This window comes from Ovis canadensis, chromosome 12, assembly GCF_042477335.2.
Source record: "Ovis canadensis isolate MfBH-ARS-UI-01 breed Bighorn chromosome 12, ARS-UI_OviCan_v2, whole genome shotgun sequence".
NCBI lineage: Eukaryota > Metazoa > Chordata > Mammalia > Artiodactyla > Bovidae > Ovis > Ovis canadensis.
Window position 1 is genome coordinate 87,881,819 of NC_091256.1, and position 288,358 is coordinate 88,170,176.

The window sequence follows — 288,358 nt, forward strand, 5'->3', positions numbered from 1 at the left end:
GGATTTTCCAGGCAAGAGTGCTGGAGTCGGGTGCCATTGACTCTTTAGCAATCGAAACGAGTGAGTCTCCAGCCTGAATGCCTTGTGTCTTCTCCTCAGCTCCATGGTGGACGCAGTTCAAAACCCTCCCCGCGTCTCTTAAATCCCTCCCCTCGGGGCCAGAGTCCTGTCTCCTGACGGGTCTCTGCAGCCACCCTGGCTGCTCCGAGTGGCAGCCCAGGAAATGGGCTGTGCCTTCTCTCCCGTCAAGGCCCTCACGTGGGTTTGAACAACACCAGTTTCTCGACTGTAATCAGATGAGAAGCAGCGTTCCGTGGTGGTTAAGGAGGCAGACTTCTGTTACCCCCAGACTCCTAATTTATCCCTTCCCCCTTTCCCCTTTGTGTGTTTGCTTAGATGACACTGCTTTACCTAAAATAGGGAAACGACAGGGGCCTACTGTATGGCACAGGGAACTTCTTTCAGTATCTTATGATAACCCACGATGGAAACGAATCTGAACAGGAATACATATGTGTATATGCATCCCTGAAGCACACTGCTGCACGCCTGAGTCATCGTAAACCAGCTGAACTTCAGAGAGCAAAGGAAGGCGGCTTGAGAGTCAGCCTGCCAGATCTGGGTTCTAGCTTGTCTTTGTGCATATGTGTGATCTTCGAAAGTACCTTTTCTCAAGTTTCCTCAATTCATTTTGTCCCTTCAGGAAAACGGGGACAATAAGACAGTGAGAATGAGGGCTAAGTTGGGAGGCTGGGATTGACACATACACACTACTTTGTATAAAGCAGGTAACTAATAACATGCTACCGCACAGCATAAGAACCCGAAGCAATGCTCTGTGGTGACCTAAATGGGAAAAGAATCTAAAACAAAGAGTGGATATAGGTGTACGTATGACTGATTCACTTTGCTGTAGAGCAGAAATGAACACAACATTGTAAATCAACTATACTCCAACAAAAATCTGAAAAATTGACTTCTTTTCTACCTCTTTGCCTACCCCACTCCTGGCCCCAGACAACTGTTCATCTGCTTTCTGATCCTCTCCTTTGTTCTGCCTCTCCTAGAATTTCATGCAAATGGAATCACACAGTACTTTTCTGGGTCTGACTACATTTATTTCTCATGTTGCTTTTGCGATTCATCCATGTTGTTTAAGGTGTATGCAGTTTGGTCCTTGTTATTGAAGGTTAGTATTCCATTACTGATAAACCATAATTTATCTATTCACTGGTTGAGGGAGATTTGGGGTTGTTTCTAATTTCTAACTTTTACAAGTAAAGCTGCTGTGAGCATTTATGTTAAAAAAAAAAAAAGCAAATATCATGAGAAAGATCAAAGTATCACAGAATCACAAATGATGTGGGGGTGTCCAACCGGATTCTGAGGGTTAAGGAGCTGTGCAGTGCTCACAGACGTGCATCTTGCTAGCAAGTAACTGTGATTATTTAAGAATAAACTAAAAATATTACTTGTACTTTCAAAGTACACATATAATTTTTTTCAAGTGGCTACTAAGCTGAATTTGGACATAAATATTAAACGGTTAATATTTAATTACTTAGTGAAGTGAATCAGCAGGTGGTGTTTGTTTGATTTTTGTTGGTTTTTCAAGGTTTTGGAGGAAGTTTGGGGTTTTGGTTTGTTTCTCATTTGCCAAGGTGCTTGTAAAAAAAAAAAATTGCTGATACCCTTAAGGGCACCACAAAACGAGAAAATTTGAATATCCCTATTTATGGCATGTCTAGCTGAACACATCCTGAGGCTGGGAAAGACAGGGCAGGAGAAGAAGGGGGTGACAGAGGGTAAGATGGTTGGATGGCATCATCAACTCAATGGACATGAGTCCAAGTAAACTCCAGAAAACGATGAAGGACAAGGAAGCCTGGAGTCCTGCAGTCTATGGGGTTGCAGAGTCAGACACGAGTTAGCAACTCGTGTCGCTAACAACAACAGTCTGATACCAGCATGAGAACTGAGGATCAGTGCTCTTGACAAATCTGGATTTTGACAAGCCTGAATCTGCTTCATCTCCAGGTAAATTCATCTATTTGTTCAGCTGATATTGAAAACTCGCTATAAAGTGTAAAGTACCCAGAGGTACACACTGATGAATGATTCAAGACTTCCTTCCGAGTAGCCTTTATATCTTCCTGCGCAAACATATTTCTTACAAATGAACTCTTAACTTAAAAGATCTTCCTTCTGTGCAACACGGAAAAAATGTCTATCCCTGAAGAGAGCATGAGAACTACTATTAATTCTACCACATTACCATTTTCTCCTTCCCCAAATTATACAGATTTATCAATAATTCAAGAAAGTGTCCTGTGGGATGTACTAGACAATCAGAAGCTGTCAGAGCAACAGCGTTAGACGGCAGCTGGCTGACTTCTGGGCTAAGAAGGCAGGCTGGCCCTTCACTAGTAGGATCACTCTCCTTCACCTTTAAGAAAGACCCCACTGGACACGATGGGAAACCAGGAAGGAGAATTTTAACTTCAGAAACAATCTTATCCCACAGGATAAACACTCTTGGGAAAGTTCTACTGGCCTATTTCTCCTTTTCCTTTTCTTTAAACTGAATCATACGCTAGCATTTTAAACAGGGAGACTCCAAGGACCAGAGCAAAGTGATGAAAATTTAATACCAGAAAATTCTAAAGTGATGATCTAAAGAATTATTATGAGTTTACATCATCGCCAGAAATATGACACCACTGCCAAAGCATGCCAAGGAGGCACTGGAACAATTCAGACCCTCAAAGGGTTCAAAGTTCCTTGCTGGAAGTTCTGTATAATTCCCAAGTTTACTCTGATTTCTTTTTTTTTTAAACTGGAGGATAATTGCTTTACAGTGTTGTGAGGTTTCTGCCATTACGTATACATACATCTCCTCCCACTTGACCCTCCATCCCCTGACCCATTTCCCCGCTCTGGGCTGTCACAGAGCGCCAGTCTAAGCTGCTTGCGTCAGCTGAACCGAGATGGATGAACCTAGGGTCTGTCATACAAAGTGAAGTCAGAAGGAGAAAAACAAATATCGTATAATAATGCATATACATGGAGTCTAGAAAAATGGTCCAGGTGACCCTGTTCGCAGGGCAGGAATGGAGCAGCGGGCGTAGGGAATGGATAAACAACACGGGGAGCGGACGGTGGGGAGCGGACGGTGGGGAGCGCTGAGAGCAGCGCTGCAGCCTATGATTTCTTTTGGTGAAACGGATTTGAACTGAGAGAAAAATGCAGGAAAAACCACAATGTAGACATTCTCTCCTCTCTCCATTCCTCCCCAAGTAGGCTTTGAATTATTGGATTGTCGGGAAGACGGCAAAAGGAGGAGAGGGGAGAGGAAAAGGAAAGAGAGGGAGGAGGCGGTGGGGAGGGAGAGAAGGGTTTAAGTGTGTTTAGAGATGGGGCCTTGAAGGAGGCAATTCATGTAGAGGAAAACTGACATAGAAAACAAACTTGTACTTACCAAAGGGAAAGGAGGGGAGGGATAAATTAGGAGTTTGCAATTAACATATGGACACTACTATATAAAATAAATAGTCAACAAGAACCTATTGTATAGCACAGGGAACTAAGAATTTTGTGATAACATATAAGGAAAAAGAAACTGTGGGTATATAGATATACACACACACATACATATACACACACATATATATACATGTATGTATATATGTATGTATATATTTAGAGCTTCTCAGGTGGCACTAGTCGTAAAGAACCCTCCTGCCAATGCAGGAGACATAAGAGACATGGGTTTGATCCCTGGGTCGGGAAGATCCCCTGGAGGAGGAAATGGCAATCCACTCCAGTATTCTTCCCTGGAAAATCCCATGGACAGAGGAGCCTGGTGGGCTATGGTTCATAGGGTCACAAAGAGACCCGACAGAAGCAACTTAGCAGAGCACAGCACACACACGTATGTGTACGTACATCTGACTCACTTTGCTGTACACCTGAAACTAACACATTAGAAATCAACTATACTTCAGTCGAAAAAGAAAAGGCTGTGAGGATGCGCCTTCATCCAACCTGACTTCAGTTCAGTTCAGTCTCTCAGTCGCGTCCAGCTCTTTGTGACCCCACGGGCTGCGGCATGCCAGGCTCCTCTGTCTTCCTCTGTCTGCCGGAGTTTGCTCAGATTCATGTCCACTGAGCCGGTGACGCTATCCGACCATCTCATTCTCTGTCGTCCCCTTCTCCTTCCGCCTTCAGTCTTGCCTAGCATTAGGGTCTTTTCCAATGAGTCAGGTGGCCAAAGCACTGATGGCCAATCTGACCTGTGTTCCTATAAAAAGAAGGAAATACCCACAAGAGGAGCCACCTGGAGCATCTGTGCACAGAGAGAAAAGACCATGAGAAGATGGCCCTCCACAAGCCAGGGAGAGGCCTCCATGGGAACCGGCCCCAGCACCCTGCTGGCGTCTTGACCTTGGACTTCCCGCCCTCAGAGCTCTGAGAAAATACACTGCTGTTGTTTAACCCATCCAGTCTCTGGTATTTTATATGGCAGCCCTTGCCAATGAATCTGACATCTTAGAATGTAACGGTGGGTGGGGTACATTTGAAGTCTTACAATACTATTGAACCGTTTTTCAGTCTGTTATAGAAGACTTAAACAAACAGAGATTCAGTTTCCTTCTTAAGGAATCAAAATGAACCTTGGTTTTTTTAAGAGTTATTATAAAAAAGTTGCAGTCTTGTTCACTGATGAGAATGCTGAATAGAATTTTGGAAGAGAAATGATAATTTTACTACTTGCTTTTGTTTTAAATCTCTATGAAAAAACAGTGCTTTGAAAATTCCAGTGGTATATGATTTTTCTCAAATCATTTAACAAGTGCAGTGTTTTTGAGATATGCCCAATTTGCAGTGAAGGTTAGTCATTAAATTTGAGTTTGGTCTTTTAGCTATGTTGAATTAAATTTTATAGGAATCTCTGATAGTTCTTTTCAATTTCATGACTTTCTCTGGTTTTGTATTTGTACAACATGTCCTAGTTCTTATAAATCTTATTGGTTTTGGTGATAGTCTCCCAAGAAATGATAACCTTAGAAAAGAAAAACACATATTTAGAGCCCTTTGTCTGTGGAGTCCTTATGTCTATCTCAATAATGAAAATAATTAAAATAAATTTGTATTTTGTAATTGACAAAAACATAAATGAAGTCCTTAAAAATGTTAAGGTCACATGAAGATATTACGAAGTATTAAGTGTTCCAAAAGAAGAAAATAAAAGCTTTCTCTTATCTCTAGCCAAATATTTGGTTCATAATGTAAGCTTTATAAAATCTTGAATCAAATATTGTAATTCCTATGGATTAATGTTTTTCTACTGCGAATTCACTGGAGACCACTATGCTTAATAATACCTTTCTCTGTTCATGTAAATTCTATATTTGACAAGTGGCCTGAAACCTGGGCTGTCCTCCTGAATCGTTCGTCAGGGAGGACTGTAAACAAGAAGAGTTAACTCAGTGAGGCTTTCCTATAAATATTTTCGAGAATTACAGTGGGTCCAAGTGGTTAAGACTGCTAATACCAATTTTTTTCTCTTATTAAAATCAGCTCTCTTTCTCCAAAACCTCTCTCCCAGTCATTCATCATCATGACAGCATGATCAGAAGTAGGAGAACTGATCACACGTGCTCCCCTGAGGCAGGTGGTAACACAGCTCATTAATTGGGCAAGCGGGACAGATTGGAGAGTAATGCGGCTTCCTCGTCCCCCAAGTCAGTCAGCTGACGCTCACTGAGCGCCAGATGATAGCCAGGTAAGAGACGCGCTTTGCCAAGAGCGACGTGAAGCCATACTGTATAGCAGGGATGGCATTCTTATACAGTTCTTACCAAAATGTCATCCTACCTAACAGATAATAGATAGAGCTCCCAAGTTAATGCAAACAACCGAGATTAACTGCTGCTATTGTTTAAAGCATGAACTTGAAGCCCAATAATTACCCTCCTAGGATCAAGGTTGAATTTCAGTTATGCACAAGGGTATATACCATCTTCACAGCATACTTTTCAAATCCTGCACTCCCATTTACAGACACATCTTATAAATTCCATGTATATGTTTGAGTTGTCAGGAAATAAAAAAACTGTCTTTAGGATTTGGTCAGTATGTCCTATTGCAAAAAAAAACTTAGAAATGCAATTCCTAGCCCCCGTTTTGCCTTGTCAAATTCAGCAGCATTACTCTGCCTGTAGTTTACAAAATTCCCTTTAGAGTGCTGCACGCACTACTATTACCTTTTCAGAATTGGTAAGAGCCATCTGTCATCATTTCAAAGGCAACCTCCACCCCGCCCCCGCTCATGAGCCATCATTACATATTTGGGACTCACACAAGGCAAATCAAAGAGCAGGAATGTAAAAATACGTGCAATGTTAAAATTTGACGAAGCTAGGAGAATTGGCTTATATTCATAAGAGGTGGGTATATTCATTGTCTGCTTGAAATTTGTCATAATAAAAATAAAAAATTAGGAAGATATTTTGACCAAAAGAATATAGAAGTTACTTTACTATTTTTAGTTTCTATGGTTTTTTTACTTCTGTTTCAGTCAGATGGGCATCACTGACCCAATGGGCATGAGTCTGAGTGAACTCCGGGAGTTGGTGATGGACAGGGAGGCCTGGCGTGCTGCAACTCATGGGGTCGCAAAGAGTCGGACACGACTGAGCGACTGAACTGAACTGAACAAAGTACCACGGCTATGTATGTGTGTGCCCAGTCGTTCAGTTGTATCTGACTCTGGACTTTTTGTGACCCTATGGACTGTAGCCCATCAGATTCCTTGTCCCTGGGATTCTCCAGGCAAGAGTACTGCAGTGGGTTGCCATTTCCTGCTCCAGGGGGTCTTCCTGACCCAGGGATCGAACCTGTGATTCTGGCATCTCCTGCATTGGCAGGCGGGTTCTTTACTGCTGAACCGCCTGGGAAGCTACTGTGGGCTGAGTGGCTTATCAACCACAGAAACTTAATGCTTGAAGTTCTAGAGGATGGAGTACTGAGCTCAGGGTGCCAGCCATCGTCAGGTTCTGGTGAAAACCCTCTTCCAGGCGATAGATAGACAGCTTCGTGTTACATCCTCACACTGATTAGAAAGAGAGACTCCAGGTTCTCCATCCCCTTAGACGGCAGCAGTCCCATCATGGCTCCTCCCCCAGGACCTCATCCAAACCTAGTTACCTTCCAAAGACCCCGCCTCCAAACACCATCACACTGGGGATCTGGCTTCAACATATGAGCGCTGGAGGAACACACAAACATTCAGCCCATGTTAACTTCTTGTTGTCTATTCTATCTCCTACTAATAACAGAAATATAATGAATTTTTCATTATTTAAATTTTTATGCACCGTTATACTTTCCTTTTAACTGGTTGCACTAAAAACATAGGTTTTTGTCAGTGTTACATGCACATGACTGTTTAGAAACCAAAGAATTCAGAAAGGTTTAAAAGCCACAGAGCTCTGCCCTACTTTTTCTCCTCCCAGTCCTGTCCTGCAGACATGACCACTTTGAAATGTTTCTACTTTATCTCTTGGGCTTCAAAGATGGCTCAGTGGGTGAAGAATCCACCTGCATTTCAGGAGCTGCAGGAGGCTTGGGTTCGATCCCTGGGTCGGGAAGATCCCTGGGGGGAGGTTATGGCAACCCACTCCAGTATTCTTGCCTGGGAAATCCCATGGACAGAGGAGCCTGGCGGGCTACAGTCCAAATGGTCAAAGAGTGTTGCTCAAAGCTGAGCATGCACACACTCATTCAGGATCTCTTCTTATAGTTATAGCTGTAATTCTAAACAATATTTGCTGATATTTCTTGATCGATCCATTTTAGGGTCTATCTATCAGCTTTCTGCTCTGATAAACAAGAATTTAGGTAAACTAACATCCTCCAAACATTCCCTGCAATTTTAGAGGGATTATTCTTTCATCCATCTATTGATGTACTCAGAATGGCTTATTATTTCCCTATTCCAGGAAGCTTTTTTAGGGGCCTGGAAACATCAGCTAATAAAAGAGAGACAATAACTGCCTTTCTTGAGACAGAAAATAAACAGCATCATTAAGTAAATTATACATAGTATGTTAAAAGGTGATCAGAGCTACAAAGAAAAGGTAATTGGGTAAAACAGGTTGAGACTAGGAGGTCTGAGGGGAGGGTGGTCTTGAAGGTAAGAGAGACACCAGGGGCTGCAGACACCTGAGGGATGAGCATTCAGGGCCAACGCCACCATTCACGTTGGATGAAGGACAAGAGACGATGATGTCATGTCCTGGTGGGGAGAGCAGCAGATATGAAGGGCCTTAGACTTCCTCTCTGGGTCACCTGCAAACTCTCTGCGTGTCTTTGAGCAGAGACATAACAGCATCTTTCTTCCACCTTGAAAGGATTCTCTGGCTGTGGGTCTGAATATTCTCTAAAGGGACAAAGAATGAAGCAGAGGGACCAGCTGGGAAGCTCTTTTAGTCATTTAGGGCAGGGGCTGGCTAGTGGTGGAGGGCGTGAGCAGGGAAGGTGTTTAGGAGTCATTTTCTGCACAGAATTTGAGGGACGACTAACAGAATTCCCTAACGAATTGGGTTCAGGTTGTAAGAACAAGGGAGAAATAAATAATGCAATGAGTTTAGTCTCTGTTTAAGTTATTCTTGCAACTCGAAAGAATAGACTTTTATGTCATGTTTCATCAGCGTAGTAGACATCAGTCCTCACCTCCAGTGACCTTTGAAATATCGTATTTGGGGGGAGAGCAACATGGCGATTCCCTCTTCATGCTAAGCGATGCTCCCTGGTGGCTGTGACAGCACGTGACCTAGTTTCAGCCAATCGGATGCACCTGCTCAGTCTCGGTTACAGGTGAACAAAGTAAGGGAGAAGAAACAGCCTCTTCCTAGCCTGCATGTGTGCAGTGTGCGGAAGGCACTGGATGCCTGCTGACAGCAGTGGTAGTGGTGGTTCCCAGCTCTGTGTGATCGAGTTCCTGGCATAGACCGGTAGTTGGTTGAGAGGCAGAGGCAGGTCCTTCCAGTGGTGAGTGGAGGCACTGAAGCTTTTATCATCCATTAGACCTGCTCTGCAACATGTAATTTGGATGTTACTTTTAGAAACAGCTCTGAGCCTTTTTTTTTTTCAGCTTTTCCAGAGCTAAACTCTTATTTTTAGCTTTCCAATATGATCTTAGTGATCTCCTTTCTTCTTAGTAAAGTCAGAGTCACCTTCCTTGGCTTGCATCTGACACCCTTGATGAATGCCGGCAACTAGACATGTTATATTTTCACTCCAGATTTTCTAAGATGAGGATGAAGTGAAGTGAAGTGATATGAAGTCGCTCAGTTGTGTCCAACTCTTTGCAACCCTGTGGACTATAGCCTACCAGGCTCCTCCATCCATGGGATTCTCCAGGCAAGAGTACTGGAGTGGGTTGCCATTTCCTTCTCCAGGGGATCTTCCCAACCCAGGGATCGAACCTGGGTCTCCCGCATTGGAGGCAGATGCTTTAACCTCTGAGCCACCAGGGAAGCCCCCATGTCCTTCCTACCAGATGAACTCTCCACCTTCCCACTGCAGTCATCTGAACTTGAACTTGTAGAGAATCAAGATGGATAACATTTACGATTTGGCACTTGAACCATAACTAAATCTTTTGTCCGTAAGTTGATTCTGGAAGTTATGTCAATGTAACTTAAACTTTATGGTTTCACCATATAAATCTTACTTATTTCAAATCCAATTAGTGCAGCATAACTACCCTCTGTCCATCCTAAAGGAGATCAGTCCTGGGTGTTCATTGGAAGGACCGATGTTGAAGCTGAAGCTCCAATACTTTGGCCACCTGATGCAAAGAGCTGACTCATTTGAAAAGACCCTGATGCTGGGAAAGATTGAAGGCAGGAGGAGAAGGGGATGACAGAGGACGAGATGGCTGGATGTCATCACCGACTCAATGGACATGAGTTTGGGTAAACTCTGGGAGTTGGTGATGGACAGGGAGGCCTGGTGTGCTGCGGTTCATGGGGTTGCAGAGAGTTGGACACGACTGAGCAACTGAACTGAACTACCCTCTGTATCCTTTTTATTTATCCTTGAGTGTCTTGTTGTCACTGTTTGTTTCTTATACTGTCAGCATTTCTTTCTTCAGATCATCCAGCACATTAAATCTAGGAGTATGATCAAATCTCTGGATGCTGTATTTTCTCCTTTATTGTTCAGTTGCTAAGACATGTCTGACTCTTTGCAGCCCCATGGACTGTAGCACGCCAGGCTTCTCTGTCCTTTACTATCTCCCAGAGTTTGCTCAAATTCACATCCACTGAGTCAGTGATGCTATTTCACAATCTCATCCTCTGCTGCCACTTTATCTTTTGCCTTCTCCTTCCCAGCATCAGGGTCTTCTCCAATGAATCGGCTCTTCCCATCAGGTGACCAAAGTATTGGAGCTTCAGCTTCAGCATCAGTCCTCTCAATGAATATTTAGGGTTGATTTTCTTTAGGACTGACTGTTTTGATCTCCTTGCTGACCACAGGACTCTCAAGAGTCTTCTCCAGCACCACAGTTCAAAAGCATCAGTTCTTTGGCACCCAGCCTTCTTTATGGTCCAGCTCTCATCTCTAAGCTTTGGTTCCCATCAGGATTAATTGCCACCTGAGCCTGCTGTAAAGCTGTTTCCCAGACTTTCTTTCACCACTTTCCTTTGTTATATCCACTAATTCTTCCATTCTGTGTCCTTGCCTCAACTTTTTGTGTTAATTCCCTTATTTTTAGGAGTATACTCTCAAATAATTCCCTAAGAAAGGCCATGTGGGAGATAATTTTCTAAATCCCTACATGTCTAAATAGATATTTTTATTTTGCCCTTCTAATTGGTTGACTTTTTTCTGGATGTAAGAGTATGGATTATAAGTAATTTTTCTTTGCGATTTTGAAAGCATGATTTGATTAACTTTTTAGCATCTACAGTCTGAGGCCCTAGAATTCTCATTCTTTTGAGTGTGACTTTTTGAGTGTGTGTGTGTGCACCTGTGTGTTTCTGTGGGATTTTCCTGAGACAATACAATGACAAGTAAATAAAGGAGCATCATTTTCTTGGATGTTTAAGGCAAACCTTCCCTAATATAGCTATTCATAATAAAACGTTTGGTCTTGAAACCATGACTTAGTTTACAGCCTCAGAGGGTCCTTCCTGAGACAATTTACATTGAGTCTATTATTTAAATAAAGTAGTTACCATTGAATTTAGAACTTGAAAAGCTAAGATTAGAAGTGATTATTTTGATAACTCTGATATAATAATTGGATGGGATGAGTTTAATGATAAAACATGACGCCTTGAGGAATAAAAAGAAATGTTAAGTTAGAAATACAGGGAAATAGCTACATACCAGTTAAAGGGCCCCAAATAAAAAAGACTAGAATACGAAATGTTGGTTTGGTTGTGGAGCATCTGGAACTCTTATTCATTGCTATTGGGAAGCACCAAAGTGTACAAACTGAAATCCCATTTAATGAGAAAATCCAGAACAGGTAATGCTAATATAGGATGATGCGAATCAACCCAAACGAGAGGAAGGGGGCAGGAAGGAACTTTCTGAGGTGATGAAGGGTATACTTTGGTTACACAGTTTGGTTATATTTGTCAAAAATTAGCAGTGTGTACGATGGGCATGAGTTTGAGTAAGCTCTGGGAGTTGGTGATGGACAGGAGGCCTGGCATGCTGCAGTCCATGGGGTCGCAAAGAGTTGGACATGACTGAGCAACTGAACTGAACAATTAATATTTGTATCTTTTACTCTATATAATCATACCTCAATATTGACTGTTAAAAATGAAATATTACATAAATTAGTTCATAACTATTTCATAAAGCAGAAAGTGATAATGTCCATTATTTTATTCATTTAATTGACATGTAGTTAATTTACAGTATGTTAGTTTCACTATCACGGCATAGTGATTTAGTTATATATATATATATATATATATATATATATATATAGTCTTTTAAAGATTCTTTCCCTGCACTTTACTGGTAGTCCAAGTGGCTAAGACTGTGGTACCAGTGCAAGGGGGTGGGGTTCACTTCCTGGTCAGGGAACTAGGTCCCACATGCTGCCACTAAGAGCTCGCATGACACAGTGAAGTCCAAAGATCCTGTATGCCACAACAAGACCTGGTGCAGCTAAATAAATAAATTTGAAAAACAAAAATTCTTTCCTTTACAGGAAATTACAAAACATTGGCATAGTTCTCTGTTCCATTCATGTAGGTCCTGGGAATCTCCATGATTTTAAAATAGGAGAAAACCAGGCACGTATATTTTCCCTATTAGTGTAACAGTAATATAAACCGGGCTTTATCTCACTCAGTGCACCTAACAGCTAGGTGCTTCCCTGGGAGCTCAGTCGTTAAAGAATTTGTCTGCAGTGCAGGAGACCCAGGTTCAATCCCTGGGGTCAGGAAGGTTCCCTGGAGAAGGGCATGGGAACCCACTCCAGTATTCTTGCCTGGAGAGTCCCACGGACAGGAGAGTAGCAGGCTATGGGCCATAGGGTCGCAAAGAGTCAGGCATAACTGAAGCGACTGAACACACACACACACACCACCCCGTAAACAGTGATCAGGGGGCTAAGACTTGGAGTGGGTTGCATGTGGCCGTGAACTGTCTACAGAGTGTGAGACACAGAACCCCTGATTCCCTGGTCCTGGTGTTCAGCAGTGGAGGAAGGCAGTCAACGCAACCCCTGAGGAAGAATCTGCATGTGTGCAAACATCCAGGCTAACTTTCTGCTTGGGTCTGCTGCCCAGGCCAGGTGTGAGGTCTCTCTGTAGGGCTGTAGGTTTCTCTATGGCTTCTGGATTTCAGGAGGGCTTCACCATGGTCTTGGACTCCCCAGGTCTTAAGTCTTAAGACTCCCCAAGGGCTTAAGTCTTAGAGCTGATTCTAGCTCGTCCGGAGTGCCTGGAGAAGGAGCAGCAGCTCCATTCCTCCTGAACCCACCCGTTCCCATCAGCGTGGACCCCCATGCTCTGAAGGCAGAGGTGGACACGAGGGGCTGCAAACGGGCGCACGTGGCACCGGCTGCTGCCTGCAGCTCCTCTGTCTCTTTCCTCTCTTTCAAGAAAGGGGGATTTCATGACCTAGGCGTCAGTTGTCCAGGGATGGATTGATGACATGATACATCAATATAGCCATTGATGGTTCACTGGTGTTTCAGTGGTAAAGAGTTTGCCTGCCAATACAGGAGACCCGGGTTTGATCCCTGGGTTGGGAAGATCCCCTGGAGAAGGGAATGGCAACTCCCCTCCAATAGCCCGGTGGGCTACAGTCCATGGGGTTGCAAAGAGTTGGACATGACTGAGCATGCATGGAATGCAATGCAATGCAATACAACCCTGATTAGGGCTCCTTAGATTACAGGGAACTTTATTCAAACCGGCAAAGCTGAAAACCAGTGTACTGACCTGTGAATTGGAGAGACACACTGGAGCTGATGTAGGACATGGCTGAGTCAAGGTCAGGGACCTGACTTCCTCTGCTTCCCAGCTCCACTTCCCCACCTATCACCCTTTGTTCAGGCAGTTTCCCCTGGACCCAGGGCTGAAAGGCACCTGAGAGTTCTGGGAGTCGTTTTTATTCTTAAGGGTTTGAGCCAAAGTTCGGGGGTCCACATTCGTTGAACTTGCTGGAGTCACAAGTATTTTGTACTCTCATCTGTTCTGGGCATTTATTTTTCTTTCTCAGCTCCTCTTTTGGAAATGTGGAGTTATAACGAGTATTGGTATGTAAGTCTATTTTTCCTGTGGACATGTATGGATGTGAAAGTTGGACTGTGAAGAAGGCTGAGCGCCAAAGAATTGATGCTTTGAACTGTGGTATTGGAGAAGACTCTTGAGAGTCCCTTGGACTGCAAAGAGATCCAACCAGTCCATTCTGAAGGAGATCAACCCTGGGATTTCTTTGGAAGGAATGATGCTAACGCTGAAGCTCCAGTACTTTGGCCACCTCATGCGAAGAATTGACTCATTGGAAAAGACTCTGACGCTGGGACGGATTGGGGGCAGGAGGAGAAGGGAACGACCGAGGATGAGATGGCTGGATGGCATCATGGACTCGATGGATGTGAGTCTGGGTGAACTCCGGGAGATTGTGATGGACAGGGAGGCCTGGCGTGCTGCGATTCATGGGGTCACAAAGAGTCGGACACGACTGAGCAACTGAACTGAACTGAACTGAAGTCTATTTGCTATCATCTAGAAGAATCTCTTTCTTTTTAAACTCCTTCCTGCAATTAAGTTACAAAGCCACTTGGTGGTGATAGATAGTTTATTCGTAACAGCCAATCACCAAATGAGATTTTTGAGGTCTAGTCAAAAGGGCTTTCCCATGATTTTCAGATTTCTACAATTAAAAAGTGAAAATAGCAAACATTAAGTTTTTAGTAAAGTAAATAATTCTAAATAGAACTTGCAAAGGAAAAAGTAGAAAAATTTCTCCCCTAATTCTTGTATATAATTTACTTTTAATTTGCACTCTGTGCTCAGATTTTGATGAAACGATTTTGTGTTTTTAAAAACAGGGATTTATCGTTCGGCACCTTTGTGTCACAGCTCATTGATTCTTTGTTGGCTGTCGTTCAGCCGCCATGCTTGAATCTTTGTGACTGCATGGACTGCAGCATCCCAGGCTTCCTTCTTCTTGACTATCTGCATTCAGAGAGGTGTATCTTTCCCTTTCTCCTTTGCCTTTCACTTCTCTTCTTTTCTCAGCTATTTGTAAGGCCTCCTCAGACAATCACTTTGCTTCTTGCATTTCCTTTTCTTCGGGATGGTTTTGGTCACCACTTTCTATACAATGTTATGAACCTCCATCCACAGTTCTTCAGGGACTCTGTCTACCAGATCTAATCCCTTGAATCTATTCATCACCTCCACTGGATAATCATAAGGGATTTGATTTAGGTCACGCCTAAATGGTCTAGTGGTTAGACATCACGAAATATGAGAAACATTCTAATTTCACAGACGTTAAATGTTAAAAAAGAAAAATGTCTTAGGAGCAATGAAATGCTGTATTTGCTGATTCCAAAAGAGTCTTAGTTTATGGGAGGCACTCAGTAAATATGTCTGTGGAAGAAAAGAAGGAAGGAATAAGAAAGAAAGAAGGGAAGGAGGAAAGAAGATTGTGGAGGGGAAGGGAGGAAAGGAGAGGAAGAAAAGCAAGAAAAAGGGCAGAAAAAAAAACGACATAGTTTTCCCAAAGGATGGACATAATTCTGAGGCTTTCTTGATGAGAAATATTTCCAATTTTCCTTTTCATGGATGGAAATTTGATGCATTACATCCACAGTAATGTGACATTTCTGAATTAATAAAAATGAACCACTGAGTTATATTCCCAGGCCCACGAGCTTCTGCATTCCTTCATTCCATATGGAAGGAAGAAAACCAGATGCGCTGCCTCTGGACCTTGGTGCAGGGGCTGCGCTTTGCTGCCTCCTTCTGTCTGGATCTCACTTTACGTCACTTCCTCCGAGAAGCACTCCTGGACTGACTGCCCACAGTAACGTGATTCCCTCTCAGAGTTTCTTATCTTTGGTTCCCTCCAGACTGTCTTCTCGTCCCCACAGGGGGCTCATTAACTAAGCTTCATGTGTAACTCATTTCCAGAAGCATGGATACTTTGACAGTGATATCAAAGATCAAAAACCATCTAGAAATCAAAGGCATGCAAGCCTACATATTAATTACAAGTTTCAGATTGAAAAAAAAACCCACAGTGGCATGCACTAACATAGAATAATCTTAAACCTATGAAACTTAACAATTCATAGTTAATCCATGAAGATAAGGGCTTCCCAGGTGGCTCAGTGGGTAAAGAATCCACCTGCAATGCAGGCGACTCAGGAGATGGAGACGCAGGTTCAACCCCTGGTTTGGGAAGATCCCTGGAGAAGGAAATGGCAATCCACTCCAGTACTCTTGCCTGGAGAATCCCGTGGACAGAGGAGCCTGGTGGGCTACAGTCCACGGGGCTGCAAAGAATCAGACACGCCTGAAGCGAATGAAGCACACACACACGATGATAAATAGGACCAAGCTCTGTCCCAAGGCCAGTGAGAATGAAGGAAGGATAAACTTGACGTACTCCCACATTTTCCTGGAGCTGGCCTGCTAATGGGCTTGTGTGCAAGCTTTCTGTGGCTTATATGAGCTAATAGGTAACTTTTGTGATCCTAGCCCATCTTTCTGCTTTTGGACAAGCCAGAAAGGAGAGCTAAGTTCCATTTTTAAATTTCACTAGAGAAGGATATTTGTGAGCTGACTTTGCAAGTTTATGAACTCTTTTCCTGCAGTGGGTTTTAGGTCATATCTTTCATAAGTTTCTCATGCTTTACTTTAAGACACCGGTACGACTCAGCTTTACTGGTGAAGGAGAACAGTGAGCCTGTTAGTGCATGACGGTCAGCCTCCTTTTGCAACCCTGGGATATGATGACTGGGAAACCTCCATGTGCTTTGTTACAGGTGACATCTCTGTTCCCCACCCCAGCCCTATCATCTCCTTCACCTCACATCACACCCATCAACCCAGGTAGAAACATCTCAGGGACAAAACATGGATGAAATTCTATCCCAAAGCTACACTGGTCTCAGGACTGGTCCGTGAGCTGATCCTCCATCACAGGTGTGATGATCTCTTAGTACAGCAGCCGATTATTCTCAGTATAGTCGAGAAACAGGAGGGCATTGGTTTTGATTTTTGTATAGTTTTGTACACATAGCTTCAAAGGATCATGAAACAGGAAAATATATAGGTTATCCATAAAAGGAATTAAAAGATGAGATTCTGAAAGTAATAAAAGTAGATTCTAGCTTTCAAGGGCTAGAAAATCAGGAGGAAAGATTTGGATAATATGATTATACTGACTTAATATAATCACTCTGCCTATTTAGATTTCAAGAGATTATAATTGTCCATAATCTCACTAGCTAGGTATTAGTAATAAAAGTTTGGTAATGTAGTAACCACAGAAATGTCTATTTAAAATTTCATATAGGGAATTAATACCAGTCACTGACATGACATGATTAATTTTCATGTTTTGTTCCAGTCATGTCTGGTTTACATTCTGACAGCTCTACGAACTTCCTATTGTAAAACAGTAAAACATACCTAACTATTTAGATTGGAGTTACATGACACAGGCTTGATGGAAGTATTAATTCACATATTTTAGAACATGAATAAGTAACGATTTTATTATTTCTTTATCTTGAGAAAAAAGTGATTGCTTTTACCTTTCAACCTGATTGAGGGAAAGACAAATAAAAACAAAACAGAATTTTAAAAATTTGCATATTTTGGTTGTCCAAACTATAAATTGTGTGTATATTTATATATTCTTAAATAACTTTTAAGTCACTAATATGTAAATAACTTGAAAAGTAAATTATATTAAAAAAAATAATATAAAATAAGTAGACATTTACACAAACAATTCAAAAGTTCTGCCAATTAAATAAACCTGTCAGTTATATACGATAAATAATACTCATGGGCAAATGTAACAAAATTATCCAATTAGGACTGTTTGAGGTTTCCATGGGTGATAGTCTACTGTTTGTCTTCTCCTCTTTTAAAGATGGAATTATCCTATAAGCCTATGGATAAATAATGGCTTGCCTCCCCCAGTCCCTGAAGGCTTAGGCATTTAAAGTTTCTAGCCTTGAATTTTAAGGACCAGAACTTCAGCAAGTTTTTAAACATTACTTTTGATTTTTGCACCCAATACTCAAGCTTTGGAAGTGATGTTTTATTCTGGGAAGTGGTGTCCCAGGCGCCTCTTACCCAACAAAAACAGTAACTTTTACACAGAAAACCTGATTTGACAGTGTGATTAAAGAAATAAATTGCATAATTTGAATTTTTCATGACATGTGGTTTTAATGGCAGAATTATGGAGGGTGTTGAGGGTGTTTATGATTAACTGATCTCATTGTCATAAAGACAAGGAGAGCCTGCTTTCAGTGTATCTTTGAGTTTGATGTGGCATGATTCCAAATCTGGCTTTACTCACATCCTGTATTTCCAAATAGATGGAACATTAACCGTGCAGTAGAACTGCTGAAGAAGTCATCACCGAGGTATTTTTAAAGGCACTTCCGCCCTTAAGCAGAACAGCTGAAAAGAGATGTATATTTTAAGCAATAAAGTCTTGAGTGTAAGCAGAGATTAGAAAGAGAACAACAGTGGATGTGGCTTTTCACCTTTTCTATTGACTTCGTTAGGAATGCACTTGAAGATTCCTAGTCCAAGGGCAGCCACTCCATTTACCTATGTGAAATACTAAAAGTAAGAAGAAAGACGTTATTTCCTGTTTCTTGCCTGCGTAGGGAATAGACAACCGCTTCGATTGCTCAGGCCTGAAAGAATCCGGTGCATCGCAAGGCAGAAGCGAGAGCCCAGGCAGGTTGAAAGTGACAGAAATTAGAGAGGACTCTTCGAGATCTTCCCGTCCAGCTTTCTGAGATTACAGGGTACTTGTAGCATCCCCCTTGCAGGATAGATACACACACAAAAAATATTCCAGAGAAACTGGCATTCTTCAAATTCATCTTTGAGATTTGATTACTGTATCACCAGGGCTCCCAGTTAGCAGAGGTCTGCGGAACTGCCACCAGTGTGGAGGAAAGTGTCTCCTGGGTAGTGGCCTCAGCTTGGCCCCACACCAAGAGTGGAATGTACAAGTGTGAAAAGGGAAATCATCCCTGAGTGTATTTCCTTCATTGCTTTGACTCGCCGCCCACTGCATATTGGCCGTCGGGCTTCTGTGCGGTGCTGGGCTTAGCTGCTCAGTCGTTTCAGACTTCACAACCCCATGGACTGTAGCCCAAGAGTCTCCTCTGTCTATGGGGTGTTTTTTGGCAAGAATACTGGAGTGGTTTGCCAATTTCTTCTCCAGGGGATGGATCTTCCTGACACAGGGATTGAACCCACGTCTCCTGTGTCTCCTGCGTTGTAGGCAGATTCTTTACCAGCCAACCGGGAAAGAGTAAAAAAAGCAGAGATTCAGTTAAATTATGTTGACCAGAGAAAATCACAATATAAACTGCTAGTTGTGCTGTTCCTTTCCTGTTTTGCAACCAATATAAAATATTACATTTCCCTACGTTCAGTTCAGTTCACTTCAGTTCAGTTGCTCAGTCGTGTCTGACTCTTTGCGACCCCATGAACCGCAGCACACCTGCCAGCCCTCCCTATCCATCACCAACTCCTGGAGCCCACCCAAACTCATGTCCATTGAGTCGGTGATGCCATCCAGCCATCTCATCCTCTGTCATCCCCTTTTCCTCCTGCCCTCAATGTTTCCCAGCATCAGGGTCTTTTCCAATGAGTCAACTCTTCGCATCAGGTGGCCAAAGGATTGGAGTTTCAGCTTCAGCATCAGTCCTTCCAATGAACACCCAGGACTGATTTCCTTCAGAATGGACTGGTTGGATCTCCTTGCAGTCCAAGGGATCTTCAAGAGTCTTCTCTAACACCACAGTTCAAAAGCATCAATTCTTCGGCGCTCAGCCTTCTTCACAGTCCAACTATCAAATCCACACATGACCACTGGAAAAACCATAGCCTTTACTAGACGGACTAGATGTCTCTGCTTTTGAATATGCTATCTAGGTTGGTCATAACTTTCCTTCCAAGGAGTAAGCGCCTTTTAATCTCATGGCTGCAGTCACCATCTGCAGTGATTTTGGAGTCCCCCAAAATAAAAGTCTGACACTGTTTCCACTGTTTCCCCATCTATTTCCCATGAAGTGATGGGACCAGATGCCATGATCTTAGTTTTCTGAATGTTGTGCTTTAAGCCAAATTTTTCACTCTCCTCTTTTACTTTCATCAAGAGGCTCTTTAGTTCTTCTTCACTTTCTGCCATAAGGGTGGTGTCATCTGCATATCTGAGGTTATTGATATTTCTCCTGGCAATCTTGATTCCAGCTTGTGCTTCATCTCCACATTAAACATATGTATATATTTAAATGGGGTTTCCCCTGTGGCTCAGATGGTAAAGAATGTGCCTGCAATGAGGGAGACCCAGGTTCAATTCCTGGGTCAGGAAGCTCCCCTGGAGAAGGGAATGGCAACCCACTCCAGTATTCCTGTGTGGGGAATTCCATGGGACAGAGAAGCCTGGCGGGTTTCAGTCCTTGGAAATGCAAAGAGTAAGATACAAATGAGCCACTTTCACTTCACTTCACATATATGTATATATGTGTACACACACACACACACACACACACACACACACACAATGTTGAAATGCTTCCTCAGTCTTAAAACTACTACAAAAATAGCTAGGAAAAAGCCACCATCAGTATGCTGCTATTTTTAACCGGGAACTGTATTCTCCAAATACAGAACTAGACAATTGGGACCGAGCAGAGTTGTCTTTCCGTGACTTTGCATTCCAGGGGTTTGATGAGAGAATGAAATGAAGGCAGAGTTTATAGTTTGAAAGGGCGGTTCATCTGCATGATCTGCTAATAAGTCAATGCAGGAGGTCCCGAGAGTGAAAAAGCAGTTTTCAGATGTTTTTCCTGAGCGTTCTCACAGCTTGGGGGAGAGAGGATTTCTGCTCCTGTACAGTGACCACTCCAGGCTCCGGAAAGGGATCTCCCCGGGGTTGTCTGCAGGCTGCACTTTGACCTCCTCCTCTTGGCCCAGGTTAGTCCAGACATTTCAACAGCTTGACTAAGCCTTGTCACTATTCAGGTGCCAGATTCGGTGGCTGCCAGGATCACTGGCAGCTTTGTACGTACACCTGTTGCCAGCGCTATGTATGAGTCAGGAAGGCTAGACCTTTCTGGTTTATCCCAATGGCTAGGATCTCTTTCAAAGGAGAATTCTTTTTAATATGATTTCATCATCCTTCATCAGGAAAACATTTTTTTTCTAGCAAGCTTCTTTCCTTACAGAGATGTTACATGGACTCTGAACCCGATATGGGACTACAGGTCTGGGTTAACCTACAGGTTAAAAAGAAAATGGTCCTGACAATCAATACTGTCTCTACTTTTGATTTTTAATTGTGTTGGGCCAGCAGAGCTATGGGTTTCCCAGCTGGCTCAGTGGTGAAGAATCCACCTGCAATGCAGGAGACACAGGAGACACTCGTGGTTCTATTCCTGGGTCAGGAAGATGCCCTGGAGGAGGAAATGGCAACCCACTGCAGTATTCCTTGTTTAGAAAATCCCACGGACAGAGCAGCCTGGTGGTCCACAGTCCATGGGGTCACAAAGAGTCAGACATGATTGAGCATGCGTGCTCGGCAGAGCTCTATTAACAACAGTACATACAGACTGGGTGTTAACTAAAAGGTTTTAAGTGTCATAATCAAATATCCTTTACAGAAAAGTGAATCTGCTAGTTAATGGTATGTATTGCCTGGTAATTAGGAATAAACAGTAAGTAGCACATATATAAAGGACTGTAATTACCGCATTTCATGGAGTCAGGCAAGCATTTTTGAAGCAAGCTTGGTGGGAAACTTGGTGGGAGCTTGGGGAGAAGGGGCAAGCAGTTAAAGCTGGACTCTGCTCTGATGATTCCTGGGACCAGAGGAGCCTCTTTGGCCAGACCTCTGCCCGCAATGCAGGAGACCCCAGTTCAATTCCTGGGTCGGGAAGATCCCCTGGAGAAGGAAAAGGCTACCCACTCCAGTATCCTGGCCTGAAGAATTCCATAGATCGTACAGTCCATGGGGTTGCAAAGAGTTGGATACAACTGAGCGACTTGTACTTTCACTTTTTTTCTCTGCTTTTCCATGAGCATCTGCTCCAGGCCAGGGGCCTAGGGCAGGGGCACAGACCTCTCTATCAGCAAAGAGGTGATGAAAAGTCATAAAGAGAAAGTGCGTTGTATCTAGACAGTTTTCACAACTTCTGAAGCACTGTACACTATTTAGCTGTAGCTTTGTATCACTGCAGATGGTGACTGCAGCCATGAGATTAAAACACGCTTACTCCTTGGAAGAAAAGTTATGACCAACCTAGACAGTATATTCAAAACCAGAGACATTACTTTGCCAACAAAGGTCTGTCTAGTCAAGGCTATGGTTTTTCTGGTGGTCATGTATGGATGTGAGAGTTGGACTGTCAAGAAAGCTGAGCGCCAAAGAACTGATGCTTTTGAACTGTGGTGTTGGAGAAGACTCTTGAGAGTCCCTTGGACTGCAAGGAGATCCAACCAGACCATCCTAAAGGAGATCAGTCCTGGGTGTTCATTGGAAGGACTGATGCTGAAGCTGAAACTCCAATACCTTGGTCACCTCATGCGAAGAGCTGACTCATTGGAAAAGACCCTGATGCTGGGAGGGATTGTGGGCAGGAGGAGAAGGGGACGACAGAAGATTAGATGGCTGGATGGCATCACTGACTTGATGGACATGAGTTTGGGTGAACTCCGGGAGTTGGTGATGGACAGGGAGGCCTGGCGTGCTGCGATTCATGGGGTCGCAAAGAGTTGGACACGACTGAGAGACTGAACTGAACTGAAGGTGAAGATGATGATGTCAGCATTCTGGGCACCGTAGAGCCATGATAGGAATCTTCCAGGGCTTCATGGGCTCATTTTGATCCATTTCCCTATTAGTCAGTGTTCATAAGAAATATGTTTTCCTTATACCAATGAAGTTTCTTTGTATACCAGAATGTGTACTTTAATTAGGGCTGTTTTATTATCTATCTATGGACCTTTCTAAAAGGTGTTACAAAAGACAGTTTTTGAAAACCTTAACCTTTTCCTGCCAGGTGTGCCTGTGTATAACTCAAATGACCCTGTTCTTATTTGACTGAGTTTGGTTTGGTGTGACTTGACAGAGCAATCTGGTTCAAATGCTGACTTTATTGGCTTCATTCTTGCATATTTACTTTTTTTAAGAAATATATTTATTTATTTGGCTACACCAGGTCTATCTCTGTTGTGGCACGTGGATTCTTTTAGTTGAAGCAAGTGGGATCTAGTTCCCTGTCCAGGGATAGAAGCAGGGCCGTTTGCACGGGAAGCATGGAGTCTTAGCCACTGGACAACCAGGGAAGTCCCTTGCCTACCTTCTTATCCCACGTTCAATTCATCTATAAATCTTGTTGGCTGTACCTTAACAACATATCTGGACCTGACCATTCTTAACACCTCCACTGTTAGCACAATGGTCTAAGTCATCAACGTCTTCTACCTGATCCTTATAACAGTCTTTTAACCATTTTAGTAGTTCCAGCCCTGCAATCTGTTCTCCACAGCAGAGCTATTTTATGCAAACCCAAATGGATTTGGTCACCCCTCCAATGACTCTTCACACCCTGCTTTATTTTTGAATGAATCACCATTTGACATAGTATGCATTTATTGGCTTATTGTATTATTATTGCCTTTTTTTACAATGTAAAGGCCATGAGATCAGGGACTTTGTGTCTTGGTAACTGCTTTACTTCTTAGAACAGTGCTTAGCAGATTTACCCATACTTTATTAGCCATTGAAATAAAAGTCTTCTACTGAGATCTTGAATTATTTTCTCTCTAAAAATAAACTTTCTAAATGTTAATTCCATAGGTTTAACATTTCAAGCATTTGAGCTATAATCTACTCATTCTTGGCTTGAATCCGTTGGTTGGGGAGCCAAACTAGTGAACAGGCCTAGGAGTAATAGCAGCTACTCAATGAACACTTCTTCTCTGCCAGGCTCTGGTGCTTGAGCATTCTGCTGTATCTCACTGAATTCTAGTGTAGTACTAGTGCTGTGTTTAGTGGCTCAGTCTTATCTGACTCTTTGCGACCACAAGGACTGTGCCTCACCAGGCTCCTCTGTCCTGGATTCTCCAGGGAAGAATACTGGAGTGGGTTGCCATGCCCTCTTCCAGGAGATCTTCCCCATCAAGGCATCAAACCGGAGTCTCCTGCATTGCAGGTGGATTCTTTTCCAGCTGAGTTACCAGGGAAGCCCTAGAGACAGGTATTATTACTACTGTCCTCTTACAGAGTGTGACTACAGGAAAGGTGAAATAACTTGTCCTGCCAGGTCAGGGTTAACCTCCCAGGTGGCGCTAGTGGTAAAGAACTCGCCTTTCAATGCAGGTGATGTCAAGAGATGCAGGTTCGATCCCTGGGTGGGAAGATCTGGTGGAAGGCATGGTTGGCAACCCATTCCAGTATTTTTGCCTGGAGAATCCCATGGACAGAGGGGCCTGGCGGGATCTAACCCTGGAGAGGGTTGCAAAGAGTCAGACACGACTGAAGAGACTAAGCAAGCTCACGCACCACCTGAGATTCAAATCAAGGTGAGGCTGACCCTTCCTAGCCCTGTCCCCCGGTTACCGAAGTAGCGAAGCGGCTGGATTCACAGTATTCCTTTTGTAGTTCCGTGTTCTAGGGTTCTGGGATGTAATGCATACCCCTCCACCCACCACCAAATCCTCCTAGGACCAAACCAGGTAGTTCACTTCTTAGAAATGTCCTAAAGGCCACTGTCCTCTAGGCTGGGATAAAAAACTCGATGATCCAGAAGAAAGCGACGTACCAATTCGGCTGACCTCTTGAACACTGGGCATTTAAAGTTGTCAAAAGGCAGCCGACCCCCGATTTGGAGGGAAGGGGGCCGGAAAGAGGGGACTAGGGCTGGGCCTGACCACAGGAAGGCTCCCCAAGACCCGCCTGGGCGCCAGCGGGGGACGTTGGGGCTCTGACGCTGAGGCCTGAGGGTAGTGGCCCAGTAGGCCGATCCCAGCCCGGCTTGGGGCGGGGCCGGCGGCGCGGGGCGGGGCCGACGCCCTGGTGGGCGTGGCCGGCGCCCGCCCCGCCCCCTCCTCGGGGATGCCGGGATGTTTACACTTCTGACAGCCGCGGCCCGGGGAGGAGGCGCGGGAGTTGTGGGAGGATGGGCCGCCGCTAGGGTCTCGCTCCTGACGCGCCTCGCCGTGCGCAGGGTGGGTGCCCGCTCCTGCAGCGTCCGCCGGAGCGGCGCGGCGGGAGGTGGCCAGCGCTCCGGGCCTCGCAGCCACAGCCCCGGGCCCAGCGGGCCTGTCCGCGGCGCCGCCTGGCCGAGCCGCCCGCCCGCTCCGGGTCCTGCGCGGGCCAGAGGACGTAAAGCTCTCCGCTTCCTGGTGAGTCGCTGCCGCTGGGGTCTTGGGCACGCGGGCCGGGGCTCCGCCGGGTGGGGCTGCCGCGGAGCCAGGCGGGGAGGAGAGGTCGGGCCCGCGCGCGGCGGCCTGGGGACCATGCTTGGGGAGGGTCGAGGGAGGCCGGTGCGGGGCGCGCGCGGCCGGGGGGCTTCGGGCCACTCGTGGGCCGTGGGGAGAGCCTCGTGCCCCGCGCGGCTCGGGCGCCCGAGCCCGCCGCCGTAACTAAGAAACTCAGGCGGCCACGGCGGCGGCGCAACAGGTCTGGGTTTGGGGACCCGAGGAACTTGGCGAAGTCCCGCCTCCCGGCGCACGCTCATTGGCTGCGCGTCTTATTTATTCCTCGCGGATTGGCTAGGTCCAGCTGTCAGCAATCGGCCACCGCGGGACTGGGCAGAGCGAACTTCCAGGGAGAAGTGGGTGGTGGGAGCTTTGCAGCCTGGCTTGGAGGAGTACGGGGAAGACGACCGACCTTTTGGAGAAGGTGCTTTACTGGGGCTCTGTCAGGAATAGGAGACGTCAGAGAGAAGGACTGCAAGGCAAATAGCAAATGGTGGTGGTGCTAGTGGCAACAGAAGATAAATAAAGTCATTGAACATTGAGGCCAAAAATCAGAGACGAAAGGGAGCTCAAAGGAAAAAAGGAGAAAAAATGATAAGACTACATTGTCCCCAGTGTCAGGAAGGGAACACAACCTAGAGAAGGATGCTGCAGTGGGATTTAAGAACCCCTGTTACCTCTTTGCGGTAAACTAGGCCCTGGGAGATGATGTTTAAAACAGATGAGTCTTGTTCTCGCCCAGCTGTAGTTAGGGATGGATACTAAAAATAGTTATTTACAGTAAGATATGTTTCCATCCTTGAGCGTTGTTGGTGACGAAATTGAAAGAAACATTGCAGAAACGAAACGATTTTTCCTCTGCTTTGAGGCTACTGATCGTAAGGACGCAGTTGAAACAGATACCCATAGTTTGTAGAGCACTGTGTGCCCGCCATAATTAGAACCGCTGTTGATAATTCCTCCTCCAAGGAATTTGCAGTTTATAGAAATATGCATATTCCCTTCAGGCTACAGCTGCGCGTCTCACCAGGTTGCGTTACAGAGTAAAGGGCAGAATGTGTGCGTGATCATTCTGTAAGGGAGCTTGAGCTCTTGAGGGTGTGGTCGGAGAATGGCTTAGCACTTTGCCTCAAAAAATTTATAGTACCTTTGGGACAGTCTGACTGTGAAAAGGGTGAATAGTTAAACGAGATACAGTTAACTCTGTAATGCTTGCGGTGACTCCTGGTGAATGGACGCCGAGTATTTTTGGCCAGAACCCTTGATGAAGGCCCGTGCACCCAAAACAAGTTAACAGAAGACCTAAGGAATTTCATTTCCAGAGATCCAGTCCACAGCTTGCTTCACTCCTAAAACCGCAGCATCCTCAACTTGGTCCTGGACTGGGTGGGAGCTTTGAAAAAGTTTAAAACTGCATGGGGCCGACGGGAGGAGGGCGGCGAAATTAAAAGGCGAAGGTACCCCTAGTGGAAGCTGGTCGCTCGCTCTGCGGGGGTCTGGGGCTGCCCGGGACCTTTCCCGGAGGCGCGGGCCTGGGATTCCGCCCTCGCGCGGGAGGCCCCGCCCTCTGCAGACGGACGGCCTCCGCAGCCAATGGGCGGCGAGGACGGCGTGGCTCCGGCTTGGGGGGCGGGCACTTCCTACGGCGCTCGGGGGCCAGCGGGAGGGGCGGGGCTTGCGGAGTAAGGGAGAGGTGGGGAGAGTTGTGAGATAAATCCGAAAATAAGGAGGGGGGAACTGGTCAGTTAAACACATACAGTGGGAGGGCGGTGGCAGGTCCCTGGGATTCCCGCCCGCCCTCCCCCAGGTGCTCGTCTCCTTTCAAGGTTCTGCTGCACCTTGGGCTCCCCAGTTGGTGTGACTGATGTTTGTGGAGGTGCGGGGGGGTTGTTCTTTGAAATCGTGTGAAAATGCAAACCGAGAACTATTAAGACTCCAATTCCTTAAGCCTTTTTACAGTTAATTTGGGGCGCTTTCCATATACAAAAAGTGGTTTGGAGTCGCCAAAGTGAAGACGACCCCCCGGGTGCAGACCCATTTGCTAATGCGCACTGCTGTTCTGCTGGGGTCCACTGATCCCGATCGCCCCTGCCGCCCTCCACGCCTCTCCACCACGCACGGCTTCTCCTGGCTGGACCATCTCGGGAGCCCTTTCCAGCCCAGTAAAGCAGCACTTACTGCAAGAATGAGGAAGGCACGCCTGGTATGATGGGTGCGTTCTAGTGGAGGAGGGGAGACTGGGGGCCTCGGTGTTAACGTCCCCGAATAATAGGGCTCAGTTTTGCAGTTTCACACGACCAGAATGTGGGCTTGAGTATCTCACCTCATACTCCCCTCCCTCTATGTTTCTGGTGGTTGCAGTTGGCAGTTTGAGGCACTGATTTATTTGGAATATTCACGTATTTTCTTCTTGACCATTGTGTATTTACTGAAACGTAGATTTATTTTTTTCACTTAAATAAGTGGTCTGAGATGTCAGTCACTACAGTGAGACTTCTACAGGCTTTTACATTTACAGTGAGATTGTTCCTAGAACCGAAGGTGTTTTTTCTAGAAACTGTCGAATGTTTTAAAATGTATCTTTCTAGTGTTACTGACGGAGCCACCCTTTAAGGCATCTGGAGGGGACAGAAGTGCTTACTTCATGCAGTTTTGGAAAAAAAGTTGCTTAATTAGATAGTAAGTCCCCAGAAATTCCTTTTAGGTTTTGTTTCATTTGATTTTTTTTTTTTCCTTTTTAAATGGGCTTTGGTATTTAAAATATGTGAAGTGTAGGTGCACAAAGTGATACTCTGTCTGCATTCCTAGTTTCTCTCAAATTAAAATTTTTGTCCCTTCAAATATTTGCTCAAGAGTTATGTGGGTAGGTATTCTAGTACATCATATATAAAATGTGGCAACAAAGTTAGTAATATACTAAGTGTTTTGGAAATGGCATGTATAGTCCTGTTTGCTCTGGATTGCTTTATCAGCAGTAATTTTTCAGCATTTTTATAAATATGTAGTAAGATGTTTTAAGTGTTTTTTCATACTTTTGAAAGTTTCAACTTAATTCCTTCTCCCTTCAGATTTAAAGGGAATTTATATAATAGTAATCAAATTTATTGGCAGGATACAACAGTAGAGAATTTTTAAACTTATGCATAGAACTAATATAGGACCATTCATTCTTAGAGTTATAAAACCTCTAGACTGCTGATTTTCTTTTGGTGATTAAATAGTTTGACTATCCCTGTGTATTATACATCTTTCGTTCTAAGGGAAACAGAGAATATATTTCATTGTTTTCAGTGAGCAGTGGGAATGAGGAGAACAGATAAGTGGCCTTGAAGCATTTATTCATATTTTCAAGCAGGATAGCTTCTTTTTTTAACCTTTGTTAAAATACTAGCTCTGGCACACTGTTTATATAGTGAACTGATACAACGAGCTGTTTGGCAGTAGCCGTCCAGAGTGTGTTCACCAGAATAGTGTGCAAATGGATGGAACACAAAATTGGTATTTAATTGGTCTGTTGAGTTTTAGAAATGTACGTGTTTTCGGTTATTTAGTGGAAACAGCCCTTTCTGTGAATCTTGCCAGTGGTCTTCTATTGATAATCACTGTAAGTCATTGAAGGAGCTTTTTCATTCCAGGTTGCTTTCATATAGAACAGGAGCTTGGTTGTCTCAGAAGGGCGAGAGAGTAAATATTTTTGGCTTTGTGAGCCTTGTGGTCTCTGCAGCTACTGCCACTGCACCCACGGGCATACCTGAACAGGTGGGTGTGGCTCTTCCAGTAAAACTTCATAGTCAGGCTGGAGGCCCCCTCCTGCCCTGGAAGGTAACACACAGATCTAAACCTGAATCTAGGATTGGTGTTTGGGCTGGTAGGGATTTTCCAGGGTGGCATTTTAGTGTTTCCTGGTCCTTTGATCCCTGTGACAATCTCTTGATCTTCCCCAGTCCTCTCAGAATAATGCTCAGTTATTCATTGCCAGATCTTGTGTGTAATCTCAGAGACCTGGTAACATTTCAACCTCTGTTAGGGATTTCTGCCGTCCTTGCCTCGGGGGACCCCGTCACCCATCCTGCAATGTGCCAACTCTTGGCTTCCTTCTTGATGTTAAGCCAAGATGGACCCTGATGTCAGACATTTATCTTTCCTTAACCGACAGATAACACTGGGAGGAATGTCTCTTGGTGTGTGTCTTTAGCAGCTTTTGTTCTAAGTCTGCTGGAATGGCTGCCTTTGCTGCCTTTAGAGAGAATTTCTGGCATGAGTAAGAGTATGCACAGATTTTTGTCTTTTTAGAAAAACTGACTTAATATTTTTTTATAAAAGACTTTTTTCCAGTTTTTTTTTTTTTTAAACTTCTAAAAAGGGCCTGCATTGTAAGGAGAGGCCACCATCTGGGTGTTTGTGTCCTGGGGTGTGCTTGGGGATTGCCTAACTCTTTCCTTGGCGTTCAGTAGAGTTAGCTGCCGCTGACCTGGGTGTAGATACTGGAAAGAGCTTGAATGCAATGGAAAAGGCAAGAGCTGTGAGCTTACACACGGTTTCCTAGCCCAGCCCGAGTAAGTTCTGGGTGGGCAGAGATAGTGACCCCTCAGGGTGGGGCCTGGGGCTTCGGGACTAACTGTCACCAGTTGCCACAAGCCTCTTCTCTTTGTGTGACCTCGCTGCACAAATACCATTTTCTGTGTTTACCCTGATGTGAAAAAGACTGAGGCCCAGGTTTCTCTTCTCTGCTGTGACCTTGGCTGAGCTACTCGATCTGTTCAGACCATAGTTTTCCCAGCTCGGGTCCCATCATTGCTTGGAGGAGTAAGTGACAACATTTTTTAGAAGTAGGGTAGGAGGCTTCGTCGGAGAAGGCAATGGCGCTCCACTCCAATACTCTTGCCTGGAAAATCCCATGGATGGAGGAGCCTGGAAGGCTGCAGTCTATGGGGTCGCTGAGGGTCGGATACGACTGAGCGTCTTCACTTTCCCTTTTCACCCTCATGCATTGGAGAAGGAAAAGGCAACCCACTGCAGTGTTCTTGCCTGGAGAATCCCAGGGACGGGGGAGCCTGGTGGGCAGCCGTATATAGGGTCGCACAGAATTGGACACGACTGAAGCGACTTAGCAGCTGCAGGAGGAGGCTCCGTAGTGTTAATTTTTCTCTAAGGATGTTTGGTGGTGGAAACCCACTTCTTCTGTTTCTTCTGCCGGGAGACCTTGCTGCCTACCCTCTCCTGGCCCAGCTGTATCCGAAGAGGTTCCTTCCGGCTCTGCTGCCATCTCTATCTTCTCTGCCTTAATTCTTCTTCCCTTTTGCCCTGTGATGTTCATATTTATAATTTAATTGTTCCCAGTAGGAGTTAATTTTTTACTATATTTTCGAGGGATGGGGCAGTAAACCTTAGTTCCTCAGGAAAAAACCACAAGAGGCTTGGGGGTTATATTTTGGACAAAAAAAAAAAAAAGATGAGAGCTGCAAAAAGATACTTAAATACTGATTGAAAAATGGAAAAAGTTAGAATATTCTTTCTAGTATATTTCTACTGTGCTTCCAATTATTTTTTTTTAATTGTTATTTTCCTAATATTCCCGTGTTTACCTGGAAAATTAATTTCTTTCTGATCAGAACCATAACAAAGCCATATATCATCTATTATATTATTATTGGGAAAGTGAAACATGTAGACATGTGTATTAAAAATTGTCACACCTCTGAAATGTAAGGAGTTGCAACTCTTCCATTGCCTTGTTTGTCTAACTGCTGGGCCCTATAATAAAATAATGTGATACATTTGCATGCTGTCATAAAGATACCCAGAACCAGACAGTAGGTAATTTATTTTAGGCAAATAGCACGTCCTTATTTTAAGTAGTCGTGTTTAGGCATGTTTCGCTACTTAACAAATACGAGTAAATTGAAAGACATTGTACAAAGAGAATGCTTGCTGGTGGATTGTTTTATAGCAATAAATTGATGTTTCATTCTCAATTTCACATGGTAACCTATAGATTCATTTCTTTCTTTCTTTTTTTTTTAACAGTCTTTGATATGAAGAGCGTGGTAACAGGGGAAGTATTCAGTGAAAACAGCATTTTTAAAAAACATTTTTTGTCTACATCTGAAAGTTTTAGTAAAGTTTCTCCAGTTGATAAGTATTTTGATGGTTGAATGGCATACTCTTTTCAGCTTCACTTTGTCATCTTGAGCCCTGGAGTGTTCAGGGCATCAGCCGTAGACGACGAGTTGCATTTTATCAGTTGGTTCTCCACTAGTCATCGTTCTGATTCATTCTCTCTCTGTCTCTCTCTCCCTCTCTCTTGTCAGAAGGCTCAGGGGTATTGGGTGGCTGGGTGGGAGGGAGTCTGAGCTTCTGGCAGAGTTTCCCAGCACCCAGCCCCCAGGGAGTGGCTGCTGCCTCTTCCGTGAGCAGCAAGCCCAGGGCTGGGACTGCCCAGCCGCTGGTCATGCCTGTGCTGCCCTCCCGGGGACCCAGGACCAGACCTGGCTTCTGGGGTCCAGGCCAGGGCCCTCCAGGCTCCTGCACACAGCACTTCCTTTTGTTAGTTTCCTAGGGTGGCCCCAGTGAGTTAACCACAAACTGGATGGCTGCAGACAGCAGAGGTTTACACGTGCCATTCTGAAGGTCAGAAGTCTGGTTGTCCACCGGGCCGTGCCCCCGTAAGGGCTCCTGGGCGCGCGTGCCCTGGGCCTCTCAGCCCGCGTGTTGGTGGTCCTTCTGGGCCCTGCATGATGGGTGGCCATCCCCGTCTCTGCCCTGCCACCCGGCTGCCTTCCTGTGTCTCCTCCTGTCCTCAAAAGGATGCCAGTCTTAGTGGATTAGGGTCGTCCGAAGACCTCATCTTTGTTTCTGATCGCTTATGCTTAAAATTTAACAAGCATGATCTAAATACTTTTTGTTTTTTTCTTCCAGTTTCTTTACCATACCAAAGATTTTTAGATTCCTGGTCTTTCTGTTCTGAACAGTCTTTTAAGGCTGTACAGGAATTGTGTTGTATCAGTACCGGAGGGACGCTGGCGCCCAGGTCATCCTGTACGGATGTCATCTGCAGCTTGTATCTTACTGCTACCCCAGAGCAGCTGTTCCAGAATCAAGTTTCCACTCACCCTTATTTTGTGGTTTCCCTTAGGAGACCTTAAGTGCGTAATTCACTGAATCAGATACTTTCAGAGCTGGAAGGAAACCTAAAAAATCGTCTAAACTGACCTTTTCGTTTAATGTGGGAATAAACTGAAGCCCGAGGATGTGGATTTGCTAATGCACATTCCTCCACATCCCCCCTCATTCCCTAATAGCCCACACTGCCTCGTGTACCTCTGTCTGTCAGGCTCTTGGTGGTAGGCATGGTGCTCGGTTTTTTACTTCTGTTGGGTTAACAGTCTTGTGTTCCTCAAACAAGAAGAAATGCCACATGGTCTTTTTAGAAAAGAGTTGCTGATTTAAAGTGGTATTCATTCATGATGGGGGTCCGGCCCTGCTGCTCCCATCTTTCCGCTCTGGGGGTGGGCAGCTCTTGGGGCAGTTAATGCGTAAGAATCAGCCCCTCCTAGCAAGCACAGCCAGCCTCTCAGCTCAGCTGCTGGCCAGGTACTATCGACGTCACTGTTAATCATCAGTGAAAATAAATGAGGTAAGTACATATAAGTCTAGAGATTTCCCTGTAGCTCAAACGGTAAAGAATCTGCCTGCAAGGCAGGAAGCCAGGGTTCCAGGAAGCCAGTCCCTGGATTGGGAAGTTCCTCTGGAGGAGGGAATGGCAACCCACTCCAGTATTCTTGCCTGGAGAATCCCACGGACAGAGGAGCCTGGCGGGCTACAGTCCATGGGGTCGCAAAGAGTCAGATGTGACTGAGCAACTCACACACACACAACTCTGCATAAGAGTTGAGTAAGAACTGGAGAGGGAGTTTGGCTTCAGCCCAGCGGAAGAGAATAGCACCCTAAGTGTCAGTTTTGGTTCCGTCCTGACCCAGCGATCCCTGGTGAGTGTGCTGCTTTGCTGGTCTCACCATTTGGGGCTTGTTCAGGGTGTTTTCCTTAGTGTGAAAGCTCACCGCTGCCCCCGCCCCGCCATGGTTTGCTCTGCTTCAGGCCACAGCCCTGGGCCCCCGCAGAGACTTCACTCTGCCCGCCCCCACTGCAGCCCGCGCTCACCCCAGGGCTTGCCACACCAGGCTTTCCTGTCTCGAGGATCTGGCCGAGCTGGCCCACGTTCAGGAAAAGCGCAATGACTCACCTGTTCCTCTTTCCAGGACCGTCCTATTTCCATTGATAAGGTGGGCTGACTCTCTCCTTGTCCCTCAGCGCAGCCTTTGCATGGGAGTATGCTCTTAACCTGAGAGAGTGTGCGTGGTCATTTTGAAACTACTGTTATCAGTGATTTTTTTTAAAAAAAGGCACCTATCTATCTGGGTCTTTATTTATTTATTTATTTACACCGCATGGTGTGTGGGATCCTGGTTCCCTGACTAGGGATTGAACCCATGCCCCCTGCCCTGGAGGCACCGAGTCCCAGCCACTGGACCCCCAGGGAAGTCCCTCTCTCAGTGGTTTTTTTGTTTCTCTTTTTCTTTAATTTGGAGTTTATCAATAAATCCAGGTCCTTTTTCCCACCATTTCTACTCCCCCCCACCTTAAAAAAATACATATACATATATATGTGTGTGTGTATCGTAAATAGTACCAGCAGAGGCAGCTTGACAAAGTGGGTTTTGAAGTCCTGGACTGAGTCTGGGTTCATTTCTGTGTGCTTTGAGATGGCAAGCACAGGGTCTCAGGGTGAGCTGGGTTGAAATGCATAGGACGTGGCCTAGGAGTCGAGTGTCTGGCTATGCAGGGAGAGCTGGGCATGTGGTTAATGGTTCGGTTAATGGGAAGGCACCTGGGCCGCAGAGATGCGCTCAGGGAGCAGGGTGCCCTGACTCCCTGGGCGTGGTGCCGGGTGCACGCTGCTGCCGGAGGCCTTTTCTGTTCACAAGGTGGGCTGTCAACCTCAGAATGTCAGTGCTTCCAGACTCGGCCTGGACACCAGTTTTTCTTCATTGTGAAGTCTGGGGGGGTATTTGCATATGCATTTCGAGACAGTTGGAAAGAGGATCCAATTGGCTGCCCAGCCCTTGACGTTAAGCTTTCTCTGGACTGGGAAGGCACAGCCGCCTGCAGGCCTCGCCTCGGCCTTTGGCTCTCCGGAGATCTGCAGCAGCTGAAGGGTGATCCGGGGCTTCTGTCCACGCTGGGACCCTCCTTTCTCCAGTGTTCCCCTTCACCGTTCGCCCCACTTTCCCCCTGGGTCCCACCACTTCACAAGTTGAAGACAGAGACTTGAGGGTATCGGTAAGTAGCTCAAAGTGAGTAGACGGATCATCTAAGCACAGGTTTATCTTTGTGCCCGAAAACTCGGTTTTGGTGAATTGCAGAAGATGGGAGACAGGCGTGAGTAGTAGTTTGTATCATCTCGCCTGGCTCACCTGTGCCTCCAGTCAGGACCCTGACTCGCCTTTCCAGATTCGCTTCTTTACTCTCCCCTAAATGTTAGTCCCACCTGACAGCTCAACTCTTCATTTTTTGGTAAATTCTGTATCCTTTCCCTGTATCCTTTGCTCTCTGATTTGTGATTTTCTCACTGTTTTTAATGCCTGTTTTTTTTTTTTTTTCATACTTCAGTTGTTAAATCTCAGTGGTTAAAAATCATCTTTATCCTTTAAGGCTCTGCCCACATGTTATTAAAAAAACACAAAGACCTCTCCTTCTTTAGGCCTTCAGTGCTTATCCACTGGCCCCGTGGTTGTGCTTGTCTCAGCGTCCTTCCTGGCATCTGTGCTTCTGGAAGGTGTGAATCATGGCCTGTGCACATCTGTGTTTCCTGCAGGGCCTGGGACCTTTCTTGTTGGGACCAGCCATTCAGGGAAGGCAGGTGACTGCGCCCCAGTGCCTGTGTGAGGCCGAAGGCCCCGGGCAGATCCCTGCAGCGACGGAGGTCCTGGATGGCTGAGCTCAGGACAGGCCCTGAGGGGGCAGGGCAGACCCAGGGCCTCGGGTGAGGGGGGTTTACTCTGTGAAAAGGCAAAGGTCTGACCTTCAGGTGCTCACTGTCAGCCGGGGGTCTGGGCCTGGTGTCTGAACTCTGCATTGTAAAATTTGAAAGATCTCAGAGTGGGGTGAGGTGAGAGCCAGGACTGGGAGAAACCGGAGCACGCCAGGCAGGAAGTTGGTGGGAACTGGAGGGGTGTGGAGTCGGGACAGAGACCATTGGGATGGTTAGGTATGAATTAGAGGCTCGGCAGCCAGAACGAAGAAACAACTGAATGCCTCTAATTAGGAAGGACAGTAAACCAGGAAGGGGAGTCAGATGAAATTGATTTGAATCTGATTTGCCGAGATGTTCACTCAGTGTCCTTATGTTTGCCTTCCTTAGAGGCTGGCCCATTCCTAGTTCAAGGGAAGGAATTTGGCTTTTCTGTAAAGGGAAAGGAACCTCTTTCTATCCATGGAAAGTGCTTTTATGTATATATTTGCTAAATTAATTCCATTTTGTTGTTCTAATAATCCCCTCCTGAGGAAAACGTTGAACTAAGTTAATAAAGAAATCACTAGCTTAATACTTAAAATTATTCACTTCTTAGGAATAATTCATGTTGTGCTTAGTCTGGCTCTTTGCAACCTTTTGCAGCTCTTTGAACTGTAACTCATCAGGCTTCTCTGTTTATGGGGTTCTCCAGGGGATCTTCCTGACCCAGGGATCAAACCTCAATCTCCTGTGTCTCCTCCACTGCAGGCAGATTCTTTACCTGCTGCTGAGCCATCAGGGAATCCCCTTCGAATGGATGGAAAATTATCATTTGATTAGTGGTCATCAAATACTGACATAGTAAAACCTTGTTTCACTTCCACACAGATACATTTTATTTGGTATCTTCATATTTTTCATTGCTGGAAGTTTGCGAGGACACTCAAAATGTCAGTAAGTATTTAAAAAAAAAACCATGTAAGGTCTTTATAAAACACCAGGCCGCATGGACCCATGTACCTTTGTATATTCGTGAATATATTCAGGAAGAAGCACATAGGACACTAACCTGGGAAAACACCCAGAGATCGTGTGTCAAAGGCCCCGAGCGTTGCTCGAAGGTTGGCCCTTCTCTTCGCTGTGATGCGATGGTAGACTGTCACTTGTACCTAAATATGTTCATGGTCTGTTTTTAATAGCAGTGAGAGCTGTAGTGCTCTAGTACCTCTTTATTTGGTTCTTAGTTAATGGCAGGTCAGGAACTAGCATCAGAATAGAATCAAGATTGTTGTAGAGGGAACCTCAGATACGTTTGTTAAAAAAATGTCTGAAGCTTAGTTTGGCTTATGAGAGGTGTGAAGAAGTTTAGTTTATATTTGAAAATCCAGACTTCAGTAATACTATAGTATACTTTAAAGTTACCGAGAAAAAGTAAAATTACCAAGAAAAGGGGCTGTTTTTTCTTTAAAAAAAAAAAAATTCCCCATTAGTATCCTCTGACGTTCTCCCCTTTTATAATTTAGGTTTGCATTAGATTTATTTGTTTATCTGTCTACCCGTTGATTCATTCAAGACCTTCTCCCCATTTGTAGGTAGGTTTTCCCCCTCGTTTCAAGTCCTCCAGCTACTGTCTGTAGAATACCTGCTGATCCCTTAGTCTCCTGAGTGTGTGCGTGTTAGTTGCTCAGTCGTGTACGACTCTCTGCAACCGCATAGACTGCAGCCCACCAGGCCCCTCCGTCCATGGGATTCTCCAGACAAGAACACTGGAGTGGGTTGCCATTTCCTTCTCCGAAAGGAACTATAGAAAGAAAGTGAAGTCGCCCAGTCATGTCCGACTCTTGGCGACCCTGTGGACTGCAGCCCGCCAGGCCCCTCCGTCCGGGGGCTCTCTGGGCGAGCACGGGAGCGGCTGCCATCGCCTTCTCCGCTTACTCTCCTACCTGCACGGTTCCTGCGTTGGTGCGTGCTCCGCCGCAGCCCGTCTCGCGCCCTCCTGCCCCGCGGCGGTGGCCTCGCTGTCCCCATACCCCTCCTCTGCTCGGTCGGCTCCCACACGTTCCTCTAGACTCCCCTTCGAGTCTCGGTGAGGCCGGCCCGCCACCTGCGTGGACCCCCTGTCGGCTCTGGTACTGGCAGTCCCTGCCCCGGTGTCTGGAGGAATCCTGGTTTCCTGATGTGAAGTCCGTGTCTCCCCTGCGAATAGCCTGAGGGGTCACGATTGCCTCCCTTCTTGTGCATTTCTTGTTCTCAGCAGCAGTCTAGACAGAGTGGCTGTGCTCACAGCTGCCCAACGAGTTGGGGAGGACTGGAAAGGAGGAGAACGGGGGTCCAGGGAGGCCCTCCGTCTGCACAGGGCTCTGGGGGCAGCGTTGACCTGCAGCCCAGCACTTTGTTCTCGGCCTCCCTGTCCCCCATCTCTGAGTAGCTGTGGCTCTTCCTTGAAATGGGGTGAAATAAAGCAGTGAGAGACCTTACTTTCTTGCAGACTCTTAGGACGGCTTATCGGTGTCATGGTGTATGCTTCCTTGCTGAAGGCAGGGGAGTGCATGTCTTTGGTCATAAAGGGGTTTATTCACCTCTGCGTTTATTGGAGCATCTAGTTTTTTGCGGCTGTGGCTCTGTCCGCCTTCATCAACGGGGGTGATCACGGGGTTACAGGAGGAGCCGACCTCGCCCCGCGTGGTGCCGGAGGCGTCTCACAGCTCTGCGCAGTCCCCTTGCAGCTGGTCTCTCCATGCCATCGTGGCGCTGAGGTGTTCACCCACGCCCTAGCACCGTCAGGTCAGAATGAGCGTCAGAGTGGTGTGAATTCCTCCAGTTGGTGGGAAAGGAGAGTTGAAATGCTCTCCTTTCAAGGCAGAGGAGACAGAGGTCTTGCTTTGGTTTGGGGTAAAGTTCTCATAGTGCCTGTCGGTGGAGAACCAGGGAGAAGAAATACTAGCCAGATCAGCATCGGGTTGCGAGCCTGCTGTCTGCACAGAGCGCAGGGCGGAGTCCTGTGTTCTCATGCAGTCCCCTTTCATCACAGCAACCCGAGTGTAGGACAGACCCGCCTCCATGTGAGGCGGGGAAGGATGCCCCACTCAGGTCCAAGTTTGGTTGCCTGGGGGACTCCTGGTGACATTCTCCAGGGACAGCTGGTCACCTGCGGCTCGAACACCGCAACGGGGTCTGGTGAGGGGGCAGCTCTGGGGTCACTGGTGTGAAAAGGGGAACTGGGAGCCTCTCTGGGAGGGTGTGTCCGCGGCTCACACCTTTGCTTGTGTACAAGGGCTGCTGCTGCTGCTGCTGCTAAGTCACTTCAGTCGTGTCCAACTCTGTGCGACCCCGCAGAGGGCAGCCCACCAGGCTCCCCCGTCCCTGGGATTCTCCAGGCAAGAACACTGGAGTGGGGTGCCATTTCCTTCTCCAAGTATGAAAGTGAAAAGTGAAAGTCAGCCGTGTCCACCTGTTACCAACCCCATGGACTGTAAGTGACCTCATGGACTGTAACCTACCAGGCTCCTCCATCCATGGGATTTTCCAGGCAAGAACACTGGAGTGGGTTGCCATTGCCTTCTCCAGTGTACAAGGGCAGTTTTACTAAAAGGTAGGTCAGTACTCCATGAGTCCTGGGAGAAACTAAAAGTTAACTTGCGTGTTGCCATCTGACTTTAGCTGTAAGTATAACATGTAAGGTATTTTCTTGTGAAGACCCGAATAATGCTATTTCCATCCTTTATATACCTGTTTAATTGGAGGGTAATTACTTTACAATGTTGTGGTGGTTTTTGCCATGCATTGACATGAATCAGTCATGGGTGCACGTGGCCCCCAGCCTGAGCAACCCCCGCCCACCTCCCTCCCCACCCCCGTCCCTCTGGGTTGTCCCGGAGTACCGGCTTTGGGTGTCCTGCTTCATGCATCGAACTTGCACTGGTCATGCATTTTACATATAGCAATAACCTGTGCTTTTAAAGTCTCTTGCTGTCTGCCAGCTTGCTAAAATTTTTATCGTTTCTTTAGGCAGAGGAGCGGGTTTCTGCAGGGGCAGAAGGTTTCTGAAAACAAACGTAAGTCCTGTCAATTGTATAATAGCTCCGTTCTGAGCGTGTGTCTGGCGTCACTGCTAATCCGATTTTCAAGCTTTTGTGAGTCCTTTACGTTTAAAGTCTTGGTGGCTTCCTCAGCATCACGTGTCTGTTATTCCTGCTGTTAATTTAAAATAGTCATCTTTACTCTTTGGATAGTATCTTCCTAAAGTCATGGTGTCACATGACACGGTGCCAGAGAAAGTAGATTTGTTTCTACTGAATGCAGAAGTTTGTGTGATTGTGGTCTGGGTGCGGAAGAGCTGGAGGGGCCTTCTGGGTGCAGGGCAGGGCGTCAGGGCAGGGGGCTGCAGCATGGGAGGGGATGGGGGGCACAGGGCAGGGCCGCAGGGCGGCACAGCAGGAGCCACAGGATTTGGCAGAGTTTGCTGAGGATGTCTGCCCAGCAGCTGCCTCACGGAATCCCCTCAAAGCCTGCTTGGGTTCTGTGACATCAAGAAGAAAGTGACTGTGTAGTATCGCACTGTGTATACGGCCACGCCTTCTTTACCACCCATCTGCCCGCGGGCGTCTGGGTGGTTTCTGTGCCCTGGCTCTTGTGAATACTGCTGCAGTGAACACTGGGGTGCACTTGTCTTTTTGAATTGTAATTCTGTCTGGATATAACCAGAATATGCCCTCTGCCCATTCCACTCTTTAGGTTGTCCTTTTCTTATAAATGTGTAGGAGTTTTATTTTTATGTATTCTGGGTGGTAATTGTTTGCCTACTCTGTAGTAACTGTTTTCTCCTTTGCTCATGGTGCCCTTTCCAGTGATTAGATTTAGTTTCTCAGTAGGTAAACTTTAAAATATACAATATAACCATGACTTGCTTGATAAGCAAGCTCATCGAGAAGCCTTAGAAGAAACTAGGGCAGTTCTGTGCAACTGTGGAGCCTGGGGCCTTTCCTGCCTGCTTTGCTCCCTCTTTTCTCAATTTTCCGTTAATTTTAATTTGCTGTCAGAGTCCGCGCATGGTGAAAAGGAAGTCAGGTGGCCCAGAGGTCTGATTATTCTGCCTCTTTTTCGGAGGGGCGAGGGTGGGCAGGAAGGGGGCAAGGCAGCTGTTCTCATGGACATCGAAGGACACGTTCGGTCTGTTTTGCTGGACACTGACTGTGTCCGTCTCACCTGATTTTCCGTTAGGTACATTCTGTTATGACTGACGCAGGTCTCGGGAGAGTGGCGGGGCCTGGGTGTGGGTCAGTGGAGAAGCGTCCTGGCAGGGACGCGGGGAGACCTGGCGGGCGACCTGGCTCCCCGCTGGGCTCCAGGGCTCCTTTCCTCGCCTGGTGTTGAGGAGCGTCAGAGGGAGGCGTGAGAAGAGGGCTTTGAAAACCACTTCGTAGTTCACCGCAAACTAGTCTGGGCAGAAAGGAGGACCTTGGAAGTTCAGGAATAGTCTGTAGAACTGTGTCTGTTGTAGCGGACTTGTGCCCAACAGATGAATGAGCAGCAGTTAATGAGCTTTTTTTTTTTTAATAAGGATAAAATGTAAAATCATGAGTTAATTCAGAAAGATCTATTGACTTTTTCCTTTATTTAAATGAGAAGCGTTTTTCATTTTCTCGTGATGATTTTTGGCTTAGGGAGTGCTTGATACAGACGAAAGACTGTTAGAAGAGATGGCCTTACAATACATAATTCGTGCCCATTAAAGTATTTCCGAGTCCCCGCTTGTATTCCGTGGGGCCATATCAGCTTTGTTATGATAGAATTCACTACTATGAATTATTTAGTATTCTATTATAGTATACTATTCAAAAGCAGGTGATCGTGTGAATTTGAACTTGTTAGGTCCCAATTGTTTGACCTGTGTTCCATGCAACTTCTTGTTTTCTAAATTTGGTTATTTAACAAGTGTGTTTATAGGACTTTCCTATGTACTGGAGGTGAAAAAAAAAATGAAGCGATCGAGTGTGCTCTTAAATAGGAGTTGCTAATATTGTTATTGGACCTGGAGGTATTGGACCCCAGATGCTTAGATGACTGCTTCATTAAAATGCCCAGGGACAGGTTACTTAGAGGGGTGTTTTATAAAGGGTCACCTGACTGTGAAGCAGGGTCGCCAGGCAGGTTACCTGGGAAGCGAGTTTCAGCCAGGGTGGCCCTGTGTCGGAGGCACACAGGCATGGAGGATCCTGGCATTTGGAAGAAGTGACGATGGTTCATTAAGGCCAGAGGGGAGGACGTATATGCGAGCCAGTAAGGAGCACGGCTGAGAAGAGAGCTTCTTTCCTCAAAGGGTTTTGGGCGGGACTGTGACATACCTATGTTTTTGTTTTAGATTGATCATGACGGTGGGTGTGTACAGTAGGAATTACGTTATCCAAGAACGTTTCATAGATTATAGTCGTTGCGAGGGCTTGGGAGAAGCCGAGGGAGGTCTGGGAGGTAGACTGCACGGGCGGTGGGGACTTGTGGAGGTGAGGGGGTCGAAGGTCTGCTGTGGCCTGGAACCTGTATGCCCGGGCGGCAGGCAGTGCCGTTCCCTGAGAAGGGGACTCAGAGTAGGCTGGATTTGAGGGGGCTGGGATTGTAGGTGTTTCTGCTTTGGCTCATCAGGCAGAGAGATGGACCGGTAGGGTGGGAAATGAGATTCCAGGGCTACCAGCTCATAAATCATCAGTATGTAGGAGGCAGGTTCTGTGCCAGCTGAAAATGCATCCTTATTGATTTAAATAATCAAGGGACTTGCCATTAAAGGAAACCTGAGCAAGCAGATAGCAGAGTTGCTCATTGATCATAGAGCAAAAGATGTATTTTGCGTGGAAATGAAGTAATTTCCTTATCACACCCTGTATGGTGGTGACTCAGGTTGCTGTTGCTGCTAAGTCGCTTCAGTCGTGTCCGACTCTGCTGCCCCGTCCCTGGGGTTCTCCAGGCAAGAACACTGGAGTGGGTTGCCATTTCCTGACTCAGGTTGCTAGCTTGATTTATTTCAGGCAGATACTAGATTAAGTAGTAGTAAATACAGTAGCTAATAATTGATAAAAGTAAGTCCCTAGAACTTGGATCTTCATCCAAGAAATTGGAAGGAATCCATGTTCTCTTTAGTATCACAAAATGCTGGAAGTAATGGACCACCTACTGCAGAGAACAAAGCAGTGTTGTGGCTGAAACAGTGTATACACAGCAAATTACTATTCACTTGCGAAAAGGGAGTGATGGCTTCAGGTTTCAATGATTAGAGGAAATGGGTTGCATGTGTGCCCTTTAGAAAAAAAATACTTAGAGATGTGCCGTAGAAGTGAAATAAAAAAAGCTAAGTTTGGGAAGGGGCCATCTTTGTACAAAAGCGCTGGGAATGAGCATGGGAGCAAGTTACATGTAAAAGCAAGACTTAAAAAAAAAAAAATGAAATCGCTCAGTCGTGTCCGACTCTTTGCGACCCCATGGACTGTAGCCCGCCAGGTTCCTCTGCCCATGGGATTTTCCAGGCAAGAGTACTGGAGTAAGCTGCCATTTCCTTCTCCAGAGGATCTTCCTGAACCAGGGATTGAATCCGGGTCTCTCGCATTGCAGGCAGACGCTTTACTGTCTGAGCCACCAGGGAAGCAAGACTAAACAGGAGTTATTCAGGATTTGAAATAGTAAGAATGCCAGGAATAACTTGGAGGGGCTATGGCTGGAGAACCTGTAATCTAAGCGTTTGGGGATGGAATGAGTATTAGAGGGGAAAGTAATGGCATTGTCAGTCCTTGGCTGCCCTGGATTGGACTGTGTGTCACAAGATGGATTTCACTTCTCCTTTGATGCTCAGCCAGAAACTGGTTAATGGAGAACTTAGAAAACCTTGAAAGTCACCGTTAGCAGAATTTAAAATAGAGTGGGACATATGTTTGTTTTCTTGGGGTTCCCTGGTGGCTTAGACTTAGAAGAATCTGCCTGCAGTGTAGGAGACCTGGGTTGGATCCTTGGTTGGGAAGATCCTCTGGAGGAGGGCGTGGCAACTCACTGCAGTATTCTTGATTGGAGAATCCCATGGACAGAGAAGCCTGGCGGGCTCCAGTCTGTGGGGTTGCAAATAGTCGTGCATGACTGAGCAACACACACACACACGTTTGTTTTCTGAGTAGTTGGATAGGATTAAGGCAATCAGGCATGGTCCCGCATGGCGAGAGATGAAAAAAATAAACATAAAGGAAACAGTAAGACTATAAAAGACCAATATCAGTAAACCAGTGTACATTAAATGTATTTAACATATGAAGCATGTTAAATTTCTGTTTTAAAAGATGGACTCAACCTAAAAAATAATCCTTAACTGCGTCCTGTTTTCAGAAGATACCTTAGAGCAAAGAAACCCAGAAAGGTTAAAAAGGGGGGTCAAGATTTATAGGGAAAACACAACAGGAAAGACAGCAGGTTAACAGTAAGAATTCCAAAGTAGAATTGAGTGAAGAGAAGCACCAAGTACAGCGAAGGGCAGGTTTCCGCAGTTCACTCGCTATGATTAGCAGCAGCGCGGTAACTGAAGAACAGAGGTTGCGCGAGTTGCCTTCACAGCAGACTTTTAGGCCCAGTTTTTATATATGTTTCATAAAATTAAATGAATGGGAGTCTTTCTATTCATGCCCTTGAGTTAATATATTTTTAATACCAAAATTGGACCAGAGGCGAACATTTAAATACAATATCAACCAAACTGTGTGCTACAGATTACCAGAGTTCTCCAAGATATTAATAGAAGTTCTGTGGAAGTAATTAGTGCCTAGACAATTCTAGAAAAATCTTTAGGGTACCATCTTGGAGAGTCACAGTGCGCTCTTTAGCATATTAGAGTCTCTAGGAAGCTGAGCCCAGGATTAGTTTAGCCCAGTATTTTGTAGACACCTTTATGATCCATCTCCTCTCTCTCTCAACTTAAGGGGATCTGGTGTTTTAAAGAACAGTTAGGAAAACACTGATGAATACTGGTGTACACTCTGTAATACAATGAAGACTTAAGGAACACTTGAAGAGTCTTTGACTAATCACAGAAAGTTTATCTGACCAAGAAAGGTTTATCTGTGCATATGAAGATGGCCTGATAGGAGAGATCTAGTTATATGAATCATTACCTCGTTTGGTTCAGTGAGAAAACTTGATAAGCTTGCTAGAGCAGAAAAGCATTTAATGTCATTTGGTACCAACCCCCCCCCCCTTTTTTTTCACATTAAAGAAAAGCCTCTTAGAAAGTTGGGAATATTGTTTGATATGGAATATGGTCATTATCATAATTCGCTGCAGTTTCGTAGAAGTTCGTCCTTATTGTTTCCTAGCTGCTATATTTTAAGCTCTTTGAGAGAAGGAAAGTTAATTTTTACATTTTTTTGTCACCCATTCTAACATAGGACCTTATATTTTATGTATTGTATAGCAATTTGTCAAATAAGAACATTATTTGAAAGTGTATCCGTATGTAAATTTTAGATTAAAATGGATTATAATAAAAATGATTTTTCTTTATGTAAAAATCTTTTTAAAGTGTGAAATATATGATTTCTCAAAACTGATATAGACACTCTTCAGGATGGGCCCCCATGTTTACTTTATTCATTTGTCCAGCAAACCTTGAAATTCTCTAGTGGATTTAAATCTTGCCTAACAGTCAAGTGACAGACAGGGGCATTTATAAACGTTCTTGAGCAGTAAAGGGGTATTTACAAGTACTGTTTTTAAAAAGGATTATCCTGGCCAGAAGGATTCTTCTTGATAAAGCAGGATGCCTGAGAGGAAGACTCCTGTAACGGTGCAGGTGTTCATTTAGGGAATCAGGGGGTTTGGGACCCAAGGCTGGCTCAGAACTTCCCAGGATGCGGTTGGGTTTCGAGCTCATTTCTCTATGGTCTTGAGTACTGCATTGCAGCCCATGAAACCCCAGCTCCGAACTGCGGCTTCGCAGAGCAGAGAAAATGTTCATATTCAGATTTCTGCAGTCTTGAGGAAGAAGCTGCAGTTACTCAGGCTGTGTGTGCGGGTGTGTGTGTGTGTGTGAACAGGCACAGACAGGATGAGCTTTGTACTGATTTATAGGAGTCAGGAAACCTGGAGTTCCATTCTTTTCTCCTGCGGCAGTCTTGGATAAGTCATGTAACTTCTCTCTTTGGAGTTTTCTCACCTGTAGCCTGAAAGTTATTCCTCCCTGCACTGTGATGTTTTGAGAAGTTGCCTGCGATAACATTTTAAAATTCCAAAACTCTAGGTCTCAGAGGTCACTGAAGCATATTGGTACTTATTTTACTGGAAGAGGACATATGAACATAGAATTTGGAAACCCTAAAAATCAAGGGATTAAGGAAACATGAAGATCTTTTTTCCTTTTTCTTTTGGGTTTTCAAGTAAAAAGTAAGCATGTAGTTTTAACTACAGTATTTACTAGTATTTAAAAGACTTTGTGTTACAGGAAAAATTAATAGTAAAGTTGTGTCATGATTCAGAATCAGTATTTACAGTGCTAACATTTTGTTAGTTATTCTATTCACTATTTACACAAAAATCTGCTGTTTTAACTGTGTGGTAAAAAGTAAAGTGTCCATGAGATCCTGCAGGCAGGAATACTGGAGTGGGTTGCCATGCTCTTCTCTAGGGGGTTTCCCCAATCCAGGGCTCGAGCCCAGGTCTCCTGCATTGCAGGCAGACTGTACCCATCCGGGGCACCAGGGACTGTATAGCTCGGTGCACACATGACGGAAGAGGTTTGGACCAGGTTTCTTCTCTGTAACAATTTTCTGGAAGAATGGGGAGACTTTTCTTCACCTGACAGATGGTAGAGGGAAGACACTGAGAAGGCAAGTGGGCTTCTAGGCGTGTTTTTGCTGGATGGTGACAGAGTCATTGCTGGAATTCATGATTTTTGTTGTTACCACATTTCCCATTTAAGCACAGCATCTTTTGCTGATGATTATGACTTTGTAATAATATTTCATAGTTATAATAGTTTTTTAGGAAGATAGTCAAAGGGTGTCTGGTTTTTTTTTAATTGATTTGAAGAATCACAATACAAAGCCACAAGGATTATTTTCTGTAAGAGGACATACTTTTTTTCCTTTGAGAAAACAAATTCTCAGGCTTATTAAATAAATTATGTTCATATAGTCATTTACTAAAAAAAGTGTGAATAAGTAATGGGCTTATAGCTCACACATTTTTCCATGTTGATTTATAATAGGAAAAACTGTATACAACGTGTTTCATGAAATGATGCTCTAAATATGCATTCATAAAGTGGTTGACCTCTCCACATAGGAGAAATATCTATGTGGAAAAGGTTAAAAGGGAATAAGTTATGAAACTGAGGATGTCACCCATTTTATATCGTTTACCCCATTAACTTTATACATGTAATAGTTCCCATGCTACCTTGATGAGATAAATAATTATAAATCAGAATTTTAGAGCATCACATCATCTTTAAATAGTTCAGTAGACAATAGCAAACCCGGTAGTATTAACTTGATTTTTTTTTTTGGGTGAGGTCAAGCCTGTAGTTGAAATGTCTTAAGAGCAAAGCAAAACTATTCCTTCTTGGTATTTCAGATTTCAGACTAATCGGTCAAGGTTTGCTTTTCAGGAGGGTCTTCCTCCATGAAGACTCTGATGGAATGGCTTCCTTGGGCTCCCTCTCGAGGCCAGGACTGAATGACAGCAGCCCAGGCTCCTGGCCTGGAGCTGCTCTGTCTGAGGAAGCTGCTCTGTCAGGAAGCTCTGCATTTGTGCACCGTGACTTATTTCAGAGGAAATTAGAATCCGGCAGACGTTTGAGACTGGAAGGGACTTGGGAATTCAGGCCATCCAATACCTTCATTTGATACTTGAGGTGACGGAGGCCCAGAGCCTTCAGTCAGACGTTACACAGAAGGTTCCTGGTAAAAGTGGGTTGAGTTGTATTCTCTGTGTCGTATTCAAATGCTGTTCTCCTGTGGCTGTTCCTTGTGTTTGTGAGCATCTCCTTAATAACATCACCCAAGAAGTAAAGAGGAACGGTAAAGTTCTAAAGAGGTAGGTTGTAGGACTCTTAGATTTCATTCAGGGCTGTAACAGAGGAAATGATTATTTGAGAAATTTCTCCTCAGTTCAGTTCAGTTGCTCAGTCGTGTCCGACTCTTTGCAACCCCATGAATCGCAGCACGCCAGGCCTCCCTGTCCATCACCATCTCCCAGAGTTCACTCAGACTCATGTCCATCGAGTCCGTGATGCCATCCAGCCATCCCATTCTTGGTCGTCCCCTTCTCCTACTGCCCCCAATCCCTCACAGCATCAGAGTCTTTTCCAATGAGTCAACTCTTTGCATGAGGTGGCCAAAGTACTGGAGTTTCAGCTTCAGCATCAGTCCTTCCAGTGAACATTCAGGACTGATTTCCTTTAGGATGGACTGGTTGGATCTCCTTGCAGTCCAAGGGACTCTCAAGAGTCTTCTCCAACATCACAGTTCAAAAGCATCAATTCTTTGGTGCTCAGCCTTCTTCACAGTCCGACTCTCACATCCATACATGACCACTGGAAAAACCATAGCCTTGACTAGACAGACCTTAGATAGGCTAATCCACAAATTGTATTTAAAATATGATTTGTTAATGTTTAACAAAATGCTGTAAAGCAAATCAATTTCTGCATGAAAGGGGCTGTGCTTGAAGACCTCATTAAACTTTGACAATTAATGAAATAACTACATTTGTTAGTACACCGGGTTTTATGTTAATACACTTACCTTTGACATATTAAACAGAAGTGTCAAGTTCCACATAGTCGACTGTAATGGACACTTTTGATATCAAAACTAAAAGTCAGGGGCGTCCCTGGTGGTCCAGTGGCTAAGACTCCCTGCTCCCAGTGCAGGGGCCTGCGCTCGAGCTCTGGTCAGGGCGCTAGATCCCATGGGCCAGAGCTCGTCATTCACAGGCCACACCCAGAGATCCCGCATGCTGCGGCGGCGCCCACGTGCTGCAGATAGGACCTGGCCCAGCCAAGTGAGGAAAATAGTCTTTAAGAAAGACTATAAATCCCTAAGACGTAGAGATGTGCGTAATCTGACAGCCAGCTTTCAGTTCCGAGGGTGTTCTTGGACATGATAGTGGTTTTGCCACTCTTGAGTTTTCTCTTTTATTTAAGTCATGTATTAAATAATAAGTAGGTCTTGTTTGGCCTTTGTTTCCAAGCGGGCAAGGCTGCTTTAATCTCTCCGGCTTTGAGCTGGAGAGAGGACAGTGGTGATTAAGGGGGGGTGTGGGAGAGAGAAAGGCTGCCTGGTGTCACCCCACCTCCTCCTCACAGCCCATGGTTCTGGTCCTGGGCTATGACTTGCTCGGTTTTCTGGTTGGTGTGGCCTGTGATTTTGGTTTCTGTAGGTGTTACATGTAGTTAAGTCGTATGAAAAAGTCCTGCAGGGAATTTAGGTTTAGTGTTTTGGAAACATTACTTCTGGTTTTAGATTTTAGAACCTGTTACTTTTCAACTCTCTGTCCTTTGTTCCATGATATCTACTCAGGGGCTTAACCAGACTTGACTGTTACAGGGAAGTGTAGTCTAGCTAATCGGCAGCCGTCAGGCCCTGCAGCTCGTGAAGGCACCTCCTGCAGATGGACTGAGAGCCATCTGTGATCACGGATTCGGTAGCCCTGAGCAGTGGTGTCACTGACAGCAAGGTGATGCCCTCGACACCCTGGAGGGACCGTAGAGGGGGTGCGTCTTCCTGGCTCCAGGGGATACGGTGGGGCGCGGGGCCCTGGCTGCCGGGCTTTGCCTGGAAGCCCTGGAGGTAAGTGAAGTTAAGACTTCTGCAGCTCAAAAACGGGCCAGTTTGGCAAAAAGAGTGGGGCAGGAGGCTCTGATTCATTCTCTCTGTGGCTGCCAAAGTGGAATTTGTGAAATGGAAAACTAGCTGTGACGCCCCGTCTGAGAACCAGCCAGTCTTCCAAGGCTGCATGCAGTAGCAGGAAACCCGAGCCTGCCCTTGACTTTCCATGGGCTGCGTCTCCTCCAAAGCCTCTTTTGGGCTCGGAGCTCTTCCAGGGAAGGCTCCCTTTGTTGTTCGTCTCGTTTTCCTTGGTACCCGCCAGCTCCACAGAAGGGAGTCAGTACCTTTCTGTAGGATAAATGGGACTGTAATTCCAGCCTAAGGAATTTGTACTTAATTTTAATGGTGGAGAACAATTAGGCAGTTTTAAGCACAAGAATGATATGGTGAAGGTATTCTAGGATCTTTATCAACAATAGATTATTATGATGCAAGCCTTCTAAGCATTATGCTCTGAAACGCCTCAGACTTAGAGTAAGTACACATTTGTAGTCCCAGACATTTGGGTAAGTTACTGATGGAACTGCTCCTTGCTGCTGTTCAGTCACTAAGGCTCATCCTCTGTCGTCCCCTTCTCCTGCCCTCAGTCTTTCCCAGCATCAGGGTCTTCCAATGACTTGGCTCTTTGCAAAAGGTAGCCCAAGTATTGGAGTTCAGCATCACCATCAGTCCTTCCAGCGAATATTCAGGACTGATTTCCTTTAGGATGGACTGGTTGGATCTCCTTGCTGTCCAAGGGACTCTCAAGAGTCTTCTCCAGCTGCTCTTCTTAATTTTACCCTGAAGTAGCCTGTAGAGTCAGTTGTAACCACGGCTTTTTAAGTTTACTGAGATGGAGCAGGACTAGGTGGACTTTATTTTTTCATTCCTTTGGCAAATATTTGAATGTCTCCTCTGTGCTTGCTATGGACACAAGCTTTGGCGGACACAGCTGTAATGGGGCACAGCATGTGACTGCAGGAAGCATTTTTAATGCTTGAATGACTGAGAACCCTAGAGGGGCTCAAAAATCATGTGAAGAGAACGTGTCAGTAAAGAGACATTTTCCTTTGCTCTCTTCACATGTCTCTGAAGGACATCGCTAGTGTCCTGGGAGAGTAGGGGCCTCCTCTGACGATCCTCAGACACTGTGAGTGTTGGCGGTACCCGGACCGTTTAACAGTTTGGTGTTTAATTAGCGATACCTTTCAGGTGATTTAGTAACAAGATATGCCCTCGCCGGATTTCAGTTCTAGGAACGCGTGTCAGTGTTATGCTGTTGGTGCTCCCTGGCTGTCCACAGTAGGACAGAGCGCAGGGCTGTGACTTTGTTCACTGGGCAGTTTTCACAGGTGGTGAATACGTTATAAATAAGTGTGCATGGTACTCCACTTCCCTAGACACTGGAGTTCGTCATAGTAATAAGTCTATGACTTTGCCTCAGCACCATTTTCTGAAGGAGCCTATTAATAAGCACCGTGCAGCTCAGAACTTTGTTTCCTCAGTTGACAGGCTTGACTGACTTCTTGTCAACCTATTTGAGAGTTTTTAAATGGCTTTATTGGAAAATTTGGAATATATTTTCAATTTAAAATAGTCAAACTGCTTATATATTCAGAGAACTTTCATTTTCTCTCTAGATCATCCAAAAATCTGGAATATTTTGTGACTAATGGTTGACCCGAGGATTCTTAGACGAATTTGATTTGTGTTTGAAGTGGCTTTGCCAATTCCGGAACACACCCACACCCAGCAGACATGATGGTGGCTGTGCCAACAAGACTGTCCTTAGGTCCAGTGGCGTCACGACACAGCGTTCTAAGCCAGAGGAGAGCGTTACTGGTGGTTCTGGGAAAGCCCAGTGACAGTGCCCTTTGGAAAGCCACTAGGAAAGTCTGTATTAAAACCAGTGTCTTCACTCTGCTCGTTTCAAAACACAAGCAAGGTCGCCTGTGAAGAGTGAGGGCACGAGTGTGCCTCTCCTCTCTGGGGAGTGTCTTCTGCTCAGCACGTACTGTACCATTCTGTATTTTTGCTTTTCTCAGAAGAGAAGCTTTTTTGCCTAGTGATTCTGTTTTTGACCTAATCCTGTATCCCTGGTGGGTCAATGGTAAAGAATTCTCCTTCCAATGCAGGAGACCTGGGCTTGATCCCTGGGTCGGAAAGACCCCCTGGAAGAGGGCATGGCAACCCACTCCAGTATTCCTGCCTGGAGAATCCCATGGACAGAGGAGCCTGTGGGCTGCAGTCCATGGGGTCGCAAGGAGTGGGACACGACTGAGCACTGCGCTGGACTCATCTGTATTTGAACTTGGTTCTGTCATGAACGGGAATTGTGTCCTCAGCTGAGATCAGTGAGGTTTTCTGGTGGGTGTTTTGCTTTAAAGAAGTGTTTTCAGTGGCTGCCCCCTGTTAGGTGTGGGTCAGCCTCGTGAAACTACCTGAGATGTGAAACTTTCACTTTGCACTCCTCTGGGAGGGAGGAAATGAGTTCTCCCAATTTAGAACGTCCCCCGGCAAAGCTTTCTTGATGGCTCTTTTAAAGTTTGTTCTGACTTGCAGAACTTAGAATCTCATTTCTTAAACTATAGTGCTCTGATATAAGAACAGCTGACGTTTCAGAAATATGGTGTCTCGGCACAGAAGGATGCAGCCTTCCCTGGCCATCCGTGAAGTGGATCCTCTCTGTGTGTGAGAACAGACCAAACACCCCATCTGGGGGTGGGGGTTGCTGCTGGGAGGAGTCCCGCCTGCCCTGTTGCTTCCTCTTCTCTGCCTCCCTCCCCAAGTGAACCCCCCTCCCCTGACCCTTGAGGCTTCAGTGGAAGGATTCCTGGACACCCCCACCCCCTTCCCCCAGACTGTTCCATGCCCCTTATCACTTGGCCTTTTTCACGGGTCAAGCGGACCGTGCTTATTACTGGCCCTCACGGTGAGCTTTGCCGACCAGATTGCAGACGCCCCGAGGGCGGCGGCCCTGTCACTTTTGTGCAGGCCAGATGCCCTGTGCCTAGAACGTGTCTGCTTATCACAGGCCCTGATAAATAGTGTCCGTGAGCTGACCAAGGAGACAGGAAAGCCATCAGAAACACTTAATCTGTGTCCATGAGCATCCGTGTTCATGAAATTGGGTGAAACACAAGTCAATCTGAGAATGAAGAAGAGAAAATTGGTATGATAATGGTAATTGCCAAAAATCCTAAAAGTCACATTATGCCAGAAGATTAGATTTATAATCATGCTGACCAGCTTCCCATTGTGGATTTGAACGAACCTGAAAATAAATTCCCCAGGGCCTTCCTCCCAATCAGCTGCTTAGTTTTTATTTCTGTCCTGACTGTGCAGCTGTCCACGCATCAGCTGTGCTCACTGACAGCGCCGCCGTCTCCCCTGCAGCCCGCCGAGCGTCTGTAGCCCGTGTGATTCTGCCTGGCCTTACTGATCAGGTTCTCCTCAAAAGTTCACCGTGGTATCTGATTTCAGTGTTTCCTTTCTTGGAAAACATGGCTCTCCTCCTCCCTCCCAGGGTCTCATGGGTTTGGAAACTGTTTTTGTGATTGCTTACTGCCTGGCGTGGTGACCTTCTGATGGCTGCTGAGTTGTGGAAATAGGTTTGATGGTGGAGAGACAAGAGGACAGGCTCTCAAGGAGGGTTTTCCCTCTGTTTTTAAAGTGTTCTTGTTCTTAATCATGGCCAACCTGATTTAAACATTACAAACAGTTAATCTGAACTTTTCTCACACTAGTGAGGGTTCTGGACGGAGCACAGAATATACATGCGGCCACCACACACTGAAAGTGGAAGTCGCTCAGTCGTGTCCGACTGTGGCCTCACGGACTACACAGTCCATGGAACTCTCCAGGCCAGAATACTGGACTGGGTAGCTGTTCCCTTCTCCACGGGATCTACCCAACCCAGGCCTCCCGCATTGCAGGCTGATTCTTTACCAGCTGAGCCACCAGGGAAGCCCAAGAAGACTGGAGCGGGGAGCCTATCCCTTCTCCAGCGGATCTTCCCAGCCCAGGAATCGAACCAGAGTCTCCTGCATTGCAGGTGATTTTTATCAACTGAGCTATCAGTAGAAGTTAATTTACATGTACATTTGCTTGTGTAATCTTAAGCTTTCTTGTTAGCTGCGAGGTGTCACCCAGGGAACTGGTTTCAGAAAGCTGCAAATTATTGAATTTGCTAAAGAAACAGATCGCAGTGGTCCTGTGCATCGTATTAATATGATGGTTGCTTAAGGCTTACCTACAAATTGGTGTGGGAACAACAGCTGATGAAAGGGACCAGAGTGGGGAGAGAGGGAGTCTTGTTACTTGTTTCACTGGAAACAATGTTGGTATAAAAAGTTATGTATAAATATATAGAGCTGGGTTTTATTAAAAGAAAGGATTTGTTCAGTTTGATTGGTGATTGGTTGCTGGTCGTCTTCCAGGTAACCTGTCATTTCTATTTCAATTTCCTGAGGCCATACCGTTGGGTGCATGCAGAAATACTGAATGTGAAAATGAAAATCTGTAAATCATTTTCTCTGTTAAAACATGAACCCAGAATCTTGGCTCTTGAAGATACCTTATCTCAAAGGAGTTACATGTTGCAGAGAAGAGAGAACTTATGCTGCACTTCTTCAATGAGCCAGAAGATTTATGTCACCAGATCACCTTTCTAATGGTCGTTTTATTTAAACTTACGGTCAGTAAGTTTAGAACAGTAAACTGACTCATGGAAATTATTTTAACCTGTGAAAGGATATATTTGAAATTATTTCCGTAGCTATTGAAATACTATCTTACTTAGTTTTTGGTTTAGTAATGAACTCAGCTATAAAGGAGTCTTGGTTGTGTGTTTGATGAAATAGAACACTAAATTCATCGAGGTAAGAATTCTGATTTGTTGAACGTCCTCTTGCCTTTACAGTTTCCTTTAAAGGTTTGAAATGCCAGGGTACTGTGTGAAGAACAGGTGGTTGTCGTTTTATCTTGTTTTTCAGTTCAGTTCAGTCACTCAGTCGTGTCAGACTCTGCAGCCCCATGGACTGCAGCATGCCAGGACTCCCTGTCCATCACCAACTCCCAGAGTTTATTCAGACTCATGCCCATTGAGTCGGTGATGCCATCCAACATCTCATCCTCTGTTGTCCCCTTCTCCTCCCACCTTCAGTCTTTCCCAGCATCAAGGGCTTTTTGCAGTGACTCAGTTCTTTGCATCAGATGGCCAAAGGATTGGAGTTTCAGCTTCAGCATCAGTCCTTCCAGTGAACATTCAGGACTGATTTCCTTTAGGATGGACTGATTGGATCTCCTTGCAGTCCAAGGGACTCGCAAGAGTCTTCTCCAACACCACAGTTCAAAAGCATCAATTCTTTGGCACTCAGCTTTCTTTAGAGTCCAACTCTCACATCCATACATGACCACTGGAAAAACCATAGCCTTGACTAGATGGACCTTTGTTGGCAAAGTAATATCTTTGCTTTTTAATATGCTATCTAGGTTGGTCATAACTTTTCTTCCAAGGAGTAAGCGTCTTTTAATTTCATGCTGCAGTCTCCATCTGCAGTGATTTTGGAGCCCCCCAAAATAAAGTCTGACACTGTTTCCACTGTTTGTCCATCTATTTCCCATTAAGTGATGGGACAGGATGCCATGATCTTTGTTTTCTGAATGTTGAGCTTTAAGCCAACTTTTTCACTCTCCTCTTTCACTTTCAAGAGGCTCTTTAGTTCTTCTTCACTTTGTGCCATAAGGGTGATGTCATCTGCATATCTGAGGTTACTGATATTTCTCCTGGCAGTCTTGATTCCAGCTTGTGCTTTATCCAGCCCAGCATTTCTCATGATGTACTCTGCGTATAAGTTAAATAAGTGGGGTGACAATATACAGCCTTGTTGTACTCCTTTTCCTATTTGGAACCAGTCTGTTGTTCCATGTCCAGTTCTAACTGTTGCTTCCTGACCTGCATAGAGGTTTCTCAAGAGGCAGGTCAGGTGGTCTGGTATTCCTATCTCTTTTAGAATTTTCCACAGTTTATTGTGATCCACACAGTCAAAGGCTTTGGCATAGTCAATAAAGCAGAAATAGATGTTTTTCTGGAACTCTCTTGCTTTTTTGATGATCCAGTGGATGTTGGCAATTTGATCTCTGGTTCCTCTGCCTTTTCTAAAACCAGCTTGAACATCTGGAAGTTCATGGTTCACATATTGCTGAAGCCTGGCTTGGAGAATTTTGAGCATTACTTTACTAGTGTATGGAATGAGTGCAATTGTGCGGTAGTTTGAGCATTCTTTGGCATTGCTTTTCTTTGATATTGGAATGAAAACTGACCTTTTCCAGTCCTATGGCCACTGCTGAGTTTTCCAGATTTGCTCACATATTGAGTACAGCAGTTTCATAGTATCATCTTTCAGGATTTGAAATAGCTCCACTGGAATTCCGTCACCTCGACTAGCTTTGTTTGTAGTGATGCTTCCTAAGGCCCACTTAACTTCACATTCCAGGATGTCTGGCTCTAGGTGAGTGATCACACCATCATGGTTATGTGGGTCATTAAGATCTTTTTTGTACAGTTCTTCTGTGTATTCTTGCCACCTCTTCTTAATATCTTCTGCTTCTGTTAGGTCCATACCATTTCTGTCCTTTATTGAGCTCATCTTTGCATGAAATGTTCCCTTGGTATCTCTAATTTTCTTGAAGAGATCTCTAGTCTTTCCCATTCTGTTGTTTTCCTCTATTTCTTTGCATTGATCACTGAAGAAGGCTCTCTTATCTTTCCTTGCTATTCTTTGGAACTCTGCATTCACATGGGTATATCTTTACTATTCTCCTCTGCTTTTCTCTTCTTTTCACAGCTATTTGTAAGGCCTCCTGAGACAGCCGTTTTGCTTTTTGCCCTTCTTTTTCTTGGGGACGGTCTTGATCCCTGTCTCCTGTACAGTGTCACGTGCCTCCATCCATAGTCATCAGGCACTCTGTCTATCAGAGCTAGTCCCTTAAACCTGTTTCTCACTTCCACTGTGTAATTGTAATGGATTTGATTTAGGTCATACCTGAATGGTGGTGTGGTTTTCCCTACTTTCTTCAATTTAAGTCTGACTTTGGCAATAAGGAGCTCATGATCTGAGCCACAGTCAGCTCCCAGTCTTGTTTTTGCTGACTTTATAGAGCTTCTCCATCTTTGGCTGCAAAGAATGTAATCAGTCTGATTGATTGATATATCGATCTGATATCTGATATAATCAATCGCCACTGCAGCACTGCACAGCTGCCGCTCTGTCTTACTTTTATTGTTGTTATTTAGTGGCTGTCTTGCAGGCTGGAAAGGAGTCAGTACTAAGACTCGAAAGTTAAGCGGCAGAGCGACCACCTGGACTCTGCAGTCCATGGAAAGTGATCAGGTTGGCCTGAGCTGCGCCAAGGGTGCTGAAGGTGGGCGAGGAGACTCAGAGATGGAGGCAGCGCTGAGGAGGCACCAGCCCAGCAGCCTCCGTCCTCCTGCTGGGGTCTTGACCTGGAGCAGAGTAGGGGCCTGGATGGCCCCTGTTCTCACTTTGAGTTGGGTCAGAGCTCCTGAACCCAGGGCTGTCATTGGAAACAGACATTTGAGAATCTTGCTGCCTTTGGTTAATGATAACGTAATTGATTGTTGATTGTATAAACCAGTGTCTTATTCTTTGATTAGTTATGTTGAGTGCACAATTGAGGGAAAAAGACACTTGCATATTTGCAGTGAGGTGGACTGAGCGTCCCTCTGAACCCGGAATGAGCAGGCCCAGGACACCGCCGGCTAGAGCGTCGCAGGGTCAGCTGACGTTCGGTTGGACTTTCCATTGTTAATCCTGCTTTTGGTTTTTATAACCTCTGGTTAAACATTCTTTCCAGGGAACAATTTGTATACAGATCTTCGTGTGGGAACACATATCCTATGACCCACTTACAGTCCTCTTTAAACAGTCAGATGAACGTTAAGGGCTTTTAAGATGAAGTCAGATTTTATGTTTTAAGATATTTCAAAATATTTATTCTCTGGGGACCAGCCACTGAAAATTATTTTATTCATTCCTGGAGGGGCTCCGCTCAGAATAGCTACTAAGCGCTGATGATACACTTTAAAAAAATAGAAAATGTAAGGACTCAGTTAAACGGCTTTGAATGTGTCTTAAGAAGTTGTTAGAATGAATAAAGAATTTGTATCATTTAAAATTTAAACTTTAGATTCCACTGATTTAAGAAAAAGAAGGGGTGAGTGTCATCCTTTTGTGTTTACTTAAATTACTTGACCCATATGGCCGTTACAGTACAAACAGACGTGTTAATTTGTTAAGAGCACAGTGCTGTATTAGTCCGGGTTCTCCAGAGAAACCAAACCAAGAGGATATGTATATAAACACGCACTCAAGTTATACCTTTCTCTGTACATGTGGTTACCTTAATATGTAGCCTGCCACGTATCTAGCTCTGTACCCACTCACACACATACAGATGAACATGTGTAGAGAGAGCCGTTGTGAGGAATCGGCTGGTGTGGTCACGGAGGCTTGGGTGCCCCAGGTCTGCCATCTGCAAGCTGGAGACCCAGAGGAGCTGGCGGTGGTGGTGTCGTATCCGAGGCCGGAGGCTCCTGAACCAGCAGCATGGGTGCGGGCGAGTCTGCAGGCCTGAGGATCCCGCGTGCGGCGGGGCGGTCCCTGCCGGGCCGGGGCGGTCCCTGCTGGGCCGGGGCGCAGGCTCTGCAGCTCTGGGACGCCCTCCTCTCCCTGCCTGTCTGTCCTCCACGGGCCTGGAAGGGTGGGCGATGCTCCCCCGCACTGGGGGCCGGTGTGCGTGTGGGCGGACAGGTGGCTTAACTGCGCGCTCCCCTCCGCCAGAAACTCTCTCCCGGATGCTCAGAAATCATGTCCAACCGAAGACCCAGGCAGCTGTGACCCAGTCAACCCGACACATAAAATGCACCATTCCCAGCACCACCAATAATTCTTTCCTACGCGCTGTTTCCGAAAGTGCTTGTCCCCTGCTTGACTCAGATGAATCCAGAAGACAGTGTTCTGATGAGAGTATTACTATAGCACCAAGTTTTCTTCTGGAGATGCATACAAGATACCCAGCGCGCCCTCGCGCACCCCCAGTGCTGAGGACTGCCGTCCAAATCCACCGTGCGACCCCGGAGTGGAGGCGGGTTCTAGGCGGTCTCTGGAGGTTTCTGTCCGCTGCGGCAGACGTGGCAGACTCACAAGACCCGTCCGAATTTCAGCATGCCTCAGTCTTCCTACGTCCACTCACTGAAACTTTCTCAAAAGGCGAGCAAGCCCACTCGAACTGTCAGAGATGAGGAGTTTTTATGCCATTAGTTTTCTTTAAGGCTTTTTGAATGACCTAGGCTTTAATAAAACCTGTGTTTATTGAGTATGCTGTTTTCTGGAATGCTAGAATTAAACTAACAATTTTTCTAAATGAATAATTATCACTATAATTATACTTTTAGAGATTCAGCATTTTTTTTTCTGAAAGTGTTTTGTTTTCTTTCTTCCTACCATTTATTAGAAGATTGGCCCAAGAAGAGAAGAATGGTTTCTTTTTTTAAATTTTGTTTTCTTTCCAGCAAGTGGGAGTTGTCAGAATATTGACTTTTCTAAATCAGTAGAAAGTTTTTGCTGTGTTTTCTATTAGGTAAACAGTAAAGGGATAGTCATGAATTTTTTTTTTTTAAACAATATTTACTTGGTTGCACTGGCTCAATTTGGGCAGATAGGATCTTCTCTCTTCAATGTGGCGTGTGGAATCTTTAGTTGTGGCCTGTGAAGTCTTAGTTGTGGCATATGGGATCTTGTTCCCCAGCCAGGGGTTGAACCTGGGCCCCTCAGTTGGGAGTGGGAAGTCTTGGCCACTGGATCACCGGGGAGGTCCCAGTCATAAATTTTACGTAGTATTTTGTTTTGGGCTTCCCTGGTGGCTCAGATGGGAAAGAATCTGCCTGCAATGCAGGAGACTCGGGTTCAATCCCTGGGTCGGGAAGATCCCCTGGAGGAGGGCATGGCTACCCACTCCAGTATTCTTGCCTGGAGAATCCCATGGACAGAGGAGCCTGGCGGGCTGCAGTCCGTGGGGTCACAGAGAGTCAGATATGACTGAGCGACTAACATGCATGCATATAGTGCCTTTCAGGCTTAGAGGGGTATGGGGCCTTTGATCTTATTTTATTTGGTGTATCCCTTAGTATCTTTTATATTTTTAACGTGTTTAGAAACAAGTCGTAACAGACATCAAGTTTAACAGAGATTACTTCTGTTTTAACTCAGTGGATTCAGTTCAGTTGCTCAGTAGTGTCCGACTCTTTGCGACCCCATGAATCGCAGCACGCCAGGCCTCCCTGTCCATCACCATCTCCCGGAGTTCACTCACACTCACAGCCATCGAGTCGGTGATGCCATCCAGCCATCTCATCCTCGGTCGTCCCCTTCTCCTCCTGCCCCCAATCCCTCCCAGCATCACAGTCTTTTCCAATGAGTCAACTCTTCGCATGAGGTGGCCAAAGTATTGGAGCTTCAGCTTTAGCATCATTCCTTCCAAAGAAATCCCAGGGTTGATCTCCTTCAGAATGGACTGGTTGGATCTCCTTGCAGTCCAAGGGACTCGCAAGAGTTTTCTCCAACACCACAGTTCAAAAGCATCAATTCTTTGGTGCTCAGCCTTCTTCACAGTCCAACTCTCACATCCATACATGACCACTGGAAAAACCATAGCCTTGACTAGACGGACGTTAATCAGCAAAGTAATGTCTCTGCTTTTGAATATGCTATCTAGGTAGGTCATAACTTTTCTTCCAAGGAGTAAGCGTCTTTTTATTTCATGGCTGCAGTCACCATCTGCAGTGATTTTGGAGCCCCCCAAAATAAAGTCTGACACTATTTCCACTGTTTCCCCATCTATTTCCCATGAAGTGATGGGACCAGATGCCATGATCTTAGTTTTCTGAATGTTAAACTCATTAAATGTTGAGTTGTTGCGATTCCTAGTTTTTAGGTTGTAACTCTTGTGGTCTGTGATGTACAGACTATGGTTTATTGTATGTTATTTTATTAATCTGTGGGGTTTTAGTTGAAGAGGGTTGTATCTCCATTGTGGTAGGGGGGGAGTAGCAGAAGTGAGTCCTACCAGAATTACTCTTGTGGGGCAGCCACACAGTAGTTCAGTCTGCGGTGGTGGTGCTTACTTGTACCTGACTCTTAGTGACCCCGTGGACCCTGCCCGGCTCCTCTGTCCATGGGTTTCTCCAGGCAAGAACACTGGAGGGGATTGCCATTTCCTTCTCCAGGGGATCTTCCCAACCCAGAGATCGAACCCGTGTCTCCTGCATTGGCAGGTGGTTCTTTATCACTGAGCCACCAGGGAAGTTCGGTTTTAACTTTAGTATAAATGTAATAGGTCTGTATCCTGTTTTATCTCATTGGTTGACTTTATTCCTTTGATAAACCCGGAGTATGTAGTGGAGTACTTAGTGGAGTGGGCAGGCTCCAAGGTTACCGGAGAGGGTTTCAGATTAAAAGGGCCAATGTAGTATTTCCCAGGTACTGGATGTTCACTGAGCCAAAGTGTGACAGATAAGTGCTTTAGCTCAGGGGTGGGCAGACTATGGCCTGTGGCCAAATGTGGCCCCAGCTGGTTGTCCTGAATGAGGTTACACGAGAACACAGCCCCCTATTGCTTGGTGGATGGTCCATGGCGGCTTTGCTATCAGGGTTCAGTGACTGATACCAGCTTGTGAACCTGGACATGTTTGCTTTCTGGCCCTTCGCTGAACAAGGGTGCCAGTCCCTGCTTTAGATCATCAGACTTAAGTGACTGAATTCCTTCACAGAATCCTTCATTAATATGCTATGAAATTGGCTGCCACTGAAAAAAAAAAAAAAGCCTCTGTCTTTCTTGTTCAGTTCAGTTCAGTTCAGTCGCTCAGTCATGCCCGACTCTTTGCGACCCCACGCACTGCAGCACGCTAGGCCTCCCTGTCCATCACCAACTCCAGGAGTTAACTCAGACTCATGTCCATCGAGTCAGTGATGCCATCCAGCCATCTCGTCCTCTGTTGTCCCCTTCTCCTGCCTTCGGTTTTTGGGCATGGCTTTTTTATGCTTCCGTCTCTCCTGTGTCTGAATCTCACCCTGTTGATACTCTGCTGGGAGAGGGCAAGTGGCCCTGGCAGGCACGGTGTCTGCTCGGGGCTGTGTGAGACTTGAGGAAGTAGCAGGACTGGGCGGTGCACCTACCCTCCTGGGCCACAGACAGGGAACGTGGGAAGGTCACCCTGAAGCTTCGTTTCAGAGTGCAGCAGAGACTAGACTGGTGTGAGGCCCTGCCGGTTGAGAGTCATCAGCCTGGGAGAGCCCTTTGTTCAGCAGGGCTTTTAATAACCCTCGTGGCAGTGCAGAGAACAGTGTGGTTTAGCTTCAGCCCCGAGCTGAAATGTCACGTCTGAGGACACCTGGTTACAATCATCCGTCTCAGGCCTCCGGGCTGCTGACTGTCCCTGGCTGAATGTGGAAAGTCAGAGGTGCTTGCGCCAGGCCTCCTTCCAGACCAGAAATAGCTCAGGCGTGGCCTCAGCAGTGCTGCAGTCCGCGTTGGCTGCCCCAGCACACGCAGGAGCTGGGTGTTCACACGCATCAGTCATCCTGCTCAGGTTCTGGTGTCCTCGGGAGCACGAACCAACGCGGCCTCCACCTCTGTTCACTCGGAGGGCTGCCTGGGCGCCCCGGGAGCCTGGCGTTCCCCTGCCAGTCTCAGGGAAGGTGCCGAAATCTGTGTGGAGGCTCCATGCTCAGGAAGGCGTGATCTTGGGCTGGACGCCGATGATGGTCGCACCTCTGGAGCGCGGTGTGCACTCCTCGCCCCCACCTTCCCTGGCACCTGCTCACCAGGGGTCTCACTGGAGTAGCCTCCCAGGCAGTCTCCGCTGGGAATGTCTCGCTGGGATGGTTCCACCAGGCTGGTCTGGCCGGGAGTCTTGGGGGCCTGGGTGGTGGAGGGGAGCAGTATTCTCCCCAGTCTCCCTCCTAGCTAATGTCACTCTCTCGTCAGGAGGGAAGAGGGTGAAGGAAAAAAAACAGAAACAAAAATTTGTTGCAAAAAAATCTTGTGGCTGCTTCTGGTTTTGAGCTAGACTCGGCACATTTGAACCACAAGTGCTTTTAGAATAAAATAATATGAAGTTTACATGCATTCACACATTGCATTTATAATCATTTCTCTCTCCGCCATTGATTTCCAAAGTCCATTTAGGCTCTCAGAGATGGTAATCCTTGTGTGAAATTGAAGAGGAGAGTGGAAAAGTTGGTTTAAAGCTCAACATTCAGAAAACTAAGATCATGGCATCTGGTCCCGTCACTTCATGGGAAATAGATGGGGAAACAGTGGAAACAGTGTTAGACTTATTTTGGGAGGCTTCAAAATCACTGCAGATGGTGACTGCAGCCATGAAATAAAAAGACGCTTACTCCTTGGAAGAAAAGTTATGACCTACCTAGATAGCATATTCAAAAGCAGAGACATTACTTTGCCAACAAAGGTCCATCTAGTCAAGGCTATGGTTTTTCCAGTGGTCATGTATGGATGTGAGAGTTGGACTCTAAAGAAAGCTGAGTGCCAATGAATTGATGCTTTTGAACTGTGGTGTTGGAGAAGACTCTTGCGAGTCCCTTGGACTGCAAGGAGATCCAACCAGTCCATTCTGAAGGAGATCAACCCTGGGATTTCTTTGGAAGGAATGATGCTAAAGCTGAAGCTCCAGTACTTTGGCCACCTCATGCGAAGAGTTGACTCATTGGAAAAGACTGTGATGCTGGGAGGGATTGGGGGCAGGAGGAGAAGGGGACGACCGAGGATGAGATGGCTGGATGGCATCAGCGACTCGATGGCTTTGAGTTTGAGTGAACTCCGGGAGTTGGTGATGGACAGGGGGGCCTGGTGTGCTGCGATTCATGGGGTCGCAAAGAGTCGGACACGACTGAGCGACTGAACTGAACTGAACTGAATTGAAATAGATGGCGTGGTGCGCGCCCACATCCACGCTGGAGCACCTGCGGGTCAGCTTATTGCGGTTCATGTTCGTCCGGGGCCGCGCCTCATGAGCCTGGTTTCTGGAGCCATGATCCTGGGGCGTCAGTTGCTCTCATGGTTATTTTGGGGGGCACATGTGTTGCGTGATACAAAGAGAGTAAAAACTTGGCATCTTCTAACAGAAACAGTTGACTGGGAGTGAAGGTCTCCACAACGTGACCCAAGTCCAGCTCCTCCTGCGCTGGAGGAGGTTGGAGAAGCCGCACAGGACACCCCAGCACTTAGGGACCTCGCTGCCCGGGGGCAGCAGGAGTGTGTGCCGTGCTTCCGTCTCCACCGAGAATGGGGTTCCTGTTCACTTGGCCACTCTTGCTGCTCCTCTGAGCCCGAGAGCCCTGCCTGTCTGGGGAGTGGGGACCACAGTGAGGGCCGCTGAGGACTGCGGCCCCCATTCCCGGAACACTTCCCCATCAGGACAGGCCTGCAGCTGAAAGGATGGGAGGGCCGCCCGTGCCCCGCCCCTGGGTCCGGGAAAAGCAGCATTGGTGCAGCCTAGACCAGGCCTCGCTGCCTCGCTGGCCTCCCTTCTTCCCGCGCCTCCCTCCTCCTTGCTCTTCCCTCTCTCCTGATTTCCTTCCCCGAGCCTTTCTTTCTCAGAGGTCCTCTCCAGGAATGCAGCGGTGGGTGCACCCTGGCAACCCATCCAGGGCTCAAGAGAGGAGCGCACGTCTTAGCCCTGACCGGTCGCTGCGCTGAACCCACAGAAAGGAAGATGCATGATGGCTCTTAGGCTCAACAGCTTAGACATACTTACTTGTTATTTTAAAAATCAAACTCAGATTTTCATTTGTAAGTATGGTCTGACATGACTCTTCTAAACATTGTAATTTAGGGAATTAGATCCTAATACATGGTTTTGAAACCAATGGATGATCTGTTTAGATCTGTTTTAAATAGTGAGGGGGAAGACATTCAGAAGAGACTTCTGTGTGTGCTGAGAGGTGTTTATGTTCCTTCTAATTTTACTTAAAAAAGGCAAACATACAATAATAACATGTTAACAACAGAAATCCACCTGAGAGCGTCTGGAGCTCCTACTGGGGTCACTCCCCCCTGCCCCGTCCGCCACCCCCACCTCCCTCCCCTCCCCAGATCACTGGTCAGTGTCCTGGAATAACCACACCACCCCCCACCCACCTTTTCTTTCTGTTTGGGTCCAGTTTAGACTCACACAGAGGAGCGTGAGCCTCCTGTCTGCTGTGTCTGACGCAGCCCGGTTGGTGGGCCCGGCCTGCGGGGCAGGTTTGGTGGCCAGAGAGCTGGTCACCCCAGCTGCAGTGATGCCCCGGACACCAGGGCAAAGTGGGACATAGCCTGTTAAGTTCTAACACCGTGTAGTTCACAAACCAAGTCGTGCACCATCCTCCTCTGTGTACCTTTTGTGTATATTATTCAGCGGAGAGATGCAGGTCCCACTCCAGACTGATCGGCTGGAATCAGGGGCCGGGAATCAGGGCGGTGGGCCAGACAGCTGAACAGCAGCAGCAGCACAGACCTGGTAGCCAGGCACGGCTGAGAACTGCTTCACAGGCTGCATTCAGGACTGGTTCTGTTCAGAACGGGCTGTTAGAAAGTAAATCTCATTTAGGTTTAAGCAACTCTTTGCTGCATCAGTGCATAATTAAGAAGTGAAGGTGATGTGTTTACTCACAACCTACACCGCACATTTTCTGACTTCGTCTTATGTATCCTTGAGCACCGTCTTGGGTTTGAATTAATCCAGCCTCTACTGAATGGTGGTGTGTGGAGCCTGTTGCTTACTAGATTTGCTGAACTAGGGAAAAAGTAGCAAGTAAAAAGATGACTTACTGGAGTATTTCTTTTTCTTTAGAGACATTACATTTATTTATTTTTTTTAATGTTAGCAGTATGAAACAGCAAAGATCCTAGGAAGAAGAAACTTAATTTTTTTCAGGTTTGATATATTTATTCAGAGGGTGAGTCAACTGGAATGAAGCGTTTTTAGCATTATGAAATCCAGTGTCAGGAAACCTTTTTCTTCGCAGTTCTGTTACAGGTTTATAACCCTGAAGAGTGTCTTTCATCTGGAGTTTCCCATGCACTCAGGTGTTTCGCGTGACCTCCGATGTGATCGGCAGTAAAGACTGCGGTGCAGCGGTAGCTGTGAGCATAAACCTCTGACATCATATTTTATAATGGATTTAGGAGAGAGGAGGAGGAAGGGAAGGGGTAAAAATTTGAGGACTGACTTAGTTAGGGATGTGTGTTATCTTATTTTACAAAGACACAATTTTGGACTTGCTGAAAACAAACCAGAAAATTATCCTAGATAATATATTTGAAGACATTTACTTTTTGGCATTTTTGAATTCTAATAGCATGCTCTACTGTCTTTTGCAGTTGAAGGTTAAAAATGTAACTTTAGTATCAGAATTAAATAATAAGGTAGAATCAAAGTATTCGGTCACAGACAGCTTGTTTTCATCAAATTCATTGGGAAGTGACTTCTAGTAAACCCAGCAACACTGATTTCAGTCACTCAGTGGCTGTGAGGAGTGCGTAGTTGGCTGGCGTGTGCTCATTACGCTTTTGGCTCTTTGGTCCCTTGATTAATCTCAGGATTCTGTTTCATGTGCTACAGAGTTTGTATATAAAATGCTTCTGTCTCACACAGGATGTATATTAGGGATGAAGATAAGATCAAACCAGCAGGTGTCACAAGAACCATAATGAAAACGTTGGCCCTGATTATCTCAACCTTTGTTTTGTTACTTTTCAGTGATTCTTTACCAAAAAACAACATTAAAATGATTTTTCAGTGGACACTTCTCTGCCTTCTCGTGTCGAACTCTTCTTTTCAGATGTTCTAGGGAGCATGTTTGAAGTGTAGCAGTGGCTCTAAAAAGATTTAGTTCAGAGAAGGACATATTTACCGAGTGTACTGAACTTTTCTTCTTTTCACTTTCTTGAAAAATAGTTCACCGTAAATTACTCCATATCCAGAAAGTTTATATTTTACTACTTAAACATGTCTCTGGCTGGCTGTGTTCCACTTTTTTCCATATTTCACTCCCATTGACTAGTCAGCAAGCGTATGCATTTTATAGGAGTAGGAATAGGAGTTCATAAACAAACTGTCCTCATACTGGGCTCAACGTTCAGTGTGAAAATGCAGCACTCACATTCTTTCACACCCTATTATCCGGTTTATTTGAGGCCAGCTCTGAGTCAGTGAATAATCACGGGGCAGTAACGTCTGCCTTTCCAGAAAAGCGAAAGGTTCAACACAGTTCTCAGTCTGCCATAATTTTTATTAGAAATTCTCTCTCTTATTTCCTTGTTTCCCACATGATGGCTTGACAGATACAAATCCTGTAGGCAAATAGGATGCCTGTCTGTTACGATGGCCTCCCTAGAGTAAACAAGCGATGAATGAGGAAGGAGCCACTCACTGAGACCGCAGGGGGCTGCGCGGAACGCAGGCTGGCAGCAGGCACTGTCGTTTCCTTACTTCTCAGCATACCAGATAAAGACCTTCTGTTTTGCAAGCAGCGTTATTAAAATCTTATCGTTACCCAGGTAATCTCTTTGCTAGATATTTACCTGTGTGAAGTGAAAACCTAGTGTGAACCGGTACGCAGATGTTTACAATGGCTTTATTTGTAACTTCCCAGAACTGGAAAACAAGACACATGTCCTTTACTTAGAGAATGGATGAGCAAACAGAAAGCCTGAGCAGACTGCGTGCAGCAGCACAGATGCGTCTCAGGGACACTGGGCTGAGCAGAGGAGGCCCAGCTCAGAGGGCTGTGTTCCGGGTGGCTCCATCCGCACTCTCTCCTGGTAAAGGGGAAAGGAAGGGACGGAATACAGATGAGCGGTTGCCGGGAATGGGGGGGGGGGGGGGGGGCGCGTTTGACTGTGAAGGGACACAGAGAATTGTATGGGCCGACAGACCTTCTCATTTTGTTTCTGGTGGCAGTTAACAAGGCTAAATTTGCCCAAATGTATGAAAATCTTACAGGAAAATGGAAATTTTCCTGTATATAAATTATACTACAATAAAAAAAGTGGTAACATAAGTTTTAGACAAGATATATAGACTAGCAAGGTAAAGATAGTGTTAATTTGTACCTTTCTCTTTCCCAGACATTCTAAGAGGAACCTCACAGCGCTTTATCTCCACGTAGCCTTCTGTTCATGCGGCGGTTTTCACGTGTTCAGCCCTACTGTCACTTTTATCTGTTGGCTCATGCCGATAACACTTACTTAAATGTCTGCCAAATGTCTGCCGTCGCATTTATGATTGCTTCCTGCGTCTTCTGCCTTCTCTCCGAGAGGGCTTTCATTCTGTCTGTTCCGTGCTGGTTTTTGTCTGTGTGGTCTTGTTTGCTAGAGTGCCTGATTATTTTTTGTTACCTGTCTGAAATTATATGTTTAAGATTGATAGTAGAAGTGATTTGAAGCCTGAGATAATCTCTTTCTCCAGGGTATGTTTCCAGGTGTTTCTGCCAGGTGCCTGGGGGTTTAGCTCTGTGTGTGTGCCTGCGTGCTTACTCGCTCAGTCATGTCCGGTTCTGCGACCCCATGGACTGTCGCCCACCAGGCTCCTCTGTCCATGGGATTCTCCAGGCAAGAGTACTGGAGTGGGTGGCCATTCCCTCCTCCAGGGGATCTTCCCGACCCTGGGATCGAACCCCTGTCTCCCGAATTACAGGCGGATTCTTTACCCCTGAGCCACCTGGGAAGCCCATTCTCTCAGAGATGGCCTCAGTCCAGTTTTGGGGGATGTAATGCCCTGAAGGTCGTCCCAGCCCACTGGCGGGGGTGTCGCCAAGGCCTGGTGGGGAGCTGTGGACTGCACTGTTGCTCTCGTCCGCAGGGGTGGGGAGTGCTCTGCAGCCCCAGTGCTCAGTGGGGAGTGCCCAGATAGTAGACCCCCATCTCTGGGTTTTCCTCCACCCTTCAGGTACTGGTCCTTTAACTCTTCCCTGTTTCCAAACTGTGATGCTTTATAGTAGATTAAAAAGCATTTGTATAACTAACTGTCCTCCTGGGGGTAGGGGGTTGTCTGAATTGTCCTTTGGCCATTATGGAAGTGGAGTTTGCCTGTATTATTTTTTATACCCATACATGTAATTCAAATGTGCTTTAAAAAAGAGAACAACAACTGTTAGGATACTTCTGCAACTTGCTATTTTCGATCTACTATGCTGTGAATTACTGTTAGAATTATAGATGACTGTCTAGTCACTGTTTAATTCCGTGCCGGGTATCGAGGGGGTGCAGTGACGTATAGAGTAGACGATTTCCTACCCGCATCTGGCTGATCCTCTGGTAAGATAGTTAGCTTAAACAAGTGCATGATCATCTAATTGTCAGTGATAAAAACAGTATACTCTGAGTACATCTAACACGGAAATTCGGAGAAGGCAATGGCACCCGACTCCAGCACTCTTGCCTGGAAAATCCCGTGGACGGAGGAGCCTGGTGGGCTGCAGTCCATGGGGTTGCTAAGAGTTGGACACGACTGAGCGACTTCACTTTCCCTTTTCACTTTCATGCCTTGGAGAAGGAAATGGCAACCCACTCCAGTGTTCTTGCCTGGAGAATCCCAGGGATGGGGGAGCCTGGTGGGCTGCCATCTATGGGGTCGCAGAGTCGGACACGACTGAAGCGACTTAGCAGCAGCAGCAGCAGCAGCAACATGGAAGTTGTCTCTGAATCTTGCTTTTTCGTTTCACATTGTATTGGGTACATCTTTAACTATCATTGCAATTTTTATAAACGTTTGGTCAGTCTAGGGTTCCATTTTCTGTATTTACTATAATTTATTGAGACATTTTCTTATTGTTGGACCATTATGTTGTTCATAGTTTTCCTTTTTGATAAATGTCTTTTAATATACATTCTTGTATGTAATCCAGAATTCAGTCACTGATTTATTTCTTTAGGACTGAGTTGTGGGATTAAGAGTACTGAGTAAAAGGGTATGAATGATTATTAATGTTTATTTCTGTTTTGATTTCTAGAAAGGTTACTACATATATGTAAGCATTACATGTAATTTAAAAATATGTGTCATTTTGAAAGGCTAGCAATTGCATACTTTGTCATTGTTTAAATTTGTATTTCTTTATCAGTAATATTCAACATGTTTTATATTTATTTCTAATGTCATTTCTTTGTGCCTATAAACTATACACAATGTTAAGATAGGACCTTCTGCTTTATGAATGAAACTGTAGTGTTCGATTTAAAACTAGAATTAGATCTTCTACTTTTTTTTCCCCAGTGCTATTATTTTATTATTTATACTTGGATTGCAGTTTTTAACTTGCCTTTGTTGAGAATACTTTTTTAAAAGTCCTGTAATGAGTAGCAGGAAATAACTTCTGAAGTCTTTAGTAAAATGAAAAGTATATGTTAGTTAGAGAAGGAACCATATAATTGATCATTGTTTATCTTAAATCTGTCTTCAGATTGCTGCTAATAGTTTAATATTTAGGATTTTGTACTAGGTCTACATTGGTTGCAGAGAACCTGGGTAGTGATGAAACTGTCAAAATATGTGTGTGGAAACAGAAGGAGAAAGATTTTTAATGAACAGAACCAATACATATCCATTATTATGATTTGGATTTGCTAAAGCTTTAAGTTAGAAATTGAAAGATTGCAAGATTGACTGGCCTTTATGTCTTCATTGTTAGGTAATTTTTGTTGCAGAATGAAGGAAATATTTTTCTTTAGCTCAGCATTCTTTAACTATAATTACCTTTTTAAAATTTAATGGCTAGTTAGGTTTTTGACCAACATCATGATCACAAGTAAAATTCACTAAATAATTTTCTTACAAATAAATATTTAAGTCTCATCTTTTTATATTCTATTACATATGTTTAAGTACTATATTTTACAGTTGACAAAAAGTCAGGTTTGTGTTTTGAAATGTATGATTTTTAAGTCAGTATCTGTAAAAATTAAAAATTTTTAAAGGTGAAATTCATTGAGGATGTCTGCAGATAATAAAGATTCTCATTTTGTTGAAGATTTTGTCTAAGGTGAATATATTAACTGAAGGTATTTATTTCAAGTATTATGCAGAAAAAAGTATATAGTTAGCATGATTTAATTTCCTTTTAACTGTCTCAGGGCTTTGTATTTTACACATTTATTAAAATATGGGAACTAGGAAAGGTATTGTTTTCACTTAGGGAATGGTGCTGTAAGTGTTTCAGTGTTTAAATTAAGATGGCCATATCATACTGTGTCCCTGAGGGCTGTATTATTTATTATTTATTATATATATAGTATTTTGATTTTTAACAATTTTCTTACCAGGGTCATGTGAATTACGAAATTTCAGTTCACTGGCAGACACAACTGCATAAAAATAGTTTGTCACTCAGCTTTTATATCTTGAGATTCAGATTCCTAATTTTATAGTTTTCTTTTCTGCAAAATATGTGACTACACACAAGAATATGGGAAGATTGTTTTACTTTAATGTGTACTGAGGTTGTGGATCTACATGAAAATATTTGTAATATTTAAACATCTATTTATGATAGAAACTCTCAACAAAGTTGATATAGAGGAAATACACCTCAACATAATAAAAGCCGTAATGACAGCCCGAAGCTTCCTTCATACTCAGTGATGAGAAGCTGAAAGCTTTTCCTCTGAGATCAGGGATAAGATAATGCCCACTCTACCCACTCTACCCACTTCTATTTAGCACAATATTGGAAATGCTAGGCACTTTCCAGACCCAGGAAAAGAAATACAAGCACCCAGACTTGAAGGGAAGAAGCAATAGGTTACATGATATTGTATATAAAAAACCCTATAATTCTCCACCCCAAAATTGTTAGAACTAATAAATGAATTCAGTAAGGTTGCGGGATACAAGATTAATATCCAGAAGTCTATTGCATTTCTGTACACTAATAATGAAACTATCTTTAGAAAGAGAAATCATGAAAATCCATGTACAACACCATCAAAAAGAACAAAATACTTAGGAATAAATTTAAGCAGGTGAGAGACCTATACTTTGAAAAGTATAAAATATTGATGAAAAAAATGGAAGATGATACAAATAGATGGGAAGATATACCATATTCATGAGTTGGAAGAATTAATATTGTTAAAATGTCCATACTACCCAAAGCAATATACAGATCTAATTCAATTCCTATTCAAAATACCCATGACACTTTTCACAGAATTAGAACAAATAATTTTAAAATTAGTGTGGAACCACAACAAAAAATGGGATAAATAAAACAGACATTAATGCTGTTAAAACAAGATTTGGTATTACTACACTACCTAAAGTTGGCATCCCTGGTTGATCAGACTGCAGAGAATCTGCCTGCCAATGCAGGAGACCCAGGTTTGATCCTTGGGTCTGGAAGATCCCCCTGGAGAAGGGAATGGCAACCTACTCCAGTATACTTGCCTGGCGAATCCCATGGACAGAGAAGCCTGGCAAGCTACAGTGCATGAGGTTACACAGAGTTGGACATGACTGAGTGACTAACACAGAAGACCCCCAAATAACCAAAGCATTCCTGAGAAAAAAGCACAAAGCTGGAAGTATCATGCTGTCTGATTTCAGACTATGCTATAAAGTTACAGTAATCAAAACAGTATGGAACTGGGACAGAAATATACACAAAAGTCAGTGGACTAGAGTCCACTGTGGTCAGCTAATCTATACAAAGGGGACGAGAATGTACAGTAAGGGAGGGACAGTCTCTTTTAACATATGGTGTTGCAAACACTGGCCAGCTATATGTAAATGAATGATATTAGAAAATTTTCTTATACAATATACAAAAATAAAATAGATTAAAGACCTCAATGTAAGGGCTGAAACTGTAAAAGTCTTAGAAGGAAGCAGAGGCAGTGTGTTCTTTGACACTGATCTTAGCAATATAGTTTTTGATCTATCTCCTCCAGTGAGAGAAACAAAAGCAAAAAGAAATAAATGGACCCTAAACAAATTTAAAAGCTTTGACACAGAGAATGAAATCAAAATGAAAAGAGCCTACTGAATGGGAGAAAATATTTGCAAATGACATGTCTGATAAGGGGTTAATCTCCAAAAATACATAAAGAACTCATACAACTCAGTATAAATTTTAAAAATGAGCAAAAGACCTGAACAGAGTGATGATGTGAAAGGTAAGTGGGCTGGGGGAGGTCTGGTCCTACTTTGGAGAGGATTTTTAGCATAGAGACAGCGAGCACAGAGGCCCTGAAGCCAGGGAGGACGCCAGCAGTTTCAGGGACAGAAGAGGGGTTTGTGTTGATGGAAGGGAGTTAGTGAGAGAGACTGGGATGACCTGCTGTGGGAGAGGTGGCTGGAGATGATTTACAGGGAGGGCCCTGCAGTATTTGGCAGGTAGTTTGGACTTTAACCCAAGAGCAATGGGAGCATCATGAGTTGATTTGTGTTTTTCAAATATCACTGCGAAGAGAATAGTGGAGAAAGAGAGGCCGCTTCATAGGATATGAAGGTAATCCCTGGCAGAGATACAGAGATACCTTGCAGGGTTGCATTAGTGGCGCTAGAGGAGCATGAAAAATTTTCAGATTTCTCTTAGAAATAGAGCAAATGGTACTTCCTGATGTGTTGGAGTGGGGAGCAAAGAGATGATGGAAAGGGAACAGTCAGGATGAATTCTAGGTTTTTGACTAGACCAGAGCTTCGGAAAGTGTGGTCTGTCCACTTTGGCGGACCGTGGGGGTTTGGAATTGGGTGGGGTCCTTGAGGTTCATTCTTGTGGTCTGCACGAAGGATTTTTGTAATACTAAGACATTATTTGATACAGAGAGCTGACTCATTGGAAAAGACTGGGAAAGGTTGAGGGCAGGTGGAGAAGGGGCTGACAGAGGATGGGATGTTGGATGGCATCAGTGAATCAATGGACATGAGTTGAGGAAACTCTGGGAGATAGTGAAGGACAGGGAAGCCTGGCATGCTGCAGTCCATGGGGTCGAAAAGAGTTGGACACGACTTAGCGACTAAACAACAAACAAGTTTGTAAAAGCACAGATGCCTTAGCTTAAACTGGTGCAGCAGTACCAAACTACTAGTCCTTGTCTTATCTACCTGTATAAAATTGTAATGAAAAAGACGAGTTTCCTTTTAACCTGTATTTGATGAAGCAGTTAGAGAGTATTATTTTGATCACATTTCGACCTTCGAGCACAAGTCCTTTAATCTGCGTGGTGCAGCGGGAGGGCGACATGAAGCCCCGTGGCAGCAGATGGAGTTGCGTCGAGGACGTGCATCTCTGCAGTTGTTGGACTGGCCAGCTCAGGTTTTCACCAGACACTGTTTTCACTTGAAACAAAAACAGACACTCAAACTTGGGACTTCTGTAGACGTTTTCCTGTCATTTAAGGGAAAACAAGTGATACTATTTGTTCCTCATGGTGAAATTTGAACTTCTAAAGTGAAGGTTGGAATTTTGGAAAAATTATATCCATCACTCTGACCTTGACATCTTCCTGGTACTTGAAGATTTCTGATGAGATGAGTGGTGACACTGTTGAGTGTGTTTATGAATGCTGTATAATGAGATGGTCAGCATTCAGTGGATCTGTGTAACTCAAGGAGCTAAAGTTTTCCAGGTGACATGCACGGACGTTGTAAGATCATGCATGAATAGAGGATCTATTTAGACGGCAAGAGAGCCCGTTAGACTTGCACATCAGAGTACAAAAGTTCATTGATAAGTTTTGAGAGTCCATGTTGCAGTTAACCTTTACAAATCTGCCACTTGTCAAGTTTGATGTAGTGTTAAAGAAGAATATCCACAGTGGGTATGAAAAAACAGCTCTGTTTTCCGGCTATATATCTGTGTAAGACCAGATTTTTAAAAATACACCGCAGCCAAAACAACACATCTCAACAACTTGAATGTAGAAGCTGCTTCTTTTCTGAAGATAGACATTAAAGAAATTAACAAAATGTAAAACAGTGCTTCTCTTCTAGCTAATATTTGCAAAGATAGCTATTTTTCATAAAAATATGTTATAGTCATGTAATAGTTTGTTACTGTTATTTGTAAATGAATTAGTATGTATTTTAAACTTTTCTCCATTTTGATTTCTAATATGAGAAATAGGGATATTTATGACCCGTGTGAGCAAAAAGTGGGGTCTTTGGGGTTCTCAGATAAAGAGGTCCTGAGATGCAGAAATTTGAGAGGTTTGGGCTGGATCAGCTGAGTAGGTGGTGATAATGTAAGGAGAGAAAGATGATTAAAGAGCTTAGCAACTTTTTTTTTTTTTTAGAAATGGCAGATGGAATCTTCTGTTCAAAAACTGTGAAGATACTAGGTGGTCATTTGGATATTGGTGTTTGTGGTTCAGAACTCAGAACAGATGAGATAAATTTCAGAGTAATCATAGATGGATAGCAATCAAGTCATGGGACTGGAAAGGATGACCTGAAAGAATGTAGGTTTAAAAAAAAAAAAACAGGAAGATTCACATCATATAGCACTTGGACATACATGTTAGACTGGAAAAAGAACTCAGAAAAAGGAGTGATTATATGAGAGTCCATGGGGCACAGAACATTTCCAGAAAATGAGATAGTTGTGTTGAATGCTGGTTGAGGTCAAGTCAGAGGACCTTGGTGAGGGCCCTTATCATCTCCTGTCTGGATTGTTACTATCGCTTCTTGACACGTCTGTCTTGTGGTTGTGAGCCCCTCTCTGTCATACGGCAGGAAAGATTGTATTTCAGAAAGGGCACTTCCCTCTCTTAGCTGCTTGAAACAGGGCATTAGCTCTCTGATAGCAGTTGAATAAAGGGGGTATCATAAAAGTTAGCCTGAGTTCCCCCAGCTATCTCTCACCACTTGCCAATTTTCATTTTACTTACATGATGTTGTGCTCTGCTTTTGGATATTTTGATGTGTGTTTTCCTTTCCCCAGACTTCCTGTCTTCCTTGCCTCATCTAACCTGTGTGAGTGTTTCCTCCTTATTTAAAACCCAGTTCAGGAAGCATCTTCTTTGGGCAGCCTTTTTTGATGGAAGACTGGTTGCCAGATTTGTTGAATTGGATCGTAATTTTACTCACCATTGATTTTAGACTTATTAAAGTGTAGCAGTTATTACCTGATGTTTGGATAGCGATTCATTCATTCATTTATTCAGTAAATATTTGCTCAGCGCTCATTGTGTGTCAAGCATTGGCCTAAGCACTGTGAACAGACCTGTGGACAGCAAACACAGGTCCCTGCAGCATGGAACTCACAACTAGAAGACCGGATGTGTGTTTCACATTTATACATTGAGTGTCTTTATTTATGAGGGGGTTACCTGGAAGATAATATATAAGCATATATGGCCTTTGAAAATATGATAATATTAGATCAGCATGTAAACACTGATATTTTCTTTTTCAACAGAAGCAGTTAGAATCGAGTGACACCTGGATCCATGTTAGATATTATGCAAAGAAAATTTTTTTGCTCCTTCCTTGTTCATTGTATTACCAGGTTTATGTGCAGTAGAGAATTTCACTCAGGCTTTCCTTTACTAAGCAGGGGCTGTTTGTCTGGGATGGTGTGGGAGTTGATTTCCCAGTGATGCAGACTGCTAGTCACTTCTAAGATTTCTTCGAATTTTATGTTTCTTTTTTTGTGTTTATTTTTTTCATTTTGCCTTCTTTTCTTCATAATTTTATTTGCTTAGGCATTGCACACATCAGGAGGTATGATGAAACCCACTTTGTTATAATCTAGCTCATTTCTCATAGCATCTTCTTACAGTTAGGCAAGCTGTGGACTATTAAAATATGCTGCACAAGGAAAGTGTTTTGTGACTAAATAAGTTAAATGTAAATGAAGTTTTTTGTTTGTTTCCTTTTTTAGCTGCTGGCCTGCTTGGATCCTTTAGTGTGCTAGTATTCACTATGATCCTCTAAGAGAGCTTCATATAGCAAGTAGTATTTCACAGAGGTTTTGGACCAGGAGGCCTTTTTTTTTTCCATGGATTGTCTCATGTAAATTGTATGGGGCACTAGATGTGAAATACTGGTTTTAATGATAATGATTTATTTTTTAAATTTCAAAAGTCTTTATTCTGATGTCACCTTGCTTTAAAAAATGAAAATATCTTGATGTTCTCACATGTGCAATTTTGAGCAATAATCTGTCCTGCATTAGAATAATAGCAATAAGTTGTAAGACACCATCTTGGATGTGTAGTTGGCCTGTAATAGTTTTTCTTTTCCTAAGCTGGAGATACTGTTTAATTTATATTACCTTTTGCAAAAGTGTCCTTGTTGCTTATACACATTTTAAATAATCAGTGTAGCCTTAATGTGTAGCCTTAAATAATTGTTTCTTGATTGTTTAGTGATTCAGATTTCACACTAAAAGGTATTCTAATTCATTACCAGGATTCTAATTCTCCTTCCCTCTTCTTCCTCCTTGAATCAAACACTATATAAACTTGAATCCAACAATACATAAATAGGATTATATATCATGGCTAAATAGGGGTTCATCCCAGAAATATTGGCTGAACAGTTGCCAAAATAAATGTTCAAAATTCAAAATAAATGAGCCACCAAAATTCAGCATTTAAAAAAAGTGTTTAATCAGTTCAGACACAGAAGAATTTGACAGAAACCTAACATCTATTCTTTATAAAATCTTCCAGCAAAGTGAAAACAGAAGGGCACTATCTCATCCTGATAAATTAGGGCATTTATAAAATGCCCATCTTACATTATACTTAATGGTAGATGACTGAATGCCTTCGTCCTCAGATAGGAACAAGAAAAGGATGTCTTTGATTCTGTTCATTGTACTGGCAGTTCTAGCCATTGCAATGAGACAAGAATCTACAAAAAAAAAAAATCTACTTGGAACCATTAAGTGAGCTTAGCAGGTTTGTAAGATAAAGGGTCAATATACGGAAATCAGTTGTATTTCTGTACACTATCAGAAAGTTGAAATAAAAACACTTATAGTATCAAGGTATACTTAGGAAATAGCCTGAAAAAAAATATGGGAAAGACCAGTTTGTTAAGTGAAAACCATTCTTGAAAGAAATTAAACCTATTAATAAGATATCCTATGTTTATGGGTTTGAAGACCCAGTGTTATTAAAATGAAAGATCTCTCCAGATTGATCTATAGAGTTCTTGTAATCCTAATCAAAATCCCAGTAGGTTTTTTTTTTTTTAAGTAGAAACAAATAGGCTGGTTCTAAACTTTATATTAAAATCAGAAATATGATTAGGCATATATCTAGACTTTATAATAAAACTACACCAGACATGAGTCTAGTATATATATGTGCAGTCATTTGATATATGTTGAGGCTGGTATAGTGTAGTGAGACATGGGAAGATAAAGGATAATCTTTGCAGTAAATTGAAGTCAGTTGGATAGCCATGTGGAAAAATAAGCTGAATATTGACTTCACCTTACATTGTACAAAACTTTAATTCCAGGCCAATTGCAGATAGGAATATGAAAGAGCAATAAAGCTTATGTTGGAAGATAATGTGTGTGAATATACAATAGGAAAATTATTCTTAAATATTTAAGCATTTTGTATACAAAAGCATTAACGGTAGTAAAGAAAAAGATTGGTTAATTAGAACTGTTAAATTTCAAAAGTTAACAAGTTAATTAAAAGATGCCATTGGGAAGGTTTTTAAAAGACAAATCACGGGATGGGAAAAATATTTGCAATACAAATGCCCCATGTCTAGAGCCTTTCCACAGGTTTTTAAAGGGTATAATGAAGTGAAAATGTGTTTTCGTTTCTCTATCTGTTGACCCTAATGGACCCTAGTTTTTTAACCCACAGATTTTAGCTATAAAATTACAGTTATGAAGAGCCTAAAGATTCTTGGTGTTGTGTAGAGTCAGAAGTGGACCCAGGTGTTTGCTGTGTTGCATTTCTAGCTCAGTTCCTCAGCCTTGTGCAGGACTTGGCGTATGGTCTTCAGCTTGTGTTTACTGAATTAATGGATGGACGCCTTATAATCGCAAGGAAGGTCTGCATAAGTCCTCATAGGAGGACTGGGTTTCTAAACGTAGGCCTGGAAATCACAGGAAGCAGTTCAGTTGGACCTGAAGAGCACAAGTGCTAACGTCTGTGGAGTGGGAGATGAGGTGCGATTTGGGAATCTGAAGCATTGCTCATGACTGCAGGAATCTTTCCATGGTGATTGTCTTCTCCTGTTGGGGAGGGAGTGGGGGAACCTCTGTGATCTGTAAAACATAATGGAGAAGAGAGGACTTCATCGCATAAAACATGATTTTCTAAGCAGGAAATGCTGCTTTTGAGAAAATGAGTTGAGACAATGACTGTTTGTGTTAGCCAAACAGTGCTTGGATTTAGCAAATGGCAGGTGAGAGTAGGGAATGTCTTAATGGCCATTTTTGAAGCATTGGGCTCATCTCAAGTGTGGATTGTGTTATGGTAATGATGGCATTATTTAAAGTTTGACTCAACATTTTTTGCAGAGTTCAGAAGTTCCTGTCGCTTCAGACAATGGATGAGCAATCACAAGGAATGCAAGGGCCACCTGTTCCTCAGTTCCAGCCACAGGTAACTTGTTCTGATAAAGGCTGCCTTGAGACTGTGTGTGTGTGTCTATGTGTGCATGAGCACGCGCGCTCACAAGTGGATACAGGTACAGTGAGAAAGGAAGCAGAACCTGTACAGTTCCTTTAGGGATAAGGTGCTGAACATGCTGATTATGAGTTTCCAAGCTTAAATCAGAATTGTTTCCAATATAAAATACTGTTTTAGAATATTTAGTTCTCATGGACATATATTTGAAAACAAAAAATGGAGGCAGCTGTAGCTTTGACTTGAATGAGCTGCAGGTTTGGGAGCTCCTGTTGGGCTCGGGGAGGAGCGGAGGCGAGGCGGTGCCTGTGTTCAGCCTGTCTCCGCCTCAGCCTGGGGTCCCGCATTGCCCACAGCGCCGTCTTCACTGTGGCTGTTCTCATCCTCTCTGACCAGCAGTGTGTTTCTCCTGTTACGTATTAGCTCGTTCTTTTGTACCATAGGGTGAAGCTAAAGGAAGGTTTCGGCAGAAGGTGTACACACACTATTGAAATGAATTACTTACTGTGCTGATTGCCTGTGGACGCTCGCGCTGAAGCCCCAGCATGTGATGACGTGTCTGAAATCACGTTCACGCCTGCACAGCTGTCGTTCATAAATTCCGTGTTTCTCAGTTCGGTGTTGGAGGCTTGTACAGTGCCCCAGGTTTACTCTGCTAGCCTTGTTCCAGCTCTGCTTGACAGTCATTCTAGAAACGAAGACTCCATAGGTGTTCTTTCGTGGTGTTTTTGGTGTTGGTATGAGGGTGAAGGTGGCCTCACAGAGTGAGTTTGGAAGTGTTCCTTCCTCTGCAGATTTTTGGAATAGTTTCAGGTGTTAACTCATCTCCAAATATTTGGTAGAGTTTGCTTGTGAGGTCACCTGGTCCTGGACTTCTGATCGTAGGAAGTTTTAAAATCGCAGATTCAGTTTCAGTACTTTGCGATTGGTCTTTTACAGATGTGCTTTGCAGTGAGTGAGATGAGTTTGGGAAGCTTGGGTTTGCACAGCTGCTTCCTCAGAGAGGTGTGCACTGTGAATTTCCAGGCAGGGTTAGTGTTTTCCAAACTTATTTGACTGTGGACTGTTTTGTAAGCACATCTATTGGCTTCTCAGAATCCGTGTCTGAGGCACAGCCCAGGAAATACTGCCGTCTTTTCTGTGAAGAATTGATGCTTTTGAACTGTGGTGTTGGAGAAGACTCTTGAGAGTCCTTTGGACTGCAAGGAGATCCAACCAGTACATCCTAAAGGAGATCAGCCCTGGGTGTTCATGGGAAGGACTGATGCTGAAGCTGAAACTCCAATACTGTGGCTACCTGATACGAAGAGCTGACTCATTTGAAAAGACCCTGATTCTGGGAAAGATTGAGGGCAGGAGGAGAAGGGGACAACAAAGGATGAGATGGCTGGATGGCATCACCGACTCAATGGACATGAGTTTGGGTGAACTCTGGGAGTTGGTGATGGACAGGGAGGCCTGGCGTGCTGTGGTCCATGGGGTCACAGAGAGTCAGACACGCCTGAGTGCCTGAGCTGAACTCTCTGCCTGTGTGACTACTCATCTTGCCTGACCCCTCTTCTCCCTCTCCAGAGTTTGACATCTGCCCACCCTTCAAGGACTGTCTAAAATGCTGTCTCCACTGTGAAGCTTTTTCTGATTTTGTGAATGTCATACTTTTTCTTGGAGCCCTGATGATGCACCCTTGGTAACATCTCTTCTGGTGTTTCTGAGCCCTGTCACTTCACATGGACATGAAACCTCATCTTTCCCATCGGGTTAGGATAGGAAACCTCTCTCCACACCTTGAGGGTTTGTGCTTTGTCTTGCTCTCTCTGGGTGCACTGTGATGCTACAGGTCCCTCATCGCTGGCAGGCAGGCGAGCGTGTGTCTGCTGGCCCTTTACCTAGTTGAATTTTATGGTGTTCCCTCTGTTACACTTGTTTGAATTCTCTGTACTGTATTCACAAAAGAGACCCTTAAGAGCTTTAGGAAGGCCAGCATTTTAAATTCAAGAGGATTGTTTTTTCAAATCTACCATCTGTAGTTTATATTACGGTCATAAAATGTCCAAGATCATGGTATGCAGTTTCTACTAGATGCAGCCGTATCGTCGTGCCAGTTTTACACGCGCGCACACAGATACACACGGATATTACTGTTTTGTATATTGTTTCCGTGCAGACGGTAAAAGCAGCGCTTCTGAAATTAGGCAGTTGTGTCATGATTTTGAAATTCTGTTTTGAACAGCTCCAAATTCCAAAGGAAAGGAAAAGGAGCACTTTGATTTTTGTTGCTGCTGACTCACCAGCCAGGAGGCGCGGTTTCCTGGGACCCACGGCTGCCACGCAGCACGAGTCTAAAGCTGTGTCCATGGCTCTGTGTCTCTTTGACACGGTTCCCTTCATCCTGCCTCTGCCCCCCGGTGGGCAGAGGTACCCCCACTCTCCTGGGAAATAGGCCGGTGCCGCCCATGCAGGCGGGGGGTGGCAGGGGGACCCTTGTCTCTGCACCCAGACCGATGGTGGGAGATTACCTGACAAGAGTTCACGAGCATTACTGCTGATTAAGTCTTTGAAAAATGTGAACGCTCTCAGGAGCAGGGTTTTAAAAAGCTGGCAAAGGACAGCTTCTGCTCCGGGTTGACAGCCTCCTTTTGTTTTGTTCCACACCATTGGCCCGAACAACAGGGTGATGAGGCAGCATGCGGTTAGCTGAGCGGCTCCTTCTCTGTTGTGATCCTGACTTGCGTCTGCACAGAAACAGGGAACCGAGGTAGTCAGGTTTCTCAGTGTCAGGCACCCACTCCCTGTGTGACGACATGCGATGTACATTCTCCGTGTGTCTTTTTCTTGTTCTGAGATGAATACTCTAACCCTGCAGTGCGTACTGTGTGGCCTCATTTTTAGTGCCATATGAGTTCCTTTTTTTCCCATGCTCTAGGATGTGAGATTTATGTAGCTCTATTAATTTTTTTTGTTGTCATTATTGTCATTCACTGAACTCAGGGAATTTTTTTTTTTCTGTCACCTTCCGTTTCCTTCCTGTTTTCCTTCTTTGACTCCTTCCACTAAAGTCTCAAAAGTACTGACAGGGCATTTTGACTAGAGTTGCACACTGTTACGCTCACGTTGCTTTTGGACTCTTGTTTTTGGAACAACAAATTTATTACAGCTTAATTAAAAAAAACCTGCAGACTGTATCATTGATGGTGACACAGAAATGGTAAGATATTTACATTTTAGTATGACGCTGATTTTAAACGATGGAAGTCTGCAGCTAACATTTTGTGACTATTTTGATTTCTCGTCATTGAAGAGCACTCTGCTGCCTTCACTTTTTTATCATAAAGTTAAATATGAAACAGTTATAATCAGAGCACAATTTTAAGAATTCCTGGGTGTGTCTAGAGGGTGGATTTATTTTAATTATGATCATCACCAGGACTTAGGTCATACTTACTCTTTGTAAACTTGAAGATGTTACTGTTCGTAACCCTTTGGCTCCCTGTGAAGGCGGGAAAGCATCCCAGGGGTACAGGTAGGAAGAGGGGCCTTCCTCATTCTGGTTGCTGGGAAGGTACAAGCGTCTTGTCTGGGACTAGCCAGAAAGCAGTGAGGTTGGCCAGCCCTCACTTTAAGCTTCCTGGCTGGAACAGACCTCTTTGCCCCAAGGCCGCTGTTTCCCGGCATCCTTTCCCCTGGAGGCTGCTGGTTCTCTGATGATATTAATAATAAACTGTGCACCATGAGAGTCCGGGGTCAGGGGCCACTTCTCCATCCACAGAGCCTCTTCCAGCCCGTGACTTCTCCTTGTTTTTGGGGTGATGGGGGTAAGACCCGCTTCCTTGAGGCTCCACCTCCCAAAGGAAGGGCGCTCACCTTCCTTGTTGCTGTTGTCTCCCAACCTCCTTTTGAGCCCTCACACTAGCTGGACGCTTGACCCCCAGCCCCCACCTTCCTTCTCAGCATCATCTGGCTTTTGTCCAGGACAGAAGCCCTGCTGCTGAGAGAGTTCTTCCAAGAGCACCCACCCTGCGCTGAACCCCGTGAACATGTGTTTCAGCTACAGTAAGTCCCCGACACACGAACGAGTTCTGTTCCAAGGATGTGTTCATAAGTCCAACAACGTTAGCTTGGGTACCCGGCTAACAGTCACCCATATAGTACTGCACTTCACTGGATTCATAATACTTTCCAGGCCAATAATGTATAAACACCAAACACAGAAAGCAGAGGAAACGGTTTTAACCGGACAGTACAGTAGTGCAGCACAGCAGCTGGCATAGGGGCTGGCATCCAGTGGACAGGCGGGCGGAGTCACTGATGGAGGAGGGAGAGGGTGGGAGGCGGGAGAGCCGCAGGGCCGTCAGCGACGGGTGATGGCGGGCAGGCTGCGATGCTGCTCACGCCTGACGTCCACGGCACAGGTTCTGCTGCCTCGAACTAGAGGCAGGGTCTCATCTTGGAAAGTTTACAACTTGAAGTTCGTGCGTAGGGGCCTTGCTGCATTCCTGACACCAGCCGCAGGAGGCATTATCAGTGGCGCTTCACAAGCGAAGAGACCGAGGCTCAGACTGGTGATCTGACCCGCCCTTGGTCATTTAGCCAGTAAGCAGGGCGGCTGGGATTGAAGCCGGGTCTGCCTCCCGCTTTGGTTTCACAGAAGCAGCGTCTCACCTGTCTCTTGGCCAGTCTGATCTCAGTCGCTGTGACTCGATGCTTTCATAGTTCCCGCAAGCTCCTCCTTTCAGGGTGGCTTGCGTTGCCTTCTGCCCAAGGCTGTCCTTTCGCCTGTGACTGTTAGCACCGTCCCTCTCGCTCTGCAGGCAGCTTAATCACATATTTTATACGCGGGCCGTTTCACATTGTCTCGACTTTGCTCCTTAAGTACCTCTGGAATCTGCTAGTTCTCAGCATCCCGACTGTGCCTACTGCCGCCTTTTGCCTGGATTATTGTGGAACCTTCTGAACCAGTCTCTTTTCCTCTCATTTTGCCATTTCTAGTTCAGTCTTCACACTGTAGCAAGAGTCATCTTTCCAAAGTGTGTGTTTCATCGTTATTACTTCTTGTTGTTGCTTAGTCACTGAGTCGTGTCTGACTCTTTGCAGCCCCATGGACTGCAGCCCGCCAGGCTCCTCTGTCCATGGGGTTTCCCAGGCAAGAATACTGGAGTGGGTTGCCATGCCTCCTCCAGGAGATCTTCCCGACCCAGGATTGAACCCGCTGCTCCTGTGTTACAGGTGGATCCTTCACCGCTGAGCCACACGTCCGAGAAACGGTGATTTCTGGGCTTGAGGAAGGGCTCTGCGTTTTCTTGTGTGATGCAGAGGGTCTCACGTCATGGGGCTCCTTTTTCTTCTCCAGCTGCATGTTGTGTCTGTCCCTATTTTGGACACAGATTCAGTCATATCTCGCTTATACTGAGCTCTCTTTCAACTCCATATTTCAGGTACTTTGATCACAGTCTCAGGAGCTGTTCAAGGAGATTTAGTCCCTAATGGGCTGTAATCAGGACTTTCCTGGTGGCTCAGAGGTTAAAGTGTCTGCCTGCAATGCAGGAGACCAGGGTTCGATCCCTGGGTCGGGAATATCCCCTGGAGAAGGAAATGGCAACCCACTCCAGTACTCTTGCCTGGAGAATCCCATGGAGGGAGGAGCCTGGTCGGCTACAGTGGACTGTAATCAGCATAAAGGCTCATTATAATGTATGTGAGCTACATGGCAGAGGTCATAAGAAGAGTGTTATCCTAGAGGAAGCATGTAATTTGGAAGAGAGCAGAAAGATTACTCTCAGGGAAATAATGACTACTGGGTAGTTTCCTACACTGATATGCTTCTAATAAATAAGAATGTACTATGCCAGCTGTGCACTGTCCACTTCTGCAGACCATACTTTATATGAATGAGTAGCTCATGGGTATCCAGATATTTGTTGGATGAATGAATTAATCTCTAAATGAAAGCTTAATTTTGATCAGCCTAATTATCTTAATATTATATGGATTTTAGTTATTGAAAGCTCCTTTAGGAAAAGACTTGGTAATGTAGACTAAAAAGAACTCTGTCAAATGAGAAGTGACATCAGAATATTTAAAGCTTGATTGAGTTTTGAATTTAGATTGGTTGTTCATACTTAATGTATTTAGGGCTAGATGTTTCTCAGCTTTTAAAGGAAATCCTTGAGAAATTTAGATGATTTTTAAAAGAATGGGAATACAGTAAAGGGTTCTCCCATCTGCTGTCTTGGACATGTCTGTTTGAATAGTCTGATGTGTTCAAAGATGATGTTGTTTGGTCGCTGAGTCGTGTCTGACTCTTTGTGACTTCATGGACTGCAGCACACCAGGCTCCTCTGTCCTCCACCATCTCCCAGAGTTTACTTAAATTCATAGCCACTGAATTGGTGGTGCTGTCTAGCCATCTCATCCTCTGCTGCCCTCTTCTCCTCCTGCCCTCAATCTTTCCCAGCATCAGAGTCTTTTCCAATGAGTCAACTCTTCGCATGAGGTGGCCAAAGTATTGGAGTTTCAGCTTTAGGATCATTCCTTCCAAAGAAATCCCAGGGTTGATCTCCTTCAGAATGGACTGGTTGGATCTCCTTGCAGTCCAAGGGACTCTCAAGAGTCTTCTCCAACACCACAGTTCAAAAGCATCAATTCTTTGGCGCTCAGCCTTCTTCATAGTCCTCCGGCGAGGAGGAGGCGGGATGCGGGGCTGCGTGGCCCGGTGATGAGCGCAGCTAGTGGAGAGGGCTGAGCTCGGCGCCGCGCGGACCCCAGCATTTACGGGGGTCCCGTCTGAGGGACCAGGAGGACACAGGAGGGCTGACGTTTAGCAGGGTGGCTTAGGGCCTGAGCCCTGACGTTGCACTGCCCCGAGTAAGGGCTTGGATACCCCCACTTCCTGGCTGCGTGCTGGAGGGCAGGTTACTGAACACCTACGCCTCGCTCTTCCGCCCTGTGGGTTAGGGAGCACTCGTTTTTACGGAGTCCCGGCCGTGGAGCCCGCGTGCTGTGCCCGGCACGTGGACAGCGCTCGGAGGCGGGGACGAGATGCTGGGTCTCGGTGGGCGAGGACGCGTGCGGCAGAGACACGCAGCGCTCTCAGCGCCCAGGTCTCTCTGCCGTGCCTGCTTCTGTGTCGTGTTCCGTCCTTTGTCACACCTGTTACCAACACACCCCAGTCAGCGACTTCCCTCCCCCGTCGACGTGCTCAAGCCCCGAGCCCATGAGCCGTCCTTGGCGTCCGGCGTCCCTCGCCCTTGTGTTCAGCTCCCGCAGTCTTAGTCCTCAGGGTCCACCTGGGGGTCGCAGCGCGCGCCTCGCTGTCACCGTCCGGTCCGGCCAGGCCTTGCGTGCTCTCCCCGCTCTCCCCCTCTCTGGCTCTCCTCCTCTCCCTGCCTCTCTCCGCGCAGGGTCAGGGTCCTGAGTTCCGAGCCTCTCTGCTGCAGACCCACAGCCCACACCCATGCTCTCAGTGTGCTCACCGCTGACCCCGGTCCTTACCCGCGACCCCAGTGTTCACCACCCTCCAGCCAGTGTTTTTCCGACACACCTAGCTCCTTGCTCCCTGAAGGTTTCTCCCAGGGCTGCTTTCCAGCACTTTCTTTTCCTTCTGGTCTTTTAATCTCAACCAAAATGTCACCACCTCCGTGGGGTCATCCTAGTATCACCCAATCCAAAATAACCATCGTTTATTTCCTATTATATCACTCTTTTATTTCTCTGCATAGTACCTAAATATTAGATACTAATCTTGCTGCTGCTGCTGCTGCTGCTGCTAAGTCGCTTCAGTCGTGTCCGACCCTGTGCCACCCCTAGACGGCAGCCCACCAGGCTCCTCTGTCCCTGGGATTCTCCGGGCAAGAACGCTGGAGTGGGTTGCCATTTCCTTCTCCCAGATACTAATATTGCTTATTGCCTTTTTACTGTTTTTGGATTACATGTTTGTTTAAGCCCATCCTCTGTTAATAACTGTGAAATAAATGAATAAATTGAAGAAAACGTCTTCCATCTGTCTCTGCTGCAGTGGAAGGCTTCTGGTCGCAGTGCTGAATCTCACCAGCTGCAGCTGCTGGTGCTCACTGGGCTGGTGCCGGTATCTCTTTCCTGGTCCTGAAATGCCAGGAGAGGTGACCGGTATTTTTGGTTACATAATTTGGATATAGTAATTATCATGCTAGGTAGTATAACTAATGATGGTTAAATGATACAAATACCAAGATCTTATAAATGTTTAAATAATTGATTGTATTTGATCACTCATTTTTCTTATGCTGTAGTGAATTCTCTCCTTTGTTTGATAAAAAGCCAGTTACAATGATTAATGGTATATCATTCCAGCTGACTTAAATCTCAGACTTTTAGTGTCTTTAGGAATAGGTTACTTTTGAAATAGCTTAACAAATTTCAGGGAGATGATTTTTCAAATGGGAAGAAGAATGACTTAATTAGATTGCTGGCACCTGTGATGTTTTTGTTTTAACATGTTTTTTAAATTTCTGTTGAGGTTTATATAGAAAGTAGTGTGTAAGAGCTCTGTGTGAGATATTGTCAAAAGGGCGTTCCAGTTTGTGTAGTTGGGAGCTGAGTAATGTCTCTTTAAAGATCATCCATAGAATGAGCTTCATTGCCAAATAAAATTGAAGGGCATTTTTAAGTTTCGTTACTTTCAAATTTTGGAGACATTTAATAATATTAACATAAAGTATAATATTTGTTAGATTACACAGTTGGTAAGATGAAAATCACCAGTAAGAGATGAGTTTGCAGTAATAGTGAAAACCTTGTTAATGGTGTTAAGTATTGTTAATCCTGGCTTGTACGTTAGATCGTTGATAACAGTACCTCCAGGAATTGTCAGGACAGGATTTTCTCCCTGGAGAGTCTGTCGAGTCCATGGCGGGGCTCCTCTGATTTCCCCAGAGAGAACTATTATCATCATGTTACCCTGAATTATCTTACTGCTCATTAAATGTTCTTGCCTTCAAATTTAAAAGAAATTAGAGAAATTAATTTAGTCCTGGGAAATCGTTGTTTAACGAGTTTGCACCTGTGAGAGTATGAGCCAATGGCACAGCAGACTGTGTTTTATTTTGAAATGAAAAGTATTTACGTGCAGGAGGGGACTGACACGGAGCAGTTAATCCCAATTAGTCAGCATGATCTGGTGGTAGGTAATTAAAGCACATTCAGATCAACGAGAGTTCCCTTAGTGAGAATGCCGGACATTTAAGGTGTTACATGAAGCTTCCTTCACTCTCAGGTTTGATTTTTTTAGTCGTCATATGTGATTTTGAGTAATTATTTTACTTTTCTGAGTAAAATAATTTACCTTTAACTTGCGGATTCACACATCTCAGGAGATTAAACATAATTTACCACAAAAATGTAATGCACATGCTTCCAGCGTCTGTCATAACCATGCCCTCTATTTAAGGAGTCACGGGTGTCTTACCGTTAGTAATTAAGAAATGAAATGACACCAGTAAAAACAATCAAACAGTAAGAAAAGCTGTATAAGCTTGCAGTTATATTGTCCATGTTGAATAGTTACATTTTAAGACTTAATCCAAAAAAGAATCCGTTTGAAAAATGTTTTATGGAGTGTGTGGTCTTTATTTCATGATTTTGGAAACTACTCTGTGCTGAACTAGTCATGTCCCTCAGTTTCTTTTGTCACCAAGAGCTTGCAGTTTCAAACTTGGAAGGTTTACAGGCTTTCAAGCAGTTGCTCTCTTCAGTTTGCCTGCGACTTTAAACTTGAGTGTGACCATGTTCCAGCCAGAAGCCGACTTAAAACCACACGTGGTTTTAGGTATTACCTGCTCCCTCACAGTAATTAGAAGCCCTTTGGGCAGGAAAATTTTACTTAGATATAGTGTATGTCTCCAAGGAGCCTTATATGCAGGGAGTCCAGCTGTGTTCATCCATGGATCAGGGCAAGAGTCCACATGCTAACTGGAGTGTCTGGCTGGAGGGCGAGCTCAGGGCTGGGCAGTGCTTGGAGACCCTAGTAGAGAGGCTGCTGGCATGAGGAAGTCTGGCTGTAGATTCAAGCTTTTTGGGGCCCAGAGGAGGGCCAAAGAAAAAAATCAAGGTCAGAACTAGGGAATTTCAGTCTTGATGCCTAGAGTTGGAGGAGGCTGTGAGTAGAGAGGGTCGGTGCCAGGCTGTGCCCGCAGGTGCCCTGGGGAAGGGGCATAGGTGACAGTGAGCACGTGCGTGTGCGAGGCTCTGTCCCTGGTAACACTTGCACGCCGCCTTCAGGTGGGCTCCCGCCTGCCCTGGAGGAGTGGGTACAAGGTTTGGGCAGCTGCCCAGCTGAGAAAGACACTGAGAATCAGATGTGAGGCTCCAGCCCAGCCCTGTGGAGTGACCGGCAGACCCTGTGCTTCTCTGGGGCTTTGTGAGAACCTGGCTTCCCTGGTGGCTCAGTGGCAAAGAACTCGCCTGCCGATACAGGAGACTCAGATTCAGTGCCTGGACAGGAAGATCCCCTGGAGAAGGGAATGGCAACTCATTCCAGTATTTTTACCTGGAAAGTCCCATGGACAGAGGAACCTGGTGGGCTACAGTGTGTGGGGTCGCAAAAGGGTCTTACTTGACTTGGTGACTAAAGCACCATCCCTGTCAGGTCAGGCCTCAGATGGCAGTGTTCAGGGCTTCGCATATCACCCCAGCAGGGACAGGGGATTAGCACTCAAGGCTCTTGACCTGGCAGGGGTGCAAGGCAAGTCTCGCAAGGCAAGTCTCGTCTCACCCGTTGGAAGCTGTTAAGGGCAGAGGGAGTTCTTTCAGCTACATTTACCTATTTAGTAAATACTTACTGTCTGTTTCATGTCACGCCACCTTCGTGGCATGTGGCTTCGTGGACACAAGCTTGGTTTCTGCCTTTGAGAAGCTGTGCTTGGAGGGAGAAATAGACCTATGTAAACAAATAATTAAAAGCCAATGAGATCTGGAACCCAGACCAGTGCCTGAGCTTGCACGGCTGTCTGCAGAGTTGACTGCTGCTGAAGACTGTGGGCCCAGGGCAGGGGCCCCTGAGAAGGGCCGTCAGATGGGTCTCCACAGTGAGCAGAAGTGGGCCACGTGTGCAGAGCACAGGTCCCCAGAAGGCCAGGTCACTTGGACGCTGTGTGTGGAGGAGTGAGCTGCTGCTGTAGGTGCAGGTGGGCTCAGTGTGTGATGGAAGAGGCAGAGTGGTGAACTTTCATAAAAGCTGAAAATCCTTTAAATGACTCACGTTATTCCAGAAGTCATTTCGAGCTGCTCAGACACACAGCCTGGTGGTGAAGGGGCTGCAGGGCCTGGGACCCCGTTTATGCACCGCATGGAGAGTAGAGTAAGGCAGTTGCAGTGCTTCTACTTGCTTTATTTTGTATCCAGTTTGCATCTCAGTATTTGCTGAGTTATTTTATTCCCCAGCATAACTCAGGTGCTAAGTTAAAAAACATGGGGAATTGGACCACATCCAAAAGAAAAAAGAAAATACAGCTCTTCCCTAAAAATAGTTCTTTACTTGCATGGGCACTGGCCTGATGATGCCATCTCTTTTATTTTAAGCACCTCACACAGTGCTGTTTACCGGGCACATAACTCATCCGCATGCAGCAGGGCGCCGGCCACAGCGTCCGAGAATCACTGCCCAGGTGTGTGTCGCCTGCCCGGCCACATAAAGGAGACCACCCCGCGCCCAGGCTGATCCTTCCGCAGGTCGCCGCAGCGTGCCCGAGCCTCGGGGCGTGGGTGTCGAGATGTGCAGCCCAGCTCCGTCTCGTGTCTGCTCCGCGCGTCTATGCCGGGCGACAGGACATGGGAGCAGATGAGACAGGCTGTCAGTCAGCCGCGCTGCCCTTTGAAGAAAGGCCACGGGGGGAAAGGGTGCCGCAAATGGGCTGTGAAGTTTACATACACTGCCCACTGTTAAACAGATTACGTCTAATGAAGTGTCTAATGCTCAGGCCGAATCAGCCTAATCCTGGGTGGCAGCTCATCCCTCCGCTGCCAAAAAAACGCCGCCCTCTGGCCCTCACTCGCCACTCCGGCGGCCACGCGCAGGGAGGCGCCCAGCCTTAATAAACCCAGACAGTGTGTGATCTGACATGCAAATATAGGTCATTGCATATGTAAATGTGTGATTACGCGCCTGCATGCCAAAACACATTAGCCGGCCTCCGCGCTCAGCATGCGGTCATCACAGCGCCTCAGCAGCCCCTGCGCACGTTTGTCAGTTACCGCACGGACAGGGGACGGGGTCCCTGGCAGGCCTGAAGTGCATGCAGGGCTTGCGTGGTAGCGTTCCCGATGAGGAAGCCGAGTGTCCCTGGAGACCGGCACGTTTTCATCTGGAGGAGGAGCGGTCTAGATGTTTGGAAGAGAGGAAGGAAACCCACCTCTTCGATGTTGCAGTCTGTCCTAGTGTGTAAATTAAAACAAACAAACAAACATTTGTTAGAGAAGCTTGGACAATTGAAAGTCTCTCCTCGTTGAGTGAAATGAAGTTATGAAAGCTAGAAGTTGCTAATATCCACTGACTGTATCTGAGAAGTGAGACTTCGTTAGGTTTCCTTTGTTAAGTAGGGGACAGTTCCTTGATGGGTCAGCTGGTAAAGAATCCACCTGCAATGCAGGAAACGCTGGTTCAATTCCTGGGTCAGGAAGGTCCCCTGGAGAAGGGATAGGCTACCCACTCCAGTATTCTTGGGGTTCCCTGGTGGCTCAGCTGGTAAAGAATCCACCTCAATGAGGGAGACCTGGGTTTGATCACTGGGTTGGGAAGGTCCCCTGGAGAAGGGATAGGCTACCCACTCCAGTATTCTTGGGGTTCCCTGGTGGCTCAGCTGGTAAAGAATCCACCTCAATGCGGGAGACCTGGGTTTGATCACTGGGTTGGGAAGGTCCCCTGGAGAAGGGAAAGGCCACTCACTCCAGTGTTTTGGCCTGGAGAACTCCATGGAGTGTATATGGTCCATTGAGTCACAAAGAGTCGGAGAGGACTGAGCAACTCCCACTTCACTTCACAGTGACAGTTGTGAACTCATCTCAGTGGCCACAAAAAGAAGTCTTACACTTGAACAGCGTGGCAAGTAGCCTCTCTTTATTTTATGATTTCATTCCTATTTTTCATTTTCATTTTCGGTATGTGTGTTTCTAGTCCCATTTCTGTTTTACTCATCGAAAAGGCTGAAACTGAACATACTGTGGATTATCGCATAGGGTACTGTAATATTTATCATATTGTAGGTGGCTGTATGACTAACCCTGTGCTTGGGAACTGGGGCTTGGGCATCAGCTAGCCATAGATCTGGTGTGATAACATCTGTCTCATAGGATCATCATGAGATGGCTGGATGGCATCACGGACTCGATGGGCGTGACTCTGAGTGAACTCTGGGAGATGGTGATGGACAAGGAGGCCTGGCGTGCTGCGATTCATGGGGCCGCAAAGAGTTGGACACGACTGAGCGACTGAACTGATAGGATCATCATGAGAATTGAATTAAATAGCATAAAAAGTACTAATTTATAGGACCTGTTACATTATAGGTGCCAAAATGGGACCTTTTTATTGTAGTAGTGTTATTATTCTATTCTGGCAGTTATTTATGGTTTATATTCACATAATGAATTTGTGAAACTTGTATTCTGATCATTTTGCATCTCTTAAAGGAAGAGTGGTATTTCTCTTATTTTGTACTTTTCAGAAGAAAGAAAAGCAATGCACAGTAACAAGTTATTGTTACTTTTCCCCTCTTTTTTGATAAACGTTGCATTTGAATGGCAGTGAAAGTCCAGCAGAATTTTACAGGTTTTTTTTGCTAGCATGATAGGTGTAGTGACATGGACAAGGTTGCATGTATTAGGGGTTAATGTAATGCCCATATGTCAAAACAGCCTTTTGCCTACATCATGGGATCATCAGCCCTAACTAAGGTTTATTTGACGACTAAGAGTTCAAGCTGCCTTAGTGGGTTTAGGAACCCATGCGCCCTTTGTTTGAACCAGTAGGTCTTTAATGTTCGGCCTTAATCAGGCCCTGCAAGAATGTTATGTTTACTTCGAGTTGGTCCAGAGTAGAGATGGTCCATTCAGATGTGAGCAGAGTGGTACCAGGCCAAGAAGGGTCTACTTATCAGGAATCCCGGGATCTGGGAGAGGCCCATGAGTGGCCAAAAAAAGAGAAGATGGAAAAGCACATGTGATCGCTGAGCTGTTATATTTCAGTAGACTGAGATGCTGCAGGTAGAGCAGGAGTGACATGAGGCCCTGCAGAGGCAGCCTTCCCAGGGCATGTGCAGTGGCCTCCGCGCTGGGCAGCGTTCAGCCCCGTGGGCGCGCAGCTCAGGTCTGTCCTGTGGCCGGGTGATGGTGACTGAGTCTGTAAGCAAGGGACAGAAGAACTAGGACAGTGGGCAGAGCACATCCACCCCCAGAGGGGCCTGCGGTGATGCCGCCTCCTGGCCCCGTGATCCCAGTCGGCACAGTTGAGGCCCCTTCGTGTCTCCGCGTGGGCTCTTTCAGAGCAGAAACACTTCTTAGGATACATCTGTTTCCCTAGGGGCTAGTCCAGTGCCTGCTGTCTGCTGCTGCTGCTGCTCCTAAGTCGCTTCAGTCATGTCGGACTCTGTGCGACCCCATAGACGGCAGCCCAACAGGCTCCGCCACCCCTGGGATTCTCCAGGCAAGAACACTGGAGTGGGTTGCCATTCCTTCTTCAAGTGACAGAGGCCAATCTGAAAGGCTACATACTGTATGATTCTAACTATGTGATATTCTGGAAAAAGCAGAACTATGGGTCCAGTGAAAAGATTGGTGGCTGCTAGGTGTTGGTGGGGAGCGAGGGTTGAACAGGCAGAGAACAGAGGGGTTTTGGGGCAGGGAAAATACACTATGATGCTAAAATTCTGGGGCGCTTCCCAGGTGGCTCAGGGGTAGAAGAATCCACCTGCCAGTGCAGGAGATGCAGGTTCAGTCCCAGGATCAAGAAACCCCCCGGGAGAAGGGAATGACACCCCACTCCAAGCCCATGGACAGAAGAGCCTGGTAGATTCCAGTCCATGGGGCCTCGAAGAGTTGGACACAACTAAGCGACTGAGCATGCACACAAGCACTCTGATTATGGATACAGGTTGTTGTCCATTTGTCCACGCCCATAGAATGTGCTGGGAAAGACTGAAGGGGGAGGAAAAGGGGAGGACAGAGGATGAGATGGCTGGATGGCATCACCGACTCAGTGGACATGGGTTTGAGTAAGCTCCGGGAGTTGGTGATGGACAGGGAAGCCTGGCCTGCTGCAGCCCATGGGGTCACAAAGAGTCGGATGCGACTGAGCAACTGAGCGATTGAACTGAGAGTATCCAGCAGTAAGGGTGAACCCCAGTGTTAACTGTAGACTTTGGGTGACAGTGGCTTGTCAGTGTAGGTTCAGTGGTGGCCAGGGTCCGGCTCTGATGGGGTGTTGATAACGAGAAAAGCAGTGCCCGGGTGAGGGTGGGGGTGTACCGGGAACCTCTCTACTTTCCTCTTAATATTCTGCTTTTAAAAACTTAGGTCTTTAAAAAAAAAAAGTAATGATAAGGTGGTAGACTTGCTGCCCCTGGAATTGTTCTTTGCAGAAGTTAAGTATCATCAGAAAGTTTAAAAGGTTTTCATGTGCTAGTTGGCAGGTTGACTGAGTGAATGTGTGTGTTGGTTTTTATATAATATGAATAGTTTGATAAATGCCTGTCAAACAAATGACTGTCTGCAGGTTTACCATAGAAATCACCTACATAAGTGAAGACAATTGACAATTGTGTGCATATTGTGTGATTGAAAACTTTCCTGACTTTTTTAATTACAGAAGGCCTTACGACCGGATATGGGCTATAATACGTTAGCCAACTTTCGAATAGAGAAGAAAATCGGTCGCGGGCAATTTAGCGAAGTTTATAGGGCAGCCTGTCTCTTGGATGGAGTACCAGTAGCTTTAAAAAAAGTGCAGGTAAGATGACTTTAATTCTATAAATCCATGTAAAATTATATGCTGTGAATAATAAATAGAGAAAAGTATGTCCTGAACGATTGGGTCACGACAGTCTCGAGTTGAGAATGATGGGAGAGAGTAAAGATTGTCCTGTAAAGGCTTGCATTAAGTGCTATGTATGGTGGAAATCACTTTTTAGTTGTAAGGCTACTTTTAAAATTGAGCTGGCTCTGTTCACGAAGATCAGTCATGGCTGGGACGGTCTTAGAAAAGCTTTCACAGCTCTTGGTTTTCAGAGGCAGATTGGAGTTGTCCCCACGGCTCCTAGCTGGGTGTGTGGCTGCACGTTGTAGCCTCAGCTGCAGGCCTCGAGCACGGAAACCTGACTCACGGAATGCACCGCCTGAAGCGAGGACTCGGCGGACACACCCCGGGGCGGGTCTCGGAGACTAGGCTGGAAAACCAGCCTGGCAGTAAAAGACAGAAAACCAAGGTGAACTTTATCTACTGGAGGAGACGAGAAATGAGATAGGTGAACGTAGGCGATTGCTGTCCCGCTTACCATGCCCACTCTGTGTTGGCATCGGCCCTGTCCTCCTACCCTGGCTGTGTGCGGGCTCCTCAGGTGCCCAGGTCTGCCCAGCTCCCCTGGCCCGGCCCTGCCCCGACGGGCCCACTGCCTCCCCTCTGGAGCACTCTCACCTTTCTGCCTCGGTGTGTGTTTGCCGTCCTGCAGTATAACTTCTCTTTTCAGGGAGAAGGTCGTTCTTGTTGACACTCGCCTGTAGACTTCTGTTTTATTCTGCTACCTGGTGTTGTTTTCTCTGTCGAGTCCTGTGAAACCTCAGTGTCCTCTTCCTCTGTTTAATTTCATGAAGGATCAGTGTCCTTGCAGCAGCCATCACCAGCAAAGGTGAACAGTTTTCCCTTGTGCAGTAAATGTTTAGGAAAGTGTTTATAGGACACACATGTCAGAGGTCAAGACTGAAACAGATGCCCTCATACCCACCACATGGCTCAGACACATCCATCACTCCCTTCCCTCGCAGGTCACCACGTCCTGAATTTTCTGCGTATCATTCCTTTGCTTTTCTCTAGAGTTTTATCCACATCGGTGTAAATTCTGAGTGAATCCGTTGTTTCCTCTGCATTTGTGAATTAAATATTGCCACGTGTTGGTGTGTGGCTACACGCTCGTCTTCACACGCACAGTAGTCAGGGTGTGGACCCGCATGTCCGTGTGTAGCGTTGCCTGTCGTGTGTGGAGTGTCCTCTTCTTGCGTGCTACTAGTTTCGGGTGTGTACGGTTGTGTGCCTTCGCAGTATTTGTCACGTTCATGTCAGGTCCTGTGTGTCTCCTGGCGCACACATGCAGGAATCTCCCTTTTGTATGTGCCTGAGATGGAAGCAATGAGCCTTCTTCTCTGCTGTGTTGAGTTGCAGTTGGGACCTCTTCTAGCTTAAGCATAACTCCCTATATACGCAACAGAGGAATGATGCTGCGAAGATATTCTTAGCTTATGTAATTAGGGAACAGTTATCTTGAACCTTTACAAGAAGAAATGTATTTGCATTTCAGACGTGTTGTTGATTTTTGTGCTATATTGCACTTGTGCTGAACAAGAGAGACCAGGGTTCTTCCTTTTTAATAAGCCACCTCTGCAGCTTAGTGTGAAAATGTTTTAAAATACCATTGACCAGACTCCTTTCCTGTCTGAAGAATCCTAGCCTCTCTTCAGAAACTTCACCAGGAACCAGACATTGGATTTCCTCCTGCAGTTTGTTATTTTAAGGCTTCTTACTGGTCTGAAGGGCTGCGTCACTGTTTCCAGCTAATTCAGGACCCTTCCTGGAGGAGTCCCTGTGTTGAAATGTCGCATCTATAATTCATTGCTCTGCTCACAGATATTTCATGAGACTCTGCAGGAGCAGCGTCCAGCCTCCTCCGAGCCGCTCTCCGGGCGCTTCTGTGCTTCGTCCGCGTGTCAGGTTCCCGTTGGCCGTGACCGGCCTGCTGGAAGCCCCGGTGACTTTCCTGGATGTCTGCCTGGTACCTGCGTGTGCAAGGGAGGGAGTATGTGCTGAGTGCACCTTCCTTCTCGAAATCATGCAGGGATTGGGAGCCTGCGGTGGTGACAAGACTAGCGGGTCTTTTGGACAATTCGCCCCATCCCGTCACGGTTTGTTCACCACCATTAAGGTGCTCCTTAACTGGGGGGCACGGGCTGGCCTTGCTGCCCTGCCTCCCGGCCTCCCTTCCTGCTGCTCCTCCAGTGGGAGTGGGCGTCTGGTGTTCAGTGGTTAGTGCCAAAGGCTTTGAGAACCAAGATGAACGAAATAACAGGACTCAGGGATCCCAGTGCAAGTGCAGCCAAGACAGTGAGAGAGGAACCACGCGGGAGCAGCCTTGAGGAGCCCAGAGTGAGAGGGAGGTTGAGAAAGTCTTCCCGGGGCACTTGGCCTGGGTCTTAGAACCGCAGTTGTATCAGAAGATCAGCAGCCAGTTGTTTTGATCTGGTCCATGCAATGTCTAGTTATACTTAGCTCATCCATCGTTTGGTCATTAATTCTTGTCTGACTCTTTGAGAACCTGTGGACTGTAGGCCACCAGGTTCCTCTTGTTCATGGGATTCTCTAGGCAAGAATACTGGAGTGACTTGCCATGCCCTTCTCCAGGGGATCTTCCCAGCTCAGGCATCAACCTGGGTCTCCTGCATTGCAGGCAGATTCTTTACCATCTGAACCACCAGGGATGCCCCATATTTGCTTATATTTAATAGCTATTTTAAAGCATTCATCAAGAAAATCAGTTGCAAGTCAAATTTTCCATAATTCAAGCTTTTAAAAAACTATCCCTTTTTAAAGCATATTAATGCTTTTCTACCTGTGTTAATTTTCGATTCTACATCCTGCATATTTTGCATGCAGTCCTAATTGCAATTAGGGTTTTCGTGCATTTAAAAATTTATGGATAGTTTCTTTTGTAACGCATGCAGTGATTCTAATATATTTCTAACCCTTTATGGCCATATATGCAGTCTCTTTCAGAGTTCACTGTGATTATGGAATTTATCCCAGTTAAATATTTGGCTCCATCTTTGTCCCTAGTCTTCCAGTCTGCAGGACCTCTTTTTATTTTCTCCTTTTTACAGTGTGTTCTCAGCCCCTGCTCTTATGTTCCTGTGCAGCTCCCAGCACCTCCTTGTTTCTGCCGAGACCAGGAATCCTGGTTTCTCCCCAGGCCAGCCACCGGCACCTGGTTGGTCTGCTTAGTCCAGGCCCTCACTGCGCTCCGGGGGTTCTGTCTCAGGCGTCCACATCCCCTCTCCTTCTCCCCTGCTTGTCTCTGACTTCACCCTGACCACGGCACACTGGCCCACATCCCCTAGACCTCTTACTTCAGGTCTGACCTCAGTTGTCTGGTTATGTTACTTGGACCTTTGTCAGCTATGAGAGCAACGTGGATGTTTCCGTTTCAGAATCGCCCCGTCTTGCTCAGCCCCGGGCAGGGTTTCTCTTTGCCGCGTGTTTCTTCATTTCCGCTTTCACCCGGAGTCCCTGTTCCACGCCCACAGCCCCGAGGGGCACTGCTCGCCTCTCTCTGGAGATGTACTCTCTTGCACGTCCTACTTGGATGTATTTTAGCCACAGGATAAGCAGAACCAAACCAGCAGGCGTGCATGACTACAGTGCTGGCGGTGGCCGTGCCTTAGCCGGCTTGTGCTCTCAAGCTCAGCGGAAAGTGCCCACCTTGCTACGCGTCCGCGCTTTCCCGTCGTGGCCGCTCTTGCTCCCCTTCCCCCTGCCTGTGCTCCAGGGGGGCCCCCTCCTCCCTGCAGTCTCACCCCTTGCTGTCCTCACGGGGTCCCGTGGCCGCTGCCGCTCCAGCACCCACCCCGACTCCCTGCCCGGGCTCGGTCCCGCTCTGCCTGGGGTCCCCATCTTCCTCCCATGGCGCCTCCTCCCCCTACGCCTTTCGGGGCAGGTCTCATCCTCAGGGTTTGGCTCAGTTGCCGCCTTCCCTGACTTCCGAACGGTGGCTTCTGAATCCCTCGAAGCCCTGACTAAACTTGGCTGAGCGTCAAGCTCTCGGAAAGTCAGAACAAAGCATGGATTTCCGGTGGTACCTCTCCCAGGCTTTCTGCTTTTAAGGACGTGGGGCGTCCCCTTGGAAACAGGGGTTTCGTGTTTTTTAATAAAGGACACAGGTATCCAGTTCCTTGCCGTCCTTTGCCGGGACCTTAGGAGCCCACGAGGAAGCATTGAGGCCTGTCTCTGATGTGCCTTGGGACGTGCAGGCGCCTGCAGAGAGGGGCCGAGGGCCCTGGGGAGCCCCTGCGCCCGCTGGCCCGCGGCCCCTGCAGCCCCGGGGCCTGTGTTGGAGCGCACATTTCTCCTTTCTTTCTGAGCAGCCGCAGCCCTTCCCCCGGGGGTTACCTCCTCCCGCGCCGACTTCCGCCCTTCAGACAAGGGGACGGTCTGGTCTCCCTGCCCTCGGCGAGCGCGGGCCCGCAGTTGGCGGCCGACGGCCGAGGTTCTCCCCGCGGCAGAGGAGAGGCCGCCCCCTCGGTCAGCCAGGCCCCGCGGGCGGAGGAGAGGGGCCCGGACCCTACTGCGGGCCGGGGCTGCGAGGACGGAACCCGGGCAGAAGGGGGACCGTGCGGGCGAGGGCAGCCGGCGGGTGGGGGACCGCAGGACAGGACTCGCCACGGGTCATTCGTCCAGGTTCCCCTGGGCTCCGACTCCTGGCTGCCGCCGCTGCTGCTGCTAAGTGGCTTCAGTCGTGTCCGACTCTCTGCGATCCCATAGACGGCAGCCCACCAGGCTCCTCTGTCCCTGGGATTCTCCAGGCAAGAACACTGGAGTGGGTTGCCATTTCCTTCTCCAATGCATGAAAGTGAAAAGAGAAAGTGAAGTCGCTCAGTCGTGTCCGACTGTTAGCAACCCCATGGACTGCAGCCCACCAGGCTCCTCCGTCCCTGGGATTTTCTAGGCAAGAGTACTGGAGTGGGGTGCCATCGCCTTCTCCTTGGACTCCTGGCTAGGATTCCATTTATGCAAGATTAACTTAGAGTAAGATACAACACTCTCAGACTCTTAGTGCTATTTTTAAGTACTTTCTTTACTACATTCTAAGTGTTTTTCTTCTGATAGATGCCCTTTCAAGGACATTTGTGTTAAGTCACTTGAAGGCCTTTTTCTTCCTAAAGGTATAGGCGTTACCATTTTCAGTTTCATCAGTTGTGAATAATTCTGGCAAAATTTAAAGATGACAAAAGAAAACTTTTAAAATGATCCAGAGAATACCAAGAGCTTATCAGCCAATCACTTACCCTAAACACTGCTTTGCTCTTCTCAAATATAAATTTAAAAACCCACAGAAACTTGGGTAGAGCCGTGAAGATGCTTTCTAGAGACAACCCTGTAAACAGTTTATGAAAATCCAGATTTTGTTTTTCCCCATATCTGTTGTCTTTTCCTGCTCATGGAATCAGGTTTGAATCTGTGTCTGGAAATGATTTAAGCTAAAGATACAGTTTTTATTTTTGTCTTGAAATGTTGCCTAAGAGAAAAGGAAGATAAAATTCTTTTGAATTTCCCGTGAAATGTATGTATGGCTCAAAGTTTATAGTTTTGCCTTAAATGAGCCAGCAGTATTTCATTCCTCACTGTTTGGAAGTCACTTTTGGTACTGAGAATTCAGTTAAAGATAGTTTAATCTGTAGTTCTAAATTAGTTTAATTATAAGTGTTTTTAAAAATATGTAACCATGTAAAGCTCTTTTATTGGCGTGTAGCTGTTTGATAATGTTGTGTTGATCTCTGCTGCACAGCACAGTGACTCGGCCATATGTACACGTATATCCCTTCTCTTGGATTTCCTTCCCATCTAGGTCTAAGCACTAAGCACTAAGCAGAGTTCCCTGTGTACATAGCAGGTCCTCGTTAGTTGTCTGTTTCACACACGGTGGTGTATATATGTCAATCTCAATCTCCCAGTTCATCCCAGCCCTCCCCTCTTTGCCCCTTGGTATCCGTGCATTTTCTTCTCTACCTCTCTCTCTCTCTTTCTGCCTCCATTTCTGGGATGAGGTCGTCTATACCAGTTTTTTCAGATTCCACATATATGTGTTAACATATGATGCTTGCTTTTGCTGTTAATTTTCCACATGCTTGGAACATTGAGAGATTTTTTTTTGATTGTATATTTTAAAGCATTTTGTATTATTTATGAAATATGTAGCTGTTCTCTTTTCCCATTTTTAATACTGACTGCCTCTGGAGGGAAAAACGTATACCCTCTAGTAGTAACGTGAGATAAATTACCTGTTGATCTCCATAGCTCCTAAATGCTAATTGGAAAGTGCACTACTAAATGTGTGTGTAATTATGTGTGGACTATTACAGTGGACTTATATGGTAGTTTGAACCATGGATTACTGTTTTATTGAGTAATACTGAATTTTATTTTTAGATATTTGATTTAATGGATGCGAAAGCACGTGCTGATTGTATCAAAGAAATAGATCTCCTTAAGGTAAATAACAAATGAAATGTTCACTGTTTTGAACATAACTGAGTGGGTTGATAAAAGTGATTTATTAAGATTTCATACTTATAAGGAAAACTGTTTTTGAGATGTAGCTTATGCCACATTGAATTCAAATAATGTATAAATTTGAAATCAGTATATTGCCTTTTGGATTCATTGTACACTAATTTAATTGGAATGTTTGGTAGGATTAACTCCCTCCCCCATTTCAAACTAGAAATAGACATAAACATAAAATGTGGAAGAAATTTTTTTCTTGACCATCCCAATTAGACATATTCTAAATGTTAGATAATGCAAATGCATATTTGGTGTGATAGATTGAGAATGTGAGCTGATCCAAGGGGTTCACATTATAAAAATAGTACTTCCATATCTTTTTTCCACATTTAGAAAGGGTGGTGTAAAGTCAGTTTCTCGCCCACTCAGAGAATAGGTCTGAGGTTTGAGTTACCTCCACATGCGTTTGTTATAGTGAAATTTCTTTTGAGGAATGCTGTGGCTTATGTTGTACTTTTAACTTTCAAATAAAGCTTGGATGATGTTTATGCTGTCCATTTTTGTTTGTGCCTGAAATAAATCAGATTTATTAAAAAAGATAAAAAGCAAGCTCAAAATAAGCCATGCATCCCACTGTTCTACTTATTGTAGTTATTTCCTGGGACAAGAAGTGACTGCTTTAACAAACCTTTGTTAGAGAAATAGTGTATCATCACAGAGAATGTGGGAGGGAAACCTATCTTCTATAAGTAGGAAGAAGAGAAGAAAAGCCTGTGTATACTCTGGGATAATTCATGAATAATTTTCTTTGAGAAATGATTTGTCTTATGTTATCTTGGTTAAAGATTGAATGAAAAGATTGTTAGAAAAGATTGTAAATATGTGTAGACTAATGTATATGTTTCTACAAGGTGAATTTTTTAAAGATAATTTAATAATCAGCCTCACAGATAGGTTCAGAGTGTTTGTAGTATTTGATATAAAGGCAATATTTAGATATAGTAGATGTCAGATTTTTATCACTGGCTGAAGTTATACTAGGATCAACCTTCAAAATAAAAAGGGAAAGTGCACTTACCATTGAGTGCCTTTAAATAATAGTTATCATTTAGAAGGATATAATTTTTAACAATTGGCTATTTAATTTGGTCATTCATTTATATGCATAGTTTATATACTCATTGGGCATAGCAGTACTTTTAAAAATTTTAATGTACTCTATGATTTCTAAGAATATTACTAAAAAATAATTGTTGTGTAGTTTTACTTTCAATAATTATAATACTTATTTCAAAATTCACTAGATAAAGAAAAATACAGTCATGTTAAGATTTCTGTAACTTAAAAATGAAATGCAGTCACCAATTTTATTCTTGAGTTTTAAAGTCACTGTAAGTGACTCTAGGGAATTTACAGTAAGAAAACTTTTTGATGCCTTTTTTCTTCTCAGCAACTTAACCATCCAAATGTAATTAAATATTATGCATCATTCATTGAAGATAATGAACTGAACATAGTTTTGGAATTAGCCGATGCTGGTGATCTATCCAGAATGATAAAGGTAAGGTTTTTTGTTTTTTTTTTTTTTTTTTTTTAAAAAAACCTAACGATTTACTTCTTTTTTTGGGAGTTGTATGTTGCATGTATAGGCACATCGGATACTTTCCACGATGCTTGACATTTGGTAGCCATGTAATGAATGGTAGGCCATGGTGATGGTTGTGATTAGGAAGCTAGGTACCTGGTGAAGTGGTTCCCTTGGATGTATGAACACTCCAGAACCAACTTGGAAAAAGACTGAGGGTGTGTTGTGTATCAGCTGAAGGTGCAGCTCTGCAGCTTGGCTTCTCCACGAAGGTCACCCTCCATCCCACGTGTCCGGGCGTCAGGCCGAGGGGCTGGCAGGGACTGTGGAGCAGCCTGGCCGGGCCGCCCCTGCTCGTGGGAGGGACGCGCCGAGAGGAGAGCGGGCCCCGCGCTCAATCTTGCATGTCACACCCTGATTTGACCCCTTAGAAGTCATCTAACTTTCTTTTCTGGAAGTGAAAGTGTTGCTCACTCAGTCGTGTCTGACTCTCTTGTGACCCTGTGGACTGCAGCCCGCCAGGCTCCTCTGTCCATGGTATTCGCCTGGCAAAGATACTGGAATGGGTTGCCATTTCTTTCTCCAGGGGGTCTTCCTGACCCAGGGATCGAACCTGGGTTTCCTGCATTGCAGGCAGATTCTTTACCATTTGAGCCACTGGGTTGAAGTTCACCTACAAGTTACAGAAACGGCCTAATGCCAGCAGCCTGAGAACTGGTTATCCCTGGCCTTGGCCTAACTTACCTTCTTCTGTGCGCCACATCTCCCCCAAGACAGACTAATGGCAGAACCTACTTCATGGGGCATTTTAAATGATCAGTTAATTTATACACACACGCATATATTTACATATATGTATGTACGTACGTGTACACTCACAGCAGAACTCTGAAGAGTGCCCCCCCGTAGGAACACTATGTTAGAGGAGGCCATTGCTGTATTATGTGTTGTTACGTGTATTTCTCTGTCCCGGGACTGATGTGGCAGTCGTGACCTCAGGTTCTCAGGCCTGAGACGTGAGGGGAGACAGGGACTCAGTGGCTATGTTTGTGGGCACGTCGTTGGATGCTCACTGCCACCCCGTGTCTTCCGCTTCACACCGTTGACCAGAATGGTGTCTTAGGAACACGTGCAGGTGTGGGGAGGCTGGCCTGCATGCTCTTCATTTGGCTGTCCATGTGCGAGCTAACCTCCTCTTAACTCTGCAAGTGGACCCAAACAGTGCAGAAATCAGCCAAGGCCAACGGAGTGAGAAAAGTCAGGGCTGTGAGCTCTGAGCCTGCTCCAGCAGAGGAGCCACCCCATCACCAGCGTGTGGGCAAGGTTCCCAGTCAAGGGGAGGAGGATGGCGTCTCTACGGTGGATAAGCAGGGGGGCTCGGGTGTGTCCCGGTGCGTGGCCGTGGCATGCTGAAGCCACCACAGAGCCCACTGCAGTTGGGCATCTTAGGTGACTGGCTCGGGTGTCTATCTGGCTTCCTCTGGTTGTCCTAAGTTGGAAGCAGGGACAGAAATTGGGGAAGCTGTCAGTTACTGAGTCCTGGCCATCTGGGACTAATTGTTAACAGAAGTTATTGTTTAGCTTCCTGGATTGTCACCAGAGAGAGCAGTGTGACCTTCTGCAAGTCAAATGGAGCAGGCTGGCTTCTTGGGCTGCTTGCTAGAGTGGAAAGGTTGGCTTCCTGACCAGGTTGCTGCGGACTGTGGTTCGAAGGTCTGTTTTTACATGTGCTCTGCCCGTTGTCTGTCAGTATATCCAGTCTCTCAGCAGATACTTGAGCACAGCCGGGAGTCTGCCTTGTGGAGTTCTCGCAAGGGGGTTTTAGAAACAGTGTTAGGTGCTTTGTGTGCATTATCTTGTTTACTCTTTACAGTGATTTGGGGAGGTAATTTTGACACCTAGAAAAGAGAAGTATCATTACCAGTAAATAGAAGAACTCTGTTTGAAATTAGGTTTGTCTGATGTAAAAATCCATGTGTTTTCCGTGAGAGGCCCTGAAGAATTTTTATATCACAAAACTCCTTTGGAAAGATCAGATGAAAACCTCTGACCGTCTCTACCTGGAAAATGCTGATGCACACAGTTTGCATTCCATTCCAGGCCTTCGCAGATGTCCTGATCAAGGTGTCTGGATTTGCTAGCAGCGATCCTGCTTTCCAGGGTGAATTTGGCATCAGCCTCTTAAACACTGTCGTATCAGTAAACTTCTTTTAGGCCCAGTTTCCTCATCTGTGAGATGTACAGAGGTTTACAATTTTTAAGTATAAAAAGTCTACATAAAAGGAAGGTAATGTTCTCATTATCACAGAACACTATCAAGCTGACTCTCCCGTGCTAGGATGACTCACTGCTCATCAGCTTTCTGTTTTAGGGACTTCCCACCACCGCCGCAGAGAGCTAACCACCAACCAAGTGTGTCTTTGCAATTTAATTAACAAAGAAAGAAATGCAAATGCACAAAAGAAAATCTTAGAAAAACAGCTGTCTATGGAGATGATACATATAAAAGCAGCTGTAAATGATCCCTGCCAGAGGACAGGGACCACAGGGCCCCGTGTGGACTTGGAGTGTCTCGGGCCCCCAGGACTCAGACAGAGACCCACACTGAAGATAAGAAACTGGACCAACAGGAGTCCCGAGATAACTGATCCACAGGCATGAACCAGATCAACCGGGAACGGAGGGCAAAATTCTTTGCTTGAACCTTTAGGTAGAAGAGTTCTTTAATTACTTACAGGGGGAAGGAAAGTGGGCAAGTCCCTATTGGGCAAATGCCTGCTGAAGCAGATAAAAGAGACCATTTCAGTTGTCGAGCCTCACCCTAGACTGAGTGCTTTGCTTTAGCGTTTGCTTTCTTGTTTGGTGTGCTTTTCTTCCTTCACACATAAAGGCTGCCGTTCCTGGCCTGTGGCCAAGGCGTGCCTGCGCCTACAGGATTTACCTTGGGAGAATCCTTCTGTCCTCCGACCGCTGGAGAAAAGCTACTCTAGACCAGAGCACCTTACAGAAGCCCTGTTAACCTCTGTCGGCAGCAGACTCGGGTCTCTCTGGCCAAGTGAAGGAGGAAACATCTGTCAGTGTGAACTTACATGTATTGTGGTGATGAACTCAGCTCCGTGTTTAAACGCACGTGTCATAAGCTGACATTGTCAAGAAAATGTTTAAGCAACTGACTCAGTGGATCTTATAAGATAGATTGAGAACAGAATTCTGTTTGGTGATGAGTAGTAACTTAACCATTTATAGAACTGACAGCTAGACCCTTAAAGCATCCATCATGTAGAAGATGATTTGGGAAACTTTTTTAAAAGAAAAAAAAAACAACTTAAAAAGCTTTTTAGAAGTATCAACTGATTCCTAGTAAGACGCTTACAGAGCCGCTTAGCATGCTTTGGTAGAAGACGGAAGCGACTCTTCTTCAGAGGGTTAGCACCGTCATCCCTGCGTCCTCCCCCATGGGCTCCTCTGTCAGCCTGTCCTGGTCTTGTCCTTCATCAGAGCTGCCATCAGTTTGCCTGTCAAGATAGAAGACACTCTGGTTCTGGTTTTCCAGGTCCTTGGAGCGCTTCTAAAGGCTGAAAGTTGTATTATCAAATCTGTAGATCTGATGGTTCTCTCAGCATAGTGACTATAACAGAAAGCTTGCCCAGTGTGCAGAACGGAAAGTTTGACTGTGCAGTTTCACATGAGTGGAATGTCTTCACATCCTGATTAGTCCTGGGAGTCTTTTGCGGGATGATATTTCAGATCTGATCAAATGCCTAGTTGTATTGGGAAGGAGTAATTTATTAACTTGGGAGAATCTGACCTGTGGGATCTCCCCAGGTCCTTCAGCAAATAAAATCACTCTGATTATGGATTGTTGCATTTCAGTTGAACACCGAGTTGTGACTTTTCTTTTCATTTGACTTAGTAAGCCTGCTGCTGATGCTGCTAAGGCGCTTCAGTCGTGTCCGACTCTGTGCGACCCCAGAGACGGCAGCCCACCAGGCTCTCCCATCCCTGGGATTCTCCAGGCAAGAACACTGGAGTGGGTTGCCATTTCCTTCTCCAGTGCATAAAAGTGAAAGTGATGTAGCTCAGTCATGTCCGACTCTTAGTGACCCCATGGACTGTGGCCCACCAGGCTCCTCCGTCCATAGGATTTTCCAGGCAAGAGTACTGGAGTGGGGTGCCATCGCCTTCTCTGAGTAAGCCTAGGGTTTATTTATTATTTTTTTAAATACATAATGTCTCTCATTAGTTTTCTCAAACGGTGAATATCCTTAACTTTCCTCCTTATGTTCTCATCTCCCAGATTAACCACTGACTTTTAATGTGCATAAAACCTTTCCAACTTTATATTCTATGTTCACAGTTCAGTTCAGTCACTCAGTCGTGTCTGACTCTCTGTGACCCCATGGACTGCAGCATGCCATGCTTCCCTGTCCATCATCAACTCCTAAAGCTTGCTCAAACTTATGTCCATGGAGTCGGTGATGCCATCCAGCCATCTCATCCTCTGTCTTCCCCTTCTCCTGCTCCCTTCAATCTTTCCCAGCATCAGGGTCTTTTCCAATGAGTCGTTCTTCGCATCAGGTGGCCAAAGTATTGGAGTTTCAGCTTCAACATCAGTCCTTCCAATGAATGTTTAGGACTGATTTCTTTTAGGATGGACTGGTTGGATCTCCTTGCAGTCCAAGGGACTCTCAAGAGTCTTCTCCAACACCACAGTTCAAAAGCATCAATTCTTCAGCACTCAGTTTTCTTTATAGTTCAACTCTCACATCCATACATGACTACTGGAAAAATCATAGCTTTGACTGGACAACCTTTGTTGGCAAAGTAATGTCTCTGCTTTTGAATATACTATCTAGGTTGGTCATAACTTTTCTTCCAGTGAGCTAGCATCTTTTCATTTCATGGCTGCAGTCACCATCTGCAGTGATTTTGGAGCCCCCCCCCCACCCAAATAAAGTCTCTCACTGTTTCCACTGTTTCCCCATCTATTTGCCATGAAGTGATGGGACTGGATGCCATGATCTTAGTTTTTTGAATGTTGAGTTTTAAGCCAACTTTTTCTCTCTCCTCTTTCACTTTCATCAAGAGACTCTGTAGCTCTTCTTCACTTTCTGCCATAAGGGTGGTGTCATCTGCATATCTGAAGTTACTGACATTTCTCCCAGCAGTCTTGATTTCAGCTTGTGCTTCATCCAGCCCAGCGTTTCTCATGATGTACTCTGCATAGAAGTTAAATAAGCAGGGTGACAATATACAGCCTTAAAGTACTCCTTTCCTGATTTGGAACCAGTCTGTTGTTCCATGTCCAGCTCTAACTGTTGCTTCTTGACCTGTATACAGATTTCTTAGAAGACAGGTCAGATGGTCTGGTATTCCCATCTCTTTCAGAGTTTTCTACACTTTGTTGTGATCCACACAGTCAAAGGCTTTGGCATAGTCAATAAAGCAGAAATAGATGTTTTTCTGGAACTCTCTTGCTTTTTTGATATCTGACATACACAAATAGAAAAATATATACTGATACATGTATTCTTTCTCAGAAACATATCACAGTGCATTTTATTATTGCTTCATTGATAAACAGTTGGACTATTTCCATTGTTTAATTTGTTCAAGGAAAGCTCTACTACAAAACCTTGTGTATTTTAATACAACAGTCTCATACACACTATTTAACAGACGATTACAGATGCTTCTATAAAATAGCTGAGTAATAATGTATATGTTCAAGCTGGTTTAGAAAAGGCAGAGGAACCAGAGATCAAATTGCCAACATCCACTGGATCATGGAAAAAGCAAGAGAGTTCCAGAAAAACATCTATTTCTGCTTTATTGACTATGCCAAAGCCTTTGACTGTGTGGATCACAATAAACTGTGGAAAATTCTGGGAGAGATGGGAATACCAGACCACCTGACCTGCCTCTTGAGAAATCTGTATGCAGGTCAGGAAGCAATAGTTAGAACTGGACATGGAACAACAGACTGGTTCCAAATAGGAAAAGGAGTATGTCAAGGCTGTATATTGTCACCCTGCTTATTTAACTTCTATGCAGAGTACATCATGAGAAGCGCTGGACTGGAAGAAACACAAGCTGGAATCAAGATTGCTGGGAGAAATATCATTAACCTCAGATATGCAGATGACACCACCCTTATGGCAGAAATTGAAGAGGAACTAAAAAGCCTCTTGATGAAAGTGAAAGAGGAGAGCGAAAAAGTTGGCTTAAAGCTCAACATTCAGAAAACGAAGATCATGGCATCCGGTCCCATCACTTAATGGGAAATAGATGGGGAAACAGTGGAAACAGTGTCAGACTTTATTTTTTTGGGTTCCAAAATCACTGCAGATGGTGACTGCAGCCAAGAAATGAAAAGATGCTTACTCCTTGGAAGAAAAGTTATAACCAACCTAGATAGTATATTCAAAAGCAGAGACATTACGTTGCCGACTAAGGTCCGTCTAGTCAAGGCTACGGTTTTTCCTGTGGTCATGCATGGATATGAGAGTTGGACTGTAAAGAAGGCTGAGTGCCGAAGAATTGATGCTTTTGAAGTGTGGTGTTGGAGAAGACTCTTGAGAGTCCCTTGGACTGCAAGGAGGTCCAACCAGTCCATTCTGAAGGAGATCAACCCTGGGATTTCTTTGGAAGGAATGATGCTAAAGCTGAAGCTCCAGTACTTTGGCCACCTCATGCGAAGAGTTGACTCATTGGAAAAGACTCTGATGCTGGGAGGGATTGGGGACAGGAGAAGGGGACGACCGAGGATGAGATGGCAGGATGGCATCACAGACTCGATGGCAGTGAGTGTGAGTGAACTCCGGGAGTTGGTGATGGACAGGGGGGCCTGGCGTGCTGCGATTCATGGGGTTGCAAAAAGTCCGACACGACTGAGCGACTGAACTGAACTGAACTGCAACTGAACGTGTATGTATTTTAAATCATAACAAATACTGCCAAATTGTTCTCTCAAATAATTATACCAATTTGTAACCATTAAAAATATGTTGTTTAATTCTGTATTTACTGGACATTGACTGAGTGCTGTATTCCTGTTATATGCCTTCTTGGAACTCATTGTCTAGGAGAGAGAAGCATTTGTCTGATGCTCAGAGAACTATACAACCAAAGTTGTAAGTTTTGTAAGGGCGTAGGATAAATTAGAGTGGTAGTTTACAACAGAGAGCCTAATCTAGACAGGGAGCTTCTGAGGGCGAGAGGAGAACTTTAAGCACTGGTACTGTGATGTAGGTACTTAGTCTTAGTGATTGAGCTCCAGTCTCCTTATCTGTGAAATTGGGTTAATAATTACCTGCCTTACCGTGTCCTTATAAGGGCTTTTATATATATATGTATATGTAACTGTGGTGTTGAAGGAGACTCTTGAGAGTCCTTTGGACTGCTAGGAGATCAAACCAGTCAGTCCTAAAGGAAATCAACTCTGATATTCAATGGAAGGACTGATGCTAAAGCTGAAGCTCCAGTCCTTTGGCCACCTGATGCGAAGAACTGACTCATTGGAAAAGACCCTGATGCTGGGAAAGATTGAGGGCAGGAGAAGACATGGGTGGCAGAAGATGAGATGATTTGATAGGATCACTGACTCAATGGACATGAATTTGAGGAAGTTCCGGGAGATAGTGGAGGATGGAAGAGCCTGGCGTGCCACAGTCCATGGGGTCACAAAGAGTGCACACGACTTAGAGACTGGACAGCAACAGTGTGTACATGTATTTGTTTTTGTAGGTATATGTACAAGTATATGCACATACATGTAATTACCTGTGCTGTCTGAATATGCGACAGCTGTTCGATAGGTATTACTGGAATGTGCGTTACTCTATTTAAATACTCTGAGTATCGCTTCTCCCCTTTCTTTTCATCACACTCTTCACAGATGACAGCCTGCCTCCTCTTCACAGGGAATGGGCATCACCAGTCAGGGATGCCTTCCCCTTCCCAAGGCCTCACCTGCCGGACCAGCCTGGCCCTGTCACCACTTTCCCTGCTGGACAGGGGGAGCTCCTGTGTGTTCCCCCACGTGGGTTCTTTGTCCTGTCCCTGCCGCGGGGATCAGAAGCCTCCGTCATGTATTCCCCGACCTGAGTGCACCTTCCTGTGCTGGCAGTGAACACACTCAGGCCCCTGGCACCTGAACATGCCCACATGCACACACGTGTCCCTCCACGCGTTCTCTGATGCATCTGAGAACCCGGTCCCTAGCAGGAAGACAGAAGGATAGGCGAGCGGATGTGCAGGATGTCCGATGTCAGTCAGCACCACGAGGAGGACAAGGTCAGGTTCAAAGAGGGCGCTGCTGTCCGGACAGGTGACCAGGGCGGCCCTGCGCCTTCAGTCCTGGCATTCCCGCTGCCGCCTGGCTTCTGCTTCCCGCCGCCCGCCTTCTGTGTGTCTCCACTGTCGGCCGCTCCGTGCTGACCCGGTCTCAGACACCCCCGGGCCCGCGCGCTCTGCTCGGTCCTCAGCCGCCCGAGCCTCTGCCTCCCCGCTCCTTCCTAGAGGCTCCCCCCATTGCCCAGAGGCCCGCAGCGCCTCGGTTTTCTCCTCGCCTCTCTGGACACTCCTGACTCTTGGCTGAGTCGTTCTGTTCCTCCTGGTCCTTCCTGACTGAGCTTTCAGAGCTTCAGTCCGGGCTGTTTTTGCTGTTTGCTTCCCCTCCTTTCTGGGCTGGCCTTGCTGGTTCCTGCGCATCACTGACTCCCTAGGCTCCCGGGGATGCGGTTCTTGTCTCAAGCGTGGAGCTCTGTCTGCACCCTGAGCGCATCCAAGCCCCCGGGTCCGCCCAGACCGCGGTGCCCCCAGGGAGACCCTGTGGAACCGGCCCGCGCTCAGAGTCGTCTCCCCTCCTTCCGAATGCTGCTCCGCTTTCTCCAGCAGCTCCTTGTCCACTCTCTCCCCTGAGGGAAGGACCGGCACCTGTGCCCCGGAATGAGACATCCTCTCCTCCGTCAGTCTCTGAGAGAGGTGAAGAGAGAAACAGAGAAGAAAGGCCTCAGCCCCCAGACCGCCCTGGCGCCCCGTTGAGCCCCGGAGCCGTCCATAAGAGACCCTGGGGGAAGGCGTGGCCTCCTGCACCGGTAGGCGCTCGAGGACACTTGCTGCAGTCGGCCCCCCCCCCCCCCCCCGTGTGCTGTCCCCAGGCTGGGACATGTCCGTCAGTCCTGCCGCTCCCCGCTCATTCACCACTTCCTCAGGAATGGTCTCTTAGACCAGGACCAGGGATGGTGTTTCAGGACTCCTTACACCATCGTGCATTTGCTTGTGGGGTGGTTCTCCTGTCTGGATTTCCCGTGTGACCTTGTTGAGCGTGGGGACTGCCTGCTCTGCTCCCTGGGCTTTCATTTTCTAGGGAGCGCCTGGCTGATGGCAGCAACTCAGGAAATGTCTGGAGACGGTATGTGAGAGACCCGATGCCCTCTCCTCTGTTCGCCCCTCTGTTCCAGGGGCCTGTCGGGAAACGTGGCTGGTGGTCCAGCAGGCACACCGTGTCCTCCCGTTTCACACTTGAGTCCCACGAGGACTTGCTCACATCCAAGTTGAATGTGGCAGGGGAGGAGACTGCGTTCTGACACAAGAAGGGGCTTTTTGGCCCTAAGAAATGCTAATGTTGTTTTCTCAACCCTCTAATTGTGCTCTGTGCCATTCTTTATACGAGACTACATTACCAAAAAATAAAAAATGATAGGGACTTCTTTTATGAAGGAGTGTGGCAGTGACTTGATGCTTTGCAAAGGATAGCAATAGATCCGAGGGTTGTAAGGAGCCTGGTTCATTTCTTGATGGTACGTGATACTGTAAATCATCGTACATCACAGCGTACCCCACTGTCTCAGCTCCTGCTTAATTGGGTGGCAGCGGAAAGATCGCTCCTGGTCTGTATTCCAGGAAGGAACCTCTGGATAGCATTGCATCAAAGATTTTTACAAGTAAATAATTAATTGGTTTAGAGCAGGCTGACAAATATAATTAAGCAATTTATAGTTGAAATATTCAGTATTTCTCTAATTAGTGACAGAGGAATACCTGAGGCTGTGGTCAGATGAAATACTTCCCAGATGAGTTCTAAGATGAAAGGAAATCCAAAATTTTTCATCATGTATTTCTTTATCATCAATAATCAGAATTTTAAAGGAAAAGATTCTTACAGAGTGGCGATTGGGTTGCAGTTTATCCAGTTGTGATATATATGCTGTACATTTCCTTTACTGTATCCTAAATTGAACCAGTACATGTTCCACTTTGTAGTATGCCTTATTAATACTATGTATTTCACTTTTCTGTTGCTAAGAAACATATTTGGTGATGGAGACTTAGTATAGAGGAGATGAGAGACTAATCTCAGAACTATATAAACACGAGCTTTGTTCATTTCACTTTGTCAGTAGAAATATTCTTAAAATATATTTAAAATTTTTATAGCCCATTTTTCCAAAATATAGTTTATTCTTTGAACTATTTATAAGTTCTTATATTTATAATTGCCTTTTAGAAAGTCAGATTATAAGTTTATATATTTAACATATTTTTTAAAGCTATATTTTACTAAAATATCAGTAAAACAAAATATAACCCAATATAATAAATCCTTTGAAGGGAAACTCAGAAGGTTTTTATCTGCCGAAAAATTGTCATACCGCACCTCACTGGCTAAGAGGAAAGTGAATGTTATTGTTACAGATGTTTGTTAGTGACATATGCAATACAGATAATTTAAATTGAACTCTGTTTTGTGCCAAGAGTTTGGCACAATTTCAGATCATTACTTAAAGCTATCTCTTCCCCCACCCAGTTTTGTTGAGCTGTAACTGAAATACGTGACTGTGTAGGTTTAAGGTGTGCAGCATACTGGTTTGACTTACCTGTATGAGTGAATGTATGTATGTGAAATGAATATCGCAGTAAGTTTAGCTAACATCCACCATCTCATCAAGGTACACGGAAAAGCTAGAATGTTTCACTCTCAAACCCACCTGAGAAAACACTTCGGGTGCTGATTTTCTCTTCATTACAGTCAGTCTGTGGTGCAAGCAAGTGACTAACACTGTGCTTGGCCCTCCTTACCAGCTGCTTATCTAGTAGAACACCCAGGTTCACAGTGTGCTGTGTGGGTATGCCTCTCACGACACACAGAACGACCAGTTCACACAGCTGCCTTTTTGGGAGGTTCAGTTATCCCGAGTGCATTTTCAGTGCTGGGACACTGCAGGGAAATATGCTGGGTGTGAACCAGCCAGCTGTATCTGCCTTCAAAAACACTTCTCACCCAGGAAGAGCTAGAACGTTTCACTTTCAAACCCTCCTAAGAAAACACTTTGGGTGCTGATTCTCTATTCACTAGTCAGTTCTTGGCGCAAGCAAGTCACTTTTCTGAAGGAAACACTGTGCTTGGATCTCCTTACTATGAGCTCCTCTAATAAAGTCCCTAGGTTTATAATGCTTTGTATGGGTATGCCACTCACCACCTAGAGAACCACCAGTTCACACGACTTCCTTTATGGAAAGGTTCAGTTTTTCTCAAGTGGGTATATTCAGTGCTAGACAATGCTGGGTGAGAACCTGCTAATTTGGGTCCGCTGGCCAAAACAGTATTCTCACCCTCTAAATGCCAAAATGTTTCACTCTCAAATTCACCCAAGAAAACACTATGGGTGCTGATTCTCTCTTTACTAGAATCAATTCTTGGGAAAGCAAATGACTTCTCTGCAGGAAAATACTTGCTTTGATCTCCTTACTAGGAACTCATCTAATAGAATACCTAGGCTCATGATGAGCTGTAGAGTTGTGCCACTCACCCCCCAGAAAACAGCCAGTTCATACAGCTTCTTTCTTGGAAAGGTTTAGTTTGTCCTGATTGTGTATTTTCAGTCTGGGACACTGCAGGGTAATACGCTGGGTGGGAATCTGTCAGTTGGGGTCTATTGGCACACAGTGTGCTCACCCTGGGAAAGCTAGAATGTTCACCCTCAGACCCACCAAGGAAACCACTTTGGGTGCTGATTCTTCAGTGCAGTCAATTCTTGGTGCAAACTAACAACTTTTCTGAAGGGAACACTTTTCTTGGATCTCCTTACTGGGAGCTCAATTCCTAGTTCCTAGCAAAAAAGGAAAAAAAAATTTTTTTCTTTTGATGAGAACCCTTAGGCTTTACTCCCCCAACAGTTTCACTGATCCGGACAGCGGTGTTGTCTGGAGCATCATGCTGTGCGTTGCATCCCTGGTATGTACTTATCTCAGAGCTGGAAGTTTGCACCTCCTGACCCCCTTCATCCAGTTCCCCCTGTCACTTAACCCCTTGCCTCAGGTGACCACAAATCTGATCTTTTTTTTTTTTTTTTCATGAGATTGTGTGTGTGTTTGTGCATTTAGATTTCATGTGTAAGTGACATCATGCAGTATTTCTTTCTCTGTCTGACTTATTTCACTTAGCACAGTGCCTTCAGGGTTTGTCCGTGATTTTGTACATGACAGGATATCCTCATTTTTATGACTTTATAGTACTCCATTGTATACATGCTGCAACTGCTTTATTGGCCAATCAGTTCAGTTCAGTTGCTCATTTGTGTCTGACTCTGCAACCCCATGGACGGCAGCGCGCCAGGCTTCCCTGTCCATCTCCAACTCCCGGAGCTTGCTCAAACTCAGGTCTATTGAGTCGGTGATGCCATCCAACCACCTCAGCCTCTGTTGGCTGCTTCTCCTCCTGCCCTCGATCTTCCCAGCCTCAGGGTCTTTTCCAGTGAGGCACACTTAGGTTGTTACTGTATCTTGGCTATTGTAAGTGATGCAGCAGTAAGCATGGGGTGCAGATGTCTTTTCAAGACAGTGTTTTCGTTTCCTTTGGATATGTTCCCAGAAGTTGAATGGCTGGATCATACGGTAGTTTTGTAACTTTTCAAGGATCCTCCATACTGTTTTTCATAGTGGCCGCACCAATTTGAAACCCCAACAACTATGTACAAGGGTTCTCCTTTCCCCACATTCTCACCAGTGTTTGGTACCTGTTGTCTTCTTTTGGTGGCCAATTTAACAGGCATGAAATGGTATCTCATTGCGATTTTGATTTGCATTTCTATAATGACGAGCGATGTTGAGCATCTTTTCATGTTCTTCTTGGCCATTCTTTTATCTTCTTTGGAAAAATGTCTACTCAGGTCTTTTGCTTGTTTGTTAACTGACTTATTTAGTTTGGTTATTTTTTGCTATTGAGTTGTGTGGGTTCTTTCTATATTTTGGATAGTAACCCCTCATCAGATACATTTGCAAATATGTTTTCCCATCCTGTAAGCTGCCTTTTCACTTTTTGATCGTTTCTTTTGCTGTGCATAAGCTCTTTAGTTTCATGTCACCGTACTTGTTATTTTGCGGCTTACATTCTAGGTATCATATTGAAAAAAATCATGTCAAGGAGCTCTTCTGTGTTTTCTTCTAGGAGTTTCACAGTTTCAGGTCTCACATTTAAGTCTTTAATTTGTTTAGAGTTAATTTTTGTGAGTGGTGAAAATTAAGGTTTCAGTTTTATTCTTTTACATGTGGATATCCAATTTTCCCAGCACTGATATTGAGTATTTTTGGCTCCCGTGTCAAATATTAGTTACCTATAAATGCCTAGGCTTATTTATGGGCTCTCAGTTCTTTTCCATTGGTCTATGTGTCTGTTTTTAGTACCATACTGTTTTGATTTCTGTAAGTTCATAATGTGGGTCTCATCAGGAATTGTGATGCCTCCCACTTTGCTTATCTTTCTCTGTATTGCTTTGGCTTTGTGGGGGGGGGGGTGTTTTGTGGCTCCACATAAATTTTTGAATTGTTTTGTCTACTTCTGTGATAAACTCCGTTGGAATCTTAATGTGGATTGCGTTGAATCTATAGATGGCTTTTGGTAGTATTGACATTTTAATAATATTAATTATTCCGATTATGAACATGGGATTCTTTTCCATTTATTTGTGTCTTTGATTTGTTTCTTCATCTTGTAGTTTTATGAGTAGAGGCTGTTTACCTTCTTAGTTTTAAGCTTACTCCTAAATATCTTATTGTAAATGGAATGCATTTTATTTTTTCAGATAATTCACTATTACTGTATAGAAACGCTACTGATTTTTGCTTGTTAATTTTTTTATCCTGTGACTTCACTGAATTTGATTAGAACTGCTTTTTTGATAGAGTCTTTAGAATTTTGTTTACCTATAAAATGATGTCATCTTCAAACAGAGACAGTTTTACTTCTTCCTACTCAGTTCTGATGCATGTTGTCTGTTTGTTTTCTCGTCTGATTGCTCTGACTGGTTCTTCCAGGGCTGTGCTGAATAGAGGTGGAGAGAGTGAGATCCCTCATCTTGTTCCTGAGTTAGACCCTCTCTTCCTATTCATAACATATTTAGATACAGACTTATTCTTAAATTGTCAACTTTATATTTTCTGTGGTTACCACTTGTGTGGCATTTCCTTTAAATTTGGTAGGAGCATTAAGACTCTTTTCCTTTATAAAACATAAACTTACTTTTCTGTATTTTTTTTTTTGGCTGTCTGTGGAAATGCACTTCGTGTTTGTTTTTAATTGCTAATTACCACAAACCAGTTAAAACACAAACATGTTATCTCACAACTTGGGGGGTTAGTGAGTTCACATCCTGCTTTGTGAGTTCTCTGCCCAGGATGCTAGAAACTGAAATCGAGGCACCAGCTGGGGCCATGATCTCATCTGAGGTTTAGGGTTCTCCTCCTCGTTGACTGGACTGTTGGGAGAATTCAGTTCCTTGTGGCTGTGTGACTGATGTCGTGCTCGCCTCCCGAGTGTCAGCTGGGAGCCATCCTCGAGGCCACTTGTCTGTCTCTGCAGCTAGCAGTTTGCTCCCTTATGGCCAGCAAGAGAGTCTCTGGCTTTGAATTTCTCTGAGTTCTTTGAAGAGCTTACCCAATCAGATCAAGTCCACCCAGGATAATCTCCCCAGTGATTAAACTCAAAAACTGCTGATTAGAGAGTCTTCATTACATCTGCAGAATCCTTTCTGTCATGTAAGATAACCTAATATGGAGGGGACAGTTCATCACGTTCATAACCCAGCTCACACTCAAGGGGAGAGAGGTGGGTACACCACAGACTTTGATAAATTACTGAAAACATCAACAAATCTTGGAGATAATTATTATCTACAATTATTACAACTTGTAAATCTTGTTCACCTTCTTTGTGTGGTTGTTTTTTTTTTTTACATCTGCAGACATATTCTTATCTGTTCTTATCCAAATTTAGATGCTGTACTGGAAGGAAAACCACTTAGAAATGTCTTCTACACTCTTGACCTTTGGCTCCTTAAAGCAGCAGAGTCTCCCCAGCAGTGCCATCTATCTTTGTTGATGGTAGTGTATGGCTTGGAGGGCACAGACACTGTCCATTTCAGCATCTGGCGTAAAGTGTGCCGTCCGGGCCAGCCCACAGGGAGAATGGCCAGTTCTCCCAAGCACAGGCTGTTTCCTGCTGGGTCTCTTACATAAGGGTGCCACCTGTCTTACATTATCTTATGTCTTCAAAATTATTCTGAAGTCTTACGGTTACAAATTAGTGGCACTGTCTAGAAAAAGCTGTGTAGAACTGAATATTCCATACATAGGCACCTACACATTATGCATGTACACCTGTGTGTGTGTGTAGCCGAAAAGGTCTGTGTCTGTGTGGTATGCATATGTGGGTATGTTACACAGCATTATTTTTAATAGAAGCAGTATTGCTTATAAAATATCCCTTGGGTTTTCTTTGAAACCTAAGACATTTGGTAATGAAATAGTATTGAACTTAGGGATTCTAATAAACTGAAAATTATGTGCCATAATGTAAGCATAGTGAAAAGGGGAGTAAGTTGTTGAACTGTGTGTAAGTTTTGAACTGTGTTTACTTAGGAAAAAATTAGAAGGGCACTTTTTGCTCCTTTTGAAGGTAGTGTTGGTGGAAAGTTGCCTTTGTGAACTTCATGCAGATAGACAGCAGTGCTGGTAGCTGTAGCCCGTAAGGGAGAAGGGGTTCAGACTTCCGTCTCATTTTCTTCCGTTCATATTCTCCTGATAGACTTTTGCTGGCTCCTTATCGTTCCACTGTTTTCCTTGTCCATTAAGAATATATTTCCGTATTCTCTCTTCACTGTTGTCTGGTTTAACATAACCAGAAAGACGTCATCAGAGAGACAAGTGCTCTTGTTTGCCTTTGTAGCCTTCTACGTCACCCTACAGACAGACTTGCCACTTTTTCGTCTCACCGTCTGTCTCTAGTCCTCTAATGCAGTAGCATCAGCGTTTTCAGGCATTTATTTTCCTGTCAGCTTCAGGCACTTGGGAGCTCCCAGGCTACGCATGTGGCAGCAGTGCAGTGCCACTCCTCCTAGTGATTCCGATATATTCCCACCTTTCTTCACTGATATAAAAAAATATTCCAAGTTTCCTTGATACTGGTACACTAACATTTAGAAGGCAACTTTTAGGAGTTAGGGGAAGAACATTTTGACTTTATAGGAGCTCATTTTTCTTGTTTGGTAAATAGGGTTTTTCTCTTTCTTCTGCCCGCACCCCCCCCCCCGCCCCCCGCAAGGCTCAATTACTCAGGAAAAAAAAAATCTTATATGTTTCACATTTTCTACCATAACATAAAATATGTTTTCCACTTCTGTTATTAACCTGTATGATTTTGATTTTGGGGAATGGATGGATTACATTGATAGTCTATTAAATTATAATTAGAAGCAGCTGAGTACACTTAGCTTTTCTGACATTTATAGGAAAGGAAAAAGAGAGTAGAGCTTGGGTGGGAAGTATTTTATCAAAGAGGATAAAATTAGATGCAGGTTTTTTTGTTTTTTTTTTTTTGTTTTCTTTAGTGCGCCTCTGGTTGGCAGGCCCATTCTACTAGCATCTTCCAAAGCAACTTAGGCACCTGAGCTTTATCCAGAGTGCCAAGAGAGAGAGTGTTCACACACTGAAAATTAGTATCACATACCAAAACTCTGCATAACTATTTTACCCATTTATATAATACCCAGGGTTGTATATGGCAAGTACATGTACACTTTAGTCTGTTGAGACCTTCTTATACCCTTGGAAGAAAAATGTTTCCATGGAAAGATTGATATCTAATAGAAATCACACTTAGAACTGCCAGTTAATACTTTCAGAAGCATCCTGTCTTTTCCATCATCCAGTCTCTCTGCATTTAAATCTTTGAAAGAAGCACTGTGAAATATGTAGTCTTATAAAACTGCATTATAATTACAGAGATGCTTGGGAACATAATATTGCTTCTGTTGGTAAAGGTTTGATCTAATTACCTTGTAATTACCTTATTATAAAAATCTGACCTGTCATCTCATGTGAAGACCATTCATAGGATTAACTGGACCTCTGGGGATCTTGGAGGTATTATGATTGTTATTTTTGCTTTGTTGTTATTAGCTGAAGATTTAAAGGACCGGACATACTAAAATTTGTTATTTTTCAGTGTGAAAATGTGCCAATCGGGCATTTGTTTTTTGTGTTTTATTCGTAACTGAGCTATTTTAGAGGCAGCAGGAGCCACTTACTCTGTTCATCTCCAAAACTGTTTAATATAGTGAGGAAACCAAGGCCCAGCAAGGTTAAGTGGCTTCTTCAAGGTCACACAGCTGTTACTGCCAAGCCCCATCATCAGGTCTGTTACGAAAGGTGCATATGGATTATGTGAGTGGCACATTAAACGTTTGACGACACTCCCGAGCAGGAAGTAGTTCCTAACATTGAACATAAATCACCTACTTCCTTGTGATACTTGGAAGAGATGGAAACCAGCTGGTGCCTGCAATGCCAGTTCTCATATGGCTTCATTATTTCTTACTATTTAATTGCCGTTTCTCCTAATCTTCTTCAGGAACGACTTGCCTCCCAGGATCGTGTTTGTTGTTCTTTGGTTTTGTTTTTTAACTACAGCGGTACGTTGTTTCCCAAGGTTGTTGGTTATGTGCTTCCTGGGACCAGCTTACACTGTCTCGGGTCCCCGTAACAAGTGACCAGGAATTTCTAGCTGGTGAAAGAGCATTACACTTAGCACAGGGCCCGTGTGACCGTGCGGGCCGCACACTCATGAAGCAGACCCTATGGATCTGGGTGTTTTGTCTGAAATGTCCTTCTTTAAACATGAACATACTAAACTGTAGGGTTATATATTTTGATACACTACGGAAATTAGCTTGTTTTTTTGATCCAACAAGATAATTTTCTGTTCTTTCTCTGTTGATTAGTTTATACTGTGTAATAGTGATTTTTCCTAAGACTTCCCAAGGAGGAATGCTGGAATTGCAGAACGTAGAAGTAAGAACTGTATGTTCTGCTTGGAGTGGGAGTGTCCAGACTGAGGAGTGATTCCTCCCCAGAATTGTTACGTGATAGGCAGTGTCTGCTGTATAATTTGGTTTTGGGGCATTTAGTTTGTAAGAGAATGTTTGACAATGAAAAAAAAAAAAGCCGTGCCCATTTTCCAAAAAACCTTTGCGTGGAGGCAGCCTGCATCAGCTAGCCTCACCTTAGTGACACTGCGTGTTTTACCAAGGATGCCGAATTCCACCTAGGTGAGATGCTGGTCATCCTGTTACACATGAGTGAGAGAACAGTATCATCTGATGTTTGTATATGCCTTTTACAAATACACTGGTTAGCTTTTTGTTACATCTGGTTTCCTTTTTCTGATATGAATAATGTTCAATGTATGTTTGAATGTTGAAGGATGTAGAAAATATGCTCTTAAAATAAACAGTATTTGAAGCTTTGCATAAAAAAAAGATGAACCCACCTTAAAAATTTAAAAAAGACAATAAAAATTCTGTTCAAATGATCAGGTATATCTGAGTGCTCATTTCTGTCTTTCATGACTTTTTAGATATTTTATTTTCAGATATAAGAGGTTAAAATTCTGTTTTATAACATAGTAAAAGTGACTTTAAAATTTTTTTCATAGAAATCTTTATTAATAGTAACCCTTTAAAATGATTTAGCTTTATTAAAAACATACCACATGACAAATAAATGTACATTTTTTATTCCTATATATTGGTATTACATTTTCTTCCCCCAAATCTGGAGCTAAATTGTCTTTTTTTCAGAGAAAGATAGGATTTTTGAACAGTAATGCTATTTGATTAGATAATTAACTTTAAAAAGATATGTGTATTTTAGAATAAGTAAAGAGAAGGTTGTTTTTTTAAAAATATATTGGCATTATGTGAGTTCTTCTTTTATAGTGCTAATATAAATTTTACCAGAATTCAAATTTTTATTGCCTTTTTTCTATTCATCCCCTTAAGAGATAGCCAACAGTGCCACCATCAGAACAGACAGGCTCTTCTCATCATAGGTATTGGTTTTTCTCAATAAAATTTTTTTTTTTTAACTCAAGGATGGTTGAAAAACTATATGTTTAAATAGACATGGAAAAAATATTGGGAGATAACCAATGACATGTTAAAACTGCTTTTGATTTATTTTATGATTGATTGAATCAAATTCATAAAATTACCCTTCAAAAACATTTTACTAATTTGGATACTTAACATTTATTTTGCCAAGTCATTCTGTCTAGCTAGCATTATATTGATGCCAGTTCATTGTTAAAATCTTTAACTTCTTGAAAGAAACAGTCCTTGGCCTGATCCCATCTTCCATTTTGAGGGCAGTTTCCTCATTGTGCCCTGTTTTTAATATACAATTTATTTTTTCATAATGGAACTTTAAAGGTAAACTGTCAGGTTAATTTTAATTATGATGATTTCAGAATCTATATTGAAGCATAAAATTATTCTTTCATGGTCTGATACTTACATGATATGGTATATTTATTTTTGAATGAAAAGAAGCCTGTTCCCCATCTTCCTGTTGACATCAAACGGTCTTCTGATATGCTAATCCAGCGTCAGGGAGAGCGCATAGGCTTTATTTGGACTCATTCCAAGTCTGAAAGAAAATTAGATGTCTAAAACTGATTTTGCACTGTTGCCCCATAGACTGAAAACTGATGCTGATGCAGGCTGCGGTTAATAAGATTTAACGCTGAAACATGATCTGGGAGTTTTTACCATTTTAGTAATAACCCTGTCTGCTTCTTACCTAGTCTTCTGATTGTTACTTGTTTTTTGTTTTTTTTTGCTACTGAGGTAATAGTCATTGAAGTTGCTAATAAGTTCATTTCTATAGCACATGTTACGATAAAGATTACTCTGAAGTGATCTGCTTTTCCTTGAAGAGGTATCCTTTGGCGCACTGAGTGCATGTGAGTCGATAGAGTTGACCCTGTGCTAAGCACGAGGTAGGCAAGTTGGCAGCTTTCTTTCCCTGTATTGGCTTTCCTTGCAGCCCGCCCTCATCTGGTCACAGGGGTAGGGACTGACAGAGTGTGTTGTGTTGGAATCCTCTGAAATACCATTTCTCCATATTCAGTTACCAAAAAAATCAAAACAGCTGAACTTTCTAAAATGTCACATCATCAGATAAAGTGCGTTAAAGCACATGTTTAAATGTTGATGTCTGTGTAAATATTAAAAAGTTAAAATTGTCTGAAAATTTGTTTAAATGCAATACTGTTTCATGTTGGTCATTTACAAATTTTGCTAAGAAACCAGTTACATTTTGGCTTTGAAAAATAATTTTTATGTAAAGAATCCTTACAAATCCTATGAAATGAAACTAAGGTCTTTGTTCCTGAATTAGGATATTATTAGTATATTCTTCCAACAAATATAATGCAGAAAAATGGGCACACACATGTCCCTTGGGGTACTCAGTTACGGCCCCTCTTACGAATGATGGTGCAGTCCTTCCAAAGTAGGATGTGCACGCTCAGCTTTCTGCCCTGGCCTTCCGGTCACGTTTCGCTCCCATGCTTAGTTTTGTTTGTTCAAAGCAAAGTGCAGGTTTGACCTGGAATATGCAGTGGAAATATTCCTGAAAACTCTTCATTCAGTTCCCTCTTATTTATTTAATTTTTAATAAATGAAGTGATATTTCAAATCACCAAGGGTGGTTCAGTATTTAAAAGGAATTCTACTTCACTACCTTCTGTCAAGAGAAGCCCTGTCTTGTAATGAACGTAATTACCTCCAGGTCTCTAGACTTTCTTATTCTGGCTACTCTTAAATTTGACATCCTTCTTTTAGATAAGAAATCACCTTACATGGATGTTAAATTTTTGAAACAGGTGGACATCACAGGGATGCAGCCTGATATGGCCTATGCTGACTTTAGATACAGTAGGGAGAAATTAAAGGTGTGATATCAGGTACAAATCCTGGTATCATTTCACTATGAAAAGTCATATATTTTTAAGCTTCTAATAGGTAGGTGAGAATAGGTGTTTTTCTGACTTAAGTCAGAATCTAGTTTGAAAAATTTTTTTTAATCTTCTTGTTAATATTTTAAACAGCATTTTAAGAAACAAAAGAGGCTAATTCCTGAAAGGACCGTTTGGAAATACTTTGTGCAGCTGTGCAGTGCGTTGGATCACATGCATTCTCGACGAGTCATGCACCGGGGTGAGTCCAGGCTTGTGAAGCTGTTCTTGTTGTTGTAAAGCGTACTAGGCAGTTTACGAATAAATTCCTTCCAGCCATTGTGTTATCATGCTTTCTTAGGTGATTGATTTCCAAATTATAATCTTATTAATACCAGAATGATAAGCCTTTAAGTAAAGCCATATTTGGTTTTAAATAAGAATGAGAATTATTTTTCTGTTTAACTTTTTTTTTTTACTGATTATGTTAGTAAAAGTAAAAAAAAAAAAGATGCAGGAAAGCAGTTGAATATGCTTAAGTAAGAGTTGTTTTTTTTTTTTTTATGAACAGTATACCTTATAGCTACTCAGATTTTTAATGTTCAGCATTCACTCATAATATATTCATGATTCCCAGTCAAATGGTCAGACCAAATGTATGAAGGTTACATCACTGAGGCAGTGGTCCCTTCATTTTGGGATGTAAAAAATTTCAGTACAGTTGACTTAAGCAATTGAAATAATGTCATCTAAGTAATTATCTGCATCTTTTTTGATTTTATATTTTATGTAAACATGTCAATAAATTACTATTAGTGTTCTTGCCTGGAGAATCCCAGGGACGGGGGAGCCTGGTGGGCTGCTGTCTATAGGGTCGCACAGAGTTGGACATGACTCAAGCGACTTAGCAGCAGCAGCAACAGGGTGTTTAAAACTGATAGAAGGCCACACATTTATTTTGTGCTTTGAATTACACAGAAGTTCATTTGAAAATGGAAAAAATACATTTAAAATGAAAATTAATGGTGCTCATCATCCTGTATTGATGATTGTCTATCAAAGGACCAGGAACTCAGAAATACTAGGATATGTGAAAATTACTCAAAATAAATAACTGGTTCAGAATTCAAACTGACTTTCATTTTTAACATATATTTTAAGTTCTACAATGAGAAGTATTTTTAATCCCTTGAATATACCTACACTGACATCATTTTTCACCCAATGCCTTCTTTTAATTCACAGATATAAAACCAGCTAATGTGTTCATTACAGCCACTGGGGTGGTCAAGCTTGGAGACCTTGGGCTTGGCCGTTTTTTCAGCTCCAAAACCACAGCTGCACATTCTTTAGGTAAGAGACACAAGATAATTTCAGTTATCTGTCTGCTTCCCTCCACCCCACCCACATGATTAAAATATAAGGGACATATGAATTATATGCCAGCTCTTATCGTCTAAATACTATCAATATTTTAAAAATCCTTAGGTCCTGAGCTGAAACCTATCAGGTATAATGTGTCCATTCATATGACACTTGGACACTTCTCTTTGACCATCAGGCAGCCACTTAGTAAAAGAAAATGCCAGTGAAAAAATCTAGTTTTAACTGTTACCATGGACCTTCCCTTTTATTTTATGTTTGATAATATTAAGATAGTATGAAGAATAAACTGTATCTTGAAGACCTCACCTTACCATTTAAAAATGTTAGAGTAGTTTGCAAATTTATTAAAGTAGCATACATGGTTGTGATTACTCGTGGGGGGACCTACAGATGATTTGTGGCTCAGGAGGAAATACTCCCCTAAAGTATAAAAGTACAAGTAGAAGACACTTGTAATTTATTGATTCTAGAGCTGATAACATACCCGTGTCCTTTGTACCTAAAACAGAACTGAATGTAGCTAGTCCAACAGTACCTTAATGTAAACTGGTTTTCCATTAACATAGCAATTATTGGGAAGAAATTATTTTTAGACTGAATAACTTAAAGGGAATGATAGTTTCTCCTAAAAGTTTTCAAATCATAGTTTCCTTGTAACATAAGACTTTGACAAAATGGTAACCATCAAATAAGAATTAAGATAAAAATAATTTGGCTTTAATTTAATGATGCCTCATCTTTGCTGTCATAATTTCATTGAAAACAATTGATTTTTTAAAATTAAGTTATTGTTTTTAAGTGAGAAATAAAAATTAAATGGTCTAATGAGGAATGAGTTTCACTGAATGACAAAATAATAAAACGAGCCAAATTAGGTGACTAGACATTTTTAAAGTTTTCTGACTTTTGTCGCTGAAGCTCTGTGAGACCTTGAACCTGTCGCTTGATTCTTCTGCATCTGGGATGGTGTGTGGCATATAGTCAATATTTGGTGGATGACAGAGCATTGGACCCTAGATTAAGGAGTTGTGGGCAGATAATACTTTTTCCGCCACACAGAGTTTCAGTTTTGTCTAGTACTTCAAGAAAATAAAATTTCAACTGATACTGAGTAGTACTGCTTTAGTTATTTCTTTCACTTCATATTTATTTTCATAGAACATTGCAATTTTGAGGGGGATAGGGAAATTTGATATAAAATTCCATGAAAACTGCATGAATTTGCATAGCACTTGAATAAAGTTTTATTTGGAAGTTCCAATTCTTACCATGCAAATAGTAGAGGACTTCTGTGAAGAAAACCTCAGACTGTTCCAAGCCAGTGCCACTGGCCCTCAGGAAAGATAACCCGTGTTGACTTTGTTACTCACCTGAACGGAATGTCCTGACAGCACTCTGTCAGTGATCTATTGTACTTACAAATGCTTGGTCATCATTACACACGCGCGCACGCACGCATGCACAGGCGTGTGCACTGTGTACATGCCGCTTTGCAGGCTGTCGCTCTGCACATGCGTGCGCGTGTTCCTGCACACGTGTGTGCACTGTGTACACGCCGTTCTGCGAGCTGTCACTCTGTACATGCTGTAGTCGCCTGACCCTGGAGACCCAGCATTGTCATGCGAAGCCAGGTTGGAAGTGCACTCCTTTAGCTCGCCTGCCACTGCTCCTTACAGATGCTCTCAGTGGGGTTCCAAATGTATACGCGTCTCTAGGTTTAGGGGATGTATTATTCCAAGCTATGTGACTTAGAGAGCAAAATTTTAATAGATTTAACAATTAAGAATTGCTAGGATGAGATGGCTGGATGGCATCACTGACTCGATGGGCGTGAATCTGAGTGAAGTCCGGGAGTTGGTGATGGACAGGGAGGCCTGGCATGCTGCGATTCATGGGGTCGCAAAGAGTCAGACACGACTGAGCGACTGAACTGAACTGAATGTCAATTTTTATCTAAACCAATTCACTTAGGGTCATGTAGTTGCATGTAGTTTATATGTGTGTGCACGTGTACACACACACACACACATGAATTGGGGATGCCCATAATCATAAAGCACGCTGAGGCACAGCCAGTGAGGAAGTAGCAATGAGACTGATTGCTTCGATGAATGAATCAATAGGAAAATAATTTATTTCCCAAGTATTTTTGTTTTCCATGTTATTTTGAGAAAGTATTCTTAACATAAGAAAGCATCTTGTATTTCTGCCTGTCTTTTCTGTGAAGTAGAAATTAATGGTTTGAAACTGAAGTTCACTAAGCAAAGTACATTGAATATCAAGAATTAAAGTTTGAACTCTAGCCCAACAAGGTGTTTGGACCCAATAAAAATCTTATGTAGAAGGATCAGGAAAAATTCTTTGCTAACAAAGAATATGTATAAAATAACAAGGATAGAAATTGTGACACAGACTTACGTTTGTTGACAAGTTGACCTTAATTTTTGCTTTTAAAAAATTATTGCCCTCCTGTGTTATTGACTTACACTTTTGTTTTTAAGAGCAAATTTGAAAGAGTGTTTTAAAAATAAATACTAAGGATATATGATACAGCACAGGAAAATTTAGCCATTATTTTGTAATAACTTTAGGTGGAGTATAATCTATAAAAATACTGACTCACTATGTTGTACACCTGTTATAAATCAACTGTACTTCTGTTTAAAAAACTAAAAATAAAAGATTGCTTCTAAGAATTGGTTCCAAAAAGTACTTGAAAATGTGGTCACCTATATAAAATTATTTTGCTCCCAGAAAATTTGATAAACTATTTTATTGTATGTTGATTTTTTTTTCTGCTTTTGCTGAGAAGTAAATCTGTAGGGCATGATTTATTCACTGCTGCTGCTAAGTCGCTTCAGTCGTGTCCGACTCTGTGTGACCCCATAGACAGCAGCCCACCAGGCTCCCCCATCCCTGGGATTCTCTAGGCAAGAATACTGGAGTGGGTTGCCATTTCTTTCTCAATGCAGGAGAGTGAAAAGTGAAAGTAAAGTCGCTCAGTCGTGTCCGACTCTTCGTGACCCCATGGACTGCCACCTACCAGGCTCCTCCGTCCATGGGATTTTCCAGGCAAGAGTACTGGAGTTGGGTACCATTGGCTTCTCCGATTTATTCACAGTTTAGGTCTAAATATTATGAAACCTCAAATAAAAGAGATCTGTATGTTCATAAAAGAAAATTCGAGTAAGTTTAGTTTGAATGAATTCTATTCTGGAGCTAAATTTCATTTAATTTTGTAAAGGAGATTTTCTTCCAGGAATTTAAGTCAATAGGACAGAAATACCAAGGATTTCTAGAAACATCTTATAATTATGCATTTATATTTTGTTTATTCCAAAATGTCTTTTTTTCAAATATCAAATTTTTTTCACTTATTTTGACTTAATCATTATAAGGAACACTACCAAAGTTTTTTGTATTTAACAATCCTTAAGAGATTATTTGAATTTTTTAGTTGTCTCTCCAGTTTCTATCTCTAATATGTATCATTTAATTCCATGATAGCGTGTCAACCTGCAGTAAAATCTCTGGTTCTGTCACATTTTCTGTAGCAGATAAGGTTGTATAGACAGTCATGTTTCCAGCCAGTTTTCAGAACCAAGTTTTTAACTTAAAAGTATGTCAGCATGGAGCAATAATAATTCCTTAAATTTGGGGTTAAAAATTACATACCAAAGATGATGTTGCTGGATGTTCAGATCATGTCCAGATCTTCAAAACTGGAGGGAAAAAAAGAAAATCTCAGAAGCCTTTAGTTTATTTCTGCCCCCACCATACACACCCTCTCCCAGCCTCTCCACTTTCTTTTCTGTCCTCCTCACACTGTAAGCACTTCCTGTTTGGACCAGGAGAAGATCCTTCTGTGTTTGTAATATTCCTTTTTAATCCATTCTGGTTACCATATTCCCAGCAGAGAAAATCTCTTTCTTTAAAGACATTATCTGATTATCTTACTTCCTCCAAATCTTCACCTGTTCTCTATGGCCTAAGGACTACCATGGAAAGCCCTTGGCTCGGCATTTGGGGTCCTCTGGGGGTGGTGTCCTCTGGCCTGCTCCCCTCCTTGGCTACACGCCTTCCTCCATGATGTCTGCCACGCTTTTCTTCTTGCCTTGTTATGAGTGTGGAACAGAAGGACGTTTGTAGAGGATGGTGCATTTCTGGATTGACCTGCCCGCTGTGCTGTAGGACCTTGATCAGGCCATTTATTTCCTTTTCTCAGGTTCAGTTTCCAGGTTTCTACGAGTAGAAATGTGGCTAGTAACTGTGCTGTGTTCAGCCCCTAGCCTAGTCATGAAATGGAGGTAAACATGCTTTCTGAGCACTGTGGTGTACTGCATAAATGCTGAGTTGCCTTTGTGACTGTGATGGTGGTGAGGAGACAGGAAAAGGGGAAGCAGAGAGGGAGGTTACGAGCAATTTATTTCTCCTCTTGAAACAGCTGAACCGATCCATTCAGAAAAAATGGGTGCCATTCCAGGCTCTGGGTACGTAGCCTGAACAAGGCAAGCCCTCCAGAGGTTCTCACCTTGCGGTGGGAGGAAATAAATAGATGAATAACAGACGAAGAACCAACAGGGTTTGTTAGCCTGCACTTGGAGTGACCAGCAGGGGGAGTATTTTAGAAATGGCACAGCCCCTGCCAGGAGGTGGCATCTGAACTCGGATGAGAGGGTACAGAGAGGCCCAGGGAGTGACATCCTAGGCTGACCAGAGGTGGTTCAGATAAGGGGCTGCAGCAGAGCAGGCGCTTCTGCAGGTTTGCGGGATGGGGGCCTCAGCCACACGTGGGAGTGGCTCGCCCCTTCCTCCAAGCTCAGGGGCCAGCCCTGCAGCGTTGGCATGAGGACCCAGCCGTGACCTTCCCCTGTCCTCGCGGTCAGCACACCCAGTGTGGTCTGCTCTCCTCGGGGGCTCCCCTGTGCTAACCGCCTCTTCTGTGGCTCTGTGACGGCCCCGCAGCACGTGCTTCCCAGAGCTGAGCAGTCTAACGTCTTTTTGCTCGCCAGCCCGGTGCGTGCCAGGTGTATCGCTGTGTGTGCTCTGAGCTCAGGGTGCTCTGGTTTGTGTCCGCTTCCCCTTTCCTTTTCTCCATGGACTTAGCTAAGTCAGGGCTTCATTTAGTGCTTTTGTATGCAGTTCGACAGAGGGTGTGGCTGGGATACTGCTCGCTGGAATATGTATGTCCCCACATATAAACTTCACTCTGTCCTTTCCTGTTGTTCACCGACTGTACAGATGTAAGACTTGTTGGAAAATGAGTTGTGTGTGTGTGTGTGTGTGTGTGTGTGTGTATATCTCTAATTTTATGAGGAGGGCACGTCTCCCCCTTAAGTCAAGCTCTCTGGATAAGGGGCTCCCAGATTTCCCGATAGTGTGCTCCTGCCCCCCACACCCCAGCTGCACCATGACCCCACGGAAACCTCACTGCACAAAACGGAAGTGGAAATTCCCTGTTACAACCGTGGTGGTTCCTCCTGATACTGTCTCTTCTATTTTGTGTTACTAAAAATAAGGCTATTTGCAATCCAGTAAATTGATTTCACAACTCATTAATGGGTTATAACCTGCAATTTGGAAAACATTAGTCTGTGTTTACAGTACTTCCATGCTGTTCCATTTACTTAAGGACCGAGTCCTGTTTTTCTGCCTCCTGTTAGGCAGTCTGCTGGCCGGGCCAGTTCGGGTGGTCAGACAGGACTCAGTCATTCATGGAGCTGCAGGTGCTTGTGAGGGCAGGACTCACGTATTTGATTGTCCTGCTCACTTCACAGTCTTTGGGCTCCCTGAGGCCCGGGGTTAGGCGCGAGCCATGGGTGCAAACTCTTCGCCTTCCAGAGTCCAGGAGCCTGAGGCCCAGGGGTGGGCGGGCTGTGCACGCAGGAGGCAGTGAGGTGCTCCCCTGCCCGGCCTGCGGGCGTGCTGCATCGGGGCCTGGTGGCATGGTCCTGACTCTGCCGGGTCCCCGATTTGCCCCTCACCTCCACCTGGGGTCACCTTATCCCACTCTGCACGCAGCTGAGGAGCCTCAGGGGGAGCGCTGTTTGTGCCTGCCCTGCACTTGCCTGTTCTCCGTGCCCAAGCCTCAGAAGCAAGCAGGATCCGGAGGTCTTTCTTTGTATCCTCCTGTCGACCCACAGCTGGGGCTGACATTTCCAGGGAAGCACCCCTTCGAGACTGGAAACTAAAACCTGTGAAGTAGGAACATGGCAGTCACGGTGTGCGTTTTCTCTTGTCACCTTGGATTATTTTAAAATAATCCAAATATATGATTTTAAAAAATATATGATTATTCAAGCCATATCCAACTACCCGTCTTTCCTGTGATACTGACCCAGAGGAGTCCTCTTTTGCTCCTCAGTACCAGCAGCCAGTGTGGCAGTGAAGATGGGCACAGCAGTTTGATATTTGCAAGTAGTTTGAAGGCGCCTCTTCTCCTCTGTCCCGTCACGTAGTGTGGGGGTCGGGTGGCGATCCCTGAGCTCACTCTATTTAATAATGAATCTGCTGCCCCTGACACAGAATTCCTGATCCTTATCGTGTTTTTGTTTTTTCCTGTTTTTCTTAGACTTCTTACCTTGGAACACGGTGTGTGACTCACTCAGTATGCCTAGTCCTTTCCTTCTCCCTCCCTCACCACATGTATCTTCATGAGGACCGGGGTCTCTGTGGTTTGGGTTCGTACCTCCTGTGTCCCAAGTGTATAGTAGAGGACATATGCTCAGTACCTCCTGAGTGAATGAATTAGAGGTGGGCTGGGCATCAGAGGGTGGATTTAACTAAATCCGTCACAGAGCACAGGTTAGAGCATGCTGCAGGAAGCAACAGCAGTCAGCACTGAAGCATATTATTTCTGTGGTTATCCAGAGTCCACTGTGGGCCCAGGTGGCCGCCCTGCCTCCACATGGTCACTTGGCATCTCAGGGGTTTCCGTCTTGTATAATCTTCACAAGGGAAAGAGATCACGAAGAATTGACTTACTGGCTCTCAGTTAAATCTTTCTGCTTGAATGTAACACAGGTTGATTCCCACTCATGTTTTATTGGCTAAAACAAGTCTCGTGTCCATGCCCATCTTAATTCCCCTGTGTGTCCAGGAAGAGGCAGTGAGGACCGTGAGCTAGAGGAAAAACACCTCGGGGTTTTTTTTTTTTTTTGTATGATTTGTCCTCTTTCTCTGCTTGTTTATTTTTGTGACATATTTGTAGCTATTGTACCTGAAGAGTACTTAGCTCTCTCGATGGGATTGTATGGTGGTAGGGAAGGAGGAGGGAACCATACATGGCTTTGGAGCGTGTCCATCATTCTGAATTAGGTGATTCTGAGCAGAGGGATTATTTTAAAATACAGAATAATTCATGAGGTATGCTAAGAGTCTTGATCCCTGGTAAGTTTTCTCTTATCAGTAGATCTGTGATTTTCCCTCCTAAAATACTGGACATACACATGATCAGTTCAGTCGCTCAGTCATATCCGACTGTTTGCAACCCCATGGACTGCAGGCCTCCCTGTCCATCACCAACTCCTGGAGTTTACTCAAACTCATGTCCATTGAGTTGGTGATGCCATCCAACCACCTCATCCTCTGTTGTCCCCTTCTCCTCCCACCTTCAATCTTTCCCAACATCAGGGTCTTTTCCAATGAGTCAGTTCTTTGCATCAGGTGGCCAAAGTATTGAAGTTTCAGCTTTAGCATCAGTCCTTCCCAATGAATATTCAGGACTGATTTCCTTTAGGATGGACTGGTTGGATCTCCTTGCTATCCAAAGGACTCTAAAGAGTCTTCTCCAACACCACAGTTCAAAAGCATCAATTCTTTCGCGCTCAGCTTTCTTTATAGTCCAGTTCCCACATCCATATATGACTACTGGAAAAATCATAGCTTTGACTAGATGGACTTTTGTTGGCAAAGTAATATGTTGTCTAGGTTTTTAATGTGCTATCTAGGTTGGTCATAACTTTTCTTCCAAAGAACAGGCATCTTTTCATTTCATGGCTGCAGTCACCATCTGCACTGATTTTGGAGCCCAAAGAAATAAAGTCTGTCACTGTTTCCACTGTTTCCCCATCTATTTGCCATGAAGTGATGGGACCAGATGCCATGATCTTAGTTTTTTGAATCTGGAGTTTTAAGCCAGCGTTTTCACTCTCCTCTTTGATCAAGGGACTCTTTAGTCCTTCTTCACTTTCTGCCATAAGGGTGGTGTCATCTACATATCTCAGGCTATTGATATTTCTCCCAGCAATCTTGATTCCAGCTTGTGCTTCATACACATGATGGGAACCTTATTTTGGCAAATTTAAAACATTTATAATAAAAATTATTTTTACCAAGCTTCAAACATTAACTGTGAACTGAGTGCCATGTAGCATGTGACTTGCTTTCTCTTCTCTGTCTCTAATTCGAGTCTTTAAAGCGGTTGTGATTACCTGGTTTAGGGTCCTTAGCAGTCAGTGAACAACCAGTGTGCTTTTAAATTATACAAGATCATCATTTTATCCTTTCATTTGTCTTATTGTAAAATACTGGCTTCTCCCTCCATGCCCCACCCCCCAAAAAAAAACCCTCAAAGACCGAACTGATCCCATCCCCAGACTGTCCAGTGAGCTTGCAGAGGTCATGGATGCTTCAGGTCACAAGCTTTTCCATCTCTCCCAGCGCCTGGTGGGTTCTTGGCCTGCAGCTGACTCAGCATGTGGACATGGCCCAGGTGGTGTGTGAATCGTTAGCGCATTTGTGTCAGATTCCTATTGCTGCCCTAACAAATTCCCACAAATGTAGTGGCTTAACAGAACTGTACGGCTTTTACAGTTCTGTGGGTCAGAATTCCAGCATTGCTCTCCCTAGGCTGCCATCAAGGCATCTATGGAATTGCTCTTTTCTGGAGTTTAAAGAGGAGACTTCTCCAGGTTGTGGGGAGAAGCCAGGTATTTGGTCTTGCAGGACCAAGGACCCTGTCCCTTTGTGGAGTCACCTGAGCATGCATGTCAGCTCCTAGAAGAGCCTTTGCGGGCGTGACCTCTACCTCCTTGCTCCATCTTCACAGCCAGCATGGCAGGTGTAGACCCTTGCACATGGCATAGACAGTCCCTGGTGGTCTCCGTTTTCAGGTCCATCACCTTCCGCCTGCAGAGTTCTTGTGCCATGTAGCATGATGCACATGGGTGTAACCCCAGGGCTGGAGATCTGCCTGCTCCCTGGTTTAGTCCACTTGACAGTCTTCCCCCTAAAGCCCGATGAGGTGACATGGTTTTGGTCAGAAGCTTCAGTTGATGTTTATACTACTGAAATTAAGTGCTTTCTTTTTTAGGCAGATGTTTCAGCGTTAAAATTTCACCTTTTTTTTTTAAATTATAGACCTTTATTGGTGATACATGTTTACTTTCAAGGGAGAAAATACCACACTTGTCATAATAAACGTTTCTAGCAACAAAGTTGTTTTCTAGCATTACTATTAATTTATTAGCAGTTCTGTTTTTCTAAATTATTTACAAATTATTTAATTCTCAGGGGGTGTCTCCCCTTTGTACTATAGAGTACATCATGTACTTTAGTGTATATAAGAGATAGAAAGTAATTTTAACAAAACTTAGAGAAATTAAACTGCCATGAAATATAACCACATTATGTACTCCAAAGGTGTATATAAGTAATTAAGAGTAGTTATCTGTTATTCAGGCAAATCCATTTGCACCAAAGTTGCATTTATTATATATAGTGAAGTGTTTCCTGTCTCACTGCTTGTTCTAGTGAAAAGAAGGGGGGGGGGGAGGCTTCATCATGTTCTAATATGGCACTTTACTTGCTTTCTTAATGTCTCCCAGAAGAGCAAAGTGGAGAATTTTCTTTTTGTGTGTACATGTGTGATTTAGTTATTATATATGCTTGCTGCACCTCCTGAGGATGGAAGGGGTTTTTACAAAGCACTGGCTACAATGCTCTGAGACTGGTCCTCATGCTGGACAAATATCTGAAACCACTTGGGGGCAATTGTGATGTCGTTGTTGTTTGTGTTACAGGATTGTTTGAACTCCTCTTTGCTATTCAGAATGAGACAATGGTTCTCTGATTTTGTGATGTTGCCAGCAGGGTAAACGCATGGCTGCCGTTCAGCCAGCCTCAGAATTTTCACACTGGGGTCTCTTGAGTGTACAATTCATGTTCCCCACACTATTTCCGGGTGTGATACATCCTCCAATTGCAACTTAGAAAATTAGTGTTCTTAAACCAGGCATGAAAGCAGTTTCATTTCTGGTGCCAAGTGCCACCTGTGGTCACTTGCCTGTTATTCCCACACCTTCCCTAGCACCTCTCTGTGGGCTTTCCTTGGCTGGTCTCCCTCCAGTTCAGTGTGGATGGAGCCGTAAAGACAGCATATGCTTGGTCAGTATTGAAGGCTGCTTGCACTGGTTTATTTTTAACTTTCAGTCCTTTCTTGACTTAAATCATCACGCTGGGAGGAAGCTGTTATCTAATTGTAAACTGTGCATGGTTAACCTCTCAACTACCATCACAAGTATTTATTTGAAGCAGAGGAGCTGCAGAGAAGCACTGATCCCTGACCCTCACCCGTGGCCTTTCGTGTGTACATGCTGAGACTTGCAGAAGAGTTCTCTGCTTCTTCATTTGGAAAGATTCAGATTTTTTTCCCCAGTCATGTTTCACAGTGGTCACTTTCAACAAAATAACTGTTAAAATGCAATGGACAGGACGACCTGGCTGGATTCTAGGTCCGTACCTTACTGGCTTTGTCACCTTTGGCAGATTACCTGACTTCCTTATTCGTCTTCTCTACAAGATAATAGTGGGAATATCTCATGAAATGGACCCCATTTCTCTAGCCAGTGAGCCCTACGACGGGCTTGGCTTGCTTTTTTCTGTCTCGCCAGCACCCTGAACATTGCAGGGGGGCTTGATAAACATTGTTGAAAGCTCAGCAAGATAATACATGTGATCCATTTAACACAGTGCCTGGACAGAGAAACAGTGACTGTAAAATTATCTGGGTTTTAAATGTTATCAGTTACACTGAAAAGAAGAAAACTTTATTTAATAAATGTCTTTCATAGAAGAGATGTTGATCTACTGCTGAGACATTCTGTACTGACATGAGATAATACTCCAAATTAAGTAAATTTGGCCTCTCTCCATGAAGTCTGCCAACATAATTTCTGGGTTGACATACGAGTATGAAGGAAAAAATGAAAGTTAATTCCTATTCCCTGAAGTTGTGTGTGTGGGAGGGTGCGCACGCATGTTTAAATCAGATTGATGTTTAAGATGAGTTGTGTCCTTTCAGTTTTCCCAACAAGGAATGTTCAAAGCTTTCTTTTCTGCAGTTTATTCTAAGAAGCAACATTTCTAAACTGACTTTACTTGTTTGTACCCTACTTAGCTGTCCTAGGTGATAGTTTAAAATAGGAATATATTACTTTTCTCCACGTCACTTTTCCTATGGGCATTTGTAGGGTTTTTAAGAGTGCTACAGAATTTAGAGCAAAGGGATCTCAGAAATGAGCTTATCTTCCTCATCACTGCATCTTACAGATGAGGTGAGTAGAAAGAGAACTTTAGAGGTCCTGGCTAGCTCGCGGCAAAGGTGTGAAACGAATTTCCTGACCTCTGACTGGTTTTTCCTTCCCTCCCTTAAACAAAACAGAAAAATAGCAGCCCAGATCTAACCGTATAATAAGACGTTTCAGTGGTTCCATCATTTTTTCTCCTTCAAGTCTTTGGAGCAATGGCACTGCTAAATGTTTAGCTAAACTCTTGGGAAAATTCTGTATATAACTTATTCTGATGAAATGTAAGTTATTAACTATTTTAGTCATATATTCTGTAATAACAGTTTAACAGAATTCTTTGGCTCTCTTAACATATTGTAGAACTTGTGAACATTAGTCTTCATTTGTACAGGGATACATTTTCGAACGTATTTATTGTTAATAGAGTGCTTTCCGTGTACAACTCTTCTCATATAGCTAGAATAAGTCAATTAGCATAATGAAAACTTTAAAAATATATATATTTGAATGACTGTCTTACTATGTTTTAAAGAAAGGTCAGATAGCATTTTCATTTCTTTAACAATTTTTGTCTGGTCTCGGCCTTTCCTTTTTTTGTGGTGTCATCCGTCCCTCACCTCTCGCGTCGGGAGCCTGAAATGACCCAAGTGCGTGCTGTGGTGACCTCCCTTCCGTGGCGCGGCGCCCCCGCGGTGGAGGGGCCGTGCGCGCTCCCGCGCTCTGCGGCTCCTCGCGCTCAGCGTGGCGCGGGGGCGCGGTGACGTCCCCTCACGTCCCCCGCACCTCCCCCTTGGACAGCTGTTCGGGCGGCTCCCCACATGCTGGAGGCAGCACAGCTGTCGGGATTTTTTTTAAGAAGGGTTTTAAGGAAATAATCATATATTCATTCAGTTTGAAACATGGAGATTCAACGCATCTCACCTTCTCCTAGTGCTTGAATTCTGCGGACTCCCTGTCAGGTAGAGGGGGCGAGGGTGGGTCCTTGCTGCGCAGGGACCCCGCCTGTGCTCAGGTCGGTGTCAGGGCGCCTGGCGGAGAGCAGCGCCCCCCTCTCGGCGCGGGGTGCGCCCGAGGCACCCTCCTCCTCACTGCCGACGGCGCCCGGGTCCTGAGGTGTCGCGCAGCGAGGCGGGTAGCCCGCTCGGATTTCCGCTGAGATGGGGGCAGGACACAGAACGGACGGAGGCGGCATGCTGGGTAGGAGCGGTTCTCCCGGTCGCCGATAGGCGGAGTTGGCTCCTTCCGACGCGCGGGAGGCCCGGCGTCGAGTGGAAGGCGCGGCGGGCTGCGGGCTAACGGTTGCCCGTGACCCCCCGCCGCGCCCCGGAAGCGGCTCCTCTGCGCCTGGAGCTCCTCGCCGCCTCAGGCGCAGTGTCCTGCAGCCCGTGCCGGCCTCCGGCCTCCCTGCTCCTGGCCGCGTGGGCCGGCGGCGGCGCGTGGCCCCGTGCGGCGGCCCAGGGGCGATGCCCGGGCAAACGCCCGCGTTTCTTCACCCATCCTGCACATTCACCTCAGACGCCTGCGGTGTCAGCAGGTTTCCCTGGGCCAATCCCCTTCGCTTCTGGTAAACCCTGAACCTTCACGCCTCAGTGTTTGCCCTCGCCTGCCCCCGTGGATTCCGGGGAGCCCCTCTCTGCGGGTCACGGCCCTGCACCCCGGGCCGGGAGCTGAGGCACAGCCGCGTGTTACCCGAGCCGCACCCGCCGCCTCCGTCGCCCGCGCGCGTCCAGTCAGCACCGTCGGCGTCGCCGCTGAAGACGGCGGGCGAGAGGGCTCGCGGCTCCCGGAGGCGCGGAGCGAGTGTGTGTCTGGCTCGAGGATAGTGCACGTTCTTCACACCTAGCCGTTGCCACAGGCTGTCTGCCTTTTCTCCTCCGGATGGGAATCGGCAAATTTACTCGTCTTCGCGGGAAATGCTGCAATTAAATCATTGACGTCTTGTCTGCCTTTGACAGCATCCGAATGTGTCACTTTATTTCTGTGCCTTTTATCCTCCTGTTTGCACACTCCTTTTTTCATGTCCTCATTTTTATGAATACCTCCCCTTCCATCCGTTCTGATTAGGGCCATCCATTAGTAGGAAAAAGGGGTTTCAGTGTCGCTAGGATTTCCTCTGCAGGGATGGTTCCGTGGTGTTTTCCCTTTTTAGCCGAGTCGTTTCCGCTCACAGCCGGTGTAACGCCGTCCTTGTGGAGGACGATGTGTTTGAGCACGGCGCCTTGACTTTGCTGGGTCCACCCTTGTTGCCTCTGCCCGAACACCCCTGTTGAGCATCCCGAGTTACACTCTCACGAGATTTACTGTGAACTCCTAGGGAGTTCTTAAAAATTGGTGCAAGAGGGAGAAAGAGCTTTTCTCTGGGAGTAGCAGCACAGTTTGGTAGCTGTTGCCTCAAGCAAGTAAGATTTCTAAATTTTGTTCTCAAACTTCGATTTTCTATTTGGCAAAAAGCCTTAGGCAAAATAAGGGTGAAATAATAGCCATCTAAGTTTGAGATTTAAGATTCTCCCTTCAAAATTTACTTAAATGTTTCTGCCCTTGAAAATATAATGTGAATGTCTTACTTAAGACATTTAATAAACATTAAATATATTAAAAAGAAAGTATTCAAAACAAGCTAACATCGAAACAAACCCCAAATTATCCAGGGCACCTTGTGTCTATAAAGGTCTCAGTAGTAACAGCCTAAGACATTCTTCCAGAGATGTCAGTGGCCTTTCACAGATGTTATTATATAGCCCTTTCATATACAAAATTCTGTTTTATTCTTTCTAAAGTGGGAGTTAAGTAAGGTACTGAAGGTTGGTGACTATATTATTTGTAATTTTAAGAGTCACAACAGTATTCTAAGGGGTGTTTGTAAAAGTTGCTAGGTATGCTTTGTACGCACTACACCAATTGTTATGTATTACTATCTATTTTAAAATCACTATATTATCATGCTTATTTGGGACATACAAGCCATGTTAAAAATTAAGAAATGAAACCAGTGTGAGCCACTTAGTAGATTTTGTTAGAATTCCTTAGACTCTACCTGAATTAAAGAAAGAAAATCAAGTAGCACTCATCGCCCCCGTTTTAATGTGGGACAGATGCGAATGTGCGATTCAGGATCAGAGAGAAAAGAGGAAATGTAAACGTTCTGGAGTATGCCCCAGAATAGTTTTCTGATCTTAATCAATTATTTTGATGACATTTTAATCTAAAATTTTGGATGTAATTTCTTATCACAGCTGCATCTTCATTTTCACCCTCCTCTTGTTCTGTCTGGTTTCTTTCTGCAGTGGGTACACCGTATTACATGTCTCCAGAGAGGATACACGAAAATGGGTACAACTTCAAGTCTGACATCTGGTCCCTTGGCTGTCTACTGTATGAGGTGGGTAATGCTGATAAATTCCATACACGGAAGTGCTTTTACTTACTGGAATGTGTTTCCCCTGTCCTTTTAGTATGTAGTTAATTTTTTCTAGGTGATGTTTAAGAATTAGCTGTTTAATTATGAGGAAGTTAATTCACTGACTTAGTAACTGGTTTTATAATGTAGTTTAGTAACTACACATTTCTACACATTTATTTTCTCTAATTTAAATTGTTTCCTTTTGATCAGAGTTTAATTTCTTAAATGTTTTTATGTTAATATAATGTTGCTCCATAATCTTACTTATAAAAATATACATTTGAACATCTATTTAAAAAAAACAACTTGCCCATGCATAGCTGGAGAGATAACAATGGAATGGATTTAAAATATGAGAGCATGGTAAATATCTTTATCAGTTTTTTTTTAACTTTTATGTAGAGTAACTCAGCTTTCACGATAGTTTATAAAGAGAAAATTCTAGGTTACCAATTAGTTTAGTTTCTGTGAGTAACACTTTGTACTGGTAAAGCTTGGTGAAAATTCTCTCAACTGTTCTGCTGGTGATAATTTATCAAGGAAAGATGGAATTATGTAGACAGGTCCTCTAGCAAATATTGCAGTGTGACAGTTTGGGTGAATAGAAGAAAGCACGCTATGAGCACGTTTTATGCTCATTACAGAGTAATGGTGTCAGAGAAGGCTTAAGCTAGGGGCTTCTTTAACTGAATGGTAATTTTCTTCGGAATGTGGGCTTCTAGTCAGTGCTGTTCACTAAACATTAGCCTACATCTTGGTAACTCTTTTAATAAAATGAGATGAAGGAAAATAATACATGGAATCCTTTTCATATTTTAAGACATAGAAAGGAAGTCTAGAGTGGATAGATAGAAACCAGTGTATTTGTTACTATTTTCTGTCTCCTGTCTTTCGGCTTAAATAAAATATGATGAGATCATGTATTTTAATTGTTCCACCTTTACTTGGAAGTAGAGCATCAGAAGGTTTTTGAAAATGTGTGTCATAATCTTCAATTATTGTTTACAGATTGAAGGTCAGACTTCCTTAATGTAAGGAACATGAGATTATTGTGTTCTTCCTACTAAAATAACAACCACTTAGGAGCTTTTAAATGTTCTTAAATAACATTCCTGGGATAATTTTTTTAAGAAAAGTTATGAATTAGTGATAGTATAAAATACATGTTTGTTTGTATTCACTGTTCACATGAGATTAAAAGAGGTTTATGCTCAGTAATATTATATTCTGTTAATAATTTGGTACAGTGTTGCACTGATTTGACTATGTTGTTATTGTAAAATTTAAAAGGCACTTTGTACATTTTAAAATATTTTATACCTATTTAGGCAACCTTAGATTCTTTCAGGCCATAGTCTAATAAATTATCAAAGCAACATTTTCCCTTTATATACCTCAAAGTAAACTGCAAATTGGTTTCCAATAAGGAGAGTAAATTTAGCAATGAAAAAGAAAAAGTTCAGTTGTTATTTGAGAAGTCTGCATAATTCTTTTAGGACCAGAAGATTTCCATGTCAGAACTGAAATAATCCTTCACATTATGAATTTGCCTTTGAGAGGCAGCGTCCCATTTTTATGTATACTTGAAATGATCACCAAAATAAAAATTATTTCTTTGGATGCTCCTACATTCATGGGTATTATGTGTTAGGAATGATTTTGAGTGAAAGCATTTAATATGTTGACGTTAGTTTTCAGCTCAGAGCATTTTCCCAGTTGTTCCATGCAAGTCATTGGGAAGAACTAGAATTTTTTCTAAGGATTTAATTTACTTTGATGTTGTATCTCTTTCTAATATAATGTCAATAAAAATGCCCAGAAGTTTATCTTTAAGAAAACTGGTCATAGCATCTCCTAGACATTTTCTATTGTATCCCACTAAGAACTTACCATTCACAACGGAGGAGTGGGAACCCTTTTTTGAAAATGTAATTTAAACTCAGCAAATTAGACTTTCAAATATTCCTGAAACCTCGCGCGCACACACACACACACACACACAAAACTGGCAGTACAGTTTTAATTGATATGCAACAAAGTAGACTTTACTAATTAAAATCAAGATGCTGTGCTTTTGCTACACGGACCTTTACATGGAAAAGTAGGTTTTACACACTTCCTTTATTGTTCAGTGCAGCAATCGCATCCTTCCAGGGTTGTAGGTTGGTGGCTTACAGTTCAAAAAAAAGAGAGAGCTGCCACCAGCCCCGAAGACAGACAGTGGGCTCTCGTCCCTCTGACACCCCCAGAATACTAATCAGGGAAGTCGGACCCTGGAGGTCAGGGAGCAAGTCAATCATTCTAGCGATCGTCTCAGTGTGGAGGATCAAATTAGCCTGAAAAATTCAGCTGCTGGGAGGAGAGGGCGAGCAGCTGTCAGGGGCAGCATCGAGATGCACTAATGAACCAGATGAATAGTGCAAAAGCTTGAAAATAAAAACAGGACAGTTGACATTTTTCATCTGTCAAAGCAGGAGATGCATGAAAATATACTATTCCTGTTTAACTCCTTAGGGGACGTTCAGGTTTTTTTTTTTTTTTTTTTTTAACACTGCAGTATTGAGACAAAAGTACCGTAATGAGCTCCTGGCACGTGATAACGAACACACTACATTTACTTAGGGTTTTTGCAAACACAAGGAGACAATAGTTTACACACAGTCTATTTTTTTAAGGGGGCATCTTAAAAGATTCTGTTTTATCACAGAGTGTCCTTGTATCTTAACAGAAGACATAATTATTATTGTAACTGCTGTTCTGGAAATGTCCTCTCGGATGGAGCATTTTACACATGTAGGACACACACCTGGTTTGGGGATTTCTCGTCGTGGGGAGCACCTCTTCCAAAGGTATTTGGCAGGAGCTGCAGCGAAGAGCTGGCAGGCGGCTCTGCGGGCCCACATCCCCCAGCCCCACGGTCCAGGCTGGGAAGGAGTTAAGCTCTGCTGCAGCTCCGACAGATGAGAGCCATTTTCAGCTCGTCCCATCCCCACTGACGCCCACCGAGGAGCCCTGCTCGGCCCAGCGTGTTGCATGCACGCCCGGCCTGTCTGGGGAATGTACACATTGTCCTTCCAAAATCAAACTTATTAGCACATGTAGAAAAGGGTGACTGACTTGGGGGCAGCCTTGCACTCCGTGTTGTAGTCGTGCTGCCTCGGTTCAGAGATTTAGGAGGTTTGAACAGGAGGTGAACATCCTCAATTGAATCTTGAGTTTGTAACCCTGCTTACCGTAGTCCTTGCTCGCACTTGAAATGTCAGGTTAGAACCTGGTCTTAAAGTTAAATTTGATAATGTCTTTTTTAAAGTCATTCATTCTTTGAGTGTTTTTTTCTCCCCCCTGCATAGAAATCCCATTTGGATGCCTTGCATCAGTGGCCACGACTCGTAGGGCTTTCGAGCACATTTAGTGTTTCTGAAACATCGTCACAATAGGAAAGGAGTTCTGATTCACTGTGAACTAGTTTGAATATCAGAACATTCAGATTGAGAAGACATTTTTTTATTTCAGAATAGCCTTTTCCTGCAGAGATTGTCGTGAGAGATAAAATGCTATGTGTACCGGTCCCTGAACCATTGCTGGATTATACTGCAGTTTTAGCTCGTTTCATTTTTGTTGTATTTTAACCACTGAATGTTTGATATTATACCATTCGTGTCTGTCTGGTCATGAGATATACTAGTTGTTCCTACTGCACCGTATTTACAAAGAGTCCTAAGTTATATTATTTTTGTAATACTGTTTAATGCTGCCTAAGTGTGTGGGGGTGTATATATGTAATTCTATGCTAACCATATCTCCCTTCTAGGAAAGTTTCAATGTTAAAAATAATAACCAGAAATTGAAGAAAGACATTTTAGGACTTATGAACTAATTCTCTGGAAAGGATGTTCATGGAACGCCAAATGCCTGGAGAACTTTATTTAAAATGTTTGCAGTTATCCCCTCCCCTCCAGTGTCATATGCATGATGAAACCTCCTTTAAAGTTAACATGTAAGTGTATCAGTTTCATTGGGAGCGTTTTGCAGATGGCCGCGTTACAGAGTCCTTTCTATGGCGACAAGATGAACCTGTACTCGCTGTGTAAGAAGATAGAGCAGTGTGACTACCCGCCTCTCCCGTCAGACCACTATTCAGAGGAAGTAAGTCATCTTTCAGTTCGTGTGTCCACATTGTTCGTTTTGGTAATGCTGTATTTTATTTTGGGCCCTTCTCTATTCCATGATGCACATGCTGAGTGTAGGTGGCAGAGAGAACACCTTCATTCCGCTTTCGTTCCCTCGGAGGCTTGGCTGTTAAAGAGTTGCCCATGGTTCATCCGTCACATGGAGAGGAACCCCGCACCGCCTGCGGTCTCATAGTGGCTGTAATGGAGCAGTGGCTGACGTCACCGCCTCCTGGACACGGTGCCCAGTCTCTGGGTGACCGGCACGTCCAGCATCCCTCCCCATGCCCACGGTCTCAGAGCAGCTATGACCCCTCTTCTGACAGAACCTCCCTCCTGCCCATGTTTTCCCAGAATGGAAGCAAACATCTCTCAGCTGCATCTCTCTCAGCCCTGTTCCTTGCTCTTTTTATTCTCACCAGGCCCGTCCCATAACCACCTCCCCACTGCAGTCATATTCCTATGGGAAATGTTTGAGGTCAACTGAAAGTGTTAGCAGACGTTGCCCAGTGAAGATCTGAGCGTGGGTCCTTGCTTGCTTTGGGAGCCCATTGAAATGAGTTGTTTGGCCTCCACCCAACATCCAGTGTTCCCCTGAACAAAACATCTCCCATTTTTGCCTAATGCATCATGATTTTGCCAGTATTTGAGGAGACACTGCAGAATAGCAGTGTCTCAGGTTAACTAATGTGTTCTCATAACCCTTTGGACAGCTCACGGGGGACCCACCCAGAGAAACCACAGTGTCAAGGACCTGCTCATGGGCAGCAGGGGTTCTGCCCAAGGAAAACGGAAAGGGGCAAAGGGAAAAAAATGAAGCAATTACAGTGTTCACCTTTCAGCTGGTCTTGTCACTCTATTTCAAAATGAATGCAGTTGGTTCTAGTTTTATATAAGGAAGATTGAGTCCATGTAACTTGAATAGTAAAATCTCTCTAAAGAATTTTTACCATATGGGAAAAGCACTCATGGTCCTAGGATATTGAAAGTACTTTTTTTCCCTAATCGTTTTGATACTGATAATCAGTGACGCTTGGATTTTTTTTGTTTCACAGCACTTGTGTTCAGGTGCTTAGAATAAACTCTTACAAGACAGCCCCGGTAATTTTAGAAGCATTATCTTTATTTGATGTTAATGCTGTTATTATGTTAGCCATTTTTAATTACTATTTTGGGTATGGAATATAAATACAGCATTGCACAAAACCGGCTCCAGCACTCTCGGCCCACAAACGCGGGAGGGTGTGAACAGCCGTGCAGAATGATGGCGCGGGTGTCAGGGGCCGCTCTTTGTTGTGTCATTCACGCTGTCTCCTCTCTTCCACGAAGCACATGAATATTTCACGTATCTGCATCCTCATCCGCTATTCCTCTTGACTAATTTTCAGACCGTCTGCATTTGCATTTCACATGGTAGCTGATGAGGAGATGCCCTCGCAGCAGCGGAGCCTCAGCAGGCGGTTACCATGGCGACCTCCAGCTGGATTTTAATGATGATGCCACTGGTGGTTCGTTGAAGTCGGCCTGCCTGCAGGGCTACTTCACTGCAGCTAAGTGTGAAGTTGGATTCGCGGGTTCTCAGCCAAGGGGCACATATCAAAGTCTGGCCCAGACAGAAGAAGGTCTCACAGTTGGGAAAGGAAGAGAGATTCCACTTTTTACTTCCCTCCATATAGTTTACCAGTCTTGAAACGAGGTATAAAGCAAAACACGTTATATGATGTACTCACCAAAAGAAGCTAGTATGGGCCCTCAGATTGGTAAATTCTGTGGCTGCACAGCAATAAAATAGAAAGCTGTAGTACGTAGGTAAACAGGGAGACTAATTCTTATGGAAGAAATGAGCTACAAAAAATACAGACTAATGATCTTACTTTAATCTGTTCCATTATGTAGAGAAGTTCCCAGAACAAGAGCTTTGAAATGCAGATGTGCTAATAAATATTTTCTCTCCATAAGCAGGAACTCGGTTTGTTTGGAAGATAATTATTCAGAGTTTATGGTAGCAAAAAACCTGAACAGATGCCATACTGCCATACTTCAACCATATCTTCAATACTCCTTTATATAGTATGCCTTTTAGATCTTTTAAAAGTCTAATTTTTTTTTGTTTTTTAGTATGGCAAAAATTTAGGAAACAGTGAAAAGTGAAATATAAAGTTTTTAAACGGAAAACTTTTAATTAAAAGACCAGTCCATTAGGTGCCAATTTTATAGCTCAGATGGCAACAGACTCTATCTGTTTGAAAACTGAAACTTTTAAGCAAAATTAATTTCCTACCAGATACCTGTTTGAAAGCTTACCAGTTTGATTTAGCTACTGCTAAATTTTTAAGGCTCCTGCCCGAAGAGGAGATGCACAGGGAACATTTTTGTTCATGAGAATAAAAGCTGTGCCTCCAACCAGCCTCGACTGGTAGGAGTCCTGAGGAGCTCTATGAGGTCTATTTCCAGATACAGGCTTTCCGTGGGGAAGAGCTCAGAGCTTAAGAGCTTGGGATTTTTACATTTCTTATAATCTAAGACATAGATTCACTTACGCATTAGAAACCAAAACTGAGAAGTATTGCTAGTGTTCTTTGGAAAGATGAAGTTGTCTGTCAGATCTTTCCTGTTGAACTGTGCTATAGTAATTATGTGCAAATGATTAGGGTTCTTGATTGAAACATCTCAGCTGCACATGACTGATATTTAGAATGTGTATTTTAAGAGCTCCCTAAAATAATAGCTTTATGACTTTTGGTTATCAGTATTCTTTTCTAGTAGGGATCTCATCCATGTATAATAGGGAATTACTGTACTTAACAACAGAAATACTGGGTTGAAAAGTGGATATTTTCCCTGAACTCTCTCTTAGTTTTAATTAAATTTAGTATTGTTGGTAATTCAGGAAGATCCCCTGGAGAAGGAAATGGCAACCCACTCCAGTATTCTTGCCTGGAGAATCCCATGGACAGAAGAACCTGGCAGGTTAGTCAGTCCACGGGGTCTCAGAGTCAGGCACAACTTAGCAACTAAACAACAGCAACAAAAATTGTTGGTGATGAAGAAATTAACATCAGTGCAGCAAACAATTTTTGAATATTTACTGTGTCCAGGGAGTCCTGATTCCCCTGGCCCCTCATAGTCTGAACTGGGTTGAGCTGCCCAGACGTTGTGGTCACAGCACCCTCTCTTCTTTCCTGAACTCCACCATGCAGGTTCTACCAAAAGGCCCAGGAATTCCCATCTTGGCTGTGGGTGCTGTTTCCTCTTGTTGACATGCCCCACCCCCTGTGCCTTATCAGGTGAACTCATTCTCTTTAGAACAAAGCCTGGCCGTTGCCTCCCCCTTAAGTCACCCTGCTCCCCTTTCTCCACTTCTCAGGCCCTCTTCCCTTGGCAATCACACTGCTCTATAATTCCTTTTTTTTTTTTTTTCCTTTGCGGTATAGTTGATTTACAGTATTATGTAAGTTTCAGGTGTACAGCATAGTAAGTTACAATTTTTAAAGGGTATTTGTCTTTCTCTCCTAACTTATTCACGTACCATAATACCCTCCGAGTTTATCTATCTTGTTGCAAATGGCATATTTTTTACGGCTGAGTCATATTCCATCACGCGTGTGTATCTGGTCTTCATTGCCCGGTGGCTCCACCTTCAGACCTGTCTAGCTCCTGTGCCTGAAGAGCAGTGACTGCTTTTCATCTGTGTGTCTCTAGGGCCCAGCACACTAAAAAGTAAAAGGTTCAGTGATTGATCAGTCAATAGAGAAAGTGAGTTAAAGGAATAAATGGGAAAAAGAGTGAATGAACCAATTAATGTCAATGGAATGAGTGAGTGAATGTTCCTCTAGGTAGTAAGGAAGAAATTACTCAAAAGACAGGTCAGGGGTGTGATGTTTCTTTTATTGATACTGCCTGCAAGTGATCTTTTTCAATCTTGTAAACAAGCTATATCACATCTAGAATGTCCATATCCATTTACTAGGAAATAAGACGGATTTTTTTCCCCTTCAGCTTCAGTGTTTAGTTTCTTTGGGAGACCAATCATCAGAATTATGCATTTTTCACTCTTGTTTACTAAATTATCTCAGGAAAATCTAAGATAAAAAAATAGTAAATAGTTATATTGAAAATCATTTAGAAAGTTGGTTCTTTTTAGTCAATATCTGAAAGTCTGAGCATTAACACCACGCAAAATATATATTTGTCTTTGCTTTTTTTTTTTAATTAAAAAATCCTAGCTAGCCTAAATAGAAAAGACACAGGAAAAGTTGGAGAGAATTGTGTCTCAGAGGTTTGGAAGGAAGTTCTGAAATTTGAGTAAAGAGTTTGCAGATGAAAGTTAAAAATGAAATGGAAAGAATAAGAGTGATCTTGGTCTGAGAAAATAGAGTAGGGAGAAACTGAAGATTTGAAAACAGTACTTGAGTGAAAAAGAAATTTGAGCACCTGTTAAAATGTGGTAAGATGGTTGAACCATTTTAATGAAGTGAATGGTGTCATGATAACAGTGCCTACTGACCTGAACTGTTAGGCAAATGCTTATCTGTTTACTAGTAGCTTTAAATCTGTTAATATAAGTGACACAGACCTTTGCAGAAGACAGGATTGTAGTTATCTTATAACTGTATTTTTGAAAGCTTGCTCATTTAGTACCTCTTACTACTTTTAGAGGTAAAAAAAAAAAAAAGAAAATATAATCTTGGAATTAGAATTATTAGAACAGTAGTCATTTTTCACATTATTTAATGCCTCTCTTGTTGTACATTAAGTTTGTTTGTTTTGTGGCTCTATATCTCCAGCCCACAGATAGAAAAATATCTGTTTCTATTAAAACTCAGTTAATGAGACTACTCAAATAATGCAATTAATCCTTTAAAATACCAGCCTAAAAGGTCTAGTAGAGAATGGATGGAGTCTCGTAAATGTTCACCTCCAAAATCATCTTTTCTTTCTTTTTTTATTACTTCTTCCATTATGTTTTCTTCCTTCTTAGACACTGTCCCTTTCTTTTCTCCGCCCTCCGCCCCTTTAAGTTAGAGAAATGGAAGGCAGGAGAGGAGGGTTTTTTCCCAGAAACAGCTCAGCAGTACACACTGGACATGTTCTTCCCCACCACTTCACTCAGATGAGTAAGAATTTCCAGCATCATTTTCATGATTCCTGTTTTTAAAAAAAGCTGAAGCAGCATCATGATTGACGCATTGTGTTCCAGCTGTACAGCAGAGTGATTTAGTTATATGCATGTAATTTTTCAGATTGTTTTCCATTGTTTATTATGTTGTTTTCCATTATATATCTGTGACAAGATATTACGTGTAGTTCCCTGTGCTATACAGTAAATCCTTGTTTCTTATCTGCTTTATGTACAATAGTTTATATTTGCTAATCCCAAACTCCTAACTGGCCCCTCCTCCTCTCCCTTTTCCCTCTAATTCCTGGAAGCTTTTTGTTTTTTGAGGAGCCTCCATACTGTTTTGCGTAGTGGCTGCCCCGGCTTACATCCCCACCCACAGTGCAGGGGGGTTCCCTTCTCTTCAGAGTTTCTTATCTGTGGACTTTTTGATGATGGCCATTTTAACCAGTGTAAAGTGATACCTCATCATGGCATTTTTCATTATTCTTGAGATTAGATAAGTATTGATTTTTTTCCCCAGAATATTTACAATATAAGGATTAAAAAGCTTGGTCCTTGCTCTGCTTTATTATATATGAATAACAAAATAATAATATACTTTGAGTTGAACTAAACTGACCTCAGATAGTTATAGGTTATTGTAGAGTATAGATATATTTACATGGCTTTAAATAAAATTGGAATACTGAGGTTTCTTTCTTTTTTTTTTTTTTATTTCAGCATGTGAAATCACCATTTTCTTTCACCCACATAAGAACTTTTTTGCTAAAGAAAGGTCTTCGGGAAACATTATTCCCGTTTCACACCTGAGTAGACGGGGACCCAGCAGTATCAGAAGGAACCCTAGACTCCAGGGCGCCCTTCCAGCATCCACTGCTTGTGCCAGGGCAAAGGAAGCGCCTGAGGGGGGGCCTCTCAGGGGTCGCATGTGGTCCCTCCCCCGGCTCCCGGGCGCCTCTGCGTTCCCTGTACCTGCTCTCGCCTGCCGCCTCCTGCCTCCGCGGGGCTCTGCTTCCCTGGGGGTGCCGCAGCTGGCTCAGAACACCCTTCCGCCTGGTAGTGGCTCAGCCAGGTCACACTGAAAGGAAAGAGGGAGGGAATTTTGCAGAAGGGCAGGAATGATGTTTACATATCAGAATATGGAAACGACTGCGTGTTTCAAATAAGGTATCAGAAATACTGATCCACAGCTGTGCTGAACAAAAAACAAAAGTTTTTTGCAGTGTGTTGTAATTTTACTGATGCTTCATTTCCCAAATGGTTATCCTTAAGGAAAGTACCAATTGAAAGCTTTAAAAACCCTAACTGGTCTTTTATTTCAAGTCATTTATTTTCGGCTGTGCTGGGTCTTCATTGCACAGGCTGTTCTCCAGTTGCGATGGAGGCGACCCTCCAGGAGCAGTGCCTGGGCTTCTCGCTGCAGCTTCTGTCGCAGAGCGCGGGGGCTCCGGAGCGCAGGCTTGGCAGCTGTGGTTTATGGGCCTAGTTGCTCCGCGGCTCGTGGGATCTTCCCAGGCCGGGGATCAAACCCACTTCTCCTGCATTGGCAGGCAGATTCTTTACCACGGAACCACCAGGGAAGCCCCATAACTGGTGTTTTAAGCAGAAACTTACAAGTAATTTATTTTTATATGTAAAATTCAGAATATGCTTAAAGAGGCTTTTTAAGAAAGTTGCCTCATTAACAAAAAACATGACCTTTGTTTTAGCTCGGGAAAAGAGCTACTGTACGTAAATTTTTTTTAAGTGTCAGGTACAGATTATTTTTGCATACTTTGAAACTTAAATCTTTGTATTCATTTGATCAGTCTAAATCATTCTATAAGAATATTTAAATGAGACAGTATATGGCACAAATAATACTTGGAAGTATATCTGTTTTCACAAATATTTCTCTAGTTCTGATTATTATGTAATCCATGCTAAGTTATATGAGAGTATTTTACTTTATTTCTTAAAAAAGTTTTGACTACTCCGGGTCTTAGTTGTGGTGTGCAGGATCTAGTTTCCTGACCAGGGATCAAACCTGGGCCTACTGCCTGGGGATTGAGGCGGCACTGGGCTACCAGGGGAGCCCCGAGAATATTTTACTTTAAAATGTAGGAGGATATCTAATAATATTAAATACAATCTCTAACCGTGCCATTATTTATTGAAGTTAATATTAATTACCTCAGACACTATTAGGAACATTTGATTTTCCTTCCTGAAAACGGTTTTAGGAAGTTTGATAACGCCCATCATTTATAATATCAGTTGACCACCTTCCTTCACTCAGAGTTGCCATGTAAGAGTAGATCTTTAAACTTTAACTGTTTCATTTTTGTTTAAAAAAATATACATATAAGCAGGTCCTTTGTTCACTTATGCTTCTGAAGTGACACTGGGGACTCACTCCTCTAAGAGGAATCCAAAGCAGTGCCCTACATTTCACGCATCCTCTGGGATCCTGTGAAGCCATTAACTTTCTGTAAGACGCTTCTGTAAGGTTTCAGAAGATGCTGAGTGATCTTTAGTTGCGGGCTGAAGCCATTGCATCACCTCGTAAGGATTCTGTGTGGGAGGGCTTTCTCCCCTCCGGCAGCCCCCCAAGTCAGTCGCTGGTGACTCTTTGGCCTACACATCGAATCTGCCTCCTCGTTTTGTATAAACGTCTAAAGCGTCGACAGCCAGTGTGTGTTGATGCATTAGACCCACTTTGGGGGGCTGCAGTGTGTCCTTGGCTCGATGGAAACGGGGTGTCCGGGAGGCAGATGCATCGTAATTGGTCTCAGAGGAACGGGGTTGGGGTATGCAGCAGCGCCCGGAGCCCGGGTCTGTGTTCCTGTCGGGTGTCGTGTCCCGATCCAAGGCCAGGCTGCACACAGCGCGCTCGTCTTCCCATGACTTGGCTGAGCTCGATGCTTCATCACCCGTCAGTGGGGACCATCAGCACTCCCCTTTTAATATCTCTGGTACCAACCTATATGCTTTGGTATTTCTTTAGAAACATATCAATCATAGCATTTTCTCTTTTTTATTGAAAATATTCATTTATTTCCATATGACTGATGACTTCATAATACTTTAGAAATGTCAGAGAATTCATTTTATTTTTCCTTTATATGACTTTTCTCTTTTAAATGTTTGTGTTGCTTTTTAAATTTCCCTTAATCATCTGAATTAAAGTTTTTTCTTCTGATTTTGTAAAGACTCCTACAAATTCAGACCTTTTTTACCTTATTTTTAGCTTGTTCTATAAAACAGTTTAAAAACAACACAAAGTACATGTTTTTATAAACGTGTAAAGTAATGCAAATTCAACAGTTTTCTTGAGATAAACTATGAAATGTCTTTACTTACATGAAATATTTTACTTACTCCTGTTTATTTTTATTAATCTAATATCCACTGATTTGGGAATTACTTCTACAAAGTAATAAATGGGAAGCTAATTCCCTCCATTCAAACTCAAAATTTCTTTGAGCAAGTGATTGCCTGACAATATTATGAGAAATTAAAGCCTGACATGTAGGAATATATATAAAACTTTTAAAAGTGATTATATGAACAGATGTCTTCATCAACCATACTTAATAATGTAGTACTTAGAATCATGTCAAAAGGTTGGATAGTCGTTCAGGATTTTTAAAGTAATTTTTTGCAGAGGTTTGCAGGAAGAGAAAGTTTTTGTTTGTTTGTTTTTTCAAATGTAAGACTAACACTGAGAGAGCTCACTAAGATGATTATTCCTTTTTGATTATGTAATGTCTGTCTGATAGAACACTTAGAGGCTGCTTTTTTTTTGGATGCATCATGTCACTGTGTAAATTCCTAACCTGGTATAAAAAAATGGTTCCATGTGAAAATTCAAGTACATTTTCTCCGGAGGTAGTCACTGTCACTTTAATGAGTAAGGTCACTCTAGTCAGAATATGAATCTGAACAGTTTTGTGTCTTGTAAGGCCCTTGTCTGGATGTTGGGCAGAGCCCTAGAGAAGATTTTTTGGTCTGTTTTTAGATCGGAGCTGGCTGTGAACTGTGAGGGCGACCCATTCACCTTAGGAACCAGATGAACCAGCGTCAGAGCTGGCGTCTTTTGAGAGTCAGACCACCTGTTGTCGTTGCTCAGCCTCTCATTCACGTCTGACTCGTTGCGACCCCATGGACTGCAGCACGCCAGGCTTCCTGGTCTTTCACCGTTTCCCGGAGCTTGCTCAAGCTCATGTCCACTGAGTCAGTGATGCCATCCTACCTGCCTGCCTTTGCCTGTTAGGTCACCCACCTTTGTGCACAGGTGGCTGTGAGGGAACCTGCAGACCAGGTGGGGCTTTCCCTGGGGTAGGAGAGCAGTAGTTTTAAAAGCCAGGTGTCTGAAGCCAGGCCACTTCAGTTCCCTTCCGGGCTGGGCGCCTTACCGCCTCTGTGGCCTTGGGATGCCGCCCCCTGCACCCTGCAGAGAGCTTCTGAGCTGGATCCAGCTGTGAGAAAGGGCAGAACTAAATCAGCAACAGCTTTCAGGAAATGGTCCTCTCTCTGCGTTGGCACCGGAAGCAACTTCAAAGCCCCAGAGTTACCTCTTGGCACATGGAGATGCCTTTTATCTGAACATGTTCAGGAGATGGGGTTCCAGATGTCCCCTGGAAACTTAGAAATAACTGCCAATTCCTAGGAGCACCTCCATCTTGGCAGTGTGGCTTCCAGACTGTCCGCTGGCTGTAGAAAGTATGCCCGGAGCAGTGAGTGAGACAGCCTGCCACGTTCAGCTGTTTAACAATTAAAGGCTGGGGGCTGTCAAGCAAAGAGAAGAGTTTTTCCTCATTCTCTAATTAATGACTGCTTAACCCCAACTGCCATCTCTTAATACCATTCCTGTATTCTGCTGTGTGGGCAACTGTTTTATCCTGTCTCCATCACGTCTGAAGCACACGTAACTCCCACGTCACAGAGATGCTGTCCTTCCGTATACGTTACGAGAAGGGTGAGCGGTGACCTCACTTGCAGAGCTTAAAATTGTTACTTGGCGTGACAAGAGACTATGCATATATCAAAGTGAATTTTGCATTTTTAAAAAGCAAATTATTAAAGATGTAAAACTTGGCCCATGGCCGTTTGAAACATAAAAGTAGTAAGTTATCTGTTGTTTTTTTTTTCCCCATTTCCTTTGCCAAAAGACTACTGAAACTGGCTCCCCCCACCCCCGGCCTCTGCTGGGTTAATATGTCTACTGAAATGTATCTTTAGAATAACCAATAGTTATCAAATATCAGAGAAACATCCCTCAAACTAAGAATACAGGCCTGGGTAAATCTTCCATAACATGCTTACAGTCCACCTTTTTTCAAAAAGGATTTGAGCTGACTTACAATAGAAGACACAGGTTAGCGGTTATTAATGCAGAAACAGAAGTCAAGTTCAGAACCAAGGGGAGAAGGGCACGTAAACACACCTTCCCTCTCGGCCAGCAGAGTGGCTGCAGCACGTCTGCCTGGTTTCAAAGGAAACAGAAGCAGACCATGTTTTTAAGGACAAAAGTATACCTTCTCTGTCCCTCAGAGAAGACGGAATTTTCCCCTGCTGAATTATGATGGGAATATCACCTGTAAGGGTCTGTGAGTAATGTACCCAGCATCGGCTTATCCCAAGTTACTAGGATGAATGGGGCTTCCCTGGTGGCTCAGCAGTTACGAACCTGCCTGCCAGTACAAAAGACACAGGTTCGATTCCTGGGTTGGGAAGATCCCCTGGAGAAGGAAATGGCAACCCGCTCCAGTATTCTTGCCTGGGAAATCCCATGGACAGAGGAGCCTGGCGGGCTACAGTCCACGGGGGTCACAGAGTCAGACACAACGGAGCTGACTCAACAGCAGCCTGAGCATGAACACTGCTTCTGAGTCTTCCCTAAACTCCCGTGCTCTTTACATGTTTGACAGGAGCTATGTATCATACCTCTCAATACTCGGATTCATATTTTTGAATATTCAAACTTTCGAATATTCACTCTACCATTGTGTATCCCTTGACAAGGACCTGTGGTGATAGGTTCTGTTCTGCTGCTTCAAACAGCAAGGCAGGCTGACACCTTTGATCGAAGCTGAAGTGTCTCACCACTCTGCTCATCTGCTGGAAGTGAGACCAGCCTCCAAGTACCTGCATGAAGTCCTTGAGATGTTAGTGTCTCTCCCCTGGGTAACCACTTCTCATCCCCTAGTATCCATCATTTTCTCTCAGAACCCAGAAACTCATCTCTTAAGTGGAACTCAGATACACCTTAACCCAGTGGCATCCCTTTCTAGTGATCATGATTTGAAATTACACAGTGATTGTCTGTAATCTTGGCTGCTTTCTCCTGGTGGCAGAAACAAGTGAGGGCCAAGCATCCACTACAGTCGATTGGAAAGTAAACCCTATTCCGAATTATTAGGCAGGAAAAGTAAGGTTTCCTGACCAGCCTGAAGGGTGTGGCGCTTTTATTCAATCGAAAAACGGCTATTGCATCTGCTTGGATCCTGGTTAAATAGAATGAATGTGGGTACCACAGTTATCCTTTCTGCTCCTTTTTATCATTTTTATCTCTGAACAAAATTTCTGACCACTAGATAACCTGTTAGAAAACAGTCTTTTTATATATACATATCAGTAAAAATACTTTTCCTCCTGTCTTCTATTGTGTGTACAACTGAATGTATTTGTTTTTATTTTAATGGGTAAAATGCCAACAATCTCTTTCTGATTCAGATCACTATAACACAAAGGCTTGTGTGTAGCCACACCCCTTCAGTATGTTGAATGCTGTCCCCTGTGCCACTGCAGAGAACAGACCATGAAATCCTTGGACCCTCCCAGTAGGTCTGCCATTATCATTGGCATCTTTGAACTCCCAGAAGTGAAGCTGACTCGTGAAGCTTCATTCTGATAGAATCACATCACCTGAGGATTAGCGCTAGAAGAATCCTTATGGGTCCTCTACTCCAGCCTCTGTCCTGAATTGATGAAGAAACAAACTTCTCCAGACAGTGCCTTGAGCCAGCAGGCGTCCACGGGCTCCTCCCTTTCCATCCCCTGGGGGCCTCCTTACACACACCTTCTTTCCAGCTGACTGTTCTCACTGGCGGTGGGCTTCTCCGCTGTTAACACACTCAGCCCAGAGATTTTAGCATTAGTTTCTTTTTCCTCCAGGTGAAGAAATCTTCCTGGTGGAAAAAATCTTCTTGGTGAAAACTCTGTAATTTGATAATTTAAATTATCAAACTGTAATTTGATAATTTAAATTATCAAACTGTAATTTGATAATTTAACTATGTGCCACTATGGTGAGAAAGAGTAATGCAAGTTTTCAGAGTTCTGAGTAATTTACAAGTAAGGAAGTAAGTGTTAGTCGCCCAGTCGTGCCCGACTCTTTGTGACCCCATGGACTGCAGCCCACCAGGCTCTTCTGTCCATGAGATTTTCTAGGCAAGGATACTGGAGTGGGTTGCCATTTCCTTCTCCAGGGTATCATCCAGACCCAGGGATCGAACCCGTATCTCCTGCACTACAGGCAGATTCTTCACCGACTGAGCTAATCGTCGTTTTTTGACAAAGACATACTTAAATGCTAGGGCTTTCTTCCATACTTAAATGCAGGTGGTAAAGAATCCACTTGCCAATGCAGGAGACCAGGGTTCAATCCCTGGGTCGGGAAGATCCCCTGGAGGAGGGCATGGCAACCCACTCCTGTATTCTTGCCTGGAGAATCCCCATGGACGGAGGAGCCTGGCGGGCTGCAGTCCATGGGGTCGCAAATATTTGGACAGGACTGAGTGACTAAGCAGAGTGCAGCACTTGAAGGCTAGGGAGTCTGGTCCTTCCTCTTGATATGGCTTGTCCTCTGAAAGACCAGATTGTGAAGACATGTGGCTCCATGAATCACAGCAATTAGAATTAAGAATGAAGTGCCCTATTCTTCAGTCATCAGCTCTAGGGTCAGATGGAAGGATATTTTCTTAATTTATCAAAATATACTTTTTTTCTGTGACGTAAGTAAACCTCAGCCCTCTCATCTGTAACATGAGGACACAGGTGCGCCTTCATACAGTTGAGAGAGCACTATTTGTTTCTTACCTTACTTATAATTTATTATTCTTAGTTTGAAGGAGTGCTTTTACTATAATAAAAAATATTTGTATAAATTCAGATATACAATAAGCTGGTTATTAAAATTTAAACTTACAATGAACATTGTTGTAGTAAATTCTAGATCAAACAATGTGTAGAGATCTATAGTCATTAATAACTCAGAGACATGGAGTTTAAAACTTCCTGTCTCCTGTGACTGCCATCCTCCGATTAGACTTTTCTGAAAGATAATCAGGTCACCAGCAAGCCACTAGATGGTAGAAAATACTCTTTGCTTGACCCGAACACTCACCAGTGAATATGCTTCTTAGAGCCTTCAACTAACTAAAGTCACTGACAGCGGTCACACATACTTCCAGTCAAATATTTACCAGCACACGTGCATTCCTGGTAAACCCAGAGCTGTGCAAAGCGTGTTCCTGTACCTCACCGCCCGGAGTGGTTCCTGAAGCAGGTTGTGTTTTCTTCTCCGCAGCTGCGACAGCTGGTGAACACGTGCATCAACCCAGACCCGGAGAAGCGGCCAGACATCACCTATGTGTACGACGTGGCGAAGCGGATGCACGCCTGCACCGCCAGCGCCTGAGCGCGGCCGGCAGAGCGCGCCGCTCGAGTGTTCTTGAGCAAAGCGCACTTCCTCCTCCTGGGTGTTAAAAGAGTCCTACTTCAGAGCTAACGTGCTTTGAATCCTTAACCAGTTTTCATCTAAGCTTCATTTTGTACCAATTTAAGTCACCTCGCAAACCCCAATGACTTTGGAATAGTCAGATTGCATGTTAGGAGAGCAGATGGAACACAGTGGTTCTTAATGGCGAAAGAGTTTTTAGAACGATCTCTAGCCTTTGTGCTGATCAGTCGTGCTCAGGTAAACTCTCAGTGCCAGACACCGGCGACCTGGCTTGGCCCCATCAGGACAGACGCGCAAGCCCGAGGACAGTGTCTGAACACGTGCCTTGCGTGCTTTCCCATCACGTGTGGACATCTGAGATGAACACAGTTGTGAACTGTTGTGACTATTTTATTTTTAGAGTTTGAAGTATGTGTTTTAGTTCTTAGCATTGTAACTTTCAAATAGAATTCTTAAAGCTAAATATACACATGAGCTACATTTTTGTTCATGAACTATTTGAGAAATTTAAAATCCTTAGCTTAAACACTCAAAATGCAACTATTAAATGTGAAAAGATTTGGGGACAAAAATGTGAGTCAGACACTGAAGAGTTTTTTGCTTTGTTTTAATATCTTTGATATTCTCCTTGCATTAAAATGGTATAAATGAATCCATTTAAAAAGTGGTTAAGGATTCGTTTGGCTGGCTGGTGTGATAGTAATTTTCAAAGTGGCACACTGCCCAAGGCTTTTTTGTGTGTTCTTGCTATTTGTACATTTGAAGACTATTATTTGAATAATCCTGCAGTGCTATACTTCAGTTCCTTTATGAATTTAAATGCTCTACTCATGATCGTGCACTATAGTATATAGCATATGTTTTTATTCATAGAGTTTATTGAAATTCTGATTGGTCCCCTTCTGAAAGTTTTTTTTTATATTCTTCAAGTTACTTTCCTATTTATATTGTACATGAGTTTTATCCACTAATGTTTCAGATGTTCTGACAACATTATAGCCTTGAAAGAATATTTGGTATGCCAACACTTTTCCTGGAAGGAAAACATTTTTTTAACTTTTTAAAATTTGGACTACCCCGTGTGTGTGTGCCCTGTCTTGTTAGAAAGGAAGAGGGGTGTGTGTTGTCCTGTGCCTGTGAACGCTGATGCCGTTTCAGTTCATCCGACAAGGTTGCAGTTTTAGGATATGTTTAAAGAAGTGAAAACTAGCCACACCGCAGCCGGAAGTTTTATGAGCTAAACATTTCTGTTGAGAAGCTTCTAGCCAAGTACTGTATTCATGCCCGCAGCTGCCCAAGGTGGTGTAGTTTACAGGAGCGGGCAGAGTTCAGTACCAGCCATCATGGAGACGTTTGCCCTGGACGCCTCCGTGTTAGCGGTGACCCACTCCCACACGGCTGCATAAGGACCACAAGGCCACGGTCCCGTTACCACCTAAGAACCCCGTGTCGCCCCAGAACCTGCTCAGTAACCCTGCCGATAGGAACCCCTCGTGCTCAGAGAGCGCCTGCCCTCAGCCCGTATAGCTGCTGGTTTTGTTTTTTCCATAGAAGTATTTTTCTTACAATCATTTGAATACTTTCATTTGTAAACATTTAAAATGTACAAAGTGTAGATGTCTTGTTTTTCTAAATTTAATCAGCTACAGTATCAGTTGTGAATTAGGGTGATGTACCCCAGTGCAGGCGGGGAGAGCTGGTGGCTCTGCATCCCAGGCTGCAGGGACGCCCCGGGCCCCTGGCGTCCCCACGCGCGTCTCCAGAGTAGAATCGTCTCTGTTGACCTTAGTGTCCTGTTCATTTTAATGTAATATGACTGATGGAGATGAGATGTCGTCTACTTGGAACAAATATGCTCCTTGTTCTTGCAAAAAGCCATCTAAAAGCCATTAGCTGGATCCCCTCACAGGACTTCTAAGCAGAGATTTAAACTTTTAAGTGACCCTATCTGCTATAAGGAAATTGGGAAGAATTTAATGATCAGGGGAATCCATTATTGTTTTCTACATGTGGAAACTTTCTGTCTTGGATATTTTTTCTTTTTTTTTTTAATCTCAGTGTTCACATTTTTCTGGAAGAAACCACTGTGCACAAAACAAATTTTAATTCTGAATATTTCAAAGAATTGTGCAGACGATGAGAAGTTTTAATGTTTTATAATCACCTATGAAATGTTCTCTTTGTATTTCTGTTTATAAGTAAATTTTGTATTGATTAAATAAAACATTTGACTTGAAATGAGGAACAGTAAAATGAAAGGTACATCTGATTTCTAACTCTTAATTCAGACTTTGGTACCAGTTCCCCAGGGCACAAGGTGGGGTGACCTTGGTCCGTGTGCCGATGCCTAGGAATGGTGGACGAAGGGTATCCCTGTATACATAAAGTGCTCAGCAGTGTGCACTGATGGTGAGTTCAGTGAGCTGTGACGGCCACTCCGTGACCCTTACCATCCTGCATGGTCTCCATTACAAAACACCCTGCTTGTATCCGTACACTGCAGGTGTTGCTGTTAACATTTGCATATTTATTTTAACCACAATGTTATTCATATTAAATGTTTTTTCTTTAAAATGAAGGTATTATGTTTATATCCCACCAATGAATAATTATCTTATGCCTCATATTTCAATAGTACTGTAATATGAACTTTTGTGAAATACTTTTATTTTGTTATGCTTCAAATACACATACTAAAAAGACTGTTGTTAGCTTTGAAAATTGTATAATATCCTAATATAAATAAAAGTATAAAAGTAAAAATAAGCATAATAAGTTTTTCAGGTATCTGTGATTCTCCTCCCCCCCACCCCCACTAAATTCTACCACTGTTGATTTCACTCAACAGTCAACCCACAGAAACAGTTCTTAATTCGTTTCCATGAATTATTTCCTTATCCTTTGGGAGATGGCTAAATATTGAAACATGACCACGGTGGGCCGACAGACCCTAGGAGGGACGTCTTTAAATATGCATTAAACTAAGGCACAGCTTCACAGGCCCCTCTTCTCTTTGATGCATCATTTGCTGTCTTTGAATAAGAAAAATTTCTTGAAACTCTAAAGTGTCTGAAATTCAGGCAACAGATTCTATTCCTGTCACTGTAATATACCCCTACTGATAGTACAGATGGTTTGAATGTTCTTTTCACATAATAAGTGACAGTTGCTGCCATGCCTGGAAACTCTGAGGCTGAAAGATCTTAATGAGATACAGTCTGCTGGGCTGGCGGTAGAGTGATCCTTACACGTCAGGATCACATTCCAAACGGGTGAAGAAGAGCTTTATAACCTAGGACCTTTAGTGAGGAACTTGTAGCCCCACTGTGTGTGTGCATGATCATAAATCACAGGAAATTTTAGGTTCAAGATAGTGTGGGACTAGTTGAAGTTTTATTTCAAAGTATGTTAACTAGAAAAGCCAGTACCAGCCATAGATGTTTAAACGTGTCATTAGTTGGTATAGCTATCTTTACCAAACCGATACAGCAACTTTCAAGTCAAAATGATAACATAGGGACAGAGATTACCATCACAAAACCTTATCAGAAAATACCCACGGGGTGGACTTCCCTGGTGGTCCAGTGATTAGGCACCCGCCTGCCAATGCAGGGGACACAGGTTCTTTACGTGGGCCGGGAAGACTCCACCCCTCAGGACAGCTAGGCCCATGCGCCACCACTAGGGAACCTGAGTGCTGCAACTGCTGGAGTCCGTGCACCCAGAGCCTGTGCTCCCCAACAAGAGAAGCACCACGGAGGAGCTCACGGACAACCGCCTCGCCGCAACGAGAGAAAGCCCGTGCAGCAGCAGTGACAACGAATAAGTACAGTCATGTAAGGAAAAGTCCATGGGGCCTTCCCTGGTGGTCCAGCGGTTAAGACTCTGTGCTCCCGGAGCAGGGAGCCCAGGGTCGATCCCTGGTCAGTGAATCCGATCCCACACGACATGGCTGAAGACCCCACATGTGGCAACAAAGATCCGGCGCAGTGAGACTCTCAAAAATATCCACAGAGATGTTGCATTATCTGTTTCTAATTACATGTGAATTCCTGGTACAATTAATTCCTGGAGTGATTTTTCAGAGAAAGATGTGAACATCTGTGAAGTTTATTTTTAATTGAGAGGTTTATCTGAGCTTCTTTTCGGTCTTCTTACACACCCATTTCACTCTTCACCTGAGTCTCTAAATCTACTTTTAATCCTTAAGAGAAAAATGAAATAGAACATGAAAGTTCACATTTGTAACCAGGGGTTTTTAAGTAAATTATTTTCACTGCGAGTATTACAATGTCTAGAAAGTAATTTCTTTTTTATTCTTTCCAGAAGCATAATCCTGTTCATACATTATTTCTCTAATCCTCACTTTCTCAAGTATAAAGTAGGGATATAAATTCCTAGTCCTACAAGAGAGTTAAACTGCAGTGCGTTTAATGAGGGACTGAGCGCAGTGCCTGGTACCTAGTGATTCCTGCTAAAAGGAGCTGCTGTTACGCCGTATTCATCTTTTCTGGCTCCAGTCTTCACCTACTTTTGCCAGTTCTGTCTCTCCTAGGCCTATGGGACGGGTGTTTCAAGGGTCTCAAGTTCTCTCTCATCTTCAGGCCAGTGCAGCTTAAAAGCTCTCCCCTCCTACCCGAAGGAAACCCAGAAATCGGCCATGGTGGTCACTCAGTCATGTCTGGTGTCTGACTCTGCTACCCCACAGACTGTAGCCCACCAGGCCTCTCTGTCCATGACATTCTCCAGACAAGAATACTAGAGTGGGTTGCCATTCCCTTCTCCAGGGAATCTTCGTGACCCAGGGATCAAACCCAAGTCTCCTGCATTAGAGGCGGATTCTATCATCTGAGCCCCAGGGAAGCCCAGACTTCCTGTTTCCACCTGGAGATGCACACGTGGCATCCCACACTCTGCTTTGGTGCTGACCCCACTGCAGCCAAATGGTTACTTGTGTGACTTGTTTACTTGCAGTCTCCTGCTGGACCCTGAGCTCCAGGAGGACAGATGTTCCTGTGTTGTTCAGGGTGGTGCTGTGCCCCCCAGGACAGCCCCCCTGCCACGGTGTATAGTGAAGTGAAAGTCGCTCACTCGTGTCCGACTCTTTGCGACCCGTGGACTTGTATAGTCCATGGAATTCTCCAGGCCAGAACACTGGAGTGGGTAGCCTTTCCTTTCTTCAGGGGAACTTTCCAACCCAGGGATTGAAACCAGGTCTCCCTCATTGCAGGTGGATTCTTTACTGTCCGAGCCACCAGGGAAGCCCAAGAATACTGGGGTGGGTAGCCTACCCCTTCTCCAGGGGATCTTCCTGACCCAGGAATCAAACCAGGGTCTCCTGCATTGCAGGTGGATTCTTTACCAGCTGAGGAGGCAGGGAAGCCCTATGAATTAATAGTCCATGGCAAAAGAGATCAGTCAATCCACATGAAAAATGATGACATCAGGTGTCGGAGAAGATGCCAAAAATGTACCCTTCTGCTGCTTGTTGGCAGTGTGAATTGTGATCATTTTTAAAAAACGTTGGACTGCAAGGAGATCCAACCAGTCCATCCTAAAGGAGATCAGTCCTGGGTGTTCATTGGAAGGACTGATGATGAAGCTGAAACTCCAATATTTTGGCCACCTGATGTGAAGAGCTGGCTCATTTGAAAAGACCCTGATGCTGGGAAAGATTGAGGGCAGGAGGAGAAGGGGATGACAGAGGATGAGATTGTTGGATGGCATCACCGACTCAATGGACATGAGTTTGGGTGGACTCTGGGAGTTGGTGATGGACAGGGAGGCCTGGCGTGCTGTGGTTCATGGGGTCGCAAAGAGTCAGACGCTACTGAGTGACTGAACTGAATCCGGATAGATGGCAGAGTAGAAGGACCTTGAGCTCACCTCCTCATTCCAAGATCACACCTAACTGCTGAACAAACATGGATTAAAAAGATCGGAACCTACCAAAAAAGATATTCTGTAGCCAAAGACATAGCGAAGGAACCACAAGCCATCCCACTGGCTTGATTGCAGGAGTTTCACAGGACAGGGGAGACAGGCTCCACTCTTAAAGGAGGTACTGGGACCAGAGCAAAGCAGTGACTTCATAGGCGTCTGCTCCAGACATATCTGCTGGTGTCGGAGGGTCTCCTAGGGAGGCAGGGGAAGCTGTGGCTCTCCCTGGGGTCCCAAAAGCTGGGTGGACATACGAGGGAGGGGTTATCTACTCAGACTCATACTGGAGGCAGACATTTTGCCTGAGTCCAGAGCAACAAGATCTGGTCCCACCCAACAGCCAGGGACCAGGCTCTGAAACAGCCTCACCCGTGAGGGGCCAACACCAGAAACAAGAAACCTTGTGGAGTTTGGGGCTAGCAGATGCAAACTCTTAACAGAATGGGAGGAAGAAGGTCGAGCTGTAAAGCACAGGGAAATGTATTCAATGCTCTGTGATAAACCATAATGGAAAAGAAAATGAGAAGAATGGACAGACAAACAGATGTGTAACTGAATCACTTTGCTGAACAGCAGAAGTAACACAACCTTGTAAATGAGCTATATGTCAATTAAATCAATAAAAAATAAATCCCTAGAGACAAATGAAAACAAAAACAGTGACTCAAAACCTATGGGATGCAGCAAAAGCTGTTCTAAGAGAGAAGTTTTTCAGTGATACAAGCTAAGGAGAAAAATCTCAAACAACCTAACCTTAGACCTAGTGTAACTAGAGAAAAATTTACAAACAAAACCCAAAGTTAGTAGAAGGAAAGAAATCATAATGATCAGAACAGAAATAAATAGAGTCTTAAAACAACAAAGAAAAGATCAGTGAAACTAAAGCCAGGTGCTTTGAAAAGATAAACAATATTTGTAATCCTTGGCCAGGCTTACAGGGAAAAAAAGGGAGAGGGCCCAAATCAAATGTTAAAATTAAACACAACTGACACCATGAAAATACAAAGGAGCCTAAGAGGCCACTATGAGCAAATATTTGCCAATAAAATGGACAATCTAGAGAAAACTAATGAATTTTTACAATGGTACAATCTCCTAAAACTGAACCAGGAAGAACTGGAATATATGAACTGGCCAACTACAATTTCTGAAATTGAATCAGTAATTTAAAAAGTTTCAACAAACAAAAATCCAGGACTAGATGGCTTCAAAGGGAATTTCTACCATACGTTTAGAGAACAGCTAACATCTAGTCTTCTGCAAATCTTTCAAAAATTGCAGAGGAAGGAGCACTTCCATTCTGTGAGGCCACCAGTAAGTACCCTGATACCAAAACCCAAAGGGATCACATACAAAGAAGAAAATTACAGACCCATATCACTGATGAATATAGATGCCAAAATCATTAACCCAGTATTAGCAACAGATTCCAGCAGCACATTAGAAGGATCATACACCAGGATCAAGTGGGATTTATTAAGTAGGGTTTATCTCAGGGATGCAAGGAGTTTTCAATATGCACAAATCAGTGTGATACACACATTAACAAACTGAAGAATAAAAACCATATGATCCGCTCAGCAGATGAAAGTTTTTGACAAAATTCAACACCTATTTATAATGAAACTTTTTTCACTTTCTTTCACCCTCATCAAGAGGTTCTTAAACTTGACATTGGCTTAAAACTCAGCATTCAAAAAATGAAGATCATGGCATCCAGTCCCATCACTTCATGGTAAATAGATGGGGAAAAAAGAAATGGTGACAGATTTTACTTTATTGGGCCCCAAATCACTGCAGATGGTGACTGCAGCCATGAAGTTAAAAGACGCTTGCTCCTTGTAAGAAAAGCTGTGACAAACCTAGACAGCCTAGGCAAACCGAGATAAACCTAAAAAGCAGAGAAATCACTTTGCCAACAAAAGCCATCTAGTCAAAGCTATGGTTTTTCCAGTAGTCATGTAGGGATGTGAGAGTTGGACCCTAAGGAAGGCTCAGCACCGAAGAACTGACTTTCAAATTGTGGTGTTGGAGAAGACTCTTGAGAGTCCCTTGGACAGCAAGGAGATCAAACAAGTTAATCCTACAGGGAATCAATCCTGAATGTCCATTGGAAGGATTGATGCTGAAGCTGAAGCTCCAATACTTTGGCCACCTGATCAGAGAGCTGACTCATTGGAAAAGACCCTGATGTTGGGAGGGATTGGGGGCAGGAGGAGAAGGGGACAGCAGAGGATGAGATGGTTGGATGGGTTGCCAACTCAACGGACGTGAGTTTGAGCAAACGCAGGGAGATGGTGATGGACAGGGAAGCCTGGCATGTTGTGGTCCATGGGGTCACAGAGAGTCAGACATGACTTATGGATGAAAAACAACAACATAATAATAACTCCCCAGGAACATATGAAAAACCTATCACTACCTGATATGTAATGGTGAAGAGCTGAATCACGTTTATTTAACACAGTCCTAGCCATGGAAATCTCCAGTACTTTGGGCACCTCGCATGAAGAGTTGACTCATTGGAAAAGACTCTGATGCTGGGAGGGATTGGGGGCAGGAGGAGAAGGGGATGGCATAGGATGAGATGGCTGGATGGGATCACCGACTCGTTGGACATGAGTTTGAGTGAACTCCGGGAGTTGGTGATGGACAAGGAGGCCTGGTGTGCTGCAATTCATGGGGTCGCAAAGAGTCGGACACGACTGAGCAACTGAACTGAACTGAGCCATGAAAATCAGAGAAAAAAAACAAAATGAATCTAAACTAGAAAAGGAGTAAAACTGCAGGTTTGCAGAGGATGTGATTCTACACATGGAAGTCCTGAGGATGCTACCAGGAAACTGCAAGAGCTCATCAGGGAATCCAGTAGATCTCCAGGCTACAAAACCAGCAGACAGAGATCTTGCACTTTTGTACACAAACAATGCAAGAGGAAAAAGAGAAATTAGAGAAACAATCATATTTACCATCACAACTAAAATGAAAGAAAGGCCACATACAGGTCCGCAGTTACCATCATCCTCTGGTGAAGAGCTGAAAGAATTTTCTCTAGGACGCTGAACAAGAGGATCATGAATGTGCCCCTTCTCACCTTTTATATAATGTAGGTTTGGAAGTCCTCGCAGTAACAGAAGAGAACAAAATCCACACTGCACAGGAAGAAGCAGCCCTGTCTGCTTGCAGATGACACGTTACGATGCCCTGAATGTCTAAAGAGGCGAACAATAAACTGTTAGAGCTCATCTATGAATGCAGTAAGGGCTTCCCTGGTGCCTCAGGGTGAAGAATCTGTCTGCCAACACAGGAGATGTGGGTTCGATCCTTGGGTCAGAAGATCCCCCGGAGAAGGAAATGAGTACCCACCCCAGTATTCTTACCTGGAAAATCCCATGGACAGAGGAGCCTGGCGGGCTACTGTCCACAGGGTCACAGAGAGTTGGGCACCAGTTAGTGACTAAACAACAACATGAATTCAGTAAACTAGGAGGACACAAAATTACTACTGAGAAATCTGCTGCATTTCCATACACTAATAATGAGAGAGCCTAAGGAGAAACTCGGGAAATGATCCCATTTACCATCGCATCAAATAGAAGAAAATATTTTAGGAATAAGCCTACTTGAGGAGGCAGAAGTCCTCTACTCTGAAAACTATAAGACACTGATGAAAGAAATCAAAGCCCACACACAGATGGAAAGAATGACTTGTTCTTGGATATAAAGAATCAACATTAAAAAAAAAAATCAACATTGTTGAAATGCCCACAATACTCAGAGGACTACAGATTCAATGCAATCCCTATCAAATGACCAGTGGCATTTTTCACAGAACTAGAATATAAAAAATTTAAGTTTGTATGGAAACATAAAAGACCCTGAATAACCAAAACAATCTTTGGAAAGAAGAATGAAACTGGAGAAATCATGGTCCCTGTCTTCAGACTAGACTACCAGCATACAGTATTCAAAACCACAATGGTGTGATCACTCACCTTTAGCAAGACAGCCTGGAGTGTGAAGTCAAGTGGGCCTTAGGAAGCATCATTATGAACAAAGCTAGTGGAGGTGATGGAATTCCAGCTGAACTGTTTCAAATCCTAAAAGATGATGCTGTTAAAGTGCTGGATTCAATATGCAAGCAAATTTGGAAAACTCAGCAGTGGCCACAGGACTGGAAAAGATCAGTGTTCATTCCAATCCCAAAGAAAGGCAATGCCAAAGAATGCTCGAACTACCGCACAATTGTGCTCATTTCGCTTGGTAGAAACGCAGTGCTCAAAATCCTTCAAGCTAAGCTTCAGCAGTATGTGAACCGAGAACTTCCAGATGTTCAAGCTGGATTTAGAAAAGGTAGAGGAACCAGAGATCAAATTGCCAACATCCACTGGATCACAGAAAAAGCAGGGGAATTCCAGAAAAGCTTCTGCTTCACTGACTACATAAAAGCCTTTGTGTGGATCATAACAAACTGTGGAATATTCTTAAAGAGACAGGAATCCCAGACCACCTGAGTTGCCCCCTGAGAAACCTGTATTTAGGCCAAGAAGCAACAGTTAGAACTGGACGTGGAACCATGGAATGGTTCAAAATTGGAAAAGGAGTATGTCAATCCTCTATTTTCACCCTGCTTATTTAACTTATATGCAGAGTGAATCATGAGAAATGCTGCGCTAGATGAAGCACAAGCTGGAGTCAGGATTTCCAGGAGAAATAGCAATAACCTCAGATATGCAGATGACACCACCCTTATGGCAGAAAGTGAAGAGGAACCAAAGAGTCTCTTGATGAAAGTGAAAGAGAGTGAAAAAAAGTGAAAGTCACTGAGTCGTGTCCAGCTCTTTGCAACCTCATGGAATAGTCCATGGAGTTCTCCAGGCCAGAATACTGGAGTGCGTAGCTTCTCCAGGGGATCTTCCCAACCCAGGGACCAAATCTAGGTCTCCCACATTGCAGGCAGATTCTTCACCAGCTGAACCACCAGGGAAGCATCTAGAGAAGAGATTGGTGGTTGGCAGGGAGAGGGGAAGCAGAGGAGAGTTAGATTGGGAGTTTGGGGTTGGCAGATTCAAATTATTAATACACAATGTGGATTAAAAAACAAGGTCCTGGAGAAAAGGGAACCTTCCCACACTGTTGCTGGAAATGTAAATTGGTACAGCTACTATGAAATGTTAGTTGCTCAGTCGTAGCCCCCCAGGTTCCTCTGTCCGTGGAATTCTCCAGGCAAGAATACTGGAGTGGGTTGCCAGTCTCTTCTCCAGGGGATCTTCCTGGCCCAGGGATCGTACCTGTGTCTCCCACATTGTGGGCAGATTCTTCACCATCTGAGCCACCAGGGAAGCCCTAGCATACGATTTATCTAGTGTATGATTCAGCAATTCCACTCCAGGCCTACATCCAGAGAAATACCTGGTTTGAAACACACACACCCAAATGTTCACTGCAGAGCTCCATAGCCAGGACATGGAAGGAATCTAAATGTCCATCAAGAGAAATGGATGAAAACACGGTACATATATACAACGGACTATTACTCGGCCATAAAAAAGGATGAAGTGATGCCATTTGCCGCAGCATGGATAGACCTAGAGATTGTCATACTGAGTGAAATAATTCAGGCAGAGAAAAATATCATATGAGATTGCTTATTTGTGGAATCTAAAACAGTGGTGAACTTCTTTACAAAAACTTATTTACAAAATAGCATAGTCTCAAACGTGGTTACCAGGGGCAATGGGTGGCAAAGAGGAATAGATGGGGAGTTTGGGACAGACACATACATACCGCTGTATTTACAATAAAGAAGGACCTACCGTATTGCACAGGGATCTCTGCTCAATATTTGGCAATAACCTAAATGGGAAAGAATTTGAAAAAAATAGATACATGTATATGTATAATTGAATCAGTCTGCTGTATGCCTGCACTAACATTGTTACTCAATTATACTCAAAAATTAAAGATTTTAAAATTTAAATTAAAAATTGATTTAATTTCTAGAAAGGAACAAGGTCTTATTGTATGCCAGATGGAACTATATTCAATATTCTATAATTAGCCATTATGAAAAAAAATGAATGCATAGATAATAGATCATAATGGTCAGAGCTGAAATAAATTGAGCCTTTAAAAAACACACAAAGAATATATGAGTGAAACTGAAAGCTTGTTCTTTGGAAAGATAAAAATTGATAAGCCTTAGCCAGACTCATCACAAAACAAAAAGGGAGGGCCCCCAGATCAACAAAGGTAGAAATGTAAAGAAAGAACTTAACAACCAACATCACAGAAATGCAAAGGACCCTAAGAGAATACTACTAGCAATTATTTGCCAATAAAATGGACGATATAGGGGAAATGGACAGATTTTCACAAAGGTACAACCTTGCAAGACTGAATCAGGAAGAACTAGAAAATATGAGCTGATCAATTGCTGTTCCTGAAACTGAATCAGGAATTTAAAGGCACCCCAAGAACACATGTCCAGGACCAGCTGACCTCACAGGGGAATTCTACCAAATATTTAGAGAAGCGTTAACGCCTATCTTTCTGCAACTTTTCCAAAACACTGCAGAGGATGGAACACTTCTGAACTTGTTCTATGAGGCCACCATCACTCTGGTACCAAAAATCAGACAAAGAGACCACACACGAAAAAATTTTAGGCCCTTATCACTGGTGAACACAGATGCCAAAACCCTCAATACAACACTAGCAAACCAAATCAACAATGCATTAAAAGGATTATACACCACGATCAAGTAGGCTTTATTCCAGGGATGCAAGGAATGTCTCCAGAAAGTACTGGGACTTCCCTGTTGGTCCGGTGGTTGAGTGGTTTCCCAGGTAGCGCTAGTGGTAAAGAACCCACCTGACAATGCAGAAGATGCAAGAGAAGGGTTTCAATCCCTGGGTTGGAAAGATTCCCCTGGACGAGGACGCAGCAACCTGCTCCAGTATTGTTGCCGGGACACACACCAGGGAATTCCCTGAAAATGCATTTGGTTGAGAATCTGCCAGCCAATGCAGGGGACACAGGTTTCCAGATCCCTGGTCTGGAAAGATCCCGTATACAGCAGAGCAGCTAGCCCGAGCATCACGACTGCTGAGCCTGCGCTCTAGAGCCTGTGAGCCCCAACCGCTGAGCCTGCGTGCACCAGGAACTGAAGCCCACGCACCACACTAGTGAGCCCACAGGCCTGGAGCCGGAGCTCCGACATGAGAGAAGCACCTGAAATGAGAAGCCTGCACACTGCAACCACGAGTAGCCCCCGCTCATGGCAACAAGAGAAAGCCTGCATAGCAACGAATATCCAGCGCAGCCAAAACTACAGTATTTTTTAAAAAGTCTCCAGAGTGGGGACATAGAAGGAACATACCCTTAGAGTAATAAAGGCCATATATGACAAACCCACAGCTAATATCATACTCAGCAGTGAAGAGCTGAAGGTGTTTCCTGTTAAGATTGTGAACAAAATGAGGATACCCACATTTGCCACTTAGGGTCAGCGTATTTTAGAAGTCTTAGCAATAGCAATCAGAGTAGCGATCAGGAAAGAAAATAAAATCTGGAAAAGAAGTAAAACCATCACTGTTTGCAGATAACATGGTTCTACACGTAGGAATTTCTAATGATGCTACCAGAAGCCTCGGGGACTCAATGAATTTGGTAATGTAGCCGGATACTAAATTCAAGCAGAGCCATCTATTGTTATCTCTATAAACTAACAACGAAAGAGAAAAACGAAAAACTTAGGAAGCAATCCCATTTACCACTGCATTAAAAAGATGAAAACTTCCAGGACTAAACCTACCTAAGGAAGCCATGGGGAGGCTCCGCCCATGCCAGCCTGGCGGTGGGCCAGGGGGTTAAGACGCTGGCCCGGGTGCGAGGATGTGAACCATGAATGGCCCGGGCTTGGGTCCTCGCCCTCGGGCACAAGTGTCCCGCCGTGCCTCTTCAGCATGACCCATCACCCCCGCAGCAAGTCTCTGAGTGAAGAGGAAAACTTGAAACTGTTCGGGAGGTGCAACAACAACCGTACTTTCAAGTAAGTGAGGTGAGCGAAAGTCGCTCAGTGTGTCCCACTCTGCGTGACCCCACGGAAGAGTCCGTGGAATTCTCCAGGCCAGAATACGGGAGTGAATAGCCGTTCCCTTCTCCAAGGGATCTTCCCAATACAGGGATTGAACCCAGGTCTCCTGCATTTGTGTCTTCCTGCAAAGGTGTATTCCTTACCAGCTGAGCCACCAGGAAGACCTTTCAAGTAAAGGTGGAACAGTTAAAACAGATGATCTCATCATATATTTCCTTTAAGCCAGAAAGACAGAAAATAGTAACAAATACACTGGTTTCTGTCTATCCACTGTTCAGTTCAGTTCAGCTGCTCTGCCGTGTCCGACTCTTTGCAACCCCATGGATCGCAGCACACTAGCCCCCCGTGTCCATCACCAACTCCCAGAGTTCACTCAGACTCACGTCCATCAAGTGAGTGATGCCATCCAGCCACCTCATCCTCTGTCGTCCCCTTCTCCTCCTGCCCCCAATCCCTCCCAGCATCAGAGTCTTTTCCAATGAGTCAACTCTTCTCATGAGGTGGCCAAAGTACTGGAGTTTCAGCTTTAGCATCATTCCTTCCAAAGAAATCCCAGGGTTGATCTCCTTCAAAATGGACTGCTTGGATCTCCTTGTAGTCCAAGGGACTCTCAAGAGTCTTCTCCAACACCACAGTTCAAAAGCATCAATTCTTCGGCACTCAGCCTTCTTCACAGTCCAACTCTCACATCCATACAGGACTACTGGAAAAACCATAGCCTTGACTAGACGGACCTTAGTCAGCCAAGTAATATGTCTGCTTTTGAATATGCTATCTAGGTTGGTCATAACTTTTCTTCCAAGGAGTAAGCGTCTTTTAATTTCATTGCTGCAGTCACCATCTACAGTGATTTTGGAGCCCCCCAAAATAAAGTCTGACACCGTTTCCACTGTTTCCCCATCTATTTCCCATGAAGTGATGGGACCGGATGCCATGATCTTCATTTTCTGAATGTTGAGCTTTAAGCCAACTTTTTCACTCTCCTCTTTCACTTTCATCAAGAGGCTTTTTAGCTCCTCTTCATTTTCTGCCATAAGGGTGGTGTCATCTGCATATCTGAGGTTATTGATATTTCTCCCGGCAATCTCGATTCCACCTTGTGTTTCTTCCAGTCCAGCTTTTCTCATGATGTACTCTGCATATAAATTAAATAAGCAGGGTGACAATATACAGCCTTGACGTACTCCTTTTCCTATTTGGAACCAGTCTGTTGTTCCATGTCCAGTTCTAACTGTTGCTTCCTGGCCTGCATACAGATTTCTCAAGAGGCAGGTCAGGCGGTCTGGTATTCCCATCTCTTGAAGAATTTTCCATAGTTTATTGTGATCCACACAGTCAAAGGCTTTGGCATAGTCAATAAAGCAGAAATAGATGTTTTTCTGGAACTCTTGCTTTTTCGATGATCCAGCGGATGTTGGCAATTTGATCTCTGATTCCTCTGCCTTTTCTAAAACCAGCTTGAACATCAAGAAGTTCACAGTTCATGTACTGCTGAAGCCTGGCTTGGAGAATTTTGAGCATTACTTTACTAGCATGTGAGATGAATGCAATTGTGAGGTAGTTTGAGCATTCTTTGGCATTGCCTTTCTTTGGGATTGGAATGAAAACTGACCTTTTCCAGTCCTGTGGCCACTGCTGAGTTTTCCAAATTTGCTGGCATACTGAGTGCAGTGCTTTCACAGCATCATCTTTCAGGATTTGAAACAGCTCAACTGGAATTCCATCACCTCCACTAGCTTTGTTCGTAGTGATGCTTCCTAATGCCCACTTGACTTCACATTCCAGGATGTCTGGCTCTAGATGAGTGATCATACCATAGTGATTATCCGGGTCGTGAAGATCTTTTTTGTACAGTTCTTCTGTGTATTCTTGCCACCTCTTCTTAATATCTTCTGCTTCTGTTAGGTCCAGACCATTTCTGTCCTTGATCAAGCCCATCTTTGCATGAAATGTTCCCTTGGTATCTCTAATTTTCTTGAAGAGATCTCTAGTCTTTCCCATTCTGTTGTTTTCCTCTATTTCTTTGCATTGATCACTAAAGAAGGCTTTCTTATCTCTTCTTGCTATTCTTTGGAACTCTGCATTCAGATGCTTATATCTTTCCTTTTCTCCTTTGCTTTTCGCTTCTCTTCTTTTCACAGCTATTTGTAAGGCCTCCTCAGACAGCCATTTTGCTTTTTTGCATTTCTTTTCCATGGGGATGGTCTTGATCCCTGTCTCCTGTACAATGTCACGAACCTCAATTCCATAGGTCATCAGGCACTCTATCTATCAGATCTAGGCCCTTAAATCTATTTCTCACTTCCACTGTATAATCATAAGGGATTTGATTTAGGTCATACCTGAATGGTCTAGTGGTTTTCCCTTCTTTCTTCAGTTTAAGTCTGAATTTGGTAATAAGGAGTTCATGATCTGAGCCACAGTCAGCTCCTGGTCTGGTTTTTGTTGACTGTATAGAGCTTCTCCATCTTTGGCTGCAAAGAATAGAATCAATCTGATTTTGGTGTTGACCATCTGGTGATGTCCATGTGTAGAGTCTTCTCTTGTGTTGTTGGAAGAGGATGTTTGCTATGACCAGTGCATTTTCTTGGCAAAACTCTATTAGTCTTTACCCTGCTTCATTCCACATTCCAAGGCCAAATTTGCCTGTTACTCCAGGTGTTTCTTGACTTCCTATTTTTGCATTCCAGTCGCCTAGAATGAAAAGTACATCTTTTTTGGGTGTTAGTTCTAAAAGGTCTTGTAGGTCTTCATAGAACCGTTCAACTTCAGCTTCTTCAGCGTTACTGGTTGGGGCATAGACTTGGATTACCGTGATATTGAATGATTTACCTTGGAGATGAACAGAGATTATTCTGTTGTTTTTGAGATTACATCCAAGTACTGCATTTCAGATTCTTTGTTGACCATGATGGCTACTCCATTTCCTCTAAGGGATTCCTGCCCGCAGTAGTAGATATAATGGTCATCTGAGTTAAATCCACACATTCCAGTCCATTTTAATTCACTGATTCCTAGAATGTCGATGTTCACTCTTGCCATCTCTTGTTTGACCACTTCCAATTTGCCTTGATTCATGGACCTGACATTCCAGGTTCCTATGCAATATTGCTCTTTACAGCATCGGATCTTGCTTCTATCACCAGTCACATCCACAGCTGGGTATTGTTTTTGCTTTGGCTCCATCCCTTCATTCTTTCTGGAGTTATTTCTCCACTGATCTCCAGTAGCATATTGGGCACCTAATGAGCTGAGGAGTTCCTCTTTCCGTATCCTATCATTTTGCCTTTTCCTACTGTTCATGGGGTTCTCAAGGCAAGAATACTGAAGTGGTTTGCCATTCCCTTCTCCAGTGGACCAAATCCTGTCAGACCTCTCCACCATGACCCACCAGTCTTGGTTTGCCCTGAATTGATGCTTTTGAACTGTGGTGTTGGAGAAGACTCTTGAGGATCACTTGGACTGCAAGGAGATCAGCCCTGGGATTTCTTTGGAAGGAATGATGCTAAAGCTGAAACTCCAGTACTTTGGCCACCTCATGCGAAGAGTTGACTCATTGGAAAAGACTCTGATGCTGGGAGGGATTGGGGGCAGGAGGAGAAGGGGATGACCGAGGATGAGATGGCTGGATGGCATCACTGACTCGATGGAGGTGAGTCTGAGTGATCCCCGGGAGATGGTGATGGACAGGGGGGCCTGGTGCGCTGTGATTCCTGGGGTCGCAGAGAGTCGGACACGACTGAGCGACTGAACTGAAAGCTTAGTTTCATTGAGTTAGACAAGGCTGTGGTCCTAGTGTGATTAGATTGACTAGTTTTCTGTGAATATGTTTTCAGTGTATCTGCCCTCTGATGCCCTCTTGCAGCACCTACCATCTTACTTGGGTTTCTCTTACCTTGGGCGTGGGGTATCTCTTCACGGCTGCTCCAGCAAAGCACAGCCACTGCTTCTTACCTTGGATGAGGGGTATCTCCTCACCGCCACCCTTTCTGACCTTCAACGTGGGATGGCTCCTCTAGGCCCTCCTGTGCCCACACAGCCACCACTCCTTGGATGTGGGGTGGCTCCTCCCAGCCGCCCCCCCAGCCTCAGACTCAGTGGCTCCTCCCGGCCACCGCCCCTGGCCTCAGTAGCGGGGTGGCTGCTCCCGGCCGCCACCCCAACCTTGGACGCGGGTTAGCTCTTCTCGGCTGTTCCTGTGCCGTCACAGCCTGGCACTCTCGTCTGCTGCCCCTGACCTCGGACATGGGGTAACTCCTCTTGGCTGCCACCCTTCGGACATGGGGTCCTCCTGGCTTCTGCCCTGACCTTGGACGTGGGGTAGCTCCTCCTGGCCGCGCTTAGCGCGCCGGTCGCTGCCGCCTGCCCCCATTGCAGGCTCCAGCGTAACTGTGTGCGATTGAGACTCGGCGATGGTCGGGACCCCAGTGAGATGGGCCTGCTCACCACCTAAAAAGCCCCTTTCATGAGAAATCTATGCACTGTAGACTTCCTTAAAATATGAAAATGATTCTGTATATTATTTTCCTTCATTTTATTTTATTAAAAGAGTTACCAAGATGTAGGCTGCTGCTGCTGCTGCTAAGTCACTTCAGTCCTGTCCGACTCTGTGTGACCCCATAGATGGCAGCCCACCAGGCTCCCCTGTCCCTGGGATTCTCCAGGTAAGAACACTGGAGTGGGTTGCCATTTCCTTCTCCAATGCATGAGAGTGAAAAGTGAAAGTGAAGTCACTCAGTTGTGTTGGACTCTTCGCGACTAATGTTTAGCAAATATTGACTGAAAGCCCACATTCCTAAGAAAATGATCATTCAGTTAAAGATTACAGAAGTCCCTAGCTTGAGCCTTCTCTGACACCATTACTTGATGAGTATAAAACCTGCTCATAGTGTGTTTCTTCTATTCACCCAAACTGTCGCACTACAATACTTGCTAGAGGACCTGTCTACATAATTCCATCTTTCTTTGATCAATTATCACCAGCAGAACAGGTGAGAGAGAGAATTTCACTGAGCTTTACCAGTACAAAGTGTTAATCGTGGAAGCTAAAATCAGTGATAACCTTCTGCTTGCTGCTGCTGCAGCTGCTAAGTTGCTTCAGTCGTGTCCGACTCTGTGTGACCCCATAGACGGCAGCCCACCTGTCTATGGGATTCTCCAGGCAAGAACACTGGAGTGGGTTGCCATTCCCTTCTCCAATGCATGAAAGTGAAAAGTGAAAGTGAAGTCGGTGTCCGACTCCTAGCGACCATGGACTGCAGCCTACCAAGCTCCTCCGTCCGTGGGATTTTCCAAGCAAGAGTACTGGAGTGGGGTGCTTAATTACCTATAAAGTTGTGGTGACAGTACATGGAGAAATTAGTCCTGTTACAGGAATGGTCATGAATTTGACTGACCTCCAAGAGTATATGGAAGAGGCAGTTATGAAGCCCCTTGACCATTAAGTATTTGGGTCTGGATGTGCCGTATTTTGCAGACATTGTAAGCACAAAAGAAAATGTAGACATTTATACCTGGGAAAACCTCCAGAAATTTCTTCCTGTGGGAGTTCTTTATCAAGTAAAAGTGTATGAAACCAACAATAATATTGTAGTCTACAAAGGAAAATAGCTCTTAGAGATTAATCCTATAGAAGGATTTGATTTCTACCCATACTTGAAGAAGATCTTTATCCTCTTGAATAATTAAGAAGCCCTGACATGACAGCTGCACCTCTACACTGATCTGAAATGACTGTGAGTGAGACCTGTTCTAAAATCTGTAATGTATTCTGAGTACCATCTAAAGAGCCTTCCATCTATCAATTAAAATCATTTAAGGAAAATGTTTTGGTGTAGAATCATTTGAAAGCAAAAGAAATCTGGGTTTGTTTTTCCATTATCTCACTTTCAGTATTCCTTTTTTTCTGGGTATAATGTAAATGGCAAAAATGTTTATAAGACTTACAGTAGGTGAATCTTACAAAACATAAAACACTGGTGACCAGAAAGTCTGGGAACATAGACAGTGTAGTGTCTCTTAGTAGACCGGGTTCCCTTGATCACTTCTCGGATATGCTAAAGGTGCAGATTATTCAGGGAAAATTAGACGCACAAATCCTGCAAGACAGTGCGCTGTGAGTGGAGGTACAGGACCAGTGGGAGTGCTGTTTCAGTGTACACTGCTCACTGCACATTTGCTGATTGAATTATGAACTGCTAGTGAGGAATGCTGAACATATCATGGAAGATCAGTAAGCTGCTTATGTATCTTTGTCTATATTTTCATACTTTACAGCTACCTGAACGTGTAAACTCAGAAGGCTGAAGAATAATCACCTGTATTAAACCCGGTCAAAATAATCAACATGAAAAGGATATATTATCCTGTAAAGTATCTCTTATGTTCAGTTTTTCCTAGTTAATCCCATTTTGTTCTGATTGCTAATTTTACCTGCTTTAACTTGACAAAACAAACAAATAAAAAAAAGAAACCTACCAAGGAGACAAAAGACCTCTACTCTGAAAACTAGAAGATGCTAATGGAGGAAACTGAAGCTGACACCCAGCTGAAAAGACAGGCCGGTACCTGGATGGGGAGAAGCACTGATGCTAAAATGCCTGCACTGCCTAGAGCAATCCATATCTAATGACCAATGGCATTATTTATTCCACAAAGCTGGAACACAAAACATTTACATTTGTGTGGAAACACAAAAGACTCCAACTAGCCAAAACAGTCTTGTGACAGAAAAATGGAGCTAGAGGAATTGCACTCCCCGACTTCAGACTATACCACAAAGCTGCAGTACTAAAAACAGCTTGGTAAGGGCACAGAAACAGAAGTATCAATCAATGGAACAGGGTACAAGTCCAGAAGCAAACCCATACACCTAAGGTCGATTAATCTACAGCAAAGGAAGCAGTAATATATGCAGTGGAGAAAAGACAGTCTTTTCCACAAGTGGCACTGGGGAAAGTAGAATGCTACCTGTAAAAAAATGAATCTGGAACAGTCTCTAGCACCACATCCCCAGATAAACTCAAAAGTGGTTAAAGACCTAATATTAAGACCAGGTAGTAAAAAAGTCTTACAGGAAAACCCAGGCAGAATACTCTTTGATATAAATCACAGCAATATCTTTCTAGATTGGGCTCCTAGTGTAATGGAAATAAAAACAAAAATAAACCAGTGGGGCCTAAACAAGCTTAAATGTGTTGGCACAGCAAAGGAAACCATAAACAGAAAGGAACAACAATCTACAGGTTGGAAGAAAATATTTTTAAATGAGGGTATGGACAAAACCATAATTTCCAAAATATACAAATGGCCCAACTCAGTGACAAGATGACCCAATCAAAAAATGCACAGAAGACCTACGTAGGTATTTCTCTAAAGAAGATATATAGATGGCCAACAGGTACATAAAGAAATGCTCAACATTACTAATACTAGAGAAATGCAAATAAAAGCTACAGTGAGGTACTCACCCTCACACCAGTCAGAATGGCCGTCACGGGTATGGAGAAAGGGAAACCCTCCTACAGTCGGCGGCAGTGCAGATTGGTTCAGCCACCGTGGAAAACAGAATGGAGCTTTCTCAAAACCTACAAAGAGAGCTACCATGTCATCCAGCAATCACACTCCTGGGCATATATCCAGACGAACCTATAACTCAGAGAGATACAAGGACACCTATGCAGCTCTATTCGCAATAGCCAAGACATGGGAGAAACCTATGTTTTCATCCATCAACTGATCAATCAATAAAGCAGATGTGGTACATATATACGATGGAATACTGATGCTGCTGAGTCGCTTCAGTCATGTCCGACTCTGTGCGACCCCATAGACGGCAGCCCACCAGGCTCCCCCATCCCTGGGATTCTCCAGGCAAGAACACTGGAGTGAGTTGCCATTTCCTTCTCCAGTGCATGAAAGTGAAAAGTGAAAGTGAAGTCGCTCAGTCGTGCCCGACTCTAAGGGACCCATGGACTGCAGCCTACCAGGCTCCTCCATCCATGGGATTTTCCAGGCAAGAGTACTGGAGTGGGGTGCCATTGCCTTCTCCATGGAATACTACTCAGCCATAACAAAGGATGAAATAATGCCATTTGTAGCAACATGGATAGACCTAGAAATTACCATACATAGGGAAGTAAGCCAGACAGAGAAAGACAAATATCATACAATTTTACTTATATGTGGAATCTAAAAAAAAAAGCAGTGTACAAATGAACTCATTTCTAAAACAGAAACCAACTCACAGAGTTGAAACAAACTAAAGGTTACCAAAGGGGAAGCAGATACAACAGATAAATTAGGAGTTTAGGATTAATGTATACACTCTACCATATATAAAATAGTTAGCCAAAAAGGACCTGCTACTGTACCAGATGGGAAACTATAGTCAGTACTTTGCAATAACCTGTAAGGGACTGGAATCTAATATAAAGAGAGAGATTGCTGAATCCTAACCGCTAGACACAGGGGTTGGAATCTGATTAAGAATATATATACTTAAAAATATATGTATAACTGTCTCACTGTGCTATATACCTGAAACATGCATTGAAAATCACCTATACTTCAATTAAAGCATAAACTCATACAATGTACCATGTGTAGGGTAAACTGTAAAAAAGTAAAGAAATTTTAAAGCAACCTTTAAATTCAAATATAACAGAAATTATTAACCAACAATCAATCCATATATATATATGTATATGTATATATATATGTGTGTATATATATATATATAAGCTAACCAAAATTGGGCAAGCAGGATGATTCATTTAAATTGGAAAATTTTCCCACAATAGTTTCTGCAAATGTGTTCTCTCCATAATATTTCTATTACGTATGCAGATGTCCTGCCATCAAATATTTCCCCTCAATAATCTATTCGTTTAGTGCAACAAATATCTCAAGAAAGTTCCCACTTCTTAGAATATTAGTTACTCTTGTTTGTTAGTGTTCTGTTATTTTCTGGAAAGTTAACATTTCACCTCTGTGCTAATATTTATTCATCTAAGAATATGCACCAGCCAGATCATGAAACTCCTGTTGTTATTTTCTCGAGCAGACGTCCTTCTTTCTTTCTCCCACAGATCAGGGTATGGATCTTTCTTCTTCTGCTGTCTGCAAAATTCCCTCCCGGTAGGCGCTTCACACCAGCCCTGTAGCAAGATTGGCACATGATGCAAATTGACTTTTCTGAAGTTATTCTGATATATATATATTAAAAAAAAAAAAACAGAATATACTGCTTATAGTGATACACTATTTCACAAGCAATATATCCTAAATTAAGAAGCCATAGTCTTTCAGGGACTTCCCTAGTGGTCCAATGGTTAAGACCCCATGCTTCCAATGCAGGGGGCCTGGGTCTGATCCCTGGTCAGGGAGCTAAGAGCCTGCAGGCATACAGCACAGTTTGAAGAAAAACAAAACAAGAAAAGCAGCCACTGTCTTTTACAAGTGAAATTCCTACAGTGTAGGGAGCCCCAGAGCAGGGAAAAGGCCTCCGACCCTCACTAGCCAGAAACATACATACCAACACATCCAACCAGCAGGCCATCAAATCAAAGTTGTTTAAACCCAAATATTGTCTGGAAGGGGAAGCCTAGACTTTCTCTCCCACCTCCGCCACTATCCAAGTCTGGACCACATCACCCATCACCCAAGTCTCCCTACTGACCCACCTGGCCTGCAGTCTTCCACACAACGGTCAGCATGAACCATTTATCACAGAACTCATAGCACGTCCCTTTCTCTGCTCCAAATCCTTCAGTATCGTCCTGTTGCCCACAAAATAAAATCCGAATTCCACCGCGGCTTGGGAAGGCCTCTGAGTCTCTCTCCCACCCACTCTGCCGCAGCCGCACTGAGGTTCTTCTGTTTCTGTAAGGCACCTGCCTGGGCCTCTCCAGAGCTCACAGTCTCTATTTGGACGGAAGGTAACTTCTTCCCTTCCAGGCTTTTCTACCGTCAGCTCCTTCACATCATTTAGGCATCAGTTCAAGGTCTCTCTTGAAGACGCTGTCACGGACCACCCTAGAGGATGTCACAGCCCTCACCCGGGCATCCCGACCTTAATAGCAGTCACTGCCCTTTTACCCTCTTTGCTTCTTTGAAGCTTGTATCACATTCTGGGGACTTCTCTGGTGGTCGTGTGGGTAAGAATCTGCCTTGCAATGCAGGGGACAAGGGTTTGATCCCTGGCTGGGGAACGACAATCCCACGTGTCTCGGAGCAGCTAGAGCGCACGTGAGCGGTGAGCCACAACTAGAAGATCCACCTGCCGCAGCTGAGATATCCCGCGTGACACAGCGGAGATCCCATGTGCCGCGACTAAGGCCTGGCGCACCCAACTTTAAAACAAAAAAGAATGTAACACATTCTGGAATCATCTCACAATCTTCCTTGCTTGTCGTGATGCAAGTGAGTACACGCCTTAGCCTGGGCGTGCCCCAGGAACTGTTAGAGATGATCCCCCTTAGACACAGGGGACTTTTCTAGGTGATCAGATGGAGCAAGACCAAGAAGGCCGCAGGAAGAAAGGAGGAGCAGACAACACACAGTGCTCCCTGCAGCTCATCCCCACCGAGACAGCCTGGGCCGGAGAACGCATCCCTGGGATCCCCCTCCTGGGGAGCGGCAGAGGGTTTGGGCCCTGGCCTGCAACGTCAGCTCTCTCACTTTCCAGCCATGCACGCTTGGGGACCAGGCCTCCTTCACTCGCACGGGACAGGCAGTGAGAATCAAACATGGATGCTGAGACCACACGCTGGAGAAGCTGGCTGGCCAGCGGCGGCTGAGGAGGCGGTAGCCGGGAGGTAAGAGTGTCTAGCGCAGAGGGCTCACCAGAGGACTTTTCTCCTTGCTAAAGCTTCACAGTCCAGACAGAATCTGAACACTCGGTTACTGCGGGATGAGGGGTTTTCATTTTACTAATAAAAAGGATTTGGCTAAGTGGAATTCTTCACTGAAAAGTGAGGGCTGAGGAAGGGTGGTGACCCATCCACAGAAGACATGATGGAGCAGAAGGGGTCGGGGGAAAGTACAAGGAAAAATGCCTCTTGGCAGTTTTGCCCAAAGCTGGGATTGTTGTTCAGTCACTGAGTCATGTCCGACTCTGCGGTCCCATGGACTGTAGCCCTCCAGCCTCCTCTGCCCATAGGATTTCCCAACAGGAATACTGGAGTGGTTGCCATTCCCTTCTCCAGGGGATCTTCCCAACCCAGGGATCGAACCTGGGTCTCCCATGTCGCAGGCGGATTCTTTACCCACTGAGCTGCCGGGGAAGCCAAAGAGTAAATAAGTCATTTGTTGTATTCTTTGTTGCTCCTTGTGGTTTGCTGATGGGGATTCTCAGCAGAAACAACTCGAAGAAAGTCTGTTAGCATGCATGTTGGATGCAGCCCTTGACGAATGAATGAATGACCTGGAAATGGAGAAAAGGGGGCCTTAGCAGCAGCACAAGGGTGAGGGAGAGGTTGACAAGAAAGCCCACAAAGCCCTCCTTCGGCATCCAGGAAGATGTCTGTTCACTGTGGTCAAGGAGATAGAAGACGGAGGTACTTACATTTAATTTGTATTCAATGGGGGACATTCTAAGTTCCAGACATGATACTTAGATATATCCCCTATATTTGTTTCTTTCTTTTTGCAAGTTGCCATCATTACTTCATTAAGTGGCTGTTAATATTATCTCCTGCTAGCTCAGATGGTAAAGAATCCACCTGCAATGTAGGAGACCCTGGTTTGATCCCTGGGTCAGGAAGATCCCCTGGAGAAGGATATGATAACCCACTCCAGTATTCTTGCCTGGGAAATTCCATGGGCAGAGGAGCCGGGTGGGCTACAGTCCATGGAGTTGCAAAGAGTCGGACATGACTTAGTGATTAACACATTTGTGCTTTTCAATATATCTCCATTTTAAACAAGATTAGACAAATTAATCTCAAATGTTGACTTGTTCAAGGTCACACAGCCCAGAAGCAGTGGAAGAAAATAACCTCCTGTCCACAATATACTCAAATATTTGTGTGAAAAATCAGTCAATGAGAAAAATGCTTGACAAGAAAAAAAATGGGATTTGGGAAAGAATATTGAGATGTTGACAAACTCAAGGGAAGTGGTTCATTTAAAAGAATCATGGCTGGAAAGTATTGATTCTGCCTGAAAGCTGACTTTCAAATTGGATGATCATCAGTTTCAATTCATGTAAGATTGTGAAAACAAGTACTGTTCTCTACTGTCCTGCCTATTATAGCAGTGTCATTTCAAAGTTTGTTGAGTTTGTTTTGTGAGTTGTCAAGTATCTAGGGAAGGACTGATTTATCCTAATGCTTAAAAACAAGCATAATGTATTTTAAAAAATCAAATACAAATGGGCTATGGTGTAGAAATCTAGACGTATGTATGAATGTTATTTGACATAATCACCTGAATGCTGCAATTTCAGGCTGCTCTGTGTTCACGTTTCTGGAGAAGGAAATGGCAACCCACTCCAGTATCCTTGCCTGGAGAATCCCATGGATGGTGGAGCCTGGTGGGCTGCAGTCCATGACGGAGTCGCAGAGTCAGACACGACTGAGCACGCACGCACTTGTTCACGTTTCAGAGTAATTGCGCCTTAATCTTAACCTTAGCAGCATTTAGAAACACATCTTGAAAAGGACACAACCGCCTCATAATTTCACTCGCCAACACAAAGGGAATTCAGGGAAGTAGGAGGCATGACAGGAATATTCTGGGTATGGGCTGTGGCATTCATTTTCCTCCTAACTCAGTCGTGCGCCAGATACCGCATTTGGGACGGGCATCCTGCTGCGCGCGCGCCATCATAACGAGGCAGTAATGAGACAAATTAGGTGCAAATCTCATCAGTGGGGTTTTCCCTGCTTCTCCTGATTTGTCAAAACACTTTCTCGTGGAAAGGCACCAACGGAAACAACCGTTTTCCCCTCTGTGACCGAGACAGCACGCTTTGGGCTGGGTGCTGGCCCACAGAGCCCAAGAATCCCTTGACTATAAAGCCGTTGGCAATTCTCCTGTAGTTCTGAGAGCCAATCTCTTTCTACCCCGTTTCACTCTGTGCTCCGCGCCAGGCTCTCTTCCAGTTAAGGATTGAAAGCGCGCTCTTATGTACACAAAAATCAGGTTTATATCTTTGTACCGGGAAATGAAGCAATTATTTCGCCTTCCAATAGATCCCGCGTCCTCGGCGTTGGCACTGGAGCTACCCACTGTTGTCAGCAAGGCGGGGACCCCGGTGGAAGGTTCATTAAACAGAGCCCTGCTGACTCTGACCATTGATCCAGCAGCCAGCACAGGTGCTTCCGGCTTCAGCGCTTCCCCCGCCCCTCACCCCAGGGACGACCAATCAGAGGGGACGGCCCTCATGCCAGCACTTTGAGAGGCAGAGAGCAGTTTGATTTCAATTGCCAACCTGTCCGCCAGCTTGGGAAATCAGATTTCAATATCCCGAGGGCAAAAAGGACGTGTCACTTGTGTGTGTGTGTGTGGTGCCTTCTCATAGGCTAAACCACAGGAATTCACCTGGTAACTTACAAATAAGGAATTCAGAAAGTACTTGCTCTGAAGAGGCTTTAGTCTTCTTTAGACATACCTTTATACCCTGAGACCTAGGATTACACATCAATGCCAGGGCTGTAAAATGAGCGTGCTTAAATTTGATCCAAGTCCTTACAGAAAACCGTGTCCCCCTTTTTGTGTGTGCCTTTGGTGACAAAGTTTGATTTTTTAAAAACCTCTTTCTGCTAAATCATCGATGCCATTTTCTCCAACTTGATGCTGTGAGATTCCGGAAATGATTAGAAATCTAGAAACTAACCTTACTGTGGTATATATCCAGGACACTCTTGCTCCCTCTGCCTTCTACACTGTATGGTTTTCTCTTAAATACATCTTTTGCCAATTAGCTAATGATGTGCCTTTTGGTTCCACAGGTGTGACCACTTTAACAACAGCAATGTGCCAGCTCCCCGGCTTCAGCAGCTGGACCCTCTGCTCTGTGTCTGTAGAGAATTGAACTGATCATATGATGAGACTTTCCATTTTCAGGGTATATTATTCCACAGTTAAAGGACAGATTCTTTCAATTCTCCCCACCCTCTCCTTCCCCACTGTGCCCACAATACATTCTCTACGTCTCCCTCTCTGTTCCTGCCTGCAAATAGGCTCATCTGTACTATTTATTTTTCCTTTGTCTATGGAATTCTCCAGGCAAGAATGCTGGAATGGATTGCTATTCCTTTCTCCAGGGGATCGTCTCAACCCAGGAATCGTCAAGCCTGGGTCTCCCGCACTGCAGGCAGATCCTTCACTGTGAGCTACCAGGGAAGCCTCCTAGATTCCATATATATGAGTTAATATATGATGCTCATTTTTCTCTTTCTGACTTTCGTCACTGTATGATAGACTCTAGGTTCATCCACATCATTACAAATGACCCAGTTTCATTCCTTTTCATGGTGGGATGAACTGAGAGAGAGAAGCACATATATACTCTACTGCGTGTAAAATAGACAGCTAGTGGGAAGCTGCTGTGCAGCGCAGGGAGCTCAGCTCGCTGCTCAGTGATGACCTGGGGGGGTGGGAGGGAGGGGGAGGGGATACATATATACGTGTGTGCGCGTGGTGTGTGTGTGTGTGGGGAGCTGATTCACATTGGTTTACAAAAGAAACTAATGCAACATTGTAAAGCAATTATATTAAAAAGAAAACAAAGAATCTAGCAATTCTTTACCACTATTCATTTTAAAACACCAAGCGTGAATTACTGTTCAAAACCCTTGTCTCTGTGTTGTAAATAAACCCAAAGTCACTCTAATTATAAAAGGAATAGCAATGATATATAGCACAGGGAACTATGCTCAATATTTTGTAAAACCCTATAAAGGAAAAGACCCAAAAAAGAATATACATGTATAACTGAATCACTTTGCTGTACACTTGAAACACACCACTGAAAATTAACTATACTTCAATTTATAAAAGAAATGATACATAATTCAGCAGTTCTTTGAGGAATTCTTTTCATTCCCCACCACCACCCCACCTCCACTGCCACATACTGTTTCCTCCGTGGGCACTAAGCATTTTTAAAATCCAAACTAATGAAAACATGGAATTGTATGTATTTAACATTTATTTATTTATTTTTTTAGTTTTTTATTTTTAAAATTTTAAAATCTAATTCTTACATGCGTTCCCATTTAATGTGATGTTGTACATCCTATCTCCCACATAATTTGAGTCATTCACCTGTTTCATGAGAAGAGATTAAACCTTGTCATTTTTCTAACTCTGCACCTGCTTTTCAGTGATTTTTAAAGTCCTCACTCTTGATAATATACACACTATTTAAATAATTCTTGGGCTTCTATTAAGATTTTTATATTTTAAGTCATAAATGACTATCCTTTGATTAAACTAGAACAGGGTCTCTAAAATGAATTGGGAGAGTAGCCCACAGAATATTGTGGTTTTTCTAGAAGTTCCCAGTAACTATACAGTTTTATCTTAGTGCTGGCTATGAAGATGAAAGACAGTGATCACTGCAGTGAAAGAGGGGTCCGTGCTGTGTCAATGGTCCATGCATTACAAGGCTCACCCTGAGAAAATCCCCCTGTGCCCTGCTAACAGAAGACCAGATTAATAACAGGAAGCACAGCCAAGAATTACAGGGTGACTTCATGCCTCCAAAGTTATTCTTTTCTGTGACTTTAGTTTACACTAATCACTTAGGCTCGTGACTCTCAACCAAGAAGATTTTGTGCCCTTCCCCCCCGGGACACGGTCGATATCTGGACATGCTGCCTAGGAGTAATGATGAGCGGGAGGAGGATGCTGCAGACGCCCAGGGGATGACATCCAGAGACGCTGCTAATGTCACAAGGCACGGGTCAGCCCAGGTGTCAGTAGCACAGAGGTCGAGAGATCTCAGGAACAATGGAGGGATACCATGAAACAGGGGAAACGAAACTAAGCTGGCTTCCTACACGAAGACCGTGCCCATGAAAATTGTCACACTGAGAGCTGTTAGTTATATGATCTAGAATAATCGTCCTTAACAGTGTTCTTTCAGTAAAGTCAAATAGAGGCTCATTCTCTCAATCTACGTGTATAAGGACCCCTACTCCCTTCCTAATTTATCATGATGTAGATTAGGATGCATTTCTACAAGGAGACATGGTGTAGTTGAGAATGCAGAAGGAAAAATAATGTATGATATAGTTGAGAAGGCAAAAAAAAGGAATTTTTTTTTTGGTCTTCCAAGCTGAGTCAATAGCAAAAGCAATAATAGCTTTGCCCCCTTGTAACTTGCCTTTCATTCCTGTGAGACATTGGTGTCAACCAAAAATGAGCATATCTCATTTCTTCGGAAATGGCGCCCCTTTAATAACTTATACATGTTAAGTTCAAATACAAAATATAATTTTGAAGTCAAATAATAAAAAATGTGCTTCATTTCTTGAGATGTTTGTGACCTGCAAATCCATTAGTCAACATGTTGTAAGGCTTTTTAATGGTGAAGCGCTACTGGGTTTATATATGTAAGGCCAGACCCCGGGGCCATGATGGGCCGCCCCCATCCCCCCCTCCCAACCCCGCGGCGGGGGAAGTCCCTGACGGGAGGCGCCTGCCAGATCCCGGGGACCAAAGACAGCACACTTCGCCAGCTAAAGCCGCCCCGCCCCAGCCACGTAGAAGGACCTGTCAGCCCGCGACGCCTTGGCCTGGCGGCCTGGCGACCTATCCGAACCCCGTCCATTAACCTGACCATCCCTCGCAAGGACGTATATAAGCCACCTCCAACACGGTCTGGGCCCGGACTTCCTTGACCTGCCTCGTTCAGGTCCGGGAACCCCGCCCAGTAGCGCTTCGCCATTAAAAAGCCTGTTAGACACTTTTTTGGTGCCCTGGTCTTCTTTTTACCTAACAATATATAGTTACATTACTGTGTAGTAATGAAACTGAGCAGGACGCTATGGTCTTTGCCCCGCATGCCCTTTGTCTATGGAAAAGCCTTGGGGGCTCGTGCTCAGGTGCATCTGACGCTTGGCAACCCCACGGACGGTAGCCAGCCAGGCTCCTCTATCCGTGGGACTTCCCAAGCACAAATGCTGGAGTGGGTTGCCATTTCCTCCAGGGAACCTTCCTGACCCAGGGATTGAAACCACGTCTCCCTCATCTCCTGCATTGGCAGAAGGATTCTTTATTACTGAGCCACCTGGGAAGCCCCAGAAAAACTTTAGCCAAAGGATAAGTTTAATCAGAGAAGTGAGAAAATGCAGAAACAAAGGTAAAGAGTCAAAGGAGACCAGGTAATAATATAGTCATTAAGCAAAGTCAAGGCCTTTAGTTCCTTCTCAAAGGCTACAGACACCCTTCTGAGCCATATCCAGTGAGCTGTCCTACTGGTACTAAACCTCCACCAGGTGGAATAAGTTAACTACATAATGACTGACTGCAGCCATGACGTTAGCTGCCACAATTCTGAGACATGGCCTCAAGAAATGGAAAAAAAAAAAACCAACAACCCTGGAACTGAAGACTAACTGGACCTGAAGCAATCAAGATGACCCTGGTCAGACCTTCTGTGACCAATTTGAAGATGACTGTCAGAGCCGACTGTGCTGTTTCTGCATGTAACCCCCTCCTTCTGTCTATAAAAGCTGTTGCCCACTGGGGCGGGTAGGTGGGAGGAGGGGGTCGTCAGCCTTTGGCATCCGCCCTCCCCCACCCCCCTGCCAGTTGCCAGCATCCTAAATAAAGCAAACGTTCCTTTCCACCATCCTGGCCGCTTTAGTGGCCTCTGAGCAGACAGCAGCCAGACCCCACCTTCGGTTACAGTAGTTCACGAGTAACCAATTTTATGAGACTAGGCAAGAGTTGTCAGCCTTCTGTATTTAATTCCAGTCACTTGTTCTTATTACCTTCTCCAAGTTACTTGTTGGATAGTCATCCCCTCTGTCGGTTTTTGCTAATATTGTAGAGCTGCTTGCCCCCTTTAAAAAGTAGTTTCTGAGCGCTACTCCATCTCAGTAGTCAGAAGTTACTTACGCATATACATTATATTTCTATCGAGCACATGTTTTCATTAGAAAAACTGATTTAGAAACTGCTTCTTCTGATTCAGAGTATGGTTTGCAGAGTTAATATAATAGAAGGTGAATGGCTGTAACAAGACCTCTTATTATCTTATACTTGTTCTATAGATTTCAGTTGGTTGACAATTCTAAATCCTAGTTCGTAAGTAAGCCTCATTAGGGCAGAAATTAGGTTTACTTTGTATACTGGGGTAGCTTTAATATTTAGCTCAGTGCTGGCCCAAGATGGGACTCTATAAATATTTATATTCACGTGTTGTTCCTCCTGGGTTTCCCAGGTGGCTCAGTGGTAAGGAGTCCACCCGCCCAGCAGGAGATGCAGGTTTGATCCCTGGGTCAGGAAGATCCCCTGGAGGAGAAAAAGGCAATCCACTGCTGTATCCTTGCCTGGAGAATCCTATGGACAGAGGGGCCTGGCAGGCTACAGTCCATAGGGTCATGAAGGAAGAGACACGACTGAGCAGCTAAACACACATGCAGGCATTGTTGCTGCTAGAACAAATTATCTCAAATTTCATGACTTAAACACAAATGCATTACCTTACAGGCCTGCAGATTGGAAGCCAGTCCCGCATGAGTCTAGTTGGTCAAACATCAAGTCTGGGCAGGGCTGTGTTCCTTCTAGAGGCTCTGGGGAAAACCCTTCTGGACTTTCCTGCTCCTGGGACCCCCACAAGCCCCCTTTGCTCCAGCGTCAATCCAGCCAGGCGAGTGACGTCTGCCTCACGCCGCCCTCTCTCTGCAACCCAGAAGGGCTCTCTGCTTTTAAAGCCTCATGTGATTAGATTGTGTCCACCTGGATAAGCCAGGCAACTCCCTTATCCCAAGATTCTGGATCCTAATCGCACCCGCAGTCTCTTTTGAGGACTCTTTACCGCTGACCCACCTGGGAAGTCCCCTCTTTTGCCAAATAAAGTAACATATTCACAGGCTCCTAGGATGAGGGTATGGACATTGTTGGAAACCTACCACAGTATCTGTTAGATAAAAAGGACCTCTAGGACCATCTCATTGCTTTCCAGTTCCAAATCTGCTCATCTGCTTCTAACCCTGTGTCTAGCCCCACAGGCACCTCACCAGGCATGGCCCCTTGCAGCGGGCACTGAGGCCATTCCCCCAAGAGTCCCTCGCCTTGGCTGACCTGGCTCCTTCTCCCCCTGCGTGCCCCTGCTCTCTGTTCTTATCTCGTCACCGGGTCTCAGGGCTACCAGCTGTCATCATCATCCCCAGTGGACGGGAACAAAGGGACATCTTCCCAGGCGACCCGTGGAGAGGTGGGGGAAAAGACACCAAGGGAAAGCAAAGCCTCTCTGCCCTGAGCTGTGCCCGGCGTGGGCACACCACAGCCGGCTCACTGGCGTCCACCGCACGCTGCTGTCAGCATTTATTCACGGCCCAGTGGAGCCCTGGCAAGACCCAGTGCTGCATCAGGGTCAGAATCAAGTTACAAACACAAAAAGGTGCTTCAAGCTTAATAAAGAGATCCTCTTGGGTTTGATTCATCCTTTCCTGACAGTATATTTGGTTTTCCTGAACCGAGCTGATCACAAGCAACGGATTTTGCTGTTTGGTGCTGGAAGCAAATACAATGGCAAAAGCAAGCAATGATAGTTTATCTGGCCTTTCAAAAACGTTGAATGGACACAGGTATGTTTTAAGATCTGCTTCAGGTGCTGGGGATATGGAAGTAAGAAGAAACCCAGAGACATTTTCTAAGCTTTCTTTTTGATATGGAACATTATAAAAGTCTTTATGGACTCTGTTACAATATTGCTTCTGTTTTATGTTTGGGTTTTTTTTTGGCCACTGCACATATGGGATCTTAACTCCCCCACCAAGGATCAAACCCACAGCCTCTGCACTGGAAGGCAAAGTCCTAACCACTGGACTGCCAGGAAAGTCCCCTCAAAGACAGGGGACTAATGGTCTGGCTTGTTAGAAAGAAGTAAAGTTTGCAGAAAGCAAGTAGCAAAATGCCAAGAGCACAGCCACGAGACAAGATTGGCAAGCTGGCGGCTGGAGGTGGCTTCTGTGTCCATTACGTCACTGTGTACTGTTGTCAAGGAAAAGTAGCCATTATTCTACGTACTGTTTCTCAGGAATAGCAAAGCACATGTTACTGAGCCGTGCATCAGCCACCTGGAACTGTCCTAGGCACTTGTATTTCTCACAACGACACCACAAGGTTGTTACTATTATTATCATTTTACACGTGGGAAAATTGAGAAGGGTTTACAGAAAGGTTAAATGTCACGCCTCCCAGGAACAGATGGGGAGTGGCAGGGACAGGATTTAGAACCCAGACATTCTACACTTCAGGCAACACTGTAAGGAAACGTGTACTGTTTCCAAAAATGTCACATAATGTGGTTAGAATAAAAGAGGGACACCATTACTTTCTGATAATTCGTAGAGCTATATATCCCTAGGGTGAGTGTGCTTTTCTGTAGATATTAACAGTGTGCTTTAGGCTTCCCTGGTGGTGCAGAGGTTAAAGCGTCTGCCTGCAATGTGGGAGACCTGGGTTCGATCCCTGGGTTGGGAAGATCCCCTGGAGAAGGAAATGGCAACCCATTCCAGTATTCTTGCCTGGAGAACCCCATGGACGGAGGAGCTTGGTGGGCTACAGTCCTTGGGTCGCAAAGAGTCAGACACCACTGAGAGACTTCACTTTCACTTTCAATTTTTAAAAGATGAATATCATGGTGTCTCAAAGACCTCTCAAACACCTCTAAATTCTCTGTAAATTTTATAGAAAAATGTATTTTCCTGCTGGTGCTACTGGGCTGTATTTATAGATAAACGGGGCAGAACCGGAGAGAGCACAGAGAGAGATTGTTGATGTCTGTGAGGAAGACGTGGGAGCTTCCAGGAGGAAAGAGACCCCAAAGGAATTATGCTCTGTTATTTATTTTCCATGTTTCTGATGCTTTGACATCTGGGGTCTTGCTGACCTGGGAGAGACTGCCCTTCCCAGGTTCAGACAGTTCCTAGAGACACCACATGACTCCCCTGCTGGCAACACTTTCATATGCAAAGTAACCAACCCAGCACCCACCCCCAGCTACTTCTTTATCAGGCTCTTCCAGAATGCGTGCTCAACCCTGTCTGACTCTATGACCCCGTGGACCATAGCCGGACAGGCTCCTCTGCCCGTGGGCTTTCCCAGGCAAGAATGCTGGACTGGACTGCCATTCCCGACTCCGGGGGATCTTCCCCACCCAGGGAAGGACTTGTGTCTATTGCATCTTCTGCAGTGGCAGGCAGATTCTTTACCACTGACCCACCAGGGATTGCTGGAGCCCTACACCCGAGTTCACTGACATTATTCTGATTTAATGCTGCTCAGGGCTTCCCAGGTGGCACTAGTGGTAAAGAATCTGCCTGCCAATGCAGGAGACGCATCCCCTGGAGTAGGAAATGGTAACCCACTCCAGTATTCTCGTCTGGAACATCCCATGGCCCGAGGCTGGCGGGCTACAGTCCATGGAGTTGCAAAGAGGTGGACACGACTGAGTGAGCGTGCACACATGTGCACACACACACACTCACACACTCACAATCCTGCTCAGCTGCTCACCGTACCTCTTTTCTTTCCTGAACGTGAAAGTCGCTCAGTTGTGTGTGACTTTGTGACCCCATGGACTATAAAGGCCATGGAATTCTGCAGGCCAGAATACTGGAGCGGGGAGCCTATCCCTTCTCCAGGGGATCTTCCCATCCCAGGGATCAAACCCAGGTCTCCCGAATTGCAGGCGGATTCTTTACCAGCTGAGCCACCAGGGAAGACCAAGAATACTGGAGTGGGTAGCCTATCCCTTCTCCAGGGGATCTTCCCAACCCAGGGATCGAACTGGGGTCTCCTGCATTGCAGGAGGATTCTTTACCTACTCAGTTCCTGAAAGAGCTGCAATAAAGGTTCTTGCCCAGGAGCCCCCCTGGTTGACTCCAGGGATCTCCTCGTGGTTCCTGTGAGGCGTGGTGTGACCCCTTCCCATGGGAACTGTGAGCAACAAGCCACCCTCCAATGACAGCTGTGTCCTGATCTGTCCGTCTCACCCCACTTGAATAAGGATAGAACCCATATTTTAAAACATACCCTCTTCTGAAGAGGAAAAAAAAGGGGGCTAGGAGGAAACTTGCCCTCTGTTCACTATTTCCACCACACATTTTGCTAACTTGTGATACACTTGAGTGAGTAAGTTTCCTCTACATTTAACATCAAAACATTGAAGACCCATTATGGACAAGTGAGTTCTAGACACTATGGACATTCCAAAAATGGATAAGTCATGGCTTTTGTTGGTAAAGACTCTTCTTCAACCATGGGTGATAACATCATACACTGATAATACACACTGGGCTTCTCTGATAGCTCAGTTGGTAAAGAAACTGCCTGCAATGCAGGAGACCCTGGATCAATTCCTGGGTCAGGAAGATCCACTGGAGAAGAGATAGGCTACCCGCTCCAGTATTCTTGGGCTTCCCTTGTGGCTCAGCTGGTAAATACACTACAAGGAAGAGAATGTGAGCTATTAAAGGGGATCAGACAAAAGACTCTGGAAGCTTAGAAGGAGGCAAATGACAACGGAAACTTGTTAGGGCGGCCAACAAAGATTCTGTGAAAGAGCTTCATGGGTTATGGGCTAAATTCTCCTGTACTGAAGAGTGAAATGGAAGGGGAATAAGGACACATGTAATATATATTCAATATTGAATATAAGGGCAGGTGTTTTTTTTTGCAGGAAGTGTCCTGTCTTTACACCCAAGAAGCATGCTCGCCTCTGTCTACAGTATACTGGTACAGAACTGTGGTCCCCCTGACCCCAATTTTAGTAGACAATTAACTTAAGGGTAAACTCGAGTATTGGGTTGGCCAAAACATTCATTTGGGTTTTCCATAACATCTTACAGGAAAACCGAAACAAATGTTTTGGGCAACTGTGTGGATCACAACAGACTGTGGGAAATTCTGAAAGAGATGGGCATACCAGACCACCTGACCTGCCTCTTGAGAAACCTCTATGCAGGTCAGGAAGCAACAGGTAGAACTGGACATGGAACAACAGACTGGTTCCAAATAGGAAAAGGAGTACGTCAAGCCTGTATATTGTCACCCTGCTTATTTAACTTCTAAGCAGAGTACATCATGAGAAACCCTGGGCTGGAAGAAGCACAAGCTGGAATCAAGATTGCCAGGAGAAATATCAATAACCTCAGATATGCAGATGACACCACCCTTATGGCAGAAAGTAAAGAAGAACTAAAGAGCCTCTTAATGAAAGTGAAAGAAGAGAGTGAAAAAGTTGGCTTAAAGCTCAATATTCAGAAAACTAAGATCATGGCATCTGGCCCCATCACTTCATGGCAAATAGATGGGGAAACAGTGGCAACAGTGTCAGACTTTATTTTGGGGGGCTCCAAAATCACTGCAGATGGTGACTGCAGCCATGAAATTAAAAGACACTTGCTCCTTGGAAGAAAAGTTATGACCAACCTAGACAGCATATATTTAAAAGCAGAGACATTACTTTGCCAACAAAGGTTCATCTAGTCAAAGCTATGGTTTTTCCAGTAATCATGTATGCATATGAGAGACTATAAAGAAAGCTGAGTGCCAAAGAATTGGTACTTTTGGACTGTGGCATTGGAGAAGACTCTTGAGAGTCCCTTGGACAGTATGGAGATCTAACCAGTCCATCCTAAAGGAAATCAGTCCTGAATATCCATTGGAAGGACTGATGCTGAAGCTGAAACTCCAATACTTCGGCCACCTGATGTGAAGAACTGACTCACTGGAAAAGACCCTCATGCTGGGAGGGATTGGGGGCAGGAGGAGAAGGGGATGACAGAGGATGAGATGGTTGGATGGCATCACTGACTTAATGCACATGAGTTTGAGTAAACTCTGGGAGCTGGTGACGGACAGGGAGGCCTGGCATGCTGCAGTCCATGGGGTCACAAAGAGTCAGAAACGACTGAGCGACTGAACTGAACTGAACTGAAAATATATTTATTTATTTATTTTCAAAGAAACGACCTTCAGAAGATCAGATTTGATGTTTTGTTTTCAATAACCAGGAGGGAGATTTTGGCTTAAAGCAGAATCCTACAGAAGAGAAAGCTTAGTCTTTAAGCAGTAGCCATTTGCTTGGCTCTGTTCAGAAGTTCCCAGTGGCCGCAGGCTGGCAGAGTACACAGCAGCCATCAAAAATGATTGCTTATGTGGTCCAAGAGCCTGACAACACAGAGAAATAGAAATTCCTGCTAGAAGACGCTATCTTCCCAAACCCGGAAGAGCCACAGATTTGCTGGTGAGCGAGGGCCACTGTCGCGGGCTCTGTCCTGCGATTGGCCGTCACAGGGCTCCGGGCTCGCCTTCCTCCCAGGTGGGGGTATCCCAACCCATGAGGACACCCCCCTGGCCACGCGGCGAGCCGAGCCATCACGTCATCAGCCGTGGGGAACGGGGCAGAGATCACGAACCGTGGGAAGAAAGACACGCTTTTCTACCCACCCGCCTCCCCTCTGCCGTTACGGCCAGTGCGGAAAGGGGGGTATGAAGTGACGGCATACCAAATCGCAATCAACAAACAGAAGAAAACCTTATTGATTTCCCTATTCTTTGAAGAGCTAAGAAGCAGGTACGGAAAACTGTGAACAGCATTATCCCAGGGCTCAGTGAGGCAGCTCTTGGAGCAGAACCGGGCGGACGAGGGAATTTACAGATCACCGGCTGCCCAGGAAGCACGGCTTTGTGTGCGTATCTCTGAATATGGAGAAGTCGAGGGAAGAGGCGCTCACCCCTTGCTTTGCAGGGTAGGGGCCTAGGAGGTACCTGAGTTCTTCTTTGATTCTCTCACCCATTTGTGTCTGAGTTGCCATGCTGGCCACTGGCGTTCATCCCTCCCTGGCGTTCATCCCCCCCCCCCCCCCCCCCCCCCGCCCTCTGCCCCTTTTAACATGTGGGTACTTTATTATTTATTGTGTCTCATTTTGGCCACGCTGGGCCTTCGTTGTGGCCTGCACTTTCTCTAGTTGCAGCGCAGCGGGGCTTCTCTAGTTGCAGCTGGGAGCTTAGATGCCCTGACCAGGGATCAAACACATGTCCTCTGCATCGGAAGGCATATTCTCAATCTCTTCCCTGGACCCCCAGGGAAGTCCTGGGACCGGCATTCTGAACAACAGCCCTCGAGCCAAAGTCAACCTCCCCTGATTACTAACCTCACTGGTTTTTTGCATCCGGGTCTCCAACGAATCCATACACTTAGGTGAGATCAAGGGGTTTGGCAAATCCTCCACTACAGATTATATACATTTTTCTAAAGCATGGAGAATTTTGTGATGATGAACCTCACTAATGTAAATCCTTCAGATTCACAAATGTAATCCATAAATAAGTTAATTTGTATCATTTTTAAGATTCCGCCTGTAAGTGATATGAGACTTGTCCTTCTCACAGATGTCACGATTGCATGGGAAGGCATCATTAGGGGACAGGATCCGAACAGAGTCGGCCCTAGGAGGTCAGTCCTGCATTTTATTCAGCTAAGAATGGCTGACCTCTGGAATTCCAGCTTCATAAATTGCACTTTACAGGACTGTCAACAATTGTCTTCAAACCTACTCCAAAAGGCCTCTAAAGTTGAAATGCTGTATTTCATTTCTGACACTCAATCTATGAGGATGTCCGTGGAGAGCTATTATGCCTTTAAAATAATTTACGTATGTTCTAATGATGGGGTCCATACCGAGGGTGCTATCAGAAAGCGATGGGCTTTACAAATAGGTTCGATAGGTAGGTTAGATGCAAACTTTGTTAGGAGTTACTGGAGAACTAGAGTTTTTAAAAAAGTAAGCAGTTTATTCCAGTAGTTAATAATACGCTCTGAGTGTCACTCATACATGAATGCCACCCTTTCTCATGGGAAAGGCAGGTTGAGAACCTGCCTGTTAGTGCAGGAGTCTAAGAGACACAGGTTTGATCCCTGGGTAGGGAAGATCCCTGGAGAAGGAAATGGCAACCCCCTCCAGTAATTTTGCCTGGAAAATCCCATGGACAGAGGAGCCTGGAGAGCTACCGTCCATGGAGTCACAAAGGGTCAAGCATGACCGAGCTCATACACATACACAAGCTTGACTTTTTTTCCCTTTTTCTGCTACCTAGGACTCTGTGACTCCCTGAGTCTCAAGTTTCTTCGTTGCAAAAGTAGAGATTTAAAAAATCAAGCTATTTCAGGTTTGATTGCAAGGGGGAAAAAAAGCCCTTTCACATAGTACCTTTTGTACTGATAGGAAAGCTAGAAATTTACTTGTTTTCAAGATAAGTCAGGCAGGAATAGAGATGCGGACATTAAGAGGGTGGACACAGGTGGGGAGGGAGGGGAGGACGGGCTGGGAGGTTGGGCTGATGAGTGTGCACTGTCTGGGGTGAAATGGATAGCTCGTGGGGAGCTGCTGTATCCCAGGGAGGCCAGCTCGGTGCGCTGTGATGACCTGGAGGGTGGGGTGGGGGAGGAAACGGAGGGAGGCTCCCAAGGGAGGGGATGTATGAACACAGCTCATTCGCTTTGTCCAATGGCAGAAACCAATGTAACATTGTAAAGCAACTATATTCTAGTTAAAAATAAAATAATAACTGACAAGGAGCTACTGTATAGTGCAGGGAGCTCTGCTTAATATTCTGTAACAACCTAAAAAGGAAAATAACTCGTAAAAGAATAGACAAACGTCTGCGTATAACTGAATCACTGGGCTGTATCACAGCATTGTTAACCTAATCTGTGCATGCGTGCTGAGTCACCTCAGTCGTGTCCAACTCTTTATGACCCCACGGACTGTAGCCCGTGGCTCCTCTGTCCATGGGATTCTCTGGACAGGAATACTGGAGTGGGTTGCCGTTTCCTCCTCCAGGGGATCTTCCTGACCCAGGGATCGAACCTGTGTCTCCTGCACAGCAGGCAGATTCTTGACCTCTGAGCCACTGCTGAAGCCCTAATATAAAATAACAAGTTAGAGGAAGACAAGTAACAAGTGCTCTGAGTGTACAAAACAAGCAGCTCGCTAGGACTTGGCAGGTGGCTCACCACACTGGGAGCATCAGGAGGGCTACCCCCAGCTCGCCCCGCCCTCTCTTTCCTAACCATCTCCACGATCTGCCACCTGAGCTGGAGTCAGGAGGAGGAGTGTTGCCTCCTGGTGAGCACACACATCTCACCTGAAAGCCTCTCTAGACTCTTAGGCACCTGTTTTCCTCCAGCATGTGCCCCTCCCCCCTCCCAACGCTAATATGGTGCTGATAACTTTCTGATCACACCTCCAAGAGTTAGAATATTATTTGTCCACGCTTTTGGACAATTTAGTTTTTAGTGATATCAAGTACATTTGAGGGTAGTTATCTAATTATTTTTCTTTGATTATAAGCTATACTATTTGGTAGAAATACTCGGCATGTAGCTTCTGGTTGGGCTTCCCTGGTGAGCCCCAGGGAAGCTGACCCCAGCTCAGCTGGTAAAGAATCCACCTACAATGCAGGAGACTCCTGCTCAGTCCTTGAGTTGGGAAGATTCCCTGGAGGAGGGCATGGCAACACACTCCAGCATTTGTGCCTGGAGAATCCACATAGAAAGAGGAGCCTAGCAGGCTCTAGTCCATGAGGTCACAAAGAGTTGGACATGACTGAGTGACTAACCCTAGCACAGCTTCTGGTTAAAATCAGAATGAAGATTTTCTTTCTCTTTCGCTACTTATATACTTTCTGTGAGGGGCATTTAGGATGTATTCAAATCACAAGACAACCTGTGGCCCTGTGTTTTCACAGCATAACCACAGATGGGTTGGCACGTGAGTCTAGGAGTATTTCTGGGAGTCGTTTCTATGCTAGCACGGCGGGCGGTAACCTGACTGAATGGGAGTGACAGAGACCCACACGAACACAGCCCACTGACCCCAAACTAAGCCTATTCCCAGCTCCACTTCCTCTCAACTGCATCCCAACACCACCCCATGTGAGAGAAGATGTCACCAGAGAGACGCTGGCCTGGAGAGAGACGCTGGTCTCCAGACGCTTCAGTTACAATGCTCTACTTTGGTGAGTTAGAAAAAACCCGAACCCAGGGATGATGTCAGTAGACTATTGAGCCCCCTTCTCAGGCTTTGGAGACTTCAGCCTTGTTAGTTTCATGGAAAAACATGCCCCGGGTGCTAGACCTCCAGTCCCGACTGCCAGGGGGCCCCGCAGCAGCAAGCCGGCGCCTCACGCTAGAGCCTTGGAGAGCTGATTCCAGCCATCGCCCCCCTGCCCGCTTCCTCGCCCCTCCCTGCCTGGTGCCTGCCTCCTGCCCTGGAGCTCACGGTCCCTGCTGATGGGGGGGGGGGCCCTCAGGGGGGTCCTGCAGGACTAGGAAAGCTTCCTTCCGTCCACCTGACTGTGGGAGACCCCCCTGAAGACTCTGGGGGTGTCAGCTGCTCTGCGGCTCCCCCGCCCCCCCTCTTTACCCATCACTCTGCTTCCTGTCTCGTTTCCCTCAAAGGGGTGCAGGGGACAGAGGGATGGAACCATCACAAAGAAAACCCCAACCTGCACGAAGGTGCTGCTCTTCTCTCGTGGACTTCCTGATCTCTGCCCGATGGGTGTTCTGTTCTTGAGCTTTGGATGCGCGGGAGGAGACGCACCCGCTGGACTCACGACTCTCCTCCAGACTGAAACCCGCAAGCCGGCAGCCGGCTTCTTCTCTCCGTCTTCCCCAGCCATCCGCTCAGGAACTGAGGGGCTCGGGGTGGAGCGGCGAACGGCGCCGGCGTCGGATGCGTTGTTGGCAAGGATGTCCGAGTACATCCTTGAAGTGGTGTCTGTGCCCAGTCGCTGGTTGTATTCTCAGAAGCCGTCCCTCTTTGGGGAACCCTCATTTCCAATTTCAGGGTAACCGAGGAAGAGAATTTCTAAGTCAGCCTTGTTTTGAGCCCGGGTTAGCACTTTCACCAGGAGCTCATGGGCCATCCCTCTCCATCACGTGCTCCGCTTTCAGTCCGCGCTGCAGGCCTCCGCTCTGCCCGCGTCCCCTCTGTGTCCACGGTTTCCGATTCTCTCCGCTTCTCCCTCTGAGTCTCCTTTGTTTAAGGAAGATCGTGTTGCATGCCAAAGAACTCCTGGATTCAAAGGAGCCTTAGGTGGCAAATGGTCCAGGCGTCTCATACCACGAGGAACAGAAAGCTCTCCCTCCCAGACAAATATCTTTATATTTATTTATTTATTACAATATTTCTCAAATTGCGGTAAGAGTCACGTAATAGAAAGCGCACTATCGTAACCATATTTACCGGAACAGTCCAGCAGCACTAAGCACGTTCACATTGCTGTGTAACACTCACCACCATCCGTCTCCTGAAACGTGCACCGTCCTCGGCTGCAGTGAGTGAGTGAAGTGAGTGAAAGTCATGCCCGACTCCTTGTGGCCCCCTGGACTGTAGCCCGCCAGGCTCCTCTGTCCATGGGATTCTCTCCCTTCTCCAGGGGATCTTCCCAACCCAGAAATGGAACCAGGGCCTCCCGCACTGCAGGCGGATTCTTTACGAGCTGACCCACCAGGGCAGCCCTAACCCTGTCCCAGTTAAATACGAAAGCTCTGTCTGCCCCTTCCACCCTCCCCTGCCCTGGTCCTGGCATCCACCAGTGCATTTGCATATGAAGGTGACTCTTCTGGTACCGCGTATAAATGGATCAAGCAGTATTCAGACAAGTTATCTTTAAAAGGACCCTTTTTTTCTTTTTTAAAAAAAATATTTATTTTTTAACTGAAGGATAATTGCTTTACAGAATGTTGTTGTTTTCTGTCAAACCTCGGCATGAATCAGCCACAGGTGTACATACGTCCCCTCCCTCTTGACCTCCCTCCCATCTCTGTCCCCACCCCACCCCTCTGGGCTGATAGGAGCCCCCCGTTTGAGTTCCCTGAGCCACACAGCAAATTCCCTTTGGCTACCTATTTTGCATATGATAATGTAAGTTTTAAAAGGACCCTTTCTTGATCTGCAGAACAATTTCTTGACTTCAGCCCCCTTTTAGCTGCCTGTAACAAGCAGTTACTCATTGGACCATCCTCCTTCTATCGCAGTCTTTCTAAATATCTTCATATTTTGTTTTATCCTTGACTCTACGCTTGCTCCTTGGAAGAAAAGCCAAGACCAACCTAGACAGCATATTAAAAAGCAGAGACATTACTTTGCCAACAAAGGTCCATCTGGTCAAAGTTATGGTTTTTCCAGAAGTCATGTATGGATCATAAAAAAAGCTGAGAGCTGAAGAATTGATGCTTTTGAACTGTGGTGTTGGAGAAGACTCTTGAGAATCCCTTGGACTGCAAGGTGATCCAACCAGTCCATCCTAAAGGAAATCAGTCCTGAATATTCATTGGAAAGACTGATGCTGAAGCTGAAACTCCAGTACTTTGGCCACCTGATGGGAAGAACTGAGTCATTGGAAAAGACCCTTATTCTGGGAAAGATTGAAGGCGGGAGGAGAACGCGGTGACAGAGGATGAGATGGTTGATGGTTGACGAGGATGATGACTCAATGGACATCAGTTTGGGTAAACTCCGGAAGTTGGTGATGGACAGGGAGGCCTGGCGTGCTGCAGTCCATGGGGTCACAAAGAGTTGGACACGACTGAGCGACCGAACTGAACTTCCCAGTCCACTGGCACACAAGATTGCATTGGTATTTCTAACTTCACTGCTTCTTGGGTTGCTGAACATTCAGGAATGATGCATTCCTAAGGTACTGTTAATGTTGGATAACTTTTTATTTGTTGGGAAAGATGAGACCACTCTTTAATAGGCAGTAATCTTCAGAGGGAGATGTTTGTTTGCAACCACAAAGGAAGTCTGATTTAGCAAACTCTTAAATGTGGCTAGGGTACTTGCTTCAAATCAAAAAAACCCCAAAACAAATAAAATAACTCTTCCCCAAACCCCTGTGTGCACACATGCACCAAACACAAAAAACAACGAGGAAAATTCACACTCTGTGTATATAATGAGACTGTAGGAATGGGAAGAGTGGACTGTTCAGGAAGAATATATATTTTTTGATGTTTAAGAATTCTGTGCAGTGTAGAATCACAAAAGAGCAGGGAGAGAAGAGAGAATTCCCAAAAGAAAGTCTATCTTATTGACTGACAGACAAATCAATGGTGAATAGATTCTTTAAACTTTTTGAGTTTTTCAAAGATGAAAATTAAGTACAAACAGCCTAATTTGTACCATTCTTAGATTTTGAAGACACCAGGAAAAGGACTTAACAAGGAGGTGCTCACCTGTCAAATGTCTTTAATGTGATTATATTAATAATGCCTTTTAGTTTGAAATGAGACTTTTAAAGTCTAATTTGTCAAGAGGCCAGCAAAAGCTATACCAAATAAGTGGGTATCTTATGCAGCTAAAATAATGGAACAGTTTGTATCAGTCTTCAATTAAAAGAATAACTAATCCAGCACTCCATATAAGTCTTTTAGTTGAGGTTAATGTCTAAGCCTTTATGCTATTCAGAATTGTCTCATTCTTGTTTCCAGGAGGTGTTACCCTCAAAGCTCACAGCTGCACAGTGTATCTTAAATTCAACATGTAAGATATTCTTGCTGTTTGTCAGCTTTCGTTTTCAACTCTTTTTTTTTTTTTACTTCATTGCTTACAATAATACCATACAAACACTAATTTTTATAGGACCATCTGTTCCTTTTTAACATATGAAAATTCTGGTTTTCTAAACTATATATCTGATAACTGCATTTCTGCATGAGAACAAATAATCATATACATATATATAATAAGGAATATATATATAAAATAAGGAATATCGGTTATATGTGTGTATGTGTGTGTGTGTAAACAAGGAAGATTATTATAAAATAAGGAAGACTAAGCTATATATATATGTGTGTGTGTGTATATATATATATATATGGAAGACCAGAGCTTTAAATAAAATGAAAAGCAGGTCCAAATTGGTATCACAAGTCACAATATCTTGAATATTTTTTCACCTTATTCAAGGAATGGTTTTGCTGATAGTCACCAACCATTAACATTTAACAGGTTAGAGTTCTTTTCCAAGAGTTGTAGTAACTTGATTCAGGGAAATACCTCCTTGTTAGGGGTGCAACAAGGTCCTCCCTGAAGAAACGATATGAGGCTACCAATATATACCCTCTCTCCTCCAAGGCACGCTAATCCCTGACTCTGGGTAGCTTTTCAAGACATCAGGTTCACAGAAGTGAATGTGTATCTGATTTAGGTTAGAATTCCCAGATAATGGAAACAGCTCAGCAGGGACACTAGTCCATGTAGCACCTTTGTCTAAATCAGATAAGCAGAATCCCTGCCCTCAGAACATTTTATTTTCATCTGGTCGGAGATTGTAATAGACTAATTGATTTAGAACTAGACTCTTCACTGCCACCTGCTGGGAAAATATTATAATAAACATGAGACTCTAAATGGCACACAGGCTTGTGGGGACTTGAGGCTGAGAAAACAATTTTTTTTCTTTTTTAGTTTTGATTTTAATAAAGTTTATTTTTAAGAAATGTAACACCATAATGTGAGGAACTTAACGAAAGCCAAGACCTTGGTTTTTGTGTTAAGTCTTGGTGCAGAAAGTAGTCTGTTGATGGAGCTCAATATTTCCATAATAATTAGAAGTCTTCGATTTGCTTTTACTGTTTTTGGATTTTAAAAAAGCAAAAGCCTCAGACGAGTGTCTAAATAATGCTAAATTTTAAACGTGTGTGAGGACTAAATCATCAGATTTGATTTGCCATCACAAGACCCATCTTCGTATGACTCATGTACACAGGGGTAGATCCAAGTTTGGGTGGACCTGAAGCTTATATGCTTTGGGAAAATTTAAAGAGAAATGTACGAAATTATCAATACAGAGTTCAGTACAAAAGCATGTAGGTATCCAGAATGAGGGAAGAAAATACAAGAAATAAAAATTCAAAACCCTGACGAACGCCGTGCAGGCACGTGTGCCCGCTCAGTCACCCTAGACGACTCTTTCTCAGCCCCAGCGACTGTAGCCCACCAGGCTTCTCTGTCCAGGGGATTCTCCAGGGAAGAACACTTCCTCCTCCAGGGGATCTTCCCGACCCAGGGAATCAAACTCGCATCTCCTACATCTCCTGCACTGGCAGGTGGATTCTTTACCACTGTGTCACCTGAGAAGCCCAGACAAGTAACAGTATTTCTTATCAATTAGCTGCTTGCTTCTCTTGCTCTTACAGGAAAGTCAGGCTCTCTAGTAAGGAAGTGCCCCCTCCCTGCCCGCCCCACACTTGATCTCAGCCCTAGGGCGCTGACTGTCCTTGATTTCTGTCATTCCTATGTTTTGTTTTGTTTTTTTTCCCAGAATTTTCTTTCTTGCCAGCCAGTCCCTCTTTACTCCCATATACTTTCCCAGTCATAAATTCTGTGCATTAAGTTTTTCCACCTAAAATGACCGCAACACTCATCTCCTGCTGTGATCCAGGCTGATATTCCAGATCAAATGTACCCCCATCTCAGCTGCCCCTCAGCTGTATGTGTCCTAGCTTCTCCGCACGCTTTAACAAAACGGAAAACGAGGGCGAGCCGGAGTAGGAGATGACCAAAATCTTAAGCCTATTGTATTTAAAATAGTCAAACTTTTCAAATTTTACAAACTAATATTCCCCTGTGAACACATTTCTGGGTCATCACCCCAGACGTCGGAGGAGCCCAGGCCGTGAGGGGGCCACGTCTTGAGCTGCACGGTAGATCCGGAGCTGTGTACATGCCTGTCGTCTCCAGTGGGCTTTGCCCCGGAAAGCGTGTGATTCTAGTTTTCCCAGATCTTCCTGCCTCGTCCTGCTCCCCCATTCTTCTCCCCTTTGTATGGAATTGGATTGATCGTTCTCCACATTCTGAGCTAAACTGGCAGCTTGATACAAGAAGATGCCTGCCGACTGGCACCCCCATTAACTGCAGCTAGCGTGACCTGCCATCATGGAACTCGGGGACATTTCACCACATTCCATAAGAAGGCAAGAACTCCCCTTCCTGCGGTTCACCCGCCGCCTCCTCCACTATTTCTGTGTTTCTCAGTCTTTTTCTGGCTCTCTTCCAATGGAGAAAACAGGAGTTTTCAACTGAAAATTCTCTAGCCTCAGTATTTTTCCCCTAAGAAACATATCTTGCTCTCGAGGTGTGTGTGCTATAGGGAATTTTCTTGATGGCAGATTATTCTCTCTCCTGCTGCAAGTCAGTTGTCATAATGTCAAATCTCTCTTGGGTTTGAAACATGCCAGTTAATGATTTAAAGCTAGATTGCCATTAATGGCATACATATTTTCTTTGTTAAAATGGTTACTATTAATTAATACATTTATATTTGGGCATGAATTTATGCAAAATAAAATTTTGCCTCCTAAAAGACTTATTACTCCTGAGAGTAGAGGAATTTATTAAACCTGGAGCATTTAGTGGGAATTGATCCCACCCCGTGTTGAAATCTGTGGCTTCTCTCCTTTTTGCCCCCTCCCACTTACTCTCTTTCTATTCATTTTTGAGCGGAAGGACCCAGAGCATGTGTTCCAACCTTCCGTCAGACTGTGTCTGAATTCAGCCACCTTCCCCCTCCACCTGCTTCGTCAAGTTCAAACACTCCTGACTTCACATCTTTTACTCCCTAAAGTTGGCATTAGCAAATGAAAAAAGAAGTTTCTTTGGGTAATGTTTATTAGCTACCAAAAACACGTAGGTGTTGACAGCAGCGTTTATGAGAAGCACCTTCATAACTGTGCTCAAAGAATGTTTGAACACCGTGCAAACATCCAAACAGAGTAAAATATAATGTATTGGGATTTGGGGGCAAATTTTTAAATTGTTTAAGAATTTACTTTGCAGGGAGTGTAGACTTTCTGCCTTCTCATTTCTTTTGTGTACTATGGAGCCATAGATACTTTGAGAACAACTCAAAAGCAAGCATTTGAAAAAAGAATTTATGTTTAGCATGGTTGATTACATGCTGTCTCAGCCTTTACTCCCAACCAAATTTCAAGAGGCGTTGCTGTCAAGAATTTCAGAAGCTGAGAACAGATCAGTGGTGAAAAATGAGAAATGCTGCCTCCTTATACAGTGAAGCCATGTCAGATGCGTGAACACAAGGGAAAATGATCTATTTTACCACAGTGTTTAGGATCTGGTTCCTGTTACCCTGCAGTTTAGAAAACACTGCGTTGATTTGACCAAAGTAAATTCATCAGTGTAAACTTGAGTGGGAGCTGAAGGAGATGGAGACCTTTGAGTTTAGGACTGTGTAGAAGGTTCAGATTCTGAATAATTCCCTTCCCCATCCCCCACCTAGAAATGAAAACCACAACCTGTGTGCATGGAAATGACTGTACGGTTTGCCTGTTCCACTCAAGAAAAGGATCTGTGCAGGAGACCCGGGTTTGACCCCTGGGTCGGCAAGATCCCCTGGAGAAGGAAATGGCGACCCATCCAGTTTTTTTGCCTGGAGAATCCCATGGACAGAGGAGCCTGACCTGTTATAGTCCACGGGGTTGTAAGAGTCAGACGTGACTGGGCAACTGACACTTTCACCTAAGTATGTTTTCTGTAATAACCACAGAAATCCTGAACTGGAGTAGAAGAGATTTATATTAGATATTAAGAAAATGTTTTCACAAGTAAATTTATCCTAATGTACTCAGAGGGGTTAAGAAATTCTTGATCTTTTTCAATTTTTTTTTTTTAACTGAGGTGGGCCATTTTTAAAGTCTTTATTGAATTTTTTGCAACAATGCTTCTGCTTCATGTTTTTGGTTCTTTGACGGAGAGGCATGTGGGGCCTCATCCTCTGACCAGGGATTAGATCCACGCCCCCTGTGCTGGAGAGTGAAGCCTTACCCACTAGAGAGCCAGGGAAGTCTCAGAAATTCTTGCTCTTCATGTATCTTGCATAGTCGTTGAGAGCATTAGAAATCATATGTACAGCGTGCAGTAGCAGCTCAATAAAATCACTGCTGATAAAGTATTAAGAGGATGAAGGCTGTCGAAAGAAGAAGAGTTTGGGTGATATTAGAGCAAGTGAAATAATCCTGTGACTCTTGAATGCATGATCGGCAGTTTCTGAGCACGTCAGGAAAAGTCTGGATGTGCCATGGGCTGCTTTTATTTGTCCTAAGGAAATAAGTACTGTATGCATGGGGGGACAGGATTCTTGCAAGAAAGGTAAAAGTCTGATTCCTGAGCTCCTAAATGAACTTACAGTGCATTCTGTCCCACCTCTGCCTGCCCACCAGTAGAAGGTGATGGCTCAGCCCAACCACAGGACCTGCATTTTTCCCGACGGAAATCTGACCTACACTTGGATGTTTCTGGGTTCCTAGTAGTCTTTGAAAGGGGTGTTTGCACTCATGTTCCAGTGGATCAAAGTGTTTTCAAAAGTCTTCAATCTTTGTGCTAGATTTCTTAGTGATGGATTAGATGATTTCTTCAGCATGAAAACTTTAAGAACATTGTCTTGCTGTTTTCTGTTTGATTCTGCAGAACATATCAATTTGAATCACTGGAGCATATTTATTATGTAATGTTTTTGAAATGATGCTTCAGAAATCAAGTTGTTACAACTGAAAAATAAAAATCCTCAGTGTCAGTGTGGTGGTAACTTTACAGGACGCACTCTACACTAGAGGGTAAGGAGGAGCACGAGGAAAAAAAAAAAAAAAAACACAGTTACGGGCTTTCTTTCCTTTCATCCAGACGTCAGGTTCCTGCTGGCAGTAACCAGAAGGCTGGGAGGGAGGAAACCAGGGAGTGAGCGGGCAGTCTGCCGTTTGAGGTCTGGCCCGTTTCTTTGTAGGTGGGAAGAGCAAGACCGTTTGTAGCAGGTTGACCTGGGTTTGAATCCAGTAGCAACCGCTAATAACTGCAACCTCAGCCAAGGTGGTGCTTCCCTGGTGGCTCGGATGGGAAAGAATCCTCCTGCAATGCGGGAGACCTGGGTTCGATCCCTGGGTCAGGAAGATCCCCTGGAGAAGAGACTGGCCACCCACTCCAGTATTCCTGCCTGGAGAATTCCGTGAACAGAGGAGCCTGGTGGGCTACAGTCCACGGGGTCACAACAAGCTGGACACGACTGAGCGATTCACACTTGCAGCCAAGTCACTCGGCGTCTCTAGCTTCAGTGTCAGTCTCATAGCAGAGGTAATAATATGGACCTTTGCACACTGTTCTGTGTAAAACACGGATAATGCAAAGTGCCAGGGGCCAGAGTGTGCCCTGGGGCTCACCTACCTCCAGGAAATAGAAATCTGTGCTCCAGCAACTGCAGTCTCTGTGGTCAAATGTGGGACACACTGTTTTATGGAATCTCCTTGGCGGAGGTTCACAGTGCATGCACTGGCCGATATGAGAGTCACTCTGAGTAAATCTGCACTAAAAAGGGAAATCAGTTCACAGTTAAACATATCAATTTATTTATTTTCCTTGGATCATTCATTCCTGTGGGATCATACTTCCCATAGGATATTCTTACCTGGACCTGGTTTGGAAAGCGGTGAGCTAGGGCTGCACGTGGGAGAAGACAGATTTCAGTAATGATCGTCATTCCTTCTGAATGTCTAAGAGTGTAACTTGAGGATGATGAAGAAGAGAAGGGCTGGTCTCTAGCTGAGTCAGTTCAGTTCAGTTCAGTCGCTCAGTCGTGTCCGACTCTTTGCAGCACGCCAGGCCTCCCTGTCCATCACCACCAACTCCCGGAGTTCACTCAGACTCACATCCATTGAGTCCGTGATGCCATCCAGCCATCTCATCCTCGGTCGTCCCCTTTTCCTCCTGCCCCCAATCCCTCCCAGCATCAGAGTCTTTTCCAGTGAGTCAACTCTTCGCATGAGGTGGCCAAAGTACTGGAGTTTCAGCTTTAGCATCATTCCCTCCAAACAAATCCCAGGGCTGATCTCCTTCAGAATGGACTGCTTGGATCTCCTTGCAGTCCAAGGGACTCTCAAGAGTCTTCTCCAACACCACAGTTCAAAAGCATCAATTCTTCGGCACTCAGCCTTCTTCACAGTCCAACTCTGACATCCATACATGATCACAGGAAAAACCATAGCCTTGACTAGACGGACCTTAGTAGGCAAAGTAATGTCTCTGTTTTTGAATATGCTATCTAGGTTGGCCATAACTTTCCTTCCAAGGAGCAAGCGTCTTTTAATTTCATGGCTGCAGTCACCATCTGCAGTGATTTTGGAGCCCAGAAAAATAAAGTCTGACACTGTTTCTACTGTTTCCCCATCTATTTCCCATGAAGTGATGGGACCGGATGCCATGATCTTCGGTTTCTGAATGTTGAGCTTTAAGCCAACGTTTTCCCTCTCCTCTTTCACTTTCATCAAGAGGCTTTTTAGCTCCTCTTCACTTTCTGCCATAAGGGTGGTGTCATCTGCATATCAGAGGTTATTGACATTTCTCCCTGCATTCTTGATTCCAGCTTGTGTTTCTTCCAGTCCAGCGTTTCTCATGATGTACTCTGCATAGAAGTTAAATAAGCAGGGTGACAATATACAGGCTTGATGTGCTCCTTTTCCTATTTGGAACCAGTCTGTTGTTCCATGTCCAGTTCTAACTGTTGCTTCCTGACCTGCATACAGATTTCTCAAGAGGCAGGTTAGGTGGTCTGGTATTCCCATCTCTTGAAGAATTTTCCATAGTTTATTGAGCGGCCTAGAGTGACAGGCTGCAACGGTGCAGGAACGGCCGAGAGGAGATACCCCGTGTCCGAGGTCAGGGGCAGCTGGGAGAAGCCACCTCACGCCCGAGGCCAGGGCTGGCGGCCGGGAGGAGCAACCTGAGGAGCGGTGGCTGCCCAGGCGCAGGAGGGCCTAGAGGAGCTATCCCACGTTGAAGGTCAGGAATGGCGGCAGTGAGGAGATACCCCTCGTCCAAGGTAAGAGAAACCCAAGTAAGATGGTAGGTGTTGCAAGAGGGCATCAGAGGGCAGACACTGAAACCATACTCACAGAGAACCAGTCAATCTAATCACACTAGGACCACAGCCTTGTCTAACTCAATGAAACCAACCATGCCCACGGGGCAACCCAAGACAGGCGGGTCATGGTGGAGAGGCCTGACAGAATGTGGTCCACTGGAGAAGGGAATGGCAAGCCACTTCAGTATTCTTGCCTTGAGAACCCCATGAACAGTAGGAAAAGGCAAAATGATAGGATACTGAAAGAGGAACTCCCCAGGTCAGTAGGTGCCCAATATGCTACTGGAGATCAGTGGAGAAATAACTCCAGAAAGAATGCAGGGATGGAGCCAAAGCAAAAACAATACCCAGCTGTGGATGTGACTGGTGATAGAAGCAAGATCCGATGCTGTAAAGAGCAATATTGCATAGGAACCTGGAATGTCAGGTCCATGAATCAAGGCAAATTGGAAGTGGTCAAACAGGAGATGGCAAGAGTGAACATCGACATTCTAGGAATCAGCGAACTAAAATAGACTGGAATGGGTGAATTTCAGTCAGATGACCATTATATCTACTACTGCGGGCAGGAATCCCTCAGAAGAAATGGAATAGCCATCATGGTCAACGAGAGTCCGAAATGCAGTACTTGAATGTAATCTCAAAAACAACAGAATAATCTCTGTTCATCTCCAAGGCAAACCGTTCAATATCACGGTAATCCAAGTCTATGCCCCAACCAGTAACGCTGAAGAAGCTGAAGTTGAACGGTTCTATGAAGACCTACAAGACCTTTTAGAACTAACACCCAAAAAAGATGTACTTTTCATTATAGGGGACTGGAATGCAAAAGTAGGAAGTCAAGAAACACCTGGAGTAACAGGCAAATTTGGCCTTGGAATGTGGAATGAAGCAGGGCAAAGACTAATAGAGTTTTGCCAAGAAAATGCACTGGTCATAGCAAACACCCTCTTCCAACAACACAAGAGAAGACTCTACACATGGACATCACCAGATGGTCAACACCAAAATCAGATTGATTCTATTCTTTGCAGCCAAAGATGGAGAAGCTCTATACAGTCAACAAAAACCAGACCAGGAGCTGACTGTGGCCCAGATCGTGAACTCCTTATTACCAAATTCAGACTTAAACTGAAGAAAGAAGGGAAAACCACTAGACCATTCAGGTATGACCTACATCAAATCCCTTATGATTATACAGTGGAAGTGAGAAATAGATTTAAGGGCCTAGATCTGATAGAGTGCCTGATGACCTATGGAATGAGGTTCGTGACATTGTACAGGAGACAGGGATCAAGACCACCCCCATGGAAAAGAAATGCAAAAAAGCGAAAAATGCAGACCTAATAAATAAGATGGAAAGTTCCAATAGAGAATGAGGCTAATATACTTAGGTCATCGTTAATCTCTGAGGCCATTTTCTTCTTGTCTGTTTATACTGACGTCAGTACATATTGGAAGCATAAGAGTTTAAAGATACATGTGGAATCATCTAAACAATCGTTGACAAACACGCCCATGTTCCTTTTATGTGAAAGACAATATACAATGCTACCTCTGTTTTAATTTTTAAAATTTAAACCAAAATATCTGTCAACTGATAAATTAATAAGGAAGATGTGGTACGAATATACAATGAAATTTTACTCAGCCATAAAGAGGAAGGAAATTGGGTCACTTGTACAGATGTGGATGGACCCATGGACTGTCATATAGAATGAATAAGTCAGAAAGAGAAGCATCAAACAGTGTATGTTGATGCATATATGTTGGATCTGAAAAAATTGCTACAGACGATCTTATTTACAAAGCAGAAGTAGAAGCACAGGCAGAGAACAAATGTATGGACACCGAGTAGGGGGATGGTGGTGGGATGAATTGAGAGGTTGGGGTTGACACAGATACACTATTGACACTTTGTATGAAATAGATAACTAATGAGAACTTCCCACAGGGAACTCTTCTGGATGCTCTGGTGACCTAAATGGGAAGGAAATCCAAAAAAGAAGGGATATATGTTTGAATACAGCTGATTCACTCTGCTGTACGCAAAAACTAACACAACACCATAAAGCAACCATACTCCAATAAACATTTTTTTTTTTACATGCTGGCTTTGGAATTCGTTTGATGCTTATCATGAACCAATTCTCCTAGTCCTTTAATGATGAGATTTCCTTCCTGTACTTGGGAGAATAATTATCCGTTTTCTAATTAAGAGCAAGGGCTTGAGCCAGATGGCCTGGGTTGGCTCTTAGTTCCAAGGTTTATGAGTCACGTGACCTTGAACAAATTTCTCAAACTTCAATTTGCTCATCTGAGTAGTGCCACCTCCACATGTTGTTTCAAGGGGTAAATAAACTTATCAAACTCAGGAATTTATCCCAGCACTTGGAACACGGTAAGCAGTCAGTATAGTTTCCAGATATGATCTATAGGTCAAATATTTCTGTATAGACACGCACCTGAAGGTATTTATTTAACCGAAAACTAACCTACTCTGGGTTGATTATTGTTCTATGTGCTTTACAAATCATTTGATCTTTATCAAAGCCCCATGAAGTGGATACCATCAGTGCTATCCCTAGGTCGAAATGGTTTTCCCCATTTGGTGGCTCATGGAACTGGCACAAAAGAGGTGTAAGCCACTTGCCGAAGTGACACATGCCGAGAACAGAGGGAGCCAGGCTTGCCCGCCAGGCTTTGTCTCATCTAGGATGAGGTAGGTCCCTGGGGCGACAGAGGATGAGGCGGTGGGATGGCATCACCGACTCAATGGACATGAGTTTGGGCAAGTTCAGGGCTGGTGAAGGACAGGGAAGCCTGGCGTGCTGCAGTCCGTGGGGTCGCAGAGTCAACACGACTTAGTGACTGAACAACAACAAGGTCCGTGTACGGCACAGCGGAGACCCAGGGATTCCCCAGTTTCCAGCATCACATGAATTTTGTCGTCTTCTTGCCTCTGCTCAAGGCTTAACATGCAGCTTTCTGTCTGGTGTCCTGAAATCAGGGAGGGAAGTCGCACTCTGATGTTAACAGCTAAGGGGTCTATCATTACAGACCAAGGTTTTGATCAAGCTTTGGGTTCAGGCCGTTTCACTGCCTGGCATTTGATGTTCTGAAGGCCAGCTTAACCTCATCCCTCTCCTCCACCTTCGTGACATGAATTCTTGGCTACCGACCATGCAAACTTGACTATGCGTTTCCAAGTTTTTCCTTCTTCGTGGATGTAACGTGTGTCTTTGATTGTAGTCCATAAAATTGCAGGGCTGTACACGTAGTGTCCTCTCTTTCATGAAAATACTCCAGATACGTTTTCTTTTGTAAAAAGAGGTTTTTGGAGACACCTGAATTATTCTAATCTTACAAATTCTTTTTCTAAAAGTGTGATTTCAGGGGCACATTGTAGCATGAGAAGCTGTCAGCTTTGTAAGCAGAGAGACTGAGGGTAAGAACTGGGCCCCTTATTTCTCTTTGTAGGTGTGAGATTTGGGACAAATTACTAATCTTTTAAAGCTTCCATTTCCTTCTAGAGTTCCTCAATAAGACAGCCCATGAAAATCACTTAGCATGTGCCAAAAACATAGTAAATGTTAAAAAATATTAGCAATTATATACTTTACTAACAATGTAATCATGTTCTCTGCCCTGGAGACCTGCTCATCTGAGTTTCTTCCTCAGTTCCATGTGAGAACTGCACAGAACACGTGGGTGAGAGTAACATTATTTTTTTCCTTCGCCAAGACTTTAAATAATTGTTTTGCTTTTGAAAAGGTGCTAATTCTCTTTCTGACCTCTGAGTTGATTCTATAAGACCACTGACAAATCAGACGGAGGCAGAGCCTTGCAATCAGAGCATTTACAGGGCATGACCCTCCTTGTCCTCAGAGAAGCGATCTGTGCTTCCAAGTCCTTGCTGAATAATTTATTTGTGTACAGAGGCTTTGGAAAATTGAGCAGACAAATGTTTCACTCACATTATATCGCTGCAGTCAATCAAACTCTTCATGTGCGTGAGCTTCCAGCTTTCTCCTGATCAAAATTATAAGGAGACTGAAACTTTTTTCCCTTTTTTTATGGAAGTATAGTTGATTTACAGTGTGTTATTTTGTGTGTACACTTGGTGGACAGCCGAGTGAATCTGTTATACATTTACACATATCCACTCTTTTCGATTCTTTTCCCTCATAGATTATTACGGAGTGTTGAGTAGCGTTCCCTATGCTATGCAGTAGGTCCTTGCTGATTACTTTGTATCTAGCAGTGTGTATCTGTTGTTTAAAATAATCATTATTGGGACTTCCCTGGTGGTCGAACGATTCCACTGTAGGGGACCCAGGTTTGAACCCTGGTTGGGGAACTAAGATCCCGTGCTGCCAAAAAAAAGGAGTGAGACAGGAATATGGAATAATGTCTGTCAATCGCAGCTTCCCAAGAGCCTGTATAAGAACAACAAGCATAATCACTGCCCAGAGGGAGCCCTCCCACTGCCAGGCAGAGCGATCGTGACTTTAATCCTCACTTATTTCCCAGTTTTGCAGATGAGAAAATGGAAGTTCAGAGTCTGAGGGACTTGAGTAAGTCTCTAGAACCGGCAGGTGCCAGAACCAGAATCCAGCATCCCGATTCTCAGCCCACAGCCGATGTCTGTGCGTCAGGCTGCTCCGTGACTGCTTCTTCCGTTTCATCCTGCTGCTCACAGCACAGACCGCTCGGCACACACCCCAAGAAGGCTCTGCTCGGGGCCCCAGCGTTTCCATTTTCCATATAGAGAGTTTGCTGGTCGCATTTTCACACGTTTGCCTTTGACTGGTGGTGGCGGTTTAGTCACTAAGTCATTCCCGACTCTTTGCAACCCCACGGACTGTAGCCCGCCAGGCTCCTCTGTCCATGGGATTCTCCAGGCAAGAACCCTGGAGTGGGTTGCCATGCCCTCCTCCAGGGGATCTTCCCTAACCAGGGATCGAACTCCCGTGTCCTGCAATTCCTGCCTCGGCAGGCGGATTCTATACCACAGAGCTACCAGGGAAGCCTGCCTTTGACTACCCCATGGTAATTAAGGTTATTCTACAGACAAAACTGATGAATGACCAATGGGGTCCAATAAAGGGCAGAGGTGGTTGATACAAAAAGAAGCAAAGGGCGGTGGCGGTGACGGTACGGTGTCGGAAAGGCTTTCAATAACACAGATGTTCAAACGTCCGTGGATTCCACTCTACATGTTAACCTACTATAGGAGGTGAGCTGTGGCCCACTAATGGTTTGGCCATTAATTTCTCCCTAAATTAATTCCTGGAGAAATCACAGGCAAATAGCACCCACCCTGCAGCGCTTTTTTTTTTTTTTTTAATGCTGTGAGATAAGGATTAAGAAACCCCATGGCCCAGTAAGAAACCCATTTAGCAGTCTCTTTGTACTGATAAAATTTCTTCTGGCACTGAACTCCCGCTGTCAAAAATACTATAACATTTTACTAGTTTGCAAAAGATGAAAATGTTACCAGATGTTAAATTCAAGGAGCAAGTTAACAGCTTCTGTTTTCAAATAGGTAGGTTTCTATCTTAAAAAAGAAATAATAATAATAATAAAAGGACTTCATTTGCCAGCCACAGCATTAAAAAAGTCGAGTCATTTCTGACTTGATTTTGTAATGACTTAGTCTCACAGGATCGAGCTTTTAAATAATGGGCTATGTGCTAATTATTTTAATTCCCAGCAGGCCTTCTAAAGGTTTCTTTTGAACCCAAAAGGCATGGCATGTTTTTGAACCCAAAAGGCATGTTTTTCAGAACAAAGCAATTAAACAACTTTTACCCGGTGGCATTACGGCCGCGGAGAGAACCTGCCTGAATGCAGGAACTCTCACCATTGTTTGTGTGTTACGTAGCTACATATTTTTCGCTCTGCCATGGCGATATCCCTCCAGCCCTGGCGTCGCTCCTTCGCGTAAAAGGTTTATGGAAATGAAAGCATTTCAGGGGTCGCTTGCTCACCTGGCTCATTAATCAGGGCTGGGCTTGTTACCTAGTCCTTCTTGACTCCGAGTGAGTCAGACGAGTGGAAAGGCGAGAAGAATAGGAGATGCGAGTGCTTGTGTGCCGTCAGTGTGGGCCTGTGCTTTCACTGGTCTTTGGATGGTTTGCACCGGGTACTTGGGAGACGCATGCATGTGGCATTTTTCCTCTGTATCCCGGAAGGATTTTTTTCCATGTTTCACCTTAGGGTCTTCAAAGAATAATTCTTTGGTTCAGTAATAGCTATAGAAATCTTTTCCTTTGATACCCAAGGGTGGTGAGGAACTCTCTTTTTGATTAAGGAACGCTCAAGCGATTGAAGACACTATAATAGATGAAATAGGGGTGGATGTCACTCATGTCCCATTAAGTCAGGCTTATTAAAGGCAAAATTGAGCCTCTCGTAGAATATTTGACTCCACATTTAAAGACAGGCAGCGTTAGACTCCTGTCTCCTGTAAGTTTTCCTTTTCTGTTCCTTCCTGGAATGTGCTAATCATTTCAACCCTTTTTCTTACAGTTGGTGATGACAAAGGGGTCTTCCGAGTGGTTTGAATGCCGTGTGGGGCCTTTGGTCATCAGTCCTGAACGTTTTGGCTTGCCCCTGTGCTGAGTCACTGGAGCTGTATCCAACTCTTTGTCACCCCATGGACTGCAGCCTGCCAGGCTCCTCTGTCCTTGGGATTCTCCAGGCAAGAATCCTGGAGTGGGTCGCATGCCCTCCGCCAGGGGGTCTCCCGACCCAGGGATGGAACCCGCATCTGGTGTGTCTCCTACATTGCAGGCAGATTCCTTACCACTAGCACCACCTGGGAGTTCTCAGACAGTGCCTGTTAGAACGCCTGTGTTTTTCTGGATGTTTACAACTCACCATTTGAAACGGGACAGGAAAGTGTGTTACTGGAGACACACTAGTCCTCCACACGGCCATGAAATAAAGGTCAGTAATTTCCTACCACACTTTCAGGACGCTTTGAAATTAAGAAGAATCACATTTCAGTTACAAAGACTTCCTTCAGAATTAATCATGTGGTTGCAACTTCCCTGGAAAGAGACAGAAGCATATGTGAAAAGTGCCCTTTAGCCGGGGAGCAATTTGTCGGTGTTTGAAATCTGTACAGAGGTTGAGAAGGCAAAGCTGCATGTGCACATCACTGATGCAGTAATGTGCTCGTCACATAGAATCCGGGTTCTATGTGAACGATTTTGTTTGCAGAGCCGCGTGCTTCTCTCCTGGACTGTAGGCCCATGAGCACGAACGGCCACGTCCCTCTTCTGCCCTGCCTCCCTCCCCCTCTCTTCCCCTCCTTCCCTCCCCTTTCCTTTCTCCCCTAAATTAAACAGAACATTTACTTTGTATCAAGCATCCTTTGCTTAGTGGCTAAGTCCTGTCTGACTCTTTGCGACCCCAGGGACTTCCAGGCTCCTCTGTCCATGGGATTCTCCAGGCGAGAACCCTGGAGTGGGTTGCCATTCCTTCCTCCAGGGGATCTTCCCGACCCAGGGATTGAACTCACGCGTCCTGCAGTTCCTGCCTCAGCAGGCGGGTTCTTTACCGCTAGAGCCGCTAGGAAACCATCAAACATCATGCTGTGACCTCCGTGAAATGTAAAACCTAAAGGAAGGCATACTAAAGATATAATCTCATGTCTATTACCTACATCCTTACGACAGAGATGACTTTCCCAGAGATCCTGATCCTCCTGTGACCTTTCATCTCTCATGAGAGGGACCCCCATCCTCTGAATCACACCAGCAGGGTTCTTTCCTCTCCCCATGACATGGAGCCTCTAAACAAGCGACGTCCATCGTACCCCATAGTCCCTGCTGACCACTCCCTCCTGTTCATCCTCCTCTTCCTGACCGTGGGGGCCTCGTCTCGCACCTGCATTTCACTCCCTGTGAAACCAGTCGCATCTCCCCTCCGGTATGGTCTTGACATTCGTTTTTCGAGATCATACACGTACTAAGGGCCCGGTGGTCACTGTGTTAGGTCTACGTTTCAGCACATACATCTGACCTCGTCTCTCTTCTTTCTCAGGCTTAGAAACCTCTGAGGCCAATGTCCGGCCCTTCACCGTGATATGTCTGGTCTTTAGACCGAGCCCCACCCTTTTCCTGTCTCTCTCCACCCTCTTTGCTCCTTCCCTCCTCCTTCCCTCCCTTCTTTCCTTCTTCCTCTCTTTCTTTCTTCTTCTTTCTCCGTTTCTTCCTCCCGCCTTTCTGCATTTCTCTCCAGCCTCCGCCAATGCTTCCCTTACCAAACCTCTCCGTGCCTCTAGATCTCTTCAAAGGCCGGTCTCTGTGCTTGTCCTTTATTCTCCGGCACAGTTCTACTAACCTTCTAAGAGCCAGTTCTGCTTCTTCCATGTGGGAGCCTTTCCTGACTGCCCCCCTGGTTTACACCTCTGTTTTGCACGATTGTGCTGTATTTACACTTTGCCTCTGGCATTAGGCATCAAGCTCTTTGGGCCTGAGACTTCCTCATTTATTTTTGTGTCCTGACGCCGATCTGTGGGGAAATAGCAGGTAGCCAAGATGGCGTCAGTCAGGCTCTCTTGCCCCACAGCCAGTAAACAGTGACTGCCTGGCTATGTAAGAGCTGGGGTCACGTACAGCAATGTGCATTGCACCATGTCGTCCCCGCTTAGCCACGGGCTGCTTTTGTCCTGTAAAGGTGTACGAGCCCCACCTGAGAAAGCCTTTTTGCTGCTGTGCCAGCCTGGAGAGGATAAACGTGTCTGCAGTTTCTACGACTCCTGAGATTTCTCCCAGCGTCCCCGCTCACGCCTTGCTTACCCTGGATTCAGTGGACAGTGTTTCATTGCTGGCACACAGTAGATGCCCAATAAAAACCGAACATATGGCCCACTGACTTAATGAAGGGACATTTGGTTTGTTTTCACTCATCAATCAGTTGCCAAATGTTTTTTCACAGCTTCACTAGGAAGATTATTTTGTGATTGATTTTTGAATATCCTAGGAGAGTGGAAATGTCTAACCAGCATCCCACAAAAACTCTTGAGACAATGGAGGTTTATCTGGGGAGGCGTTCCCTGCCTGTCCCCGTCCTGCTTGGAGGGCTGAGCGGCTGGTGAGCATCTGACGTGTCTGGGAGCCAGAGGACAAGGCAGACTGAGGGGAAGAAGCTTTGCTTATAGAGATTTCCCAGGTGGCTCAGTGGTAAAGAATCCGCTGGTCAGTGCAGGAGATGCAGGAGATGAGGTTTGATCCGAGAATCCGGAAGATCCCCTGGAGGAGGAAATGGCAACCCACTCCCGTACTCTTGCCTGGGAAATCCCATGGATGGAGGAGCCTGGTGGTCTACAGTCCATGGGGTCACAAAACAGTTGGACACAACTAAGTACCTGAGCACGCATGCAGCTTTATTTGCAGGGCTAAGTGAGGACAAGATGGTTTCAGGGTACACAGATCTTAGAACTCATATTTCCTTCCCAGCATGAGTGCCTTCTGAAACTCACCTGGTTTTCCCTTCGGAATCTGGCCCCTGAGACAGATTATCCCACTACAGTCTACAGACCAAGTGGCCCGGCTGGGCGCAGTTTTCTGTGCTGGTCCCTCTATCAGGTGCTTCATTTCTGTTGTATTTCTGGCGCTTGCAGGCGCTGCACCTGGAGGTTAGCTTCCTGAGATGTGACGGCACGAACACCTGAGCGCCTGCCTCTGCTTCTGGGTCAGGGGGCAGGACAGCCCCGCGTGTCCTCCTCAAGCCAAACGGCAGAGACTTAGCGCCTGCGGGAGGGGAAAGCCCCTCCCCACCCCCAGGCTTAGCCTCCCACATGGCGATGCGGTTTCACTGGTCTATGTGAGCAGTTTCCGTCTTCTGTTGTCTTCTCACTTGACAGTTGAAAATTCCAGTTAATTTGTCTTTTAGCACAAGAGGTGTGATTAGACTCATTAAACAATAAATGTAGGACAGGTAGGGTACTGTTATTACTGCTCAGACCCCCCTGTTCCACCCCACCCCCTTACCCCCACCCCTGCCCTGAACAGCCAGCCTGGTGCCCCTTAGCATCTGGTTCTCCCAAAGCGAGATGACTGGTGAGGATTAGGATAGATCTGTGACCGAAGCACAGACACCCAGGCCAGGAACACTTTCTCTGTCCTGCAGGATGGCCCTGTAAGGTCAATATTGCATGTGAAGGCAGCTTCCCTTTGAATAGGGCTTCCCTGGTGACTCAGGTGGTAAAGAATCTGCCTGCAATGCAGGAGACCTGGGTTCAATCCTTGCGTCAGGAAGATCCCCTCCAGGAGGGCATGGCAACCCACTCCAGTATTCTTGCCTAGAGAATCCCATGGACAGAAGAGCCTGGTGGGCTATAGTCCATGGGGTTGCAAACATTTGGACATGACTGAGTGACTAATTCTTTCACTTTCACACTTTGCTTTGAATATGACAAATACGCTATGCAGACAACCACAGGGAATCCAAGGGTTCCTGGAATAAGTACTAAGAACTGAAGCAGTCATCTTTTCCTCATCTGCAGATGTGACAACTGAACTGTGTCTGACTAATACCGAGCACCCATATTGACCTGCGGAGGTCAACAGCTGGGCTTCGTTAAGCTCTGTACTGACCACTTACATTTTCTAAATGAGGAAGAAATGGCCAGATGGGAAAATTCAATTGCACCTGGACTAAATTGTTTTATTTTTTAAAGGATAACTTAATTGTATATGGTCAATGAAGACTCTCTTTTGAAAATTTGGTTTTAGGTTAATTTCATTCACTAGAATTACTCCTATGGAGATCAATGTTTTTTTAGGGCAATTAGAGTGACATAGACATTTTCATTCATCTGTAAATCTTGGGCTAATTTGTTTTTAGAAAGTAGAGATACTGCAGAAAAATGGGAGTCTATAGACCATAACCCGCCAGGCTCCTCTGTCCATGGGATTCTTCAGGTGAGAATACTGGAGTGGGATGCCTTGCCCTTCTCCAGGGCATCTTCCCGACCCAGGGATCGAACCCACATCTCTTGCATCTCCCGCATTGACAGGTGGGTTCTTTACCACCAGAGCCACCTGGGAAGCTCTACCTAAGTCAGGTGTATAATGTAGTCCATGGAGTCACAAAGAGTCGGACACGACTGAGTGACTGAAGTGATAACGTATTATCTAGACTTCCAGTTTTCACTTGTGTAAAGTGGGGGTAATAAGGAACGTTATGTAAGAAACTCAATAAAGTGCTGCTGGATATATTTTATAGTTTCTCTCCATTTTTTTCATTTGTCATATCTACACTTAATAGTAACTTATTTTAGCAACTCGCCATTTTCAAGTCTTTCTTAGAAATAACAGGCCTCTTCTTGTGCTTACATTTTCTTATTTAATCAGGTTGCATCATGATGGTAATAAGTACAGCAGGCAATGAGCATCCGTGTGGTGGAACGCGGCTCCTTCTTGTCAAGCACACAAGCAGCAGAAGGGCCCCCTCCAGAACAGGGCTGCTGCCCAGCTACACATGTGAGCTCCTTACGTAATTCGAAATTGTCTAGAGACCGATTAGAAAGGGAAGAGAAAGGGGTGAAGTCAATTTTAATACTGTAGTATGTCTAACTGAATGCATTGCCTTACTGGCTGCATTGATAAGATAGTCATAAAAATGAGATCAATTTTTCTTCTTTTTTACTTTGATTAAGTAAAAAAATTTGGCGGAGCATAGTTGCTTTACAATGTTGTGTTAGTTTCTACTGTACAACAAAGTGAATCAGCCGTAGCATATATATCTCCCCTCTTTTTTGGATTTCCTTCCCATTTAGGTCAGCACAGAGCATTGAGTCGGGTGCCCTGTGCTGCAGAGTAGATTCTCATTAGTTATCTATTTTATACATAGTATCAATGGCGTGTATATGAATAGTATCAGTGGTGTGTATATGAATAGTATCAGTGGTGTGTATATGAATAGTATCAGTGGTGTGTATATGAATAGTATCAGTGGTGTGTATATGAATAGTATCAGTGGTGTGTATATGAACAGTATCAATGGCGTGTATATGAACAGTATCAGTGGTGTGTATATGAATAGTATCAATGGTATGTATATGAATAGTATCAGTGGCGTGTATATGAATAGTATCAGTGGCATGTATACGAATAGTATCAGTGGTGTGTATATGAATAGTATCAGTGGCGTGTATACGAATAGTATCAGTGGTGTGTATATGAATAGTATCAGTGGCGTGTATATGAATAGTATCAGTGGTGTGTATATGAATAGTATCAGTGGTGTGTATATGAACAGTATCAATGGCGTGTATATATGAATAGTATCAGTGGCGTGTATACGAATAGTATCAGTGGCGTGTATACGAATAGTATCAGTGGTGTGTATATATGAATAGTATCAGTGGTGTGTATGTGAACGGTATCAATGGCGTGTATACGAATAGTATCAGTGGTGTGTATATGAATAGTATCAATGGTATGTATATGAATAGTATCAGTGGTGTGTATATGAATAGTATCAGTGGTGTGTATATGAATAGTATCAGTGGTGTGTATATGAACAGTATCAGTGGCGTGTATATGAATAGTATCAGTGGTGTGTATATGAATAGTATCAGTGGTGTGTATATGAACAGTATCAATGGCGTGTATATATGAATAGTATCAGTGGCGTGTATACGAATAGTATCAGTGGTGTGTATATATGAATAGTATCAGTGGTGTGTATGTGAACAGTATCAATGGCGTGTATACGAATAGTATCAGTGGTGTGTATATGAATAGTATCAATGGTATGTATATGAATAGTATCAGTGGTGTGTATATGAATAGTATCAGTGGTGTGTATATGAATAGTATCAGTGGTGTGTATATGAACAGTATCAATGGCGTGTATATATGAATAGTATCAGTGGTGTGTATGTGAACAGTATCAATGGCGTGTATATGAACAGTATCAGTGGTGTGTATATGAATAGTATCAATGGTATGTATATGAATAGTATCAGTGGTGTGTATATGAATAGTATCAGTGGTGTGTATATGAACAGTATCAATGGCGTGTATATATGAATAGTATCAGTGGCGTGTATACGAATAGTATCAGTGGTGTATACATGAATGGCTGAGATTTTGCATTCTTTTTTTTTTCCTATGACATCTTCAGATCTGGTGTATATTTCACACTTGCACCCCATCTCAATTCAGACTGGACGCATTGCAAATGTCCAGCATCCACATGGGGTTCATGTCCACCATGCTGGGGAATACAGCCTAAGGATTAGCCTATCATTCACAGGTGGCCAGCATGCCATGGGCCTCGATCCTTATTGTAAAAGAGGGGTGGGCGGCTGTGGTCCATCCAGTGAGGCGGGGAAGGGGGTGGTCTGCTGAGGCAGGTGGTTCCAGGCCTGAGGCGTAAGGACGGTCAAACTGAGAATCTGCTCCAGGCGGCCATGACGTTTTGTGACATTCCATAAGCCACCTCACTTGATCCTTAAGACGGCACCTGAAGGAAAGTGCTGGAAACCAGAAGCAGGGGTGCAAAGTGACTTGTTGGTCATCACAAGGCAACTGAACAGTGCAGCCATTTAAAAGCTACATTTTACAGAAAGGAAAGACACTGCGTCGTTTGTAGCGAAGCAGATGGATCTAGAGCCTGTCTGTCCCACAGAATGAAGGAATGCAGAAAGAGAAAAACATATACATTAACCCATGTCTGTGGGATCTAGAAACATGGTAAAGATGAGCCTGTCTGCAGGGCAGGAGTAAAGACCCAGAGGCAGACGACGGACGTGTGGACCCAGCGGGGGAAGGAGAGGGTGGGATGAATCGAGAGGGCAGCACGGACACATGTGCCTCAACTTGTGCCCAACAGACAGCTAGTAGGGACCTGCTGGAGAGCACCAGGTGCGCAGCTTGCAGCTCTGTGATCGCCTGGAGGGGTGGGCTAGGGGTTAGGGGGGAGGCTCAAGACGGAGGGGATATATGTATACAGAGAGCTGATTAACTTTGTAGTACAGCAGAAATTAACAACACAAAAGCAATTGTACTCCAATTAAACTCCCTGCAAATTATTTAACTTATATGCAGAGTATATCATGCACGACCCCAGACTGGATGAAGCACAAGCTGGAATCAAGATTGCCGGGAGAAACATCAATCATCTCAGATATGTAGATGACACCTATGGAAGAAAGTGAAGAGGAACTAAAGAGCCTCTTGATGAAGGTGGAAAAAGCTGACCTAAAATTCAACGTTCAAAAAACTAAGATCATGGCACTCAGTCCCACTTCATGGCAAATGAGTGAAGTCACTCAGTCGTGTCCGACTCTTTGTGACCCCGTGGACTGTAGCCTACCAGGTTCCTCCATCCATGGGATTCTCCAGGCAAGAGTACTGGAGTGGGTTGCCAATAGGGAAAAAATGGAAACACTGAAAGACTTTATTTTCTTGGGCTCCAAAATCACTGTGGACAGTGACTGCAGCCATGAAATTAAAAGATGCTTGTTTCTTGGAAGAAAATCTATGACAAACGTAGACAGTGTATTGAAAAGCAGAGACATTACCTTACCAACAAAGGTCTGTATAGTCCAAGCTATGATTTTTTTCAGTAGTCACGTGTGGATGTGAGAGCTGGACTGTAAAAATGGCTGAGTGCTGAAGAATTGATGCTTTTGAACTGTGATGCTGGAAAAGACTCTTGAGAGTCCCTTGGACAGTAAGGAGCTCAAACCAGTTGATCCTAAAGGAAATCAACTCTGAATCTTCATTGGAAGGACTGATACTGAAGCTGAAACTCCAATCCTTTGGCCACCTGATGAGAAGAGCCAACTCACTGGAAAAGACTCTGATGCTGGGAAAGATTGAAGGCAGGAGGAGAAGGGGATGACAGAGGATGAATGGTTAGATGGCGTCGCAGACTTGATGGACATGAGTTTGAACGAATTCCAGGAGACAGTGAAGGACAGAGAAGCCTGGCGTGCTGCCGTCCGCGGCTCACAAAGAGTCAGACTGAACAACAACTTGGTGGCTCATAAGAGCAGAAATAAATCTCTTCTACTTCTGGAGGCCAGAGATCTGGGCTGAGTCAAGGTGTGGGCAGGGCTGTTTCCGCTCAGGAGTGGGAGTCTGTTCCCCTGCCTCTCGGAACTTATGACGGCTGCTGGCACTTCTCTGCGTGTGGCCACACTGCTCCAATTCTGCTCCTTGGGTCTCATGACTGGCTCCTTTTTGATCTGTCCCCAAATCGCCTGTGGCCTCCCGTTTTATAAGAACGCTGGTATTTACACTGAGTGTCCATCCAGACACTCCAGGTAACGGTCCCATCTGAAGGTCTGTAACGTCACAACAGCCACAAAGTCCCTTTCCTCATGTGTCGTGACGGCCACAGGTCCCAGGATTAGACCTGGATATCTTCAGGGGCTGTTGTTCAGTTCACCACGTGCATTTGGAACAAAGGGATACTTAACCCTTTTAAAAATCATCTTACACCTAGGTGAGTGAGTGTTATACTTAAAATAAGTAAGTATGACTTACACACTTCGTGGGACTTCCCCGATGATTCAGTGGCTAAGACTGTGCCTCCATGCTTCTGCTGCAAGAGGTCCAGGTTCAATCCCTGTCTGGGAACTAAGATCTCACTTGCTGTGCACGGTGTGGCCGAAACAAACAAACAGAAACACACCTCTGATTAGACTGGGTTTACACAAAAATAAAGACATAATTAATTAACCTCATTTAAAAATAAATGCTTTGATTGTTTGTCAGTTTTACTATGGGACTTGAATGATAAGGTTTCTGTGTAGTAAAGAGCATAACTAGGCTTGTCTTATTTGTAGGCAAAGTTACGGTTGGTGTAGAAAAGTGTAAGATGAGTCAGTTTAAGGAAGAAATTAACTTCTAATCCCAAAGAGCCTTGAGTTATTTATATATTTATTTTGATTTGACTATTTTCATATTTTTATTGATGTATTGATTTATAATGTTTCAGATGTAAAGTGACTCAGTTTTAGTGATTCTTTTCCAGCTTCTTTTTCATTAGTTTATTACAAGATATTGAGCAGAGTTCTACAGTGCCTACTCTACCGTAGGTCCTTGTTAATTTTATACGTAGTCATGTGTATGTTAACACCAAATTCCAACAAAGGAATCTAGCTGAGCAGATGTATGAAGGAAAGGTAGAAATCTTTCTGGCAAAGCCCACAGCAAAAGAGGGAAAGCTGGCAGAAGAGGGTCCAGGCAGAGGTGACAAAGGCTGAGAATTTGCTAGAACTAAGGGAAAAGAGGAAGCCGTTGGCTCCAGAAATGAGGTTATGAAGGTGAGACAGGAATGCGGACCTTACACTTAAAGTTTTTAACACAAAGCTTCACATAGAACAAGAAGAAACACACCACTTAATTAATGAATAAATCAATGAATGAAAATCAGTGAGCAGAGGATACGTGGTATGTTTCAATATTGATATTTCTGGATTTTTTCCAAAAGTTTCTGAACATGTAGATGAGGTATCTATACACAGCTCTCATCCACTCTCAGCTCTTATCAAGGGAAAACTGATTTTGAAGGAATGAGAAGCATCTCTGTGGCCCCGTGCTGCACAAAGAGATCTGTGCCTACTCAGACCTCGGTCTGTGACTCGTCTGCTGCATGGACCCATCACTACAGTCACATTCGTGGGCTGAGGGATGTGCCCGCCCTGGGCTGATAAGAGTCCTGGGTGACGGTTTACCATCTTCTTCCTTGTCTCCATTCACTTACATTTTACATCGGTATCCAGATCCAGGACTACCCTAGAATTGGGAGGAATTATCAGAATCCACTTCTAAATGCAAAGCACAACAAATAAATAAATAAATACGACAAATAAAGAAGGTGGGCTCAGGGGCTGGTTTTGATCTGTTCTTCGGCACTGCAGCAGCTGATTTTGTTGGGCTCTCAGGGAACGCAGGATTGGGGGGCACATGAAAGCTGGCTTTTAAATTTTTTCCTTAAAGGAGCCTCTGCAATGAGATGAAATTGCTTCAGAAGAGAAGGGCTCTCTTCCGAAAGCATGAAAAAGGTAAAAGGCGATGAAATCAAAGTAAGGAAGAGGGGAAAACATTAGAATAAAAGGCTCACGTGTAAGGGAATGTCACTTGGGCTGAGGGAATAGACGGTGAGTGAAGTGGAGAAATACTGAAGACCACAGAAAATAAAAGGCCTTTGAAGAAGGGACTGGCATCATGAAAAGAAGGAGGCTGTTTGCTTAACAAGAAGGATTTGCGTTCGATCTAAATTAGATGAGATGAAGCAGGAAAATAAAGAATGAGCTTCCACTCTGTTTCGTGTCTATGGACTGTAGCGTTACCTCTAAATCTCTCCGTACATCGGCTGCGCAGAAGAGGCTCAGCCTTGAACTTGGGTTGAAAAGACCTCATGTGAACAAGCAGCATTGGATTCAAATTCTAGAACTGCCTTTCTGAGAGACCTTAGATGAAGCACGGTGATTTTCTCCCGTTTCAAATTCGTCCCCTCCTGTGGCAAGAGGGACCTGCATGGAGGTGTGAATTTAAAACTGAGTTGGGGAAAAACGGGGGAACATCTGTAAACAACGTCAGTGGGAACTGGAATATGCTTCTGGCTTCAGTTCTACCAAGACCATGTGGCTTGTGGAAACGTTGAAGGCGGTGACAAAGAGAATTCAAACTGCGCGTTGACTATGGCTACGGCCAAGAGAAAAAGAGGAGATAATTGATATGGTAGAGACAATGACTATTTTTTCTTTGTGTCATTTTAACATCATTTATACAATCTTTTGAGTGTTAGAGAAAAAGATATGTCGACACACAGCTGCTAGGATGTAGAAGTGGTGTTTTCTTCCTTCAGTTTGTCAAGTCCTCACTCCACACACAGTTAGAAAATGTTTAAGTGACCATTTTCTAGCACTCACCTTATGTCAGAGGGACCCTTGCCCTGACACAGGAGAGATGAGATTCTTTGAGGAGAAACTGGTGGCAAAGCCATGTATAACCATTATTTATCCCTCTTGTTTATAACACTTATGTCTGTTAACAGACCCTCCCCAAACCCCAATTTCTGTGCGTAATCAAAGCCCAGATCCTGTGCAGGGGATCCCCTTAGGAGGGTTTCTTGAGTAGCTCCAGAAAGGTGCATTCCTAAATTATCTCCTCTCTTGAGGAGCTTTTCCTTTGTCTGAAGAATTCCCTTTCATGGGGCTTTCCTGGTGGACCAGTGGCTAAGATTCTGCTTTCCCAACTTGGGGGCAAGGGTTCAAGCCTTGCTTGGTGAACTAGATCCCACATGTGGCAACTAAGAATTCACACACCACAACTAAAGATTCTGGTGCTGCAGCTAAGACCCAGTGCAGCCTTCCCTTTCTTCAAGATTTTCTTTGAAAATGTGAATAATCCTGAAAATGGTAATGTAGAAAATCACCAAATCTGACCTTAACATTCTGCATCTTGCTATTTTAACTCTGAGCCCTTTGCCCAGACCACTTTATTGCCTGATTCTAGCTTTCCACTTTCCAAACTCTCTTCTCTTATGGTACCAGTTCTCTTTCTAAAATTCAGATTAACTGTATTCTTCACATTCTAACACCCATTGCCTGTAGCAGATTTTCTTTCAAATTGAGGTTATGGTCCATTTGGTGGGTTCCACAGAGACATTACTTTGCCGGCTGAGGTCCGTCTAGTCAAGGCTATGGTTTTTCTTGTGGTCGTGTATGGATGTGAGAGTTGGACTGTGAAGAAGGCTGACTGCCGAAGAATTGATGCTTTTGAACTGTGGTGTTGGAGAAGACTCTTGAGAGTCCCCTGAACTGCAAGGAGATCCAAGCAGTCCATTCTGAAGGAAATCAGCCCTGGGATTTCTTTGGAAGGAATGATGCTAAAGCTGAAACTCCAGTACTTTGGCCACCTCATGCAAAGAGTTGACTCATTGGAAAAGATTGATGCTGGGAGGGATTGGGGGCAGGAGGAGAAGGGGACAACAGAGGATGAGATGGCTGGATGGCATCACTGACTCGATGGACATGAGTCTGAGTGAACTCCGGGAGTTGGTGATGGACAGGGAGGCCTGACGTGCTGCGATTCATGGGGCTGCAGAGTCGGACACGACTGAGCGACTGAACTGAACAGACCTTCACAAAATGAAAGAGGGTTAAATAGGACTGAAATATCAGTATTTTCACAAACTGAAGGGTTACATTTTGTTATGCAAAACTTTTATTTATTGCATGTACATTTTGCACCTTGATACATATAGAAAGCATTTCCTGCTACATTGGGGTTCGAAATTGAAACCCACTGGCCTAGGGGCTTCCCTGGGGCTAAGACTGCAGGCTCCTGTTGCAGGGGACCTGGGATCGATCCCTGGACAGGGAACTAGACCCCACATGCCACAACTAAAGATCCTGCATGCCGCATCTAAGACAAGCGCAGCCAAATAAATACATTTTTAAAAGGAGACAATATATCTCAAAAAAAAAAAAAAGAAAGAAAGAAAGAAAAAACAGAAACACCCTATCACAATAAAAAAAATTTAAAAAAAAAGCCACTGGCCTGTAGGATGCAATTTCGACACTTGGGGCCTTTGGGCCCTTTCCCAGGTGGTCTCCCTGCGTTTCCAGCCGCGCCTCTCCTTCTCCCCATCCTTTAACCGAGTGGCTCTAATCGAGTGGCGCCCTCTTTGGGCTCTTTGAACAAATCGTGCGTCTTGATGCCACCGCTCCCGTTTCTCTTCTCCATGAACCTGGAAGGCCTGGTTCACGTATCCGCTCCTCCGTGTTCCTCGCATGCAGAATCAGGCACTTCCGGTTGCCCTTTGGCGCGAGCTCTCTCAGTGCACATACCACATCCGGTTCTATTTTGTGTGTCCTCTCTCTGCTGTGAGAGCCTCCTCCGAGAACAGCCATCTGTGAGAAACTTTCACTCTCAATGTCCACGAGGAAGTGAAGCAGAAACGCAAGGGAAATCATCAGTTCATTTCAGTTCCTCAGTCGTGTCCGACTCTTTGCAACCCCATGAATTGCAGCACGCCAGGCCTCCCTGTCCATCACCAACTCCGTGAGTTCATTCAAACTTATGTGCATCCAGTTGGTGATGCCATCTAGCCATCTCATCCTCTGTCGTCCCCTTCTTCTCCTGCCCCCAATCCCTCCCAGCATCAGGGTCTTTTCCAATGAATCAACCATGAGGTGGCCAAAGTACTGGAGTTTCAGCTTTAGCATCATTCCTTCCAAAGAACACCCAGGACTAATCTCCTTCAGAATGGACTGCTTGGATCTCCTTGCAGTTCAAGGGACTCTCAAGAGTCTTCTCCAACACCACACTTCAAAAGCATCAATTCTTTGGCGCTCAGCTTTCTTCACAGTCCAACTCTCACATCCATACATGACTACTGGAAAAACCATAGCCTTGACTAGACGGACCTTAGTAGGCAAAGTAATGTCTCTGCTTTTTAATATGCTATCTAGATTGGTCGTAACTTTCCTTCCAAGGAGCAAGCATCTTTTAATTTCATGGCTGCAGTCACCATCTGCAGTGATTTTGGAGCCCCCAAAAATAGAGTCTGACACTGTTTCCACTGTTTCCCCATCTATTTGCCGTGAAGTGATGGGAGCAGATGCCATGATCTTAGTTTTCTGAATGTTGAGCTTTAGGGAAATCATAACTTGTATAAAATATAGAGAAGATGCTTTGGTTTCATAATTGTGGGATTTTGAGGAAATCTTGAGAAAAGCAACAGGATTAAGGCCGTGGATGGGGAGGACATTTCTACCCAACTGACAGTGGTTGAGAATTCCATAAGGAAGCTGCGAGGAAGGTAAATCACAGAAGGTCAGCTTTAAAAAAAAGAAAACAATAAATTTAGCTATTTAACTTGTTTATTTTATATTTTTTATTTGGCCGTGTGGGGACTTAGTTGTGGCACACAGGATCTTTTATTGCAGTGCATAGACTCTGTAGTTGTGGCCCAAGGGCTCAGTAGTTACTCACTGGCTTGTGAGGTCATAGTTCCCCAACCAGGGACTGAACCTGCATCTCCTGCATTGCAAAGTGGATGCTTAATCACTGGACCACCAGGGAAGTCCCCAGAGAGTTAGTTGTGTGGGTAAAAATTTTTTACATAAACTTCTCATTCTTTATATTCCAAGTCAAGGATATTTAATATTTTCAGCATTTTCCCTGAGCATATTTAATGAAATGTCTGTGGCATAAAATACCTGGTAATGATTTCTGATAGACCAGAGATTACTCCATGGGTTGGGAAGGTCCCCTAGAGAAGGAAATGACAACCCACTCCAGTATTCTTGCCTGGAGAATCCTGTGGACAGAGGAACCTGGTGGGCTACAGTCAATGGAGTCTCGGAGAATCGGACATGACTGAGCACACACACACACGCCGATTACCCCATGTATCTTGATATCTCAGGTATTTTGCCCTTTTCCTTAAGTTACAAATGTTATTTTTGTTTACCTTCTTTCCAACTTGCATTGTTATGGGTATAAAATTAATTTTATTTAAACAATGTAAAGAATTTCTAAATTTCACAGTTAATTTCTCGTGAGAAGAAAAACGAACACAGAGTTAACCAGTAACCATTTCTGCACCTGACAAACTTAATCCAAATCAGAGCTCTAGTTTCCTAATATCCGCACTTATGCTCATTAGCACAGGTCACTAGAGATTTGTGTGGTTGGGTGTTTTCACTTCTGTCATTGAAATGTGTTACTCTTTTCAGTCCTTACTTATCAGTAATCATCAAGCCTGTGGCTTATCTAATTTGAGATGAATGAAGCAGAACTAGATTAATTCCAGAGGGGATTAGAAGTAATAAGGACAAAAACCTTGTGTTCAAATTTTACATTAATAAAAGCCTGATACAAATTAGAATATAGATATTGTACATTGCTCCACTCAAATCATTTTAAGGAGAAAAACAACCTCAGATCTTTGGTAGCAAAATATCTCTTTCCCTGTCTTGACATTATAAAATGTTTATAAAATACGGTGGCACTTTTGTTCTTAATTTTCTCCTGCATTTTTCATTTACTGTGAATCCCCACCCCGCCCCCACCCCCCCACGTACATACACCACCTTTTGCTGTGGTGGCTTTTCAGTTTTTCCTTATTTCTGTCTCCTCCTTTTTGTTTATCTCCAATTTTCCCCTCTTCCTCCCCTCCTCCGTTTTCTCTCTTCCCACCTTGCGGTGTTGTTTAAGCATGCTGTAAACTTATTCATTCCCCAAAGGCAAAACCAGCTATCTGAGCAACACTTTGTCAGCATAATACATTTACAGAATGCATATTTATGAACCTTTGAGCTTTTATTGTTCCACAGGGCAAATAAAAAACATGAAAAGTAGCAATATAGTGTTTCAAAGGTCCCTCAAGGAAAACAAAAGTAGCTGGAAATAAATTTGGAAAAAGATTCTTCTGTACAAACAGATCCTTGAATTGGTTCTTACAAAAGGCTGAAGAGTAGGACCGTTTTTGTTTGTCCCCCTACTAAGACTTAGGAAATTTTAAACTTTTTAATAGGTCTAGCCACTTACAATTTGGAAAAGAAAATAATTTTAAAAGAGGATTGGACATAAATGTTTACAATCTAGAGAATCTTAAAACAGCATGTTGCATTTGGCTATAATAAAAAAAGATGAGAAAGATGGGGGCCGAAATTGAAAAGCCCATCTTACCTCCAAATTGCCTTCCAGCATGGAGTCAAACTAAACGAGCCAGATTAAAGAGCTAGGGAGTAGAGATGAAAATCTTATAAAATGTCTTTTGAGAGTCTTATTTTCATTGATCTTAGCAGAATAATCGAATTCTCATCATGTTCCCCAACTCCCCAAAATGAACAGATTATTAATATTTAATGCTTGGTGGGGAAGTGGCCACAGGACCCACCCACTGTGTTCAGACAGAGTGAGATAAACCTAGAGAAAGTGAGAAGCTTAGAGGTGAGAATTCTGAAGACTTCTAATGGGGACTCCAAGCCCCAGTTCTGATTTAGATATCAAGGTGGGGGTGTACGCCTTTTTCGGGATCATCTCTGTCCTTCAGTACACTCCATTTATGGATGCCATATACTTCAAGCTCTCAACACACTGAATGGCATATATCCAGAAGTTGTATTTAAGAAGCATCAAAGTGGAGCCTTCGGTTTTGAACCTGCAATTCTGAGGCTCTTGCAGTTTGAACAGTTAGTAATGCCAGACTCTACAACAATGAGCCCAAAGTCAATCTTTAATCACTGGGCAAACAGGTCTTGGCAATGAGCTGTACCAAAATAAGGGACCGAATTCCAGAGAACAGAGTGAAAGTAGGTTCTCAGGTGGGCTTCCCAGGTAGCTCAGTGGGTGAAGAATCTGCCTACAGTGCTGGAGCCTCAGTAGACACAGGTTCGATCCCTGTGTTGGAAAGATACCATGGAGAAGGAAACGGCAACATACTCCAGTATTCTTGCCTGGGAAACCTCATGGACAAAGGAGCCTGGTGGGCTACAGTCCAGGGGTCCTCAAAGAGCTGAACACGAGTGGGCACAACAACAGGTTCTAAGTTGCACGTGAAGTGGGAAGAATGTAGACTCCTTGGATTCAGAACGTTCCAGGCTTTAATTTCCGCTGGAGAATGAGTGCCAGGGAAGAGCACAGCCCTGAGGACGGCATTCGTCTGCCCCTTGTGTCTCACTTGTTTAAGGCCCCGAAAGCACTCAGAGGGAGACATTTCCTAAGGAGGACAGAGGAGGAGCCCTGGTCCCAGCCTTACTCCGCAGCAGTCTTCACCAACAGTTGTCTCGGCTCCACCTCCTTCTTCTCAAGTTGTTTCCTTCCTGACTCTAGACAGGGGCCTCCCTGGTGGCTCAGAGGGTAAAGCGTCTGCCCGCACTGTGGGAGACCCGGGTTCGATCCTTGGGTTGGGAAGATCCCCTGGAGAAGAAAATGGCAACCCACTCCAGCACTCTTGCCTGAAAAATCCCATGGACAGAGAAGCCTGGTGGGCTACAATCCACACAGCCACAAAGAGGAGCAGCCTGGTGGGCTACAGCCCATGTGGTCGCAAAGCATGGGACACAACTGAGTGACTTCACTGACTCTAGACAAAGAGGACCCCCAGGTAGTGACCTCCCTGCCAAGCCAAGATGAGGGGGGCTGGCGTTCACACTTGTGTTCCCTGGGGAAAGTCCCATCCCTAACGCTTACTTTATTAGTAAGAAAACGAGGTCTAGGTGATGATGATTACAAGTTTCTCATCAAACACGGTCCGGGAGAAGGCCGGTGAGCACCACGGCAGCAGACCAAGTGAGTTCTCTGCGTCACCGTATAGCCCGTGGGCAAGGTGCCCGGGACACCGTCAGTAGACGAACGATGGGGACGGGCTTGTGTTAGTCAATCTGAGTTAAGTTTGGCCTCTGTGCCTTGCTCTCCTGATTATCACTCGACTAATTCCAATTGCGCATATCATGTTTATTCTGCAAGGACGTTAAACAGCCGTCTCTGCGTTTTACTTCACAGAACAAAGAACTGGTTTTTCTGCCTTTGGCATGGAGACATGTCACGTTTCCTTCTTCTCTCTAGTTTATCTGCTTCTCCTCCTTTCTCTACCTCTGTGGCACAGTTCTATGTGGGACATTAATAATCCTAACAACTGCCTCCAGGAATACCCACACACAAGGCCATGGGGCATAAATAACCACAGTGTCCCCATCACCTAAAACTCAGGTTTAGAAAAAAAAAATTGAAGCAGTAATTAAAGAATAACTGTTAGCATTCAGAACCACTGAACATGCTGCGTGTAGTGTGATTATTCACTGAAGGAGATGCTAAGACTGATGGTGCTCAGGAGAAAGACAGAAAGAAGCCGCCGTCCTTAAGGAACGCCTCCTAGTAACCAGGAGCTGCCTCTCCTTCCAGGGCCTCTGCTTGTGCTTAGTGGCTCAGTGGTGTCCCACTCTTTGCAGCCCCGGGGACTGTAGCCTGCCAGGCCCCTCTGTCCATGGGGTTTCTCCAGGTAAGAACACCACAGTGGGTAGCCTAGCCCTTCTCCAGCAGATCTTCCTGACCCAGGAATCAAAGCAGGGTCTCCTGCATTGCAGGCAGATTCTTTACTAGCTGAGCTACCAGGGAAGCCCAGGGCATCTGCTTACCTACAGTTTTAAAATATAAAGTCCTGGGACTTCCCTGGTGGTCCAATGGTTAAGACTTCACCTTCCAATGCAGAGGCTGTGGGTTCAGTCCCTGGTCAAGGAGCTAAGATCACACATACCTCATGGCCCAAAACCCAGAAGGTAAACAACAGGAGCAATATTGTAACAAGCTGAATAAAAACTTGAAAAGTGGTCCACTTCAAAAAATAAAATTAAAAAAAAGCAATGTCCCAAAATGATGTATGAAGCCCTGCTTTGTCTCTATCCTTGACATCTGTTGATTTCTTGAAAAGTAAAACTGTTGGTTGTCTAGTTGTGTCCGACTCTTTGGGACCCCATGGACTGTAGCCTGCCAGGTTCCTCTGTCCATGGGATTCTCTAGGCAAGAATACTGGGTAACCATTCCCTTATCCATGGGATCTTCCCAACCCAGGGATTGAACCCAGGTCTCTTGCATTGCAGGTGGATTCTTTACCTTCTGAGCCACTGAGAAAGCCCTCATTTATTTCCTAGACGTCCTCTGTTCTTTGTCCATGCTACTTTCAACTTTCCAAGCATTCAAGTTTAAAATTCCTCTTTCCCCATGATGTTGTGTGAGTTCCATGTACCCAGCAAACTCCTGCTCATCCCTCAAAAGACTGGCTCATGTCCTCCCTCAGAATTTGATCCGACACCAAGGCCCTGCAGAGGTGGAGGAGGCAGCAGCTGCTGGTCTCTGTTACATCCCCCTGAACTCGTGTTGTAACTACAGAACCATGAGTATCTGGAAAGAAAGGACCATGTGTTGCTTATTTTTACGTTACTTGGGTGGGTCACAGCCTGGGTCACATAAAAGGTACTTAGATGTGTGTTGAATTCATGGCTGGATGGATGGATGAAAGATTAAAGTTGTAGTGGGAGACTGCTACTAGGGTGAGCAAGCTCAGAGAAGTCAATGATGATGATTTATAGAAAAAGCAGAGATTGGGGTGATGGGGGGGCTGTCATCTCCTCCAGCATCAGCTGCTCCCCATAATGTATTTCCAGGCTACCCAGGTGGTGCCAGTGGTAAAGAACTAGCCCACCAGGCTCCTTTATCTGTGAGATCTCCTAGGCAAGAATACCAGAGTGGGTTGCCATTTCCTTCTCCATGGGATCTTCCCAACCCAGGGATCGAACCTGCATCTCTTGAGGCTCCTGCATTATAGGCAAATTCTTCATCCACTGGGCTACCTGGGAGTCATAAGAGACACAGATTTGAGCCTTGGGTAGGGAAGATCCCCTGGAGGAGGAAATGGCAACCCACTCCAGTGTTCTTGCCTGGAGAATTTCATGGACAGAGGAGCCTGGTGGGCTACAGTCCATGGGGTGGCGAAGAGTTGGACACAACTTGGTGACTGAGCAACAACAAACGGTTGTGGGTTGAACCACCGAGTTTGAAGGTGGTTTGTTACACAGCAGCAGATCATGGGAACTTGCGAAAGCCTATTTGTGATTAATTAAATCAGCCTTAAAATGATGCCCCAAATGACATATTCTTCAGCAACGAGTCTTCTAGGGTGTGATACATGTAAAGCATTGATTACGATTTTCAGAGACCTTTGCTTAGGCACACTCATCTCTCTTCAAACCACTCTCTTGAGCTTCCCTGGTGGCTCAGCTGATAAAGAATCTGCCTGCGATGCAGGAGACCCTGCTTCAATTCCTGGGTTGGGAAGATCCCCTGGAGAAGGGGTGGCTACCTAGGTAGCCACCCTCTCCAGTGTTCTTGCCTGGAGAATCCCCACGGACAGAGGAGCCTGGCGGGCTGCTGTCCATGGCGTCACAGAGTTGGACACGACTGAGCGACGAAGCACGTTCATAGCTCACTTGCCTGCCTGTGGATGCGTTCTCTACTCTTCCAGCACTCTGCACACCGGCTCCCTTCTAAGCTACATCTGTGCTTCAAGAGGATTTTTTTTTCTTTCTGGAATTTATAGCAATAACACTTTGACCTCAGCTGATCCCTGGTATCTAAGGTGTCAGAAAGGGGCTTTTTTATGTTTATCTTATAATCGGCTCCAAAAAGCAGGCACAGCCTTATGTCGTTTTCAGTGTATACGTTCTGAGAAGAGCTGCTGCTGCTGCTAAGTCGCTTCAGTTGTGTTTGACTCTGTGTGACCCTATAGACAGCAGCCCACCAGGCTCCTCTGTCCCTGGGATTCTCCAGGCAAGAACACTGGAGTGGGTTGCCATTTCCTTCTCCAGTGCATGAAAGTGAAAAGTGAAAGTGAAGTCGCTCAGTCGTGTCCTACTCTTAGCGACCCCATGGACTGCAGCCTCCCAGGCTCCTCCGTTCATGGGATTTTCCAGGCAAGAGTCCTGGAGTGGGTTGCCACTGGGAAGAGCAGCGTCCGACAACTCGTGGGAACAACTAGGTTCATAGAATCACTCGGCCACATGCTACTCGATTTTTCCATGATGTTTCAGGCCGGTTAAGTTGGAAATTTTGGTGAAGGAGAAGTTGAAATTGATAAGATTCTCTAAAGGAAGAATACAGCATCCTTCTAAAGAACTGGGTTTAAACAATGGCTTCACAGAAACAAATATCGTGCATTAACGCATATGTATGGAGTCTAGAGAAACGATACAGAATAACCTATTTGCAGGGCAAGAACAGAGACAGACATAGAGAAGGGGCTTGTGGACACAGCGAGGAGAGGGTGGGACGAATTAAACGGGTAGCTCCAAGTGTACACTGCGTGTGTGAAATGGGCAACCAGAGGGAAACTGCTGTGCAGCGCAGGGAGCTCAGCGCAGGGTGCTCAGCGGAGCACCCGTGATGAACCAGAGGGTGGGATGCCGGGCGGAAGAAAGGCCAAGAGGCCTGGATGTTTGCATATAGCTGCCTCACGTCACCACCCAGCAGAAATTAGCACAACAGTGTAAAGCATTTATATTCCAATTTAAAAAACAAAATTACAAAAAAAAGGTAACTAAGGAAAAAAAAAGGCTTTACAACTCTTGGCCCTTATCCTTGCCAGGGGAATAAAAAGGCTCTGGGGGGTGAAAATATTTTATAAAGGGAACTTGTTGGAGGGAACTGAGCTGGGAGGTCTCTGCCGAAGGAGACGGTGGGACGAGCAGGAAACACTCTCCTTGTCCACTGAGCTCCACAAGGGGGCCTTGTGGACCCCTTGGAACACGTGTGCCCTGCACGCAGGGGGCACGGGGCATGTGACTGCTGTCAAGGACCTGTGACCCCGGCGTGAGGGCGGCCTGGGGCAGCACAGCATGGAAGCTAAATGCGACAGAATATCAAGGGCTAGATGAGGAACTCTCTTCTTTCTGTTTTTTATATACACATTTAAACAAAAATTTTTAAATAGGAATATAGAGGTTTTTCTTTTTGCCTTTATACAAAGTTTTTTATTTTAAGAGTAAAGCATTTTGTTTAAAAAAAATACTTGGTGTGAAAAAATAACTATCAAATGCAATTTGTTATTGCTGTTTAGTTGCTAAGTCCTATCCAACTCTTTGTGACCCCATGGACTGTGGCCTGCCAGGCTCCTCTGTCCACGGGATTTCCTAGGCAAGAATACGGGAGTGGGTTGCCATTTCCTTCTCCAGGATATCAGAGTATAGCTGCTTTATAAAGTGTTAGTTTCTACTGTACAGCAAAGTATATCAGGTATATGCACAGACACATATCTCCTCTTTCTCTTTGGATATCCTTTCCATTTAGGTCACCATTTGCAGAGATGTGGATGCACCTAAAGATGTCATGCAGAGTGAAGTAATTCAGAAAGAGAGAAACATATGTCATATATTAACATATATGTGTGTTATCTAGAAAAATGGCACAGATGAACCTATTTGCAAAGCGGAAATAGAGACACAGACGTAGAGGACAAATATACAGAAGGGTAACCCTTAGCCTGGCCATCGGTCCCTGTGGAAGAGGGCCCTGCCTCCGAAGGGATGTCCTGGTGCCAGCGTGTCTGGGGTGGAGGAGAGCAAATGGCAGGAACAGCCAGTCCAAGGAGCCCCTGCGCCCTCTCTGCCCAGGGAAGGAGGGGCCTCGAGAGAGTCACCTCCTGTCACCCCAGGAGCACCAGGGGTGGTTTCTGACAGCCCCAGTCAGGTCAGAGCTTCCTACGTCCCCTCTTCTTCTTCTCCACTCTTCTCTGCCCCCGGCTGGGTCAGAAACATCTTTGAGCAGGGATGATCCCAGAAGAAAGAGGGCCCCGCCTTCCCCACAGTCATGGCAAGCCCACAGCAGGACCCAGCTGGAGAGGGAAATTTCCCTTTAAATCAGGTGTGTAGTTTTGATTATGACCTGAGCCTGGACGCTTTTGCCTGATTTCAGACTGTGCTTTCGACTATACAGTCACGATACGATGCTGTCTTATCCAAGTTTGGACCAGTCAAGTCATGAGAATAAGTCAGAGACAAGATGATTTGCACAGAATACAGAATACAGAGTACAGGGAAATGACAGAGGAGCCCGGCAGGCTACAGTCCGTGGGGTCCCAAAGAGTCGGACACGACTGAGCGACTAAGCACCCACACCGGGAAACGAAGCTGCACTGCAATTCAGTTCAGTTCAGTCGCTCGGTCGTGTCCGACTGTTTGGGACCCCATGGATTGCAGCACGCCAGGCTTCCCTGTCCATCTCCATCTCCTAGAGTTTGCTCAAACTCACGTCCATCAAGTTGGTGATGCCATCCAACCATCTCATCCTCTGTCATCCCCTTCTCCTCCTGCCTTCAATCTTTCCCAGCATCATGGTCTTTTCCAATGAGTCAGTTCTTCGCATCAGGTGGCCAAAGGATTGGAGTTTCAGCTTCAGCATCAGTTCTTCCAATGAATATTCAGAACTGACTTCCTTTAGGATGGACTGGTTGGATCTCCTTGCAGTCCAAGGGACTCTCTAGAATCTTCTCCAAAACCACAATTCAAAAGCATCAATTCTTTGGCTCTCAGCTTTCTTTATGGTCTAACTCTCACATCCATACACAACTACTGGAAACATCATAGTTTGACTAGACAGACCTTTGTCAGTAAAGTAGCGTCTCTGTTTTTAATGTGCTGTCTCTGTTGGTTATAGCTTTTCAACCAAGGAGCAAGATTTCATGGCTATAGTCATCATCTGCAGTGATTTTGGAGCCCAAGAAAATAGTCTCTCACTGTTTCCATTGTTTCCCTATCTATTTGCCATGAAGTGATGGGACTGGATGCCATGATCTTCGTTTTCTGAATGTTGAGTTTTAAGCCAGCTTTCTCACTCTCCTCTTTCACTTTCATCAAGAGGCTCTTTAATTACTCTCCTTTTCTGCCGTGAGGGTGGTGTCCTCTGCGTAGCTGAGTGTATCGATGTTTCTCTCGGCAGTCTTGTTTCCAGCTTCTCTACTGTGACTCCATTCCACAGAATCAGACAGGCTGTCACTCAGCGCATTGTTTGTATCAACTAGTGGGGTCTTTTTTTTTTTTCCAAAGAATTGCTAGTTCAAAGCATTTGAAATCTAATTAAAATCTATTCTTACATTCTTTCCCAACAGTAAGATTTCATTTATTCCCCATATCTTTGATTTTCAAAAAAATGAGTGATAAATTAAATACGGGGAATAGAACACTTCGGAATTGTTTGAACAATAAGGATCTTTTAAAACCAACTATTGCTTATTGATACTAAAATGATAGACTGACATTTTTTTTTTTCCCCTGAGCTAAGCTTGGTCAAAAATCTATCATGATCACACATCTTACAAATTGATGTACTTACTCTGTTGATATATTATCGCTGGTGATACGGCACGCTTTTATGCATTTTGTGTCAAAATGTGGTAAATAGGATTCAGCCCACACAGGCAAAAGAAATGTGTCGTCTTTTCAAAAAGTGTAGTCGGAGTTGTTGATTTTCAGTATGAGTATCACCACAAGGGGCTTCCCTGGTGGCTCAGCTGCTAAAGAACCTGCCAGTGCAGGAGGCCTGAGAGATGAGGGTTTGATTCCTGGCTTGGAAAGATCCCCTGGAGGAGGAAATGGCAGCCCACTCCGGTATTCTTGCCTGGGAACTCTCATGGACAGAGGAGCCTGGCGGGCTCCGATCCTTGGTTTCCCAAAGAGACGGCCATCACTGAGAGCACATGCACACACAAGTCACCCTGAGAGTAACTCTTCATGAACACCCATTTTCTGAACAAACATGGCATCATATAATCAACGGTGTGACTGTCGGACAAAATGCTCTTCAATAATAATATCTCCCAAGATTTCCAAGTTCTCTTACAAGGTATATTATTTTCACTCATGTGAAGGAGAAAAGAATTTCAGCAAGGTTAGCCTTAATTCAGCAAAGTTGAAGTGACTCGCCCAAGGTTATATACCAAGCTATGAAAGGAGAGTCCTGGAAAGGACTTCCCTGGTGGTCCAGTGGCTAAGACTCTGGGCTCTCAATGCAGGGAACCCAGGTTCAATCCCTGCTCAGGGAACTAGATCTCACACGTCACAGCTAAGACCTAGCACAGCCAAATAAATGAAAAAAAAATAGCTTAAAAAAAGAAGTTCCTACCTGGAAGCCTCAAACCACCAGACTAAGTAGAAGGTCTGGATAAAACATGGGAACAACACAGCTCCTATGGAAAATGGGGAGGCAGGCGTGTACCCCTTGGATGAGACTGTTATTTCTTGTACTCCCGCTTGTCTGAGTCTTTGTGGAGTTCTAAGAACAGATAGATCTGCTATGTATTTAACAGAACAGCCCCTGGAAGCACACTTTGACCTACTGTACTTACTTATATTGTCTCTGAGTGAGCACACAGGACCTGTCCTGAACTCTGCCAACAGAAGTAACAAGGAGGGAAAAACTCTTTTGCTAGTAAAACACAGACTTACTTCATAAAGAGGAAGTTTTAAAATAAATGCAGAAAAATGGAAGTTGTGAGGAAAGTAGTTCTTGAAAGATAGTTGTAAAAACACCACCAGCAGAGTTGTGTGTGTTGAAGCAGGAAAACACTGGGGTCCAGTCCTAGTCCTGATGTGTTCTTCATTTACTGCAAGACCTAGTGACTTAAAGAATGTTTATGGCCTTATCATTTCCTCCAGTTAGGAGTCCACACGTATATTAGCTGAAGTCTTGTTTCCAAGGTCTTTCCCAAAGCTGCAATTAAGTAGATGTGGCCTATGCCCTTATCTGAAATAAGCTGTGGATTCACTTATGAGTTCATCAGAATTCTCATTCAAAATTTTCAGAAAGCAACCTTTAAGTCAAGATACAACCTTGACTTAGGAGGACTTGCAAATTTATTCCTGTAATTTCTATTACCTTGCCTTATCAACTCCCTTTTGCTTTCCTACAAGGCAGGGGACTCGTCCAGTCTTTCAATTTGATGCGCAAGAATAACCTGAACTGAACTGACGTTGCTTTTTTCCTCTCTGCTTGTTACTGCTGTGGCTTAAACTTTTCCTAGTTTAGCAGAGAGAATATTTTGGCTTTGAGCGACTGATGAACTGCAAATTACTTGCAAAAATCAAAGTTAAAAATGAAAAGTATTAGCAATAGGCAAGTTACTTAATTACACCAATAAGAACTTGGAAGCATCAAATTCACATTTAAAAGTCACATAAGCAGAAAATTTATTTCTCCAGTGTGATTCTATTGTATTTGACACGTGTGTATGTGTGTGTCCTTACATACATTTAGGACGGTTTCTGCCCATGTCATCCAAGCATTTTTATAAATTAAAATTGGATCAGAATATTATGTCCATGGCTGTGTGACCGATAAATTGTATACACAGCATGTTTTCCAGCTGCTTTCGAATTGTTTTAATTTATTTACCCCTCTTCACACAGAAAGTTCATATATTATAAATCACAAGGGTATTTCAGGGCATGACAGACCCTCATTCCTGAACAGAATGGGCTCTCATGCATAACTTTCTTTGATCAACAACTCAAGCCAAATGAGTTTAGGGTGAAAAGAACATGGAACATATTTAAGCCGGGAAGAAAATAGCACCCAGACCATCGTTTAGTGTAAGAAATATCTGTTGCTAGCTTGGTGTTTTGTTTTGACTCTTTATGAAAACAACAGACAGATTTCTCAACAGGATACATCTAATAGATTTTAAATATTGAGAGATTCAGTCATTCTTTTTGCAGCTAGTAAAAATAAACTTTCAAACTGATTTTTAAAAAGATAAATTTAAAGGCTCCGAATTGTTTTTTGATGTAGTTCTTGGAAAATTAATCAAGCTAGTATCTATCTATAATTCTGAATTAAAAGGTGAAGGTTTTTGGAAGGGACCACCTATGGTAGGATAAGAGAATTAGTTATCCACAGATATATTCTTGGCTGGAGATACTATAAAATTTACTTTTATAAAAATATTATGGATAATTTAATCCTCAGATGCTTAGAAGAAATTCTATACTTGTACATTGAGATAAAGAGAGTGATTGACTACTATAATGTTGATTAGAATATAATTCCAGAAATTAGATGTAGCTCTATAATAAATTTAAATGTTTTAGGTTGATCTGATTTTTTAATGCTTTTGAGAAGAGGTTTATTTTTATTTCATCCCCACATATATTATCCTTATGATTTATACAATATTAGGGAGTCTTTTTTGTTAGTGAAATTAGTTGATGTAATGTTTACAAAATTCTCATTAGCCTAAAACCTAAATGGCATTTTCTGTATGTTTAATACAAGTTTTGGCCAGAATTTTATTGAAATGTCTACAGTTTGATAATATATTGACATGATAAAACAGATATATTTAATTTGCATACATGTTCTTCATTTAAAGAAATCACCTAATTACGTAATTATATGGAGAGTTTTGAGTCATTGCAAACTCTTAGACAAGTAATATAGTATATACGTTTAAGAAAGATGAAAGGGCTAATTACACATGCTTCAGAGAAGCATTATTTGATTTCCAGTAAAATGTTTGAGCATTTTAGATAAAATGATTTTTGAAAATTGATGATCTTATCTAAAATCATTATTAAATTTTATTTAATACTTTATTTGATTAAAAGTTTCAAATAAAGACTGCATCATTCCAGAAAAGTTAAAATTAATTCTCTTATAAATAGAAGACCATGATTTAATCCACTTGAAAGTTTTGTTGCTCTAATACATTACAATTCCAAAAATATTTTCAATTCTTCATTGTTATGAAACTAATTCTTCAGTTTTAGTCATGAATTCCACTGAAGAACAAAACGTCTTTGGCTATAGTTTTCATGTTTTATTAAATATGTTTATATTTAAGTGTATTTATACTTTTTGATCAATACAAATCTGAATTATGACATAGTTAGTTTTAAAATATTTTATGTGTGGACACAAGCAGAATTTTATTACCAGGCAGATTTGTTTATCTCATGGCTATTTCTGAATGTTCTTATGCATAAATTTTCACCAAACTACTGCAAGACAATATGTGGAAACTGATTTCGGGTTAAGGATTAGTCAGCTTTCTTTGGCACAACTCCTCCTCTCTCTCTTTAAAATAATTCACTCATGTGTTGAATCCTCCTGGTTGCGCTGGGTCTTCGCGGCGTGCGGCCTTTCTCTGCCGCGGTGAGCGGTGAGCGGAGGCTCCAGTTCCTCGCGGCGCGCGGGCTTCTCGCCGCGGCGGCCTCTGTTGCTGCAGAGCCCCGGCTCTAGGCGCTCGGGCTTCAGTAGCCGCAGGGCTCGGGCCCCGGCCCTTGGGTCCCGGAAAAGGGGCTCAGTACTTGTGGTGCACGGGCCTAGCTGCTCCACAGCGCGAGGAATCTTCCCTGGACCAGGGACCGAACCCATGTCCCCTGCACTGGCCGGTGGTGTCTTATCCGCTGCACCGCCAGGGGAGTCCTCATCTCCTCCAGGGACGGCTTTTAGCTCTGCGTCCATCCTTCGATCCGACTGTCCCTTCGTTCGGTCGCTCCCTCTGCGCTATTTGCCTTGCACTGTGCCCTGCGCCGTTAGTGCCCTGGCGCCCTGGGCGGACTCCACGGCTGTTACAGTCCTTTCTTCTAGACGTAGACGGAAGTGGTCGTCCAACAGCTATTTAGTCTGCGTTGGGGGAGCAGGGGCAGGGCTCCGACAGCATTTGGTGGGAGGAACTGACCAGCCCGGTGACAGAGTAGGGGTGAGGTCAGGAGGGCAGCCCAGAAGCCTGGCCCGGAGGCTCAGACCTGAGGGGCGAGAGTCGCTGGCCCCAGGAGGCGGGTGATGGGCTTGCGGACTGGCATCCCTGGCCGAGGGAACGGTGTGTGCAAAGGGACAGAAACGGGAAGGGGCTGGGCCTCCCTGTGCAGGAAACACGGGTGAGAGCGTGGCTGGGAGGGCCGAGGACACGGTGCGGCAGGCCTTCAAGGTTGGTGGTGTTTCTCGCAGAGGCTCTTCAGAAGGGTTAGCGGAGGGAGAGGAGAGGAGGGGAGTCTCATTGGGTCAGCCTTCTGCTAAGAGCTTCCATCAAGGTGGAGACAACTGTGCTGGAACTCTCGCCTCCTGCGGCAGTGAATTTCTTTTTATTTATTTATTTATTTATTTATTTATTTATTTATTTTTTTATTTTTAGTTTTTTATTTTTTACATTTTAAAATCTTTAATTCTTACATGCATTCCCAAACATGAACCCCCCTCCCACCTCCCTCCCCATAACATCTTTCTGGGTCATCCCCATGCACCAGCCCCAAGCATGCTGCATCCTGCGTCAGACATAGACTGGCGATTCAATTCACATGATAGTATACATGTTAGAATGTCATTCTCCCAAATCATCCCACCCTCTCCCTCTCCCTCTGAGTCCAAAAGTCCGTTATACACATCTGTGTCTCTTTCCCTGTCTTGCATACAGGGTCGTCATTGCCATCTTCCTAAATTCCATATATATGTGTTAGTATACTGTATTGGTGTTTTTCTTTCTGGCTTACTTCACTCTGTATAATCGGCTCCAGGTTCATCCATCTCATCAGAACTGATTCAAATGAATTCTTTTTTACAGCTGAGTAATACTCCATTGTGTATATGTACCACAGCTTTCTTATCCATTCATCTGCTGATGGACATCTAGGTTGTTTCCATGTCCTGGCTATTATAAACAGTGCTGCGATGAACATTGGGGTACATGTGTCTCTTTCAATTCTGGTTTCCTCGGTGTGTATGCCCAGAAGTGGGATTGCTGGGTCATAAGGTAGTTCTATTTGCAATTTTTTAAGGAATCTCCACACTGTTCTCCATAGTGGCTGTACTAGTTTGCATTCCCACCAACAGTGTAGGAGGGTTCCCTTTTCTCCACACCCTCTCCAGCATTTATTGCTTGCAGATTTTTGGATCGCAGCCATTCTGACTGGTGTGAAGTGGTACCTCATTGTGGTTTTGATTTGCATTTCTCTAATAATGAGTGATGTTGAGCATCTTTTCATGTGTTTGTTAGCCATCCGTATGTCTTCTTTGGAGAAATGTCTATTTAGTTCTTTGGCCCATTTTTTGATAGGGTCGTTTATTTTTCTGGAGTTGAGCTGCAGAAGTTGCTTGTATATTTTTGAGATTAGTTGTTTGTCAGTTGCTTCATTAGCTATTATTTTCTCCCATTCAGAAGGCTGTCTTTTCACCTTGCTTATATTTTCCTTTGTTGTGCAGAAGCTTTTAATTTTAATTAGATCCCATTTGTTTATTTTTGCTTTTATTTCCAGCATTCTGGGAGGTGGATCATAGAGGATCCTGCTGTGATTTATGTCTGAGAGTGTTTTGCCTATGTTCTCCTCTAGGAGTTTTATAGTTTCTGATCTTACATTTAGATCTTTAATCCATTTTGAGTTTATTTTTGTGTGCGGTGTTAGAAAGTGATCTAGTTTCATTCTTTTACAAGTGGTTGACCAGTTTTCCCAGCACCACTTGTTAAAGAGATTGTCTTTACTCCATTGTATATTCTTGCCTCCTTTGTCAAAGATAAGGTGTCCATATGTGTGTGGATTTATCTCTGTGCTTTCTATTTTGTTCCATTGATCTATATGTCTGTCTTTGTGCCAGTACCATACTGTCTTGATGACTGTGGCTTTGTAGTAGAGCCTGAAGTCAGGCAAGTTGATTCCTCCAGTTCCATTCTTCTTTCTCAAGATTGCTTTGGCTATTCGAGGTTTTTTGTATTTCCATACAAATCTTGAAATTATTTGTTCTAGTTCTGTGAAAAATGTGGCTGGTAGCTTGATAGGGATTGCATTGAATTTGTAAATTGCTTTGGGTAGTATACTCATTTTCACTATATTGATTCTTCCAATCCATGAACATGGTATATTTCTCCATCTATTAGTGTCCTCTTTGATTTCTTTCATCAGTGTTTTATAGTTTTCTATATATAGGTCTTTAGTTTCTTTAGGTAGATATATTCCTAAGTATTTTATTCTTTTTGTTGCAATGGTGAATGGAATTGTTTCCTTAATTTCTTTTTCTACTTTCTCATTATTAGTGTATAGGAATGCAAGGGATTTCTGTGTGTTGATTTTATATCCTGCAACTTTACTATATTCATTGATGAGCTCTAGTAATTTTCTGGTGGAGTCTTTAGGGTTTTCCATGTAGAGGATCATGTCATCTGCAAACAGTGAGAGTTTTACTTCTTCTTTTCCAATGTGGATTCCTTTTATTTCTTTTTCTGCTCTGATTGCTGTGGCCAAAACTTCCAGAACTATGTTGAATAGTAGCGGTGAAAGTGGACACCCTTGTCTTGTTCCTGACTTTAGGGGAAATGCTTTCAATTTTTCACCATTGAGGATAATGTTTGCTGTGGGTTTGTCATAGATAGCTTTTATTATGTTGAGGTATGTTCCTTCTATTCCTGCTTTCTGGAGAGTTTTTATCATAAATGGATGTTGAATTTTGTCAAAGGCCTTCTCTGCATCTATTGAGATAATCATATGGTTTTTATTTTTCAATTTGTTAATGTGGTGAATTACATTGATTGATTTGCGGATATTGAAGAATCCTTGCATCCCTGGGATAAAGCCCACTTGGTCATGGTGTATGATCTTTTTAATGTGTTGTTGGATTCTGATTGCTAGAATTTTGTTGAGGATTTTTGCATCTATGTTCATCAGAGATATTGGCCTGTAGTTTTCTTTTTTTGTGACATCTTTGTCAGGTTTTGGTATTAGGGTGATGGTGGCCTCATAGAATGAGTTTGGAAGTTTACCTTCCTCTGCAATTTTCTGGAAGAGTTTGAGTAGGATAGGTGTTAGCTCTTCTCGAAATTTTTGGTAGAATTCAGCTGTGAAGCCATCTGGACCTGGGCTTTTGTTTGCTGGAAGATTTCTGATTACAGTATCAATTTCCGTGCTTGTGATGGGTCTGTTAAGATTTTCTATTTCTTCCTGGTTCAGTTTTGGAAAATTGTACTTTTCTAAGAATTTGTCCATTTCTTCCACGTTGTCCATTTTATTGGCATACAACTGCTGATAGTAGTCTCTTATGATCCTTTGTATTTCTGTGTTGTCTGTTGTGATCTCTCCATTTTCATTTCTAATTTTATTGATTTGATTTTTCTCTCTTTGCTTCTTGATGAGTCTGGCTAATGGTTTGTCAATTTTATTTATCCTTTCAAAGAACCAGCTTTTGGCTTTGTTGATTTTTGCTATGGTCTCTTTAGTTTCTTTTGCATTTATTTCTGCCCTAATTTTTAAGATTTCTTTCCTTCTACTAACTCTGGGGTTCTCCAACTCTTCCTTTTCTAGTTGCTTTAGTTGTAGAGTTAGGTTGTTTATTTGACTTTTTTCTTGCTTCTTGAGGTATGCCTGTATTGCTATGAACTTTCCTCTTAGCACTGCTTTTATAGTGTCCCACAGGTTTTGGGTTGTTGTGTTTTCATTTTCATTAGTTTCTATGCATATTTTGATTTCTTTTTTGATTTCTTCTGTGATTTGTTGGTTATTCAGAAGTGTGTTGTTCAACCTCCATATGTTGGAATTTTTAATAGTTTTTCTCCTGTAATTGAGATCTAATCTTAATGCATTATGGTCAGAAAAGATGCTTGGAATGATTTCGATTTTTTTGAATTTATCAAGTTTAGATTTATGGCCCAGGATGTGGTCTATCCTGGAGAAGGTTCCATGAGCACTTGAAAAAAAGGTGAAATTCGTTGTTTTGGGGTGAAATGTCCTATAGATATCAATTAGGTCTAACTGATCTAATGTATCATTTAAAGTTTGCGTTTCTTTGTTAATTTTCTGTTTAGTTGATCTGTCCATAGGTGTGAGTGGGGTATTAAAGTCTCCCACTATTATTGTGTTATTGTTGATTTCCCCTTTCATACTTGTTAGCATTTGTCTTACATATTGTGGTGCTCCTATATTGGGTGCATATATATTTATAATTGTTATATCTTCTTCTTGGATTGTTCCTTTGATCATTATGTAGTGGCCTTCTTTGTCTCTTTTCACAGCCTTTGTTTTAAAGTCTATTTTATCGGATATGAGTATTGCCACTCCTGCTTTCTTTTGGTCTCTATTCGCGTGGTATATCTTTTTCCAGCCCTTCACTTTCAGTCTGTATGTGTCCCTTGTTTTGAGGTGGGTCTCTTGTAAGCAGCATATAGAGGGGTCTTGTTTTTGTATCCATTCGGCCAGTCTTTGTCTTTTGGTTGGGGCGTTCAACCCATTTACGTTTAAGGTAATTATTGATAAGTATGATCCCGTTGCCATTTACTTTATTGTTTTGGGTTCGGGTTTATACACCCTTTTCGTGTTTCCTGTCTAGAGGATATCCTTTAGAATTTGTTGGAGAGCTGGTTTGGTGGTGCTGAATTCTCTCAGCTTTTGCTTGTCTGTAAAGCTTTTGATTTCTCCTTCGTATTTGAATGAGATCCTTGCTGGGTACAGTAATCTGGGCTGTAGGTTATTGTCTTTCATCACTTTAAGTATGTCTTGCCATTCCCTCCTGGCCTGAAGAGTTTCTATTGACAGATCAGCTGTTATCCTTATGGGAATCCCCTTGTGTGTTATTTGTTGTTTTTCCCTTGCTGCTTTTAATATTTGTTCTTTGTGTTTGATCTTTGTTAATTTGATTAATATGTGTCTTGGGGTGTTTCGCCTTGGGTTTATCCTATTTGGGACTCTCTGTGTTTCTTGGACTTGGGTGATTATTTCCTTCCCCATTTTAGGGAAGTTTTCAACTATTATCTCCTCAAGGATTTTCTCATGATCTTTCTTTCTGTCTTCTTCTTCTGGGACTCCTATAATTCGAATGTTGGAGCGTTTCATATTGTCCTGGAGGTCTCTGAGATTGTCCTCGTTTCTTTCAATTCGTTTTTCTTGTTTCCTCTCTGATTCATTTATTTCTACCATTCTATCTTCTATTTCACTAATCCTATCTTCTGCCTCCGTTATTCTACTATTTGTTGCCTCCAGAGTGTTTCTGATCTCATTTATTGTGTTATTCATTATATTTTGACTCTTTTTTATTTCTTCTAGGTCCTTGTTAAACCTTTCTTGCATCTTCTCAATCCTTGTCTCTAGGCTATTTATCTGTGTTTCCATTTTGATTTCAAGATTTTGGATCATTTTCACTATCAAAATTCGGAATTCCTTCTCCGGTAGATTCCCTACTTCTTCCTCTTTTGTTTGGTTTGGTGGGCAACTCTCCTGTTCCTTTACCTGCTGAGTATTCCTCTGTCTCTTCATCTTGGTTATATTGCTGCGTTTGGGGTGGCCTTTTTATATTCTGATAATTTGTGGAGTTCTCTTTATTATGGAGCTTCCTCACTTTGGGTGGGGTTCTATCAGTGGCTTGTCAAGGTTTCCTGGTTAGGGAGGCTTGTGTTGGAGTTTTGGTGGGTGGAGCTGGGTTTCTTCTCTCTGGAGTGCAGTGGAGTGACCAGTAATGGGTTATGAGACATCAAAGGTTTTGGGATAATTTTGAGCTGCCTGTATATTGAGGCTCAGGGGAGTGTTCCTGTGTTGCTGGAGAATTTGCGTGGTATGTCTTGTTTTGGAACTTGTTGGCCCTTGGGTGGAGCTTGGTTTCAGTGTAGGTATGAAGGCATTTGATGAGCTCCTATTGCTTAATGTTCCCTGAATTCAAGAGTTCTCTAATGTTTTCAGGCTTTGGGTTTAAGCTTCCTGCTTCTGGTTTTCAGTTTTATTTTTACAGTAGCCTCTAGACTTCTCCATCTATACAGCACCGATGATAAAACATCTAGGTTAAAGATGAAAAGTTTCTCCACCTTGAGGGACACTCAGAGAGGTTCACTGAGTTACAAGGAGAAGAGAAGATGGAGGGGGTAGTTAGAGGTAACTGGAATGAGATGCGGTGAGATCAAGAGAGGAGAGAGCAAGCTAGCCAGTAGTCTCTTCCTTATGTGCGCTCTATAGTCTGGACTGCTCAGAGGTATTTACAGAGTTATACGGGGAAGAGGAGAGGGAGGAAGTAGACAGAGGTGACCAGGAGGATAAGAGAGAGGAATGAGTAGGAGAGAGACAAATCCTGCCAGTAACCAGTTCCTTAGGTGTTCTCTACCGTCTGGAACACACAGAGATTCACAGAGTTGGATAGAGAAGAGATGGGGGAGAAAAGAGACAGAGGCCACCTGGTGGAGAAAAAGGAGAGGCCAGAGGAGGAGAGAGTGGACAAGCCAGTAATCTCGCTCTCAGGTAAACTTGGGTAGTGAAGTTTGGGTTTTTAAATGTACAAAATTGACAACAAAGATTAAAAATCTGGAGTAGAGGTTGGATTTTCAAAGATACAATATTAAAGAAAAGCAGAAGGAAAAAGGAAGAAAGAAAAAAAAAGAATTATTAAAAAACAAACAAACAAACAAAAAAAAACCAAAACACCAACAACCATCCAAAGAGTATATATGGTGTTTGCCTTAAAAAAAAAAAAAAGTCTTTTTTTTTAAAAAAATAGTAATACTAGGTTATAGAAATAAAAATTAGAGGAGAAATAGAAGACTTAACAATTAAAAAAAAGCTCGGAAAAAAAAGAAAAAAAAAGCAAAAGGCAAAAAAAAAAAAGAATGATTTTAAAAATATTAAAAAATTAAAAATATATCTGGCTCTTCTCTGATGTTATGGGCCGTGTGGGCTCACTTCCAAGGTGGTTTCCTCTGTTTAACTTCTTCTGTTTGCTGGTTTTTAGGCTCACTAGTTCAGTCGCGCTGTGGGGAGGGGGGATGCTGCAAACAAATAGCACTGTCGTGTGTACACAGTATCTCTGCCCCGCTTGACCTGTCCTTTCTCGCGGCGCACAAACCGCTCCGGCTCTACGATGCTCAGCCGGGAACCGTCTGGGGCCGGCCCTAGGCTGCGTGCACTTCCCTGGTCCAAGCCGCTCAGGTTCGGCCCTCAGGCAGCCCTCAGAGGCACAAATGCGGCTGGGACTGCGCTTTGTGCCCTTCCCAGGTCCGAGTAGCTCAGGAGTTTGGCGAGCGCGATCGCCGCGGCTTGTCACCTTTTCCGCCGCTGCCGCTCAGCTCTCTGGGTGGACCGCTGGCACACCCCGTGAAGCAGACTGTGACTGTCCAGCACCCCCAGAAGTCTTAGCAAAGGAGCCTGCTTGCAGTTAGGTAAGTAAAGTCTCTCCGGGTCTGCAATTGCCCCTTTCCAGACCTTACGGCTCTGGCTGCCTGTCCCCGGCGGGGAATGGTCTGCAGCCGGCTTTTTCCGCTCCGTCCTTTGTTCTGTGCTCAGTCCTGGCGGTGTCTTATGTTCGAGCTTTTCGCGTGGTAGCTATCCCACAGTCTGGTTTGCTAGCCCAGGTTAGATCGTTCTGGTTGCGGGTGGGGCATTCCTGCCCGATTCTTACAAAGCTCTGCAGCCCGCGCCTCCCGCGCGTCCCTGCCCTGCCCCCACTTCCCAATGGCGGATGCAGGCGTCTGTGCTGCTTTTCCGCTGGGGGAGTTACTGGTGGGCTTGTAATCTCTTGGTTTTAATTATTTATCTATTTTTCCTTCCTGTTATGTTGCCCTCTGTGTTTCCAAGGCTCGCCACAGCCTCGGCAGGGAGAGTGTTTCCTGGTGTTTGGAAACCTCTCTTCTTAAAATTCCCTTCCCGGGACGGGCTTCCCTTCCCGGGACGGAGCTCCCTCCCCACCTCCTTTGTCTCCTTTTTCGTCTTTTATATTTTTTCCTACCTGTTTTGAAGAGAATGGTCTGCTTTTCTGGTTGCCTGATGTCCTCTGCCAGCCTACAGAAGTTGTTTTGTGGAGTTTGCTCGGCGTTGAAATGTTCTTTTGAGGAATTTGTGAGGGAGAACGTGATCTTCCCGTCCTATTCCTCCGCCATCTTTCCCTCCCTCCGGCAGTGAATTTCTAACCCCTCCAGTCTAACTCTCTTCCTGCCCACTTCAGTATCTTGTGAGAATGTCTCTATTAAACGGAAGAAAAGGCAGGGAAGATGGCTTTGGGCAGTTAGCTCTGTGAAATACATAGAACATATACAAAGACCTTTTTGGCGGCATTGAAATCACAGCCGCCTGGACAAACAGACCCCACTCTGTGGCCTTGTCCTGGCCTGCCTTGGTAGGAGAGAAGATAGCTGTTATCCCTGAAATGGGGGCTGGCAAGGTATGAAGCTCACTAGTCTAGTTAACCACATGAAATGTGGTCAGTGGCCCTGGGAAAAGGGTTTGCAGAGTTAGCTTGGTATTTGAGATGGGTTTACTGTTAGAGAAAGGAAAGGCCACCCACTCCAGTATTCTGGCCTGGAGAATTCCATGGACTATATAGTCTATGGAGTCTCAGAGCGTCGGACAGGACTGAGCAACTTTCACTTACTTAACTTACTTGCTGCTAGGTATGACCTTAGCCTTCATATGTCCTTGAAAAAGAAGATTTTTTAAAATTAAAACAAACATACATGGTTTTATTGGTTTTAAATGGGCTTCCCTGGTGGCTCTGATGGTAAAGAATCTGCTTACAACGCAGGAGACCTGCGTTCAATTCCTGGGTTGGGAAGATCCCGGGAGAAGGAAATGGCAACCCACTGCAGTATTCTTGCCTGAAGAATCCCACGGACTGAGGAGCCTGGTGGGCTAAATCCATGGGGTTGCACAAAGTCAAACACAGACTGAGCAACTATCACTTTCACTTCCATGTAAATTCTTTTCAGGAGAAGCCACCGGGGACTGGGCCCTTAGCACTGTTCACACGTCCGCTCCTCACTTCACGGTCAATGTCCCAAAGGGAGAAATGGCCCTGCTCTCCTCTCTGTCTCTGCTCCTGAGCCAAACACACAGCATGCAATAATATCCACTGGACTTGTGGACACCATCACCTCTAGTCTGGAGCAGATCTGGCTGAGGTGGGAAAGGGGAAAACACACTTGGCTGGCCTCCAGTAAGACTTGGATCCAGAGCCCACCTGCAACCCCTCCTACGTGTTTGTTCCCATTCAAACTCTCAGAGACTCGGTCCTTTCTGACACAAGGTAGGGAATGTTGATGTCAACTCACAGGGTTGGCATAACTATCAGAGACCATATGGATTAATATAAAGGACCTGGGGCCTCAAAGAGGCTCATTCAGTGGAAAATTTCCCAGGGCCATGAGGTATGAGACAGAGAAATATCCTGTTACTGTGTAATTATTAAAAACGCACCTCGGGTCCCTGCTCAGCCCTGATTCCTCTGCCCCCTTCTCCCTCGCCATGTCCTGTGGAGGGCTACTTTGTTTAAATCAGTCATGATGGCTTCCTCTTGAAACGTTGGTTTGTGGTGGGATATATGCATACGTAAGTCAGGAGGAAGGGGCAGGCTTGGAACGGCAAAGCGATGATTAAACCCTCGGAGATGACAGAACCCTGAGGGGCCCTTTCTGTCCGAGGCATGATCCTCATCACAGCCACCCCCCTGCCTGCCCTGGCTTTGGATCTCCAAGGGACCCCAGACTCATGTCAATTTTATGAACAGCTGAATCGAGAGTGACCTTTTCCTGCAGTAGAAGCATTAAAAGGAGATTACAGGACCAAACCTGCAGAGCAGCCACGCTCTAAAATCCCCCTTCTTGAAAATGGCAAAGCTGCTGGAATTTTGCCAGGAGAACCCCACCGAAGCAAGGGGAATGAATAAATAATCATTCGGGGCATCTTGTCTTCCTTTGTTTGAGCTCTTAAGGCCAAGACAGCAACCACTGATTAGAAAAGATTTTGTGTTTCTTTTTACTGTTCAAAACAATGCTGCTCTTTGCTGCTTAGCCCTTTTCAGCCTCCTCCCTTTCACAGGGGGCCCCGTCCTTGATCTTTTCCTGGCTCTGCCGCTTTTCATCTTTCCATTTTCATCATTGCCGCTCATTTTCTTCCCTTCAAACCTTTCCCTTTTGGTCCAGAGTAGATTTTCATTCCGAGTAGCAAGGTATCCCCCGGTTTGCCTTAGTCATCATCCTCTTTGGTGTCTGTTGCCACAGACTTCCTTCCATTTCCTGCTTTTCTCCACCCTCCCTACACTTTCCTCTCCTCACCCACCCCCTTCCTCTTATTTTCCATCTGACATTGTTTTGGAGAAGACCTCTTCAGTGTACACCCCTCCTTCTTTACGTCAGGTCCTGCTCAGGAAAGTGAAAGTCAAGTTACTCAGTCGTGTCCGACTCTTTGCCACCCCATGGACTGTAGCCCACCACGCTCCTCCGTCCATGGGATTTTCCAGGCAAGAGTTCTGGAGTGGGGTGCCGTTTCCTTCTCCATGAATCGTCCCCCCAACGCCAGTGGGAAGCATTGATTCAGCTCCCAGGAGAGTCACATAAGTTTACATATTAAGAGTGAAACTAGCTTCAGGTATACAGAGACCCCATAAATATCCAAATATGACATGATTCCGGGTGGCCTGACATGCCTGTGTGTGGCTCTGTGACCAGAAGTGTTCCTTGTGCTTGGGACTCCGGCGGTGCACCATCTAACTCCTTATGGCCTTTTCAACGTTTTAAAAGTAAGCGAGTGTGCGATTTTCTTAAAATCTTGTTACCTAGTGTCACTGCTTTTCTTTGCCTTCACAGGGCAGATAGAAGTTCTGCCCACTAATGATGAGACAGACCTTGTCCTCGGATGAAGCTTCCAAGTACCAAGGGTGCCCCGGGAGAGGCTAGTGTTTACTGCCTTGTTCCCAATTAACCTTGGGATTCTGTGACATTCCTCATGCCTGCCAAGCAGATTACGGCTTAGTGGTGGTGAGAAACTCTGCCAGTGCCAATGTTTTGCATAACAGACTTGTGTTGGCTTAGTGAGGGGAGCCCCCTCTCCAGCAGACATATTTTAGCAGAGCATGTGTGCCTGAGTGCATGGACTCGGGTACACACACACACACATACACACACACACACACACACGGCTTCTCCTCTGCACAATTTGCTCACGATGATCAGAAAACTCTGTTCACTTAGGGGTAATTCGGTCTGATGTTGAGGCTTGAGTGAGTGAATAAGAGGATCTTTGCTTAGCTGAGCGTTTACAAATACCCACCGAGTCCGGCAGGCATTCACTGAGACCTCAGCATGAAGAGCACTGGCCAGGACAGCGAGCGCGCTTCGAGCCTGGAATCCCAGGACGGCAGAGAGGCTGAGGGGGTCGCCCTCGTTAACGCCTGCCTGATGCCCGCAGCCCCTCTCCCTGACAGGCCCCCACAAAGCCCCACTGATGCTGTGGACGCTGCCAGCCGCTGGGAGCTCACGGCACTCCAGTGTGAACAGAATTTCAACCCACTAGCTGGTTCCAGTTCTTTTCAAGGTGGCAGCTCTTATTCTGACCAGACTCTTTCAGGAAAGAGCAAAGAGGTCTCGAGAACACTTGACTGTTTCTCCTGCTCCTCCTCTGTGTCCCTCAGGACACCGAGAGCTTGGTGACGAGGGCAAGAAGAGAGTCAGTTCTCTGGTGCAGCCACTGAGGACCACAGTACGGAGAAGATTCAAAAATTAAAACCGGAAGTAACGTACGATCATGCAACTCAATTTTGGATATTTCTCCAAAGGAAGCAAAAACACACAAAAACCCATCTGCATCGCTTGCTCCTTGGTGCATCATTCACAACAGCCAAGACACGGAAACAGCCTAGTGCTCCTTGATGGATGAACGCATTAAAAAGGTGGGCGTGTGCATATAAACCAATGGAAGGTGATTAAGCTGTAGAAAACAACAAAATCCTACCGTTTTTAAGCACCTAATGAATGAAACAGTAGAGTAGGTGGAGACAGAGACCCCTTGGGAGCGACTAGACTGTCAGGATGACTTTCAGAGAAAGGACATTGCAGGAAATTGAACTTGACCTACTCAAAATGCCGCTCCAGTGCTGAAAAGTCTTTCATTCTGGACCACAAAACTAGGAATAGAAGAGGGAAGGAGGAGCACTACCCAGGTGGAAAGAGAAGCAGTAAAATCATTGAGAAGCATAGCTGTCAAGTTGATGCTGGGTGGCTGCACTGGATAACTTTTGTTTTCCTGAAGGACGGGGAATAGATCCACACCTTATCACCGGGGAGAGGAACCGCGTGGCAGTGCTTCCTAGCTGGGCTTTTCACGTCTGGGTAACCACTGGTGCCTTGGGACAAGGATTCCCTTCCCATGTATTATTCTTGAGTATCAACTCATTTAGGGAGAGGTACTCTTTTTTTTTTTTTTTTAATCTCCCACTGTCATGAAAGTTTTAAAGGCTCAGATCATGTTTGCTGAATGAAATTGGGTTGAGTGGGATCTGGCCAGCAAGTCTATCATAGAAGACGATTCAACATGTTCATCCTTGGCCTTTGAAATGTGGAAGGAGGTTTAGGTGGAAAATCAGAAGAACCCAGATTGTTCTTCCCCTTGTTCCACTGAACAATGTTTTACTGAGAAGAATATTCAGCTGACCTTATTGTTTCAGTAACCCTTAGGAACCCTGGAAGAAGGTGGCGGGCATGTCCGGATATGTTCTGGAGGAGGGGGCAGCTGTTCTCTGCCATAGCCCTCCCGTGATCTGAGAAAATGATTTCCACCCAGATGGGTCGGAGACAGCTGTTCTCCATCTGATCCAGGCCCCTCTCCTCTCTGTTTCTTAAGCCTTCTTTCCCTTTGGGTCATGTAAAATTTCTGAGACTCACCCAGGACCAGCCATGCTTAGAAAAGTGGTAAAAATTCGTTGTATTTAATATCCTGTGATAAACCATAATGGAAAAGAATATATATACATATATATGGAAAGAAAAAAATATATATATGAATCACTTTGCTATACAGCAGAAATTAATACAACATTGTAAATCAACTATACTTCAATAAAATAAAATTAAAAGTGGCAAAACTTACTCTATTCAATATCCTGTGATAGACCATAGTGGAAAAGAATAGGGAAAAATCATGTTGGGTTGGCCAAGAATTTCATTCCATAGTATCTCTCTTTCGATGTGTATATGAATATAGATAGACAGATATAGATATGCATGAGTGCGTGCTAGGCTGCTTCAGTCCTATTCGACCCTGCAGCCCTATGAACTGTAGCCCACAGGGTCCTCTGTCCAGGGAGGAAAAGAAGAAAAAAAAAAAAAAAGGCAAAACTCCCCTCTCCAAACACCAAATATCTGAGTCATGAAAACCCCTTGCATTTTTTCCTAGAAGTTTCTTACAGGGCTTCTGTTTCAACTCTGGACTCTGGCACTGGAGTGATAGTAAACGAGATGATTGGCATTACACCTTCAGATCTTTATTTATGAGGGACTCTGGAATCGCTGCGTCTGCCCGAGCAGGGTGGACACACGGTGTCCTCCCCGTGCTTTATTGCCACCCACGGGCTGGACCGCAGACGCCGAGCCGGGCTCTGTCAGTGCCGGGGACCAGAGCCCGCTCCCAGACCCCCAGATCCGGTGGGGCCACCGGCTGGGGGGCCGCCCACCCGGGGGGCCGGGGTGTTTGCGGTGCCCGGAATGTCTCCCAGTCACCCCCATCTTATTAATGCCTCGGTGTAGCATAAAGCCTCATTCATTATTCATAATAATCCAGTCAGAGGGCACCCGGAGACCTGATAAATTCTCACCTCAGTGACAACGGCTGACAGGGCCCGGGGTTTTATAGCCCTCCTCCTGCCTCGGCAAGGTGCGCTGGGCAAAGGTCCACCGCCATCCGCCGCTAATGACCAGGCTGATATACGAGCCGCTGCTGATTTCCTGACATCAAGGCCCGTCGGCTGAGGCCCCCACCTGCAAGCCGGGGGCAGAGATGAGTATCTGTCAGGCTGGAAAAGGCAGAAACAGGCCAGGGTGCGGGCAGGAACGGGTTAACCCAGAGCGGGGAGCAGGAGCCTACCGCTGGGAGGAAACCACTGGCAGAGAAGCCACCGGCCCAGACCCCGCCATGGAACTGGGGTAGCTTTGGGACTGTGTCCACAGGGCTCGAAGGAGGGGGTCCTCTGTTCTGCAGACTCTATCCCTGCCAGCACCCCCACGGGCTGAGTGATGATGATTTTTAAAATCTGGTGAACTGGCTTATAAACATCAATAATAAGATTTTGAAGAACATGAATTGTAGTCTTCATAAAGGGCAGACACTTTGGAATATTGGGTTAGTTTTCAAAGTCATCTTTGCTGTCACAAGATATGAAGGGAAAGCTATTTGCTTTTGTCCAAACTGAACCTACTTTAAAAAAAAAATTTTTTTTTTTAGTGTTTAATGAAGACAGAGTTTCAGTTTAGAAAGGTGAAAAATTCAGGAGATGGATAATGGTGAGAGTTGTACCATGTGAAGGTACCACTGAACTGTACACTTAAATATGGTTAAAGTAGTATGTTTCATATTATGTGACTTATCACAATAAAAATTTTAAAATTTTATGTTGAAGTATACTTGATTTACAATATCATGTTAGTTTCAGGTATACAACACAGTGATTCAGCTCTATCTCTATATATACACATATGTAGAATTTTCCTTTTTCAAATTTTTTCCCTCATAAGTTATTACAAAACATTGACTAGAGTTCCCCATGGGACCTACTTTCTTAAAAGCACATTTATCTTCCTCTTAACTGCTGCAAATCCAATCGTGTGTAGGTAGAGTTGTTAGCATTTTCCCTTGGCTCTTTATATCAAGAGTGCTGACCACATGAAGATTTTCTTGATTCACAATTTTTCTTTTCATTTTCACATGATGTGTGTGTGTGTTTAGCTGTCTTGATTTTCCACCTTCTGGAGGTTTTTCTGGACTTAGAAATTGGATGCAAGAAAGTGAGATATAGCAAACAGGGTAGAGTTCTAGGAAGAAGCTATTCGATTCCGGCGGGTCAGGATGCATCTATCCTATATTTCTAATAATGAAGGGGCTTCCCTCACGGCTCAGTCAGTAAAGAATCGGCCTGCAGTGTAGGAGATTACCTGCAACAGAGGAGACCCAGGTTTGACCCCTAGGTCAGGAAGATCCCCTGGAGTAGGAAATGGCAACCCACTCCAGTATTATTGTCTGGGAAACCCCATGGACAGAGGAGCCTGGTGGGCAACAGTCCATGGGGTCAAGAGTCAGACACAACTTATCGACTAAAGCAACCAATACTAATATATTTTATCTTAATATTTAATTAAGGATGTATATTTCAAAGGAGCTGTTCATGGAGACAATTCATCTCCACTCATCAGGTTTCCTTAAGACAGGAATTTTTCTAAAAACCCTTGACTTTGTGCCCTACGCTGTCATTCACTTCTCCCTGGAGAAGACAAAGTGAATTGACTGTTAATTTGGGAGGAGGAGGCAGGCATGTGACCCTCAGTCCTGTTTTCTTCTCTCCTCCCAGGAGCCTGCCTTTCTCAGCAAGCTGCGGTCTAGTCACGTCTTCCATGCAGAAGAGTTTGCAGGGGACAAGTCAAGCACCTAAGAGAGGTGTGATCCTGGGTATAAGTAGCTTCTGTACTGGGAAGCCCTTGATGGCAGAACTAAGCAACATCTTCCAACTCAAGTTTCCACCTATAATAAAGCTAATATTTTAATTTCTTTGTGCATTGCTTTTTGTTTACTGTTGGGCTTAGAATTCAAATGGTGAAAACAGTAGTATTATTTATTGGTTGTTCTCAAAATCCCAACAGCATCTGTATTATGAATGGCCATTTACAGGGAATAGGGCAGCACCCCAGAGATATAATTCTGTCCATTTAGTTGACGAGTTACCGCTGAAGACGTGTCTTTCTGATAACTAGTAGACATGTATGTTTGGATTTAAATGTTACTTAAATTGGAGTAATGAACTCGCCAGGAAAGCAACTGAAGAGCAAAAAGTTCTCAGCTGAAGACTAAAGTCTCTCTGTCATCCTCCAGGTAGCATTCTGCAGGCCATTGTGTTTTCTACTTGCTTATAATCCATGTGTCAGACATGACTTCTGTTCCATTCTTGAGTCTACTTGAGGAGTAAAGGCTTATTTTTGATCATTTTTGTACTGTATCTTATTTGGACATAAGAATCTATGTGAAAAATACTCCAGGACCACAAAAACCAACAAAATGGTTGAAAGCTCTGAACCCTGGCACCAAGCAATAGATTTCTCTCTCCCCCCTGTGGTTAGTATACTACTGAGCACATAGAAAACCTCTTACAAGTAAAAGTTGGTTTTTATATTCACAGGTCCATATACAAGGAAGGATCTATAATCTATCTCCTCTCTCTGATTAGGACGATCTCAAAAAAAAAAAAAAAGCCACTGTCGCTTTCTTTGCTCTGCTCTGATATGGAAGATATGGGATCTATCTCCTCTCTCTTTGAGTCTGGAATGGCCTTGTGACTTTCTTTGACCATCAGATGTGGTCAGTGGAACGTTTGTGCCAGCCAGCTCTGGGACCGGCCTTAAAGAAGCTTTGTTGGGCATTATTACCTACAAAGGTGAGTTACTTTTCTATGTGTTCCAGTTTTAAGCCACCAACTAGGTTACACACTTGTCAAAGGCAAGAACTGTTCCTCTCTGTGCATCCTCAAAGCCCAGTTAGGAGCTTGTGAGTTGCCGGGACATCCCTGGCGGCACAGTGGTTGAGAGTCTGCCTTGCGATACAGGGGACATGAGTTCCACCCCTGGTCAGGGAACTAAGGACCCGTGTGCCGAAACTGCTGAGCCCTTGTGTGCCAGAGCCCAAGGACTGCAACTGGAGTCCCGTGCAGCTCGACAAAAGATCCCACGTGATGCAACGGAGGTCCAACTGAGGCTGGAGGCAGCCGAGAAATAAATAAGTAAACACTTTAAGAGAGTCTGTGAATTTTAAGCATTCAGTAAATCTGACTGTTAGTCATTGGTTACTGAAAGTACTTTATATATTTTTCATCTTAGAAGTGTATCATCAACTGCTTATCAAAATCATTGATAAGAAATTTGAGAATAAGCAGTCTAGCTCGTATCTTCTCCCAGTATCCCAAGCAGCTGAGATATTAATGCATTCAGTTAAAAATATTTTTAAGCATATTCAAATCCAGTATTCATGTGTCCTTAACCATTTTCAAAGATTTTTGTCTAAGACTTTTATTTCTGGTTGTTGTTTTATTTTCATAAAACAACAACGAAAAAGATAAAACCTTGAGTGCTCTGGAGAGAAGAGATACTATTAAAAGCATAAAGGAGTATTCTTTGCTTTTAAAGTTTTTATTTGTTTTTAAACTTTTAAAATATACACCCGTGGCGGATTCATGTTGATGTATGGAAAACCAATACAGTATTGTAAAATTTAAAAAAAAAAAAAAAAAGTCTGGTGGCTTTGCAATGTTGTGTTGGTTTCTGCTGTACAACACATGAATCAGCTCTATGTATACAATATATTCCCTCTTTTCTGAATTTCCTCCCAATTTAGGATACCACACTGAGTTCCCCGCGCTGTACAGAAGGCTCTCTTCAGTTACCTATTTTATACATGGTGTGTATATAAGGGAGTCTTCTTGACAAGGTTATTTTACTGCTAAAAATAAGTTAGGTAACCAATCAGACACTTCAATGGGGGAAATCACTGATTGCTTCTGATAGATGCTCTGCAGGTAAATGTTTTGTACAGAATTCTAGAGGCTTCTGGCCCTTTCGTGGAGAAAGGAGACAACACATTGCTGGTACACATGTGTTTTAATTCCCTTCAGAATTTTTATAGCCCCTCTGTCCCCTCAGGGCCTGAATAAACACATTAAACAGGATAATTCTCTTTCTTGTTCCACCCTCTCCCTCATTTACTAGGCTAATTAATTTATTTTAATCAGGAAAACTGCATTCTCTTTCAGTTGGGGCCCCAGGCCCTCTGGAAATTCTATTTTTTTTTTTTTTAATTCTTGTTTTCAACTGTTCCCTTGAGATTTTCTGGCCTCACAGCAGCTTCTTTGGCCTTTTTTTCTGAGCGCAGGGGAAACATGTCTTCTGTGGGAAAATTCTATCCCTTCAGAATGTCAGTAGGGAAAAAAAAAAAATTCTCCTGTTGTGGAAATAATGGCTAAAAGCATTTGAGGAAAAGTTTTTACTGGGAATTTCCTAGAGAGAAGCGCGTGGTCTTTCTGCCTGGGGGTTGTCCCTGTGCTAAGGGCATTGCTGCACTCTGGAAAGAAAACTGTTGAGCTGAAGCTAAAAATCCGAAGCAGCATTGGTTGGTCTTTGGCAGAACTCAGGCTTTAATAATCACGCAGGAGGATCCCAACCAGACAGACTAACACACACTGGAGCGGCCAGGGGGTGGCTTTCTGGACATCTGCCCCAGACAGACGGTGCGTTGGAAGGTCCTCCCCCTGGAGAAAGGGCTGCAGTGTGCCGGTCCTCACAAGGCGCTTTTGGTTTGCCGTGCTTCCTCTTCTTGTCTTGTTTATCATGACCCGCCTCTCCCAGCTCATCCCTGATGGCAGAAGTTTGTCTTCCGTGGGCACTGCATGGACCCAGACTTTCATTTCAAATCCCACAACACAGAGAGATAGGACGAATAGAAATATTTCTTTTCCAAAGTCCCCGGCCCTGCCGCAGGTGTAGAGGGGACTGGATCAGCTGCAATGTCTGAACATAAATCCACACCCGAGTTCCTTTCATGGCAGGTCCTAAGTACAGTTGTTCACACTTTTGTGTTCGGGGGTGGGGGTCACTTTCTCAGAAAAGTCTCATTTTCCCAGTCCTTGCCTTGGGCTAATAGTTAGTTACAAAGCTCAATCTCCAAGATGTCAAACCTAATGAAAAGAAAGAGAAATCATAAAAGAGAAAGATGGCCGCAGTTACCATTCTGGGTCCCTCTTGCTCAGGCTCTGCAGATCCATCAACCAGTTAGGAGGCCAGGCAACCGCCTCTGCAGCTCTGGGTGCCATCAGCTGCTTGCATCCCTGGGGTGCCATTCGTCAAAGAGCACTTCTGGAAGCGCAGTATCGCAGGGCCCGGCTGCTGATGGCGAAGGAACTCCAACCGGGTTTCCACATTCCTCGTCTAGTCACAGCAGCATTTATGTCAATCAGGAACGTTAAAGGCCATGAAGCTTTAATTTATAGAGCAAAGGGCCTTTTTCTCCGTCTTTGCCTGGAATCCCAGGCTGGGATACTTGGATATAAAGGAAGGCGGATGTGATAGGATGTGGAGAAAGGTGGTAGGAGCCTGCTGGAGTTTTAGGCAAATACACAACTGTTCTAAGCCAGATGCTGCCATGGGGAGGAGGCTGATACCAGAGAAAGAATCCACTAGAGCAGATCTCTGGGATTTAAAAAAAAATCAGCCATAGTTGTCCAGAACAGAAGCAATGACGGCAAGATTCTTGCCCTCCCTGCTTTTCTCCCTCCCTCTCTCCTGACCCCTTCCTCCCCTCCTCCTTCTCACCTTCCTTCCCTCCTTCCGTTCCTCCTGATATATATTTCCTGAACATCTGCTATATACCCAGCAGAGGGCTATGCTCCTGGTTTACCATAGTGAGCAAAATAAGGGCAGAGCCCTCACAGAGCTTACATTTTAGTTCAGTTCAGTTCAGTTCAGCTGCTCAGTTGTGTCCGACCCCATGGACCGCAGCACGCCAGGCTTCCCTGTCCATCACCAACTCCCAGGGTTTACTCAAACTCATGTCCGTTGAGTCGGTGACGCTATCCAACCGTCTCATCCTCCGTTGTCCCCTTCTCCTCCTGCCTTCAATCTTTCCCAGCATCAGGGTCTTTTCCAGTGAGTCAGTTCTTTGCATCAGGTGGCCTAAGTATTGGAGTTTCAGCTTCAGCGTCAGTCCTTCCAGTGAATATTCAGGACTGATCTCCTTTGGGATGGACTGGTTGGATCTCCTTGCAGTCCAAGGGACTCTAAGAGTCTTCTCCAGCACCACAGTCCCAAAGCATCGACTCTTTGGCGCTCAGCACTCAGCTCTTGCACTAGCTACTGGACCACCAGGGAAGCCCCAGCCTCACCGAGACTTGTTTCCTGCCTCACATTTTATCCCTAATCACAATCTGTTTTGAAACAAATGGTGTTTAAAAAAATTCCATCCCTGGAGGCCATGCTCTCTGAGACAATATGACTGGAAGACAATAATTATCTGGTAAATGTGACCAAGCAGTAAAGAACAGACATCAATGGCAGAGATTAAACATAACTTTAAATGACAACACAATAGGGGCTTGGAAGACCTTGATGTATTCAGCTAATCTCAGTTTTCTTCTATATTTCTGGCTAAATCGACACAATCCCAAAAGGCTGTTGGTGACTTAGGAAGTCTATTAGTCATTCTTTAAAATTCAGTTTCAGAGAGGAAAGATAGAAAAGCGTCCTCCTATGACCACCGTGGTGAAGCCTCTCCATGTGGCTTCCTTACCCAAATCTGCTCCAGCTGCTGGCGGTCAGTGTGCTGTCTCTAGAGGCCCAGTGTGGACAGGACAGGCCCAGGGCATCTGCCACGCTCCCAGGAGCTGGTCAGCAGCCCTTTGCAAGGTTCTATTCATTCATTTAGCAAATTACTGAGCACCTTGTGTATGCCAAGCTCATTTCCAGAGTCTGAAAACAGAGCAGTGAGCAAAGCAGACGGATGCCCTGCTCTCAGGCAGTCATCTTCTAGTTAGACAGCGAACAGGATCAGCAATAAAGTCCATACTCCATTAAATGCTGATTCTTGGGAATCAATGCTTTGTGAGAGCTTTCCATTTCTGCGTATCAAGGCTCTTTTAGCAGAAATTCCTGGCAACCTGGCTTAACGAACGATGGGGTAGAAAACAGAACCTTGTAAAGCAGCTATACTCCAATAAAAATTAATTAAAAGTGGTGGGTGTTTGGAAATTCAATATACTGTGATCTCTAATTTTGTGTGTTTTAACTTTGCCATAATAAACGTCTGAAAATAAACAGAAGATGGCGTCTATCTATGTATGTTTCTACTTACCTGTCTGGTTAACAATTATAAGTTAAAGAACAATAACATCCTTGAGGGGTTTAAACTGGTAAGAGGTAATAAAGCAATGATACCCAAGGTTGGGAGTATGTTGCAAAGCGAGCCTGTTCTCTTTTGCTGCTGGTATAAGCTTAAACCTAATTGTGACAAGCCAACATTTCTGGAAAGCAATTGGGAAGTACAAGTCTTAAAAAAGCTCATACTTTCCCGCTGTCTGACTACATGCTAATACAAATTTTTACCAGTTTCTACCTTGTTAGCTCCATTTAGTTCCACACAGGGATGGAGCGGCGCTTCACTGAATCAAATTCCATCCATGTACAATCTGCAATGTCTCAAATACACCAGGCTCAAGTGTACTTCTCCTCTGCCTGCGAAGGCTTAATAAATTAACCTGTGATTTAAATAAGATGACAGAGCTTATTTAATTTTAAAGACAAATCAGCTTAAACAAGCTATTTCCTTTTTTAAAAAGTTAAAATGTTAACATCAAATGAGTCTCTCCTGTTTATGCACTCAGAATTTAATACTGTAGCGTGAGTCATTCTTTTTCTCTCTTGGAATAAATGCATTTGTTGCCAGGGGAATTTTATTTTTCATTTTGTTTATATCTTTTCAAACATTCTGCAATGCACGATTACAAGCAATGTCAGTTTTCTAAAAAGAAAACTTGCTTATCTTAAGGGGGGATTATTCATTACTTGTGTGCAGTATTCTGGATTTTTTATCTGTCATTCTGGCCCTTGGATTCGATTATTCCCTTACTAGAGTTTTATTTTAGAAATGAGGTGGAGAGGAGAAAGCTATATTGCATTTATTTCCCAAATTGCAATAAGAAGCAACGATGCTGCTCGGTGGCATCATTAAGAGAATTCTCACCGCCCTCAGCCTACAGTGGCATAAACAGGGAGCTCTATTTATTTTGCATTGTGATTTGAATTCTATGTTGTGGCCGTGGTAAAGTCTCTTTATGACAGCTGGATTTTGAATATCTTTCTCCACTCTCTGTTTTTTCTTCTTTCCCTTCCTTACCTTACACTTTTCTCTGTGGCATCAGGAGACAAGTTTTTCTGTTCATTAAGCAACTTTAAAAAGGCAAAGAGAAAAAGTTTTCTTTATGTTTCAGACAAGAGAATTTCATTCTGCCTTGGGTAAATAAAAAATTGAATCCCATCACCTTGTTTTGTGTTTGACATTTAAAGCTTTGAGTAGATTTCGAAAAAGGACTCCTTTTCCTAATTTTTGAGGGCAATAGAATTAGAAATAAGTATTTCTTGCACCCACAATATTCTTAAGAAACATTTTCCCTCTTGGGAGGGTGGTCAGAAGGTTCTCATGGGTTGAGTTCATCACCTTCATACCTACAGTATTTTTGAAAAGATTTATGAAGAGACAACACGTAATTCATACATCTTCTCTAGAGAGAGATTTCTGTAGAGAGAAAATTGTTGCTTTTCCTTAAGGCCTAGAAGCAACATTAAACTTGGATTATGCTCTGGCTGAGGCCTGCATAATGACAAGGAAACGGGCAGGCCCTCTTGGTGGTGGCGGTCCGCTAGCAAGGTCACCGCGTTTTGTTGAGATACAGGAAAGCTGCCGGGTCCGTGTGCCCAATTCGCTGCCTCCTGCAGGCACTCTGAACTTCCTGGGACTTTTTTGCATGTATTTTCACAAACATTTTTCCTTCAGCATCCTTTTTGGAAACTAAGCCTGAAGGAAATAGGTTTCCGAGATTGACTGTGTGAATGTCTCGAGGGCCAGGCGGGAAGCAAACCCGCTCTGAAATCTCAGCCACGAGACGGCGAGGTGAGATTCATGAGACTCTCCCCAGAGTCTGAGAGTCAGACTGGGGATCTCTTGTCTTTGGGTCTTCAGACAAATTTAGAAACACAAGGACCCAGAGCAACACTGATCCAGGGTCTGTCTCCCAACTCCAAATTTCGAAATGGAAACAAGTTTCAATAAATGTGATCTCCAGTGTTTGCAAAGAAATTAAGCAGGTAAAGTTTTGACTTGGTGACTGCTCACTCCCGCACGAAGCCACCACCCATGGAGACCCCCCCTCCCCGCTCCTGGCCTAGTATCCTCGACTTCCTGCCCTGCCCACCCCCTCACCCACTGCCTGAATATTTTTTTTGCAAGCAGTACTTACCAGGCTTCTCAGAACTTTTCCAGGGTGCAGGTTAACCTAAAAATAAGTCAGTGAGAACAAATCCTGCTTCAGAAACCTTCCTTTTTTGAAAGAATTATCATACTTAAGAAAAGGAAAAATGCTTCAGATGCTCTGGTTCCATGTTTAGATAAATATGTTTAGATATTTGGGTAGGTAAATTGGAGAAATATAGACGAAATGATTATGGAGTCACTTAAATTCACTATTTGTTGAACTCTGTACTAAAAAGATTGCTGATGAACAGGTTTCTATTCCCTTGAGAGAGATTTCCTAACAGTATTGAAACTCTGCAGGCCTTTAGTCATTCTTTTTATTAATGACCTGAATGAGGATAGAATTAGCACCTGCCAGATGTGGGCTCTGCTCTGAAGCTTGATGTCTTGTTTTTGGTCTAGATGTTTCGTTTTATTTTATTTTAAATTCGTTTTTATTGGAGTCTAGTTGCTCCACAATGCTGTGTCAGTTTCTGCTGTGCCGCAAAATGAGCCAGCCGTGTGTATAAAGCCCTCTTCTCTGGACTTCCTTCCCATGTGGGTCACCTGTGCCGCACAGTAGGTGCTCGTTAGTCATCTGTTTCACGCATAGCTTCGGTGGTGTGTACATGGCAATCCCAATCTCCCAGTTCCTCCCGCCACCAGCCCCTGGCCCCCACTGGTACCCATACGCTTGTTCTCTACGCCTGTGTCCCTATTTCTGCTTTCCGAATAAGACCATCTATACCATGTTTCCAGATCCCACCTGGATACATTAATACTTGATATTTGCTTTTCTTTCTGTCGTCCTTCACTCTATTTGACTGTCTCCAGTTGATATCTTTTAACTCATTTAATCCTCATTTGGCCCTGAGGGTCAGATATTACTTTCAGAGGTTATTATTCTGTCCAGTTACAGATTAATTCTACCCACCTGTAGATGCTGTTAGCCACTAATGAATGAGGCGTCCTGTGGAGCTAGGATTCTCCCCGGTAAGAAAGAGGAATAACCAGGAGGAGGCACTGCTGCTCCATGGGCGTGGGGACTCAGCAGACTAGGTGGGGCCTTTCCTCCCTGAGGGCTTAGACACCAAAGAATCTGCCTGCAATGCAGGAGACCAGGATCGGACCCCTCAAGGTCCCCTGGAGAAGGAAATGACTACCCATGCCAGTATTCTTGCCTGGAGAATGCCCTGGAAAGAGGAGCCTGGTGGGCTATGGTCCACGAGGTCGCAAAGAGTAGGACACGACTGGGTGACTGACACTCACTTCCTCCCTGACTCTACGAGACAGCTCACCTGGCCATCTACCCACTGAATGGTTCTCTCTCTCCTGATTCCACATGTGTCTCTAGAAACCACATGCATGATCGAAGTGTGGAATCCTAGTTCTGCGAAATAGCACCAAAGCAGTCTGCAGGCAGGCTACAGTCCTTGGGGTCGCAAGAGTCAGACACGACTTAGCAGCTAAACCACCACCAATCTGCAGTAAGGCCCAGCAGGGTTTGACTCACCGCAGGAAAAGAGAAGGCTGCCAGGCAGACAGCTTCAGTGCTGTGTCAGCAGCGGTGCAGCTGGACGTTTAGCCGGTGCTGAAGTCTGGTTTGAGGTCGGTCTTTCCATGTAGACGCTGAGCTAGGACTATGTAGGGACCGTAACGTAATATGACTAGTGGGCGTAGCTAGAGTAGGACTTTGAGGTAAGGGTTTAAAGAGTTTGGGGACAGACATAGAAAGCAAACATATGGTTACCAAAGGGGGATGGAGTAGGGGAATGGGTAAATTAGGAGGTGGGAATTGACATATACACACTGCTGTATATAAAACAGATAAGAAACCCACTGTATAGCACAGGGAAATATACTCAATATTTTGTAATGACCTATAAGGGAAAAGAATCTGAAGAAGAAATATATATATATGTATATATACATATACATAGATATATGCATAACTACGGAGAAGGCAATGGCGTCCCGCTCCAGAACTCTTGCCTGGAGAATCCCAGGGATGGGGGAGCCTGGTGGGCTGCCCGTCTATGGGATCACACAGAGTCGGACACGACTGAAGTGACTTAGCAGCGGCGTAACTGAATCCCTTTGCTGTATACCTGAAACTAACACAACATGGCCAACCAGCTACACTCCAATAAAAAGGAAAGTCAGTATGGAATTGAAAAAGAGTTGGGGGGTATAAGCCGTCATTCTATCTTTTCTACGGAAAAGTTGATGAATCCTTAGGAAGTTTGTGGAATGGGCAGTGAAGTTATTTGCAACTCACCTTTCTGAGTAAGAGTTCCCTGGAGGTTTAAAGTGAGGACGAAGCAGGATACCTTCTGTCTTGCCCCCACCAATTGTGATTTGTGTAGATAGTCTTCATTCTCAGGTTCAACTTCCCAAGACATAGTAAATGAAGGAATGGAGATATTTTAAAACGTTCTTAGTCTTTAAAGTGAAACTTAACCAGTCAAACATAAACCGAAGTAAGCTACACAAGTACAGAATGAAATTGACTGAACGCTAAACTCACTCATCAGGGTTGCAGAGGGGGAACCCATGTCAACATCTTGATGCTTCGTTCGACTTGCATCAGAAAGGCAGCTCAGTGTGGTGGCTCCAGAGAGACCTGATGCATTTTGGGTGGGGCTACTGAGCTATATTTTAGAGCAAGCAAATTAACAGCCCAGCTCTTGACACTGAGTCTAGCTCACATTAATTCAGGTATCCACCCACTGATCCATCCGTTGATCATCCATCAAATAATTAATTAATTTGATTAATAATTTGAACAAACTGTGTTTCTTAGGGACTGACTCTCTGGTACAAGACATGAACAAAGGGAGAAGCCAAGCTAATTCAGGCCCTCAGCTCCTCAAACAAGCCATCTCACCCTGTCATTTGCCAAAAGCTTATGCAGCTAAACCCAGTTGTAGATAACTGCTTGGAGCTTATATTTATGTTCAACTTTAGCCAAAAGGATGACTTTCTCACCTGGGGAAAGAATTTCAAATGATTACTTAGTGTAGCCCAGAAAGGTCATGTGATAATAATGGGAAATTAAAAAGAAAAAAATACTAAGTCAGGCACACGTTTATGTTTGATAGTCATTGATAATCGTTTCACTAAAAATGCAAGATTTGGGTCTTGCCTTCAATTAAACCGTGAGTTCCTTGGGGACAAAGGCTGTGTCTCATTCATTGCGGTCTGATCATATCCTGTGCAGGCCGATCCATTTCTCAGGTGTCCGATAAATCGTCCTCTGTTGAATGAAAGTGTGACATACACTGCGGTTATCATGGTAAGCTGAGCATAATCCTTCTGAATCGAAGTATTTTATGGAGACATTTGTAAAGGGCGACATCCTATTGCGATGTGGTCATAGGGTGATACGAGAAGGCTGAATGCACGATGCAGGTGATCGGAAGCGGATGGGTCTGCTTCGAGATGGGAAGGGCTTGACAAGGCAAAAGCCACAGCTGGGCTTCAGCACAGGCTCCCCCAGGATCCGGCTCCCTGGCATTTCGGGCATCCTAAGGCGAAGGCGCGTAGGAAGCAGGAGGAGCAGGAAGGGGCGCTGACCGGCCTCGCCCTCCCCTTCTTCCCTGAGAAAGGTCATGAAACTCCCACGTGGGAGATGCCGTCCCTGCACCAGGAGGGGACACACTCTCACCTGCAGAGCTGGGGAGTTTGGGGGCTGAGAAATCGGTGTCAGTAAACCTCGTTAGACTCACCCTCGTCTCCCCTGCTACTCCTCCACCATTCGCTCCCCTTTGCCCAATCCCCTTACCTACTTAACCCTTCTTCACAAATTTCTTGTCTGTCTGTCTTCCTGCTCAGGTCATTTCTTGGGGTCTTTATGCTGTAGTGAAGGCTACACCACCGTAAAAATGCATTCAGATTTGTACACTTTTTTCCTCTCAACCTGTCTTTGTCAGTTTAATTTTCAGGCTTAGCCAGGGACCGTAGGAGAATCAGGGAAGATGTTTTCTCCTCCTACAAGATCTTTCAGACCAAGAATCAGAGAAACACCAGGAGGAAAGGTATAGCATTAAAAGAGTACCGCTGTGCAGGGCGGAAATAGAGATGCAGACATAGAGAACGGACTTGCGGACACAGGTAGGGAAGGGAAGGGAGCGACGAGCGGAGACGGCAGCACTGGTGCATACACGCGACCACAGGTGAAATGGACACAGCAGTGGGAAGCTGCTGCGTGACACAGGGAGCTCAGCTCGGTGCTCTGTGACGGCCTGGGGGGTGGAGTTGGGGGAGGTAGGTGGGAGGCTCACGGGAGAGGCAACACGTGTGTACACACAGCTGATTCGCGCTGGTGTAGAGCAGAAGCTACCACAACATTGTGAAGCAAGTGTGCTCCAGTTAAAAAGGAAAACAGCATCCTCGTGCAAATCTCAGCCGGCGGTTTAGCTGGAGCCTAGGCTGTCTAGAGGGGGGCGGCTGGGAGCACGGGGTTGAGTTAGGAAGTGGCTTGGCAGGGGCAGGGGAATTCACAGGAAGGAGTCTGAAGCTGATCCACAGGCCCTAGGGATACTGTTTAAGTGGAAGAGTTTAAAGCTAAATCTCCAAAAAGGGTAAAATCATGACTCTGATACAGGTATAAAAGCGAGGACATGTTAAGGATTTATTTAACTCGTGGGGGAATCAGACAGATGTTAGAACTGATTCCTAAAAGAAGGCAAGAAACACAAACTTATCTGGAGTAAAGGAATGTTGAAATGAGTTCATATCAGAGAGAAAACTGGCCTCCCAGAGCTAGAGAAGGCAGGTCGATCGAATCGCTATCTGACAGGCCAGAAACGTGTGTATCTATGGTTAACGCAAAACTTACTCTGCTTATAAGTCATTCAGAAATAATGAAGAGGACCTCCTTGGTGGTCCAGTGGTTAGGACTCTGTGGCCTCATAGCCAGGAACCGGGTTCAGTGCCTGGTCAGGTAAAAAGAAAAGAAGTTATCTCCACCCTGACATGGCAATTGTTTTTGTTGGTTTGTTTGATGTTCTCTGAAGCAAAAGTGAAAGTCGCTCCATATCTGACTCTCTGCCACCCCCTGAACTATGCAGTCAATGGAATTCTCCAGGCCACGATACTGGAGTGGGTAGCTGGTCCCTTCTCCAAGGAATCTTCCCAACCCAGGTGTCAAGCCCAGGTCTCCTGCATTGCAGGCAGATTCTTTACCAGCTGAGCCATCAGGGAAGCCCTGATGTTGGTCTCTACTGGAACGTAATCCCATGAGATCAGGTTTTTAGTTTTATTTACAGCTATGTCCTGCAACACCGGGGCCTCGATGACTATTTGTTAAATTAAATAATATGGCAGATTTCAGTAACTCCAAGGACACTGTCTGACCTGCTTTTCTGGAGGTAGTTTCAATGGGCAAGTCGGGAGCCCCCACCTGCCCTAGCGCCACGGATTACTGAAGTTTTATCAAGGGAAGGTGTGAAATTACAGAGGATGACCCTCTTTAATGGGGAGAAAATACTTTCAGAAGTGTTTGCTATTTAACATGAAAAACTAAACTGAAAAACTCATAATGTAGAATACGATCATATCTTTAACTGTGAAACTTCAAAAACTGCAACCTCTTATTACAGTATAAATTATTTTTTTATTCTATGCCTACTAAGAGAAAGAAAGTATCAGAAAATCCAATGGATGGAGGACTGAACTGAACTGAATACTATTAATACTAAGGCAAACAAATTAATACTATTAATACTAAGTAAATTAAGACTTCAGTTCAGTTCAGTTGCTCAGTCATGTCCGACTCTTTGCGACCCCATGAATCGCAGCACACCAGGCCTCCCTGTCCATCATCAACTTCCGGAGTTCACTCAAGCTCACGTCCATCAAGTCGGTGATGCCATCCAGCCATCTCATCCTCTGTTGTCCCCTTCTCCTCCTGCCCTCAATCCCTCCCAGCATCAGAGTCTTTTCCAATGAGTCAGCTCTTCGCGTGAGGTGGCCAAAGTACTGGAGTTTCAGCTTTAGCATCATTCCTTCCAAAGAAATCCCAGGGCTGATCTCCTTCAGAATGGACTGGTTGGATCTCCTTGCAGTCCAAGGGACCCTCAAGAGTCTTCTCCAACACCGCACTTCAAAAGCATCAATTCTTCGGTGCTCAGCCTTCTTCACAGTCCAACTCTCACATCCATACATGACCACAGGAAAAACCATAGCCTTGACTAGATGGACCGTTGTTGGCAAAGTAATGTCTCTGCTTTTCAATATGCTATCTAGGTTGGTCATAACTTTCCTTCCAAGGAGTAAGCGTCTTTTAATTTCGTGGCTGCAATCACCATCCACAGTGATTTGGGAGCCCAACAAAATAAAGTCTGATGCTGTTTCCACTGTTTCCCCATCTATTTCCCATGAAGTGATGGGACCAGATGCCACAATCTTAGTTTTCTGAATGTTGAGCTTTAAGTCAACTTTTTCACTCCCCTCTTTCACTTTCATCAAGTGGCTCTTTAGCTCCTCTTCACTTTCTGCCATAAGCGTGGTGTCATCTGCATATCTGAGGTTATTGATATTTCTCCCGGCAATCTTGATTCCAGCTTGTGCTTCTTCTAGTCCAGCGTTTCTCATGATGTACTCTGCATATAAGTTAAATAAGCAGGGTGAAGTGTCTTCTTGAACATTCAGAATAAAGAGCCACCAGAAAATAATGAATGTGTCATCAAATAATTACTGGATGTAATCTATCACATTCATATTCAGTTCCATTTTCCTCAGGAAACTTCTGTAACTACTCCAGCACAGTACAAGGCATTTTTTCTAAATCTGTATTTCTAAAGCTCAATTTCATTGAGATAACATGGCACTAAATTAAATTCATTAATTTAAAAATAATCTAAAGTCTCATCTTCCTAGATAAACCTAATGGTATACATATTTTCAGTGCTGTTTATTTATTTTGTTTTTTTTTTTTTAAGTGAAGGACCATGTCTCATATTATTCTGGTTCTTAAACCTTAAATCTGGCTACAGCATAATTGATGCTTAATACAGAATACTAGTAATAACAAGCACCATTACTGACACTGTTTAAAAAGGTATCAATTAACTTTTCATGACTATGTTATACATAAGTTCTCTTGTTACTGAAATATATGCATAGAGGGTCTGGCTGCTCACTGCTCAAAAGCCAGTAAACAGGCCCGGTTGGTGGAAAGGGAAGTTTGCTTTATTTCAGATGCCAGTAACTTGGGGGAAGGGCAGTGGACATCTGTCCAAAGGCCAACTTCTCCCTGCCCCACCCCCCCGACACACAAAAAACCAAGCAGGGAGTGAGAGCTTTTATGGACAGTGTGTGTGTGCGGCGGGGGGGGGGGGGGGGGGGGGCGGGCGGGGGGGTTACATGCAGAAAGAGCGTAGCCATCTCTCACAGCCATCTTCAACTGGCCTTCAGTGGTCTGACCAGCATCGTCTTGGTTGTTTTAGGTACAGTTAATCTTCACTTCCAGGGTGCACTTATTCCCATTTCTTTGCAGTCAATTCTTGGAACTGTGGCAGCTCATGTCCTAGGTACAGTTTGGTCATCGTGCAGTTAACTTCTCCACCTGGGGTTTTAGTGTCTATAAGGCAGCTCACAGGATATGGCTCAGAATATTATCTACAGCCCTCGAGAAAGAGCCAACGGTCCTCGACTATGCTTAACGCCTACATTACTATTGTTTAGTCTCCTGACTGTTTTCCTCTGTCTCAGCATTTCTCACTTCTCTGATTAAACTTAGTCTTTGACTAAAGCTTCCTGCAGGCAAAAGGCAGGCAGCGGGCATGGTGGTGGGGTTGGGGGGCAAGGACCATAGGGTCCTGCTCCATTTCGATAGTGTTACTCCTCATTTTAAAAATAAAGAAACTGGGCCGGAGAATTTAGGTAAGACGAGCTAAGGCTGGGCATTGAATACTCATCTGACTTGTTGACTCATTTCAGGATATTTGGTGTAAGTCAGATGACACTGATCTGTTCAGAGAGAATGTGCCGGTTCCCTCTGTCCTAACACGCCCACTCCAGCATCCTCGCCTGGGAAATCCCATGGCAGAGGAGCCACGGGCTCACGAGTCAGACACGGCTGAGCAACTGGACAACAGCAGTAGCAGACTGCCACACGGTATTCACAGCCGCCGTGAAGCCAACCTCCTTTCAGTCATGACGCTGAGCACGATGCGGCTCTTCCCCAACCACTGTCTTCACTTTATTGCCATAGGTGCAATTGCTTTTGATGTTTTTCTAAAACACACATGCATTTTGGAATACCTCCTGGTTATGTTGGAGAGAAGAAATATTCTTTTCTGAGTGTGAGCCCCATTCGCTGAGCATGTTATAATAATTCATTCTTGAGTAACATTTTTATTCCCCAAATAATTACTACTGTAGCTACCTCGCCTCCTTTCGAAATGGATTAAAATGGCTTATTGATTAGTTCACAACTCACGATGAATGTTCTTACTAAAAATTAAGACAGTTCAGAGAGAAAGCACATGCCTAGAGACTTAGAACCATGTGTGGGCAGTTTCCCTCTAAGATTCTTAGAAACTAAAGTGGAAAATCCACAGTCATTTGATTTTCACATTTGAACAACAGAACAAAAGCAAAAAGTGTGTAAAAATGGTTATTTTCCTCCCTTGGCTTAAATGTCCCTCCTGTAAAATACGGACAGTAGGCTAGATGATCGCTTAGATTCCTTCTTGCTCTATTACTTTACAATCTTCAACTACAACACGGTAAAAGTAAAATTAAAAGGCATTTCTTAACGTAATTGTCTGCAAAGGCACAGAAAAGGTGAAGTTCTTTCTCTGACAGAATAATGTAAGTCAGTCCACACATTTGCTTTTATTATTATTATAATGATCACTGTTACCTTTTGCTGCACTGGGTCTTTGTTGTGGTATGCAGGCTTAGTTTTCCCTCAGCGTGCGGGGTCTAGTTTCCTGGGATTGAACCCACGTCCTTTGCCCTGGAAGGTGAATTCTTAACTACTGGACTAGCGGGGAAGTCCCTTTCATGTGCTTTGAGTTTTAAATATCTCTCAATTAATACAGGGTTGGATACTGTAAACGGTGGTTTTAATAAGTTCAACTAAGGCTTTCATTAAAAAGAATGATTATTTAGAAACAACCAGTAGTTTGACAATTTTTTTTTACTAAATGTTATTTGTATGTACTGTGTATATAGAGATAGCTGGATTCGGTTATCATGGAAGGCAAAGTTTAGGCTTTCTCTTTAGTTTTTTCTGTCTTCTAATGAGTCTGGACTTCTGTTTATTTACTTATTTTTTTAATTGAAGGATAATTGCTTTACAGAGTTTTGTGGTTTTCTGTCGTACGTCGCCAAGAATCAGTCATAGGCACACCCATGTCCCCTCTCTCCCAGACCTCCCCCCCATCGCCCTCCCCACCCCACCCTTCAGCCTGTCGCAGAGCCCCTGTTTGAGTCCACCGAGTCACACAGCAGATTCCTGCTGGCTATCTGTTTTAAGTGTGGCATTGTAAGTCTCTATGTCACTCTCTCCATGCATCTCCCCTTCCCTGTCCTCTCCTTCCGCTGTGTCTGTAGGTCTGTTCCCTCTGTCTGTTTCTCCACTGCTGCCCTGAGAGTAAATCCATCAGTGCCATCTCTCAGATTCCATATATATGTGTCAGTATACGACACTTATCTTTCTCTTTCTGACTTGCTTCACCCTGTATAATAGGCTCCAGTTTTGTCCACCTCATTAGAACAGATCCACATGTGTTTCTTTTTATGGCTGAGTAATATTCCATTGTGTATACGCACCACAGCTTCTTTATCCATTCATCTGCTGATGGACATCTACGTCGCTTCCATGTTCTAGCTATTGTAAACAGTGCTTCAGTGAACACTGGGGTACACGTGTCTTCTTCAGTTTTTATTTCCTCAGGGTGTATGCCTAGGACTGGAATTGTTGGGTCATAGGCTGTTTTTTTTCCCCAGCTTTTTAGGGAGTCTCCATAGCTTCTTCCATGGTGGCTGTATCAGTTTACTTTCCCACCAACAGTGCAAGAACATTCCCTTTTCTCCATACCCTCTCCAGCATTTGTTGTTTGTAGACTTTTTGATGATGGCCATTCTCCCGGGGTAGGTGGCATGTCATTGTAGTTTTGATTTGCATTTCTCTGATAATGAGTGATGTTGATCTTCTTTTCACGTGTCTGTTAGCCATCTGTGTGTGTTCTTTGGAGAAATGTCTCTTCAGGTCCCTTTCCCACTTTTTGATTGGGTTGTTTGCTTTTCTGGTATTGAGTTATATGAGCTGCTTGTATATTTTAGAAATTAGTTCTTTATCAGCTGTTTCCTTTGCTATTATTTTCTCCCATTCTGAGGGTTGTCTTTTCACCTTGCTTAAAGTTTCCTTTGCTGTGCAAAAGCTTTTAAGTTTAATCAGGTCCCACTTGCTTATTTTTGTTTTTATTTCCATTACTCTAGGAGGTGGATCATAGAGGATCTTGCTTTGATTCATGTCATTGAGTGTTCTGACTATGTGCTCCTCAAAGAGTTTTATAGTTTCTGGCCTTACGTTTATGTCTTTAAGCCATTTTGAGTTTATCTTTATGTGTGACATTAGGTAGTGATCTAATTTCATTCTTTTGCACATAGCTGTCCAGTTTTCCCAGCATCACTTATTGAAGAGGCTGTCTTTGTCCCATTAAATATTCTTGCCTCCTTTCTCCAAAGTAAGCTACCCACAGGTAGCTTAGGTTCTCTATCTTGTTCCATTGATCTATATTTCTGTTTTTGTGCCAGTACCATACTGTCTTGATGACTGTAGCTTTGTAGTATAGCCTGAAGTCAGAAAGGTTGATTCCTCCAGCTCCATTCTTCTTTCTCAAGACTGCTTTGGCTATACAGGGTCTTTTGTGTCTCCACATTCTATTTAATTTTTTCTATCTTTTTATGAGTCTGGACTACTGTTTATTTTCTAAGAGTAATAAAAGAAAATGTGTCAGTGAGGAATACATTTTCCTTCCCTTGCTCCTGTCATCTCTAGCTCAAGAACTTCTGCCTTCAGCAACCTCTCAAGAATCGCTTACTTACCATCTGCTCTGAGTCGGATCTTAAACCAGGAGAAGGGGTGATTCTCATGTCTGTATCTGAGACACCGGCTCTGGTTCCCAGACGAATCTTACAGCAACTTGCCAGGGAACTTCACTTGGCCATGCTGCTTTAATCTCAAATTCGACATCTCCCTTCAACCCCTGCCTGTGCCAACTGAACTCTTCCTAATCCTTCCTCTGAAATGTGCCCCAGATCCTAGTTTCCAATCATGGGCAATCCGCTGATTCATTCAGCAAGCACTGATTTAGCTCCTTCTACATGACAGGCACTTGGCCCGGTGCTGAGGACTGGGAGGAGAACAGGAGTGGCGGAGCTCCTGTTGGTGTGTGGTCTTCAGACAAGGACTAAGCAAGTCATGGTATAAAATACATGAAGACTTTGCACTGTGGTCTGTGCTCAGAGGAGGCCCCTTTTTGTGGCGTCGGAGGACGCCTCTCTGAGACCTGAAAAGTGATGATGACCCTCGCTCTCCGACCTGTGAACTCACCCTTATGCTGCTTTCGCACGTGTGTTCACTCATTCTCTCATTCGCTTGTCCATTCACTCACTCATGCACACTCATTAACACGCGCGTCATAAGCGCTTGTGAAAGGCCCGCCGACTGAAGACCCGAGCACGGCGAAGATGCAGAGGTATTGGATGCAACACCCTGCGTTCTCCCTTGGGCTTTCCTGGTGGCTCAGATGGGAAAGAATCTGCCTGCAATGCAGGAGACCTGGGTTCAGTCCCTGGGTCGGGAAGATCCCCTGGAGAAGGGCATGGCGACCCACTCCAGTATTCTTGCCTGGAGAATGCCATGGACAGAGGAGCCTGGCGGGCTGCAGTCCACGGGGTCACAACTGGATGACTAACACTTCCACTGTCTGCTCTCCCTGGGTGTTGCGGGCTAAAGTGAAGAGGCAGATCAATAAGCAAATACTGCCAATGAAGAGTGTCGTTATTTTGATAGATAACAACAAGGGTAGGTAGGTCTTGGTAGGCATGGGCAGGAGGAAGACGCTTTCTAGAGTATAAGCTTAAGGGCATAAATTATATTTTATTCCTCTCAATATCCCCAGCATGGGGTCTGGAAATAGGCACTCAGAGGAAGGCAATGCAGGGATGTATGAGCGACATCACGCAGACATCCCACTGCCACTGATGTCGGAGCTTAGATGCAGGACTGTCTTACTGGTTTGCTTTGTTTGTCCACAATTCTATCATCCCAGATATGGTGGGTTTCTCTCCATATCCATCTACAAGGATTTCATGATTCACAATTCCTTACCTGGAATTTTTGAACCCTCTTTTTTCTCTGGAGGTTCATTTGCACACAAGTTCCTTCATGAAAAGGGTTTATAGCGACGCCTCTGAAGCAATTCCTAAACATCCTCCCCTCCCCAGATACTATACCAGCCAGCGTCCAACCTAGAGAACTCCAGTTTCCTGACGCTGGTTCTGATGTTTGCTCCAGAACTCCGCAATGGGCATACTGCCTCTGGAGAAGGTTTTACAGCTTTCATCCAGGATGAATGATGGCTTCTGTGGTGCAAAGGAGAAAACATTATGTGGTGTCTCAAAACAGCAACAAAAACAACAAAAAACCCCACAAAAAACCAACCTTGCTCCTCCCCAAACCCTAATGAAACACTAACTGTTTCATGGCTATGTCACGGACCCTGGCACATGTATTATCTGAGTTATTACTCACAGCAACCTACAGAAATAGGTAGTCCCATTTCTCAGATGAAGAAACTGAGCCTCAAAGAAATCAAGCAGCTTCCTCGAATCACAGGACTCACAAATGACACAGAGCACCCTCTGTGTCTAAGCACCAGGCCTTGACATAGACTAACAGACGATGCTTTCCTGTCCATGCCTGCTGCTCTGTGGACAAGGAAAAGCCTGGCTGAAGCCTCCTTTCAACCTTGTAAAAGCTAATACCGTTTATCACTCACAAGTTCATGATTGCTTTTAATTTTGCTCCTTGTTGCTAAGTGTGACCGGAAGAGGTTTCATCTTCCCCTGGCTTTGCTGTATTGAAAGAATAACAGACGAGCTTTCATTTCTAAGAGCTTTTCACAGGTGGAAGATGAGTTTGTCCTCCAAATGTCTCTTTATCCAGGTAAGAATCCTTTCTTGATATTTTGGTTTATTTATTCTTTTTTCAGCTGTGTCTTTTGTTTTGAAGAAAGTTAATTATTTCTTGTTGAGACAAAGGATCTCTCTCTCTTAAATTCTGCGCTGGCAACATGGTTTCAAACAGAAACCATGGTAGTTTTGAATTGTCCTTAATGTGTTCCAATTTGGTGGAAATTACTTATACTGTTTCCTGGAAAATTATGACTGATGACATTTATAGTTTTATTTAAAACTTGATTTTTATAAAGACCTGAAAATTCAGTTGATTTAGTGTGTAACCATATGAACATTGAAGGCAGTGCTTTTTTATAACTTTAAAAATTCTTCTTTTTAATTGCACAGGTTCCTATATTCACCATTTTTATTCAAATGGTGACACTGGAGCATGTTTTATACCTCTTTGAAAATTACAAGGTAGTGCATTATGTAATCCATCTAAGTGTGTCTTATAACCAATCAGTTGGGGTTTTTTTTGGAAACTACTATATCTCCCTGATATATTTTATCTTCTAGGATAGTCATCTAATAAGGAATTGATAGTCTTTTAAAAAATCTATTTTAAAAAAATTCGGACATCCGTTTGATTTATTATTTTCACTCTGCTGCTGCTGCTAAGTCACTTCAGTTGTGTCCGACTCTGTGCAACTCCATGGACGGCAGTCCACCAGGCTCCCTCGTTTCTGGGATTCTCCAGGCAAGAACACTGGAGTGGGCTGCCATTTCCTTCAGTCTAGACTGAGTAAATTTGATGGTTAGGGGAACCAAATACCTTGCCAGAAATCTCAACACTTCCATAGACAGGGATATTTTTTTAACGGGGTTTGTGAACAAGAAAATTTGCTTGATGGCCTGAAGTTCATAACGGTGACTGGAAATCTTGATATTCTAAATACAGCCTGTCACAGTTGGCAACTGAGAACTCAGGTGCCTGTTAAACGTGCCTCTTGAGGGGCAAAAAGACACTCGTGCCGAACTGAACCCGAGGAAACAGTGCAGGGTCCGTTCTTGCTGTGTGTGTCTCTTTTTTAAACTCTGAGATAACAGGGCCTGAGAGCAAGTCAGCATCCTAATGATGCCCGTTATGAGACAGTGTCGCTGGAAGGAGGGGGGAGATACCAAACTGGAACCAACGACGGAGGAGAAGCTCCTGTCCGAGTGGTCCAGGAGAGGAGGGTGCCAGCCTCAGCATCAGCCCTGCCGCCGCGAGCAGGCGCAGATGGTGCCTGAGCTCCGGGGGCCTCTGGAATAAATCCTTGGTGATAATAACACAGCCCGCAACAGGGCCACTTTTATATTTATAGTTTATTCTCCACTATTGCCAGAGGCCTCAAATCCCACATAGTCAAAAACCTCCATTCACTGTTGCCTGCTGGGCATTTAACAAGGGCTCTTGTAACAGGACCCAGAACAAGTCTGTGCATGAATAGGAAGTGCAGGGGCCAGGCAGGCACCGCGGGCTGCCAGGCGCCCAAAAGGAGGCATCGAGAGAGACGCAGAGAAAGCACACAGTGACCCCGAGTGCCTCAAGGCACGGCTTCAAAAGGTGTCAACACCAATTAAATTGTAAAAGCTCTGTCAGCCTCTGAAAAGTCCTCCAGACGGGACAAGACAGTACATAATCAAAGGGCCAGGATGCGATTCTGTAGGGTCCACCCTGTACCAGGGACACGCACGCATGCCTGGCAATTCGTGATCTGTCCAGGAGCCTTCACGTTCTGGCTGTGCCCCAAGATGTAAACACCCTTCTGCCAGGAGCTCTCTGGCTGTATCACTGGGGAACCTGGAAAGCCTTTATTAGTGGGTAGAGACTGGTGGCTCCTACAGGTAAATTGCCTCGAATGCAGCTCTAACTAAAACGTGTACCGCTGCTGATGCCCTCAGATGATGAGCTGAAGGATAATTGCCCAGTGTCTCAGTCTGAGCTGAAGAGTGCCACATGGATTTCTGTAACAAACAACACTGCAGAGAGCCGTTCTTTGTCAGCCAAAGGCTGGTGGAATCTACCCTTTCTGGCAACAGGACATTCTGATGGTAATGAATTTGCAGGGGGCTTGTTTGAAATATTTCTACCCATAAGGAGATGACTATGTGTTTCCTATTTGGCCTTGGAGAGTGTTAACGTGTGTCTTTAAAGAATTTATTAGATCTGGGCAAAGGTACCCTAATCTCAATTCATGAACCGATGTCTCTCTCTCTCTTCCTGTGTCTCTCTGTTTTTCTCTTTTGCCTACGGGTAACTGTGATAGGTATGACCAATTTATTGGATGGTTTTCAAAGTGACAGCAGAGTTGGGGAGGAGAAGAAATGCGTTTTATAGCCAGGGGAAAAAGATTGGGAGAACTGTCAAAGTATTTCTCACATATTTTATTGCTAAGGCATTTTCTTGGTCTACAGAACTTTTTTTCCCTCACCAGATCAAGCGAAATGCCTGGGGTTTGAGGTAGGTGAATTCATGCTGAAGAGCAGGCTATAATGACATTGAAGTTCCAAGCATGGTCTTTCTTTTTAAAACAGAATAACTCAAAAAGATTACTCTTACCTACTGTCTTTATTTTTGAGAAAGAACCTTATACTTAATATAAAGATTTGGAATGTAATTATTTTTCTTTTTGACTCAAACTGTTGGTATTTGACTGCTTTTAAAAATCGAAATTTGAATAAAGTTGAAATTACTCTTTTATTTTGAAGGAAAGATTAACCAGATATAAAATAACACAGCAGATTATTGAGAACTGGCTTGCAGCTATCGTTTGTTAGATTATCTATTAGGTAACTTCTAAAATGGAACAGTAGAAAATGAGTTCAGTCATCACAAGGAGATGGAAACATTGACGAACATACTTATTATTCAGATTGTAGTACTGATCCTGTGTTAATCAAGTTGGTCTAAGTCATGCTATAGTAACAAAGAAAGATCTAAGTGGCCTAAGATAGAATCGATTTCTCAGGTACAAGGGCTGAGAAGACCACAGGACAGTGTTCCTCCACTTGGCTTGTGTACGGCACCTCTTTACCAACATGAGCTTCCAAAATGATCATGAAGTGCCTGCTAGGAAATTCATCTACCCAGAAGTGACATCATTTCTGTTCACATCAAATTAGCCAAAGCAGGTCATGGGGCTGCCCTCGACCTCCCAGGAGGGTGAACACCACTGTCTGTGAGTCTGAAAGGAGAAGGAGTTGATACCAGTTAACACTCATGGATCTGGCCGTAGACCACTCTTCCCATAACCAAATATCCTTTCCTCTCGTCCTCAATCCACAGCCAAGGAAAACAACCCCCAAACTCCCATCCAGCACAAAGTCCAGGATCTCAGATAAGAATGAGCCTCCTCTTGGTACAGATGTAACCGAGAGTGGGGTCTGGCTGTTCGCTGCTCAGAAGCCAGCAGAGGCCAGGTTGGTGGAAAGGAAAGTGTGCTTTATTTCGGATGTCAGCAGTGGAGCGGGAGGGTGGACATCTGTCCAAAGGCCAACTCCCTCCCACTCCCCAACAATCAAGGGGCTAGAGGTTTTATAGGCTGAGGGAGGGGGCTACATGCAGAAACAGCACAGTCATCTTGAAACTGGTCATCAGTGGTCTGACCAGCATCATCTTGATCGTTCTAAGTACAGTCTGCTGTTCCATGGTTGGTTTGTTCCCATTTCTCTGAGGCCAGTGCTCGAAATTGTGGCAGTTTATGTCACGGATACAGTCTGCTCATCATGTACTTAACTTCTCCACCTGGTTGGGGTTTCACTATCTGCAAGACAGCTCACAGGATATGGCTCAGAGTACCATCTACAGCCCATGAGGAGGGACTAAGCGTCCTTGGCTGTGCTTAATGACTAAGCTGCTATGATCGGGTCTCCTTTGACCATTTCCCTTTATTTTTGCGTTTTCTCACTTCTCTGATTAAACTTATTTGTTGGTTAAAGTTTTTCCCCCAACAAAAGGCAGGCTGGAACATGGCCGTGTGGGGTAAGGACCATAGGGTTCTACTCCATTTCACAGAGAAAGACGAACTTAAAAGAAAGGTTATTTTCTCCCCACCCACCGTGATCCGTAGACTATAAAGAAATGAAGCCAGTTCTGAAACTCGCAGTCACTGTGAAGACTACCCAGAATGTTCCAGATGAAACCCCACTTCTGTTCCCCGGGAAGAGATGCCTTGTCTGTTGTTCTCGGTAACTCCTGGCTCCCCACTCTGGAAGGTGAATTATTCCTCTGCTTTCCTTTGTCACATCTGGAATGTGTGCTGGGGAAACCTTCTCTCTGAGGAGTAAGCAAATTTCTTAGTCGGCTCCTTGCCTGAGAAGGGTTATGTTCCAATGGTGATTTTAAGTCACAAAAGCCGGTCTTTTTGAGTGCAGGCTTAAGCTTCCTTTAGGATGAAATCCTGTCAAAAGTTTCATAGGTTTCTTCTCTGCGTGGTTCTGTACAGCCCTGTGGACCGATTCCACACCCACAAGGTTTGCTTAGGTTTGGTTCCTGGAATATTTGCTTTCTTATTTTCTCCTCCCTCTTCCTCCCTTTTCCTCCTTCTCTAATAATATTAAAGATCCAAGAATGGACATCCTTAAAAAGAAACAAACTCAAAAAGATTACTCTTGTATACTGTTTTTTTTTTTTTCAAAGAGACCCTCCCTCCAATATTTGCAGTTGCTTTTCCCTTAACTCTATTGAGATGTGTGTGAGAGTCACACAGCATCTCTTTGCTATTTTTGTCCAGTTGAAAGGATGAGTGAGGTGCCCCACTTTTAATTATATCTTTATCTGGAGATACCTTAATCCATTGCCAGATTTCAGTGTGGTGTGGTAGCAATACCTTTGATCCAATGCCTGCTTTAATGCTTAGATTTCACTGTCCTGTATCGCACAACGTTGTCTCTCAGAACTGAAAAGTCATGTCTGACTTTTTTGTGACCCCGTGGCCTGTAGCCCGCCAGGCTCCTCTGCCTGTGGGATTCTCCAGGCAAGAATACTGGAGTAGGC

At 44.3% G+C, this 288,358-nt stretch overlaps 1 protein-coding gene, 1 non-coding gene and 1 pseudogene across 8 annotated transcripts; 2 read left to right on the plus strand and 1 right to left on the minus strand.

Moving 5' to 3' along the window:
- Positions 1 to 9,470: 9,470 nt before the first annotated feature.
- On the minus strand, positions 9,471 to 9,542 carry TRNAW-CCA (transfer RNA tryptophan (anticodon CCA)). The gene has a single exon. It is a non-coding gene; the product is annotated as a tRNA-Trp (tRNA).
- A 15,319-nt stretch (positions 9,543 to 24,861) lies between these two features.
- NEK7 (NIMA related kinase 7) lies at positions 24,862 to 161,265 on the plus strand. 7 transcript variants are annotated; one of them, XM_069544335.1, is made up of 11 exons: positions 24,871 to 25,175; positions 39,271 to 39,317; positions 78,680 to 78,764; positions 94,618 to 94,758; positions 101,215 to 101,277; positions 102,743 to 102,853; positions 124,326 to 124,434; positions 125,418 to 125,525; positions 140,371 to 140,465; positions 144,519 to 144,632; positions 158,350 to 161,265. In XM_069544335.1, the coding sequence occupies exons 3-11, from the start codon at positions 78,708 to 78,710 to the stop codon at positions 158,458 to 158,460; spliced, it is 909 nt and encodes a 302-aa protein (XP_069400436.1). In that variant the 5' UTR covers positions 24,871 to 25,175; positions 39,271 to 39,317; positions 78,680 to 78,707; the 3' UTR covers positions 158,461 to 161,265. The 7 variants fall into 7 exon arrangements, with proteins under 7 accessions (XP_069400435.1, XP_069400436.1, XP_069400439.1 ...); XM_069544334.1 differs by lacking the exon at positions 39,271 to 39,317 and having other exon boundaries at positions 24,862 to 25,175; XM_069544338.1 differs by lacking the exon at positions 94,618 to 94,758.
- An 11,083-nt stretch (positions 161,266 to 172,348) lies between these two features.
- LOC138415784 (6-pyruvoyl tetrahydrobiopterin synthase-like) lies at positions 172,349 to 178,151 on the plus strand (annotated as a pseudogene).
- The last annotated feature ends 110,207 nt before the right edge of the window (positions 178,152 to 288,358 follow it).

Bases quoted from the DNA above. Each gene is read 5' to 3' on its own strand.
- NEK7 (XM_069544334.1), top strand. From the start codon at position 78,708: ATGGATGAGCAATCACAAGGAATGCAAGGGCCACCTGTTCCTCAGTTC. The intron at 101,278-102,742 runs GTAAATAACAAA...TTTTCTTCTCAG, and splicing joins AAGAAATAGATCTCCTTAAG to CAACTTAACCATCCAAATGT. The intron at 125,526-140,370 runs GTAAGAGACACA...TTCTTTCTGCAG, and splicing joins CACAGCTGCACATTCTTTAG to TGGGTACACCGTATTACATG.